Source organism: Nuphar pumila, chromosome 11 (genome assembly GCF_984573655.1).
Source record: "Nuphar pumila chromosome 11, dmNupPumi1.hap1.1, whole genome shotgun sequence".
NCBI classification, from domain to species: domain Eukaryota; kingdom Viridiplantae; phylum Streptophyta; class Magnoliopsida; order Nymphaeales; family Nymphaeaceae; genus Nuphar; species Nuphar pumila.
Genome location: NC_143259.1, coordinates 94,534,824 through 94,823,181, shown reverse-complemented (window position 1 = coordinate 94,823,181; position 288,358 = coordinate 94,534,824). Strand labels below are relative to the sequence as shown.

The window sequence follows — 288,358 nt, the reverse complement described above, 5'->3', positions numbered from 1 at the left end:
TGACAAGAGATTTCTTCACTTACCTTTTCACTTGACCAAAAGTCTCTGCAGTGATCATCGTTACTCCAGTATGGTAGTCCATCTTGAAATCCAATGGAGTGTGGCAATCAGTGGATGAAACTCTGTTGAACGAAACAGTGATAATAGTAAGGTTAAAACATGAAGCAATAAGAGTAAATCAAAAAAGAAAATAAACATATAAGAGAACCGCTATACCATGAAATAAGGGGTGACAATGCGGCTAGTATTGGTTGTTGTGTTGCTTTGAATATACATGACGAAATTGGATACAGTCTATTTGCAACAAATAAGCACGTGTTAACATACATACCCATGGCATACATAATATATAACTGATAGTGGTTTCATACGTACAAAATTATTGATAGTGTTTCCTTCTGCAAATTCGTTTTGCAGCCATTTGATGTTATCTTAGAGCTCTTTGCTGAGTTTTTGAGCATCGCTTTTTTTGGATGTTCCACTAACATTAGCAGAATATTTGATAAACGATATTGAAATTCCTTTCTACAATACACAACACAAATCAAATATATGCCATAAAAGAGATAATTTTTTAAGAAACTTGTCACGAGGTTTAGACAATATATGCCTGATTCACCATCTTTGGTCGTGTAGCTGTCATCTTCTCCTTCCTTAACATCGATACCCCCTTTGCGACAAAGCAGGTTATATGTTTGATTCATGAACATGTCATTTATAAAGGAAACGTCAGTTTGTGTGTTCCTTGTTCATAAAGCAAAGCAAAGTGACTCCGTCTAGAACTTGTGTGACATGTCATTCAAATATAAAGGAAATGTTGTTTCACATACCGCCAGTTTTCAAAAAATATTGCCAATTTTTAAAAAGCGCTTGCAAATAAATTGTATTGCGCATCGTTTAGTCAACGCGATAGGACGTATCAAGCAAATCGTGATAGCACGTATCGTTACAGTGAAACTGATTTGCAACTAAGTCTCGATTTGTAGTTTACTAAGTCTAAACATCGTGTCAATTTATTTATTGTTTTTCTTGACATATCATTCACAAAGATCATAACAGCAAATCGCGATAGGACAAATCATTCACATTACCAATAAACATTGCATCGATTTATTTTTCCTTCCCCTTTCTCGTCTTTTAGCAGTCATTATGTAAATCGCGATAGGAAAATCGTTAACATAGACAAAGCTCGTCAAAGCAAATTGCGATAGTATAAATCGTTGAAGTGAAATCGATTTGCATTTGTTACTTAAATCGGTATCAAGTTGTAAATTGATTTGTATTTGTCTATTCTAAACATCATCTCAATTTTTTATTGTTTTAGTCTTCCGCCTCAACATAACACCTAAAAACCTAAATCTTAAACCCTAAACCCTAAACCCCTAAACCCTAAAACCCTAAACCTAAATCCTAAAACCTAAACTGTAACCCCTAAACCCTAAATCCTAAACCCCTAAACCCTAAATCCTAAACCCTAAACCCTAAACCCTAAACGCTAAACCCTAAACCCCTAAAACTAAATCCTAAAACCTAAACCTTAAACCCTAAAACCTAAACCCTAAACCAAAATCCATAAACCTCAATCCCTAAACCTTAAAACCCTAAACCCCTAAAACCCTAAACCCTAAACCCCAATCCCTGAACCCTAAAACCCTAAAACTAAACCATAAACCATAATCCATAATTCATAATCCATAATCCATAAACCATAAAACATAAACCATAAAACATAAACCATAAACCATAAACCATAAACCATAAACCATAAACCATAAACCATAAACCATAAACCATAAACCATAAACCATAAATCCTAAACCATAAACCCTAAACCCTACACCCAAAACCCTAAACCCTACACCCAAAACCCTAAACCCTAAACCCCAATCCCTAAACCCTAAACCCCAATCCCTAAACCCTAAACCCCTAAAACTAAATCCTAATCATCGATTTGTATTTATGAAGTTACCTCGATTTATAGTTTACTAAGTCTAAACATCGTGTCGATTTGTTTATGAATCAGTCATTGTGTAAATAATGATACGACATATCGTTCACATAGAAAATGCTCATAAAAGCAAATTGTGATAGGACAACAAACCCTAATCTCGATTCTTACTAATATAGCATTATTGTGTAAATCACAATTTTTATTTATGAGTATTAAACGTGAGATGACGATTTATAATAAAGGTTCTTACTAATATAGCATTGTATAAATCATGATAGGACATCGTTCACATAGACAAAGCTCGTAAACGCAAATTGCGATAGGATAAATCATTTCCACTTTATGTCTATTGTTGTACAGATCGTGATAGAACACCTATAAAAAAGTGATAGCAATTTGCAACTTTTACTTAAATATTTATATCAAGTTGTAAATCGATTTATACTTTACTAAGTCTAAACGTCGTGTCAATTTATGTACACGTGGGTAAAACCCTATTCTATGTAAAACCCTAATATAGATCTGTGTAAAACCTTATTCTATGTAAAACCCTACCCAACTTGACCCGATCCGTTGTCCACGTCTAAAATCCTAATCTATTTAACCTATCTTCCTCTTTTTTGCAGCAGTGCAGCTTCTTCTTCTTCTTCTTCTTCTTTTTCTTCTGCCTTCTTCTTCTTCTCCTTCCTCTCCTTCTTCTTCTTCATCCTTGTATTTTTTTTTCTTTGTTCTTCTGTGTTCCTTCTACATGTGCTTGATAGATAGGGTTTGATGATGATGATGCAGTTGTTTCATGTCGTGAGTAAAGATTTGTATAATCTTTGATGATGATTATGGTTGTTATCTTTTGTGTATACATCGATATATTCATGACACATACGACTGTGGCATATTTGTCATGAAGTATATCGAAGCTTATGCAAAATATAATGACCATAATCATCTTCAATCATTGCCGCCATACCGGAGCAATCATAGATATTCTACATGATAGACCTGAATCAATCGTTGCCACCATACCAGAGCAATCACAGATAAATAGCTTTCTATGATGTATTGTAACTAATTACTCATTTGTTTCGATTGTTCTATATGGGGTTCTATCTGGGATGAGAATTTGAGAACTTTTGAAATCATTTGATTGAGTGTTAAATTCCTCCCTAGCTAGTGATAAATCCATGACCTGAAAGACCATTTGCTTTTGCAGTACATTCCTCCAGCCTTTGCAAGGCGTATCAAGTTAGATAAATGTGCTAATGTCACCGTTAACAGCTAAAGATGGTGCCATGTTTCTCAAGAATGGTTGGCCAGCATTTGTCGCATGTCATTCCTTGCAATTTGAAGAATTTTTGTTGTTCAAGTAAATAGATTTGAACCTCCATTGGTAGATAGATTTTTCTTCTATCATTCCTAGTGACTAGCGAAGGCCACTTATTAAACTGAAGGACCTAATCTTGCAGGTTGCATCTTCTCTGCCTGTTGCAATCCATACCTTCGATATGCTTCAGTTCTGCCTGAAAGCAAGCTGGATTTCATGTGCACCTGGATTCCACTCGAAGCACATAACTATTTGGACGTGGGTATAATGTTGATGATGGTATCTGTTTTCTTTTATGATGATGGTCATATATTGTAACTAAATATTCGTATATTTTGTAAATGAATGTGGTTGTAATATATCATTGAAGTTAACTCGATTTATAGTTTACTAAATCTAAACATCCTGTCGATTTGTTTAATGCTTTTCCTTTCTGCCTTTTATGAATCATTCATTGTTCACATATACAAAGCTCGTAAAATTAATTTGTGAGGACAATCGATATCAAGCAAATCGCTATAGCAAGTATCGTTATAGTGAAATCGATTTGCTACTATTTCAGGATTTGTAGTTTACTAAGTCTAAACATTGTGTCGATTTGTTTATTATTTTTATTTTTTGCCTTTTATAAATCAGTCATTATGTAAATCATGATGGATATATCATTCATATAGACATAGCTCATAAAAGCAAATCGTTAGAGGAAAAATATTATTATATTATGATACTTAAAGAATTATGGTTCTAAGTAGATTTGTATTTATTCGCCTTTTATCATTCAGTGTAAATCGTAATAAGACAAATCATTATACATATAATGTATCTGAATCGTTATACCAGAATTGTCCCAGAGCGATTCACACAATGATGTCTGTATCTTTGAAGTTAACATGATTTGTTCTTTACTAAGTCTAAACATCGTGTCAATTTGTTTAGTTTTCTTTTCTGCCATATATGAATGTCATTGTGTAAATCGCGATGGAACATATCGTTCGCTTAGACAAAGCTCGTAAAGGCAAATTGCAATAGAATATTCAAACAGATTTGGTTCGATTATTTGATGGGTTTTGGTGGCATGGTTGTACAGATCGTGGCGTATCGCTCGTGATAGTACATAGTCTTTGTACGTACAAATCATTTCATCCTTTTATCAATGTTTGTATAAATCTCGATATAAAGAATGTTCGTAAAAGCAATTCATAATTTGTGCAGTACACAACGCTAAACGCTTCTTCGATTTTTTTTTAATGAAGGCTGAACATTATAATGATTTGTTCAGTGGCATTTGTGTGTTACGCTTATTAAAAAAAAGAATTTTACATTTATAGAATGTCACTTTACAAAAAAGAATTACAGAATTATAACAAAGAATTATAGAATTACAACAAATAAATATCAGGATAAAAAAATTATATAATGTTTATTCAGTGGCAATTGACGACTCAGACGGACTTTGACATACAAATCGTCTCTTTCTTTTTCTCGGTGGACTCTCTTTCATCGGTGGCCTCTTGGTTCCTGCGATCTTATTAAAACCACTGTTAATCAGCTCTACTGATGATCGCATTTGTCTCACCTGCTTTTGTAACTCTTTATTCTCCCTCTTCAGCATCTCAAACCTTGTGGCGAAGGCTACCTTCTTTTTGTGAGTTGTGTTCGCTCCTCATCGTATACTGCAACTGAAGGAATCATTGTTGTAGCCGAAAAGACACGATAGACGTGTTTTCTATGCTAAGAGACAACATGGTGGGGGCCATGAGGGATTCATGGGTTCCCAACATTTTCACGTTCTTTATTCTTAATCTTCAGATTTTGATGCATGGGTTCTTAATATTTTTTGAAATAATTGGGGTCATATTGACGTTCTTTATAATCATACGCTATGGCACAAACACCTCCTTTGTTCCAGCTATTCAATTGTTCCCTGAAGTGATCGTGCCAATTCACGTTCCTCGCCCCACCACTTTTCATCTTCCTTCTCACTTCCATAGGTTGCTTTGGGGTAGACTATCCCAAGCCAGCTTGTAGGAGAAGTCGACTACCATGCTGCAACTCGGCTTCATAATTGCTAAACAACCAAATATCGCAGGTAGACAATCTTGCAGCCTGAGCAACAATCTCTTGGTCCTCGTCCTCCCCATCTCCATACGGTCTCCACACAACCTGTACATTGGAGATTATGGTTTAGGTATAAACATAATTATTCATGCTAATGAATGCTAAATATTAAAATGATTTATAATAATGAGTGTTAAATATATTACAACGACTGTTACAAATGAAAGCTTTTTATTAAACTGATTTACACTAATGAATGCTACATATTACAACGATTTACAATAGTGAATGTTAAATGCTAAAAAGATAACTCTTTGTACAAACGAAAAAATAATCCTGCAATGATCATTACTTAAGAAAGCTAACGATTATAATGATTTACACGCAATAACAATTTGTACTAAGGAATACAAAATCCTGCAACAATCATTACTTAAGAATGCTAACGATTACAACGAATTACACTAATGAAAGTTAAATGCTAAAGCGATAACAATTTGTACTAGGAATACAAAATCATGCAATGATCATTACTTAAGAATGTTAAACATTAGAACGATTTGTACTAACGAAGTGAAAATCCTGCAACGATGATTACTTAGAATGCTAAACATTTCAACGATTTATACTAACGAATGATAAATGATGAAACGATTATAAACAATTTTAAATCATTTAGCTCATTTAATTACAGACCATCTAAAATAAACTTAGCATTATCTTGCTTTACATTTATTCTAGCCCATCGATCGATCTTTGGAAAACCACAAATCGTAGGGCCACACTAAGGACGCAAGGCGATAATATGATCCCACAACCAGGCTAAAAAATCATATACATTAGTAAGATTATAACCTTCAACTATCTTAGTCTACAACCACAAAATATGTACTAAACAATTACCTGGACAAATGGCCAAAATCCTGCGACGGTTTTTGTATCATTACTCACACTGTAAAGTTGACTGTACAAGTGTACGAGCATAGCAGCACCCCATGCATAGGTGTTGACTTTATCTAAGTCTTCCAAGAATTGCAATTATAGGTAACTTATTCTCGAACCAAACAAATCAGAAAATAAAGTAAGTCCAAAAAAATAAAGAATGAAGTCACGCAACTCTTGGTCAGCTCTTTCAGATGCACATGTAGCAGACCGACCTTCCCATTTATTATGAAAAGAATAAACTTTCATCGATATGGAATTGCTTCCACCAGAAATACATTGCCATCATTCCTCCATCGACATTCCTAGAAGGGTCATGCACTTGTCCCTTACGGTATAGTTTGAATCCCGTAATAGGACAGCACTTCCATGGCACTTAAGGTTCGTAATCCGTGTCACATCTTCTAGGGTCATGGTGATCTCAAAAGAATCAAACTGGAATATGTTCATCTTATTATTCCACTTATTTACCAGGTGGGTCATGGTGTTCCAACACGTTTCAAAAGAATGTTGGTCCAAAAGGTTGCCGAAGTGCATATTTTGCAATTGATCCTTCTGATATTCACTCAGCTCTCCATACCACGACAAAACTACAGGTCACTGACATCGTCCTCTGCACTTTTTACCTGGTTCTCTACTTCTCTTGTGACCTCTCTGTAACACAAAATAGCATATTATTCGTATCAAATCAAAATTAGTCTCATTTGTACTTCTACACATCGTTGTACACAGTAATCACTATAAATAATAATTGTTGCACACTCGCTATACATAATAATCGTTATACATAATCATACCTATAACAGTAAATCATTCACAGTAAACGCTATTACAGTAATTGCAATCACAGTAAATCGTTCACAGTAATCGCTATACATAGTAATCGCTATAACATTAATCGCTATACATAGTAATATCTATCACAGTAAATCATGATAGACAGGATCGATTTACGTACCTTGATCACACTTTTCTTTTCTTTATCCTCTCTCTCCATCCTTTGCCTTTCTTCTTCCTTCCTACGCTCCTTTGGCTCCCTACTCTGCTTTTCAATTTCTTTCTTCCTTTTCATTTCCTTCTCTTCCTCCTGCTTTTTTCTTTCCCTTTCTTTCTCTTCCTCCTCATGCTTTTTACTTTCTCTTTCCTTCTCTTCTTCTTGTTTTTTTCTTTCCCTTTTCTTCTCTTCCTCCTCCTGCTTCTTTCTTTTCCTTTCCTTCTATTCCTCCTTCTCCTTCCTTTGCATTTCCTTCTCTTCCTCGTCCTTCTTCTCCTTCATTTACCTTTCTATCTCTTCCTCATCCTCCTTCTGCTCCTTCCTTCGTCTTTCCTTCTCTTCTTCATCCTGATGCTTATTTCTTTGCCTTTCCTCAACTCTTTCTCAGTTCTAAAAAGTTGGTGGATTCTCCTGTCATAAAAAAAAATTTAACACATTTTTATTTTTTGAAGGCAATCCCTTGTAATTATCATTCTTGATTAGGGTTGTAAATGGGTCGGATACAGAAAGAAAAATTTGCAAATTTTGGTTGTCCCAGATCCTAACCCACCTTACTCCCCAATGTATTTTGAGATCCCAAATCTGGCCCATTTGCATCCCTATTTTTGATAAACAAGTTGGGTTTAGGCACCTGTATATCAAAAGGAAATATCAAATCTATACATCATTGAGTGAAAGAAACCATTCAGGTAGTTTATCATTACAATTCTATCCATCCAAATAGATGCAGTTTAGCTAACTAATAACATAAACATTTGAAAAGCATATACAATAGGAAGAAACCACAAGTTTGATTTGAAAATCCTATTATGGGCTGTAAAGTGCTACACTGACCTTCGATGTCTATGGTGTAAAACTTCACGAGCACTTCACCTACCCACCAGAGAGAATTTGGCATTGACTTCGGCCTTGCAACAAGGGACCTGAAAAAAAAATAAACAACATATAGTTAACAGACTTTGGGACTACTTGTAAATGAATTCAGGGAACTTAAATGCAACATCTGCCAGTTTTGCAGCCGCTTTGTGGTAATTCCTCTCCCTCTCTCAATAAGTTGGATCTTTCAAAATTTATAAAAGCTTATATTCAAAGCTACTTGGGTGGCTGAGTCCTCAACTGGGTACCTGGTTCTCGGTGAGGTTCCTTAGTCATATATAAAAAAAATGAAAGTAACTCAGGACTTTTATAAGAAATACTGCTAACACTACAAGGACAAGGGTTAATACGGGCGACTCATTAACCATGACACAAAAAGTCATCGTTACTGTTGGAATTGAATTGCTCAATAACAGTGACTTTATATATTGTTGTTATATATATATAAAACGGAGACTTTATATATCGCCATTAAAGATATGTTTCTAACAGCGATTAATAAATGTAGCCATTATAGATTGTTTTTAATGGCGCCATACGTAGCCATTAAATCTTGTTGTTAAAACACTTTTGATGGCAATATTTAATTACCATTAAATGTTGTCATTATTAATCAATAATGACGACATTACAACATCGCTCTATAATGATGGCCTTGTACATCGCCATTATAGATGTGTCATTAACATCAACATGTGTGACCGTTATATATATATATTAGGGTCAATAGCGGTGATGCTTTAACAGCGACATTTATGTCTCTGTTATAGATTACCGGCAACATAAATGTCGTTGTTATTGAGTATATAATGAGGGTTCGACGGACCCTTTTGAGTTCTCTCTCTTTCTCTCTCCAGCCTCCCTCCTCCTTGCTCGGGTGACGCCACTACACCCCGACCTCCCTCCTCCCTGCTAAGCCGATGCCGCCGAACCCCAGCCCCCCCTCTCGAAGGTCGCTCTCATCATCTTCTTCTTCCCAACCTCAGTTGGGTTCAGCCCTCGACGTGATTTTTGTTCTTTAGATGGTTGATTGCCTTTGTGATACCGCGTAATTTAGTATTCACTTTTGTGTTTTCTTCACTTGGTTTCTTGGGCTAGGGTTATTTTGGCAGATTGGAGTTTTCCTTGTGTCATGTGCTTTCTGTGCTTTAGTTAATCGATAGCATCCATGATGCTGGAGAATTTAGTAAGCTTTTTTGTGTTCTCTTGCGAAGGCTAGTTGCTTCATGGTTCATTATAGGTCATGTTAGTGAAAATTTTGTAACGTTATGACTTCCATAGCCACTTCTGTCATGGTGAGGTTTAAACTTACTGTCCTTTGAGTCGGGAGGGGATGGGTTAAAATGTGAATATGGTGCACAATGCCTTCTTGGTGATGTTGTGGTTGCTACTTTTGGATTCAAAGAGATGATATTCTTGAGACAAGGCTTCTCCTGTAATTTATTATTTGCATGATTGTATCCTTTTGCTTCATAAAGGAACCTGAAAAGGAGGAAGGTAGAACCATCTTAGCTATTTCAGATGTGGGGGTTCTTCAATCGTGCAGGTGGGATGCCTTTTATGGTATTTCTCTGGCATTTGGCTTCAGAGATAGGATCTTGGATTTGGCCTACATGGTGTGATTTGTAGTCGTCCAGATTTTTTGACCTTTGCTTTGTGCTATATGATTGTGTGATTCGGATGAGCAATTTTATTATTTGCTAAGGACTATGAAAAATTGTCTTGAATGCTGACGATGGTGGGTTTGATGACGGAAATTTGATGTGTCACAATTCATACTTAGGCGATCTTCTATCAACCCAATCTTGTTCAAGATAATGGATATGAGCATGTTAATTACAGTAGTATTCCCTGATACCAGGGCGTCATCCGTAGTTGCTCATGTAAGGTTTTTATATTCAGAGTTGTGACCTTTACCTGGATTATGCATGAGTTGCAGTCTAAATTGTCTGATGTATGCATGTATTCTTGCACGTGAACTCAAGTTTGTTAATAACGTTTGAGAAGGCTAACCTGCTAGCCTCCTATACAAAGAATTGCTTTCTAGAAAGAATGTGTTTTTTCTTCCTTTCATTTTTCTGAATGCTTGATTGTTTGTATGTTAAAAGAATTATTATATTCTATAATATTCAAGTTATTGAACTTTTGTGAGTGCAGGCCGACAGCATGTTTGCATTTATCATTCTAATGGGTGTCTAATAAATGCATTCATTTTTGCATGATCCTGTGTGTACATGTCAGAGTTATGGGAAGCTTCTTAGATAGGTGGGAAGCTCGCTTCCGAAGCGCGATACCCTTCGCTTCTGAAACTTGATGAGAACCGTGATTCCCCCATGCTTCTCCTATGCTTTTCACACACTTCATTTATTCATCTTATATGTTCTCTTAACTTTTCATGTTTTTTGTGTTTTCTTTCACTCTTCTCACTCACTTCCATGTGCTTTCTCTAAATTGGTAATCATCATTTTAAGATTTATGTTAAAAATTTAATTCTTACACTAAAAAATCATGAAATTTAATATTAGTCACTTTTATTTTAGTTTTTATTTGTGTTTCATTTTGATTAGCATTCAATTATTATTATTATATATATATATATATATTTTTATTCCTCACTTCTTGCTTCCTATATATTTTAAAATGCATCGCTTCTTAATTCTGCTTCCTGCATCATTTTCCGCTTTCGCATCCTAGTCTGGCAACCTTGGTACATGTCATTCGGACTTGTAGATTTGATGTGGTTTGCTTAGGATGGATAAGTAGATGTCTTGACTGTGATTGGCTAGGTCTGTCTTGACTGATTGCATTTTAGTCGGGGAGGCAAACATCAGTGTACTAAATCTAGGAGGTGAGGATTTGGAATAGTTAGATTTTGCATATATATAGGACTGATTTGTGTCAGACCACAAACATTTCTATCTAGAATGAACTTCAAGTTGGATACGGGTTTGATCTTGTGGGTTAGATTTGTGTGAGTTTGGCCAAAATAAGGTGTGTCTTAGTTGGTACTAGGTCTGTATAATATGGATAAGCTAGGACTTGTTTTTACCTGTGTCATATGGACATGCTGTACAACATGGGAGGTGTCTATTTCTGTAAAGTTTTCAGTTGTAATATGGTGTATCACATGCTCAATAAACATTATATTTTCCAATGAAATGTTTACAATTTATGATAAAGCATTGATCATGAAGTACTTTGTTAATGGTCAAGAACTAAATAAAAAATAACTGTCCTAAACATTAAGAATGGCAAGTTGTATCCGTATAATTTTGGATGCATATGCATCTTTCGAGGGCCCTTTGCTTAGGGTTATCTTATTGCGGAAGGAACAAAGCTCTTCTTTTGTTAAAATCATGACATGGGTAGGAAAAAGATATTTGGTATTGATTGATATATATCATACAGAGTAGAGGAGCTGCAACCTGGTGTGTCCTGCATTTTGTGAACATATGGAGAGGAAAGTTATCTAGTTTTCTTGCCCAGTGTTTAGTTATATTGCAGATGTTTAGGTACTAATCTAGTAGTTTTTCATGTTTTCACTTGAAGAGTTGAAGGACAATCTAAAAAAAATGAAATATCATTCAAAACTTTCAAAATAGACAACATTTTATAAATATCACATTAAAGTATTGATATTTTCAAAATACCAGTGTAATTTGTGACTAAGATTTTGCATGAGCAACTAATAGCTTGGGTCTATGAGCCTCAATGAGCTTTTCATAACTTGAGTTGAGTCATGAGAAATTGAGAACTCTGCAACATAGCATTATCTAGCACAGACTTAAATCCATCTCCGATGTCACAAAAAATCGAAGAATCAGGCCAAACTACTTCCGAAAAATGAAGATTTGCTCTTGGAATGTCAATGAACTTAACTCCAAGGACCCGTAACTCTTTTTGGCCAATTGGAGGAAACGGTATCGAAGATGTCGAGGATAAGCTCATCCACTCAATATCGAAGATGTTCACATGGGGGCATGCCATTCTAGTGGTCTAACAAAAGAAAGTCTCCCTGCCTACGGAAGTTAGACAGATCCCTTGTCTCTCTTTCATTTATAGAAGTCTTCCATGATCTCATTACTTTAACTATGCCGGGTGTAGGATTAGACCATGGTCCAATCCGGTTGGTGTTTGGCCCAACCAGATATTTCTTGATATCTGGTTGATCTCCCTAATCCCACATTAATAAAGAAAGGTGGGAGACTCTTCTTGATATTTGGTTGATCTATCTAATTCCCCCTCTAATGCCACATTAAAAAAAATAACAAGAAATATCAATTTGAAATTATAAATTATAGACATGAAATCTCAAACTGAATGTGAGATCACAAAGGGAGATCATGGACCCTAAAATTTTGTCTATTTTATATAAATAATTATTATATATAATTATTTTAGCCTTTAAAGTTAAGTAAGTATTTTATGTTAGAGATTCCATAATTAGAAAAATGCATATAGTGCAGCAGATAATACCAAAAATTATGTATAAGATTCTACCATTTTCAATTGAACAGAACAAAGAACAGGAGATGTCCAAAAAAATATTGGATATTGGATAATACCAAGAACTTTTTCACCAGAAGCTATTGGATGGTAAATATTGGATATATATTTATAAGTAAATAAATGTTCAAATTTTTAGATTTTTGTCTACTAATTGATCTTCGTTTGGTTAACAAGAGATGTTTAAGAAAAATTTGGCAAACAGAGCCCAACAGATGGTCCAACATACTACTGAATCATCTTCATACCTCCAAAAGTTTCATACGAAGGTAAGTTTCTTATTCTCTAAGTTTATTTTTTTATATAGTAGTATAGTGTTAAATGTGTTTAATGTAATAGATTCTAAATTTGTTATTTACAGACTCTTGAAATGGAAGAAAAAAAAATGATGACGAGTGAGTTCAATTTAGAGACACACACCCATTCAAATCCGAAGACATTTATCTATAGTGAAGCATCAGAGAACAATGTAAGTAACTCACGCTTTGTAGTGCCACATTCATTCATTATATTTTGTGTATTATCATTAGTTATTGATAACCAATTATATATCATCGACGTGCAAAACAAACTGCGATTTATGGAGATTAAAGATGATGAAATATGTTCTTCACAAAGAGGCACGTCGATGGCATAGTGAGAAGTCTTTGTGAAAGTCTTCAGGGAGCGATCTGGACATGTGAGCGGGATTTGTACACTTGTCATTTCATCCAAAGGCAAAACCCAAGTTTCAGAGCTATCTTTTTAGTTAGAGGCGATGCAATCGAAGCTCAAACGACACGAACAACAATTGGAGTGAGAGACAAAGAAGAACAAAGGATGAATCATTTGCGACTTAAACAACAAATAGAGTGAGAGATAGAAGAAAATAGGAAGTTCAAAGATGACATACTGAATATAGTGGCATCACTCAGACCCCCATCCTATATCTCTTCACGATTTTGGTATTCTCTCTCTCTCTCTCTCTCTCTATATATATATATATATATATATATAGGAAAGGGGGACCTTTCAAGCAAAGAAAGGTCCAAAAATCTACAACTATATACATAGTAATGAGTATGTGCTAAATAAAATACGCTAAATCAAATGTTCTTTCATATTTATATTTACCATCATGTTAAGCTACATGTTTTCTCAAAAAATAATTAAGAGTGAAATAATGTTACCTAATTTGATAATAGAACTGGTTTTTTGAAATACTCTTATTTACTTATTTATTTATTATGGCATTATTGTGCAACTAGTAAATGAGCCACATTTCTATCAAAGCATGTTCAACTTCGACTACAAGGTAAGCTCCTATCAAGTGCTATGTTGGTATATATCTTAAGTTCTTAATAATATACAGCAGGTGGATAATATTTTGGTGTGTTTTTACATTTACTTGAGTGCTTGTAATTTTGAGCATTGTGTCTTTAATAGTTGTCATAGGTACTAACATGTTGTTTTATTTTTTATGTAAGAGAAGCATAGAGAAGTTGGATTAGTTCGTTGGAACATGAAGTTGATTGGTTGATTAATTCACTATTGAGTGATTCTATTGGGTCAGTGATGAGAGAGATTTCAACCAATCATGTCAATGATTGGGTAACTTAAACTTTTGTTTATGTTAATGAATATTAAAAGTTATCATATACTTTTATTTGATCGTGTAATTGTAATTGTTTGAGTGATTCCATTTGCATTGTTATTCTTTGAATTTTGTTGAATGTAATGTTTGAATTATTATTATTTGAGTGATTTCATCTGCATTGTTATTGTTGAATTTTGTTGCATTGTTGTTGTTTTATATACAAATTTTATTAGAAAAAATTAAACTAATATAAAATTTTATTTTTGCAAGTTTAAGGCCTATAACGGTGACATTCTTGTGTCACCGTTATAGGTCTTAAACCCATCATAGTCTATAACGGTGACTATGAGGTCACTGTTATGAGCTATCAAGATGACATTTTTGTGTCATTGTTATAGGTCTTAAAACTTGTCATAGCCTATAACAATGACTATAAGGTCAACATTATAGCACATAATGGTGACTTCATGCTTGTCATTATAAGCTATAACAAAATTTAATTCTTATTGTTATCTCCTATAACGATGATTATTAAGTCATCGTTAAAGGCTAGTCATCGTTATAGGCTAAGTCGCCGCTATTGGAGTGTATCATTTAATGGCAGCCTATAATTATCCTCATTATTACTCAACAAAGGCCAAAACTAAATGACCACTTTTTGTCGCCGTTATAGGTTTATAACGGTGACAAAAAGAGCAATAGTGGTGCCTTTCATTGCCACTATTGACCCTCATCCTTGTAGTGTAATATTTTGATTTAATGGGCAATAAAAAAAGATACAATATGAATGATGAAAAATACAAATCACAAAGTAAAGAAATAAACACCTGAAAATCTTCCTTCTTCCTGTTATTTGAAAGAAAAAGAATAATTAGGGACCAACCTTACCTAAAAATCCCAAAAAGAAAAAAAAAAACTATTAGAGACCCCACCTTTTGCCTGATATTCCAAAAAACTCTAAAAAGACATTTTTTAAGATGCAAACTTCACTGAAATTGTCAAATACAAACCTAAAGTTAATTTCATGGCTAAAATCCACCAAAATATAATTTTTAACCTTTACTTTGAAAAGGTGTTTTCTCTATGCAATAGGGACAGTACAATAAATTATATATAATTCATGGTTAACCTAAGTTATTCCAACTAATTATGATCCCTATTTCGTAGTTGCAGTAAAAAGATAGGTCTTGAATGTCTTTTTAGATAACACGTGACACTCTTTTTGCAATATCAGTCAAAAGGTGGGACATAAATGATTTTTTTCAAAAAGATATTGTCGCATTTTGGAAACAACATTTTAAAGAACTAAATCACAGAGATATTTCAATTAGCTCTCGTGTTACCAATGCGAGGGTCCACTTGTTTGGTATGAGTTGTTAGCTAGTGCATGTCACCATGTTGTTGGGACGTTGCAAGTTCAAAACCCAATGGTATGTTGTGTAACTGGTAGGGGTCTGCCTAACCCCAGCTTGTCATTTTTCTTATTTTGGATAGAAAGCTGGAGTCGTGCAGACCCCCTAGCAGTTAGGGAAGCAAACAATTACAATCATAAGAACATCTCATCATTTTGTGCTCTATATGTACAAGAAAAAAGAATGAAAGAAACCACCCATGCATGACAATTGATGGATTGGCTCATTTTGTCCATTGCCAATCCCTCTCTGTGGGTTTAAAAGAGGCATGGTTTTGTGTTCGGAGTCGAACACTTAATAGAGTGTCTAGCCCTTTTAGTAGTGGGGCAGTACACTCGGGGGACCTCCTTTAATAGGTAGGAACCCCATTTTATTATAAGGGGGCAGCCACTAAGTGTCTCCCTCTAGGTGGGTTCTCAGATCACCTTTCTCACAAAACTTAAGAAATTTTGGAAGAGTATCATTGCTTTCTTCATCCCATCCTTTGGGTAAGAAGTCCTTGGTCGAATATTTTCTTTGATCCATGTTCATATATATCATTCTGGTGCTGAGATTTTGGACCATGTTCTCTAGAGACTTGATCTTCCTATTCGACTCAGAGGATCTAGTATGTCCTGGATGGGTCAGTCGGTGTCTGACATCAGAGATTCACCCCAAGACTCTTGTTCTTGGGCATGTCTATCTCTTTTTTTTTCATCTCCTCTTAGGTTTGTTGGTACTCTTCTCTTTTCTGCAATTCCTTTATCCTTTTCTCTATTTTTCTCATGTAATATCTAATTTATGCCAGCTCATAGCTCTCCTTGGCTAGGGGTCTGACATAGGAAGTTCTATGGACTAGTCTTTTGACTGACTCGTATATGCTAGAGTCATCCTTTCCATAATTTGTTGGAGGATCGTTATGAAGAACTTGAGAGTACCGACGAGAGTTGGAATCTAGTTGCACTTGACCCTTTCCTTTTCTCCAAGCATCTTTGAGCTCTAGGGACATTGGTGTGGGTCTCTTGATTCAGATCCACATCGTAGGCAACATTTGATAACATATGATGTGATATCTCATGCATGGGTCTAAGCAGATGGGATGTCATCCCAAAGTGATTTTTTTCTGAGGTGGCTCCTCCGAAATAGATAGGGGATTGGTCTTCTTGGTCCGAGATCGAATATTCATGATACCTCAAACAAGTGATTCAGAGAAGCCCAAGCAAGTTAAGAGAGATTTTTGCAACTAGACGAGTATCCTAAGTCTCCTAAAAAAATACTACATGAATCTGCAAGATTTCTTTGGGTTCTAGAATAGGGGTTCTCTTCTGGATCCAATACTTGATGTACTCAAGCTAACAACTTATGAGCATTGGTATGGGTGTTCTGACTTTGAATGGTACCTCCACTAATATACCTAAGCTAACAACTTTAAAGTATGGGTGGGAGGATTCAAAAATCCAAATTGTAGGACAGGGAGACAGTTGAAAATTTAAAACAAAAAGAAGGCTTTAATCCTAAAAGAAAGAATAGGAAAAAACAGGAAGCATGCAATTGGAAAAACAAGGTTTTCACATAATATCCTAAAATTGATGAAGGCTATGTTTTTTTAATTTCTAAATGTCATGCAATTTCTCTAGCAATGGTTTCTAAAAATGTAATAAAAACCTAAACCTAATGTTTATGCATGATCCTAATATAAAATTATCTATATCCAAAATATGAAAAAACTAAATGAAATCAAGACTCACGATAACGAATCTCGGACGGCCAAACAGATTTGAACGACCAAACCTAGCAGGACAACTAAATAGAATCAGACGTCCAAACTGGGCGGATGGTTAAAACAAAAAAAGGCTATGGATTGTGAAAGAGCAAAGGGTTGTAGGGTCTGGATAACCAACTCTGTAGGAAACTTGCAGGGCTTGAATGGCCAAGTCTGCAATGAGGCCTAAGGATCAAGATAGTTAAGTCTATGAAAATGATTTGTAGGACCTGGACAGCCAATCTGTAGAGACAAAAAGGGGGATAAAGGCAGATTTTGGTTGGATGACTAAATCTGTCAGAAACAAAGTCTGATTAGATGGTCAAACTTGTCAGGAACAGAGTCTGGCTAGAGGACCAAACCTATCAGGAATAGAGTCTGGCTAGACATCCAGACCTATCAGAGATAGCAGAGTAGATGACGAGTAGACAATACACATACAGGGCCTCAGATGGCCAAGTCTAAGAAAAAAGCAGGATGGACAGCTAAGCCTAATTTAGTCATCCAAACAAGACACCAATATTATGAAAAGTAGAAAATTATAGGAATGCAAACAGTCCCTCGAACTGCCATGTCTGGGAAAAGAACAAGGTGGACAACTAAACCTTGTTTAGCTATCTAATAGAGTGAAAAAAAATAGACACTGAAATGCAAGTCTAAATATGAAATTTTAAAGGAAAACATGGTCCCATCGTGATCACCAAAAATTGTTGATAAATAAATTTAGGAGCTTACCTTTTAAATAGAAGAAACTCCTTTTTAAAATGATTTGGAGAATTGTTCGAACTTCGACCACCCTTTGCCAAAGGGAAGGTAAAGCCAAAGCACGTCTTTTGATTTTGTAGTGTAACTCACACAACGGATAATGCAAATGAACAAAAGAATATATATATTATCATAATGATAACTTATTATTTTAAATACTTATTTATCCTAACTCATATGGATCTTGGATCTTGGCCCAATGGGTCTAAGATCCATATTAAAACGATATTTGGATCTTGGCCTGAAGAGTCCAAGATCCATATTTGGATCCATTTAATCGTTGCATGGATCTTTGATCTCAGCCCATAGGGTTCAAGATCCATATTAGGGTCCATTTCATGCCAGCCATTATTTTGATTAAATATATTTATTTATTAAGATTTCTTTTATTAAAATTTTAAAATTAGCAAATTATTAAGAGATTAAAAAGACATTTTCAAAATCAAGCTTATTTTAAGCTTGAGAGAAGCAAACTTCTATTTTTTTTAAAGAGAGCTTGTCATAGACATTTGAAAGTGTGAAAAATGCAAATAGCTTAAAGTTTATGAAAACAAACAACTTGGAAAGCGTGCTTCAAGATATTAAGAAGCTTTCAATAATTCAATATTTTACATAAAATAGCCATACTATATGACTGATTTGATACATTTTTAAAATACCCTACAATTTTTTATATTCTTTCCATGTCCAAAACCATAATTATCTACATTTAAAAAGACCCTTTTACCTTATAGATTATTTAATATACACAAGGATGATGAAGTCCGCTTAAAATATATGCAAGGATGAGGAAGTCCACATAAAAATAAGTGTGAACATCATCTTAAACTCAAACATTGAAACTTTGCAAATATTCAACTAAGTTCGCATAAAATAAGTGTGAACTTCTTGTTAAACTTAGAAAATCATATGTTTAAAAAAATCATATATAGGAGGAACTCTATATATATTTAGGAGAAAATCACATGTACAGGAGAAACTCCGTATATATTTAGGTTGAAATAACATGTTTATGAGGAACTTCATATATATAAGAGAAAACATGCATATATAAGAGGAACTCTACATATATATAGTAGAAAATTACATATACAAATGGAAAATTACATATATAGGAGGAAAATCAAATATATTTAGGAGAAAATTTGTATATATATTTTTTGCAGAACAATCTCTATTCTAAGATCTGTAGCTCTTCATTCTGACATCAAAAACTTATATTTTTGCAGTCGTTGAAAAGTTGAGACACATGCTTATAATTTTTTTGCTTTGAGTCTTAGCCGAAAACCTTGCTAGGGTTCTCGTTTTTTAGTTTCAAAATTGAAATAAAAGCATGCTCTGTAAATTAGAACAACCAAATAGTCTATCTTTACGAAACGTTTCTCCTCAATTGCTCATCAGATCAAGGTGATCGTGGTGGCATTGGAAAGCCAATATCTCGAACTGTCTGTTTTTTTTTTCTTGATTTTCAACGCAGGTAGCCGAAAAATAACATAAAACAAATACAAAAGGCATAATTGTGCATCTTCCAGTGGTTTTCGATTTTGACTCAAAATAGGAAAGTTACAAGCTTGAGTCTCAACTTTCCAACGATTATAAAAATGCAAGTTTTTCATGTCAGATTGGAGAGATACATATTTGACAATAGAGACTGTTTTGTAGAGAATAGTCACATATTTGAGAAAAACTTCACATATGCAAAGAGTAAAAAGGTCTTTTTAAAACTATATATTTGCACTTTTGGACATGGGAAGAATAGAGAAAATTGTGAAGAATTTTAAAAAATGTGTCAAATTAGTTATATAGTACAATCATTTTTTGTAAATTTATCAACATAGAAGTGAGATGTCGATACAACAGGACCCATTAGTTACTTAAAAAAGTGTTACATCTTGTGCTAGTGTTTTGTAATAGCCTTGTAAAACACTACTTTACCTCGTCTTCTATCTTTTTTTTTAGGAGAATTTTACTTGATCTTCTATCGATCCAAAGTTCCACACAAGCTCCAGTGCTTTAAGAAAGCAACTCAACCTTGTTATAGGCTTGTAGGATGCCAATGGTGTGGAATCAGTTAAGATATTCGACCAAATCTGAGTCCACATAGGTCGATTCATTAACAGAATTTGTATCCAATTAGTAATCAGATTTGCATTCAAGATAGTGTATTCCATAGGAAACGGGTCTGAATATGCAAGACATCCAAATATGACTATATGTGAATGCTATGTCTAATCTGGTTTTAGCTTTTCTCATCCATATCTGACTCTAAAACCAACTATGCAATATCCGATTAAGTTGGATTCAGCAAGGACTGCATCAGAACTGAATCTGACCCTTTTACATCCCTTAGTTGTAGTCACAGTCACAAATATCAGCCATTTATTGAAAATATCCTAATTTTATTGTGAGGTTTTTAGAAACTAATATAAACCTGAGAAAAATGGGATACTTTCAAAATATCGTCTATTTTACAAATAACATTTTTTCTCATGATACTATCATATTATTAGTGTGATTATTTATATCATTTATATATTTTACATTTTCTTATATATTTAGGTTTTTTGATATATTAAATTTTTTTTCAAGAAACAAAATTTTTTATTATCTCAATACTCTTCTTTGCTGAGAAGATCCCGATAACATAAGGATGTAAATGGTTCAGATTCGGATCAGAAAATCTCATGTCAGATCCACTTCGGACTTAGATGGTGAAAAGCTCATGCCAAATCTGCTTTTTTACATGAAAATGGATTCATATATTCGTCAATTTTAGATATTTGTTGGATTTGGTAGCAAAAAATCAAAACCATATATGCATCTGACTGTAGTTGGATATGGTTTTGGCGTACAAAATGCAAATAAATGGTATCAAGTTCAGTTGGATATTTAGATAAAATCGGGAGGGTGTTGTATGTTCTCCCCTGAAGACGCATTCTTTGCTACAGTGCGTGTTCGGGGGTCCGATTGAGCACCACGTATATTAGCACATGGGGCTTGTATTCCTATGTGTGTCGGCATCACTTAGCATCAGAGTTTGGTGCGGTTGCAAAGACTTAAGTACCCTTTCGTGCTATTCTCGCCATGAAACGATGGTTCAAGAAAAAGACAAAAATGTCATCCATTCAAAAAAAGGAAAATGATGGTTCGAGAAAAGGACAAAAATGTCCTCCATTCAGAAAGTCGAGGATGATGTTAACTCTTCAAAGTCCAAACGTTCTGTTTTTGCCCTAAGCAGTAAACTTCTGCACCATCTGCTGTAACAGAAGCTCCCTTTGACGATGCACCTTTACCGTGGTTTGCTGTCGTCAGAGCAGCCTTTGTCGTCGTCTTGAGTTTAGGTTCTCGTCTTGGTTTTTAGCGTGTGTTACAACACATTGTCGCCTTCTCGTTCCTACCTTGTGTTACAAAACATTCCTGGGATCGCGATCGACTGGTTCGATTATTGGTGTGCATCATAGGGCCATTTGTCGGCCATCTCTTGTTACAGTCTTCTCTCCTTTTTTGTTGTCGTTAGGCAGTATGGAAGAAAGCAATAACGCACAAACATTTCAACAAGTGCCATTAAGGCGTCGTGAGTACCTTTCCATGTCATAATGCTATTTTTGAAGAATGTATGTCATCGTGAGTGCCATTAAAGCGTTGTTTTGTTATTGTCGGTGGATCTTGTCCTTTCGACTTTTGGAAACTTAATGATATTTGTAAGACGCTGAGACTTGTTGACAAAAATGCTTGTTTACAGATGTGATGAAGGGCCTCTACCCCATCCGATATCGTCTATTCACTCAGTATATGCAATGTGTCGCAAATCGCGGTTGTAGTAACATTCTATCAATTTGTGAGATATTGTTTTGTTTGTTAATATCGATTTGTAAGCTATTATGTTGAATTTTTGTATCGATTTGTAATATATTTTGTGATATGTATATAGATGTGTAAGATATTATGTGTTTTGTAGTGTCAATTTGTAAGCTATTATGTTGAATTGTCGTATCGATTTGTAATATATTATCAATATGTATATCGATTTGTAAGATATTATGTGTTTTCTAGTATTAATTTATAAGATATTTATAGAAAGAATTTTAAAACGTGTGTGTGCAGAAATACATTATTGTGCGCTTGCAATGGCGATTTTTATATTCAAATCATTGTTCATTTAGCGATTTCTATTAAAATCGCTTCACAGTGTCGTAGATATAATTAAATCGCTGTCACGTGAATCGTTATCGTCAACACACATATACGACAAATCATTTCTTTTACTGGCATGGTAAATAACAACTTGATGCATAGTATAAGCAAATAACAAGTCATTGTTGCTTTTATACTGTGATTCATTCAATTGTTTCTTTAACTTGCTTAACCTTATCGGTATCCGTTGTTATATGCATCTTGAATAAATCGCAGTATACGTATGCGCTGGCTAACGCAAATTGATATCTTGCTTATAATAGTGGTAAGCTTATCATCTGGTTGTAATGAAGATGATCTATCTCAATCATTGGAAAGTTATGGAGAAGTGGACATCTATACTAATGGCGCACCTGAAGAAGTGAACATGTGCACTAATGATGCACATGATAAGAAGGGTGCAGGCATTAGATTCACTCTTGACTTGAATGTTCCAGCAAAAGAAATGCAATTTGATAATGCGGTAGACGATCATGACAGTACACTTGATAAAGGTGCAGGCACTAGGAATGTACATGATAGTACACCTGACTCTGTTCTCATAGAAGGAATGCAGCTTAATAATGAGGATGTTGCATATAAATTTTATAATGATTATGCCTTAAAATTTGGCTTCAGTGTTAGAAGGTATTCTTGGTCAAAAAATGCACAGGGTGTCATGGTGAGAAAGACATATGTTTGTTCTAAGGAAGGTTGGAAGAAGTCAATTGAAAATCCAACAAGGAGTAAGCCAGATTCAAGATGTGGATGTCCAACGAGAATGGTGTTAAGAAGACTTTTGAATGGAAAATATGTAGTTTATACTTTAATCAGTGATCATAACCATGATTTAGTAGCTTCATTTATGACTCCTATGTTAAGGTCACATCGTAAAGTAACTGAAGTGCATGCTGTAATTGCTGAAATAGCTAATCACATCGACATTGCACCAAGGAAGACATATAATTTATGCTCGCACATAGATATGGTGGTCACGAGAATGTGTCATTTACACCTATGGATCTAAGAAACCACTTGAGAAGGAAGAGAACAGATAACATGAAGAATGGAGAAATATGTTCTTTGGTTGATTACTTACAGAAGAAATCAAGCATTGACCCTAGTTTCTTTAGTGCATTGTAACTGGATGAAGATGGATATATTATGAATATGTTTTGGGCAGATTCAAAGTTAAGAGTAGATTATGAATGCTTCAATGATGTGCTTATTTTTTATACGACGATGAAGATTAATACTGAACAGTGGCCATTTGCGCAGTTTGTCGGAGTGAACCATCACTCACAGAGTTGTATATTAGGTGACACTTTTTTCTATGACCAGACTAAGAAAAGCTTTGAGTGGTTGTTCAGAGTATTTACACAGGAAATGAATGAGAAACAACCCGAAGCTGTATTTATAGATGGTGATCACGCAATTATGGTTGCAATGTCTCATGTGTTGCCAGATGCACATCATTGCCTATGTTTGTGGCATATTTTTCAAAATACAGCAAAGAACATATGACACATATTTAATCAAAAGACAAGGTTTGACAAAAAGTTTACAAGGTATATACTTGAGAGCGTAGATGATGTCACATTTATGTCTGATTGGGAGGAAATGATTCAGATGTACCACCTTGAAGACTATCTGTGGTTATAAAATTTATATACAGAAAAACAGAAGTTGGCATTGGCATATGGAAGACAATACTTTTGTGCAGGTATGATAAGCACACAAAGAGTTGAATCTATACATGCTACACTAAAGAAAACCCTGTATTCATGTTTAACAATGTTTCGCTTCATGGAACAATATGAATTATTTGTAGACGGTCTTAGACAGAATGCGCTTGAACAAGATATGAAATGCTTCAATACACGCCCTATAACTTTGGGCATGAAAATATTGATGTGACCTGCAGATCTGTATACACTAACTGTATTTGAATGAATTAAGAAGAAGGTTATACAGGTAATGAATTTATACATAAAAGGATGCATGCAAACCGAGAATATGCATAAATATCATATTATATGGGAGGACGAAGAGCATCAGAAAAGGCAAGAAGCACATGTCACGTACAATATTGACAACAGAACAGTTGAATGTATGTGCAAAAAGTATGAATTCAAAGGTATTTTATGTCGTCATGCATTGAAGGCACTTAATCAAGAGAAGATACAAGAAATACCTGAGTCATATTTAATGTAAAGATGAAGGAGACAAACAAAGATTAAACTGTTGGATACAGACAATGTCAGTCAATCTAGTGTTGATGAGAAGTGTCACATAGCCTCATGTTACCAACAACTATGTAGGTCATTTATGCATGTTGCAGATTTGGCATTGGAAAGTGAAGAAGCCTATGTATGCATGAGAAAAGCGTCAAGAGAGTTACTTGAAAATGTGCAGTTAATTCACCATCAGTTCATTGCAGCTCATGAAGACCAATCCAAAAAAATTAGAGCGAACAACGGAGGTAAAAATCATGCTTCCCTTGACACTTATGAGAAGTTGCATCGAAACGTAAACATCATCTTCAACAAGTCAGAAGTGAACATTGTAGATTATGATAGAAAAATTTACCTAGCGAAGGGTATCAAAAGACAACTTGCCTCTGATCGCAGTTGTCAGAGGATAAAAGATGCACTAGAATTGGTTGGCAAGAAAATATCTAAGAAACAACCAACCTCTAAGCAAAAGCAACCAAGCCCTTCACATGAACAGGTATATAAGACATTATATTGCTTCCCATGTAAATTACATTATGTGCAGCTTATCAATATCTAACTTATGTAATTTCCAACATACAGCAATACCCTACAGACATAATTTCCAACGTTGTAACATTCAATCCTCCTGACCAATTTTTCTGGAATGATAGTTTCAGTTTTACAAGACTTTTGGTATGTAATCAATATTGAGAGAATGTCTGCATTTCTTATGAAACTTAATGTAGTGTCTTATATTGTTCTGTTTTATGATAGGCTCAGATCAATTTGAAAGCGAGCTATAGAACATAGGAATCACGTGTGAATTTTGTTTAAGTCTTACCATAAAGTTAGTTGTCATGCCTCTTTGCATGACCCAATTTCCACATTGTCGGATTTGTTAAGAGTTTAACAAAACAAGAGGTGAATATGCTTATACACTGGATGGTCTTATTAAGAAGGAGTTTTTGGATGAAGCCATTTTCATGAATCATGAGCCACAAAAATAGAATTGTTAATATTTTTATGGATCACCGTTCATGAAAATGTTTTATTCAAAAAACTATGGAACAAAGGAATCGCATGTTAACTCTGTTTAATAATGTATCTTTCACATGTATAAATCATTGTAATATGTATTATTGACATGTATAAATTGTTGTAATATATATCATTCACATATATAAATTGGTGACTTGTCTAGCCTATAGAGGTACAATCTTGATATTGTAGGTAAATCGTCGTTGCTCAGTACTTATACAATTAGTGAAAATCATTGTCTCAACTAGCCTTCACATATACAAATTGTTATACATATACTATATCGTCCATATTGTATGGGAGGGCCTCTACCCCATCCGATATTATTCATTCACTCAGTATATGCAATGTATTACAAATCGCTTTTGTAGTAACATAATAGTGATTTGTGAGATATTGTTTTGTTTGTTAATATCATTTTTTAAATTATTATGTTGCATTTCTGTATCGATTTTTTAAATATATTTTGCCATGTGTATAACGATTTGTACAACTGGATAGAAATCACATTATGTATGAGTACAAATTGCAATAAAAGTGCACAGACAAATCATTGTCTCATCTACAAATCGATGTGAAATTCAACGAAAAAATCCAGGTAAATTCGAAGTGATTTACAGCATGATACCGATTTACGTTTTATAAAAAAATAATATTTTAGTAATAGTTGCAAATTAATGAGTAAATCAAGATATTATATATCGATATCGTTCATAAAGACAAACAAAGATATATCGTTGTCGCGGTAGCTTCTTAAATACAAATTGACATTATTTATAACCATATTTATTTACCAAAAATATTAGTATCTATTTACAATACATCATGTCCAATGATCGAAATGACTGATTAATAAATGATCGAAAAGAAAAACAATAAACAAAGCCACACGATGTATAGACTTAGTAAAGAACAAATCAAGAATAATTCAACTATACAAATCGAGGTAACTTTATAAATACAAATCAATTTCGTTCACAAAGACTAATAAAGACATACCATTGTTGTGGTAACTTCATAAATACAAATCAATTTCGTTCATAAAGACTAACAAAGATATATCATTGTCATGGTAACTTTAAAACTATAAATCGATGTGATTTACAACCATAATCATTTATGAAAAAACCTAGTCTTTTTTACCTGACCACAATGGTTTGGCTTAGATAAATACATGACCATCATCATCAAAAAAATAGATATCATCACCAATAGGTAATTATTGGGACGTCTAATTATATTTATGAAGTAATTGCGACAACGATATGTCTTTGTTTGTCTATGTGAATGATATTGATATGTAATATCGCAATTTACTCATAACATTTTGCAACTGTTACTTAAATTGATTTGTACTTTACTAAGTCTAACCATCGTGTTGATTTGTGTACACGTGCGTAAAACCCTGTAAAATATAAAACCCTAATATATATCTATATATAAAACCCTACCCGACCCGACCCGACCCGTTGTTCAGGTTTAAAACCCTAATCTATTTAACCTCTCTTCCTCTTTCTTTTCTGCGGCAGCGCAACTTTTTCTTCTTCTTCTTCTTTCTCCCCTGCCTTCGTCTTCTTCTTCTTCTTCTTCTTCTTCTTCTTCTTCTTCTTCTTCTTCTTCTCTTTCATCTTCTTCTTCCTTTTATTTTTATTTTTCTTTGTTCTTCTGTGTTCCTTCTACCTATGCTTGATAGATGGGATTTGATGCTGATAACGTAGTTATTTCACGCCGTGAGGAAAGAGTTGTATAATCTTCGATGATGATTATGGTGGTTATCTGCAAGATAGACAGGGGGTGATACTAATGTCCATCTATTTGATCTATTCCTACTAACGGACCCTCCATTGTTTGCAAACCATACTGTATCATGACAAATACGTAAAAGCGATTTATCATGTCGCCCCTTGGCTCCTTTAAGGAGACAGTGCCTGAGCTTAAGTTGTGAAGCATATTGTCAGGAGTGCACTAATGCTAGAGTCTCTAAGAATCAACCTCAGTCCGAGAAAAATGATACAGTAGGTTGTCATTACTAATGAGCTTATTTTCTTTGAGAGGATGTATCCTAAGCTGCACATAGAATCTCTTTGCAAATGAACTCGACGATGAACAATATGGATGTTTTGGTGATCTCTTCTGTAAAAATGGGAGTCTCTAAGAGATAGATATGTGTTTGAGTGAAATGTCCCCCCATACATATTGTAACTAAATACTCATATTTTCTTTTGTATGGATGTGGTTGTAAATCATGTAAATCATGTGGATTTGTAGTTACAAAGTTACGACGAGAACGATATGTCTTTTTTTGTCTTTGTGAACAAAATCGATTTGTAATTAAAAAGTTAACTTGTTTTGTATCATTGTAGTAAAACCCTAAAATCCTTAAACCCTCAACCCCAATCGCCCGTAAAAGCGAATTGCGATAGCACGTAGCCTTCATACGTCATTATGTAAATCACGTGGTACGTATCGTCCACTTAGACAAAGCTCATTGTCTAAAAGATAGACGTCATTGTGTAAATTGTGAGGGTATAATGATTTACACAATGACGTCTATGTCGGCCACAACTGGATGAAAATCACACTGTGCATGAGTACAAATCATGGTAAAAGTGCACGATCAATGTTTGTGCAAATCGTGATCACCGTTTATCAATGTTTATGCAAATCATTTCAACCTTATATAAACGCTTGTTCGATTTTAATTTACGAATGCCGATCATTACAACAATTTGTTCAGTGACATTTGTGTGCTACATTGATTAAAATATATTTATATACTTATAGAAAGTCACGTTAAAGAAAATAGCTCTTTTCCACTTTACACAACGCTAATCGTTTTTATGATTTTCAATTACAAAGGGCGAACAAAACAATGATTTGCTTTTACTACATAATAGTCCAACTTATTGGCATGTTTAATAAAATTGAAATTTTATTTATCTCAACCAAGATATATTTACATAATTTGTATACATAGTCTTACAAAATTTTTTATACAAAATTTGGTTGTATAGTCTATAAAATCTGTTAGAAGTCGATGTACATCATATTGCTCCTGGGGGAGGGGTCATGTCATTTGTTGCCTTCTAGGTATTCTTGCCAGCTGATTTTTTTTCTCTTCCGCAATTAGAAACTCTGTCAATGTTTCGCATAGTTCTGTGCAGAATCCAGGTATATCATCCTACAACAAAAATGTAATATGACACCAATATATAAATTGAGTCCTCAATAATAGAGGATAATAAAGAGCATACAATGTCAAAATTAGGTTCTCGTCCATTGTATATTGCTCCAATATACTTCATTATAAATATGTCACAATCGATGTCATTATTTTGTAAAGGAGCATCGTGTGCTGAGTGAAACATTCACTCGCCAATGTCGACACCCAAACCGTCTTTGACGAATCCCACCTATGGTTAATGCAGAAAAAAGTAAATTTCTGGCCACCCTACATGATACAATACCCTTATAGATGGAAACTTACCAAATGCAAAATGTCACGATGTACACCACAGTGTAAGTCCAATGAATTGTAGCACCATATTAGTTTTTCCTGTAAATTCATCACGTATAAGACCCGATGCTTATCAGTTTGTCATAGTGTATGAAACAATATATGCAAATCGATAGTACAAATCGTGTTAGGACTGTTATGCCTAAATATTGAACAAGAGGTTTGTTCACTTACCTTTTCACTTGACCAAAAGTCTCTGCAATGATCATCGTTACCCCAGTATGGTAGTCCATCTTGAAATCCAATGGAGTATGGAAATCGCTGGACGATACTCTGTTGAACGAAACAATGATAATAGTAATATTAAGACATGAAGCAACAAGAGTAAATCAAAAAACAAAATAAACATATAAGAGAACCGATATACCATGAAATAAGGGCTAACGATGCGTCTAGTATTGATTGTGGCATTGCTTTGAATATACTTGACAAAATCGGATATAGTCTGTTTGCAACAAATATGAACTTGTTAACATACATACCCATGGCATACATAAATATATAACTGATAGTGGTTTCATACGTACAAAATTACTGATAGTGTTCCTTTCTGTAAATTCATTTTGTATCCATTTGATGTCATCTTGGCGCTCTTTGATGAGTTTTCGGGCACCGCCTTTTGTGGATGTTTCACTGACATTAGCAAAATATTCAAGAAACGATATTGAAATTTTGTTCTACAGTACACAACAAAAATCGAATATACGCCATAAAAGAGACAAATTTTGAAGAAAATTGACATAAGGTTTAGACAATATATGTCTGATTCGCCATCGCTGGTCGTGTAGCTGTGGTCTTCTCCTTCCTCGATATTGATACCCCCTTTGTGATGAAGCAGGTTATCTATTCGATTCACAAACATGTCGTTTATAAAGGAAATGTTGGTTTGTTTGTTCCTTATTCATGAAGCAAAGTGAAGCGACACCGTCCTGGACTTGTGTGATGTGTCATTCATATATAAAGAAAATGTCATTTCATAGACCATCCCAAACTATCCAATGTGAAAGGATGTATCAATCAAATCGCGATAGCATGTTTCATGTCGATTTGTTTTTCATCTTCTTTTTTATCTTTTATCTGTCATTGTGTAAATCACGATAGGAAAATTGTTAACTTAGACAAAGCTCGTCAAAGCAAATCATGATAGGACTAATTATTGCAGCGAAATCGATTTGCAATTGTGTCTTAAATCAGTATCAAGTTGTAAATCGATTTATATTTAAGAAGTAACCTCGAATTTTACTTTAGCTATTCTGAACATCGTCTCGATTTTTTTATTGTTTTAGTTTTATGTCTTTTATTAATCAGTCATTATGTAAATTGTGATAGGATATGTCGTTCACATAGGCAAAGCTCATCATCCTAAACCCCAATCCTTAAACCAAAAACCCATAAACCTAAAACACAAAGCTCGTCAATCACGATATTATATATCGATATCGTTCACAAAGACAAACAAAGACATATCATTGTCGCGATAGCTTCTTAAATCCTAAAACCCTAAACAATAAACATTAAACCCTACACCCTAAACCCTAAACCCTAAACCCTACAACTTAAACCCTAAACCATAAACTATAAACCCTAAACCGTACAACCTAAACCCCACACCCTACACCCTACACCCTAAACCCTACAAACTAAACCCTACAACCTAAACCCTAAACCCTAAACCCTAAATCCTAAAACCTAAACCCTAACCCTAAACCCTAAAATCGAACCCCTAAACCCAAAAACCTAAACCCTAAACCCTAAATCGATTCGCGCTACAAATATTTTCCGCTTTATATTTGTGGTTGTACAAATCGTTACAATGAAATCGATTTGCAACTGTTACTTAAACCGGTATCAAGTTGTAAATCGATTTGCACTTTACTAAGTCTAAACATCGTGTCGATTTGTGTACACGTGCGTAAAAACCTGCAAAATATAAAACTCTAATATAGATCTATATATAAAACCCAACCTGACCTGTTGTCTAGGTCTAAAACCCTAATCTATTTAACCTCTCATCCACTTTGTTTTTCTGTGTTCCTTCTACCTGTGCTTGATAAATGGGGTTTGATGTTGATAACGTAGTTATTTCATGCCGTGAGGAAAGATTTGTATAACGACCATAATCATCTTCAATCGTTGCCATCATACCGAAGCAAGCACAGATATTTTGCATGATAGGGGTGATGTTGATGTCTATTTATTTAATCTATTCCTATTGCTGGACCATCCATTGTTCGCAAACCATACTTCACAGTTGGAAAAATATCTGCCTAATCCTTGATATACTTCATGACAAATATGGTACAGTGCCTAAGCTAAAGTTTGTGATGCATATTCTCAAGAGTGCACCATTGCTAGAGTCTCTAAAAATAAGTCTCAATCCGAGAAAAATGATACAGTGGGCTGCCATTACTAATGAGCGTGTTCTCTTGGAGAGGATGTATCATCAACTGCATATAGAATCACTTTGCAGCGGAAATGAACTCGACGATGAACGATATGAATATTTTGGTGATCTCTTCTATAAAAATGGGAGTCTCTAAAAGATAGATATGTGTTTGACAGAAATGTCCTCCCATAGATATTGTAACTAAATACTAATATTTTTTCTATATGAATGTGGTTGTAAATCATGTGGATTTATAGTTACGAAGTTACGGCAAGATCGATATGTCTTTGTTTGTTTTTATGAATGAAATTGATTTGCATTTAAGAAGTTAACTCATTTTGTATCGTTGAAGTAAAACTCAAAATCCTTAAACCTAAAACCTAAACCCCAAATCCCAAACCCTAAACCTTATTTCCCAATCGCCTGTAAAAGTGATTAGGAACTATCATGATGGTACAACTGGATGAAAATTGCACTATGCATGAGTACAAATCGCTATAGAAGTGCATGGTCAATGTTTGTGCAAATTGTTTCAGCCATTTATGAATGTTTATGTAAATCTATTCAGACGTATATAAACGTTTGTTCGATTTTAATTTACGAAAGTCGATCATTATAACAATTTGTTCAGTGACATTTGTGTGCTACACTTATAAAATGTTACGTTACAGAAAACAACTCGTTTCCACTGTACACAACGCTAATCGCTTTTAGGATTTTTATTTACGAAGGGCGAACATTACAAGGCTTTGTTCAATATACACAACGGTAATCACTTTACGATTTTCATTTACGAAGGGTGAACATTGCAACGATTTGTTAATAGTACACAACGTTAATCGCTTTTACGATTTTCATTAACGAATGCCGAACATTATACGGATTTGTTCACCATACACATCGCTAATCTCTTTTACGGTTTTCATTTACGAAGGAAGAACATTACAACGATTTGTTCACATAGACAAAGTTCGCAAAAGCAAATCGCGATAGAACAAATACTATTTACAAAATGATGTCTATGTCGGAGATAACCTACGTAGGAACCTTGTTCGATATCTGCATTGTTGTCCTAAGAGCTTCACCCCATAAAGTCAAAGGAAAGGTTTGAGTGATTTAACATCACTCAAACCATTTTCTTAAGAGTTTGATTTCTTCTTTTAGATACACTATTCTAGTAGGGACTACCAAGCATGGTATACTAAGACATAATGCCTTCTTCTTTTAGAAACCACACTAATGGCCCTTTCTTTCATCTCATCTCAGTAAAATGCTCATAGTATTCTCTACCTTTATCAGGTCTGACTACTTTTACAACTTTACCAGTATGTTTCTATAGTTTTCTATTAAAGTCCTTAAAAACCTGAAAGACTTCAGATTTCTTAAATTATAAGTAGATATATATGTACAGAGAGTAGTCGTCTATAGAGGTGACAAATAAGAGTCCAACTTATTTGCGTGTTTAGTAAAATTGAAATTTTATTTCAACCCAGAGAGATTTACATAATTTATATACAGTCATACAAAATTTGGTATACACAATCTACAAAATCTGTTAAAAAACTTTGTACATCATATTACTTCTGAGGGGGGGGGTCGCATCGTTTCTTGCCTTGTAAGTATTCTTGTCGGCTGAGTTTTTTTTTCTTCTCCAATTAGAAACTCAGTCAATTTTTGGCATAGTGTTGTGCGGAATCCAGGTATATCATCCTACAACAAAAAAGGTAATGTCACACCAATATATAAATTGAGTCTCCAATAATAGAGGATAATAAAACATGTTTAAGTGTAGAGCATACAACATCGAAATCAGGTTTTCGTGCATTATATATTGCTTCAATATACTTCATTACAAATATGTCATAATTGATGCCATTATTTTGTAAAGGAGCATGGTCTGCACAGCGCAAGCTCCACTCGCCAATGTTGACACCCAAAATGTCTTTGAGGAATCCCTCCTGTGGTTAATGCATAATCAAGTAAAATTTGGGCCACCGTACAAGATACGATATACTTATAGATAGAAACTTACCAAATGCATAATGTCACGTTGTACACCAGTGTGAAAGTCCAATGAGTTGTAGCACTATAGTTGTTTTTCTCGTAAATCTATCATGTATAAGACTGTTATCATCGCAAAATTTTTCCCCTCCCTTGCGAGAGAGAAACGAATTTCGCGAGTCAAACTTGAACAAAGTTTTGAAAATGGTTTTTGAAAATTAACTCGCCTCCGTTTTGAAAATTTGTGAGAAAATTCCGTGGAATGGGATCCGCCTGTCGATACGAGGTTCAACCGTTCCTGGCGCCTTTACCAAGGGTAATTAAACCAAGGACCAATTATGTGCTTTAACTCGACTCAAATAGCTAAATTATGCTCTATTTTTCCTAGAATGCACAAAGAATCAGGCTTGTGCTATGAAATTTTGAAAATAATGCAAGTTTGAGAAAATATGATGTTTGCTTTGGAAAATTGAAATATGCTTGAAAATTGATTGGAAAAGTACTTGAAAATTGAATTCTTGAGAAAATCATTGAATTTCATTGGAAATCAGAAATTTGCATTGGAAAGTGATTTCTCAAGAAAATTTGAACTTTAGAAAATTGATTTTGAAATTTGGAATTGCTTTTCTGAAGAAATGGATTTGAAAATTCTGAGAAAATCAAGAAGTTCATTGGAAAAGGGATTTCTGAAAGGGAAAATGAATTCTCAGAAAAACGGGAATTCTGAGAAAATGGATTTCTGAAAACTTGGGATTTTGAAATTTGAGAATGTTAAAACATAGGAAAATCTTGATTTGAACTTGGGAAATACTTTGAAATCTCATTTGAAAATTCTGAATTCTGGGAAAATCCAATCCTGAGAAAGACTTGGTAAATCCTTGAGAAAATTAATTTTTTTTTTAAATTGAAATTGGAAAATGAATTTGAAAATAATGCAATTTGAATGATGTGAATGAATGAATATGAATTTGAAAAGGGAATTTCATTGAGGAATTGGGAAATCCTTTTAAAACTTTGAGAAATGCAGTGCATTTTGAAGTTAGCCTAAGAGTGTAGGCTGAATGTGGCTGATATAAAGATCATAAATCTTGGTTTTCTTCGTATTCTGACTATGGCCATAAATACGAATCCCACCGAGTTTATAAACTCCATAAGATCTTGTGCATGTGCCATTCGTGTAAACCATAGTGAATTTGAAATAATGTGCATGAATGATACGTCACATATTGAAATTTGCAAAAATTAAACTATATGCAATGCAACCCTATTCTAAGCAGAAAAGTAACTCTTATTCCAAATTATTACATTTGAGGTTACATTGAATTGAAATAAAAAAAATAAAAGCTAAATCTTCTTCTTGAATGTTCCTGCAAAACTAGAAAACAATGTTAGCACAAAAATATAGGTTTTTCTGAATTTATCCGAAAATATGGGAAATTATCGGATATTATTCAGATATAAACCCAAAATCATACCCCCTTTGATATAAACATGATAAATAATGAATAAATTTTGAAAATAAACTTGAAAATTCGAAATTAGGGTCAAAATGACCAAAATGCCCGTGATGACCTTGAAATCAGGGTTTTCTGAAAGATTTTTTGTAGATTTTGGAATTTTGAAAATCAAATAAAATAAATCAAACATAATATGATAAAATATGATGATATGCATGAAATTTTGGAGAATTAGCCATTGAAATTTCAAAATTTAGGTCAAAATAACCAAAATACCCCCGATAACAAGACTATGGCCTTGAAACCAGGGTTTTCTGAAATAAATTTTGCAAAATGGAAAAATATGAAATGCAAATGAGATTAAAATTAACCCTAATATGATTCTACATGCTTATGTACATGATAAAAACCCTAAAATGGCGAAAATATCATAAAACATCGAATTTAACTTGATTTCCGCTTGATTTTCGCTTTTGAATTTAAAGATAAACTAACACATGAAGCAAATGAACTTGGAATTAAGCCAAATTTGACATGGACACCTAGAATATCCCTAGAAACATAATGGAGCTCGAAAATCTAATTTTTTGTATTTTTAAATATGGAAATTCAAATAAAAACCCTAAATTTTGTGATTTTTGCCTAAAATGTTGATTCTAAAGGGGATTTAGGATATCAAATTTCCATAAAAATTTCCCAAATTTTATGGGGTGACATAGGACAGTAAGGCAAGAATTGTTTCCTTTTACACTTTCTGGTTTTGACCTATGGTCGGAGTTGTGCCACTCCGGCAAGTCGGATCGGAATCCGGCGACTCTAGGATTTAGGGGAAATAGACAGGTTTCGGTGGAAAACATGGGAAAATGGCAAACAGATGGGAAAAAGGCTAAACTTGTGGTAAAATGTCCCTGACAAATAGAGGAATATTTGATCTTTTGACACCATTGGAATTCGGGTTACGGTTTGGAAAAGGCCACACTGTTATCAGAGACCTAAATCTCTGGAATTTCTGGACATTGGAATCTGTTAGACAGAAAAAGAAAATCCGTAAAAAATACAGAAACAGATCCCAAAATTCCCAAATTTTGGGAAATGACAGGAAATAATGTTAGGAATAACTTTTGTGTTGAAAGTTTTTGCAAACAAACTACAGATTGGGCGGACTTGATGCATTAGGGTCTGTCTATACCCTGACAAAGGAAAATCAAGATTTTCCCAGGAGTTTGGGAAATCCGATTTTTGAAAGAGGTCAAAATTACTTGGAAAAACTCCAAAATTTTCAGATCACTAGTATATTTCATCATGAATCCACTGTGATTTTTGGAGGATTATCCAAATCTCCCATGATGGTGGTTCTGAAGGTTAAAGTCTGCTAAAGCAGAAACTAGAAGTTCAGAGAGACAGAAAACCCGATTTAGGGTTTGATCGGTTTAGATGGGTTTTGAAACCCGGATTGAATCAAATTTTCGACAGTAAAACAAAGACATGTAAACCTAGTTACTCTAAAATTTACATAATTTTTAAATGCATAAAATTACATAAATTGATGCATGGACTTTGCACAAAATTGGAACTTTATGGATTCTAGGCTAAGTAACAACGAATTTTACATAAGCTAAATGGAATAGAGCATAAACTATTTTAATATACATTTTTTTAACATAAAATGACATGAGTAATAAGCTAAAATGAAAATCTATGGGAATATGAGCCATTTTGATGTTGCTCTTGAAATGAGAGATTCAATCCATTGAATGGATGAATCTCTTATTCCATTAGCACAAGTACATAACAAAGAAGCATAAAAAAAACGAAAGCAAATATCAACCTACCGAGTTGAAAGCATCCAAATTTAAAACTTCTCATCTCGTTAGATTCACACATGGCCGTTCATTCAAAAAGCCTTTTCGTTTGGGTCCCTCTAATGAGAGATTTCAAAACGAAACCCACTAAGATTCGAGTATTAGCAAACCAAGTTCATTTTCTTAAAAGAATAATGTTGATATTGAATTTGCGACAAAAGGAGGATTGATAACCTTGATCTTGCTGCGGCTTGAAGAGGTTGTCACCGTCGGCTGGAAAAATATGAATAAAGATTTATAAGGTGCAGCCAACGGATGGACTTCCTTAGAGATGGCTGGGTGTCTCGGTGCTGGCCGGGAGATGACTAGTGGAGTTGAGGTAGGTGATTCGGCTGGAGCAAATATTTGGAGATGCTGCTGTGCTTGCGGCTCGTGGCTGCAAGGGGTTCTGCCCCTTTGTTGAGGGGCTGAAACTACGACGGTGGCGCTGTGGCACAACTGCTGGGCGTGGAAGAGATGCAGTGCCGTCAAGGAGTGGCTGTAAACATGTAATGGTGGGGCATCTTGAGGTTGAAGGAGAAGCTGCTGGCTGCTGGGCGCGGAGCTGCTTCAAAGGGGAAGCCGCTGGTTGCTGGGCATGGAGCTGCTGGGCATGGAGGCTGCAAGCTGGCTGAAGATGCAGCAAGGTGGGCTGCTAGAAAGTTGGTGCCGGTGGTGAAGATGATACTTCGAAGCGGAGGCCGGTTGAAGCAAGGTGGAGGAGTTGGCTGCAACAAGGAGCTGTGGTGGCTGAAGAAAAGTTGCAGGTGGCTGGGCTCTTGCTGCCACCAAAGAAGGCTGTGATGAAGAAGAAAGGGTGCTGTGGCTGGAGCAGCCAAGGAGAGAAGAATGGAGGTAAAGAGAGAGAAAGAGAGAGAGAGACGTGAGATGAGAATGAGCGTTGAATTAGAATGGCCCAACCGTGTGTCTTTCTTTGGTATTGAACTTAGTGTTTAATTTCTTCCATACTTGGGTCTTTCTAGGTTTAATGAAAAGAAAACTCAAAGAGGTTTACGTGAATGGCTGAGCAAGAGGGAAAGGAAGGAAAGGGAGGGAAGAAGGAAAGAAAGGGAAGAAAAGAAAGGAAAGAAAAGGAAGAAGGGAAAAGGAAAGAAGAGGAAGGAAAGAGGGAAGAAAGAAGAGGGAAAGGAAGAGAAGGAAGGGTTTACGTGAGTGTGCTGGAGAGGAAATAAAGGAGGAAAGAAAGAGGAAGAAAAAAAAATAAAGAAGAAAAGAAAATAAAATAAAAATAAAAAATATATATAAAAAAAATGGAGGAAGAAAGAAAGGAAATGGGCTGGAGGTTTGGGTGACCCCCTTGTGGGTCCCACCTTAAGAAGAATAAAATAATTTAAAAAAAATTAAAACAAATAAAATAAAACAAACCACAAAATAAAGAAAAAGCTATTTTTTTTTCTTTTCTTATAAATTAAAACAAGAAAATGCAAATGGATGGGCCATCTCAGAGCGGGTCCAAATTCCACTTTTGAAACTCATTTTGACGATTAGAGGGGTAAAATAGTCTTTTCAAAAAAAATTCAGACGAAACGAGCTATTTTTGGCAGTTTTTTAAATGAGCTCGGATTTTGAAGTTCAATACCTCGTTGCGAAGCCAATCCAGTGTAGAATTTGAAAATTTAATTTTGATAGAAATCCAGATTGTTTTTCTCGAGAAAATATTTTCAAAACGAAACGAGCTATTTTTGGCAGTTTTTGAAACGAGCTCAGATTTTGAAGTTTAATAGCTCGTTGCGAAGCAAATCCAATGTAAAATTAAAAAATTTGAGTTTGAAATAAATCCAAATTATTTTTCTTGAGAAAATATTTCCAAATTTAGAATCTCGGGGTAAAAATGTTAATTTTGGAAACCCGAGGTTTGAAATTGATTTCTGAAAGCTTTTAAAACTCGATCTGGATTGAAATTTATAAAACTGGAGTTCTGGACTTCGAAAATGAAATGAAACGTGATGAAATGTTATGAAATGTTATGAAATGCTGAGAAATGATATGAAATGATGAGAAATGACATGAAATGCTATGGGAAATGCTAACCCTGAATGAAGAATTTTGGATGTTAGATCCCGATTGACACTCGTACCAGTTTAAAAAGTGTTAAAATTGACAAAATTTGCAAAAATGGTTGAAGAAATGATTTTCGAGCTCTGCCAAGCTAGAGTGACACTGGAAATTAGGGTTTGAGCTGGATTAAACTGAAATGAACTGGATTGAGCTGAGTTTTAGAGTTTTAGAACTCAAATGAACTGACAATGATACTGACTCAACTGACTTTTCCGACTGAATTTTCAAGAAAAGTTATCATTTTTAGAGAAATGGTACGGAATGGTCATTGGATTGAAGTGAATTACAGACCAGAGCTGGGTTTGAGCTAGAACAAAAGTCAGTAATACTGACATGAACTAAAATCAAAGCTTGAACACTAGCTCAATTGACTGAACTCAGCTCAATTTCAGCTGAAAGAGCTGAAATGGACTAAAATGGGTTCCTAGACACTTGGAAATGGTTTTGAACTGAAACTGGAGCACTTGAACTCCTGGTGAGCTCAAGTTAGACTTTGGGGAACATGACTGACTGAGAATGACTGATTTGAAGACAATTGGCTTGGATTTGAGTGAGAAATGAGCTCATTTATGAAGAAATGATCTCATTTTGGCAGGAATGGTCAGAAATGAAAACAGTCTGTTCATTGTGAGCTCAAATAAGCTTTAGATGACTGATATTTTAACTGTCCTGAACTGACCAATGAGCTTGGTTGACTTCGACTGACTGGGGTCTGGGATGACCTAGGGGTAAAATGGTAATTTTCCTAATGAAAAATGGGTAAAATGGTAATTTTTTGAAACTAACTCAGGGTTTGACTCCTACACTGACCTAATAGGGTTGGCACTGCACGAGGAGGGTTGTTTGAGAATGGATGTGGAAAATTTGGGGTGTTTACAGATGCCCCTCTTTGCTACTAAGCCGGCTTGAAGACGAGCTTAGTGGCAAAGAAAAACACACCAAATTCGGGCTATAAAAATGCCCCAGATAGAAGGATCTGACTGGGTATGAAGAAATTAGCCCTGATGAAAATGGTAGATATGAAATGGAGAATAGAGAAGAAAAATTTTACTTCAAAAGAAGTGAGATTTAGGTTTTGCCCTTAACCTGGATGGGACAGGAAATACCTCGTGTAGAAACGAAGCTCAGGTTTAACCCTTAACCTGACCGGGGAATGAAATACCTCATCAGAATGAGGCTCAAGTTTGTACCCTTAACCTGACCGGGAAATGAAATACCTCATCAGAATGAGGCTCAGGTTTAACCCTTAACCTGATTGGGAAATGAAATACCTCATCAAAGGAGGCTCAGGTTTGTACCCTTATCCTGATTGGGCGGAAAATGAAATACCTCATCAAAGGAGGCTCACGTTTGTACCCTTATCCTGATTGGGCGGAAAATGAATGGAATCCTCGAAGGAGAAAAAACCATGATGGAACCTTCGGATCTCCACACAATGAGTCTGATAGGGGTTTTGCAAAAGAATGAAATTGGGGTCCCTAAAGCTTGAAAAGGGGTTTGATTTTGGGCGCCTCATTGCTGAGACTAAATAACTTTTGAAATTGATAATCTTTTGCGAGAAAATGATTGATGGCTTAACCTCAAGCCGAAATTGGACTGTCTATGGTGGGACAATAGGGACACAGGGAAGTGTGCGAATCTGAGAGCCCATGTGCTCGGATTATACCAACAGAAGGGAAGGAATCTTGAAAACTCCCGTTATCAAGTCCTTAAAAGGGGTAACAACTGATGTCAGGATGCGCCAAAGAGGAACCTCAAACTCGCGCTTCACGTCAGGATGGCTAGAAAATATTGTCAAAATGTTGAAAATTGTTGTTGATTCAAAATAATTGAAAGTGATGCACATTGTTTTGAAAATATTCCCTCTTTTCTACCTGAAGTATTAACTCTGACTGGGCTTAACTCCGTAGAATCAAGATTCGAATTCAAATTGCTTGCGATTGGCTTTCTTTCAAGTAAGCTATCAATTTCCTTGATATGAGCAGAAAAAAGAGTATTCTTGATATTGTGAAAGCAATTGGTGAAAGAATATTGATAATAGAATTTCACAAAATTTAAAGAAGATTCTTGACAGATTCGGCAGTCTGATATCCTGGGATTCTTTTCTCATGATGATCTTTCTGCCCACTTTTTTTTTTGGCAGAATTGGAGCTCTCTTGGGTTTTGGGGGATTACATCATTCTTCATTTTGGAGATGTCCTGACTTTTCTCTCTTTTTTTTTTTGGAAGGGTACGTCACAAACTCCTTCATCTTGGAGATGTTCTGATCCTTCTTTTCTCTAAGGGATTATCTTGATGATTATTGGCTCATTGGTTGGAAATCTCTTGATGATAGCGGAAATTAAATATCCTTTAGGGTTTGTCGGGAGGCTCATCGCAGTCGCCTTCATCTTGACGGTGCTCTGAACTTTCCCTGGAAGGATCCATCACAAACTCCGTCATCTTGGAGATGATTCAAATCTTCTTTGGCCCCGGGGGTCTACTCGCCTAATTCGCCTTCATCTTGACGACAATTGAGAGATCCCTTTTGCAGATATTTAATTACAGCTTAGGTGATTGAGGAGATATAGGGATTTAATGGATTTTTCTGTATCACCTAGGATATTTCGACTGCTTTATTTTCCAAGAATGATCTTTAAAAATGTGCCATTGACTACGATCAATACCGATCACTTATGGCTTTGCAACAACATTGAATTTCTTTTGCTGGCCATATCGAGGATTTATTCTTCATCCTTTTGGTCGGCCAATAGAAATATTTTGAATTTTAAATCTTTTTTTCGCGAAAGCTTTGTCCTTTCGGAAGTAATACTGAAGGTATTCTGAGGTAATGTTTTTGTGCAATAAAGATTTTGAAATCAACAAATATTTAATGACAAATTGGCAAAATTTTCTTGAAATCCTTTGTGGAAGCGAGTATTTGAAGCACAACGCAACACATCCATGACTAAACTGAATCCTGAAAATACTTTAGTAAGAGATCAACTTGAAAGTTAGGTTTTGTTTTGATTTACCAGCTCGAAAGCAGGATTTGTTTTGACACACCAGCTCGAAAGCAGGATTTGTTTTGTTTTACCAGCTCAAAAGCAGGATTTGGTTTGACCGACCAGCTCGAAAGTAGGATTTGTTTTGATTTACCAGCTCGACAGCAGGATTTGGTTTGACCGACCAGCTCGAAAGCAGGATTTGATGACCGACCAGCTCGAAAGCAGGATTTATTTTGTTTTACTAGCTCAAAAGCAGGATTTGGTTTGACAGACCAGCTCGAAAGCAGGATTTGATGACCGACCAGCTCGAAAGCAGGATTTGTTTTGATTTACCAGCTCGAAAGCAGGATTTGGTTTGACCGACCAACTCGAAAGCAGGATTTATTGACCGACCGGCTCGAAAGCAGGATTTGTTGAACTACCAGCTCGAAAGCAGGATTTGTTGAACTACCAGCTCGAAAGCAGGATTTGTTGACCGACCAGCTCGAAAGCAGGATTTGTTAACCGACCAACTCGAAAGTAAGATTTGTTGAACTACCAGCTCGAAAGCAGGAATTGTTGAACTACCAGCTCGAAAGCAGGATTTGTTGACCGACCAGCTCGAAAGCAGGATTTGTTGACCGACCAGCTCGAAAGCAGGATTTGTTGATCGACCAGCTCGAAAGCAGGATTTGTTGAACTACCAGCTCGAAAGCAGGAATTGTTGAACTACCAGCTCGAAAGCAGGATTTGTTGACCGACCAGCTCGAAAGCAGGATTTGTTGACCGACCAGCTCGAAAGCAGGATTTATTGATTTAAAAATGATTGACATTAATGAAATTGTAACCCGAAGGCTTGGAAAGTGATAGATATTGACAAAGTTGTAAACCGAAGGCAGGAGAATGATTGATGTTGGTAAGATCGTAACACGAAGGCTTGAATTGAGAATCTGATAGAGTGGACGGCCCAGAGGCCTGATTGATCAAATTGGATGACCCGAAGGTCAAGATTTGAGAATTACCTGACCCGAAGGTCGAAATTGGGAGTCGAATGACACAAGGGGGCGAAATGGGAAATCAAAGGTTGAGATTGAAAGATTGAATAACCCGAAGGTCGAAATTGAGGATTTGAATGACCCGAAGGTCAAAATTAGAAATTGAGTGACCCGAAGGTTGAAATATAGAATTGGGTGACCTGGATGTCAAAATTGGAAATTGGAAATTGGAAATTGGAAATTGGAAATTGGAAATTGGAAATTGGAAATTGGAAATTGGAAATTGGAAATTGGAAATTTGAAATTTGGAAATTGGAAATTTAGAAATTGGAAATTTGAAATTTGGAAATTGGAAATTGGAAATTGGAAATTGGAAATTGGAAATTAGAAATTTAAAATTTGGTATTTGAAATTGGAAATTGGAAATTGGAAATTGGAAATTTGGAAATTTGGAAATTGATTGACCCGAAAGTCGAAATTGAAGTTGATTGACCCGAAGGTCGAAATTGGAAATTTGGAATTTGAAACTTGGAAATTGGAAATTGGGAAATTGATTGATCCGAAGGTCAAAATTAGAAATTTGGAAATTGATTGACCTGAAGGTCAAAATTGGAAATTTGGAAATTGATTGCCCCGAAGGTCAAAATTGGAAATTTGGAAATTGGGTGGCTCGAGGGCCGAAATTAGAATTTGGAACTTTGAAATTTGAAATTTGATATTTGAAATTGGATTTGGAAGAAGATTCGAGTCAGAACTCTAATCTTCTAGACCAATTCTAGGACATTTGAATTGGATTTGAAAGAAGATTCGAGTCAGAACTCTAATCTTCTAGACCAATTGTAGGACATTTGAATTGGATTTGGAAGAAGATTCGAGTCGGAACTCTAATCTTCTAGACCAATTCAGAAGGGAAAGAAATTCGAGTTGAAACTCGAATCCCAGAGAAAAGAAAATTCGAGTCGGAACTCGAATCTCGCAAGAAGACTAGATCAGCATGGATTAGGTTTGAAAACATTAACCAGTAAAACCAGATTTAGAAAGTTTGACCAATAAAAATTGGATTTTGAAAGATGTACCAGTGTGAATACCAGATTTTGGAAATGAACCAGTATAAGTACTGGATTTTGAAAATAGATCAGTACGAATATTTTTTTGGAAGAATTACCACCACAAACACTGGAGTTTGAAGATTTACCAGCACAAACACTGGATTTAGAAAATTTTACCAGCACAAACACTGGTTTTTGAAAATCTTACCAGCACGAACACTGGATTTTGAAAATTTACCAACGCAAACGCTAGATTTAGAAAATTTTACCAGCACGAACATGGGATTTTTTTTTTTTTGAAAATTTACCAGCACGAACACTGGATTTAGAAAATTTTACCAGCACAAACACTGGTTTTTGAAAATCTTACCAGCACGAACACTGGATTTTTGAAAATTTACCCAATTGATTCTGATGAGAGATTTTCAATCTTCATTCTCACGATGACTTAGACAACTGTCAGGGTCTCAGGATTTATCCCTTAACCTGAAGGGGAAACTCGATGCAAATGCAAATTGATGCAGATGAATGCGAATGTATGCAAATGAATGCAAAATGATGTACATGCATGCAAAATGAGAGATTTGTTTGATCCTGCCTGCATACAAGATGTTTTGAAAATAATTTTCAAAATAATGCCCTAGTGTAACTGGGAAAGAAGAATTTGACCATTATTGAAGAAAATATATTGAGGAATTACAAATGATGGAATAGAGGATTTAAGTATAGAAAATTTTCAAATATTGAGCATTGATGGGGTCTGATAATTCCACACCGTCGGCATTGATAAGCAGATATGAATTGCGGGGTAATGCTTCCTCGACAACATAGGGACCTTCCCAATTCGGTGACCATTTGCCACTTGGGCGGCGCTTGAGATAAGCCATGGATCTGAGTACTAGATCATTGACTCATAATTTCTTTTCAATGACAAATTTTGCATATTGTCTGGCTACCCTCTGCCGATATGATTGAGCGTGCTCTGCTGCTCTGAGCCTCCTTTTATCGAGTAAATCAAGTTGCACCAGTCGCTGTTGCTGATACTGATCAAGAGGCAATTCTAGAAGTGATGCAAATTTCAGACAAGTTCTGACGGAGTAGCATTAGTTGGAGTCCAAATGGTGGTTGTGTATGCCCATAATGCATTATGGATCTTCTCATGCCAATTACGGCCTGTTTCCAAGGTTCGCTCCAGGATTCAAATCAGAATCTTATTGGTGGCCTCTGCCTGACCATTCCTTTGAGGATAATAGGGAGCGGAGAAACGATGCTGAATTCTGAACTTTAAGTCAAATGTCCTCATTCTCTTATTCTTGAAATGACTCTCATTGTCTGACATGATATCGTGCAGTATGCCGAAACAACAATATTCTTGTGGATGAATAAGACCATGTGTCGACCTTCTATTATACGCAAAGTGATAGCTTCGACCCATTTAGTGAAATATTCTGTTGCGGCAAGAAAATATTTGTAGTTGTTTGAAGCAGGAGTGATGGGGCCCACAACATCAAAGGCCCACATAGAAAATAGCCATGAAGAGATGGTGATTCGCAAATATGTTGCTGGCGCATGAATAGAAGGTGCATGTATCTAGCATAGAGCACACTTCTTCACAAAATGGTAGCAATCTTGCTACATAGTCTTCCAATAATATCATGCCCGGATGATTTGCTTGATAAGAGTTTGGTAGTCGACGCGGTCACCGCAAATGCCTTCGTGTACCTCCCGCATGACTTCTTTGGCTTCATCTTCATCTAGGCATCTGGCATATTTAGAACTGAATCCACGATGATAGAGGACATCAGCGAGAATAAAATATTAGGCAGGCACGTGCCGAATCACTAGTTGCTCTTGTCGAGTGGTATTCTAAGAGAAAGAGACAAATGTCTTCTCCTTGATGGGAGCCTTTTTGAGACTGTCTTCAGCTTGCTCAGACATCATCCTCATCATCATTTTCTTGAACATCTGATATGTAGCAGGATCAATGTCATCCCTATTATTCAGACTCTGTCTTCTGACAGATCTTGGAGAATCCATTTCTTCTTGCCTGCTTCTAAAATCACTGATGCACTGACACAATGGTGTCTTCTTGCTTGATTTGATCTGAACCACTTGGAAATACTGATATTCTCTGCTGAATGAGATGAATGATTATATTTTGATGATGAAGATTGAGGATAGAAATGAATATAGGAAAAATATTTGATGAGAATTTGGTAGATAATTGAAAGAACATCCCATTACTAGGGATTGGGTCACCGTTGGAGTCACGACAATTGTGTTGCCATTCTTTGCAAGGAGAACGAACAACTGCAAATATGCCTTGTCACCTAGGCGAGGTCGTCAAACCATGATAGAATGAAAATTGAAGGATTTTTTTTTCTTCATTGAAGGAAAAATATGATTGCATCAATAGTGGATTTGAGAAAGAGAGAGTATATAGACAGTCTGCCACCACTCTCTACGATCAGCAGAGACACGAGGACCAAGGAAAAGAGTGAGAATTATGAAAGAATCCCAGCCATATCTGGCAGAATGGCATGTTTCGGACCACTGCGTTGATGCAAGGTCGAACTCTGGCATAACCCCTGATAGTAGCCGAGCTTCTACGTGCTTTTGTCTCTCAGAGAATTGCCTGATGCATCACTCTGGATAGTAGTAGGTATAGGAAAATGGGCCAAGTAGCTTGAACTGCTTGTCATACACATATGTATATTTGGGAAGAAGGCGAGCCCTTCAGTGCACAGAACCATTGCATGCTAGATTCTTTCTCGAGCTGTTCTGGATAGTGTGCTGACTTCTGCGAATTCTCCATACTGTCGGTAGATCTCGATCAGGCTCACATACTCATTCTCATTTTCTTCAATCAGTGGCCAAGACTTATGCTCTGTCATGTGAGCCACAACATCTTTAGGGTCCAGACCCTTGACATTGATCAAAAATTGCTGCTCTAATGGATCTCCAGGCTGACTGGCTGGCTTAGGCAGTCCCATAATCTCTGAAAACTCATCCATCAGTAGTGTCATCTCACCCCACGGGAACCAGAACGTGCAAGTGCGCGGATCCCACCACTCTGCCAGTGCATGAATGAGATTGCCTTTGACTGTCAACTTTCCCACTGCAGATGCCAATTTCAACCCGCAATCGCTCAAGTGGTCCAGAAACATACGAGAGAAGTTTTTGAACCAGACATAGTACCACCGGGGGAAGAAGGGTCCGGTGCTAAGAGATCGATGCTCAGGAAGACTTTATCGCACCTCGTAGGAGATGTGACCCTCAGAAAAAACAGAATCGAGCTGACTGGATGCCATTGTACTGAAAGACAAGAAGACTGGAATTAGACTTTGGAAAAATACAAGAATTTTGAAAATTGCAGGCAGGATAAAATGAAAGCTGGAAATTCGAAGTCCAGAGGAACGAAAGAATGGAAAATCTCTTGGAGTTTTGAAGAAAAGGTGGATAATTTGGAAAAATCGTCTAGGGTTTTTGAGAAAAAGGAGATATTTCACAAAAGATGGAAAATGAGGTATTTTGAAAAATTGTTTGGTTATTTAGAAAAATTAGGAAAAATATGAGAAAATAAGGCGAAAATGAATATCATACATTCAATTACAAACAATTATGCACATACAGCAATCCCTAAGAAACTGACTCTAAATGCATTGATTTTGAAAGAGCTTTAGGACCCTAATCCTGACTCTAGGCTCAGATCAACTGAGTCCAATCATGCTATGCCGATATACTCGAGCCGAGGCTCGATGTACGTGGCATAAAAAATCATCTTCGGTTCTAGGCTTGTGTTTTCCCAACATCCTTGAGCGCCTGCCGATATACGTTGGACTATGGCCCTTGGTACGTGGCAGGGGGGCGTTAGCCCAAATAAGTGGCCCAGTTGTGAGGCTTTGTCCCGAACTATGGTTCTGGAAGAGAGCCCAGCAACGTGAAGACCGGGTAGACATAGGTGGGGTGGTTTTTGAAATATGATCACATGCAGGCAAACAAAGAGAGTTCTAAATCCTAAAGAGATAGAATTTTGAAATTTTTTAAAGAAGCAAACATTGTTTTCATACAAATCCTAGATTGAGGAGTGTTGTATTTCAGCCCTAAGTCTAAGTGAGCATGAATAATTCTCCTCAATATGGTCCTACCAAACCATGCCTAGTCTACATGCAATCCATGTCAGCTGGGTTCAAGCCTAGGCTCCTAGGTTCACATGATATCAGGAATTAAAGCTGACATTCCATAGAGCATAATTTTGATAATTGAGCTAAGTCAATGCACATAATTGATCAGGCGAAGACAGGTCCCATCTCGGTCGCCAAACATGTTATCATCGCAAAATTTTTCCCCTCCCTTGCGAGAGAGAAATGAATTTCGCGAGTCAAACTTGACCAAAGTTTTGAAAATGGTTTTTGAAAATTAACTCGCCTCCGTTTTGAAAATTTGTGAGAAAATTTCGTGGAATGGGATCCGCTTGTCGATACGAGGTTCAACCGTTCCTGGCGCCTTTACCAAGGGTAATTAAACCAAGGACCAATTATGTGCTTTAACTCGACTCAAATAGCTAAATTATGCTCTATTTTTCCTAGAATGCACAAAGAATCAGGCTTGTGCTATGAAATTTTGAAAATAATGCAAGTTTGAGAAAATATGATGTTTGCTTTGAAAAATTGAAATATGCTTGAAAATTGATTGGAAAAGTACTTGAAAATTGAATTCTTGAGAAAATCATTGAATTTCATTGGAAATCAGAAATTTGCATTGGAAAGTGATTTCTCAAGAAAATTTGAACTTTAGAAAATTGATTTTGAAATTTGGAATTGCTTTTCTGAAGAAATGGATTTGAAAATTCTGAGAAAATCAAGAAGTTCATTGGAAAAGGGATTTCTGAAAGGGAAAATGAATTCTCAGAAAAACGGGAATTCTGAGAAAATGGATTTCTGAAAACTTGGGATTTTGAAATTTGAGAATGTTAAAACATAGGAAAATCTTGATTTGAACTTGGGAAATACTTTGAAATCTCATTTGAAAATTCTGAATTCTGGGAAAATCCAATCCTGAGAAAGACTTGGTAAATCCTTGAGAAAATTAATTTTTTTTTTAAATTGAAATTGGAAAATGAATTTGAAAATAATGCAATTTGAATGATGTGAATGAATGAATATGAATTTGAAAAGGGAATTTCATTGAGGAATTGGGAAATCCTTTTAAAACTTTGAGAAATGCAGTGCATTTTGAAGTTAGCCTAAGAGTGTAGGCTGAATGTGGCTGATATAAAGATCATAAATCTTGGTTTTCTTCGTATTCTGACTATGGCCATAAATACGAATCCCACCGAGTTTATAAACTCCATAAGATCTTGTGCATGTGCCATTCGTGTAAACCATAGTGAATTTGAAATAATGTGCATGAATGATACGTCACATATTGAAATTTGCAAAAATTAAACTATATGCAATGCAACCCTATTCTAAGCAGAAAAGTAACTCTTATTCCAAATTATTACATTTGAGGTTACATTGAATTGAAATAAAAAAAATAAAAGCTAAATCTTCTTCTTGAATGTTCCTGCAAAACTAGAAAACAATGTTAGCACAAAAATGTAGGTTTTTCTGATTTTATCCGAAAATATGGGAAATTATCGGATATTATTCAGATATAAACCCAAAATCATACCCCCTTTGATATAAACATGATAAATAATTAATAAATTTCAAAAATAAACTTGAAAATTCGAAATTAGGGTCAAAATGACCAAAATGCCCGTGATGACCTTGAAATCAGGGTTTTCTAAAAGATTTTTTGTAGATTTTGGAATTTTGAAAATCAAATAAAATAAATCAAATATAATATGATAAAATATGATGATATGCATGAAATTTTGGAGAATTAGAAATTGAAATTTCGAAATTTAGACCAAAATACCCCCGATAGCAAGACTATGGCCTTGAAACCAGGGTTTTCTGAAATAAATTTTGCAAAATGGAAAAATATGAAATGCAAATGAGATTAAAATTAACCCTAATATGATTCTACATGCTTATGTACATGATAAAAACCCTAAAATGGCGAAAATATCATAAAACATCGAATTTAACTTGATTTTCGCTTGATTTTCGCTTTTGAATTTAAAGATAAACTAACACATGAAGCAAATGAACTTGGAATTAAGCCAAATTTGACATGGACACCTAGAATATCCCTAAAAACATAATGGAGCTTGAAAATCTAATTTTTTTGTATTTTTAAATATGGAAATTCAAATAAAAACCCTAAATTTTGTGATTTTTGCCTAAAATGTTGATTCTAAAGGGGATTTAGGATATCAAATTTCCATAAAAATTTCCCAAATTTTATGGGGTGACATAAGACAGTAAGGCAAGAATTGTTTCCTTTTACACTTTCTGGTTTTGACCTATGGTCGGAGCTGTGCCACTCCGGCAAGTCGGATCGGAATCCGGCGACTCTAGGATTTAGGGGAAACAGACAGGTTTCGGTAGAAAACATGGGAAAAATGGCAAACAGATGGGAAAAAGGCTGAACTTGTGGTAAAATGTGCCTGACAAATAGAGGAATATTTGATCTTTTGACACCATTGGAATTCGGGTTACGGTTTGGAAAAGGCCACACTGTTATCAGAGACCTAAATCTCTGGAATTTCTGGACATTGGAATCTGTTAGACAGAAAAAGAAAATCCGTAAAAAATACAGAAACAGATCCCAAAATTCTCAAATTTTGGGAAATGACAGGAAATAATGTTAGGAATAACTTTCGTGTTGAAAGTTTTTGCAAACAAACTACAGATTGGGCGGACTTGATGCATTAGGGTCTGTCTATACCCTGACAAAGTAAAATCAAGATTTTCCCAGGAGTCTGGGAAATCCGATTTTTGAAAGAGGTCAAAATTACTTGGAAAAACTCCAAAATTTTCAGATCACTAGTATATTTCATCATGAATCCACTGTGATTTTTGGAGGATTATCCAAATCTCCCATGATGGTGGTTCTGAAGGTTAAAGTCTGCTAAAGCAGAAACTAGAAGTTCAGAGAGACAGAAAACCCGATTTAGGGTTTGATCGGTTTAGATGGGTTTTGAAACCCGGATTGAATCAAATTTTCGACAGTAAAACAAAGACATGTAAACCTAGTTACTCTAAAATTTACATAATTTTTAAATGCATAAAATTACATAAATTGATGCATGGACTTTGCACAAAATTGGAACTTTATGGATTCTAGGCTAAGTAACAACGAATTTTACATAAGCTAAATGGAATAGAGCATAAACTATTTTAATATACATTTTTTTAACATAAAATGACATGAGTAATAAGCTAAAATGAAAATCTATGGGAATATGAGCCATTTTGATGTTGCTCTTGAAATGAGAGATTCAATCCATTGAATGGATGAATCTCTTATTCCATTAGCACAAGTACATAACAAAGAAGCATAAAAAAAACGAAAGCAAATATCAACCTACCGAGTTGAAAGCATCCAAATTTAAAACTTCTCATCTCGTTAGATTCACACATGGCCGTTCATTCAAAAAGCCTTTTCGTTTGGGTCCCTCTAATGAGAGATTTCAAAACGAAACCCACTAAGATTCGAGTATTAGCAAACCAAGTTCATTTTCTTAAAAGAATAATGTTGATATTGAATTTGCGACAAAAGGAGGATTGATAACCTTGATCTTGCTGCGGCTTGAAGAGGTTGTCACCGTCGGCTGGAAAAAATATGAATAAAGATTTATAAGGTGCAGCCAACGGAGGGACTTCCTTAGAGATGGCTGGGTGTCTCGGTGCTGGCCGGGAGATGACTAGGGGAGTTGAGGTAGGTGATTCGGCTGGAGCAAATATTTGGAGATGCTGCTGTGCTTGCGGCTCGTGGCTGCAAGGGGTTCTGCCCCTTTGTTGAGGGGCTGAAACTACGACGGTGGCGCTGTGGCACAACTGCTGGGCGTGGAAGAGATGCAGTGCCGTCAAGGAGTGGCTGTAAACATGTAATGGTGGGGCATCTTGAGGTTGAAGGAGAAGCTGCTGGCTGCTGGGCGCGGAGCTGCTTCAAAGGGGAAGCCGCTGGTTGCTGGGCATGGAGCTGCTGGGCATGGAGGCTGCAAGCTGGCTGAAGATGCAGCAAGGTGGGCTGCTAGAAAGTTGGTGCCGGTGGTGAAGATGATACTTCGAAGCGGAGGCCGGTTGAAGCAAGGTGGAGGAGTTGGCTGCAACAAGGAGCTGTGGTGGCTGAAGAAAAGTTGCAGGTGGCTGGGCTCTTGCTGCCACCAAAGAAGGCTGTGATGAAGAAGAAAGGGTGCTGTGGCTGGAGCAGCCAAGGAGAGAAGAATGGAGGTAAAGAGAGAGAAAGAGAGAGAGAGACGTGAGATGAGAATGAGCGTTGAATTAGAATGGCCCAACCGTGTGTCTTTCTTTGGTATTGAACTTAGTGTTTAATTTCTTCCATACTTAGGTCTTTCTAGGTTTAATGAAAAGAAAACTCAAAGAGGTTTACGTGAATGGCTGAGCAAGAGGGAAAGGAAGGAAAGGGAGGGAAGAAGGAAAGAAAGGGAAGAAAAGAAAGGAAAGAAAAGGAAGAAGGGAAAAGGAAAGAAGAGGAAGGAAAGAGGGAAGAAAGAAGAGGGAAAGGAAGAGAAGGAAGGGTTTACGTGAGTGTGCTGGAGAGGAAATAAAGGAGGAAAGAAAGAAAGAAAGAGGAAGAAAAAAAAAATAAAGAAGAAAAGAAAATAAAGTAAAAATAAAAAATATATATATATAAAAAAAGAAAATGGAGGAAGAAAGAAAGGAAATGGGCTGGAGGTTTGGGTGACCCCCTTGTGGGTCCCGCCTTAAGAAGAATAAAATAATTTTAAAAAAATTAAAACAAATAAAAATAAAACAAACCAAAAAAATAAAGAAAAAGCTATTTTTTTTCTTTTCTTATAAATTAAAACAAGAAAATGCAAATGGATGGGCCATCTCAGAGCGGGTCCAAATTCCACTTTTGAAACTCATTTTGACGATTAGAGGGGTAAAATAGTCTTTTCAAAAAAAATTCAGACGAAACGAGCTATTTATGGCAGTTTTTGAAATGAGCTCGGATTTTGAAGTTCAATACCTCGTTGCGAAGCCAATCCAGTGTAGAATTTGAAAATTTAATTTTGATAGAAATCCAGATTGTTTTTCTCGAGAAAATATTTTCAAAACGAAACGAGCTATTTTTGGCAGTTTTTGAAACGAGCTCAGATTTTGAAGTTTAATAGCTCGTTGCGAAGCAAATCCAATGTAAAATTAAAAAATTTGAGTTTGAAATAAATCCAAATTATTTTTCTTGAGAAAATATTTCCAAATTTAGAATCTCGGGGGTAAAAATGTCAATTTTGGAAACTCGAGGTTTAAAATTGATTTCTGAAAACTTTTAAAACTCGATCTGGATTGAAATTTATAAAACTGGAGTTCTGGACTTCGAAAATGAAATGAAACGTGATGAAATGTTATGAAATGCTGAGAAATGATATGAAATGATGAGAAATGACATGAAATGCTATGGGAAATGCTAACCCTGAATGAAGAATTTTGGATGTTAGATCCCGATTGACACTCGTACCAGTTCAAAAAGTGTTAAAATTGACAAAATTTGCAAAAATGGTTGAAGAAATGATTTTCGAGCTCTGCCAAGCTAGAGTGACACTGGAAATTAGGGTTTGAGCTGAATTAAAGTGAAATAAACTGGATTGAGCTGAGTTTTAGAACTCAAATAAACTGACAATGATACTGACTCAACTGACTTTTCCGACTGAATTTTCAAGAAAAGTTGTCATTTTTAGAGAAATGGTACGGAATGGTCATTGGATTGAAGTGAATTACAGACCAGAGCTGGGTTTGAGCTAGAACAAAAGTCAGTAATACTGACATGAACTAAAATCAAAGCTTGAACACTAGCTCAATTGACTGAACTCATCTCAATTTCAGCTGAAAGAGCTGAAATGGACTAAAATGGGTTCCTAGACACTTGGAAATGGGTTTGAACTGAAACTGGAGCACTTGAACTCCTGGTGAGCTCAAGTTAGACTCTGAGGAACATGACTGACTGAGAATGACTGATTTGAAGACAATTGGCTTGGATTTGAGTGAGAAATGAGCTCATTTATGAAGAAATGATCCCATTTTGGCAGGAATGGTCAGAAATGAAAATAGTCTGTTCATTGTGAGCTCAGATAAGCTCTAGATGACTGATATTTTAACTGTCCTGAACTGACCAATGAGCTTGGTTGACTTCGACTGACTGGGGTCTGGGATGACCTAGGGGTAAAATGATAATTTTCCTAATGAAAAATGGGTAAAATGGTAATTTTCTGAAACTAACTCAGGGTTTGACTCCTACACTGACCTAATAGGGTTGGCACTGCACGAGGAGGGTTGTTTGAGAATGGATGTGGAAAATTTGGGGTGTTTACAAAGACCCAATGCTCAGCAGTTTGCCAGAGTGTAGAAATCAATATCTGCAAATCGATACAATATCTTACAAATCGTGTTAGGACTATTAGGCTTAAACCTTGGACAAGACGTTTCTTCACTTACCTTTTCACTTCACCAAAAGTTTTTGCAGTGATCAACGTTACCCCAGCATGATAGTGCATCTTGAAATCCAATGGAGTGTGGCTTTCGACAGACGTAAGTCTGTTGAACGAAACAGTGATAATAGTAAGGTTAAAACATGAAGCAACAAGAGTAAATCAAAAAAGAAAATAAACAAATAAGAGAACCGATATATCATGAAATAAGGGGTAACGATGCATCTAGTATTGCTTGTTGCGTTGCTTTTAATATACATGACAAAATCGGATATAGTCTTTTTACAACAAATATAAACTTGTTAACATACATACCCATGACATACATAAATATATAACTGATAGTGGTTTCATACGTACAAAATTATTGATAGTGTTCCCTTCTGCAAATTCATCTTGCAGCCGATTGATGTTCTCTTAGAGCTCTTTGCAGAGTTTCAAGCATCTTTTTTGTGGATGTTCTACTGACATAAGCAGAATATTCAATAAACGACATTGAAATTTCTTTCTACAGTACACAACACAAATCGAATATACGCCATAAAAGAGGCAAATATTGAAGAAACTCATCACGAGGTTTAGACAATATATGCCTGAATCATTATCACTGGTCGTGTAGTTGTTGTTGTCTCCTTCGTCGTCATCGTTGGCCGTGTAGTTGTCGTCGTCTCCTTCCTCGACATCGATACCCCCTTTACGATGAAGCAGGTTATATGTTTGTTTCACGAACATGTTGTTTATAAAAAAAATATGGGTTCCTCTATTCCTTAATAACGAAGCAAAGTGAAGCAACACCCTCCTGAATTTATGCGACGTGTCATTCATATATAAAGGAAACATTGTTTTACCTACCACCTATTTTCAAAAACCGCACGCAAATTAATTGCATTGTGCATTAATTAAATGAAAAATATTAGTTTATCTGCCTTTTACAAAACTAGTCAACGCGATAAGACGTATCAAGCAAATCACGATAACACTTATCGTTACAGTGAAATCGATTTGCAACTAAGTCTAAACATCGTGTTGATTTGTTTATTGTTTTTCTTTCCTGAATTTTATGAATCTATAATTGTGTAAATCGCGATAGGATAAATCATTCACATAGACAAAGCTCGTCAATTCAAATTGTGATGGCATAAATTGATTTGCAACTCTTACTTAAATTGGTATCAAATTGTAAAATGATTTGTATTTATGAAGTTACCTCGAGTTTACTTTATCTAGTCTGAACATCATCTCGATTTGTTTATTGTTTTTCTTTTCTGCCATTTATGAATCAGTCATTATGTAAATCATGATAGGACATATCGTTCACATTGACAAAGCTCGTAACAGCAAATCGCAATATAACAAATATTGTTAAATTATGAAACTTAAAGTATTTTGGTTGTAAGTCAATTTGTATTTATTACGTTACCTAGATTTGTAGTTTACCAATTAACATCGCGGCAAATTATAAATCGATTTGTATTTATAAAGTTACCTTTATTTTTACTTTATCTAGTCTGAACAATGTCTCAATTTGTGTGGTGTGTTTAGGTGGGGGAGTGACCCGACCCGACTCGTTGTCCAGGTCTAAAACCCTAATCTATTTAACCTCTCTTTATCTTTCTTTTCTGCGGCAGAGCAACTTCTTCGTATTCTTCTTCTTCTTTTTTCTCCTCCGCCTTCTTCTTCTTCTTCTTTCTTCTTTGTTCTTCTGTGTTCCTTCTACCTGTGCTTGATGGATGGGGTTTGATGTTGATACCGTAGTTGTTTCATGCAGTGAGGAAAGATCTGTATAATCTTTAATGATGATTATAGTGGTTATCTTCTGTGGATACATCGATATATTCATGACACATACGATTGTGGTGTATTTGTCATGAAGTATATCGAAGCTTACGTAAAATATAACAATCATAATCATCCTCAATCTTTGCCGTCATACCAAAGCAAGCACAAATATTCTGCATGATAGATAGGGGGATGCTGAAGACCATCTATTTGATCTATTCTTACTGTCGGACCCTCAATCGTTCATAAACCATACTTTGCAGTTGAAAAAATATCTACCTAATCTTTAATATACTTCATGACAAATATGCTAGTTGTGAGGGTTACATCTTTTCTACCTGTTGGGATCCATACCTTTATCGGTTCCTAATATACTTCATGAAAAAAAAAACTTGCAAAGAGATAAGGACCTCCATTGGTAGATAGATTTGCCTTCTATCATTCCTAGTGACTAGCGAAGGCCACTCAGTAAACTGAAGGTGTTGATGATGTTGTTGATGTCTGTTTCGAAGCACATCACTATTTGGATGTAGGGTTGATGCTGATGATGATGTATATTTTCTTTGATGATGATGGTCATGCATTGTATCTAAGTCAAACCATTGGTCATGATGTATTGTAACTAAATACTCATGTAAATGAATGTTGTTGTAATATATCGTTGAAATTAACTCGATTTGTATTTATCAAATTACCTAGATTTGGACTTCACCAATAAACATCGTGTCAATTTGTTTTTTCTTTCTACTTTTCGCTTTTTATCAGTCATTGTGTAAATCGCGATAAGACAAATCGTTGTACATATATTGTATCTGAATCATTATACCAGATATTCTCCCAGAGCAATATACACAATGATGTCTGTTTCAGTGAAGTTAACGTGATTTGTTCTTTACTAAGTCTAAACATCATGTTGATTTGTTTATTTTTTCTTTTCCGCCATTTTTTAATGTCATTGTGTAAATCGAGATGAAACGTATCGTTTCCTAGGACAAAGCTCATGAAGGAAAATCGCAATAGGATATTCAAACAGATTTGGTTCGATTATTTGATGGGTTTAGGTGGGATGGTTGTACATATCATGATAGACCACCTTCTATAAAAAATAAATCACAATCTCTTATATACAACTGGTTGCAAGCCAATCACGATCTCTTATAAAAAACAAATGTGATCACTTTTATTTATGAAGGTCAAACATTACAACGATTTGTTCAGTGGCACTTATGTGTTATATATATTAAAAAAAGAATTAAACAATTAAATAATGTCATGTTACAACAAAAAAATATAGAATTATAATAAATAATTATCGGGATAAAAAGAATTGTTATCGTTAATTTAGTGGCACTTGACGACACAGATGGATTATGACATACAAATCGTCTCTTTCTTTTTCTTGGTGGACTCTCTATCCTTGGTGGCCTCTTGTTTCCTCAATCTTATTATAAACACTCGTCATCATCTCTACCAGTGATCACATTTATCTCTCTAAATTCCTCACCAGCTTCCATAAGTCCTTATTCTTCCTCTCCAACATCTTGAACCTTGTGTCAGAGACTACCTTCTCTTTTGTGAGCTGTGTTCGCTTCTCATGATGTATTATTTCTGAGGTAATCGTTGTTGTAGCCGGAGGGAGATGATGGACGTATTTTCTATACTGGGATGTGACATGATGGGGGACAGGAGGGAGGCATGGGTTCCCAATATTCTCAATCTCCAGATTTTGACGCATGGGTTCCCAATATTTTTGGAAATAGTTGGGATCATATTGTCGTTCTTTATAATCATACACTATAGCACGAACAGCTCCTTTGTTCCAGCTATCCAATTGTTCTCTGTAGCGTTCATGCCAATTCACGTTCCTGGCCCCACCACTATTCACCTTCCTTCTCAATTCTACAGACTTCTTTGGGATAGACTATCCCACGCCAGATTGTAGGAGAACTTAACTACTATGCTGCAACTTAGCTTCATAATTGCTAAACAGCCAAATATCGTGGTCAAACAGTCTCGCATTCTCAACAACAAACTCTTGGTCCTCGTTCTCCCCATCTCCATATGATCTCCATACAACCTGTATATTGGAGATTATGGTTTAGGTATATACAATTATTCATGCTAATGAATGCTAAATATTAAAATTATTTATAATAACGAGTGCTAAATATATTACAACGTCTGTTACTAAGAATGCTAATGATTACAACGACTTACACTAATGAAAGTTAAATGCTCAAGGGATAATGATTTGTACTAAGGAATACAAAATCCTGCAATGATCATTACTTACGAATGCAAACGATTACAATGATTTACAGTACTAAAAGTTAAATGCTTAAGCGATAACGATTTGTACTAAGGAATACAAAATTCTACAATGATCATTACTTAAAAATGCAAATGATTACTATGATTTACAGTACTGAAAGTTAAATGCTAAAGTGATAACGATTTGTACTAACAGAGACAAAATCCTACAACGATGATTACTTAAGAATACTTAACATTTCAATGATTTATACTAATGAATGATAAATGATAAAATGATTGTAAACGATTTTAAACTATTTACCTCATTTAATTGCAAACCATCTAAAATAAACTTAGCATTATCCTCCTTGACATTTATTCTAGCCCACCGACCTATCTTTCGAAAATCACAAATCGCATGGTCACATTGAGGACGCAACACGACAATATGCTCCCACGCCCAGGCCTACAAAAATAATATATTAGTAACACTACAAGTTTCAACGAGCTTAATCTACAAGTACTAAATATGTAATAAACAAATACCTGAACAAATGACCAAAACCCTTCGACGGTTTTAATACCCTTACTTGCATGGTAAAGTTGATTATACAAGTGTGCGAGCATAGCGGCACCACATGCCCAGTTGTCAACTTTATCTAAGTCTTCCAGGAACAACAGCCACAAGTAACTTATTCTCGAACCAGAACATTCGGAAAATAAAGACCAAAAAAATAAAAAAGAAGCCACGCAACTCTTGGTCAGCTCTTTCAGATGCACATGTAGCGGATCAGCCTTCTCATTTATTACGGAAAGAAGAAACTTTCATCGATGTGGAATTGCTTCCACCAGAAATACATTGACTCCAGTCGTTCATCGACATTCCTAGAAGAGCCGTGCACTTTTCCCTTGCGTTATAGTTTGAATCCCCTAATAGGACAACACTTCCATGACACTTAAGGCCAGTAATCCGGCCACATCTTCGAGGGTCATGGTGATCTCAAAAGAATCAAACTGGAATGTGTTCATCTGATGATTCCACTTATTTACTAGGTGGATCATGGTGTCCTAGCACATTTCAAAATAATGCTAGTCCAAAAGGCCACCGAAGTGCATATTTCATAATTGATCCTTCTAATATTCACTTAGTTGTTCATACCACGACAGAGCTACATGCCACTGACACCGCCCTCCAAGCTTTTCACCTGGTGCTCTACTTCTTTTCTGACCTCTCTGTAACACAAAATAACATATTATTCGTATCAATTGTAAATTAGTCTCATTTGTACTTCTACACGTCACTGTACACAGTAATCGCTATAAATAATAATTATTGCACACACGCTGTCACCGTAATCGTTATACATAGTAATCGTTATCATAGTAATTGCTATATATAGTAATATCTATCACAGTAAATCGTTCACAGTAATCACTATCACATTAATCATTATACATAGTAATCGCTATCACAGTAGTACCTATCACAATAAATCATCACAGACAGTATTGATGTACGTACCTTGGTCACACTTTTCTCCTTTTCATCCCCTCCCTCCATCCTTTGCCTTTCTTGTTACTTTGTCGCCTCTCTCTGCATTTCTACTCCTTCCTTCCTTCACTCCTTCGCCTCCCTCCTTTGCTTTTCAATTTCTTCATTCCATTCTCTTTCTTTCTCTTCCTCCTGCTTTTTCCTTTCCCTTTCCTTCTCTTCCTCCTCCTGCTTCTTCATTTCTCTTTCCTTATCTTCCTCGTTCTCCTTCCTTTGCCTTTCCTTATCTTCCTCATCCTCCTTCTCCTTCCTTTGCCTCTCCTTCTCTTCCTCATCCTGATGCTTCTTTCATTGCCTTTTCTTCTTCCATCTTCATCGTTTGTCTTTTCTTCTCTTCCTCCTTCTTCTTCTTCTTCAATTGCTTTTCTCTCTTCTCCTCCTTATCCTTTTTTTGCCTTTCCCTCTCCTCCGCCTCCTTCTTCATTTGCCATATCCTTTTTTGCTTTTCAAAATATTTCTGCTTCATCATTTGCCTTTCCTTCTCTTCCTCCCCCTCCTTCTTCTTCAATTGCCTTTTACTCTCTTCCTCCTCCTCCTTATTCTTTTTTGTCTTTCCCTCTCCTCCTCTTCCTTCTTCCTTTGCTTTTCATTCTCCTTTTCCTCCTTCCTTTACCTTTCCCTCTCCTCCGCCTTCTTTCTTTGCCTTTGCTTTTCATTCTCCTCCTCCTTCTTTCTTTGTTTTTCCTTCTCTTCGTCATCCTTTTTTTTCTTTATCTTTAGTTCTTTCTCATTCTTCCTTTGCTCTTCAGCCTCAATATCTGATGGATAATCCTCCGCACAATACAATTCCAACGCTTTGTTCATGTCTTTATCATTCTCAATCTTCATTATATTTTGGTACCATTCATAACGCTCATATAGATGGAACTGACGGATAACTTCTCTAATAATGATCCCATAGAACGGCGGAGGATTTCTTGTCTCACGAGCTTTAGACATTGCTAACCTGCACAACACATAAATTTAACTGCATCATTATATGTTACAACCGTCTCTCCAAGTATATAATAATACAAATTATACTATTCGTTAAACAATCACCAACATTACAAATCGTCGCAATATTTGGCTTCATAAGTAAACATCGTTGTAAGATTTAACAAACTTAAGTATAAATCGAGGTAACTTCATAAATACACATCGCTAGTGCTTTAAATGTATAAATCGTTGATGCTTCAAACTTGTCAATCGTTGTATAAATCACAACCTTCATAAGTACATATCATTGTAACATTTGGCTTTATACGTAAACATTGTTGTACGAGTTATCAAACTAAAGTATAAATCGTGGTAGTTTCATTAAATCGTTACTGTTTCAAACGTATAAATCGTTTCTGCATCAAACGCACAAATCGCTACTGATTTAAATGTATAAATCGTTCATGCTTCAAATGTACAAATCAATGTAGGAATTTATCCTTGATAAGTACATATCGTTAAAATGGTTGGCCTTCATAAGAACAAACCGTGCTAACTATTTTTCGACGCCCAGAAGGTGGATAGGTACAAATCGATTTATTTTAGTATGAAAACAAGTGTTATTTAGCATGAACACGACCACTCAATTGCAAGATTTAGCTTTCAGATTTACAAATCAATTTTTTTGCATAATGAAACCTTGGTAATCCGGCAGTAGAGGAGAAACACCCAAAAGATAGACACAGCCGATAGTGGCAACGATGCTGCCACTGCGCAGACGACGGCAACAGACGACGACAAAGGGTGTTTCAGCGACAACAGATGACGACAAAGGGTGCTTCGACGTAGACGACTGCAAAGGATGCTCCGATGACAACAGATGACGACAAAGGGTGCGTCGTCAAAGTGAGCTCCTGTTACATCAGATGGTGCAAAAGTTTATTCTTTAGGGCGAAAATGGAACATTTGGACTTTGAAGAGTTAACATCATTCTCGAACCAGTGTTTCACTTTTCTAGATGGAAGATCTCGAACCGTCGTTTTCCTTTTTTGAATGGAGGACATTTTTATCCTTTTCTTGAACCGTCGTTTTCCTTTTTTGAATGGACATTTTTGTTTTTTTTTCGAACCATCGTTTCATGACAAGAATGGCTCGAACCGGCGTTACATTTTTCTAGATAGAGGATCTCGCACTGTCGTTTCAATTTTCCAGATGAAGGACATTTTTGTTATTTTCTTGAACTGTCGTTTCATGGCAAAAATGGTGGAAAATGGTACTTAAGTCTTTGCAATCGCATTATATTTCGATGCTAAGTAATGTCGATACACACGAAGATACGAGCCCCATGTGGCGTCCGTTGAGACCCCCAAACACGAACTGTAGCTAACAACTGCTTCGGATAAAATTCGATTAGTTGACATCCCTACGATAACAGGATTGGACACGTGATGCCAATTCAACCCAAAAGTTTGATTTTTTGGAGGAAAAAAGGACACTGATTTAAAAAAAAAAAGTAATCAATAAAAAACTAATTTTTAGGTATTTCAACATTAAAAATACATTTTTATTGAAATAAAACAAAAACATTAAAAATATTAAAATAAAATCAAAACATTTACAGCACGTGCCGTATACGCGTCCGCGTGTCCGAGTCTGAGATTTTGGATCCAAGCAGTATGACGACGGAACACCGCCATCATGCGCCATGTTTATGGGATCGATAGGAATAAATGCAAGAAACTCCAAAGGAGATCCGCCAACCCGGTTAGATCAGATATCCCGGCAGGCGGAAAACGACGGTTAGATCAGATTTCCCGGCGGGCGCATTGCGAAGACGAAAAAGAGAGTCTCTCTCTCTCACTCTCTTACTCTCAGAAGCAAAAGAGAGAGAGAGAGAGAGGGGGAGGGAAAGGTGGACGATGGGGTGGGGTTGGTCGATTTACGAAGGGATCGTGGCCGTCGGTTCGCTGCTGCTGCTGGGATGGGCGGGGCTGTGGTTCCTGAACCGTCGGCTCTACAAGGAGTACGAGGAGAAGAGGGCGCTCGTCCAGATCCTCTTCAGCGTCGTCTTCGCCTTCTCCTGCAACCTTCTCCAGCTTGTCCTCTTTGAGATCATCCCCCTCCTCTCCAAAGAGTACCTTCTTCCTTCTTCCATCCTCTCTCTCTCTCACACACATACTTTTTTTCTTTCTGTTTGATGGTTCTCGCGATCTTTCTCTCTTCCTCTTATGATTCTCTCTCGCGGATTTCTTTTTATTTGAATTTTATGTTTCTGTGGTTGAATTTGTTTTCATTTTCTTGCGTTTATTCAATCCTTTGCACTGTCGATGGATCCGTCATCCGTGCCGCTATGAATTGGGGAAGTTTCTTCGTCGCCGTTGAATTTGTCGATCGTAGTTTATGGAATTCGTTTTTCTTTTTGTGTTGCTTGTTTTTTAGTAATGCGCTATCTCCTGGATTAAATTTTCTATTATTCCTGTGGATTTTGATGGATAATAAATTAGGATCACTACAGCACGATCTGAATTGGTGCTTGAAATGATGGAATTGTAAACTCGTATTTATGTGCAAAAACGAGGTTCTATTTTTCGGTTAACGAAACAAGAGCGGTTTCATACTTGTTTATGTGTCTATTTGCTTGGTCAGTGGCCTGGTAAAAGTAAACCATCAGTGTGCATAAAATCAGGAACATGGAACAGTAGGAGGATATGAGGTCAGTTTGTTAATGCCAAACTGAGCAAAGCTCGAATCTCTTGCACTGGCTCAACATCAACCTACAGTAAGTGCTTCACAATCTGCACCTAAAGAGGTTTCAGAGGAATTGATGAACCCATGTCAAAAAAGAGCTACAATGGTAGAGATGGATGCATTCAAGAAGATTGTAGTGCGTGGGAGTTCATCAAAGTTCTGTCAGGTCGCAGGAGTAAATGAGTATGCAACCTAAAGTTTGGGCCTGAAACATATTATAGATTTATTGTAAAAAGAAATGTACAAAGCACATTTAAGATGTATTAAAAGGGCCTAAGATATCGATTTATTGTATTGTATCTTATTATATTGTAAAATTTGTAAGAAATTGATACATATTGTAATATTATAAAAATAGAAAAAATAGAAAATAGAAAATAAAAAATAGAAAATAGAAAATAGAAAATAGAAAATAGAAAATAGAAATATCAATAAACAAGAAAAATTGCATCCAAGCAATAAAACTATGATATCAAGCTATAAATAGAAATAAATAATTAAATGAATGTGATTGTGATGCATAACAACAAATAAATAATATATGGCATAAAAAACCATAATTAACCAATATAGTGAAAACCATGCATAAAAATGTATATAATTATATATAATTTGAATATCATATCAAGCAGAATGAAAGTACCGTTAGTGTTATAATTTACAACCCACCAATCAAATTACAAAGAAAACAAAATCCGTCAATGTTTGATACCTATTTAACCCTTTTAATCAGTGTTATCAGTATCATATCATATTGTATGATACGGCGTATCGCAATATCGCTGGTGCATGCGATAAGATATACCCCTTGAATCTTTAATGCGATATAATACGATATTCAATTATTTGAAATATTTTTTTTTTTGTATTACGTCATTGTTATGATTTGTTTACTCAAAACCTTTTTCTTTTGTTTGTTATCTAATGTGACTCTTTAATAGTAAACCTTTTGTTTTTGTTAGTAGTTAGTTTGTAACAATATCTTTTCACATGTTATAGCACTACATGTGCATGTTTAATTGTTCATAATGCTTGAATTTGATTTCTTTTATTTTATTCTATGATTTTTTTCTACTTTTTTTGGATGTTTTCTGATTTTTTGTGTATTTTTTATTTTTTGTTATTTTTAAAATAGGATTTTTCTGTTTCTTATGATATAATGCACCGTTTCGCCAGCCCTTACGATACGATAATTACAACGTTGCTTTTAGTTTTGACTTTTCACTGATCATGGCAAGAATGTTATTGAAATGAAGGGTCTTCTTCTTTCTTCCCTCGTTCTCCTCTTTTGCATAAAATGAATCATTCACTACACTTTTGTATCTGGATGTAGTTTTCATTGTTGATTATATATCCTTTTCCCACTTCATTTTTTTTTCACATAAGAAGGAAAAAGTTCAATGGCAGGGTTCAAGGATGCAGCTCAGATATCTTGATGAAGTTGATGAATCCATCCATTGTCAATGATCTTCCAAATTGGTTTACAATAATAGATTTTGCTCTTAAAATTGTCTCTATTATGTTCTTTTTCTTATCTATACAAGTAGGGTATCACTAGCTTTTCACAATGTTACTTTTACAACTTGCATTGTCATCCTCCAAGATTCACTATTTTTAAAAATAATCACACACATGCACGAACGGTTCAGCAATGGCTGCCTACGTCCACCGTCTCAAAATTTTCTCTCTTATTCAACCATAACCTAAGGAAGAGGTTACATTATAAAGATTTGAGTTGCATGATTCTCGTAGATACATAGCATCTTTGTATGGGAACCTTGTTATCATGGGATTCTATCTTGATAACTTCTTCTACAAGAGTTTCCTTCTTTCTACTTGTTTCCTTATTGTCATGAATTTCTGCTTCCTTGGGTGACAATCCATCTCAAAAGTTCGACCAGCTGATCCTCCTGGACTCCTATTCTTGAATGGATCTTTAATAACTATAACCTATAACCTTCCAAGATTATGGAAAAAAAATACCTGTTCTGCTATATCTCCCTCTGGTCACTTGCTTTAGGAGACTTTCATGTAACAAAAGGCTTTGCGCTGTCAAAAATTATTTGTAGTCCAAGGCTCCTCTGAATTTGATGCATATGTAACATTAGAAAAACATTGAAACTCTGGGACTTGTAGCAATTGGCTTGGAAACAAATTCTTTATTCATAGAATGGAGATATCAATATCTTAGACAATCATATCCAGTGTTGTACGTATTGTACAATATCATACGATACATATTGTTACTTTTAGAGAAACCAATGCGATACACACTCATATCGCGATATGAGTGTGTATCGTATCCGTATCGGGTGTATTATAAGATATACACTTGTATTGTCTCGTATCGTACAATACACCTTCGACGAACTTTACAAAAGCCAAAAGTTACTTTTTTACTTTTTGAGTTTTAACTTTTAAATACCTCTTGAGGGTCGAGTCCCTCATTTGTGTAAAGGCCATTAGAGGGGAACCACACACCCTATGAGCTGTAACAACAATTTGGAAGCCGATCCATGTGCAAGGGAGAGGGCTTTTGCGATTATCTCAAGAGTATATTTTCACCATTTTTCAACTCAAGGAAGTGGGTTAAGGTAAAAAATTCTTATTCTTTGCTTCTTATTGAGTTTTTTTGGGGAAACTACTAGGACTTAAGTTTGTTATGTGTGTGTAAACTTGTCGAATATTTGTAATTTTGTATGCCTATATTTTTATTTGATGGTTAATTGGTTATGTTTTATTTTAGATATTTCAATGTCATCTTCACATTTATGTCATAGAGATGATCATTGATGATGTACCACGACCAGGGTCATCATTAAGATTTTTGTTTTGTGATGCTATTATTAGAGGTGGACTGCATAGATTTAAGCAACATAATGTAGGTCAAGATAAAAAATGTACATCCATGTGATTCTCCATCTGTTCGTCTTAGTGTTATTGCTTAACTAGAAGAAATTCAAAGAAGAATTTTGCAAAAATACAAAGGTGAAGGACTTTCAACCATTGATGACCCAATTGCCAAAAAAATGGCCGAAGATAAAGAGAACATTGTTTTGCAGTTGAATACAATACTGAGAAAATACTGTCTTAATCTTTGACAAATAGGCTCTATAAGATAGTTTAGTTTTAGGATTTTTATAGTTTAGAACTTTAGAGATGAAGATTGACACATAAGACATTGGTTAAATGTAATGTTTTTAGTTATCATGAACTCTTAGTAGTTTAGTTATGACTTGTAACATTTTAATATGACTTGGATGTGAATTTGATATTGTTAATTAATATGCTTTAATTGTGTTTAAAATTTAAATTATATAGTTGCCTTTTATTTACATTGTCAGTTATGAGTTGCATGGCTTGTTATTAATTTTAGAAGAAGAAGAAGAAGAAGAAGAAGAAGAAGAAGAAGATGATGATTATGATTATTAGGGTTTTATATAATATTTTGTTTTTGTTTATATAATATGAAAGTATGAGTCTTGTGGCATGTTCTTGATTGCAATAGTCTATTGAAGCTCATAGAGGCATAAATGCTTCATATGTGATTTTATGGTTGTATTTTGTGCAATTCATCATTGTTTTATATGATATGATTTTTTTTAGAATTTTTGCTAATTTTTCTAGATTTTTTGAATTTTTTTTATTAAATATTTATGATACAATATTACTTTGGGCCCGACCGATACGGATAACGATACGATACTTACAACCTTGGTCATATCAACAAGATATCAGCGCCATTAATTTCAAATTGAAGAGACAAAATTTGTGCATATCAAACTCTTGCAAGGCTTCAGATGTTTATTTAACTGAAGGAACTTTCTAAACAACAAGAGGGTGGATTTATATAACGTATCTAAATAAGATGAGAGTTGAAAAATTGAAGACTAATATTCTATGACAGTGCTCTGCCATTTGCACATTTGAAATCCTTATCTATTGATTAAGTTTGTTAATTAGAAAAATTTCATTATTTATTTTTCATCTTTACACTGTTTCATATTTGGTTATAACCAGCTTCATGCTCAGTTTTTTTCTCTGTAGACTTTGACTGTAAGTTGTTATTTGTTTGACTCTGAGTTTTCAACATAGGTTTCATCTACTTAAGTGCTGGAGTATACCTGAGATTAGCCTAGACTATGGTCGTTGATGTAGATATTATGAATTTGTTTTTCAGTTGAATAGATTGTCAATATTTTAAACCATTGAATGTTAATGTCACCAGCATTCTGATACAACTCCATTTGATGCAGGGCAAGATGGATAAACTGGAATGTTGATTTGTTCTGTTTGATTACATTGCTGGTCTTCATACTGCCTTATTACCATTGCTACTTACTGCTACACAACAATGGTATGGAGTTCTTTAACCAGTGCTGCTGTTGTCGCTCGTCTGCCCCTAAGTTTCGTAGTTTTGTTTATTTAATAGTGGGCCACTATTTCTATGATTAGTAACTGAAAGTAGGAGAGGCTCTCTTTTATGTTTCAAATGAATTGCATTCTTTCTTCCCTCCTACTAAGTGCAACAAATAAAAATGCAGTTGTAACAAATACTAGGGTAGGCAAAAAAGAATCTATTGATTGTCAGGATTAAGGGATTAGAGGAAAACCCTGCCAATGTCATATAGTTAAAAATAAAGTTTACCATATATTTCCTTGGATCTATGTAATTCCTAATAAGACCGCCCCTTGACAGAATAGCAGCGTAGAAATGTTTTTTCATGTTATGTATTTGTACTATATTAGTTCATATGTTTTCTAGCTTATTTTAGTTGTTATGCTGTTATAATCTACTTGCATCTCTTACAAATTAAAGTCTCTTCTTTCTAGAATACCTTTCCTTTGAAAGAAGAAATATGAAACCTTCTTAAGTAGCTTTTGTCCTTTTACTACTGTTTTCATAATCTTTTGATTACTTTCATTTAAAATTTAAATAAATAGTCATATATCTGAAGGAAACTTTTATTTTTCTTCGATCTAATTTTAGTGATGTTATATGTGACAGGAGTGGGTAGAGAACGAGCAGCTTTTGGTGCAGTCTTATTCCTGTTAGCATTTCTTTACGCATTCTGGCGCATGGGCATCCATTTTCCAATGCCGTCCCCCGAAAAAGGTCAGATCTGATGCAGTTTGAATTTATTCTTGAGGCACTTGGTGTCCTGGTTTCTGCCATCTTTTGTTCTTTATTTAATTGTATATCTGGATATTTAGCAGAGTGCTATAGGGATTTCGTTCCACAAATCTGAACTCCTATGTGAATCCTCAGAAAATAAATTAGTAAATGAGATTCAATTACCATATCTTCCAGAAGAAGCGGTTTCTTTCACGTTTTGACTGAGAGAATGGATCATGCAGGAATAAGAATTTCATAGGTTTGATTTGCTACTTTTGAGTTGTAATTTTTAACAGTCTTCACTATGAGCCTTGGTCCTGCTAAAAGTTGAAGTGTTGTGCAAAGATTTGTTTGTGGTTTCATGTGTTTTTGACTTCATCTTGAGAGATTTGATTGCAAGTTTGTACTTCATATAGTTACTGTTCTTAACTACTTATGCTTCAGCAATTTCAGTGCTGGTCAGTTCTAATTCTTACGATTTTTTATGTCTTAGTCTTGGCCTTGCTAATAGTTGATATATCTTGCAATGTTGTTATATTAAAGGGATTTGTCTTTATCTTGTAGTTGCAACCTTGTATATTCTCTAATTTTCATGCCTTCCTTAAAATACCTGGTTCTTGCATAGGGATGGCAGTGGACCAGGGCGGGTTTCATGCCTTCCTTAAAATGGCCGGTTCTTGCATAGGGATGGCAGTTGACCAGGGCCCGATGGCAGGTGACAAAGTGATGCAGAACATCCGGAGGTTCAGAGTTCGGACGCGGAGTTGGATTCCAATCCAACTCTCCAGACCCGATCTGGACATCGCTACCCGAGGCGATCCACCCACTTACAAGACGTCCCTTGTCTTAGTGGATCCACAATTTAGTCGATGCTCGCTTGATCCTTCGCTTGATTCCATTTCGCTCTTCATGGAATCATATTTTTGGACATTTTGTCGTTAACCTTTATTTTATGTAATTTTATTTTTTTATTTTTATTTTTAGGAGCCGGATTCTATGGATCCAGATAGTTCTAGTGTCCTGTAGGATTGTTTTGCGGCACTAGAGGGTGTATGGGGTACTCAGGGTAGTTTTCTTTTTTTCTCGATTTAGAAACCCAATATCGTGAAGAGTTTTTTAGAGCAAAAGCATCATTTGGATCTTGAATCTTATCCAAGATCCATTTCAAGCACAAACCCTAGATGGCGCCACCTTGATTGGACCTCTATAACCCTCATTTGAAATCAGTTTGACCATAGAAGGTCAAAAAGGGCTGTTGGAGAGGCAATGGTGCCCATTTTCAAAAGAAGCCCATGCATTGGGCAAGTGGGCGACACCTTGGAGAAGCCCACCCCCCTTTTGGTGTGATTGGAGCTGGGGGGTGGCATCATCATTCTACCCTGGCCTTAAGAGACCATGGTGGTCAACCGTGGAGGAGGTTGTTTTGAGAAAAAAATTCGAAAATGGAGTGGAGAAGAAATGTTTAAAGGTTAAAGACAGTTTCACTATTTTGGCCGTATCTTCCTAGATATTGGTCCAAATTGCATGATCTTTAGCTCGTTGGAAAGCTAAGATCCTGTTCTATAAGTTTGTTTTTTACCACTTGGCCTGATTCGGCTCGGTTAAGTCGACAAAGTCCTTGACAAGTTGCCTATTGACGACATCAAGGATTTTTGTGAAGGATTTTGGCAAAGGAAGAGTGAGACTCGAGTTGAGTGTTGAAGCTCGTTTGAAGGAAGGTCACGGTGGCTGGCCGAGTGCTTCAGGAGTCATGTATCCGGTGGAGAACTCTGCAACTTTCAAGTCTCCACAAGTTGGTGTTGGAGCTGGTTGCTGCCCAGCTACACCATCCGTTTTACCATTGTATTTGCAAATTCCATCCTATCTCGTTTCGGTGTTTGGACTTGTTATTTCTGATTTTATTAGCATGCAAGTATTTTGCCTATGTTTACTGAATCAAAGTTTGAGTTTTTTATGTTCATATGCTGCTTGAAAGTGGTTCCAACAATCTGCAACATCGTGATTGTGTGTGTCACCGTTTTTTGTCAAGAAATGAATTTCGATTCTGGAGTTGTCAGAGACGTCTCCAAAGAATCTATTGGTCCGATTTCAGTGTTCTTGGGCTTCCTGGAAAGCTAAGACACAGACCTACAACATTGCTGTTGAGGTTGCAACCTGAATCGGCCAGCAGGGTCCCAGAAATTTTTGTCAAACCGTCGATCAAACAGAGCCTGCCAGTTTCTGTCCCGTCCAGAACACTGTGAACAATGTTCCGTATTTTGGGGATTTCTCACGATTCCCTTCATAAAAATATAATCCGTTTGATTCTGTAGAAAGCTAAGACAAAGATCTATAACTTTCATGTTTTCCATTTTAACCGATTCAGCCTGCAAGTAGTCTGAAAAAATCTATCTTTCCGCACTTGTCTTAGGTCTGAATATAATATTCATTGTTATAACATTCTGTGTATGCTTTCTTGATTTTTGAATATCTGAATATTTATGGTGTGAAATCGAAATCTGAAAGTTAGTCTGATTAGCTAACATCTGGCTACACAATAGTGAAGTTTGGGGTTTCTTCTGAAACCCTCATCTGCGTGCCTGAATCCGAGGTGATTCACGTGGCCTACTAGAACCCCTTTATCAGGTTAGGCTAGTTAACAATTAGATCGTCAGAGATCTTTGAAATTCAGTAGAGGCGCGTAGGATTGCTCAAAAATTCTGAGCCATAGTTTTCTGAAAAGGTCTGAATCAAACCTTCAGTTCATCTGTTGGGAGTTTTCGCAAACTCCGTTGTCTAAGAAGTCAAAACCCTCTTCGAACAGGCTGTCTACCAAACTCAGAGAGCTTGTCATAGGCTTGATTATCAGTCCCAGTGTTGAGTCCGTGGAACGTACACCTATGATCCGAATCCAGTGATTTTGGATTTGTTGGAAAGGTGTGCGAGTCGCACACAACTTTCTTTTGGACCGCCTCTATCGAAACAGAGCGCACGAGTCCCGAAAACCCTATTTCTCAGAGTCCTGTTCGGATTTATCTTAGTGAAAAAGCTTCCGCACGTATTGAGATCCGTTTGGATCTTGAATCGTGGATCGATGCGTTCCGAGTCCACATCACAAAGTCTCCAGCCCCGCTCCGTCTCAAAAGTTTGCCCCCCATCCCTGCCTTCATCCCCGCACGGGTTTTGATTTTGACCTCCGTCCCCGGTCCATTTCCTGTTTCATGTCCTCCATGCCCAGTCCAAACGGGGTGAGGTGGGGCCCTGATTCCCGGTCCTTCCGTCGTTGCCGCCTTCCGCCGTTAGAGGAAGGAGACGAAGGAGAGAAGAAAAATGGAAGCTCGCACATCTCGTTAGAGGAAGGATAAAAGAAAGATTCGAGAAAGGGTTTTACGTTAGGGTTGGGAATATATAATAGTAATTTCTTTAACGGGGATCGAAGATAGGGCGGGGCGGGGGCAAGAGAAAGTCCATCCCCACCTCCATCCCCTCATGATTTTTGATTTTAACCTCCATCCCCGGTCCATTCCCTGTTTCATGTCCTCCATCCCTGGTCCAAACGGGGCGATGCGGGGTGGGTCCGCATTTCCCCCCGGTCCACTGGCATCCCTATTCTTGCATGACCTCTCTCTCTCTCTCTATATATATACATATATATAATCATCCATTCCTTCATACTTCATAGTTTCTTGATTTTATTGTGGAGCAAGCCCTATGGATATTTCACCAAAAAAATCTTTATGGATATGATCTATATGGTTTGGTTGGTGTTGTATAAGATGATTTACGAAGGGCTACAAAATTGAACGGTGTACAATGCATCAAACTTTCACTATTAAAAAAATCATTTTCACATCGAAACCACCCTATCCAAAGTGCATTTCCTGATAAATGGACCATGCTGGGCGCATTGGTTGGGTCAAATTGGTCAAATAAAGCTTTCACCTATTCCCCACCCTCAGCCCTCGCGTTCACACACACATATTCACATGAAGTAGCTCTGCACATTTGTATGTGTTTTTATGTTATTATTAGTGGCAGGAAGTAGTCTGTTTTGGTTCTATCTTTTGCCTTTCAGCCAATATTCCATTGTTGAAATGCTTTATTGCAGATTCCATTTTTAATTGGCGTCATATGACCCAGTTTTCTTAACAGGTTTTTTCACAATGCCGCAGTTGGTCAGCAGAATTGGAGTGATAGGTGTCACAGTCATGGCTGTATTGTCTGGTTTTGGGGCTGTCAATCTTCCATATAGTTACTTATCACTCTTCATCAGGTTATTAACAATTGGTATTCAGTTATTCCTTCATCATGTACTAATTTTGTGCCTAAAGGTTTTGCTAATCATTTTTTTTAACCATGTTTTTTGTTTCATATTGCTCAGATTTGAATTTTTTGAGTATTGACTTAAGAATCACAAGGTTTCTTGAATCTGTCTTGCCTCTTAAAATTTACTGTGAAACAAAGATAGGTCTAAAGAAGGGCAGAAGTTGTAGGTGGCTATCTTTGCTTGATGATTTGCATGTTAAACATTATGAGCAGTGTACAACAACTCTGACCCCTCCTTAGGATGACTTGGAGGTGGTTAGAGGTGGTGAACAAGGTATAGAGAGGAAAATGAGAAAAAGAGTGTGGAAGAAAGGGGGCATTTAGGGCTTGAAGGTGTGGCAGCCACCACACTTGACCCCCTCTCATCTATTTTCTCAAGAGTTACAATATTTTATGACTAAAATAGCATTACAGCTAGACACATGACAGTTAGCCATACAACTCAGGCCAAACTTAGTCAATCTTACTATGGACAGAAATGGTGCTCTCTTACAACATTCCCACTCACCCTCAAGTCATGGGAAAGATGTCAGCCCACAAGGGCTATGCACATCCAGCTAAGTGGGTCGGCTTAAGGCATTTGAGTTGAAGGATGTTATGAATTCGATATCTGAGTGTGCATCCCTTGTCTTAAGGCCAAAGCAGCAGGCTCCTTGGTGGGCAAAGGGGGTCGTGGACAATAATAGTTATGTGAGTTCTTGTTTTCATAAAGAATTGTGATTACTTGTACTTCTGTTGAACACAAAACTGTAATTGCCTTGCTAAACCTTTTCAACCAAACTTGAGGTGATTGCGTCAAGATATATATTGCTTTCTAAGCTTACAGGCTACAAGGTCACTTTTGTATTGCAAGAACCCTGGAGATAGAGACTATACACTTTTTTCCTGAAGGTTCCCATGTAAGAAATCATTCTTATCATGCAACTGAATAATAAGCCTAGATTTGTGTTCAATTAAAAAAAATCTACATTTATGGGCTGCAAGTGCAAGGACTACTCTGATAGAGTTTAGCTTATCTACTGGAGCAGAAGTTTTTTTGATAGTTAATGGCATAAGCTTGGGTATATCTCTTTTGCCACCAACATGGCCTTCTATCTCTTAATAGAATCATCTGGTTCATTATGAGACCAGTGTGATACTTTTATATGTTGATGAGATAGTCCTCACTGGAAGTAATGAAGAACATTGATAAGCAATTGTTGCATGATAGGTATCACATGAAAGACCTTGGGAAGTTGCAATCCTTCGTTGGTTTAGAAGTTGATAAGAAGGTTGATCGTACTCTTAAACAACATATGCATGCCTTGATTTGCTAAAGCGCATGAGAATGATTGGTTGTAAACCTATGATGACTTCTATGGCTTTGAATACATGTTTGGGAGATGATAGAGAACTGATAACTAGATTAGAAGTTGACGCTTTGCAATACTTAACTTTTAGAAGGTTAGATATTGTGTATGTACTAAATCAGATACCATAATTCATGCATGCCGCTCACACTTCTCATCTTGAAGTTGTTGAGAGAATTTTAAGGTACATAAAAAGAACATCCATTGAAGGTGTTATATATAGAAAGGCACATGAAGATGACTCAATCAACTCAGATGTGATAGTTGTGGCTTATTCAAATACTGATTGGGCATGAGACCGAAAATTAGATGTTCTGTATTGGGATATTGTGTTTCTAGGTGCACATTTGGAGTCTTGGAGTAGCAAAAAGCAAAGAACTATGGCAAGATCAAGTATCAAAGCAGAACACATGGCTATGGCATCAGTGGCTGTGGAGATTTCTTTAAGTCTGCCATTTTACCTGCAATAATGGTTAGAAGGAAGAAAGGAACTAAGAAACTAAAGAGGGAAGGAGAATAGGAGAAGAGAGACAATGAGGAAAAAGAGAGAGTAGGGCCATCTATTGGGCCCCTTCTTTCCCTTATACTTTATTTCATCCTCTTTTGGCTGATCAAAAAGGTGGAAAAGTGTTAATGTAATGTATTTCTGTACATTGGTAGATCAGGGGTATGTTTGTCTTTTTTCATGTACCTCAAAATAAGTATATTTTTATACTTTTTCTTTTTTCTTTTATTATTCTTGTATTTATTCCCAGCCATCATGGGCTTTTAGGGAATAAAATAAGAGCCGTTGGACCCTAATTCTAGCCGTTGGGTAGGCCTGAACGGCTCTCTATAGGCCTTCTTGTGAATATAAAGGGTCTGCCCCCTTTCTTATTTTATGTAATTTTCAAGGGTTGTTCCCTAATAAGATTATACATTTTGTGTGTGTGTTCTCAGCCCTTAAGTGGCTTGTTCTTGTGTTTTCTTGTGTGAACCCATAAGAGGTCATTTTCTCAAAGTGTTCTCTAGCCCATAAGTGGCTCTCTAAAGCATAACATCAGTTCATGACATGGTATCAGAGTTAGATCGTCTATTTGGTGATATTTAACTCTTATTCAAGCATATTTGAAGTGGTGCAAAGATCAGGCCTTTACTTGGGAATCATGCTGACCAACTTTCTTGAAGATTAATTACCTTGTGAATGCATAGAGGCATTGGTACTTCAAAAGGAGTTGAAAATTGTTTCAAGTATTTATTCCTCTTCTTTTTTCTACTCTCTTGCTTTATATTTTTTGGTTCCATGACCGACAAAGAAGTTGTGATGGTAACTCCAATTAAATTTGATGGAAAAAACTATAATCTATGTGCCACTGCCATTAAAATAATTCTCATTGGAAAAGGTTTATGGGAGTATGTTGATGATTCCACAACTGAACTCTCACAAAATCTATAAAAGAGAAAGATGAAACCATTAAGGAAGTACTCAAAGCAGAGGAAAAGGCTCTTGTGGGTTATAAGAAAACATTGAAAGAATGAGAAATAGCCCATGCCAAGGTACTTTCCCTATTAATAGGAAGTATGCATGAAGATACATGTGAGACTATTTTGGATTTTGAGAGATCCTATGAAGCATGGCTCTTTATTAAACAAACATATACTCAATGTGATGTTTCCTTTAGATGAGAGTTTTAAGATAATATACACAATTGTAAACAAGGCGAAAAATGTGTTATAGAGTACTTTGGCTCTCTAGAGAAATTATTGGACCGAATGGCCAAATTAGAGCCCATTTGAAAAACTCCTGATGATGCTCAACTTAGAAGCAAATAAATAATGAGCAATTTTTTCAATTTATGAGAGGATTGAGACTCGAGTTTGAGCAAATGAGAGTAACATTATTCATAGTAGACAAGATGAGCTTCCTCTTATTCAAGAGGCTTTGGCTCAAGTATGCATGAAAGAGACTAGGTTGAGGTTTCAAAATGAAACAAGAGAGGCCAAGCCGTCAAGGACAATGTATTTGCCATTTCAAAACTAGGAGCCAACACCCATACATACAGACTATCACACTTTTATAAGAACAATAACTATGGGAATAATCTTGTGTACGAGGGAAAAGGAGATGAAAAGAAAAGATGTATCTTTTATCATAATTGTAGAGAACTGGATCATACTAAACCATATTGCCTAGAATTCAAGACTAAAGATGAAAGAAAGGTTGCTTGTAACGCCCCAAAATTTCAAACTTGTAAACCTTTCAAAATTATTGAAAGAGTAGAAAATCCTTAGTTTTTCAGAGTTTTTTGTTCTAGTGAATAAGCGAAAATGATTTTTCAAAAATAAAAGACAAGTCGACAACCTTGGGCGCATTAGCGTAAAAACCTTCATTTCACAATAGATTGAATCTTTACAAAACATTCAGAAACTATATGCATTTGAAGAAAATTTCAAGTTTATACAAAATGGGCTTTTTCGAAGAAACCCTTATACAAAATGCAAAACCCAAAATGTATCCAGGATATGGAAAGCCAGCAAAAAAGTGGGATCTTGAAGCTATCTTGTAATTGCGCCATCGCCCGTCTCGTAAACCTAATCATCACCTGTACCTATAAGATGGATCAGTTTCATGAAAAACTGGTAGGTGCACAAGTAAGACAATATAGAACAATTCTAGCATATGCATTTAATCCATACATGATACACAATTCAACAAGTAATACGACAAATCTAGCATAAACAATTAATTAATACATAGATGCACAAATCAACAAGTAATATGAGCAAGATAACTTCGTTTCAATATTAGCTGTCCTACGGGTACACACAGGCGCAAACGTAGAAACAACAAAGACTAATCTGAGGGTTTATTATGCCATGTATTTTCGATACCCCAGGTAGCTAGCTGAGTCCGCTCTTAAAGAGACGGTCGGTAACCGAGAGAAGATTCTCCAAAGGCATACGTGGCAACGGATGCATCCAACTTCTGCAGAAGTCCATGAGATGTGCCACATATGATAATCTTTAGTAGTTCCGTCGCCTAACTCTGATGACTGTAGACATCAAGTCATTTGCCCGAGGGTAGTTGTTAACAACCTGTCCATCGAAGTTTTTGTACCGATCCATCCTCTTCCTTGATGGAAATAAGAGGCCAGTGAATGCGTTGGATTTTATTTAACTGACGACTCATTCTACATGCTCCGGTCTTTCAAACTAGCTCGAGCATCTTGCCTATGAAGGCGATTATCACCATTATGTGATTTCAACAATGTGCCATTCGCACGCTTCGAGGTTACCACAAACCTCTCATCCAATCATCATAATACTAATATGCCGTGCCTGTCTAAAAATACAACTACGATGAGAGGGGGTATTGGTTTCTCAAAAGAAACCCCAACTCAATGTTTTGTAAAAGAAACGATGTAACTATCCAGTTTGACATGATTTGGTCTTTCCAACTATTTTTATAACATTGTGCAATTTACATGATACGAGATTGCCATAAATCTCTCATCCAGTTATCGTAGTATCAACATGTTGTGCATGTCTCGCGATACTGCTTGCGATAAAAGGGGTATGAGTTTCTCAACATAAACCCCGCTCAACCACATGCTCATGCCCCCAACTGGGGTTATCCGAGTCATCGAAATCTCAAACTGAAGTTTGTAAAGCATTTCTTCCAACTGTGCCGACTTGGGAAAGCTTAGTTGCAATTTCACAACCTGTAAGCGTGCAGGCTTTGCTTTGCAAAACTACGCATTTGGAAGGTTGGATCCTCACAAGGAATCCCTTTCCTTTAAAACTCTAGCGTCCATGCGCAAACCCATGTATTTTGAAAAAGAGCGAGTAGGGAACAAGTAGGATAGGATATGCTCTTGTGTGTCCTACGAGGTTGCATTTATGTAAGTATAATACATATATTACAATGCAAGCCTGCGCACATTACAACGCGACAACAAAGTATAAAGCAGGACTCGATGTGCGAAACCACACATCGAGCTAAATAAGTGCATAAGCAGTGCATGAGGTACGAAACCGTACCTCAACTAAATAAATGCGTAAGCAGTAGCCTATGCACTAAAGCGCGACGACAAAGTAAATGGCATAAAGGAAAGAGGACAAGGATCACAAAACTGCGTCCTTGTTTTAAATGCGTAAGCAATATCCTGTGCACTAAAGCGAGACGACAAAGTAAATGACATAAAGGAAAGAGGACAAGGATCACAAAACTGCGTACTTAAATTAAATGCGTAACCAGTGGCCTGTGCACTAAAGCCCGACGACAAAGTACATGACATAAAGGAAAGAGGACAAGGATCATAAAACTGCATCCTTGAATTAAATGTGTAATGTATATATATATATATACATATATATTGTTTAATTTACAAGTTTTAAGATTTGTCCTTTATTGTCCATTGTGCAATTTTTTCCTATCTCGGAGATTGTCAGAGTTGTTAACGTCTCCCGACGTAGGTGATAAAAGGCTCGTGCGACGGGACACATGCAGAATCCGTTGCGCTGATCGGGTGCACGCATTGTATAAAAATGTTTCTTTAATAAAAGAAGTGTCGACCCATGCGAGGGGCCGAATATGAAGGGAGGGGCAGGGCCGAATAAAAGAAGGGAAGGGCAGGGCTGCGCCCCTGCTCGACAGACTGACAGAGAGAGGGAGGGGGTTAGGGATTGCAACCTGCCCACTGATCTAACAAAAATAGGGAGGGACAGAGAAAGAGGAAGGGGCAGGGGGCACGTCCCTCCCCACCAGCCTGATAGCAAATAGGGAGGGGGCAGGGGCGCAACCCCTGCTTGCCGGTCTGCCAAAAGAGCGAGGGGGCAGGGGCGTAGCCCCTGCCCGTCGGCCGAAAAACCCAGCTGACGGTAGGAGGGTATGCCCTCATGTCGGCTAACCAGAGAGAAAGAGCGAGAGAGACAGGGAGGGTTGCACCCCTCCCTGGCAAATCGAGAACAAAGAGAGAGAGAGAACAGGGAGGGGCGGTGCCCCTCCCTGCAAACCGAGGAGACAAAGGGCGACCAAGGAGGAGGCGGCGGCCCTCCTTGCGAATTGAGAAGATAGAGGGGGAACAAGGAGGGGGCGACGCCCCTCCTTGCAAACCGACAAGGCAGACGGAGCACGGAAGGGGGTGGCGCCCCTCCCCTGCGAACCAAAGACAAAGAGAGAGAGAGGGAGTAGGGAAGTGGGTAGCGCCCCTCCCCTGCGAACCCTATACACTGAGAGAGAAAGAAGGGGAGGGCAGAGGTGCCCTCCCCTCTGCCGTTATCAGAGGGAGGAAGAGAGAGCAGGGGTGGTAGGGAGCACTGCCTCCTGCCAGCCGGCTTGCCGAAAAACAGGCGATGACAGGAGGGCGACAGAAACTGCGAAAGAGAGGGAGAAAGGGATATGCGTACTTGTAGTGGGGGAGGTGTTAAATTGTAATTCATAAGACAATGTATTTTTTATATATTATATATATAGTAGGGGTATTTTAGTCATTTCTACATTTTACACATATTCATGTTTTTGAATATGATTGTAATTCCTCCTTTTTATTTTTTCTTATTTTTGTATTTTTTTCATTTCTTTTTTTTGTTCTTTTTATATAATGTTTTTGTACACAGTCAGAACAGTCAGCCACTGACTGTTGTAAAGATAAACGTTGGGCTGATTCCCAACGTCTCTACTAGGAGCCGTTGGGAATAGCCCAATGACTCTTTAAGTGTGCTTATAAATAAGGGCTATGTGAGCCCATTGAAGGTGTGTATTACAGTAAGGAGTTGTCTCCTTAAGCTTATAAACAATGTGCATTTATTGCACTTCTTTTGTGGTGTAAAGCTTATAAACACTGTGCATTTATTTTCTTGAGTATTTGAAGTATCAAGTTATTTGAAAACTTGATTGTTTGCAAGGATTCTTCACATGGTATCAGAGCAAGGTTGGAGAAAGAAAGATCGTGTGGATTCTCAATTTTTGGGTGCCTCAAAAAGCGTGCCCTCAATTTTTTGGTGATTGGAGTGGATCCTCTTGTTCATCCAATATTTTAGAAGACTCTTCTATCAAGAAAGGTCTAAAAATCCTTTGCGGTACATATTCTTTTTCATCATCTCTCCTCTCTAATGGGTGAAAAAGACTTTCATTTTTCTCTCGACTTCAAACTCAATGGGTCCAACTATCATGTCTGGGCCGGAAACATGGAGGCTCATATTAAAGGAAAAAGGCTTTGGGGCTATGTCCAAGGCTCGATTCTCGAACCAGAGCCAAAGATAACCTTGATGGAGAAAGGAAAAATAAAAATCCTTGAAGGCGAAGAAAGAGCCAAGGCTCTTGAAGACCACCAAAAAACATGAAGAATGGGAGATGAGGAATTTTAAAATCCTTTCATGGATTTTATCATCCGTAGAAACAAGAATTAACGCCAATATTATCAAGTTTAATAAGGCTTCTCAAGCGTAGGAGTACATTGAGAAGATGTATACCTCTAGGGACTTATCCCATAAATATTACCTTCAAAAGAGGGCGCTAACTCTTCGTCAAGGAGAGATGACTATAAGAGAATATTTTGTCGAACTCTCTTCTATTTGGGATGAGCTTGCTATGCTCGAACCCAAGTGGAGTGGAGAAGTGATGCAGGGCAGGACCCGATTGGGTCCATCGTGCCACCCGATCTGCCACAAAGGGCAGATGAAGGACTTCGCGCATATGACTCACTTGCAGGGACGGAGCCACGACGCAGGGAGGTACCCCTGCGCACCTACGTCAGGCGTGGTGGAGCTCGCACGCCCCAGAACCAGCTCCAAAGAGAGACTGACCCGGATCGTGGGTCGGATCTAGATCTGGACCCACAACCCGGTCCAGTAAACAGTCTTTAAAAGGCCCTGCCTAGGGTTGCGTGAAGCAGAGATTACTGAAAAGCTCCAGCCGTCTTTTCCTTCTAGCAGTTTTCCTGTTCATTTACTTGTTTACTGTTTTTTTCTTTACTTCTTTCCCTGTTATTGCATTTTCCTATTGTTTATTGAATCATTTTTGAGTTTAATAAAGAAGATCAGTCCCACCGATTCACGGTGGGCCATTATTTCTCCTCTCCTCCAACGTGGACTGCATCAAAGTGGTATCAGAGCAGCGGGTGTTCCACCTTCATCAGCGGTATGGCTCTTGAGGAGGGAACCGATCCGGTACAAGGCGAAGTGCGTGAGGAGGCGAGCAACGAAGATCCCATGCTGCGTGTCATGGAGGTGTTGACGAAAATACAAGAGAATGTGTTGCGCGTGACCCAGGATGTTGCAGGCCTATCGAAAAGGCTGGATAGGATGGATAATCGCTTGATAGCACTCGAGTCGCGCAAGGGGTCGTGCGCAGTACCAGATGCAGACTTCGCTGATGGCGTGTCTGCAAATCTGAACCTCCAAGGGGCTGAATCATCCCAGCCGATACCCCTACAGCGAGTGAATGCGCCTGTTTCAGCCTCCATGAATGGTCCGGCCTACCCAGCAGTTCCAGCATCCATGTATGGTCCGGACATCTCTCGACAGCACCAGGGGATCCCGACGAACAACGATGCCCTGGTAAGAGCACCCCACTCCCGACAACGGGTGACTGCGCCTGTTTCACAGGTGGACCCGAGCCTGCAGGGCCCCAACGGTACGCTGGGTCCACCTGCAGGCTAGGGTGCGTGGCCAGGCGCAACAACAAGTGCGCTGAGGGTCAACCCGAGCCTGCAGGACCCCAGTGTTGCGCTGGGTCCACCTGCGGGCCCAGGATCGTGGCAGGGCCTCGCTCGGGCTGTGTCGCAGAGTGAGCTGGGTCGGCAGGGGCCCAGCGTCACGCTGGACCCTGCTGCTGGCCCGGTCCTATCAGCCCAGCTTGGGAGAGACGTGCATCTCTTCCCCGACCCCACACGGGGAGGCTCTGTAGCCGCATCCATGCGAGCTGGAGTTGGCGAACCTTTATTGATGGACCCAGATCCAAGAGGACCCAATCCAGTTTGTAATGCAACGGGACCCAGGCCTGTTTCGCTGGGACCACCCATTGGGTCTCAGGGAACGGGTTTGGGTCTAGACACCCCTTACCCAGCCTACCTAGTTGGTTCCGGTTCGCGGGCAGCCCCTAGCCAGAACCAACCCATTAGTTCCGACCCTCAACATATACCCCAGACCGACCCTAACCCATATCGGACCCGGACGGAGCTCCAGTTTGGATTTGAGCCGGGTCAAAACCAGACCCATAATGCTATGGATCGGGGATCGAGTTCAAACCAAGCTTCTTATCCCCACAACTCGAACCTCGATCCAACCCACTCATATTCTGGGTCCGACGAGTAGTGTAGGAGCGGGCTCGATCCATATCCCATCGGGCGAATCGACCCATCCATATAACCACCAGGCACCATACCCATACCCATACCCAAACCCAAATCCACCTGTTTACCCAACCCTGACCCAGAACCCAACTCAACCTCCAACCCAACACCATACTCCTAACCCACAACCATATTATACCAATTTTACCCGCCAGGAACCAGAAACTCACCCGAACCCTCCCCCCTACATTGGCCTTCCCGTCATTCCAGTACCACAATACCGGCCGCAGATGGTGACCGCCCCCGGGCAAACCAGACCGAGGCAATGTCAGCAGGAACCGGCTCGCCCTGACCGCCGACCCCCCATAGGGAGAGTTCGACAGCACCAACATCCCGGTGAGCAATACCGCCCTACGAACAATGAGGCAGCCTGGGACGACGACCTTTTCTGGAACGAGCATCCTACCAGAATGGTGGAGCCGCGACAACAGAGAGCACCAGACCACTCCTCCACTTATGGCGTGAAACTGGATCTTCCGGAGTTTGCGGGGCGATTCGACGCGGAGCAGTTTTTCGACTGGTCTTATGCAGTGCAGTTCTTCTTCGATTATCACACAGTTGCTGAACATCGTCGTGTCTCGTTAGCTTCTACGCGATTGAGAAGCCTAGCACAGACATGGTGGGTGGAGCTACAACGATCAAGGGAGCGGCAGAGATTAGAGCGCGTACAGTCGTGGGAGGAAATGCAAAGGCTGATACCTGACCCTGCGCCAAGGTTCCCGAACTGAAGCAGAGTACACCGCAGAGTTCCATCGTCTTTCCCTGCGTGTGCAGATCGAGGAAACAACTCGTCAGCAGGTCATGAGGTACATTTCGGGTCTCCGCCCTGCTATCTCTGATGATTTTAGTTGTGTCACAGTGGAAACATTAGATCAAGCCAGCAGTTATGCCATGAACATCGAGGACAAGCTGAAGCGGAGGCAGGAATATCGGACTACCCGTAATGAGCCCACCAGCCGACCCAAGCCGAGTTTCCCAACCAGGGGAGCAAGCTCCCCTAGTGATTCAAAACCTAGAACAGACCTTGGCAAACCTGACCTGTCAGGTCCAGCTTTCCACACCCGGTCCAAAGCCAAACCTACTGAGTCGACCCTTCGTTGCTTTAGGTGTCAAGAGTTAGGACATGTCGCGTCCAAGTGTCCGACCGTGAGCAAGAACACCCATCTGGTTGAAGGGATTGTCGAGTCCGCAAGTGAGAGTGATAGTGATGACAATTCATTAGTTGAGGTTGAGGATGACAGGGGAGTTATAGAGTTCGACGGCAACGTCGAAAGTTTGTTGTCCATCCGTCATGTGTTGACCACACCCCGAGAATCGGCCCCATCGAAATGGCTAAGGAATAACATTTTTAGGACCCGGTGCAACTGTGAAGGGCACGCATGTGACGTCATCATTGATACCGGAGCTTGTGAGAACATGGTGTCTGAGAGTGTGGTGTCTACCTTGAAACTTAACACAGAAAAGTTGTCCCAACCTTACAAGATGGCCTGGTTCAAGAAAGGAAATGAGGTTCCCATCACTCAGCGATGCCTAGTCCGGTTTTCCATGGGGGAACACTACCACGATGAGGTGTGGTGTGATGTAGCCCCTATGCACGCGTGTCACATTCTCTTGGGACGTCCCTGGTAGTTCGATCGCCAGACAACTCACGATGGCCGCAAGAACACCTACTCCTTTGTCTTTAATGGCCATAGAATAGTCCTTCTACCTATCAAGGAGACTGGTTTCCCCACTGTAGACAAACCTGAGCGAGTTCCCCGAATCGCAGGACTCTCGTACCGGCTCTTCCTGGACCACTGTCAGGAAGATGACTATTGTTATGCCCTAGTGGCAAAGCCAGTGATGAGTTCGTCCGTGTCCATTCCCGCGGACGTTGCCCCTCTTCTAGAGGAGTTCCGCGACATTATGCCGGATGAACTACCTGATGGATTACCTTCGGCAAGGGTAGTTCAGCATGCCATTGACTTTGTGCCAGGGTCGAGTCTACCCAACCTTCCCGCATATCGCATGAACCCCACTGAGCATACTGAGTTATTAAGATAGGTTCAGCAATTGCTGCAAAAGGGTTTCATCCGCGAGAGTGTTAGTCCTTGTGCCGTTCCCGCCTTACTTACTCCTAAGAAAGATGGGTCCATGCGCATGTGTGTCGATAGTCGTGCGATCAATCGCATCACAGTCAAATACCGTTTTCCCATTCCCCGTTTGGACGATATGTTTGATATGTTATCTGGTGCCTCCATTTTCTCTAAAATAGACCTAAAAAGCGGGTATCACCAGATTCGTATACGCGAAGGGGACGAGTGGAAAACAGCATTCAAGACGCGTGATGGATTGTACGAATGGTTAGTCATGCCGTTTGGGTTATCTAATGCCCCAAGTACCTTTATGAACATGATGACCCAGGTCTTGCGTCCGTGTATTGGGAAGTTTGTTGTTGTCTACTTTGACGACATTTTGATCTATAGTTCCTCATTGTCCGAGCATTTGAGTCACCTGCGTCAAGTCTTAGATATTTTGAGAAAGGAAAAATTGTATGCCAATGCCAAGAAGTGTGAGTTTATGACGTCCAGTGTCGTGTTCTTAGGGTTTATTGTGTCATCTGATGGCGTCAAGGCCGACCCTGCTAAAGTCCGCGCGATTGTCGATTGGCCTACCCCAAAGACTATAGGAGAGATCCGTAGTTTCCACGGGTTAGCCACTTTTTACCGACGTTTCGTGAGAAATTTTAGTACCCTTATGGCCCCCATCACGGAGTGCCTAAAAGGTACTAGTTTTCATTGGACACCAGCGGCTAGCAAAGCCTTTACGATCATCAAGGACAAAATGACCAGTGCTCCTGTTTTAGCCCTCCCCGATTTTAGTGCAGTCTTTGAGGTTGAATGTGATGCCTCTAAAGTGGGGATTGGCGCCGTCTTGAGTCAGAATCGTAGGCCCGTTGCCTTCTTTAGCGAGAAGCTGACTCAGGCCAGGTGCCAATACTCCACTTACGATGTTGAGTTCTATGCCGTTGTACAAGCCCTTCGTTATTGGAGACATTATCTCATTTATAAGAAATTTGTCTTGTACACGGACCATGAGGCATTGAAGTATCTGAACAGTCAGAAGAAGTTGAGTGCTCGTCATGCCAAGTGGGTCAGCTTCTTGCAAGAGTACACCTTTTCGCTTCGGCATCAATCGGGTACCCTGAACAAGGTGGCTGACGCTCTTAGTAGGAAGAACAGTCTTCTGATGACTATGTCGGTACAGGTCATTGGTTTTGAGCAATGCAAAGATTTATACCCTACGGACCCTGATTTTCACAAAGTCTGGGAAGGGTGCACTTCTTCAGATCGCAACCTCGACCCCCGTTTTTGTATTCATAATGGTTACCTCTTCCGTGGTAACCAATTATGTGTGCCCAATTTCTCCCTTAGACTTCAGTTGATTTTAGCAGGGCATTTCGGGCATGATAAGACGTTCGCTCTCTTAGATGAACGATACTTTTGGCCCAAAATGCGCAAAGATGTTGTCAAGTTCATCCAAGGCTGTCATGTGTGTCAAGTGTCCAAGGGTCATCGTCAGAATAGTGGTCTGTACACCCCGTTACCCATTCCTGAACGGCCGTGGGAGCATGTATCCATGGATTTTATCCTGGGCCTTCCCCGCACACCACGTCGTTTTGATTCAATTTTAGTAGTTGTTGACCGGTTCTCCAAAATGGCTATCTTTGTTCCGTGCAAGCGCACCACCGATGCCTCTTTAGTCGCCTCATATTATTTCAAGGATGTTGCCCGTTTCCACGGTCTACCTCACACAATCACTTCCGATCGCGACACGCGTTTTATGAGCCACTTTTAGAAATCGTTATGGGCCCTGTTGAAAACTAAGCTTCAGTTCAGTAGTGCGTATCATCCCCAGACTGATGGCCAAACCGAAGTTGTGAACCGCACCTTACGAAATTTGTTACGGAGCCTAGTGGGCGAAAATGTCAAGACTTGGGATCTCGTATTGCCCCAAGCCGAGTTCGCCTATAACAACTCCATTAACCGTTCTACTGGTAAATCTCCGTTCTAAGTAGTGTATGGTCGGTCTCCCACCCATGTCGTTGACCTAGCCCCTGTGTCAGATCTCTCAGCTCCAGCTCCAGATGCCGTTGAGTATATGCGTGACATTCACAGACAAGTCCGGGCCAAACTTGTTGAAAGCTATGAGACCTACAAAGCTTTTGTAGATCAGGGTCGTCGTGATGTCCATTTCGAGGTCGGTCAACTTGTCTGGGTGTATCTGCGTCCAAAGCGTTTTCCTGTAGGCACCTATAGCAAATTAAGTCCTAAGAAGTATGGCCCTTTTAGGATCCTTCAGCGATTGGGTTCGAATGCTTACCTCCTTGAGCTGCCCGCTGATTGGCATATTTCCCCTATTTTCAACGTGGCTGATTTATATGCTTACTGTGGCAACAACAAGTCGACAGAGCCGACTTCTTCCCAACCAGGGGAGAATGATGCAGGGCAGGACCCGATTGGGTCCATCGTGCCACCCGATCTGCCACAAAGGGCAGATGAAGGACTTCGCGCATATGACTCACTTGCAGGGACGGAGCCACGACGCAGGGAGGTACCCCTGCGCACCTACGTCAGGCGTGGTGGAGCTCGCACGCCCCAGAACCAGCTACAAAGAGAGACTGACCCGGATCGTGGGTCGGATCCAGATCTGGACCCACGACCCGGTCCAGTAAACAGTCTTTAAAAGGCCCTGCCTAGGGTTGCGTGAAGCAGAGATTACTGAAAAGCTCTAGCCGTCTTTTCCTTCCAGCAGTTTTCCTGTTCATTTACTTGTTTACTATTTTTTTCTTTACTTCTTTCCCTGTTATTGCATTTTCCTATTGTTTATTGAATCATTTCTGAGTTTAATAAAGAAGATCAGTCCCACCGATTCACAGTGGGCCATTATTTCTCCTCTCCTCCAACGTGGACTGCATCAAGAAGTCATAGAGCTTCGTCATAAATAATTGGAAGACGATAAATTTTTTAATTTTTTGAATGGGCTTAGGCTTGAATTCGAACAAATCCGGTCTTCTCTTTTATCTGCCTTCACTTCCCCCTCTCTTGAAGATGTAATTACTAAATTGAGTGGGGAAGAGACTCGCATGGGTATAAACAAGAACAACCCAAGTGTTCTAGCTACACCTTCCAATAACAAAGAAAATGAAGGAGTTGATGCCGTCTCAAGACCGGGGAACAACTTAAGGACCTACAAGCCTCCTCATTTCAAGAATCAAAACTCAAGTGGCCAAGGAGGGAAGAAGGATTATAGCAAGCTTTTATGCCATTTTTGTAAGGAACCGGGGCATATCAAGCCTATTTGCCCAAAGTGGAAAAAGTTACTTGCCATGGCTACTACATCCCAACCTCAAAAAGAAGAGTGCTCGTCATCTTCAAATGGAGCTCTCTCATTACAACAATTCGTGGATGCACTTCAACCTCTTCTAAAAGGGGCTATTTCCGGCGCCGCCATGTCAACCTCTTCTCCTTCCGGTAAGACCTCTTGGCTTTTAGATTTGGGTGCTTCTTTTCACATGACCCCAAGTTTTAGTTCTTTTTCCGAATACTCAAAAAATCCCTCTCCCTCTTTTGTTTCAACTGCGGATGAAACATCTCTTGAAGTAAAAGGAATAGGAAATTTTGAAAAACAAGGGTTCTTTATTCCAAAAATTAGATTTATACCCAAATTAAACTTAAATTTGCTTTCCGTTTCTCAACTCTCGGATCATGGGTGTGATATAAAGTTTTCATCTAACAAATGTTGGATACAGGATCGCCGGTCTGGGAAATTGATTGGGGAAGGCTCTAGAAAGGGCGATCTATACTATGTCAATTTCCTTCAAATTCCAAAGAACCCGTTTTGTAATGTTGTCCAACAAAAGGATATTAATGTGTGACACAAGAGACTTGAACATCCAAATATTGCAAAAATTTTTCATTTACCTTTTGTTAAAAGTCTATGTAAAAGTGATTTCACTTGTAACGACTGTATTCTTGGGAAAATGAAAAAATTGCCTTTTGACAAAGATCTATGTTTACAACAAGACCTTTTGAAATTATCCATTCGGATGTATGAGGATCGACACCCGTCCTATCAAAAGGAGGATTTGCATATTATGTCATTTTTGTTGACGACTACATGAGATATTGTTGGATTTATTTTCTTAAACATAAATATGAAGTTTTCTCGATTTTTAAAACCTATCATATGATGATTAAAAATCAATTTAATGGGAATCTAAAAATTTTTAGAACTGACTCTGGTGGAGAATACCTTTCTAGTGAATTAAAAAATTATCTTAAAAGTCATGGTATTCTTCACCAAAGATCTTGTCCGAAAACCCCTCAACAAAATGGATTAGCCGAAAGGAAGCATAGACATATACTAGAGACAACTCGAACATTACTTGTTTCTCAAAACATCCCAAAAGGTTTTTGGGCTGAAGCGGCTTTAACATCTGTCTATCTGATAAATCGGCTACCTTCTAAAAACTTGAACAATATCTCGCCTTTTGAAAATTTGTATACCAAAGAACCCGACTATAGTCGGTTGTAAATTCTTCGTTCTTACTGACAAGAACGACAAGCTTTCACCAAAAGCCATTGCCTGCGCTTTTCTTGGATATTTCGAAACCCAAAAAGGGTTTCGTTGTTATGATATTAAGAACGACAAGCTATATGTTTCAAAAAATGTGAGTTTTTTGGAAAATGTTAATGGTTTTGAAAGGAGTGAACCCTTTGAAGAAAACATGGATTACTTTTTTTTATTTGAAATGTTAGCACATGATATGATAGTGATGACGATTTCATTCATAATGACGTCAATGATAAAAAAGATGGTTCTTTCCATCCACCTATCTCTCAACATAGAAATGAAGGAGCATTGAGAGATCCTATAACATATACCCATAGAGATAGAAACAGTTTTAGGAGTGCAATTGAAAAATTCAGTGAACTTAGTGGGTCCAATTCAACAAATGATGAAAACCTACGAAGAACCGAGAGAAGTAGAAAGATGCCTTTTAGGTTTATTTCATATGATTCGTTTACTCTTAAACATAGAGCCTGCCTTAGCGCCATTCAATCCTATATAGAACCCAAAAACTTCGAAGAAGCCAAAAAGAATGATGAATGGTTGAAAGTAATGAAATGTGAGCTTTCAGCTCTCAATAGGTCTAAGACTTGGGAGTTCTAAGATCTTCCTAAGGGTAAGAGAGCAATAGGGTGTAGATGGGTATTTAAGGTAAAAACTAAGAGCGATGGATCTCTAGAGAGATATAAGGCTCGATTAGTTGCAAAGAGATATAGGCAAGAATATAGGATTGACTATGAAGAAACTTTTGCCCCTGTGGCTCGAATGGTCACTGTCCGATGTCTCATTACCGTTGCCTCAATCAACAAATGAAACATCTATCAAATGAATGTTAAAAATGCCTTCCTAAATGGTGATCTGAATGAAGAGGTATATATGGATGCTCCACCAGGAATGAAGACTCTCAAAGGGAAAGTGCTTCGCATTAAAAAAATACTTTATGGTTTAAAACAAGCCCCCAAGGCTTGGTATGATAGATTTAACTCCGTAATGTTAAAAAATGGTTTTTCTTCCTGTTTCACTGACACTTCCTTATTTGTTAGAAAAACCAATGCAGGGATTGTCATTCTGCTCTTATATGTGGATGATATGCGTATAACCAGAAGTGATTCTAAAGGGGTTAAAAGCATAAAATCAATTTTGAAGGATAGGTTTGAAATGTCTGATTTGGGATTTCTAACTTATTTTTTGGGTATTGAAGTAGCATACTCTCATAGAGGGTATTTTTTATCTCAAACTAAGCTTGTCTCTGAGATTATTGATAGGTCAGGTATTACGGATGATAAGGTTTGTGAAACTCCTGCTATAGTAGGAGCCAAAATAAAGATTGATGATGGTATTCTTCTCTCCAATCCCACCTCCTACAGACAGCTTGTGGGATCTTTGATGTATCTGAGTATTACTAGACCAGATATCTCTCATGCAGTTCATACTGCAAGTCAGTTCCAACATGCACCAACATCAGTTTACATGAGTGCCATCTGTTAAAATATGTTGTACATATATATATTTATATATATAGATTACGACACATACACATATATATATTAATTATATATATGTCTATGTGTCTATCTACATATATAAATATATATATATTTATATCTTTTGTAAATAGACCCATATAGGGGTAAAACAGTCTTTTTACTTCTTATCGCATATTGTAATTTTTCTCCTTTTTCTTTTACTTCCTTTTTTCTTTCTTTTTTATTTTTTCTATTCTTTTTCTTTTCCACCTTGGAATGGGCCCCACCTAGGAAGACGTTGGAGCTTCCAACGGTCATATTTATGACCGTTGGAAGGGCTCCAACGTCCCTCTAGGAGCCCTTCCAAGGCCTCCTCTTTTGTCTATAAATAAAGGGGTTTCTCCCCATTGTAAGCTATGCTTCTTTGAAGCCTTTTGAGTGGAATATATATTTTTCCTCTTCTTTTGGGTGCCTTACCACTTTAAGTGGTTGTGTTGTTCTTTTGCCCATTAGTGGCTATTTGTGTATGTGCGTGCTCTCTTGTTTTGCTCTTGGAGACTTCATCCGGCACTTCATTACATGGTATCAGAGCCTTGGTTGATAAAGCTTCATCGGATCTTCTTTTGTCAAGTAATATCCTTCTCTTTAGTGCATTTATATTCCTCTTCTACAAATGGCCAACAAGGATGCAAAAATCGACCTCTCATTCAAATTGGATGGGACCAATTATCGCATGTGGGCGGCCGCCATGGAAAACAATCTCAAAGGTAAAAAACTTTGGGGTTATGTATGTGGAACCATTCCGGAACCACAATTGAAGTTGACTAAGTTTGAAGGTAATGAGGAAAAAGCTTTGAACGAAGAGGAAAAAGAGAAGGCTATTATTGATTACTCTTCTAAATTAGAAGATTGGGAAAGTGAGCATGCTAAAATTTTAGCATGGTTCATGAACAATGTTGAATTAAAGATTTGTGCAAATCTCGCCAAATTCAAGAAGGCTAATGAAGCTTGGTTCTTTATGAAAGGCATGTACACTCAAAGAGACCTTGCTAGGCATTTCTTCCTACAAGAAAAGGTAAGAGCTACTAAACAAGGTGATATGAGTATTAGGGACTACTATAGTGCCCTATCCTCTTTATGGGATGAACTTGTCCTTCTCGAACCCCAATGGGAGGGTAGTGCTATTGCTATGAGGCAAGAGCAAATGGAAAAAGAAAGATTTTTTCAATTTATTCATGGGCTTCGCCCCGAATTTGAGCAACTTAGAGGATCCCTTCTCCATAGGGCCTCTACTCCTCTAAGTGATATTTTGGCCGACTTATGTCAAGAAGAGACTCGTTTGGCATTAAAACGAGATGTTGATGAAGTTCATGCCGTATCTAGACCCGGCAACAATGTAAGGCCATACAAACCTCCTCATTTCTTCAAAAATAATAGTGGTGGAGGAAGGAAAATCATTTGCCATAATTGTAATGAACCGGGCCACATTCGTCCGGATTGCCCAAGATTTAAAAAGAAGGTGGCCTCCGTCGGTGAAGTTCCTCCAAATGAAGACTCAAAGAAAGATGGTGACATAAAAGAGTCTCTTGCTCATCTTACCGAAACGCTTCAACAATTCATGAAGATGAGCTCCTCTCAGTTTTCTTCTACACCATCCACTTCCGGCGCCGCTATCTCCTCCTTCCCAGGTATGACCTCTTGGATTCTTGATTCGGGTGCCTCCTTTCATATGACTCCGAATGCATCACTCTTATCAAAAACAAGTCTCAACAAATTTAAATCTTTTGTCTCCACTGCCGATGGAACATCCTTGGATGTTGAGGGCATTGGGAATCTTGAGAAAATTTATAATGAAAACAAAGAATTTTTTGTTCCCAAAATTCGAATTATTCCAAAACTTAATTTAAATCTATTTTCCGTTTCCCAAATTACCGATTTTGAATGTAATGTCACTTTTTCACCTACCCATTGCTATGTGCAGGATCTCCGGTCCGGGAAGCGGATTGGGCAAGGCCATAGAAGAGGGGATCTTTATTATATGGATTTTTTGTCATTGCCAACCAAATCATTTTGTAATCATGTTCAATCCAAAGATATTGAGACTTGGCATAAAAGACTTGAACATCCTAGTGTTTCTAAATTGTATCTCTTTCCTTTTTTGGAAAAATTTTGTAATACAAATACATTCACATGCAATGATTGTATCCTTGGAAAAACTCATTCGCTTCCGTATTCTCATAGTAGTTTTGTGTCAAAAAGACCTTTTGAACTTGTGCATTCCGATGTATGGGGACCGGCACCCGTTCTGTCCAAGGGAGGCTACTCTTACTATGTTAGTTTTGTTGATGACTTTACTAGATATACATGGGTATACATTATTAAAAATAAATCCGATGTCTTTAACAATTTTAAAGAATTTCATATTCTTATTCAAAACCAATTTCAAAACAATATAGCTATATTTAGATCCGACTCTGGAGGAGAATACATGTCTAAAGATTTTCAAAATTATTTCAAAACAAATGGAATTTTACATCAACGATCTTGTCCTAAAACCCCACAACAAAATGGTCTTGCGGAAAGAAAACATAGACATTTAATTGAAACTACAAGAACACTTCTTGTTTCTAAAAATGTTCCTAAAAACTTTTGGGCCGAAGCTCTTCTTACTGCAACATATTTAATCAATCGTATGCCCTCTGCTTCTTTAAAAAATGTATCACCTTTTGAAAAATTATTCAAAATTACTCCAGATTTTAATAGATTAAGGATATTTGGATGTAAATGTTTTGTGCTTGTTCAAGGACAAGATAAACTATCACCTAAAGCTATTGAATGTGCATTCATTGGATATGGTGAAAATAAAAAAGGTTATAGATGCTATGACACTCGAAATAATAAACTCTATATATCAAGAAATGTAAATTTTCTTGAAGAACAAAATGGATTTGATGTTCACACATCTAGAGAAAACCTTGACTATTCCTTCCTATTTGATCTTGCTCCTAGAATCGAAACACCAGATGCAAGTACTTGCGATAATACTTGTGATGGCATCTCCCATCATAATGATATACTTCAGCATGGTAATGATTCTCAAGATGAGAATCTTAATGAAATGAATGTATATACCCGGCGGTCAGGAATTGAACATCAACCTGCTTTTGAAAGATATTCTCAAGATCTCTCATTAGAAGAACCTATTAATGCACCTAGGAGATCTTCTCGTAATAGTAGACCTCCACAAAAATTTGTATCTTATGAATCTTTCTCACCTAATTATAGGGCTTGTCTCATGTTAATTCATTCATATCATGAGCCTACTTCCTTTAAAGAAGCTAAAGATCATCCACATTGGATTGAAGCAATGAAAGTTGAATTAGATGCTCTTAACAAAGCTCAAACTTGGAGTATTATTCCCCAACCATCAGGAAAAAAGGCAATTGGGTGTAGATGGGTATATAAAGTTAAAACCAAGTGTGATGGATCTCTTGAGAGATACAAGGCTCGTTTGGTTGCAAAAGGCTATGCCCAAGAATATGGAATTGATTATGAGGAAACCTTTGCTCCCGTAGCTAGGATGACTAGTGTGAGAACTTTAATTGCCTTAGCCTCCATTAAACAATGGCCTATATATCAACTTGACGTTAAAAATGCTTTTTTAAATGGAAATTTATATGAAGAAGTGCTTATGGATCCTCCGCCAGGTCTTGAAATTGGTAAAGGAAATATTCTAAAGTTAAATAAAGCTCTCTATGGTCTTAAACAAGCACCTAAAGCTTGGTATGATCTTTTTAGCAAAGTAGTTCTTGATAATGGTTTCTCCTCATGTTATACTGATACTGCTTTGTTTGTTAAAAATTCTAATGATCACATTACAATTCTGTTATTATATGTTGATGACATGATTATCACAGGTAATGATAAGGAAGGTATTAACCTTATTAAGAATATTCTCAAAGAGAATTTTGATATGTCTGATCTTGGTTATCTAAGATATTTTTTAGGAATTGAAGTTGCATACTCTCCCAAAGGGTATGTCCTCTCTCAGATGAAGCTTGCCTCCGACATTATTGACAAATCTGGACTGACTGATGACAAGAAGGTGGAGACGCCAGAAATAATCAATGCCAAGATGAGAGCTAGTGATGGCACTCCTTTAGCTGATCCCACACCTTATCGTCAATTGATTGGGTCGCTCACATACTTATCCATCACTAGGCCCGATATTTCTCATGCAGTTCATAGTGCAAGTCAATTTCAGACTGCTCCCTCCACCATTCACATGGCTGCTGTCATGAGAATTATCAGATATCTGAAAGGCACCATAACAAAAGGATTATTCTTACCCTCTTCTTCACCTCTTACTTTACTTGCTTATACTGACTCTGATTGGGGTGGTAACCCCGATGATCGTATTTCTACCACAGGGTATTGTGTGTTTCTTGGAGAGTCACTTATCTCTTGGAGGTGTAAGAAGCAACAGAAAGTTTCACTCTCTTCTACTGAAGCAGAGTATCGTGCGATGGCCACTACCACCACGGAGATAGTATGGGTAAGAAGTTTGCTTAAAGATATGGGAGTCTCATTCTCAACTCCCTCAAAGCTGTGCTGCGACAACAAGAGCTCTATCTACATTGCCAGCAATCACACTTTTCATGAAAGAACAAAGCACATTGAGATGGATTGCCATTATGTTCGTGATGAGTTCCTACGCGGCACCATTCAATTGCCTTATGTTCCAACCGAGTACCAGTTGGCGGACTTCTTCACCAAAGCTTTGCCATCGCCTCGTTTCTTCTTTCTCCTTAGCAAACTCTCGGTGATCTCACCGTGTGTTTGAGGGGGGGTGTTAAAATATGTTGTACATATATATATTTATATATATAGATTACGACACATACACATATATATATTAATTATATATATGTCTATGTGTCTATCTACATATATAAATATATATATATTTATATCTTTTGTAAATAGACCCATATAGGGGTAAAACAGTCTTTTTACTTCTTATCGCATATTGTAATTTTTCTCCTTTTTCTTTTACTTCCTTTTTTCTTTCTTTTTTATTTTTTCTATTCTTTTTCTTTTCCACCTTGGAATGGGCCCCACCTAGGAAGACGTTGGAGCTTCCAACGGTCATATTTATGACCGTTGGAAGGGCTCCAACGTCCCTCTAGGAGCCCTTCCAAGGCCTCCTCTTTTGTCTATAAATAAAGGGGTTTCTCCCCATTGTAAGCTATGCTTCTTTGAAGCCTTTTGAGTGGAATATATATTTTTCCTCTTCTTTTGGGTGCCTTACCACTTTAAGTGGTTGTGTTGTTCTTTTGCCCATTAGTGGCTATTTGTGTATGTGCGTGCTCTCTTGTTTTGCTCTTGGAGACTTCATCCGGCACTTCATTACACCATCTTGCGGATTGTGAGATACAGTAAAGGCACACTAAACAAGGGAGTATTTTTATCCTCTTCTTTTGAATTAAAATTAATTGCTTATACTGACTATGACTGGGGAGGTGACCCAAATAACCGTCACTCCACGAGTGGTTTTTGTGTGTTTTTAGGAGACTCGCTGATTTCATAGAGATGTAATAAGCAACAAAAATGTCTCTATCCTCAACAGAAGCTGAATATCGTGCCATGGCGACTACTACCATGAAAATTGTATGGATTCATCAGTTATTAGAAGACATGAGGATCTCAATAGAAGGGCCCACCAAGCTATGCTGTGATAACAAGAGTGCAATATACATTGCCAAAAATCATACTTTTCATGAGCGGACTAAACACATTGAGATGAACTGTCACTATGTTCGGGAAGCTTATCTGAAAGGAGTTATAGATCTTCCATATGTAACTTCAGAATATCAGTTGGCAGATTTCTTCACCAAAGCTTTGTGTACTCCACGGTTCAATTTCCTCCTTGGCAAACTTTCGGTCATCTTGCCCTAAGTTTGAGGGGGGGTGTTAAATTGTAATTCATAAGACAATGTATTATATATATATATATATTTTATGTATATAAAGTAGGGGTATTTTAGTCATTTTTACATTTTACACATATTCATGTTTTTGAATATGATTGTAATTCCTCCTTTTTATTTTTCTTATTTTTGTATTTTTTCCATTTTTTTTTGTTCTTTTTATATAATGTTTCTGTATACAGTCAGAACAATCAGCCATTGACTATTGTACACTGTTTAAAAGATAAACGTTGGGATGATTCCCAACGTCTCTAATAAGAGCCGTTGGGAATAGCCCAACGACTCTTTAAGTGCTTATAAATAAGGGCTATGTGAGCCCATTGAAGGTGTTGTTAAATTATGTATATACAAATATATATATACATATACTTATATATATATACATTAGTATATATATATATATAAGTATATATACGTATATATGTATATATACATAATTATATAGCTTTTTCCTGTTTTGTATAAACCAAAAACCCGATAGGGGTGTTTTGGTAATTCCATATGTACTTTTTTGTTTTTTATTTTTCTTTCTTTTTTCCCCTTTTTCTTTTTCCTTTTTTATTTTCTGTTTTTGCTTTTTGGAACCATAAAGGGGCCCCACCCATCTAGTCGTTGGGGCCCCAACAGTCATATTTATGACCGTTGGGGCTCCCAACGACTAAAAGGGAGCCCCCTTTATGGTCCTTCTAAAGTGCTCTCCTCCTCTATATAAAGAGGAGGTTCCCCCTTGTAAATGTATGGGTTTTTACACCCTTCTCTTCCTTTCTTCAATAAATCCAACTTATGACTTTAAGTCATTTTCTATATTTTTGAGTTTTGTGTGTGTGCACATTTGGTGTTTGTGTTCTTGGCTCTTGTAGTCACTCTTAAAGAGTGACTTTTGCCCTATTGGTGCTTCCGCCTCTTTTCATTTCAGGTGTGTATTTCAGTAAGAAGTTGTCTCCTTAAGCTTATAAACACTTTAAGCTTATAAACACTGAGCATTTATTGCACTTCTTTTGTGGTGTAAACTTTATAAACACTGTGTATTTATTGCACTTCTTTTGCGGTGTAAAGCTTATAAACACTGTGCATTTATTGCACTTCTTTTGTGGTGTAAAGCTTATAAACACTGTGCATTTATTTTCTTGAGTATTTGAAGTATCAAGTTATTTGAAAACTTGATTGTTTGCAAGGATTCTTCACAGGAGGTCGTCGGCAAGCCGAGGGAGGAAGACAAGAGGGTGAGTGAGGGAGAGAAAGTCGGGGAGAGACATAGCGGGAGGGAAGAGAGTTGCGAGAGGGGAGCGGGGGTTCAGGGAGAGAACAACGAGAGAAGAGAGGGAGAGCCGAGGGTTCTCCTGTGCATAAAAGGAGGACCCCACCCCTGTGTTTAAATAGAAAACAATGGGGCTCAAACGGATCTGGATCCGATCGGATTCAACCTGGATTCGAAGATTTTTTTTTATCTTTGCTACGGGTTTTACATTGCTTCACTTGGTCTTTCACAAGTTGATCAAGAATCTTCAAGTAAATCAATTTAAAACGGCTCTTTCTCAACTTGTGGAACCATTACAACTTCTATTCAAAGGACAATCCGTGACCGGTGTTGCTGTCTCCTCCTCTTCTAATCCTGATATAACTCCTTGGCTCTTAGACTCGGGTGCCTTGTTTCATATGACTTATGATGGATCTGTATTTTTCAATTATAGTAACTCTTATCTGATAAAAAGAAAGTGGAGACTCAAATGAAGTTAGCTGCAGAAATTTGTACCAAATCAGGAATATCTGATGAAAAGAAAGTGGAGACTCCTGAAGTTATCAATGCGAAACTAAGGCTTGAAGATGGTGTTCTTCTTGAAGATCCAACCCCCTACCGTCAATTAATTGGATCTCTCAGCTATCTATCCATCACACGTCCAGACATAGCTCATGCGGTTCATGCAACGAGCCAATTTCAGCACGCTCCTACTACGGTTCATATGGCGTCCGTAATGAGAATTGTGCGATATATCAAAAATACCATCTCCAAGGGACTCTTCTTATCCTCTTCCTCATCTCTGGAATTGACTGCTTTTACTGATGCTGACTGGGGAGGAAATCCCAATGATCAGATCTCAATTACGGGTCTTTGCATTTTTTTAAGTGAATCTCTCATCTCGTGGAGATGCAAGAAGCAGCAGGTCTCCTTATCATCTACTGAAGCTGAATATCGGGCTATAGCGATGACAACTATGGAGATTGTGTGGCTCAGAAGTCTTCTTGGTGACATGGGCGTTCCCATTTCCACTCCCACCAAGCTCTGTTGTGATAACAAGAGTGCGATATACATTGCCAGCAATCACACCTTTCATGAGCGGACCAAGCATATCGAAATGGATTGCCATTATGTTCGAGACGAATATCTCAAAGGGACCACATCACATTGCCATATGTCACTTCAGAGTATCAACTAGCTGACTTCTTCACCAAGGCGCTCCCAACTCCACGATTCATGTTTCTTCTTGGCAAACTTTCGGTCTTTTCCACGTAAAGTTTGAGGGGGCATGTTAAATTATGTATATACAAATATATATACATATACTTATATATATACATTAGTATATATATATATATATAAGTATATATACGTATATATGTATATATACATAATTATATAGCTTTTTCCTGTTTTGTATAAACCAAAAACCCGATAGGGGTGTTTTGGTAATTCCATATGTACTTTTTTGTTTTTTACTTTTCTTTCTTTTTTCCCCTTTTTCTTTTTCCTTTTTTATTTTCTGTTTTTGCTTTTTGGAACCATAAAGGGGCCCCACCCATCTAGTCGTTGGGGCCCCAACAGTCATATTTATGACCGTTGGGGCTCCCAACGACTAGAAGGGAGCCCCCTTTATGGTCCTTCTAAAGTGCTCTCCTCCTCTATATAAAGAGGAGGTTCCCCCTTGTAAATGTATGGGTTTTTACACCCTTCTCTTCCTTTCTTCAATAAATCCAACTTATGACTTTAAGTCATTTTCTATATTTTTGAGTTTTGTGTGTGTGCACATTTGGTGTTTGTGTTCTTGGCTCTTGTAGTCACTCTTAAAGAGTGACTTTTGCCCTATTGGTGCTTCCGCCTCTTTTCATTTCAGGTGTGTATTTCAGTAAGAAGTTGTCTCCTTAAGCTTATAAACACTTTAAGCTTATAAACACTGAGCATTTATTGCACTTCTTTTGTGGTGTAAACTTTATAAACACTGTGTATTTATTGCACTTCTTTTGCGGTGTAAAGCTTATAAACACTGTGCATTTATTGCACTTCTTTTGTGGTGTAAAGCTTATAAACACTGTGCATTTATTTTCTTGAGTATTTGAAGTATCAAGTTATTTGAAAACTTGATTGTTTGCAAGGATTCTTCACAGGAGGTCGTCGGCAAGCCGAGGGAGGAAGACAAGAGGGTGAGTGAGGGAGAGAAAGTCGGGGAGAGACATAGCGGGAGGGAAGAGAGTTGCGAGAGGGGAGCGGGGTTCAGGGAGAGAACAACGAGAGAAGAGAGGGAGAGCCGAGGGTTCTCCTGTGCATAAAAGGAGGACCCCACCCCTGTGTTTAAATAGAAAACAATGGGGCTCAAACGGATCTGGATCCGGTCGGATTCAACCTGGATTCGAAGATTTTTTTTTATCTTTGCTACGGGTTTTACATTGCTTCACTTGGTCTTTCACAAGTTGATCAAGAATCTTCAAGTAAATCAATTTAAAACGGCTCTTTCTCAACTTGTGGAACCATTACAACTTCTATTCAAAGGACAATCCGTGACCGGTGTTGCTGTCTCCTCCTCTTCTAATCCTGATATAACTCCTTGGCTCTTAGACTCGGGTGCCTTGTTTCATATGACTTATGATGGATCTGTATTTTTCAATTATAGTAACTCTACTAGTAAAAGAAATGTTTTTACTGCCGATGGAACCTCTCTTCATATTAGTGGAATTCGAAATTTTAAAAAATCTCCCAGTTTTAGTATTCAAAAAATAAGAATTGTTTCAAAACTAAATCTAAATTTGCTTTGTTTTTCTGAAATCACTAATCATGGATGTAGAGTATCCTTCACTTCTAACCAATGCTTAATACATGATCTCCCGTCTGGAAAGTAGATTGGGGAAGGGCATAGAGAAGGAGACTTGTATTACTTGGATAAGTTGAAAATTCCCATAGAGACTTTTTGCCTTAATGTTAAAAATTTGGACAAAGTTTTGTGGCATAAAAAAGTAGGGCACCCTAATATCTATAAATTATCCAATATATATCGGTTACTATGTAAAAATCAAGATAAGTTATTATACCAAAAGCTTGTAATTTAAAATGTTAAATATATTTTGAATATTTGTATTAGAATTATAGATGTGAATTATGTTTGAATGCATCAATTCAGATTAATATCCATACCTTGATCCATGTTAGCATGCTTTGAACCATTTACATACATTAAATCTTGTTTGCAAGCATCCACTCAAGTTAGTGTACTTTGAATGCTTGTTATAAAGATTGTTGTTCAATAATAAGATTAGGGTTTAATGAAACCCTACAGGCCTTGAATTAAAATGCTTGAAATTGTTGCTTATGAAATGAATTATTTTGGCCTGACTATGGCCAAGCTTCGAGCAACATTTGTTGTCATGGAGGATGTTGATGAATGTGTAGCATGTGATTATTATTAAGAAATATCATTTTATTGAAATTCTTCTTATGTACAAGTTGTTAAATGAATCATGCTTATACATAAACTTGAAGTGATTTTCTGCCTTTATAAGCGTAGTGTCTGTATATACAGAGCAACATTGAATGAATTGAAAAATCTAATGGAAAACATGACATAATACAATTGTGGCTTACCTTGGAAATGGTAGGTGGTAAAAGCCTCAAGTGACGTGAAATGTTTTTGGGAGCGATAGATTCCCATGGGCCTCCTAGTTATAAGGGAGAATATACTTATTATGTTATTTTTGTAAATGACTACTTTCGTTTTACTTGGATATATTTTCTCAAACATAAATATGAAGTATTTGAGAATTTTAAAAATTTTCATAAGTTAGTGACAAATCTTTTGAAGACCAATTTATCTAATTTTCGTTCTGACTCAGGGGTGAATACATGTCTAATGACTTTCTGTAATATCTAAGGGAAAATAAAATACTTCATCAAAGGTCATGTATTAATACACTACTGCAAAATAGTTTAGCTGAAAGAAAGTATCGACACATAATAGAAACCACTAAAACCCTACTTATATCTAAGAGCGTTCCAAAATATTTTTGAGAGCAGCTCTTATTGCATTATATCTTATAAATAGGTTGCCCTCCTCAAAAATTCAAAATCTTTCACCATATGAAAAGATTTATAAAGTCTCAACTGAATATCTTAGACTAAGGATCTTTGGGTGTATAAATTTCAAAAAATGCATTCACGTCTTAACATTAAATTTTTTTTTTAAACATAGTCCAGCCGACTGACAGTCGGCTGGGGCTAAAACCAAGCCTGTGGCAGTCGGCTAGGGCTTTTTTTTAAAAAAATATCTTTTTTTTTTGCAGAAACACTTGCCCAGCCAATCGGCTGGGCTAGGTAGGGTCTGACAGCACCTGACCTGGGCTGCCATACCAGCCTTTGTCCAGCCGGCTGGCTGGGTCTGTCAAAACTAAGCTTTGACCCACCTGAGCCCTACTTGGCAGGCTGCCCGCCAGGCCAGTACACCCTGTTAAAAAAAATTATTTTTACCTGTATAAACAACCATTTAAATTTTGATTATGCATGCTTTTGCCTAAGCCTATACAAGCTACATGATTAAGCAACTTTCACCACTTTAAGTAAGCATAGTTTTATTCAGTTTACATGCATGTACCAACCACTAAATCAATAAGCATAGGCAATCAAAATATTACTTTAAACCCATGCATCACATTCTCATTTAAGCGTGAATGACCACGGGATCTCATAATTTAATAATACATGCATGTGAAGAGTATGTTACCACAACCGATTCATATGGTCAACATGCATACATATTCATATTTAAGAATACATGCAAACAACATTGTTTTAACATATTTTTATATGCATCTAATCGGTCCATAGCATGATCCATCCATGAAAATCAATATCCATTAAAAGCAACTACTAAATAAACACTCTTACCACCAATAAAAATTCTGTTTTAGCATGTACATAATTTTATTTCATTGAAAAGATGAAAAAAATCAAGAATACAATCATGGAGGAAGATCCATGAATCATCCTCCATGTATTTTTTAGTAAACATTTATATTTACTCTTTTTCCATGGATTTTCATCAAAATATTGCATGAGAATCCAACCTATAATCAAATTTTCACTTGATTCAAGAGAAGAAACCCATACCATAGATGTAGATAAACAAAAAACAGTGGTGAAAGATAAAAAACGTGGATGGATGGAGAAAAAATGTTCTCCTCTTCTCTCTCTCCTCTTTCTTTTTTTCCTTTCTCTTTCTCATTTTCTCTTTTTTTTTTTGTAGTTTTTATAGGCCCCATAGGGGAGGATGACCCCCCTTCTCCAGCCCCTTCTAGATGGGTTGGAGAGGGGGCCTCTACTTCATTTGAGACTCTACCTCTCCCTTGGTTTTCCGAAAATCTTGGATTCTATAGTTGACTTTTAAATTTTTTTTCCAAGACAACTCTAAGTCTCTCAAACCTTCTATAGAGCCTTCATAACTTCAATAAGACTCTATCTAGGAGTCCTAAACAAACATAAAAATTAAATTTCAGAATTAATAAAAAATATTAATTATTTAATATTTTTTAAATATTTTCAAAATTTGAAAGATAGTTTAATTACTTTAGGAGTCTTTTTAACTCCAGCTAACTTTAATTTAAAGCTTTAAACTGAATTTAAAGCTAGATATTCATTGGACATGGATTTTGATTTGGATTCAGATCCAAAATCCAAATCCATATCCAAAACGAAATTGGATTATTATCTGGATCAAATCCAAACTAATATGTGTCTTGGATAGAGTCCAAATCCATTTTAATTCGGATCAAATCCGTCATATCCGGTCCAATCCAAATCCGGATCCAAACCGACAAACTACTCAATTTTTTAAAAATGCGATTTTCGGACCAACCGTAGCGCAAATCATGGAAAATAAAATATCGTTGCGCTCAGAATTTCGAGACGCATCCAACGATATATAACTCGAATTTTGCTTTTGAAACTCGCCCGAAAATAACTCAAATTTTGCTTGAATTTAAAAGTCGAAAATTAAATTTTTTCTCACGTTTTAAGTGGCTCGTTTAGACCTAGTTGATGAGACCTGAGCCAAGCCCAGCCTCAAAAGCATTGGTCTAATATCGAGGTTCAAACGATTTTTCTCCCAGACTTAGCCAAATTTTCGAAAAAATATGAAAAATGACTAAGTATGAAAATACACGATATTACACCAACGACTAGTTGGACTGCCACTCTAACAATCATATTTGACTGACTACAAAAAAATAGAAAAATAAAAAACAAAAAAGACTCAACAATCCTTATTGGACTGTGCTGTATTACATCTCATTATGACCAAAATACCCCTGATATACATATATTGTACAAATATACTCATATCAGTTAGGTATACAAATATATACATTGTATTTTAACAATCATATTTAGGAGGTAGATCCATATATACTTCTTTTAGTTCACCATTTAAAAATGTTTTTTTAACGTTCATTTGATAAATTAGCTATTTCTTAACAACAACTACAACTATAAGAATTCGAACAATGGTCATTTTGCCTATGAGAGCAAATGTTTCATCGAAGTCAATTTCATATTCTTGAGCGTATCCATTAGCTACTAACCTAGCTTTATGTCTTTCTAGGGTTCTATCACTTTTAGTTTTAACCTTAAAGACCCTTGTACAACCTATTGTTTTCGTATTGATTAGTATGTCTGATAGTTCCCAAGTTTTGGATTTTTTTAGGGCTCTAATCTCTTCATTCGTAGCATCTTTCCATGTAGGATAATCTTTTGCTTAATTATATGTAGTAGGTTCAAATACAAATTTTTTTTGCTAAACAAGCTCAATAATGAGGATCAAATGATTCATATGACACAAACCTATCTGGATCTCTATGTATTCTTTCTAAGTGCCTAATAGTTGTAGTTTTTTGTTCTTCTATATTTGAATATTTTTCTAAGGATTTAGTGATTCATTATCTTTTCTTCTTTGGTATTGGATAACTTTTGGGTGATCTGCAATTCATTACACTGGATGTTAGACTGAGATTCATTGCTAATTAAATTTTCAATATCTATACTTGACGTGTCATTGTTTTCAAGTCAATCTCTAAAAAATTGTATTTATCCTCATTTTTTGATATATTAGTATCAAATCCATTTTCTTGTTCCAAAAAAGTAACATTTCTAGAGATATATAGTTTGTTGTTTTCTATATCATAACACCTAAATCCCTTTTGACTTTCTCCATAGCCCAAAAATACACATGCGATAACTTTGATAGATAATTTATCATTTTTGTGAGTGAGCACAAAACATCTGTACCAAAAAATTCTCAGCCTAAGATAATCAGGTGTAACTTTATAAATCTTTTCATATGGTGAAAATTTTTGAAGTTGAAGATATTTGTGCATCTGATCATAGGTGACTACAGGGAAAGAAGCTGCAAAATTGCATATTTAAAAACTACTGAACAACTGATGAAATCCCTTCGCCCTCCTATTCAACGGGGCGGCTATTAGAGGATAAGTTGTTCATTGACTTATTTTTTCAGTCAATATATTGTTGGATCAGATTTTGAATATTATAGTTTGGTTGATAGAGCCACAGTATCTTAGCCATCAAGTTGTATGTTAAAAGCATGCCTAGATAAGGCAACCTTGGTACAGGCACCAATAAGGGGGTGATTGAAAGTAACACATTACATTTTTGCCTGATAATGTTAAAAGATTGTAATCATTGTTGAATAATCAGATTTTCATTTTTTGGATTTTGCTTTTTAACAAATTGATGTATTCGTTCATGCTTCTAGGCTTTATAATGCCTAGCATTAGCTGGCACTTTTTGACTACCTTGCATACTGCTGAAACACTGGTAGAATAGTCTCTATGACGATTCTGGTAATTTTGGTGGCAAATAAAAACACAATTACAACTGACATTGAGTTGTAGTCTTTGTTTTTTTTTCTTTTGCTTCATTCTAGCTTGTGGGCATCCATTTTAGGAATCTTATAGGCATTCCCTTGTGTTGCATCAGTTTTCATTTAAATCACTTGATTGAGCTTGAATCTATTTGTAAGCAAATAAGATTTCTTAATTGTTAGCTTTTAGCTCGATGTGAACCTGTTAGATTGAGAATTTACTTATTAGACGATATCATTGTTTGACAACTGACATGATTGAGTCTTGCTTTGCCTTTCACCTTATAAAACCTTGTTATTATAGGAACCATGTGTCACTGAACTATATCATTATAGATCTGGTTGGGCACTTTATGGTTCAATGTGTTTTTTTTCCGGCACTTTCTAATTGATCTATATGGTTATTTTAGGGAGATTGAGGAAGCGGATATAAAGACACTAGAACGGCAATTGATGCAATCCATAGAAACATGTATCATAAAGAAAAAGAAAATTATTCTTTCTCAAAAGGAGATGGAACGGATTCAAGGTTCACAAGAGGTATCATTTTGTATTACGTTTCTTTCTCAATGTTATGGTTTATGTCTGCTATCCTGTCCCTAGTTGTTGATGTTGACTGACCTCAATGTAGACCTCAGAATTGCCTTATTTGAATGTGACTTCCTTTGAAAATGAAGTCAGCAGTATGAGCCATCTTTTATTATTCATTTTTGTGTTATTGGAATATCTTTGATCCTATTACTTAAATGACATGAAAATTGTTGTTGACATTGAATTTACTTAATTTAATATGAAAACCTTGCATGGCTGACACGTTGCACTGGTAGGTTAATTTAGTCAAACAGAATTGTTATGGGTGGTGACTGTACAGATGCTTCTGCTAACCAGATTTGGTTTTTGTTAGTTCTTGGCTGATATTATACCTACTGCTATCTATTTTATTTCCAGGATTTCTTATGTAAGAATCAGCCTGGGAATACATGCCCTATAATAGAAGAATAGAAAAGAGAAGATAAGTGAAAAGGGAATAAAAGATTTGGGGCCAAGAGAAGAGAAGATAAGATAAGAGAGTAAAAGATTTGGGGCCAATAAAACATCCAACAATAGGCTAGGGCTGGATGTGAAATATATATCTTCTATGTTAGTGTTCATGAACAAAATGCTGTTATGTGGGTTTATGTTAGGTACCTTCTTGTAGTTTGAATGACAAGTATAACCCTGTTAGAACAACTAAACATATAAAGTATGCAAACAACATCATAAATACTACATGATCTACGATCCACTATGTTAAAATTGTAATCTCATAGCTAATCTCATATGTAATATACCTCTATCATATGTAATCTTATATTTTTAGTTTAGTTTCATAGTTTAGTTAGTTTTTTTTTATTTTTGGATATGTAATAGGCTTTATGCCTTTTGACTGAGTAAAAAAGCATAAGGCACTAAGAGAGTCATTGGACTCCCAACGGCTCTAAATAGAGCCGTTGGGAGCCCAACGACTTGTTAGAGCAGCAAGATCGTGGGCGTTCCTGTTTCGAGGCCGGTTTGGATCTGCGGAAGTGGCATCAATGATGGAAAACACACCGAGTGACTTTGATCTCAAAGGCTGCAGCAACCGCTTAGGCGTGAATCTGTTTAATATATAATACAACCTCTAATTAGGGCTATCATACAAAGGACTAAGCAACCCTTGATTATACAACCAATTACACAACACGTTTGGGTCTCGGATCCACATCAGACCCAAATCCAAACTTGGGACAATGCAATAAAAGATATAACATCTTAACAACCTCCCTCAAGATGAGCATGCATTTGAATCATGCTCATCTTGCCTTTAAGAAACCAATTTTTTTTGACTGGCAGCCCTTTAGTAAACAAATTTTCCATTTGATTCTTCGTTCCAATATATCTGGCTTCTATTTCTTGATCCTCAATCTTCTGCCTGATGAAATGCTGGTCTATTTCAATATGCTTTGTCCTTCCATTGTTGTGGACCAAAAGGGTTTTACGCAAATCAGAAAAGGGAGAGAGAGAGAGAGAGAGAGAGAGAGAGAGAGAGAGAGAGAGAGAGAGAGAGAGAGAGAATCGTTCCATTCCATTAGGTCTAATCTCCATTAAATAGAGAGATTAGGAAAAAGATAAACATGTACAAAAATACCCTTAGCTATAATGAGGAAATACGATATACCCAAACTATTAAATAATTACGAGACTACCCCGTACAGTTTCTCAACACTCCCCCTCAAGTTGGAGCATATATATCAATGATGTTCAGCTTGTCACAACACTTTGAAAAACTTGAGCTCGCTAGGGATTTTGTGAAAACATCAACAATTTGGTTTTCTGAAGAGATGTGCTTGGTACAAATGATCCCAGTTTGTACCAAGTCACGTACAAAGTGACAATCCACTTCAATGTGCTTTGTCCTCTCATGAAACACTGGGTTATTAGCAATATAAGTAGCAACTCTATTATCACAGATCATCTCCATAGGTAATGAGACTTTTACATGGAGATCAGTCAACATAGATTTAACCCAGATCATCTCTTGCTCACGGCTAAAGATATATCTGGTCTAGTTACAGTCACATATAATAGCTTGCCAACTAAGGAACGATAACTGCTATTTTCCACATACTCTGATTTTTCATCAAACAGGTGAGCCTTAGGATCCATAGGGATCCTTGCAGGTTTGGTACCTAACATTCCTGTCTCCTTTAGTAAGTCCAATACATATTTTCGTTGTGACAAAACCAATCCTTCTTTACTCCTTGCAACCTCTATGCCCAAAAGTATCTGAGTTGTCCCAGATCCTTAGTTACAAAGTGTTTCTGCAAGTGGGAGTTGGTTTCAGAGATGTCTTTTTCGCTGCTACCTGTGATTATAATATCATCAACATATACTACCATAACCACAATCTTTGTACCAGTCTTTTTAATAAAAAGAGAATGATCTGAGGCAGATCGAACAAACCCAAATGCTGTCATTACCTCAGCCAGCTTGGAGAACCACGCACGAGGACTCTGCTTGAGACCATAGATTGCCTTGTTCAACTTGCAAACCTTCCGACACTTCCCCTGAATCTCGAACCCTAGAGGTTGCTGCATGTAAACTGTCTCTTCCAAGTCACCATATAGAAAGGCATTTTTCACATCAAGCTGACAGAGAAACCAACCATGGTGCACGACGACAGACAAAACAAGACGAATAGTCCCAAGACGAGCAACGAGAGAAAAAGTTTCAAAGAAGTCCACCCCATAAGTCTGAGTATACCCTTTTGCAACCAGTCGGGCTTTAAACCTTTCAATCGATCCATCTGAATTATACTTAATAGTATAGACCCATTTACAACCAACAATATCAACCTCATGTGGAGGATCAACTAAGTCCCATGTTCTTTGAGAAAGCAGAGCATCCATTTTATCCTGCATGACCTTCACCCATTTGGGATCCAGAAGAGCTTGATTATGATTGAGAGGAATTGAAGTAACAGATAAGGCTAATACAAAATTCTTCACAGTTGCACCGAGTCTGGCTTCAGAAACAAACTGAGAAATAGGATGAAGAGTACACTGCCTTTTTCCTTTTCGAAGAGCAATAGGTAAATCATCATCAACAATAGGCTCGTCAGTAGAGTCAGGAACACTTACCTCTGGAGAAGTAGACGGCAAAGGCACAGAGTTGGGTGGAGCTCGATGTGTGTACACCACAGGAGGATTTTTGTAACGTGATGGAACTGGGCTTGGAACAAGAGGCTCAAGACTGACGGATTCCAGCGGAACTGGAGGGACGGGAAGAGGAAAGGAGTCACCTTGGCTAGCATGTAATCTTGGAGAGGTACTAGAAAAATATGAGATAGACTCAAAAAATGAAACATCCACACTGACATACTCTCTCTGTGAAATGGGATCATAACAACGCTATCCTTTTTGATGTTTGGGGTACCCAACAAAAACACATTTTATAGATTTGGGTGACAATTTATCTTGGTTGGGATCAAGTTTATGAACGAAGCACACACAACCAAACACCTTTGGAGAGATAGGGAACAATGGAGCTTCAGGACTAAGAATTTGAATGGGAATACGATCCCCCACAGAGGTTGAAGGCATACGATTTATTAGGTATCCCGCAATTAGAACTGCATCTCCCCAGTAAGACGTGGGCATATTAGACTGAATCATGAGGCAACGGGCAACATTTAAAATGTGCCGATGCCTGCGCTCCGCTACTCCATTCTGTTGCGAGGTATGAGGACAAGAAGTCTGAGGTTGGATCTCAAGATTTTTGTAAAATTGTAATAAGTCAGAGGATTTGAATTCAAGAGCATTGTCAGTGCGAACAACTTTGATGCAAGAATTAAACTGAGTTTTTATTTCAATAATCAAGGATTTAAGAATAATGGGGGCTTCAGCCCTATCTTTTAACAAGAATACCCAAGATAATCTGGAAAAATCATCTACAATGACTAAATAATAACGACACTTAGAACGACTAAGAATTCTACTTGGACCCCAAACATCCACATGAAGAAGATCAAATAAATTTTGACTTGAAGGACTCTGACTAGACGGAAATGAACTCCTATGATGCTTCCCAAGCTGACATGCTTCACACATCAGAGTAGAGGACGGCGAGATATGAGGAATAACTCTACGCAATTTGAGTAACGGAAGATGACCAAGACGATGATCCCAAAGCAGCGGACTAGAGGATGACTCAACTGCCGAATGAACCGAGCCAACAGGTTAGTGTAGATAATAGACTCCACCTTCCTCATGGCCTCCACCAATCGTCTTCCCCGTCAGCAAGTCCTAAAAAGTGCAACACGTAGGATCAAATATTACTCTACAATTCAATTCTTTTGCAACACGACTAACAGATAACAAATTTTGAGGGAATGAAGGGACATGGAGAACATTTGATAACTGAAGAGTAGGAGAAATGAAGATATTCCCATGGCCCACAATGGAAGAAGAACTTCCATCGGCAAGAACTACCTTTTTATGGTTAGCAACACTATTCAAAGATGAAAAATCACATTCATTTCCACACAAATGCCTAGATGCCCCTGAATCAATAATCCACCGACTACCTTGGGAATTTAATCCATCACCTGCAGAACATGCAACATCAGCAACAGAGGAATGATGTGTCATCAAATCATCATACTCAGCACGAGTAAGAGTAACTGAATCACTAGGAGGAACAACGGAAGACTCGGGTTTAGCAACTTGAGCCATAGGAACAACTTTAGCTGAAGGTCCAGGAGGTCTTCCATTCTTGTCAAAGCATCTATCTTCTAGATGCCCAAATCTCCCGCAGTAGGTACACTGGAGCTTGCTTCGTCCTCCTATGCTTCGACCACGCCCACGACCTCAAGTATTAGGAATAAAACCTCAACCTCGACTATAAGAAACAGACAGTGCAGAAGATTGTGATTCCGATTGGGAAGAAGGAAGGGACATGGCAAGCCTACTTAATCGATTATATGCCTCAGCAAGAGTGGGAACATCTGAGCCTGTCAACATCTGAACTTTAGCAACTGAGAATTCAGATGACAATCCTGTAAGAAACCGTGCAACCATGGTGTGCTCCTGATGTAGTTTCTGTTTGTCACAACACAGTGGTCTATGTGCGTTTAGCCTCTCAAAGTCTGGCTTCACAGAGGCATAGTACTGGGCTAGAGTTTGCTCTCCTTGTTGCAATTTATAAATCTCTTGCTCTACTTGAAGAATCCGACTAACATTAGTTTCTAGAGAGTAAGTATCTTGTAAATTATCCCACATTTGTTTTGCAGAGGTGTAATAAATAAGCCCATTGGCTATGTGAGGTTGCACACTATTCATAATCCATAACATAACAATATCATTGTCCTCTTCCCATGTAGCATATTTTCCAGTTTTATCTTTGGGCTCATTTTCCAACAAAATATGTTTTCTACGATGCCCTGATACAGACATCATGAATGTACGAGACCATCTAGCATAGTTGGTCTCATCCAATTTTACCAATGATCCATACGAAAAAGGGTTTGCAAAGGCTTTATAATCAGCCACTGTTTCAGACTTCATATCTGAATTATGTGTTTCAGCCATGGGATACTGAATTTGACTTGATTCAAAACGCAATAACAATCACACCTGAACACAGCCTGCTGAAAGTTTGAATCTGATACACAGCAACAACCAACTATGAAACCAACTATATCAAGTTTTGATTTCACCGATGAAATCTGAGATACACAACAACCGACTCAACAAAGGACTGCGATATGCTGCATACCACGACCACAACAGGCTGTATACCACGACTACAATAGGCTGCATACCACGACTATACATCCACCACGATAGAGATATATACCACGACTACGATAGAGATGCATACCACGACTACACATCCACCACGACTATGCCTCTGATTCATGCTTGAAACTGGAGACTTATTCAACATCCACTCTACCCCCATTGACTCACTTTGAAATCACATCCAACACGGTTGGATCACCATATGAAGAACCCGATCCAGACTGCAGTTTGGATCGATCGTTTTGCCTGCTCCTTCCACGCACAACTAACTCGACTTCCACAAGTTGTAGACGTTGACAACGATCACCATCTAATCTGCGTTTCTGCTGGAGAAGGGAGACGTCAGATCAGATCCTGTAGATGCTGTGTTCAGATCTGCGTTTCTGCTGAACACACGAGACCCCAAAAAGAAGACGACAGATTAGGTCAGATGTTGCGCACGCAGGAGCCGATCCACAGGTGGGTTGATACAGTCAGATGTTGCGCACGCTAGAGCCGAACATATTAGGTCAGATGCTGCGCACGCAAGAGCCGATCCACAGGTGTGTTGATACAGTCAGATGCTCAGAACCGCGTCCCGCTTTGATACCATGCTGTGGACCACAAGGGTTTTACGCAAATCAGAAAAGGGAGAGAGAGAGAGAGAGAGAGAGAGAGAGAGAGAGTCATTCCATTCCATTAGGTCTAATCTCCATTAAATAGAGAGATTAGGAAAAAGATAAACATGTACAAAAATACCCTTAGCTATAATAAGGAAATACAATATACCCAAACTATTAAATAATTATGAGACTACCCCGTACAATTTCTCAACAATGTATAGGATTCAGTGAGATCTTTATAGCACTTTGATTATCGCATAATAAAATAGATTTTGGTAAAAATTCTCCTAGTTCAACCAAAAGATGTCTAATCCAGGTTAATTCGGATGTGACAGAAGCCATAGCACGATATTCCGCTTCTGTGCTAGATTTGGCAACAACCCTTTGCTTTTTATTGCTCCATGAAACTAAGTTTCTTAAAAAAAAAACATAATAACCGGTTACTGACCTTCTTTCATCTGGATCTTTATCCCAATCTACATTTGAATATGCCATTAACATTAATGTATCATAATTTTGGCTTCTTTTCTCATATATTAAGCCGTTTCTTATTATACCTTTCAAATACCTCAAGATCCTTTTGACTGCCTCCATATATACATTTTTTGGTTCGTGCATGAACTGAGACACTTGATTCACAACATAAACTATGTCTGGCCTAGTGAAGGTCAAATATTGAAGCATACCGACCATGCTCCAATAATTGGTGGCATTTTCATATATGTCTCCATCCATACTACTTAACTTTTGGTAGATGGGAGATGGCGTGGCCACTGGTTTGCAGTCCTTCATCCCGCATGTAGCAAGAAGGTCAATGGTATATTTGTGTTGAGTCATCGTTAACTTCTCCTCTTGTCTATCAACTTCAATACCAAGGAAGTACTTTAACTCTTCAAGATCTTTCATTTGAAACCTGCTGCTAAGTAACCTTTTGATCTTTTGAATGCGTTCTTTTGAGTTCCTTGTGATTATCATGTCATCAACATATATAGGGAGCAATGTTATACACTCTTCTCTTTTTTTTAGATGAATAGGAAACAATCAAGATATGAATGAACAAATCCATGCCTCTGAATTTCTTGGGGAAAACTTTCAAGCCATGATCGTGAAGCTTGCTTTAATCCATAAATGGATTTTTGTAATCTACATACATAACCATTTGGATCACCTTGAGTATAATCTTCTGGTTGTTCCATATACACTTCTTCTTTCAGGTTATCATGAAGAAAGACGTTCTTAACATCCATCTGGTTAAGTATCCAGCCATAATCAATAGCTAAAGACATAACAATGCGAATGGTACCCATTTTTATCATAGGACTAAAAGTTTCATCATAATCCAATCCATGCTCTTGAGTAAATCCTTTTGCCACGAGTCGTGCTTTGTATCTCTCTACACTGCCGTCGGGCCTATACTTTATTTTATAAACCCATTTGGATCCAACAACATTCTTATTCAAAGGACTTCAAACTATTTCCCATGTTTGACATTTATGCAGTGCTTCCATCTCTTTATTCATCGCATCAATCCATCTCTTATGTTGATAAGCTTGATAAAAATGTTTGGGTTCTTCTTGGGCTTCTATGGCGGCAAGAAAAGCTTAATGATCGGCACTAAAATTTTCATAACTGATTCACTTCTCTACAGGATGACGTATTCGTGTTGACCTTCTCAAGGTTATGGAGTTATCATCTGTCGTCATGAATTCTTTCTGTTCTGATTCTTGAGGCATAAAATGAGATCTCGTACCTCTGGTGTAAACTTGTACCTCTGTGTGTTTGCTCATTTGTCTTGTCTTTATCATCAATTCCTGCTGTATCTGATTTAGCAGGAACAGTAGCCTCCTTTTTGGCGTGTGAAAATAATTCTGCACTGAGCCAAGGTTGATAATATTCAATCTTGGATTGTCGATCTTGAAGCACATTGGTGTTGTCTTTATGTTGAAAGCCGTTCTCATAAAAAATAATAATTCGCGATATGCGAATGGTTCTGGTGGCAATCTCATAACATCGATACCCTTTATAACAATCGGCATATCCACCGAATTTGCAAATACTAGCTTTGTTCCCAAACTTATTTCGTTGAGCCTTATCAATATGAACATGACAAATGCAACTAAAACACTTCAAAAGTGCATAATCAAGATGTTTACCATATAACATGAAGTACGGGAATCGTTTGTTCAGAGCTTTCATGGGAAGTCAATTTATTACATAAATTGCAGAATGAAAGGCTTTTGTCCACAATCCCAAATCACAAGCATGCATCATAGTAAGGGCATTTTCTGCAATGTGTCGACGTTTTCATTCTGCAAGTCCATTTTGTTGAGGGGTGTGAGGACACACCACCCTTCGAACAATTCCATTCAGTTGCAGAAATTCAATGAAGTCATTGGAGACATACTCTCCACCTTCATCACTTTGGAAATTAAGAATAATTGAGGAAAATTGATTTTTGACATAGGCATGAAACTTGCGAAAGATATAAAAAACTTCAGACTTTTGTTTCAGAAAAAATATCCAGGAATAACAAGAATAGTCATCAACAAATATAACATAATATCTACTTCCAGAAAAGGATTTTTCTGGAGCAGGACTCCAAACATCAGAGTGCACAATCTCAAAAGGTTTCAAAGCTCTTTCATTTATGAAATAAAAAGGAATTACATGACTCTTGCAAACCTGACAAATGGAACACAGTGTCTTATTTAAACCATGACTCAAGCTTGTCTATGGAATCAACTTATAAGATACAAGATTTTCAATAAATTTATGACTACAATGACCCAACCGACTGTGCCAAAGATTGACATTATTGACAAGATTGATGGCGAAAGCAAGGGACTTCTCAGGAGTCGAAGTTGATGATGAGAAAAAACACTTTTGCAGTGGATTTTCCTTGAAGATGTACAAGTTCCTACGTCGCTCCCCTTCGGCGCACGTTGTTTTCATGCGAAGATTCTTCATATACACAGAAGGAGTGAAAACAACGCAGGAATTAATATCATCAACAAGTTTAGAAACAGACTCTAGATTTTTCTTGATATTGGGTGCACAAAGGACATCAAAAAGTTTAATAGACTTAGACTTAGAAGAGGGAACAAAGACATTTCCAATATAAGTGATGGGATGTTTAGTATCGTCTCCCGTGACAATACTGCCCTTTCCAGAATATATAATGGGACTAGAAAGTTTACCTGCATCTCCAGTGATGTGACTAGCTGCTCCAGAATTAACATACCAAATTTCTTGATCATCCTGTTTTAGATTTAGAGATTTTAGGGTTGCAAGCAATGCATTCAGATCACCAATAGTTCTCTCTCCTCCAACAATTGACTGGTTCATAGTTGGTTTAACTTGATTGCCTTTATGATAAGTGGAGTTGTCCTCTGCATTATAGTTGGGATCATCTTTATGATAACAATTAGCTTTTACATGCCTAGACTTTCTCCATATAAAACAGATCGGGACCCTTCTGCCCCCAATATTAACACTGTCGGTATTTGAAGCATTAGGAAAAGGTAAAATACCTCTACCTTGTTGAATTTCAACTCTTTCACGGCCACAACCGCCTCCTCGGTAACCTCCTATTCCTCTTCCCCTATTTGTCTCCGTAAACAACACCTCATGAGAGGCATATAACTACCCAAAGTTTCCTGTGTCATGCTTGAGATTCATCTCAAACTGAAGTAATCGTGGCCTGAGATCTTCAAAAGATGGGAGAATAGGAAAGCACTGCAACATAGTGGAGATAACATGATACTCATCTCCCAGGTCAGCTAGTGTCTGTTGGACTTTGTCACGATCCGAAACAGTGTCGCCAACCAGAGCTAACTGGTTTATTCAAATATTCCATAATACTTGAGGATCCCTTCTTGAGGCTTTGAAATTCTTTCTTCAAATATATAACTCTGGATTTTGAAATTTGAGAATATGTCTTAACTCTGGATCCCATAACTCTTTGGCTGAACAGTCGTCCGTGATTCCAACGAGGACTTCTTGTGACAGGGTATAAGTGAGGTAGGCAACAAATGATTGGTCCCTTTTAACCCATGACACATTCAGGATTTCTGATATAGACCACATTCACTGCCCCTTTGTCGTCTCTCTGCTCATGCATGATAAACTCTGATGGCATTTTAATTGATCCATCAGGATGGCCAGATAGATCATGACTTTTAATAAAGGGGATAATCTACCTTTTCCAAGTCAGAAAATTACTGTTATTCAGTTTCTCAGAGACAAGTTGAGGCAGGAAACTAGAGGATAGCATGGGTTGTGGAACATTAGTATCCATGCGAAGAAGTGCAGAATATGACTACAGAAAAGGTAATGACAAAAAATGCTGAAAATAAAATCAAGGATGATGGCAAACTGCTGTTGAGAAAAGAATGAAGAAGATTGCTGTTAAGAAACAAAACAACAAAAAATGATGACTCAGAATGCTAAAATAAACTCAAGAATGAGGAAGACTGCAAAAGTAAGGAGAAAATAGAACCAGAATTTTCATGACGTAACAGTTTGAAACAGATCTACGACACATATATTAAGAAATCAATTCACGATACCAGCATAGATAGAGCCAAACCAGAAATAGATAAATTAACGACACATGAAACAACACAGAAATTCTAACAATGAGCAGACAAAAAAAAGAAAATCAGGCTTGTTATACAGAAAATGACATTTTTGGTCAGATATGTGACACATAAAATAGCAACCAAGAAAGAATCAGACAACAAAAATATTCACGATCCAGAGAATGTTTAGATTCGTGATCAAAATATAACCATTCTGACAAGAACGATACAAATAATAAGAACTAAAGGAAAGCAAGAAAAGAATAACCCAATATGGAAAACCTCGTTGTAGATCTAATTATTGATCATCGCAGGTCTCAAGATGCAGATAGATCACACCCAAACTGATTTGATCATGCCGGAACACGCAGAGAGATGCAGATAGATCACACCCAATCATGAAGGAACACACAAACTGATTACACACAAACTAATTACGCCCAATCACGAACCTTGCTCTGATACCATGTTAGAGCAGCAAGATCGTGAGCATACTTGATTCGAGGCCGGTTTGGATATGCGGAAGTGGTAGCGATGATGGAAAACACGCTGAGTGGTTCGGATCTCAAAGGCTGCAGCAACCGCCCCGGCATGAATCTGTTTAATATATAATATCGCCTCTAATTAGGGCTATCATACAAAGGACTAAACAACCCTTGATTATACAACCAATTACACAACACGTTTGGGTCTCGGATCCACATCAGACCCAAATCCAAACCCAGGAAAATGCAATAAAAGATATAACATCTTAACACGACTCCCTCTCCCTCTCCCTCTCCCTCTTCTTTATTAGCCCTATAAATATGGGTCCTAACCCCATTGTAATGTACTCTCTTTGGTTGTGGGTTATATCCCACTTGAATGAAATTATATTTTTTTCATTTTGATTTGTATTCTCTCTTGGGTGGTGTTTGTGTATGAACCTTATTTGTTCTTGTGAGTGAGCTTTGCTTATGAACTTTTATGGTTCTTGTGAGTGATCTTTTGTGAAAATCATTTGAGGATTTGGATTGTGGGTTGCATCTTCTTACATGGTATCGGAGCTCTTGGTTGAAGTAATCAAGCTAAGTTCTTTTGGTGCATCGGAAAGCATGCCATTCAAGATTTTGAAAGGATCGTGTGGAAGTTTGAAAGCTTGGAGGAATACTTATACTCACCATTTATGGTAGGGTATCCTCTTCTTTATCTCTTTTTTTGCATTTGCCCTCTTTCTTCTCCTCTTTATCTCTTCCTTCCCAAAATTGTAAAAATGGATGACAATGATAATATCATCATTAAGCTCATCAAACTCAACGATTCCAAGTATGTCACATGGGCTTCAATCATGAAGCATCTTATATGGGGAAAAGGATTATGGGGATTAGTAGATGAGACCAATTTGGAACCTACCCTAATCCTTACAAAAGATGGAGAGAAAAAAATACCTCTCACGGAGGTAAAAAGAATTAAAGCCATCTCCACTTACGAAAAAAGGTGGAAGGAATGGAGAATGAGACATCCAAGATCATGTCTTTGCTCATAACAGGCATTGACATAAAGAAATGTTCAAGCCTTGCAAAGTTTGAGCATGCAAATGATGCATGAGATTACCTTAAGAGAATGTATTTTCTTAAAGATATTGCACATGTGTGCAATATACAAATCAAAGTTAGAAATATGGTTCAAGGAGACAAGAGTATTAGAGAATACTACAATGGCTTGTCGGAATTATGGGAAGAGTTAGTTCTTCTTGAACCAAAGTAGTTGTAATATCACGTATTTTCATACTTAGTCATTTCCAGATTTTTTTTCAAAACATTGGCTAAGTCTGGGAGAAAAATCGTTTGAGCCTCGATTTTTGATCGATGCTTTTGAGTCTGGGCTTGGCCTAGTTCTCATCAACTAGGTTTAAACGAGCCACTTAAAACGTGAGAAAAAGTTTTATTTTCGACCTTTAAATTCAAACGAAATTCGAGCAAAATTCGAGCTAGTTTTGGGTGAAATTCCGAATTTGATATTCATGTAATATGTCATTGGATGCGTCTCAGAATTCTGAGCGTAACGATATTTTATTTTTCTCGATTCAAGCTACAGTTGGCCCGAAAATCATATTTTTTCAAAAATTGAGCAGTTTGTCGGTTCGGATCCAGACTTGGATCGGATCAGATCTGATGGATTTGATCCAAATTAATATGGATTTGGACTCTATCCAAGGCCCATATTAATCTGGATTTGATCCAGTTCAGAACCCATTTGGATCTTGGAGATGGATTTGGATTCAGATCCAAATCCAAATCCATGCCCAACGATTTTTCTAACTTTAAATTCATCAAAAACCTTTAAATTGGGGTTTATTTATGTTAAGAAGCCTCCCACATTAATTTGGTAATTTTTAGAAACTTTTGGAAATTTATTTATAATTTAATATTAAATAATTAATTAATTAATTTAATGAAATTCCAAAAATTTATTTTGGGGTTTGTTTAGGACTCTACAAGAGCCTTTAAACACCTATGGAAGAGTTCAAGAGGATTTGAGAGACTAAGAGTTCTTTTTTTTACAAAATTTTAAAAAGTCAAACTTGAAGAGTTTTAAATTTTTTGGAAAACTCATATAAAAGAGTTTTATTTTCATTAGCGTTCTCTCTCTCGAGCCCTTTTAGATGGGTTAGAGAAGGGGGGGGGGTCGTCCTCCCCTATAGGGCCTATAAAAGACTTCAAAAAAAGAGAGAAAAGAGAAAGAAAAGGAAAAAAAGAGAGGAGGAGAGAGAAAGTGAGGAAAAGAGAGGCAAAAGAGGGAAGAAGAGGAGGATATTTGATCTTTTCCAGCCATCTACCCACGTTTTTCAATATCTACCATCGTTTTTCTTCACATAGGTACTGGTTTCTCTTTTGATTTATGTGAGAAAAGGGATATAGATTCGATCTCCATGCGGCTATGTCACAGGGATTCGGCTAGCAGGGTGCCGCACCCCCGTCGACGCGACTCGACGTGGGTGCGGGTTCGGGTGCGGTCAACCCGATCCTGGGTGCGTTGACCGCACCTAGGATCATTTAGGTCCATTTGTTTTTTGGATTTTTTTTTTTAAAAAAAATTGCCCTGTGAAATGGGCTGCGAATTTGAATTTTTTTTTAAAAAAAATATGCTGACAGCAACTGTCTGTCAGCAGCTGACAGACAGTTGCTGTTTTTTAAAAAAAAAAATGGCTGCGAATTTGAATTTTTTTTTTAAAAAAAAGTCTGCTGACAGCAGCTGTCTGTCAGCAGCTGACAGGCAGCTGCTGTCAGTAGCTGACAACAGAAAAACCTGGGAAACCCCGACCCCCTTATATATATATATTTACATTTTTGCCCCTGCCGCACCCCCGCACCCGGGTTTTTTGGAAGTGCCGAATCCCCGCACCCGCACCCGCGCCCGCATCCGCACCCATGTGACATAGCCATGCGGTATTTTAGTGAAAAACCATGTGAATGAGTAAATTTAAACATTTACTCTAAGATCCATGGATGAAATCCATGTATTTTCATCTTCTTGAATGTTATTATGGTTTAATATACTTGTGGAGGTATTTTTATGTTAAAATAAAATTTTTATCCATGAAAAATAGTGTTGTTATGCATGTGCACCATGATATCATCGATTTCTGTGAAAAACTCATGATAGGAATGGTTAGGGTATGTGAAATCTGGGTATAACCAAGCAAAAACGTGGCTGCACGTATGCTTATGATAATGAATGAGATTTATTTCATAATCGGGTTGTGTACTTCATGAATCTGAGTATATTTGATCCGTACATGTGTTCTTTATGCAAAATTTTCATGGGCATACTGGGACTTGTTTTTATTTCATTAAGCATGCTGATGCCTGAATTTTGTTTTAGTGTTTCTGTTGGTATGCTGTCATCAATATATATATATATATATATATACTCCTGCGTAAGTGCTTAACTGATTTATATTTGTTGCTTGACTTGCTGCATACCTGTGCAATGTTCATGCATCCTGTCATGTAGTTGTTTTGGTAGCCATCCTACAAGCTGTTTCCAATGCTTAAACTGAATATTATATGTTGAGTTAAAAAGTGTTAACACATGGTTGTTTACTTATACACGAGCATACATGAAATTGATGTGGGATTACCTGTAAGTGACTATGTATTCACAAGTTTGCTTAAAGTGGATTCGAGTATGCAAATTGAATGAAAGCATGAAATTAACATGACCATGTGAACGTATGCACATGCATACGGATTTTATTATGCACACCCCTATATTGGCATCCATGAATGTGCATTGAAAAACATTTGAAAGAAATGCATAGTGGCATGTTAATCATGATTTTTGCATACGAATGCATTGATGATCAAGTGAATCATCATGGGTTGTGTGAGCTTTGAGCATGTGTTGCTCTTTGTTTAGTTGTTAAATGCATTACAAAAATCAAATGTGATATTATTGTTCTTATTGCACTGTTCCATGTTACCACGGGCTGTGGTCCCGTGAAGAGCTTGACATGTTAATTTGTTTATGTTATTAATTCTGCATGTTGATTTACAAATGTAAAAGAGCTGAATTAATAACAAGATAAAAGAAAGTAAATTCATAATTTCATTTCATGTGGCATTTAAATCATATCATATATAAGCATCATATCCTACGCCACAAATAACATTGCACTTCGTAAATTGAACCTCGAAGCATGCGTAAACAAAACATGAGTTCTATGCATGCATACATGAACATGCACATTTTATAATACGAAGCAACTCAACCTCAACATACATAACTCCTACGTAGTTCGAGATTTGCACAAACGATAAAAGTCATATGCATTTTTTACCTCATGAATCGATATATCACCTTAGATATAATTGTGTAAGGGTTGGTCAAAATCTCATTGACCATCCTATCGTACATCATACACATATATTTCTCAAGCAAACAAGACATGCAAGTTCAAAACAATTTATAACATTCGCATGCATTCTTCTATACAAGAATAAATGAGTCCATCATATGACAAGACAATATATATAACATTCACAATATGCATCGAACACGACTTATACATATCCATAGTAGTTATATGTGCACCATATATCAAATTCATACAAACGCACAAAGCAACATAGTATGCGCAAACCAAAGTATGATGACACACATTGCATATATATTATACATTCATAAGTACACGAGCATTCAAACCCACACATAGGTGTACCTGCGACAAACACACTCCACATTCCGCTAACTACAATCATGACAAGTATGATCTCCGAATTACAATCACAAGAGTCCTAGATATTCATAACTAAGTGAAGTGTATGAGCATAACTTATTTTTGCAATTCATTTAAATATTCAGTGCAACGACATCATGCTTACTCAATCAGTGCCTAAACATGCTCTCTATAAGTTCAGTTAAGGTATCTTTAATAATGTGAAGAACAATGAATCGAAAATAAAAAGACCGAGGAGTTTCGAAGTTCGCAAAGACCGCTACCCAAGCAATACAATGAACCCTTCGTGTGCGATCACAAATGCCAAAAACTCAAAAAATGCCAATTATAACAAGATTAGCCAAAAATAACAAATTATCCTATAAATCATTACCAAGAGCCAAATAACACACAAATACACTCCAATAATTTACAAACTCCATCAAAAATATATTTAAATATAATATATATATATATATATATATATATATATAAAAATAGTGATTTATAGCCCAAAATAGTTCTATAAATGCAAATTATACCCTGATTGGCTTGAATGAACAAATGAATATGTAATAAATAAATGAAATTCAAAAGCTAGAAACACATTTCTAATTTGGAGATAAAAAAACGAGTCCTTTATTTATTAATAATCCTTAAAAATTACGAGTTTTACAGTAATATACCACTATCATATACAATCTTATATTTTTAGTTTAGTTTCATAGTTTAGTTAGTTTTTTTTATTCTTGGACATGTAATAGGCTTTATGCCTTTTGACTGAGTCAAAAAGTATAAAACACTAAGAGAGTCGTTGGACTCCCAACGGCTCTAAATAGAGCCGTTGGGAGCCCAACGACTCCCTCTCCCTCTTCTTTATTAGCCCTATAAATATGGGGCATAACCCCATTGTAATGTACTCTCTTTGGTTGTGGGTTATATCCCACTTGAATGAAATTATATTTTTTTCATTTTGATTTGTATTCTCTCTTGGGTGGTGTTTGTGTATGAACCTTATTGGTTCTTGTGAGTGAGCTTTGCTTATGAACCTTTATGGTTCTTGTGAGAGATCTTTTGTGAGAATCATTTGAGGATTCAGATTGTGGGTTGCATCTTCTTACACACTATTCATGATACTTAACATGTCTCCTCAAACTGTGCATATGTGATCACCATGGTCAATTTGCTTTTCAAGAACCAATGTCTTCTTCTTGTTAGAGATTTTCCAAATAGATCTGCCACTTGATCCTCTCCATGCATAAAAAGCAGCTAAATTTCTTTATCCATAACATGCTCTCATAAAGTGTTGATCTAGTTCCACATGTTTGATCTTACCGTGCTGCACATGTTTGGTGGATATACCTATGGCACTTTTATTATCACAATGCAATAGGGACCTCTATAATCTTTTGTTGTAGGTTAACTAATAAATGATGTATCCAATGGAAGCTTGATATATTGCCTTGTACTAAAATGGGCCACAATTGTTTGCCTTGTACTTAACCGTGAGATCGAGTGAGGTTCTAAGTGGACATGATTACTTGTAATTGTCCTCCTCATTGACGGAAATGTTAGAACAGGTGAAGGGTAAAACTGTCAATTCTCATAGTGGTGTCTTATGTTGGACATGCTGGTAATTTCTATATTTTATGTGCACTCTTCATGTAAAGTCCTTATGGGACAGATAAGTAATTATTTCTGTTTCTTTGTATTATTTTGTCTACTGCCCTATTAGGGTAAATATATATAATGAATCAGAGGTGCAGCCTTTCACCGGCAATCAAAACATTAAGGGTTCCTTTATGGGACAGATAAGTAATTATTTCTGTTTCTTTGTATTATTTTGTCTCCTGCCCTATTAGGGTAAATATATATAATGAATCATCGAGATGCAGCCCTTCACCGATAATCAAAACATTAAGGGTCAACCTGCGTGTTCTCTCTCTCTCTCTTCTCTGTTATTGCTGGTAACGTCTTTGGGTTCGTCTTAACATGGTATCAGAGCCAAAGATCTTCGTGGGCCCTCTTGATTTCAGTGCTCGGTAAAAAAGGTAAGGCTGTTTCCCCTTTCTATTCTTCTTTCCTCCCTTCTCTCTTGTTTCTACTCTCCTTTATCCTCATCACCATCATATCTGAACCCTCTTTATTCCTATTTGCCATCTGAATCCTTATTCTGTTATTCTTTTTCTTTATGTTACTATTGAGATTGTTCTCTTGTATTTCAGATTCTTGGTTTCTTGAGTCAGGATTCCTTATTTGCATTACTTGTTCGGTCGACTAGCACAAATCTTTGTGCTTATCAATATTTTCTGTCTCGTTCATATTCGTTGTATCTTCCGATTCCTGTTGGGTATCCTATTACTGCTGATGTCATTATATTGGGAATCATGATCCTCTTTATCCCTTGGATACGGACATACCAGTCTTTCTTTATGTTATGAGCTGATATCTTTTGCTGCAGATCTAACATCTTTAGCTGCTGATCTAACACCTTTGCTGCAGATCAATTCCTTTGCAGTGTGATCTCCAAAAAACAGATCATTTTTTTGCTGGTATTGGTCCGGTTATCATGGCATCTTCTTCTTCTTTCAGCTGCACCTATTTCATTTCCTAAAGTCAATGTCAAGTTATCTTCTGCTAATTACATTGTTTGGAAGGGATTCGTGAAACTTGCAGGGCACATCGATGGTACTGTGAAAGTGTAATGAGGAAGGGAAAAAGATACAATAGAATGCCTCTTATGGGCTTACAAGAGCTCAAGAACAAAGACCGATTATGGGTCAATACATAATCACATGCACACAACCCACTAAGGGGCAAAAACACAAGTAAACATATAGAGTTTATTTAGGGAACAAAATGCTTGAGAAAGCATTACATTAAAAAGGGGAAAGAACCCTTTTTTATACATGTTAGAGAGCTCATAGAGTCGTTGGGCCCAACGACTAGAAATAGAGCCGTTGGGGAGCTCCCAATGATTATGGCATTTGTCTTAAATGCCCTCAATCAATAATAGGCACAACCTATGTCACATGGGTGCGGGTGCGGGGATTTGGCACTTCCAAAAAACCCGGGTGCGGGGGTGCGGCAAGGGCAAAAATGTATATATATATATATATATATATATATATATATATATATATATATATATATATATATATATATATACCGTAGGTTCCCCCGGCGCGGGTCGGGGGTCCAGTTTTTTTTTTGCTGGTGTTTGTTTGAAGACTTGTTACCCATGTTCTGCTTGTGTACTTTGGCGCAATGAGACAAAATTGATGAACCGAAAGGATTGGCAATCTGATCGACCCAGCCTGCTGCGTTCTGCTGACTGTCATGATTCAATCATGTCTGAAACTCCTTGGTCTTCACGAAAAAAAATATTAGCAAAGGTTTGATGTGGTTTGTTGGAGAGAGTCTTCACGAGGCCTACGACTCCACCGCCACTGCCTAGGGTTCTTCAAATTTCATTTTATATACAGTTGCATACAAATGGCAGCTAAAAGAAATTTATTGGATTTGACATGTGGAAAAGAGAGGTCTACACAAGGCTACGGCTAGAGCACCCATCTCGTCAGGAGAAAAGTGAATACTAATAGCCACCAAGGCTACCACCACTATTATCATTTATTATGGAGAGAGAAAATCCTTGACGAAGAAGGATCTGGATCGTTGAAGCCTTGAAGGATAAAGACTTCAAAAGGCTCTTGAATTTTGGTTTTAATTTTTGAGGAAGATGGATCATCATTTCCAAGTTAACAGTATGTTTTCCAATGCTGCGAATTAATTGTTTGGAGGCAAGAATAGCATGGGATGCCAACAAAGCTCGTTAGATGTTGTGGACACAAGTGGCCCTTTATAAAACAAGAGCAGCAACTGTCAGCAGTTTTTTTTTTTTAAATTCCGCAGCCCATTTCGTAGGGCAATTTTTTTTTTTTTAAAAATTTCAAAAAAATGGACCGAAATGACCCTGGGTGCGGTCAACGCACCCAAGATCGTGTTGATTGCACCCGGTGCTGCACCCGCACCCGCGTCGAGTTGCGTCGACGCGGGTGCGGCACCCTGCTAGCCAAATCCCTGTGACATAGGGCACAACCTATTTATACAAATAAAATAAAACACATGATAATGACAAATGTGCCCTAATGGCCACAACCTACTACACAGAGTAAAATGACCAAAATAACCCTAATGAGTATTGCCTTTTACAACCATATAGATAAATATACATATTTGTATGTATATATATGTACATACACATATATAAGTATATATAACTAAGTATATATACTTATATGTACAACTTAACAAAAAACACCACCTGAATTCATTACGATAGAGGAATTTGATGGAGAAAACAAGAAACACAAGATTGTGTCTTAGAATCCAGCGTATGATGATTGGCTATCAAAGGACCAAGGCCTCTTGGGTTGGATAAATTTGAGCATTTCTGAGGATATTCTTGCTCAGGTTGTTGATTTGTCAATTGCTCAAGAAGTATGAAATGAGTTAAAGAATTGCTATGCCTCACATTCTCCAGCCAATGCCTTGCATCTCAAGAAAGAGTTGATTGAGTGCAAGAAGGGCGATCAGCCAGTGTTGGAGTATTTGTCAAAAATCAAGAAATATATGTGATTAGTTGGCCATGATTGGAAAGCCCGTTAGCGACTCAGATAAGGTGTTGTACGACCTACGTGGTCTTGGAGAAGGGTACAAATCATTTGTCACGAGAGCCATATCCGATTATTCACAGGATCATTTTCCCAAGTTTTCTGTTTTGCGTCCCATGTTGCTTCATCATGAATATATTTCCAAACAGACATAATAGCACCGCAATGTCTTGTTCAAAGGAAATAATAATAGCAGAATCAAGGAGGAGGAGGTTGTAGAGGCTGTTATGGTGGTCGTTATAATAACCATAATGATCGAGGGCGTGGTAGAGGAAGAAACAGAGGTTACGGTGGTTACAATATTTATGATGATCATCATGGTTGGCATTATCAGAACTCGGTATCAGATTGGCTAAACCTGACTCAGTGACTTGGGTGAGTCACAATTTTTATTTAATTTTATCAAAAGTTAATAACAAACACATGTTTCATAAATACAAAAACATTTTTTAAAGAGTATATTCATTTGAAATATGAATTTCTCACATATATATTTAAATATACATTATATATATTTATATATATTATAGAAAAATCTTATATTTTAGTATCTTATACGATCTTTGGATATTTTGTCTTTTTTCTTAAATATAAACAAAAATTTGTTCATCTCAATATCATAATATATTTTGATTGATGGGTCTATATTTTTTCCAGTTAATAGAACTTTTTATGTCTACATTATATTTTGTATAAGTTTTTCAATATTTTTTCATAGTTAGAAGAAGCTAGCGTTGGTGCCTAGTGCACCATGTGTTCGTGATAGTACATTATGTACAAATGTCTATGAAGAGACAATAGACATACAAGCACTAATACCTCACAAGAGATGTGCACAAAGGCACTCAAATAACAATAAAATATATATTGAAAATGGGACAAGAGCTTGAGCTCACAAGCTTAACATTTACAAGAGGGAACACCCCTATTTATCCATCGCAAGAGGAGCCACATAGGGGGCTCCCAAAGGAGTCGTTGGGAGCCCCCAACGACTCTTTTGGGGAGTCTTCCCTAGGTGGCACAAACCATAAAAAGAAAATAAAAAAGAAAAAAAAGAAAAAAAAGAAAAAAAGAAAAAAATACAATCATATTCCAAATGGAATATGCATAAAATAGGAAATTATAGAAGTACCCTTTTCGGGTATTATGAGCAATATATATATATATATATATATATATATATATATATATATATATATATATATATATATATATGTATGTACATACAACAAGATTAAGGATTACATTTTAACACCCCACTCAAACTTACACTGCGATAACCGCAAGTTTGTCAAGAAGAAAATTAAATCTAGGCGAACAAAGGGCCTTAGTGAAAAAATCAGCTAGTTGGTACTCAGACGTCACGTACGGGAGATCAATGACCTTCTTCAAGTATTCTTCCCTAACATAGTGATAATCCATCTCTATATGCTTCGTGCGTTCATGAAAAATATGATTCTTGGCAATATATATTGCACTTTTATTGTCGTAGCATAACTTTGTTGGCTCCTTAATATAGACTCTCATATCTTATAGAAGACGCCGAATCCATACAATTTCTATGGTTGTGGATGCCATGGCTCGATATTCGACTTCGGTGGAGGACAAAAAGACCTTTTGTTGCTTCTTGCACCTCCAAGAGACCAACGATTCACCTAAGAAAACACAGAAACCAATGGTGGAGTGATGATTATTGGGGTCACCTCTCTAATCAGAATCATTATAGGCAATTAACTTTAATTCAAAAGATGAAGACAAAAATACTTTCTTATTTGTAGTTTCCTTTAAGTATCTGATGATATGAAGAACAACACTCATGTGAACCGTTGTGGGAGCGTGTTGGAACTGACTGACAATATGGATCGCTTGTGACAAATCAGGCTGAGTGATGCTAAGATACATTAGCGAGACTACCAGTTGTCTGTAAGGAGTAGGATCGATCAGAGGAATCCTGTCATCGATCTTCATTTTTGAGCTCACTATTTTAGGAGTTTCACAAATTTTGTCATCTGAGATTCGTGACGTGTCAATAATCTCAGAAGCAAGTTTAGTTTGAGATAGAAAATAACCATATTGGGAGTAAGCAACCTCAATTCTCAAGAAATATGTCAGAAACCCTAAGTCGGACATTTCAAATTTTGAAGTCAAGACGGATTTGATATCCTTGACTCCTTTGACATCATCACCTGTTATTAACATATCATCAACATATAATAATAATATCACATTACCTGCATCGAATTTTTTGATAAATAATACAATATCTGTATAACAGGAAGAGAATTCATTCTCTAACGTAACATTGTTAAATCTATCATACCAGGCTTTGGGTGCCTGTTTCAAACCATAGAGAGCTTTCTGTAGATGGAGAACTTTATCTTTAGGAACTTTCATACCTGGTGGGGCATCCATATAAACTTCTTCATTAAGATCACCATTTTAAAAAGCATTTTTAACATCCATTTGAAAAATGTTTCATTTTTTAATATACGCAATAATGATGAGATATCTAACTGTAACCATCTGTGCTACGGGTGCAAATGTCTCTTCATAGTCAATTTCATATTCTTGACCATACCTTTTCGCGACTAAGCGAGCTTTATATCTCTCCAGAGATCCATCGCTTTTAGTCTTAACTTTAAACACCCAACGACAACCTATAGTTTTCTCTCCAAAAGGTAGAGTTTCAAATTCCCATGCGTTAGCTTTCTTAAGAATTTGAGTTCATTTTCCATAGCTTCTTGTCATTCTACACATTTTTTGGCTTCCTCAAAATTTCTTGGTTCAAAATAAGAAACAAGCTCTATACTTAAGTAAAAATGAGTCAAAAGAGACAAATCTTGTTGGAGGCTTCCTATTTCTTTCAGATCGTCTGGGATCATGTGTGAGAATAAAATCACTATATTGCTCAATTGTACTTTTGAAAGTATTTCTATCTCTACGAGAATAAGTTATTGGGCTATGTCACACAGACTCAGCTTGGGAGGCGACACACCCGCGTTGACACGCCCCAACACGGGTGTAGACACGGGTGTGGCTTCGGACACGGGGCAGACTCGGTCAACAGGTGTCAGACTCGGTCAACGCACCTGGACCGAGTCTATCCACATTCTGGACTCGGTCAACTTTGATCGAGCCTATTTTTGTCCTTTTTAGGACAAAAATGTATAAAAACTAAAAAAAATATCTTTTATATATTTTTTTAAAAATATATTATACTGTACAGTTGCACAGTCTGTCTTTAGCAGAAAGACTGTGCAGAGCACAATCTTTAGCTAGACTGTGCTGCACAGTCTTTAGCGCTAAAGACTGTGCAACAACACTGTCTTTAGATATATATATATATATATATATATATATATATATATATATATATATATATTATATGCACGTGTCCCCGTGTCCAAATTTTTTGAAATTGAGCCGCACCCGTGTCGTACCCGCACCCATGTGACATAGTTATTGGGTCATTTGATGTTCTATCTTCTTGAGTACTGGGTGAGTTGAAGTCATTAATGTCTACTTCATTATCACTATCATGGTTTGATGATATTGCATCATCACTAGACATATCATCATTACTAGATAATAGGTCAAATAAGAAAGAATAGTCAACATTTTCGTGGTGAGAATCATTTTTTTCAAAGCCACTCTCATTTTCCAAAAATGCCACATTTCTTGAAACATACAACTTATCATTTTTAAAATCGTAACAGCGAAATCCTTTTTGAGTCTTGAAATATCCAAGAAAGACACAAAGAATAGCTTTAGGTGAAAGTTTATCATTCTTATCTCCAAGAACAAAGCATTTGCAACCAAAAATTCGCAATCTGTTATAATCATGTTCCCTTTTATATAGTGTTTCAAAAGGAGAGATTTTACCCAAATTTCTAGATGGCAAAAGATTGATAAGGTAGACAGATGTAAGAGCCGCTTCGGCCCAATATTTTTTTGGAATATTTTGAGATATGAGAAGAGTTCGAGTGGTTTCAATGATATGCCTATGTTTTCTTTCGGCCAACCCATTGTGTTGAGGGGTTTTAGGGCATGACCTTTGATGAACAATACCACTATCTTCAAAATACTTCTTGAATTCATTTGAGATATACTCTCCTTCGAAATCAGTTCTAAATATCTTTAAGTCGCTATTAAATTGTTTTTTAATCATTACATGATATGATTTAAAGCATGAAAAACTTCATGCTTATGTCTAAGAAAATATATCCAAGAGTACCTAGAAAAATCATCCACAAAAATCACATAATAGGTAAACCCTCCTCTTTAAACAACAGGTGCCGGTCCCCAAACATCCGAATGAACAATTTTAAAAGGTTTACAAGTAAACACGGATCTTTGTTCAAAAGGCATACTTCATTTTTCAAGAATATAGTCATTACAAGAGTGCATTTTTACAAAGATTTTTAGCAAAATGCCAATAAGATAACTTCGTGATATTGGGATGACCAAGTCTTTTGTGCCAAACATTTATATTCTTATGTTGGACAACATTACAAAAAAAAATTTAGGAACTTGAAGGGAGTCCATATAATATAAGTCTCCCTTCCTAGATCCTTCCCCAATCAATTTCCTGGACCGACGTTCCTGTATTAAACATTTATCAGAGAAAAATTTAATATCACATCCATGGTCCGAGAGTTGAGAAACGGAAAGAAGGTTCAAGTTTAATTTTGGTATAAATCTAATTTTGGGAATGAAAAAGTTTTGAGTTTCAAAATTTCCAACACCTTTAATTTCAAGAGAAGTCTCATCCGCAGTAGAAACAAAAGATTGAGAAAATATTTTTTAAATATTCGGAAAGAGAATACATGTTTGGGGACATATGAAAAGACGCGCCCGAATCCAAAAGCCAAGAAGTGTTACCTAGAGGAGAGAAAGTTGACACGACGGCTCCCGAGATGACTCCCTTGAGGAGAGGTTGAAGTGCCTCCACAATTTTGTTTAGTGAAAGAGATCCACTTGAAGAAGTCTCCTCCTTTTGCAGTTGAGAGGTGGTGGCCATGGCTAACAACTTCTTCCACTTGGGACAAACAGGTTTGATATGCCCCGTTCTTTACTGTAACGCCCCAAAATTTTGACTTGTGATTTCGAAAACCTTATCGAAAAACCTTTCAAAGATTTAAAGTTTTAATTTTTAAAAACGACAGCGGAAGACATTTAGAAAGGAACACAAGTCAACAATCCTGGGTACGTTAGTTGAAAAACCATCATTCACATGTACAACTTAAAGAAATTTAAGAAATAAGGCAATAGATTAAAAATCTGCAGTTTATTACAAAATGAGCATTTTATTCCAAAGTTCAATAAATCTAAAGAAAACTCCAAAAAGACCCAGAGCCAAGCCGCCAGTAGAAAGAAGATGAATCTTGATCCATGTTGCACCACGCCATCGGCCGCCAGTGAAGTCCTACTCCTCACCTGCCCATGAAATGGGTCAGTTTCATAACAAACCAGTAGGTGCACGGACAGATAAGTAGAATAAAAATAAAACAGGACATTCATGACATAAGCAGTTGTGATATTTAAGCAATTAAAACAATTGTAGCCTATTCTAAAAAATGTAATATGTGCAAAGAGCTGTTAGTTGAAGCAGTGTAAGTCTCAGTCATCTACAACTATTCATGAAGATATTTTTAAGTTCTGATATTAACTGGCCTGTGGGTACGCACAGACACGAAACGTAGAAACAGCCGAGACCGATCCGGGGGTTTATTATGTCAGGTGTTTTCATTAACCCGGATGGCTGACTGAGTCCGCTCCTAAGGGGACGGTCAGTGACCAAGAGAGTAAATCCCCAAAGGCATTCGTGGCCCATGGATGCATCCAACTTCTGCAGAAGTGCCTGGGAGTTACCACCTAGGATAATTTATGATAATCCCAATTCCCCTAACTCCGATGACTGGGGAAATCGAGTCTTTTGCCCGTGGGGTGGTTGTTAACAACCTGTCCATCGAAGTCTTTGTACCATCCATCCTCTCCCTTGATGAACCGTGAAGATCGGATGGGTACGACGGGGGTTTCTTAACCGCCGCTCCATCCTACATGCTCTGGTCTATTAGACTCACTCGAGCATCTTGCCTGTGAAGGCGAATGATCACCATTTATGTGATCTCAGCATTGTGCTAATTGTACTCATTGAGGTTGCTACAACCTCATGTTCCAACCATCATAACCCACATGGGACGTACTTGTCCAAAAGTACGGTTGTACCTCCCTAGAGGTACGACTACGATGAGAGGGCAACATATAATGTTTTATGATTCTTTTGGTTCATACATGACATGTATTGCTTTTCTGAGCAATTGGCCTGTGGAGGCCGATAATATCACATCAAAATCAATAAAGTGTTGATTTCCCACTTTAGGATACTCCATGACCTCACCTAAAATTCATACCGTACATGACTTAAGGTTCGGTTACAATAGCAATTGCAGTGGCGTTCTCTCCAGAATTGAGTCTATTCACAAAGTCTACCTTAAGTATGTAGTTTCAAAATAATAAGCATGCAGAACAGACAATCACGAGTTAAGTAATCCGACACGTAAACAAGTATGCCAATTAAACTACTTGATTCTTTCTAGAATGAGTCTAACCACAGAATTTACATCGAACATGCAATTTCAAAAGAATCAAAATGAGTAAAACTCTGACCAGCCAATACTTCTTTAGATAAGCAGGTATGTAAAAATAACTATTCTATCTCAGAAGTCTTATTTTATTTTGTTCATACAAACTTTTCGTGCGACTTTCCCCTACCTCGGGATGTCGCGCAGCTGCGTGCGTCTACGCGTGTAGATGATACGAGGCTCGGGCCGCGGAGCCAGAGCGGGGGTCCGATGCGAGGTCTGCAACAGTGCTACGTTAATTATTATGCGGAGAAATAGAAAAACAAGCCTACCTATAGGAAAAAAAAGAGAGGCAGCAGGGGTGTGCCCCTGCTGGCCGAAATCAGAAAGACGACAAGGGGTGAGCCCTTGCCTGCAGACAACTGCGGGGTGACAGGGGCTGAGCCCTCTGTCGAAAATAATACCGAGGCGGCAGGGGGGGTCAGCCCCTGCCAATCGCAAAGAAGCGGCAGGGGATGAGCCCCTGCCGGCAAACTAAATGTGGCACCAGAATGCTAAAGTGGCAGGGCTGAGCCTCTGCCAGAACAATCAAGTGGCAGGGGCTGAGCCCCTGCCTGAAACGGTTAGGTGGCAGGGGCTGAGCCCCTGCCTGCAATAAAAAGGTGGCAGGGGCTGGGCCCCTGTCGGCAAAAATGAATGTGGCAGGGGCTGAGCCCCTGCCAGAACAACCAAAGTGGCAGGGCTGAGCCTCTGACAAAACAATCGAGTGGCAGGGGCTGAGCCCCTGCCGGCAACAACCAAGTGGCAGGGGCTGAGCCCTTGCCAGAAACGATTAGGTGGCAGGGGCTGAGCCCCTGCCTGCAATAAAAAGGTGGCAGGGCCTCGACCCCCTGCACAGCGAATAAGAAATGGCAGGGGTCTCGGCCCCTGCCTGCCACAACAAGAATGGTAAGGGCCTTGGCCCTTACCTGACGAGAATGGGGAAATGGCAGTGGCCCCAGCCCCTGGCTGTCGAAAAATGGGGAATGGCAGGCGCCCCAGCCCCAGCCTGATGAATTAAGGGATGGCAGGGGCCTCGGCCCCTGCCAGAAACACCTACGAATGGCAGGGGTCTCGACCCCTGCCTGGCAAAAACCATGGAGCCGCAGGGGGTGTTCGGCCCCCTGCGTGCCTAGGGTCAAGAGCAGTAAGGGGGGGGGGGGGGTATTCCCTGCCCTCCTAGAGGCCAAGACGCGGCAGGGGCAAGCCCCTGCCTGCCGGAGAATAGAAAACGGCAGGGGCATTGCCCCTGCCTACCAGAGATCGAGAGGCGGCAGGGGCTAACCCCTGCCAGATAGAGAGAGTTCGGGACGAGGGTGACAGGGGGCAGCCGACCTCCTGTCGGATTCCCTATCACCCCCAGAGGGAAGAGGGGACGACAGGGGCCTTGTAGGCCACCTGTCGGCCCTCCGATGAATACCGGAGAGGCGGGAGGGCGCGACAGGGGCCGTGCGCCGCCTGTTGGCCTCCCGGCGAGGTGACAGAGAGGGGGGTGAGGAAGAGAAGAGGGAGGAGAAGAGGGCGGCGTACCTGGGAGTGGTGGCCGGCGTCGGCGACGTGCGCAACAGGGAGGAGCTCGACGCAAATGGGGGCGAGGGCTGCGATAGGGAGGCGTGACTCCCCTCGCCCTCCAACCTCTCTCTTAAAGGTGCAGGGGGCAACTGAATGGGGAAACCCTCGATGGGTTTCCCTAATTTGCCCGGTACAGAAGGGGAGAATGGGGGGGGTTGCAGCACCCGAAAGCTCGGGTTTTTAAAACCCTAATGAAAAAAAGGGGCCCGGTTCGGGTCTGGACCCGACCCGGTTCGGGTCCAATTTTTTTTTTTAATGGGGTTTTACATCCTACCCCTCTTAAAAGAATTTCGTTCGCGAAATATTTATTACCTTGAAGCATCAAAATACAGGTCAGGATATTTTTCCCTAATATCGTTCTCAGGTTCCCAAGTACATTCGTCAATTTCATGATGTTGCCACCGAACCTTTACAAAGGAAATGGTTTTTGATCTTAGCACTTGGTCACGACGGTCGACGATCTCCACTGGTCTTTCTTCGAATGTCAAGTCCCCTCTAATGTCCACATCATCATAATGAATGATGTGCGATGGGTCGTAAACATACTTCTTCAACATGGATACGTGAAAAACATTATGGATCTGAGCATACTGCGGAGGTAACGCAACACGATAAGCTGCTTCTCCAATCCGCTCCAGGATTTTGAACGGTCCGACATATCTAGGACTTAGCTTTCCCTTCTTCCCGAACTGAAATACTCTTTTCGTCGGAGATACCTTAACAAAAACCATCTCGCCAATATCTAAGGTAAGCTCTCGTTGGCGTCTATCTGCATAGCTTTTCTGCCGACTCTGAGCGGTACAGAGTCGTTCTCGAATCATCTGCACTTGTTGAGTATAGTGTTGCAAGACTATAGGTGCCTCCAATCCTCGTTCGCCAACCTCGTCCCAGAAAACAGGTGATCGGCATGGTCTCCCATACAAAGCTTCGTATGGGGCCATCCCGATGCTCGCATGATAGCTGTTGTTATACGCGAATTCCGCCAAATTGATGTGGGAATCCCACTCTCCCTTCCAGTCCATCATACAGGCTCGAAGCATGTCTTCCAAGGTCTGAATCGTACTTTCCGACTGCACGTCAGTCTAAGGGTGAAACGCAGTGCTAAACTTTAACTTTGTGCCCAATGCCAACTGAAGTTGTCCCCAAAACCTTGAAGTGAATCTAGGATCACGATCAGAGATAATCGAGACTGGAACACCGTGCAATCTCACAATCTCTCTAACATAGAGATCAACGAGACTATCCAACGATTGGTTGAGACGGATAGGTAGGAAGTGAGCCGACTTGGTGAGTCTATCGACGATCACCCAAATCGCGTCATGCTTCCTCCGCGTCCTCGGAAGACCGACTATGAAGTCCATGGTAACATCTTCCCACTTCCATAGAGGGATCTCTATCTGCTGCATGACCCCACCGGGTCTCTGGTGCTCGATCTTGATTTGCTGACACGTCAAACACTTCGAGACATACTCAGCCACGTCTCGCTTCATACCGTTCCACCAATAACTGCGTTGTAGGTCCTTGAACATCTTCGTGCTACCAGGGTGAATTGTGTACCTAGACTTGTGGGCTTCTGCCAAAATTTCATCTCGAAGGATCGGGTCGTCAGGAACCCAAAAGCGCTCCTTCAACCATAAACTTCCATCCTCCTTCAGACGAAAAGGTGTCTCTGCCAATATCGCTTGAGCCTTCAACTTCTCGTAGCGTGCATCAGTTTTCTGCCCATTGATGATCCTCGCAAGTAGCTCAGGTTGAGCAACAAGGTGGGATAAGCCGATTGAACCTTGAGTGATCGCGAAAGGTTCCCATGAGGCTAGGTCTTCGACCAACCTCCATCCAGCAAATAAAGCATTAATCGAAACTTCCGGTGCTTTGCGGCTGAGAGCGTCAGCCACGACGTTCGCCTTTCCTGGGTGGTAGGAGAGGGTGAAGTCGTAATCCTTGAGGAATTCAAGCCAACGCCGTTGTCTCATGTTCAATTCTTTCTGCGAGAATAGATACTTAAGGCTCTTATGATCGGTGAATGCTTCAAACTGCTCCCCATACAAGTAATGTCGCCAAATCTTCAGTGCGAACACCACCGCAGCTAACTCTAAATCGTGAGTTGGGTAGTTCTTCTCGTGAATTTTAAGTTGCCGAGAAGCGTAAGCGATCACTTTCCCATTCTGCATCAGCATAACCCCTAGGCCTGACCCAGAGGCATCAGTATAAATCACGAATCCGCCTTTACCAGAAGGTAAGGTCAAAATATGTGCACTGGTAAGTCGCTCCTTCAATAACTGAAAACTAGCCTCGCACTTCTCGTCCCATAAGAATTTAGCCTCTTTCTTCAGCAACTTCGTCAGGGGTAACGCAATTTTAGAAAAATCCTGAATGAATCTTCTGTAGTAACCCGCTAGTCCAAGAAAACTTCTGATATCACGTGCGTTCTTTGGTTGTTGCCAACTAAGTACAGCCTCAACCTTTGCAGGGTCCACGGACACTCCTTCTTTAGAAATAACGTGTCCCAAAAACATAACTTCCTCGAGCCAGAATTCACATTTAAAGAACTTGGCATACAAACGTTCCTTTCGCAAGGTCTCCAACACAATTGTTAGGTGCTCCCGATGTTGCTCTCGACTTTCTGAATACACCAACATGTCGTCGATGAACACGATCACGAAGGTGTCCAAAAATGGCTTGAACACCCTATTCATTAAGTCCATGAAAGCTGCAGGGGCATTGGTCAGTCCGAACGGCATGACTGTGAACTCGTAATGTCCGTATCTCGTCCGAAAGGCCGTCTTAGGAATATCCTCATTCCTAATTCTGAGCTGATGGTATCCAGACCTAAGATCGATTTTCGAGAAAACCTTGGCCTTCTGCAACTGATCGAACAAGTGTTCGATACGCGGCAATGGGTACTTGTTTTTTATTGTGGCCTGGTTGAGCATTCGATAGTCGATGCACAGACGCAAGGTCCCGTCCTTCTTCTTCACAAAGAGCATAGGAGCTCTCCAAGGAGAAACGCTGGGGCGAATGAATCCCTGATCCAACAACTTCTGCAACTGCTTCTTCAGCTCCTCAAGCTCAGCTGGCGCCATTCTGTAGGGTGCTTTCGAGATTGGCGTCGTACCTGGTAGCAATTCAATATTGAATTCTACCTCACGAGACAGTGGAAGTCCCAACAACTCTTTAGGAAAAACGTCGGGATAACCGCGAACGACTTCCAGCTCACCGATGGGAATAGGCATTGGATCTGACTGGATAACACTAACCAAAAAGGCAGTGCATCCCTTCCGCAAGAAGTTCTGTGCCTCAAGCGCCGAGATCATCCGGCTTGCTCGAACAGGTCTGGGAATTCTGAATTCTACTCTCGAAGAGCCTGGAGGTGATAAAACGATCTTGCCATCACGGCAAAAGATCTTGGCATGATACTTGTGCAACCAATCCATGCCTAGGATGACATCAAATTCGGTCATCTCCAGTAGGATAGCACAAGCAGGCAAGTGTCGCTCTGCCACCACTACATCCAATTCAGGTATGTAAGTGGTGCAAACTGTGTTCTTGCCAACGGGGTTATACACGTCTAAAGCATTATCAAGTGTTTTTACCGTTATATGCAATTGTTTTACGAATTTTTCTGAAACAAACGAGTGTGTAGCACCACAATCAAAGAGTGCAAAGGCTGCTTGATCAACAACAATAATGGTACCTTGAACGAGATCCTCTTTGGTCAATTGATCGACCGTGGCTGCATAAACTCGACCCGGCTCCCTGCCACTGCTTGGTTGTGCTCGCTGTTGCTGCTGATGAGGTGGTCGAGGAGGCTGAGATACGTTGTCGGTTCGCTTGAGGTCATCTGCTGCTTTCTTCCGGCAGTCGCGTATGAAATGACCCATCTTGCCACAGTACAGGCATCCGCCCGTGTCCCGCGGACAAGATTGTCTCACGTGAGGCCTCTTGCACCTGGGGCAATTATCACCAGACGGCTGCCTGGGCGGTGGATGGCCCTGCTGTCGTTGGCGTTTTGCCGGAGGGAACTGTTTCTTCCCTCCCTCAGTCTTCACTGGGAATGGTGGCCGCTGCCCTGAGCCGCCGGAAAAGGTCTTCTTCTGATCACCACCGGACGCGGTTGACTTTTTGGCTTGCACACTTTTTGAACGCTCCCAATCCTCGTTCAGTAGGGTGGCTGCTGCTACCGCCGCAGAAAAAGTCGCGTGCATGCTGGTAAGAACCCTATGCTTGAGTCCTTCCTTCAGTCCGCGAATGAACTTCCCGGCCCGCTCATGATCATCCTCGAACAGGTGAGGACAATAGCGCTCCAACCGTTGAAATTTGGCGATATATTCGTTCAAACTTAAGCTGCCTTGGCACAGCTCCAGAAATTCCACCTTCTTCTTTTCCCTCGCATGAGGAGGGAAATAGTTTCCGAGAAAAACCCTTCGGAAGGCCTCCCACGGAATCACCTCTTCACCCGGAAACTGCACCTCCCGCGTAGTGTCCCACCATTCGCGAGCGTCGTCCTTCAATCGAAAAGACCCGAACATCATCTTCTTATCATCAGGGACGGACAACACTTGGAACACCCGTTCCACCTCTTTAACCCAACTCTCCGCCAAGTCAGGGTCAACCTTGCCAGAGAAGGTAGGAGGGTCCTGCTTCAGAAATTTTTCATAGGTGGTAGTTGGTGCATTCCCAACAAGGGAACCCGGATCCTGATGGGGGCGACCCTGGTTACGAATCGCCTCAGCTAAGGAGTTGAGGGTATCCATCATGAATCCCCTCTACTCACGCAACTCATCGGCCATGCTGTTGCTTGAGTTTCCCGCCATCCTTAAAAAGCAACCAAGATTTAAGGTCAAAAAAATACTGAAGACGTACAAGTAGGCATAAGTATAGGAGCAAAGGCAAAAACATAGATCTTTATTACGAAAGTCAAATATTTAGAATCCAGCTGTGCTGGTACATAAACAAAAGTTCTATTCCGTAATTATAAATGAGTTCACAGATTCCAACAAAACTGGGTAAGTGCTACCTCCCCTTAGGGACGGCTAGAGTACTTCCTAAGATATTCCCTTCTATTGCCTGTGCGCCTGAATCTGCGCTTAGGGGTGAAGGGAAGTGACTCATCGTAGGAGGTCTTCTGCCCGTAAAGGGGCGTCGCCGGAGTATATTCCGGTGAGCCAAGACTATAATCTGAAGAATCCGTCGCAGGTGTGTATGTGGGTGATACACCGCCCACTGGGTCTGTTGAAGGTGGCGGTTGCTCGCCTGCAGTCGAAATTGCGATCTTGCCGTCATGCTCGGCCTTGTGGAGGCAAGCATCCATGGTGTGCCCTGTTTCTCCGCAGAAACCACACTCCTCTGCTAACTCAGGGGGAACAAAATCTCCCGATGACTCCTGTGGTGTCTAATGGTGCACACGAACGTGTGAAGGCGCGAAACCACCTTCTCGAGCATGCACCTCAGCCCACGCTGCTGCCAAGGGTATCTGGTAGGCGATCGGTAGTGGGAAGCCTTGCTCATCCGTAAAAATGGGTAGAGGAGGGCGGTTAGCCCAGTAACCAACCCCAAACATCTAATGTCCGCCCCTCTCCCTTACGGAACGGCCACGTACACTACGCGTGCTCTTACCACGACTACCATTAGAACCAGTAAATGGATCCATCTATCCAACGGTACTACGAATAAAACAAGAATATAATTTAGTCTAAACATGCTATGAAATATCAAAGACTTACAGCGCGATGGGATGCTCAATAGTCAAGATTCACCTCTTTCTGATCTTGCTCTGATACCAAGTTGTAACGCACCAAAATTTCGACTTGTGATTTCGAAAACCTTATCGAAAAACCTTTCAAAGATTTAAAGTTTTAATTTTTAAAAACGACAGCGGAAGACATTTAGAAAGGAACACAAGTCAACAATCCTGGGTACGTTAGTTGAAAAACCATCATTCACATATACAACAACTTAAAGAAATTTAAGAAATAAGGCAATAGATTAAAAATCTGCAGTTTATTACAAAATGAGCATTTTATTCTAAAGTTCAATAAATCTAAAGAAAACTCCAAAAAAGACCCAGAGCCAAGTCGCCAGCAGAAAGAAGATGAATCTTGATCCATGTTGCACCACGCCATCGGCCGCCAGTGAAGTCCTACTCCTCACCTGCCTATGAAATGTGTCAGTTTCCTAACAAACCAGTAGGTGCACGAACAAATAAGTAGAATGAAAATAAAACAAGACATTCATGAGATAAGCAGTTATGATATTTAAGCAATTACAACAATTATAGCCTATTCTAAAAAATGTAATATGTGCAAAGAGCTGTTAGTTGAAGCAGTGTAAGTCTCAGTCATCTACAACTATTCATGAAGATATTCTTTAAGTTCTGATATTAACTGACCTGTGGGTACGCACAGACGCGAAACGTAGAAACAGCCGATACCGATCCGGGGGTTTATTATGTCAGGTGTTTTTCATTAACCCGGATGGCTGACTGAGTCCGCTCCTAAGGGGACGGTCAGTGACCAAGAGAGTAAATCCCCAAAGGCATTCGTGGCCCATGGATGCATCCAACTTCTGCAGAAGTGCCTGGGAGTTACCACCTAGGATAATTTATGGTAATCCCAATTCCCCTAACTCCGATGACTGGGAAAACCGAGTCTTTTGCCCGTGGGGTGGTTGTTAACAACCTGTCCATCGGAGTCTTTGTACCATCCATCCTCTCCCTTGATGAACCGTGAAGATCGGATGGGTACGACGGGGGTTTCTTAACCGCCGCCCCATCCTACATGCTCTGGTCTATTAGAATCACTCGAGCATCTTGCCTGTGAAGGCGAATGGTCACCATTTATGTGATCTCAGCATTGTGCTAATTGCACTCATTGAGGTTGCTACAACCTCATCTTTCAACCATCGTAACCCACATGGGACGTACTTGTCCAAAAGTACGGTTGTACCTCCCTAGAGGTACGACTACGATGAGAGGGCAACATATAATGTTTTATGATTCTTTTGGTTCATACATGACATGTATTGCTTTTCTGAGCAATTGGCCTGTGGAGGCCGATAATATCACATCAAAATCAATAAAGTGTTGATTTCCCACTTCAGGATACTCCATAACCTCACCTAAAATTCATACCGTACATGACTTAAGGTTCGGTTACAATAGCAATTGCAGTGGTGTTCTCTCCAGAATTGAGTCTATTCACAAAGTCTACCTTAAGTATGCAGTTTCAAAATAATAAGCATGCAGAACAGACAATCACGAGTTAAGTAATCTGACACGTAAACAAGTATGCCAATTAAACTACTTGATTCTTTCTAGAATGAGTCTAACCACAGAATTTACATCGAACATGCAATTTCAAAAGAATCAAAATGAGTAAAACTCTGAGTAGCCAATACTTCTTCAGATAAGCAGGTATGTAAAATAACTATTCTATCTCAGAAGTCTTATTTTATTTTGTTCATACAAACTTTTCGTGCGACTTTCCCCTACCTCGGGATGTCGGGCAGCTGCGTGCGTCTACGCGTGTAGATGATACGAGGCTCGGGCCGCGGAGCCAGAGCGGGGGTCCGATGCGAGGTCTGCAACAGTGCTACGTTAATTATTATGCGAAGAAATAGAAAAACAAGCCTGCCTATAGAAAAAAAAGAGAGGCAGCAGGGGTGTGCCCCTGCTGGCCGAAATCAGAAAGACGACAAGGGGTGAGCCCTTGCCTGCAGACAACCGCGGGGTGACAGGGGCTGAGCCCTCTGTCGAAAATAATACCGAGGCGGTAGGGGGGGTCAGCCCCTGCCAATCGCAAAGAAGCGGCAGGGGCTGAGCCCCTGTCGGCAAAATAAATGTGGCACAAAAATGCTAAAGTGGCAGGGCTGAGCCTCTGCTCGAACAATCAAGTGGCAGGGGCTGAGCCCCTGCCAGCAACAGCCAAGTGGCAGGGGCTGACTGCAATAAAAAGGTGGCAGCGGCTGGGCCCCTGCCGGCAAAAATGAATGTGGCAGGGGCTGAGCCTCTGCCAAAACAATCGAGTGGCTGGGGCTGAGCCCCTGCCGGCAACAGCCAAGTGGCAGGGGCTGAGCCCCTGCCTGCAATAAAAAGGTGGCAGGGCCTCGACCCCCTGCACAGCGAATAAGAAATGGCAGGGGTCTCGGCCCCTGCCTGCCACAACAAGAATGGTAAGGGCCTTGGCCCTTACCTGACGAGAATGGGGAAATGGCAGGGGCCCCAGCCCCTGCCTGTCGAAAAATGGGGAATGGCAGGGGCCCCAGCTCCTGCCTGATGAATTAAGGGACGGCAGGGGCCTCGGCCCCTGCCAGAAACACCAACGAATGGCAGGGGTCTCGACCCCTGCCTGGCAAAAATCATGGAGCCGCAGGGGGTGTCCGCCCCCCTGCGTGCCGAGGGTCAAGAGCAGCACGGGGGGGGGGGGGGGGGGGGTATTCCCTGCCCTCCCAGAGGCCAAGAGGCGGCAGGGGCAAGCCCCTGCCTGCCGGAGAATAGAAAACGGCAGGGGCATTGCCCCTGCCTACCGGAGATCGAGAGGCGGCAGGGGCTAACCCCTGCCAGAGAGAGAGAGTTCGGGACGGGGGTGACAGGGGGCAGCCGACCTCCTGTCGGATTCCCTATCACCCCCAGAGGGAAGAGGGGACGACAGGGGCCTTGCAGGCCACCTGTCGACCCTCCGATGAATACCAGAGAGGCGGGAAGGCGCGGCAGGGGCCGTGCGCCGCCTGTCGGCCTCCCGGCGAGGTGATAGAGAGGGGGGTGAGGAAGAGAAGAGGGAGGAGAAGAGGGCGGCGTATCTGGGAGTGGTGGCCGGCGTCGGCGACGTGCGCAGCAGGGAGGAGCTCGGCGCAAATGGGGGCGAGGGCTGCGAGAGGGAGGCGTGACTCCCCTCGCCCTCCAACCTCTCTCTTAAAGGCGCAGGGGGGGCAACCGAATGGGGAAACCCTCGATGGGTTTCCCTAATTTGCCCGGTACAGAAGGGGAGAAAGGGGGGGGGGGTTGCGGCGCCCGAAAGCTCGGGTTTTTAAAACCCTAATTAAAAAAAGGGGCCCGGGTTGGGTCCGGACCCGACCCTGCCCAGGTCCAAACATTTTTTTTTTGAATGGGGTTTTACATTTACAAAAATGGCAAACAATTTTGCTATAATCTTTTTTTCCACCTTGTCCACCATTTTCTCCTTGATTTTAATTTTTAAAATGAGGGGGACGATAGACTCTTAAATTGTTTCCGGGCCTAGACACCACATTGACCCCATCATTCTCTTCGGAATTGGATGGAACCGCAAGCACATTTGACCCTTGCTTACTTATACCCATACAAGTTTCTTTTCCACTTAATTTGTTGAGAACATCCTCAAGAGAAGGGGGAGTGAAAGATGACAAAAGAGAAGACCTTATTTGCTCAAATTCGGGCCTTAGCCCATTCAAAAAATTGAAGAATCGATCTTCTTCTAATTGTTTGTGGCGAAGTTCAATCGCCTCTCCACTCCATTTTGGTTCGAGCATAGCAAGCTCGTCCTAAATAGAAGAAAGTTCGGCGAAATATTCCTTAATGGTCATTTCGCCTTGAAGAAGAGTTAGAGCCTTCTTTTGAAGGTAATATTTATGGGACAAGTCCCTTGAGGTATACATTTTCTCAAGATACTCCCATGATTGATAAACCTTTTTGAATTTGATAATATTCGCGTTGATTTTTTTCTCAACGGAAGAAAAAATCCAAGACAATATTTTGAAATTCTTCATTTCCCATTCATCATGCTTCTTCGAATATTCCTCAAGGGTTGTGGTTCTTTTCTCCCCATCAAGGATCTTAATTTCACCTTTCTCAATCAAGGTGATTTTTGGTTCCGGTTCTGGGATTGTGCCTTGCACGTAACCCCAAAGTTCTTTATGTGAGCCTCCATGTTTCCGGCTCAAACGTGATAGTTGAAACCATTGAGTTTAAATCTAATAGAGAAATGTGACTCTTTTGCACCCATTAGAAAGGAAAGATGGAAGAAGAAATACGTACCACAATAAGACTTTAAAGTCTTACTTGTTGTAATGCCCTTCTAAAATATTGAAGGAAGAGAAGCCCCCACTCCATTCTTCAAGAAGTCAAAGGCACATTTTTCGAGGCACCCCAAAAATGAAGAATCACACGATCTTCAATCTTTAACCAAGCTCTGATACCATGTAAAAATCTCTATGAAGAGACAATACACATATAAGCACTAATACCTCACAAGAGATGTGCAGAAAGGCACTCAAATAACACTTGAACAAGTATGCACAAAGGCGTAAAATAATATAAACATGCACAACGGCATGAAAATGAAATATATATTGAAAATGGGACAAGTGCTTGAGCTCACAAGCTTAACATTTACAAGGGGGAATACCCCTATTTATCCATCACAAGAGGAGCCACATAGGGGGCTCTCAAAGGAGTCGTTGGGAGCCCCCAACGACTCTTTTGGGGAGTCTTCCCTAGGTGGCACAAACCACAAAAAGAAAATAAAAAAGCAATAAGAAAAGAAAAGAAAAAAAAGAAAAAAAAGAAAAGAAGAAAAAAATACAATCATATTCCAAATGGAATATACGTAAAATAGGAAATTACAGAAATACCTTTTTCGGGTATTATGAGAAATATATATATATATATATATATATATATATATATATATATATATATATATATATATATATATATATATATATATATATATATATATACAGAGAGAGAGAGATACGAATATATATATGTACATACAACGAGATTAAGGATTACATTTTAACACATTAATACTCTTGTCATTGTATATGCAAAAAATAGCCCCATATCGATGGGAAGGGGTGGAAGTCCCATCCAACATGTATTATAAATAGGCTTTCCATCCACCCAACTCTACACATCCTACTTTTCGTAAGGGCCTTAAATGTAGGATTGAAGGCTATGCCTTCAATTTACCATTTTTCCCATTCAAAAGTAAATGGTGCTTTACTTTATACTATTTTTTTTTTATTTGTGGCCATGACTCGGCTGACTCGGCCGACTCAATGCTAAAACTCGTTGACCTATCCCAGTTTTGGTCGACTCGGCCGAGTCAATGTAAGGACTTGACTGAATTTGGTTTTTGGTTTAAACCGAGTTCACCTAATTTTTTGACTCAGTTTGTTGCCGATATGAGTCAACTCGGCGAGTTTTCCATCTATGCTGGTCGTGGAGGTTTTCAGCAACAGAATCCTAGTCGTGTGATACTTCCTACACCTAATCAGGGATATAATAGCAATTATAATAGGCCAAATGCTGGTTATGACAATAATTTTGGTGGCATGTCGTGTTATATGTGTGGTGATTGAAATCACTTAGCTGAATATTCTCATGAAAAGACAGGTGAAAAAAATAATATGGGCATCATGGGTGTTTATAACTCTAATCTTCAAGGAGAGCGAAGGGTTCCTAATGAAGATGTCTGCATTAAAAATGTGACCCATACCTTTGAGAACATGTCTTTAAACACGCCATTAGAAGCACATGCTTGGTTTATTGATAGTTGGGCTGCAAACCATGTTACCAGAAATTCAGGCACTATCTTTTCCATTGTTCTCTATAAAGGTAAGGGAGTGGTTATTGGTGATGGGACCCGGCTACCCATTACATACATCAGATGTGCCAAATTTTTTTCTCCAAGTGGTGTTCTTGTTCTAAGGAATGTCTTTTTTCTCCCTAGTTTCAAAAAGGAATCTTATATCTGTGTCTCAATTGGGTAATGACTTGTCTATTTCATGTATCTTTATTCCTAAATATGTTTTCTTGGAATGATTTGTCTATTTCATGTATCTTTACTCCTAAATATGTTATCTTGGACCAATCAAGGACAATGTTCGTTAGAGGAGGCCGTCGGGGAGAGCTATATGTGATTCATGATCATTGCCCAGAGTTATAGAAGAAGTTTCCTTCCAATTTTACTAGTCGTAATGAGTCTAAAAGTCATAGTAGAGATGTGCATTTATGGCATTGTTGTTTGGGTCATTGTTCTTCGGAGCCTTTGAATAAGTTGAGTTCTTCTATCCGTGTTGGTTCAGGTTCATTAATGTGTTATGGTTGTCAGTTGGGTAGACATGTTAAATTGCCTTTCGAGTCTAGCAATAATAAAACTTCTTTTGTTCTTGATCTTATTCACACTTATGTTTGAGGACATGCGCCTACTTTGTCTCTTTTTGGATCTTGTTACTATGTTGCCTTTGTGGATGATTACTCTAAACTTGGGTTTACTTAAATGTAGATATGAAGTTTTTGATAAGTTTAAGGAATTCAAATCTTATGTTGAAAATTGATTCTAGAAGCGTATTGGCATCCTCTAATGTGATGGAGGGGGAGAATATACATCCAATGTGTTTACTCAGTACCTTAGGGATAATAGAATAAATGAACAGTTTTCTTGCCCAGATACTCTACAACAAAATGGACTAGCTGAGAGAAAACATAGGCACATTACAGAAGTTGGTCTCTCATTGATGTTTGCTAGTAGTGTGTCGAAGATGTTATGGTCAAAGGCATTCCATACAACTTTTCTCATAAATAGATTGCCAGCCAATGATATTGGAAATAACACCCCTTATGAGTTATTGTGGTGTCTAAGGTAGATTGTTCCATGTTAAGAAGTTTCAAATGCCTATGTTACATGCATATAAACCAATCACATAGAAATGAATTAGATCCCTTATGAGTTATTGTGGGTCCCATATGAGTTATTGTGGGTGTCTAAGGTAGATTGTTCCATGTTAAGAAGTTTCAAATGCCTATGTTACATTCATGTAGATTACCGAGAGAGAGAGAGAGAGAGAGAGAGAGAGAGAGAGAGAGAGAGAGAGAGAGAGAGAGAGAGAGAGAGAGAGAGAGAGAGAGAGAGAGAGATGTTTTCATTTAGGGCTAATCTCTTGTTTAAATAGAGATTAACCAAAAAAGGAATAATTACATTTAGGTCCCTTAATATTACTAAAATATCAGAAGCACCCTTAAGCATGGATAAAACATTAATTAGTTGACTTATCTCAACACTAAGCTGGAGCATGGATATCAATCATGCTCAGCTTGCCGCAATATTTTGAGAAACTGGGTCTGGCAAGAGGCTTTGTAAAAATATCTGCAACTTGATCCTTAGAGATTACATGCTTAGTAGAGATATGTCCAACTTGAACCATATCTCGTATGTAGTGACAATCAACTTCAATATGTTTTGTCCTCTCATGAAATACCGGATTATTAGCTATATATGTAGCTGCCTTGTTATCACACATCATTACCATAGGAGATAAAACCTTCACTTGAAGATCAGTCAGTACTGTTCGAACCCACATTAATTCAGCTGCGGTTTGGGCCATAGCTCTATATTCTGATTCCGCACTTGACCTAGCAACAACAATTTGCTTCTTGCTTCTCCGAGAGATTAAGTTACCTCCCACAAATACACAGAATCCTGAGGTAGATTTTCTATCCTCTACAGACCCAGCATAATCAGCATCAGAATAAGCAACTACCTCCAGAGTGTCTCTTTTCTTGAATAACAATCCATTTCCAGGAGAGGATTTTAAGTACCTAAGTATCATCATTATAGCGTTCCAGTGTACCTCAGTCGGTTTGTCCATGAATTGGCTAACCTTACTTACAACCAGAGCAATATCAGGTCTAGTCATTGTCACATATAGTAACTTTCCTACCAATGAGCGGTAGCGTTTGCTATCAACAGGCTTTGACCCCTCATCAAACAAATTGGCTCCCAACATTCCTGTCTCTTTTAGTAAATCAAGAACATACTTCCGTTGTGACAAAACCACACCCTCACTGCCTCTGGCTACTTCTATTCCCAGAAAATATCTGAGGGAACCAAGGTCTTTTGTGACAAAATGTTTTTGAAGATGGGCCTTTGTAGCTGCAATATCATTCATGTTATCTCCTGTGAGAATGATGTCATCCACATATACCACCATAACAACTATACCTGAGTTGGTTTTCTTAATGAATAATGTGTGATCTGACGCTGATCTATTAAAACCAAACTTTGACATCACCTCAAACAACTTTTGAAACCATGCCTGAGGACTCTGCTTTAGACCATATATCGCCTTTCTTAATCTACACACCTTCTGACACTCCCCCTCAACCTCGAACGCAGGAGGTTCCTGCTGTAGACTGTCTCAGACAGATCTCCATATAAAAATGCATTTTTCACATCTAGCTGACACAAACGCCATCCACGGTGAACAACTACAGAAAGAACAAGACGAATGATGCCCATTCGTGCTACAGGAGAAAATGTCTCAAAGAAATCAACACCATATGTCTGAGTATAGCCTTTTGCCACTAACCTGGCCTTATACCTTTTAATTGAGTCATCTGAGTTGTACTTGATGGTATATACCCATTTACATCCAACAATGTCCATATCCTCTGGAGGGTCAATGAGGTCCCATGTCTGTTGAGACAGTAAAGCATCCATTTCCTCTTGCATAGCCTGCTTCCATCGGCTCTCGAGAACTGCCTTTTGATGATTCATAGGAATAGTTTCAGCAGTTAAGGCTGAAATAAAAGCTTTCATCTGATTTCCGAGTCTAGCTTCAGACACAAACTTAGATATAGGGTATAATGTGCACTGTCGTGTCCCCTTTCACAGAGCGATTGGCCTGTCATCATCAACATGAATGTCATTGCTCTCAGGAGTACTTACCTCAGGAGAAGAAGTGGATGGAGGCACCAGAGGAGTTAGAGCTCTACGCACATACACCAATGGAGGATTGTGAAACCGTGAGGTAGGAGGAGTTGGATTCAATACTAAAGGCACCGATTCCAAAGGAAAAGGAGGAATAGGAAGTGGAAAAAAGCCATCTTGATCAGCTTGCAGCCGAGTACCAGTACTAGAATAGTATGGAAGGGACTCCAAAAAAGATACATCTGCACTGACATACTCCCGACGAGAGATTGGATGTGAAAGAGGGAAAAGAGGTGCACTCAGATACAAGATTTGTAAAGGAATTTGGTCTTCCACGGATGATGAAGGGGCAGTGGTAACTGCATCACCCCAATATGAAGCAGAAACATTAGATTGAATCATAAGGGTGCGGGCTACGTCAAGGAGATCCCTGTGTTTTCATTCAGCCACCCCATTTTGTTGAGAAGTATAGGCACAAGAGGTTTGAGGTTGAATTCCATGATCCCGATAAAATTGCAATAGTGCAGTTGTTTTAAACTCAAGAGCATTATCAATGCGAATAATCTTGACAACTGACTCAAGACAACTTAGAAAAATCATCGACAATAACAAGATAATAACGACATTGGGTCCTGGTAGGAATCTTACTAGGACCCCATACATCTGCATGAAGAAGTTCAAAGACCTTATGACTGGACTGACTCTGACTAGAAGGAAACAAACTCTGATGATGCTTGCCCAACTGACATGCTTCACACTGGAATGATGTAGTAGACGAAATTTGAGGAATGACACGACGAAGCTTTGACAATGAAGGATGACCGAGACGACGATGCCACTGAACATGACTTGAGGAAGAATCAACTGCAGCATAAACGTTTTCCACAGGATGATATAGATAGTAGACTCCATTTTCTTCATAGCCTCCACCAATCTTCTTCCTCGTCAATAAATCCTGAAAATGACAGCACACAAGATCAAATATCACCCTACAATTTAGATTTTTTGTAAGGCAACTCACTGAGAGTAAACTTTGAGGAAATGAAGGAGCATGAAGAACATTTTTCAATTGCAAGGAAGAAGTTATAAAGACATTTCCCTGACCGATAATCGGGGAGGAACTCCCATCGGCTAAAGAGACTCCCCGATGTGCAGTAATAGCCTTTAAATCTGAAAAGTCTTAAGAGTTTCCACATAGATGCCTAGAAGCACCAGAGTCACTAATCCACTTACTATCATGGGAAGAAAGATGGTCTCCGGTAGAGTAGGCCACACCAGCTACAGGAGAAGACGAACTTGAAGGACGATGAGAGATCAACTCCTCATATTCTGCACGGCTAAGACTGATAGGCTCACTAGGGGAATTAGATTCATGCTCCACCTCTAGTTTTGTAGTATTAGCTTTTGGAACGTTTGGCTTCAATGAAGGAAATGCAAGCCGTCCATGTTTATCCCAGCAACAATATTCTAAATGTCCATATTTTTCACAATAGGTACATTGCAGTTTACCTCTACCTCCCATAACTCTTCTACGACCTTTGCCTCTGACATTAGAAGTATTTTTTCGTCCATAACTCGATGGGACAGCTAAAGCAGATGACTGAGATGCAGGTTGAGATTGTGGAAGAGAGATGGCCAGTCTGCTCAATCGATTATATGCATCAGCAAGAGTAGGAACATCAGACCCGGTCAACATTTGGACTTTAGCAACAATGAACTCTGATGATAGGCCTGTGAGGAACCGAGCAACCATAGTCTGCTCTTGATGATCCTTTTGTTTTGAGCAACACAATGGTCTGTGAGCATTAAGTCTCTCAAAGGCAGCCTTAACAGAAGCATAATACTGGGCCAAGGTCTGATCACCCTGCTGAAGGTTATATATCTCCTGTTCAACTTGGAGAATGCGGCTCACATCGTCTCTTGAGAATATGTATCTCGAAGATTATCCCACATCTGTTTAGCTGTGTTATAATAAATAAGGCCATCTGCAATATGAAGTTCAATGCTATTCATGATCCATGACATAACAATGTCATTATCTTCTTTCCAAGTATTATATTTTCCAGTTTTGTTAGTTGGCTCAGATTCCAGTAGAATATGCTTCCTACGATGTCCAGACACTAACATCATAAACATCCTGGACCACCTTGCATAGTTTGTTTCATTCAATTTAACGGAAGAACCATACGAGAAATGATTGGCAAAGGCTTTGTATTCTCCAATAGCCTCATTTTTGTAATCATATTTTGAAGCGTCACCCATAGTAAAAAAAACATTAACAACTATTACCAAACACAAGAAACTCAAAAGCTATTACTGCTGCACAATAAGCAAATCGATGACAGTAATCTGTCTCCACCACGACGTCCAGAAAAACTCCACACTATGCAGGTCCACACCAAAAAAATATCTACTTCATGCTGCCAATCAATAAAAAAAATTATGATACCAGTGCCTGCTCCACGCTGTCATTCCACCAAAGCATAAACACAGATAACAACGTCTACTTCACGCTGCCAATAAACTTTGAGATCTGTATCAGATCTAACAAAAAAAATATATTTGCTTCACGCTGCCTACGAAACCCTTAAGTTCAGCGTCTGCTTCACAACATCTGCGCAACATCCATACCACTCACCAGATCGGGAACCCATGGAGTCACCACGACTTGTAGATCTGATTACAGATCTGAGTCATGACATTTGTCATGCTACAGATCTGTTATCAGATCTGTACCAAAAGGAAAAGACTTACCCGATCTTCTGCAGACGATCTGCCTTCGCATGAAAAAAGGATCAGGCAATCACCTTCACGCCCGATCTTCTACACGCGATCTGCCTTCACACAATCACACGATCCACCTTCACACGTTCCCAAGAACGTACTGCTCTGATACCATGTAGATTATCGAGAGAGAGAGAGAGAGAGAGAGAGAGAGAGAGAGAGAGAGAGAGAGAGAGAGAGAGAGAGAGAGAAAAGTCGATGTTTTCATTTAAGGCTAATCTCTTGTTTAAATAGAGATTAACCAAAAAAGGAATAATTACATTTAGGTCCCTTAATATTACTAAAATATCAGAAGTACCCTTTAGCATGGATAAAACATTAATTAGTCGACTTATCTCAACAATTCATATAAACCAATCACATAGAAATGAGTTAGATCCCAAGGCTGAATTGTGTGTGTTTGATATTTAGATGAGCATAAAGGCTATAGATGTTTTTCTATTAAAAAAAATCATGTGTACATATATCACGACATGTTAACTTTTAGGGTATGTTTGATTGTGAGGACGACACTGTCTCTCGTCCCCCACAAAGCTTGGGGCCCATGCGCCCACGCAAACTTCAAACACACAGGACAGCGGAACACAATGTCCCACACATCCAGCATGGGAGTTTGGGTGGTGTCCATCACTGTTCTACACCCCCCCCATGGATCAGGGATGTGGTGTCCGAACGATGTTGAACACTCCTTAAAAAAAGGGGGAGGGGGAGAACCTTGATACCTCCTCCCCTTCTCCCCCCTACCATCGTACAACTCTCTGGTGCAGTGTTCCTCTTCGGCATCCTCCTCTCCAGCACCACCGAAGGTGCTCTCTCTCTCTCTCTCTCTCTCTTTCCCTCTCTGCTGGTGAGTGAACCCTAACCCGATCTTAGGGTTATGGTTTTACTAATTCTGATTTTTTTTCGGATATGATTTAAATTTTAAGGGTTTTGTATTTTAATCCATATTTTTGCAATTTATTGAGTGAATGATGCTAAATCTGAAGTTTTTTTTGGATATGCTTTAGATTTTAGGGGTTTTGTATTTTAATTCCTATTTTTGTAATTTATTGAGTGAATGATGCTAAATCTGATTTTTTTCGGATATGCTTTAGATTTTATGGGTTTTGTATTTTAATCCCTATTTTTACAATTTATTGATTGAGTGATGCTAAATCCAATTTTCTTTTCTGGATATGCTTTAGATTTTAAGGGTTTTGTATTTTAATCCCTATTTTTGCAATGTATTAAGTGAATAATGCTAAATCTATTTTTTTGGATGTGCTTTAGATTTTAGGGGTTTTGTATTTTAATCCCTATTTTTGAAATTTATTGAGTGAATGGTGCTAAATCCAATTTTTTTGGCTAGTTCATCAGGATTCTTAATCATCAATACAGTACTAGGTTCTTGTTATTTTTTGTTTCCTTTGGTCTTGTCTTCTCGATATACAAATTTTTGAGACATTGGCATCAATTTGTCGAGGTATAGATGAAGCACAATAACAAATAGATCTGGGTTCACAACTGAATCAGCTGACTCCAGAAGATGACATTGGCATTTTTTTATGAGAAAATAAAGTAGGACTGGCTAAAATAGGTTTTAGCAATAAGAGATCTCAATCAATTGAGGAGATTCAAGATAATAGAAAAGGTGGAAAAAAAGGAAAGAAATATGAAAGAGAAGGAAAGAATAAAAAAGAAGAAAAGTAAATGGAAGCGAAGAAAATGGATGGAAGAAAAGACAAGAACAACAGCCAATGATTTCTACTTGCCCCACTGATGCCATGTGAGAATCAACCTGAAAATTCATGTCCTGCAATAGAAAAGAAAGAGAAGAGATTGGGGCCAAGAAAACATGAGGTATGATATATATCTTCCATTTTAATGTTATATACAAAAATAACCTTCTTACATATGTGGGTTTACATTAAATAATCTGTTATAACTTGAGTGACACGTGTACCCCTGTTATAACAAACTAAACCCAGCAGCATATAAAATATACAAACAGCATCATAAATATGACATGATCCAATACCACACGATTCTTAACCGCTTCTATTGGTTACACAATATTTCCTGTTTTTGTTGCACCCTATTCAGTTAGGATGCAACAAAAAAAATATTTTTCTTTTAATCCCAAATGTGGATTGTTGTATTATTTGGGATGCAATATAATTAGAAAAAATTCCAGTTATCACATCCAAAATCGTTGGATATCTGCTCGCAATCCAGTCATACAATGGTAATACATTTAGAGGCAACATTCACTTGCGTGTTCTTTGATTCCTTTGAGAATACTAACGTTAGGAGATTGCTGCTGTTGCTCAAGTGCTGATATTTAAAACAAAGATTCTTTGTGTCAGAACAATGAATATTGATTTCAATGTCAATTCTAAAATCTAATGCAAGATTTCTAGAACTTTTTGTGCTTTTTTTTCTTTTCCTCGTTTTCATTATGGCTTGATCATTGCAGAAGCTAAAGGCTAGATCTTTTATAAAGAGGTTGGTTGGGACTGTTGTACGTTCAGTGCAGGAAGATAAAAAAGAACAGGGTTAGTTATCAATTCATTTGAATCATCTTGAGTTACAGTTAACAATGTTTCTCTTTAATCAGTTCTATGTTCTTTACTGGTACGGAAGTTTGATGCAACTTTTTTGAATTTTTATAGTTGTCTTTCAGTATGGTTCTTTTTGACCTTTTTCAAACACTAGGATTATTCTTCTTGTTGATGCTCTTTAGAGTTTGACTTGTTTGTGTATGTTTGTATTTAATAATGAGTGTGAGGTTCAGTATTATGCTAGCGAATGGCTTGAAAACAAGTACAACCCCTGATACATGGTAAACTTGGCTCATTATATAAGGGGCTGTTTGCTATCCTGGTGAAAACAATCAGAAAAGAAATTTGTTAGAAAAACACTGGGCACACTCTTTAGTCCATGCCCCAACAAAGGCTTGACAATTTCTCTTGGAGAAAGGTGTCATTTAGACATCCTAATGGAAATCAGATAGTACCTAGTACCTTGAAACATTAATTTAGTTTTCTCCTTGGCCAATGTTCTTTTTGAAGTTAGTGTCAATCTTTATGTTTAAATGCTTATATTCAGGAGGAACTTTAGTTAACATAGAAGAATGGCTGTTTGAATCTTCAGGACCCATGAAAATTACTGTTATTCCTTTGGAATGGATCTAACCTGGTAATATATTCCTAAGTCTCTTTTTGTTGGTTTTCAACCTGTGGCAAGAAATAACTGTCTATCATTGTACATCTGGAAACACCTGAATATTTTTGAAGATTATTCAATAGATAGATATTATAATTCCTCAACTTTCAGCTTTTATCAATTTGTAGGATATTCGTACTATGCATATATCAAATGTTGTAATATTTTGCATATTTGAAGCTTATTGCATAACTTTGGAAAATCTTGGTAATCTTTCATTAATACTTTGCCTTTAAACTAATTGCAACCTGATTTCTGTTATCTGTTGCTCTGTCAAGATATTAAAAGTATGGAAGCAGAGGTACACGCTTTAGAAGAGCTCTCAAAGCAACTTTTTCTCGAGATTTATGAATTACGACAAGCAAAGGTAAATCATTATCCATTAATTGCATGATAAACTACTTGATTTCCTTCTCTTATAGATTGGAGATCCTTTTTGGCTTTGCTTTCTCTTTCTTTTAGATGTCAATCTGTTTTGGTTTTGGAAAGAGTTCTGAATATCTTCATGTTCAATGCTAGCTTATATATACTTACATGTAGATGGCTTGGACATGTTACTGAAAATTGTTGTGTTCTAGTAAGTGCATTGCATGTGATAGCTGATTGGATAGGGTCACACTATCTTAAATTGAAGGCTGTTGAGCAAGAATCCAACTATGGCTGTGCCTCAACTTGGCCGTTAGAAAAGTAGAAAAAAGAAACATGTAATTTTCAAAAAAGTACCCAAAATTTTGTCAATAATTAGAACACACATAGGTTTAAAAATTTTGAAAGGCACCTAGACAATTTCCTTGGTTAAGTTTTCTTTTGTCAAAGTTGTTAGTCAGTTTATGCTCCAATTACAGATTTTCCCTTAGCATAGAACCCCTAGAAAACCCATGCACAGAGAGAGAGAGAGAGAGAGAGAGAGAGAGAGAGAGAGAGAGAGAGAGAGAGAGAGAGAGAGAGAGAGAGAGAGCTTAGTATTTCTAATAGGGGGACTTGAGGGTGACCTTAATATTTTAACTCGAGTTGGGTTAATAAAGTTGAAAAGTCAGGTTAACAGAGGAAAAATTTAGGTACATTATTAACAAATTTGAAACTTAGGCGTGTCTTCATTAAAGGTTAGGAGTTATTTTGAAAAAATTGCCAAAGAAAAAGAAAAATCTCTTGGTTGTGAGCATTATTTTGCTAGTTTTTTGCCTCAAGTGCTTAAGTCAGAATATGTCATAGTCCCCTGTCCAAAAAGAAGTCAATATATATCAGTTTTGGCTAGTCTTGGCAATGCAAAAACTGAAGATAAATCTTGGTAGTAAAAAACTTCAAAAAATGAAAGATAACATAATAAATAATAAATAATAGGTTTATATAACTATCTTTTTGCAAAAATATGGATAAGAGATATAGAAGCTTTTATCATATAAAAAATAAAATAAGAAGAAAATTCAGTTTAAAATATATAAAAGGCATAAGATAAAAAAATACTTTTAACACACACATGCATATATCTATCTATCTCTCTCTCTCTCTCTCTCTATATATATATATATATATATATTATCGTCATCGTCTTCGTTGTCATTTCATTAGTAGCAAGCCTTTTCCCAACTAGGTGGGTTCATGTTTATGAGATACATGGTTCCTTAGCTATAAACTTTTTCATATGTCTACTTGTAGTCTTGTTTCATGTTTTCAGTGGTATGTCATCATCATCAATCCTTGTGCCAATGGCATGAGGTTGGCCTTATATGTCCGACTTTTCCATTTCTTCCTATCAAGAGCTACAACTTCGGTCATCTTATCATCCTCTATATGTCTCTGACTGCCTCCTTTCAATTCTTCAATGGTCTTCCTCTTTTCCTAATTCCTTCCACTTATATCATATCAACCTTTTTTATTTGTGTCATAGTAGCTATGTTACATGGACACTTCAACCATTGTCGTTGTCACACGTCTGGACACTGACATGGATACGCCTGGACACGACATCGACACCATTTTTAAGGCAGAAGTGTCCAAAAAGCTGGATCTGAGAGTGTCTGACACTTTAAAACATATATGGGCACTCACGGAGAGAGAGAGAGAGGTTTTCATAACCCTCCCCTCTTTTCATATATGAAAAGGGCCTGAAGGGGTTGTGCTCTTCCTTTTAAGGAGCATCCCCTCATTAATGAGGGGGATGTTAGGAAAACCACGAGCAAGAGACAACAAAAAAGGAAACAAAGAACAAGAACGATCAAACAAAACACAAGAAGAACACAGATTTACGTGAAAAAACCTCTCCTCAAATCCGAGAGAGAGTAAAAAACCACAGCCGCCCAGAGAGAAATATTATTACTCTTATTGAGAGAAATAGAGAGAGGAACAAAGATTTGCATATGGTTTTTATTGATTTGGAGAAGGCTTACGATAGAGTACCTAGGGACGTTCTCTGGTGGACAATGATGAAGAAAGGTGTTTCTCTCAAGTACATTAGTATAATTAAAGATATGTATGGAGTAGTAACCAATGTCCGCACTTGTGGAGGGGTGACAACCAATTTTCCTATAACGGTTGGGTTACATCAAGGATCTGCTTTAAGCCCTTTCCTATTTGCTATAGTGATGGATGAGCTTACGAGATCAATTCAAGAAAATGTGCCGTGGTGTATGTTGTTTGCTGATGATATTGTTTTGATTGATGAATCTAGAGCTGGGGTTAATGCTAAGTTAGAATTATGGAGACAAACATTGGAAGCAAGAGGTTTTAAGTTGAGTAAGAGTAAGACATAATACATGGAATGTCGATTTAGTAAGCAACGAAATAGAGATGGGAGTGTAGTGAAGCTTGGTGAGCAAGAAATACCGGTGGATGATTCTTTCAAATATTTGGGATCTATCATTCAAAAGCATGGAGAAATTGATGGAGATGTAAATCATAGGATAAAGGTTGGGTGAATGAAATGGAAGAGTGCAACTGGAGTGTTGTGCGATCGTAGAATGCCATTGCGTTTGAAGGAAAAGTTTTATAGGACGACTATTAGGCCCACTTTACTATATGGTACGAAATGTTGGGCTGCCAAGAGGCATCATATTCAAAAAACGAGTGTAGCTGAGATGCGTATGCTGAGATGGATGTGTGGAAATACAATAAAAGATAAGATTCAGAACAAGGAGATACGTAAGAAGGTAGGCGTTGCAACCATTGAAAATAAGATGAGAGAGAATCGTTTACTGTGGTTTGGACATTTGACGAAGGCCTAATGATGCTCCAGTTAGAAGGATGGAGAAATGGGAAAATATATTAGTTAAAAGAGGTCGGGGTAGGCCTAGGAAGACATGGATGGAGGTGATAGGTGTAATGAGATATTGCGGAAATATAAAGATTGCATGCAAGCACATACAACAATGAATAAAAGAGAAGATATCACAAGTCCACGAAGGGACAATACAAGCACAAGCCTTTAAGAAGGCAACAATATACAAAGCCTCTTATTGAAAAGAGAGAGGAGCTCTCCAAGATGAGAATACACAAGGGGATCACCCCTATTTATACAAGAGAAGGAGGAGGAAAAAGGAGGGCCAAAGGGCCTCAAAAGGAGAGCCAAAAGGGGGCTCCCATAGAGTCGTTGGGAGCCCCCAACGGTCACATTTGTGACCGTTGGGGGCTCCAACGACTTCTATGTTGGAGCCCCTTTAGGTCAAAAATAATAAAAAAAGAAATAAAAAAAATAAAAAATAAAAATTACATTTGTTCAAAAAAAGAAAAATAGTTGTTTTCTAAAACAACTGTGAAATTACAAAAATACCCCTATCGGGTATTGATGTAATAAACAGAATTTATATATATATATATATGTATATATATATATATAATAGGTACATTTTAACACCCCCCCTCAAACTTTACGGGGGAAGGACGAAAAGTTTGCCGAGAAGAAACATGAACCGAGGAGCCGGAAGAGCTTTAGTGAAGAAGTCTGCCAACTGATATTCTGAAGTGACATATGGCAGGGCAATAGTTCCTCGTAAAAATTTGTCACGAACATAGTGGCAATCCATTTCGATATGTTTCGTACGTTCATGAAAGGTATGATTGCTGGCAATATAGATAGCACTCTTATTGTCACAACACAACTTTGAGGCTTCAGTAATATCAATTCCCATATCTTTAAGCAAACTGCGAAGCCATACAAGTTCCATTGTTGTGGTTGCCATTGCCCGGTACTCAGCTTCAGTGGATGATAGTGAAACTTTCTGCTGCTTCTTGCATCGCTAGGCAATCAATGAGTCCCCTAAAAAGACACAAAAACCAGTAGTTGAGACTCGATCATTGGGATTACCTCCCCAATCTGCATCAGTATAAGCAAGAAGATTCAAAGGGGAAGAGGAGGATAGAAATAGCCCTTTATTGATGGTATTCCGAATGTAGCGGATGATTCGAAGAACCGCACTCATATGCACGGTTGTAGGAGCATGCTGAAATTGACTGACTGAGTGAACCGCATGAGTGATATCTGGTCTGGTGATGGTTAAATACGTAAGAGACCCAATGAGTTGTCTGTACGGTGTAGGATCTTCCAGAAGAACCCCATCCTCTAACCGCAACTTGGCATTAATAACCTCGGGAGTCTCTACCTTCTTATCATCAGAAATCCCAGACTTAGAACATATATCTGCAACAAGCTTCATCTGTGACAAAATATATCCTCTAGGAGAATATGCAACCTCAATTCCAAGAAAATATCTGAGAAAACCTAAATCAGACATATTAAAATTATCTTTTAACATATTTTTAACATTAATAATACTACTTTGATCATTTCCAGTGATAATCATATCATCAACATAAAGCAACAAAATTACGATACTAGAACCTGCATTTTTAACAAAAAGAGCAGTGTCAGTATAACAAGAATGAAATCCTAATTTTATCATGATATCACTAAAACGATCATACCAAGCCTTAGGAGCTTGTTTAAGACCATATAATGCCTTTAAAAGCCGAAGCGTTTGACCTTGCTTAAGATTTATTCCGGGTGGTGGATCCATATACACTTCTTCACTTAAACTTCCATTTAAAAAAACATTTTTTACGTCAAGTTGATAAATAGGCCATTTTTTGGTTGATGCGACAGCTATTAAGGTTCTGACACTTGTCATACGAGCTACGGGGGCGAATGTTTCTTCGTAATCAATACCATATTCTTGGGAGTATCCCTTAGCCACCAATCTTGCTTTATATCGTTCCAAAGAGCCATCGCTTTTAGTTTTAACTTTGAAGACCCAACGACAACCAATAGGTTTTTTGTGTGAGGGTAGATCAACTACTTCCCAAGTATTGGCCTTTTTTAAAGCATTTAGTTCAACTTGCATTGCTTCAACCCAATGAGGTATAGATTTAGCTTGATTATAGTGAGTTGGTTCAAAATAAGAGTGTAGAGTTATCAAACATGCCCGATAGTTGGGAGTTAAAGAGTCATAGGAGACAAACCTATTTGGGGGTATTGATATTCTAGAAGAATGCCTAACTTGTGGTTCCTCAATGGATTCGGAATTTTGAGAGTATTTTTCGAGGGCACTAATAGGTTTTTCTTGATTTCTTCTTGAGTAAACATTTATATTGGCATTGCTATCATGAACATTTGTATTTGAATTACTATCATTTGAGAGTGTTATGTCAAGAGGGGATACCTCGGGAGTGTCATCTATGTTTTCAAGAGAATCTTCTTGTATGTCATCAATAAGATCATATAAGAATACATAATCGATTTCATTTGTCTCTTCTATTTTATCAAAACCGTTTTCTTCTTCGAGAAATGTTACATCTTTTGAAACATATAGTTTATCATTCTTAAAATCATAACATCTATACCCTTTTTGATTTTCACCATATCCAAAAAATACACATTCAATTGCTTTGGGAGATAACTTATCCCTTTTATGTAGTACGACAAAACATTTGCAACCAAAAATACGAAGTCGATTAAAATCGGGTGAAAACTTAAAGAGTTTCTCATAGGGAGAAGCATTTTTTAACTTAGAAGAGGGCATTCTATTGATTAGATAGGTTGAGGTAAGAACGGCTTCCGCCCAAATTTTTTTTGGAATATTTCTAGACACAAGCAATGTTCTAGCGGTTTCTATAATGTGCCTATGTTTCCTTTCCGCTAGGCCATTTTGTTGAGGAGTCCTAGGACATGACTTTTGATGACAAATGCCATTTTGGTTTAAATAGTTTTGGAATTCGTGAGATAAGTATTCACCACCGGAATCGGATCTTAAAATAGATATGTTACTTTGAAATTGATTTTGAACCTTTTTATGAAAATCTTTAAAGAAAGTAAATACTTCCGACTTATGACTAAGGAAATAAATCCAAACATACCGAGTAAAGTCATCAATAAACGTAACATAATATGAATAACCCCCTTTAGACATAACCGGAGAAGGACCCCAAACATCCGAATGCACCAATTCAAAAGGCCTTGATGAGAAAAAAGATCTAGTTGGAAAAGGAATAGACTTCATTTTTCCAAAAATGCAATCTTTGCAATTAATTTCTTTTTCCTTACAAAATTTGTTTCCAAAAGGAAAGAGATACATTTTGGAATAACTTGGATGACCAAGTCTTTTATGCCAAGTTTCCATATTTTTTTCTTGGACATAAGAACAAAAAAAGTTTGTAGGGAGATCAAGATGGTCCATATAATAGAGGTCTCCCTTTCTATGGCCTTGCCCAATCCGCTTCCCGGACCGGAGATCCTGCACAAAGCAACCATTAGATGAGAAAGATATTTCACATCCATGGTCGGCAATTTGAGAAACCGAAAAAAGGTTTAAATTTAATTTGGGAACAACTCTTACTTTTGGAACACAAAAATTTTGAGAATCTTTAAAAGAGCCAATACTTGAAATTTTCAAAAAGGTTCCATCGTCCGTTGAGACACAAGAGTCCTTTGAATTGATGCAAACATCACTAAGTGCATTCTCATGAGGGGTCATATGAAAAGAAGCTCCGTAATCAAGGATCCAAGAATACGTACCGGGTGATGATGTTGAAGCAATGGCCGCACCCGATGTGGAGGAAGAAACTTTAAGCATTTGTTGGAGAGCCATAGATATTTGTCCAAGAGTTTCTTTAATGTCATCGTTTTTGCCTTCATCTTCTTTGGAGGTGGTTTCTTCAAGAGAGGCTACTTTAGGCTTGAAGGCTCCCATAAGCTTTGGACAAACGGGTCTAATGTGACCCGGCTCATTGCAATAATGGCAAACAATCATTTTTCTTCCTCCATTGAAGTTCCCTTGTTTCCCAAAATGAGGAGGCTTATAGGTTCTAACATTGTTACCTGGTTTGGATACGGCAAGGACTTCATCAACATGCTTACTCATGCCAAGCCTTGTCTCCTCTTGAGTGATTTCGGCAATAGCATCCTCAATAGGAGGAAAAATAGATGTATGAAGAAGTGAGGATCTCACTTGCTCAAATTCGGGGCGAAGCCCAAAAAGAAATTGAAACAATCGCTCTTGTTCCATTTGTTTTTGTCTTAAATCAACATCTTCCATAGAAACCCACTTTGGCTCTAAAAGAGCCAATTCATCCCATAGTGGGTTAAGGGCACTATAGTAGTCTTTAATGCTAGAATCACCTTGCTTGGTGGTTCTAATTTTTTCTTGCAAGAAGTATGCTCTTGCAAGATCCTTTTGGGTATACATACCCCTCATAAAGGACCAAGCCTCATTGGCTCTACGAAATTTAGCTATATTAGCACATACCTTAAGCTCCACATTGTTCATAAACCACGCAAGGATTTTTGCGTGATTGCTTTCCCAATCTTCTACTTCCTTTTGATGACTTTCAATGGCCTTGAGACGAGCATCTCCCTCAAGAGCTTTTTCTTGATCTTCTTCCATTTTTGTGAGCATAAGCTTAGGTTCCGGAACGGTCCCCATGACATAACCCCAAAGCTTCTTCCCTTTGAGATTATTCTCCATTGCCGATGCCCACATCATATAGTTCTTTCCATTGAGTTTGAAAGAAAGATCAATCTTTGTCTCCATGATGTTGCCAAGAAGTGAGAAGATGTCCACCAAAATAAGAGATACACGAACCACACCTTTCCTTCAAGAATCGAGTGGCTCTGATACCATGTAATGAGATATTGCGGAAATATAAAGAGTGCATGCAAGCACATACAACAATGAATAAAAGAGAAAATATCACAAGTCCACGAAGGGACAATACAAGCACAAGCCTTTAAGAAGGCAACAATATACAAAGCCTCTTATTGAAAAGAGAGAGGAACTCTCCAAGATGAGAATACACAAGGGGATCACCCCTATTTATACAAGAGAAGGAGGAGGAAAAAGGAGGGCCAAAGGGCCTCAAAAGGAGAGCCAAAAGGGGGCTCCCATAGAGTCGTTGGGAGCCCCCAACGGTCACATTTGTGACCGTTGGGGGCTCCAACGACTTCTATGTTGGAGCCCCTTTAGGTCCTCAAAAATAATAAAAAAAGAAATGAAAAAAATAAAAAATAAAAATTACATTTGTTCAAAAAAAGAAAAATAGTTGTTTTCTAAAACAACTGTGAAATTACAAAAATACCCCTATTGGGTATTGATGTAATAAACAGAATTTATATATATATATATATATGTATATATATATATAATAGGTACATTTTAACAATAGGAAATGATATGAATGCTTTGAACCTCACCGAGGACATGACATTGGATAGAAATGAATGGAGGAGAAGGATTCATGTGGAAGACCCAGAATGATTTTCTTTGTTGGTTCATATCGCCGACCCCAATTGTTTTGGGATGAAGGCGTAGTTGTTGTTGTTGTTGTTAACAGACAGTTACAAGGTGGGGAAAGAAAAGCGAGAATATAAACAAGGCAAGGGCGACAACCCTAACCCTAACCAAATTGGGTCGGATCCACTGAAAATCGGGTCCTAAACATAAGTCCCCCAAAAAATTTCTTCGAAAATCGCTTCACCTATGACGAAACTATTTCGTAAAGGAATTAAGTTTGTCTGGACCCAGCAATGCGAAGAAAGCTTTCAAGAGCTGAAGAAGAGGCTTACTACAGCCCCTATACTCACATTGTCTTCTGGGCAAGGAGGCTTTGTGATTTATAGTGATGCATCAGGTACTGGTTTGGGATGCATTTTGATGCAACACGACAAGGTGATCGCCTACGCATCACGTCAGCTGAAGGTGCATGAGTGAAACTACCCCACTCATGACTTGGAGCTTGCTGCAGTAGTCTTTGCACTAAAGGTATGACGACATTATTTGTACGACGAGCAATTTGAGGTCTTCTCAGATCATAAGAGCCTCAAGTATATCTTCTCACAGAAGGATTTGAACATGAGGCAGAGACGGTGGTTAGAATTTCTAAAAGATTACGACTTCTCCATTTCTTATCATCCAGGCAAAGCCAATGTAGTGGCTGATGCTTTGAGTAAAAAGGCTGGGAGCCTTGCGAGTTTTATCAGCAGTAAGTGAAAATTACTCGAAGACCTGATAGATTGGAAGCCCTTTGAAGCAGAATCGAGTTTTATCAGTGGGACCCGCGCCGGGGGGAGCCCCCGGACCCACCTCCCTGCAAGGGCAAAAGCAGTGAATCAGGCTCCACAACTCATTAGGGGAGGCCTCTCATTAATAAGGGGAGATTCCCTCTCTTCCCTCCCTTAGTTTTCAAAAAATCAGAGGGTGAAAAAGGGGGTTTGCTACAACAACAACCCTCTTTTTCATTAATGAGGGGTTTGGGTAGAGCAGCCCCCCTTTTTCATTAATGAGGGGAGAAAAATGACTTTTTTTGAGGGGTAAAAGTTCAATTTTTTAATTTTTTTTTGTCTTATAAAAGCAAAAAGTATTTTTAACTGGATATGAAGTTTGATCCAATCTAGTTATATATGTATTTATCTATGTATGTATGTATGTATAAATGTGTCCATTTTCAAGACCCACTGTGTTCGACACTTCATACCAGCGTCTGACATTGACACCCATGTCGGTGTGAAAGTAACATAGCATAGTAGAATTTTCTACATGTCCAAACCATCTTAAATAACATTTTTCTTTCTTAATTTTTATTTTATTAGTAGAACTCTTAGATACTTTCTGATATATTTATTTCTAATTTTACCCATTTTCATAACTTTAGACATCCATTTTAACGTATTCATCTCTGACAACATGCACTCTCTTCTTCTCGCTATTTAGTTGTCACATTCAGCACCATATAAGCACTACAATCTTAAAGCAGTCTTGTAGAAATATTCTTTTAATCATAACATGATACTAGCTTGTCTCCACTTTATCCAGCCAATACCAATCCTACTAGTGAGATATCTTCTTCAAATCCACAACTTTATCATAATTCTGAATATCAAAAGTTATGACATTGTTGAATTGCAAGATGTTTATGATATGTATTTTTTCCTAACTTCTTCTGCTTGTATTAATTACCATTTTCTATTTGGTTGTGACAACTTTCTATGCTAGATGCTTGCCCTAATCTTAGAGTTTGTATAGAAATAGAGACAAGATAGTGTTATGTGATAAGCGTCTATGATTAGGGGGGCAGTTTCCACAAGATTATGGACAGATTTAGGAACAAATATGGCAGACGTTCAAGAGCATAATTAATAAAAAAATGTAATTTACAAAAAGCCACCTAACTTACCAACTATTTAAAAAAGCTGCCCAATGTTGGGTTATACATTCAACTACCCACTTTATTTGAATTCATTTCAAATATCTGCTCGAGGTTTAAAAATGCCAAATTGTCCTTTTTTATAGAACAACCTATCTCGTATCATCTTATGGTCAATTGAATGATTGTAGTCACTTTAGTCATTATGTTTACTGAAGGTCAACTTAACGATTGTAGGTCCAAGTGTGTCTTTAAAACATAAATTATGAAAGCGTACAGTTGAATGTAATTACTGAAATGTTAGGCCTGATAAGTTAGGTGTCCTTTTGTAAATTACTCCAAAAAAAATTAAAGCCATATGAGAGGTGAGAAAGAGGGAAGAACACAATAAGCTTCATTAAAGAAATAAAAGTAGAGGTTACAACACTTAAGGGACTTGACCTCCCTAGCCACACTACAAGACAGAGTTCTTTGACTTTGCACCTATGGCTATTTTACAATAATGCCCCCAAGAATAATGTTATGTATACAAGAGAAGGGATGCACTTAAACATGTAAAACAAATATTACAATACATTCATCAACAATTTCAACTACTTAAAACAAATTTTGCTAGAAGCAACAAGAAGACAAAGTGCATGTTGCAGAGATGTGTATGCTAAGATGGATGTTTGGAGTTATGAGAAAGGATACAATTAGAAATGAATATATCAGAATGTGCCTAGTGTAAGCCGGGTTCATGTTGAGGAAAGAAAGAAGATGAGAGAAAGAAGAGAATGCTGCAAAACCTCAAAGACGTCAACTGCTCGGACGTGTGGGTTCTTTTCTAATATATTAACAACTTACCTTTAACAAATACATGGTCATTTACAATAATACCCCATACTTTAAATACATTCTATACATGATAAGGGTAAATATAGAAACATAAAATACAACATGAAAGATGAGATATAGTGTAACACTGGGACCAAATGTAACACATCCCAGTTCTGGATCCAGATTATATCTAGATCCATATCATGGACCCAAACCAAATCACATCTTAAGGACCTCCCTCAAGTTGTACATGGTCAAAACCATGGACAACTTGCTCTTTAAAAACCATAACCTTTGTTTACTCAAACCTTTTGTAAATAGATCAACCAACCACCTGCTCTTCTATCCCAATAAACTTAGCCTCATTCTCTCCATTCTCTATCTTGCTTCGAATAAAATACTGAATGGGATTAAGTGAAATCTTAATAGCACTTTGATTATCACAAAGTAGCATAAAACATAACTTAAGAATTAAAAGACACATATCAAAATGTAAAAAGATAATTTCATTCATAATGAACATTAAAAGAAATACAAAAATAAAATTACATTCAAGCCTCACTACAATGCACTCAACGAAAAACAATATAAAACCCTAATACTACCCGTCACTCTCTCACTTTACAAAGGCACACACCCTCTCATATATGTAGAGAAAGATTGAGAAGAGAAGGAGAAAAGAGGTAAGGACCTCAAGTGGGAGAGAGCTCCCAATGGCTAGAATTCTAGCTATTGGGAGCAAGTCAAACTGGTTTGAGGGAGCTGGCCAAGCACACCAGCATAAGATGCGTACAAAATAAGTCAATTTTAATATTTTTTAAAATCATTTAAAGTAAGAATTTTGAACAGTCATTAACTACAAACATGATAGTCATTGACAAACTCAACCATAATAAAATAATATTACGAGAGATGAAAACAATGAAAATCATGCACATATATATCTATCCCAAAAGACATATTAATGTATCATAATTTTTTCACCATTATTAATACTATGAAGAAATAACTCAATAACAAACAATCTTACACAACAGAAGATATAAATAGGCATGAATCAATTAGAAGCAATATTTTAAACTAACAATTAATGCATGTATGAATGAACCATGCAATAATTTTGAATCAATAAAGTACCTATTGATCAATAATAAACAAAACAAACTTTCAAGATCATATAATTGGAAATAAGCAAAAAATAAAGGAATCCCAATAAGGATTCACACAAATACAATAGAAGTGCCCAAGCACTCAAGAGCAATCAAATGCACACAATAGCTACTATGGGCATACACATACGAGATTTTACTAATAAAATGCTTAGAAAAATATGTAATGAAACGATAGAGCACAATTACAATGACAATGACAATGACAATGAGAGGCTACACAAGTGCACAAATATAAAATGGTCTCTAATGGACCAACAACAATCTCACAAAAGAGACAAAAAATATCACTTTTACAATAGAACAAGAGGCACAAAGCCTAAAAGAATAAAAGAGGAATTATATTTCTCATAAAATGCATTATAAAGCATGTAATAAAATATGCAGAATTTACAACAAAGCAAAGTGCAAAAGCACATAAAAGTCCAAAAGTGGATAATACAAAGGCATGAAGGCGTAATATAAGCACAAAAGTTAAAAGGAACAAGTCCACTATGAGACAACACAAAGAGCCAACGAAGGGCAACATAAACAAGTAAAAAATATATTCTTTAATGAATATATGCTTGAAGAAGTATATACTTATACAAATTATGCAAGACAATTAACCATGAAATAACTCATGCAACTAAAGCATAATGCAAAATGCATGAGAATATTTCAACAACTATTTCTCATAAAAGAGAAAATAAGTTTAGACAAATTACAAATAATTTTAAAAATCTTATACATCATAATGAATGAATTTTGCAAATTAAAACACTAGTTTAACCACCACAAGCAATTACCTCCTAAGCTTCCAAACCTCAAATATCAAGTGTATCAGCAACTAGAATAAGAGCATAATCAACATGCCACTAAAAGGCCAAAGACACACGAAAGTGTATATAAACATCTCTTGTCTACATATAATGACACTTAAAATGAGTGTATCAGCGACTAGAGCAAGAGCATAATGCCAACCAAGGGCAAAAAATCACACACAAAGGTTTGAATAAACATCTCTTGTCTACATATAATGACACTAAAAAAAAGCGTATCAGCGACTAGATCAAGAGTATAATGCCAACAGTGGACTAAAATTACACACAAATGTGTGAATAAATATCTCTTGTCTATATATAATGAACTCAAAAAATAAGTGTATCAACGACTAGAACAAGATTATAATGCCAACAATAGGCTAAAATCATACACGAAGGTCTAAATAAACATTTCTTGCCTACATATAATGACAATTAGATAAGTGGCATAAGAAAGATAAGACACCAGAGGTAAGAAGGCTTGTAATGGAAACACACTAATTCCATCAAAAATAATTTTAAACATATTTTAAAATAGTATGGTTTCAAAAAATAGATAGTCATCACAGATACACATAATTATAAGCATCCATAATAAAGACTGACAAAAAACAAATGAGTGATTCAACACACCCACAATCAGAGATCACATAACTGTCAGTTAGAGTCAAATTACAAGTTGACAATCTAAAATGACATAAAACGAGTTGCACACAATTCACCCGTACAAATATCTCTAATTCAACAATAACAAGGCCAAGAAGAATGATGCATTATATAAAAGTTTGTAATAGACAACATAAATGCCATAAGGTGGCAATAAATACTCACAAAAAACAATTTTCAAATAAGTGAGTTCATATATAAGAGTCGATTTCAGAAATAAGCTATCAAATAAAATCCTAATAACAATAGATGTAAATTTTGAATGAATATAGTGCAATCATATGCACAACAAGTGTCAATTGATGTAATTATATGCAATACAAGATGTCTTATGACAATTTTTATGCTCTTGAATAAGCAAATAACGAGTCATGCCCAATATAAGCACTCTTCATAGTGGTGGTGGAATTATGAAATTTGAGAATCTCACAAAAAAGCATAAGTCTGCCAATGAGAACCAAGTGCACTAAGCAAATCTTATACAAAAGATCAATAAATCTCATTAAAGAGACAAAAACATGTATGACTTAAAAAGTTAGAGCTAAATCATAAGTCTATTATGAAGTAATTGAAGACAATCAAATTTGAGATTCCCAAGAATATCAATATGCAAGACAAAAATCTCAAAAGATAAACACATTTTATACGATAACAAGTCAAGTTTATGCCTTTCAATAATTAAGGCATATGAAAAAATAGAAAATCTTAATCCAACACGTATCATTTGAAAATAATCTTTACTTAATAGAGCAATATTGCTCAAATATATATAAAATAACACATTAAAAAAAAACTTATTAAAAATAGATCACGATAAAGGATTATGCCTGATCACATCATAAAAATTTCAAAGATAGTCCATACATATGTCAAGAAATATAAATTTTAGTATTTTTCTAAAACACATAATATTATAAGAAGCTACATATTCAACTTGAGTGGATAACAACAAAGGTGTTATCTAAGAAACACACTCACAATACCCACAAAGGGAACAAAAAATGAGGTATTTTAAACGAACACAATCATAAACCCCACAAGAGGATACACAATAAGGAACAATACAAAAATAAATATTTTTGATCAAATGAAATGAGTGTGTAGAAGCATATGCAAAATATAGTTTTACACTACACATATCTATAGTCCATCATGAAAAACCATGTACAACTAGAAGGGCCATGAACATTGAACATTTTATCTTAGTGGTGACCTTGTCATGCATGATTTTATTTTTTGTCTTTTTTATTCTTGCAAGTTTATGTGCATATTCACTTAATTTTTTTTATGACACTTAATCAAAGCATAATGAAATTACTGAACAATCCACGCTCAACCTTGCAGTCTTCAGAATCCTCTATTAACTTTCTCTGACCATAACAAGAGAGGTTGCGGTGGGGTGTGTGCTTTAAACAGCATGTTCATTTAAAAAAATAGAATGTCATCATTCAATTTATAGTACCTAAAAAATCAAATTGAGGAAACCTTTTTAGAAATAATAGTGACTATCTGTGTGTTTATTGCTTACTCTAGTTGTGAGGTAATGAATTTTCTGTTTTCCTATATTTAGGAGGCTGCTGCGTATTCTCGCACTTGGAGGGGGCACTTGCAGAATATTTTGGGATATGCATGTTCTGTGTATTGTGTTTACAAAATGGTTAAGGTATGTTCATTGATCTAAATTTAGAATGGTGTACCTCCATGAACTTGGCTGACTAGTCATCCAATCTTGATAGACTAGTTAATCAGAATCTTCCCGAAGTAGCTTATGCCTCACAGAAAATTGAAAATAATTCATGTTAAATTGAAAATAATTTCAGAATGATGTTTTTCTAATTGCTCCAAGCAATTTAAACTGTCTTTTTAATTATTCATGCTGAACACTCAATTTGTTGAACTGTAATATCTTTTCTTTTGGTGCTATGTTGTGAAACATCTATTGTATCTTCTGATGAAAGTATGAACCAGAGTTATCTGAAACACCAAAGAAAGTAGGGAAGCACAAATTATTTTTTTGGAAGCGCGCTTCCCCCTTTTTTTCATTTTTTTTTGTATTTTTATTTTTATTTTTTATTTTTTCTCTTTTTTCGCTTCCCCCTCGCTTCCGGTTCGCTTTCTAGGTCGCTTTCGTGACGATTCCTGATTTGCTTCTAAGTCATCCTGTGCTTCCCGCTTCCTAAAATTTTGAAAGTGCCTCGCTTCCTGCTTTGGCTTCCCGTATCGCTTTCTGCTCCCGCTTCCTCGATTGGCAACTTTGGTATGAACCAAGAGTAGCAAACACTATATCATGCATATGTTATGAACTGGAAATTTGGCCAGTTTAGAATTTTAGTTTCAAAACCATGATCACACACCCACATTTGAATATGGAAAGTGAAGGGAGCTAGAGGATTTTCAGAGGAAGGAATTTGGGTTTCATAGTTGCCAATCAAGGAACTCGAATTACCTTAGGAAATAAGTGAGACTTCTTTCTGTTTTCATATTTTGCAAATTTTAAGTAACTAGAGTCCTCTTCTATATTTCAGCTCTTCAACTGCCTTTTGACAACCTTGGTTCCAAGTTTATGACCTGTCTTTTATCATATGCTTTGAACCTGCACTCACTGAGGTAGACCTACCTATCTTATCACAGTACTGAAGGTCAAACCAAGGTTGCCAAACTAGAAAGGAGAAGCGGGAAACGATACGGGAAGTGGAAAAGTGCAAGCAAGAAGTGAGACATTTCAAAATTTATAGGAAGTGAAGCACACTATCAATTTGAAAGCGAAATAGAAATAAAAAATAAAGCAATATGGTAACTGAATAGGAATCAAACAAGAATCAAATAAAAACTAAAATAAAATTGATTATTCTTATATTTCATGATTTTTCAGTAAAAGAGTTAAATTTTTGTTAAAATCTAACAACGATGGTTACCAATTTAGAGAAAGTACATAGGAAGTGAGTGGAAGCGTGAGAAGAAATACATGAAAAACAAGAAAAGAAATGTGAGAAAAGCATATAGGAAGCATAAAGCATGCGTGGAAGCATCAAAGAAGCGTGGGGGAATCAAGATTCCTATGAAGTTTCGGAAGCAAGGAGTATCGTGCTTCGGAAGCGAGTTTCTAAGAAGCACGCTTTCCACCTACCTAAGAAGCTTCTAGTAACTCTGGGTCAAACCTACTTTGGCACAATTAATTAAAACAAGCATGCATGTAAATCTTGAGTAAAAAGGATTGAACAAAGTCACTGTGTGCATTTTATGCTAAGCTTAGCTAGGTAAACATGATATCATCTCCAGTGCCCCAGTAATGGGATAAATAGCTGTGTAGTTCTTAAGCCACCAGTATCTTATTACTTGTATAATTTACTTCAAGTCTTGCCAAGTAAGATCATTGACCAAGTCATCTTGAGCAACAGTCATGGAGTTCTTCACTATATCAAGTGATTTTGATATTCATAAAATGCATCAGGTGGTCATGTAACTGGTGTTATGCAACATAACATGTGGCTGGACCAGACTATGGAAATAGGTGGACAAAAGTCAGCCCCCATGATCAATGAAGATCATTTGTTTCTTTTTTTTTCTTTTTTGAGTTCTTTCTTCCTAGATGCATTTATTAGCTAAGAAGCAAACACAAGTCCTGATATGCATAAATATGTTTTAAAATGTTGACGTGTAAAAGCAACTTTATCTTTTAAGATAACAATTATAAGGACATCAATTTGTATAGTCATGATATAATTGTATGTTAGTTTGACTTCTTTCTTGTTAGAGGTTGAAAAACTATATCTTTAGTAAAAAGGTCAGCAAATCAGAGATATATGAAATAGTCACAATTTTTTATTTAATAAATTACAAGACAATTGATATGCCTTTCCTCTTCTAGGTCTAAAAAGGAAATTTTGTGGAAAAATCAGGAACGACAAGGTCTCAACCATCAAATTACAAAGATAGCAAAGTTCAAAAGAAAAACATGAAGTATTCAATAAAATGTATAATGGAAGAGACAATGTTGTAATTATCGTATTGGAACCCGTATCGGAAGGGCTGATGATACGGGTGTATCATACCATATCGTAAGATGCAAAAAAAAATCATATTTTAAAAATCACAAAAAATAAAAAATAGTAAAATACACAAAAAATTAGATTTTTTTTCAAAAACAATCATAGAATAAAATAGAAAAAAAAGAAATCAAATTTAAGCATTATGAACAATCAAGCATACACATGTACTACTATAACATGTGAAACGATATCGTAACAAACTAACAACTAACAAAAACAAAAGGTTTACTATTAAAGAGTCACATTAGATGACAAACAAAAGAAAATGGTTTTGAGTAAACAAATTAATGAATTATAAAAATCACATAATACAAAAAGTAAACAAAATTTAAAACAACTGAATATATTATCATATCACATTAAAGATTCAAGGGGTTATATCATATCGCATGGACCAGCGATACCGCGTACGATAGGATACAATACTGATAACACTAGGAAGAGGCCCAGGTCTGCCATTTACAAACTAGTGCAAGAGAAGTCCACACCAAGCTACTTGGTAGTGATCCAAGTGCAAAGGTTCTCCTTGTCCGAGGTTAGTGATGCATAAAGAGTTCTGGAGTCCATGTATATAATCTAAGTTTTTTGTTTTTACTTTTGGTGAAGCTGTTGTAGATATGGAAAAATTGTTAAGATTAATGTAATATATATATATATATATATATATATATATATATATATATATATATGGGAGACAAGTCAAACTAGCTTTGACTTGTGGGAGCTAGTCAAACTAGCTTGACTTGCTCCCCAACAGCTAGAATTCTAGCCGTTGGGAGCTCTCTCCCACATATGAGACTTGCCCTCTTTTTCACTCCTTCTTTCCTTCTTTTTCTCAATCTTTATCTATAAATATGGGTGGGTGTGTGCCTTTGCAAGGTGAGAGAGTGATGGGTAGTATTAGGGTTGTGTATTATTTTTCGTTGAGTGCATTGTAGTGAGGCTTGAATGTAATTTTTTTGTATTTCTTTTAATATCCATTATTAATAAAATTATTCATCTACATTTTGATATGTGTCTTTTAATTCTTAAGTTTGTTGTTTAAAATGTATAATGTTTCGAGTCTTGGAGATCATCATGGAGTGCATTGGAATCCGCACCATTTCGTGACAAAAATCCCATATGCAAGACATCAACCAGTGGATTCATCATACTAGTATGAAGCATATATTTGAAAATTGGACAGTGATTTATTCTAGTGTCTTCTTTGGTGTCTCATGTGATAGTTGATTAAACTCTGACAATGATGATGTTAGAGACTCAGATACTCACTTGAAAATAAACATTTCGGTCTATTTTGCAATCTTTGAAGGCATTGCACAAAAGGTATCTTCATGTTATCACTAATATTTTGACTATAGAGCATGATCAGGCCTTCCTCTTATATATCATGAAATTTTGAGGTTAAGAAAGATTAGAATAAACTGAGAGTAAAATTTCTAAGAAGTGGCAAAGAAACAGGAAAACAGAAAGGATACATGGAAACTCTTGCAAAAGGTTGATGATCATATTTCAGTTGTTAGCACTATTTATGCTGAGGTGACAGATGTGAAGGCAGAATTGAAGAAAAAGCACTCTTGCCTTCATTTACTTTTTTTTTTTTTTTATTGAGGTACTTAGAACTTCCTTAGCTTTCTACACTGATTATTTGGATCTTATGATTATCTGAGTTATATCGTTAAATTCATTTCATATTATGCGCATGAAAGGGGACCTTAACTTGGCTCTAGCTTTAAAATGCTGATACCTAGTAACAGCTATAAGCCTATGCCAGATTGTTGAAATGTTCATTATATTTAATGTAGTTGGGTTCTTATTTCTCTTCATAATCAATGTTTCTTTGTTTGATATCTATGTTGGTTTGCCTAGAAGGGCTCCTTTCCTGGCAGTGCTCTATTTTAAAAATGGAAACTGTATAATAACTCCTATTTTGGAAACACTCCTTTCATAAATCTGGATATTATTGATGTCTCCTTTCTGATATTACTGAGGTTTTAATTATTCAAATTTAATGTCCCAGAGTTGTAATTTCTTCTCTTTTCTTCCCATTCTTGCAGTCTCTTCAAAGTGTGGTTTTCAAAGAGGTATGTGTGCCTGTTTGTTGATCTTTTTCTCATATATATGCTTAATTCATTTGTAAAGTTCCCTTTCAAGGAATCTCATGAGTGTGAAAATGACTTTTTGCTATACAATTTATTTTCTTCTAAATAAATGGTAATAAACATTTGATGATGTCCTTTGTTTACCTTACTAGGCTGGCTCCGTCGATCCAGTGACATTGACAATCAGCATATTTTTGCAGTTTTTTGATATTGGTATAAATGCTGCAATTTTATCTCAGGTTCATGTCTCCTAAACTGCTTACCCTTTGGTTTCACATGTTCAAACTTGTAAAATGTATTCCTGTTACTTTCACTTAGTCTTTTTAGTCTGCTTCATGTCTTCTATGGAAATCTTTTCTGTGAACATTTTAATTTCTTTTTAGTAAAGCTTATGAGGTGGCTAACTTCTTCCATTATGAGAACATAATCTAGAAGCAGAAAAAAATATCATTTTATTGAGTAGGTGAAATGTAACAGAGCAAAATATGTACACTTAAAAAAAGAAAAAGAAAAAGAAAATGAAGAAACGCGACACTCCTGGCAGATAAAATATTACATAAGCATGAAACAAGAAAGACACCCTCAAATGGAAAGAAATAAACAAGTAAAGCATGAAGTATGAAATTACTCTTTCGCGGTCTTGCCCCTATTCCACTAACCCCATTCAAGGTCTGTAGTCATCAACAGAAAGCATCAGACATTTGGAGAAGTAATGACTGAAGGCATGCTGTCTGAAGGAATCAACATTTTAATTTAGAGAAACAACATATGGAAGCAATATGGTTCTAATCAATAACTCTCGGCATAATGGGAAATTTGTTCTGTTTGAAACTCGAGGTTTGTTGCTTTCTCAGTAATGTTCCAATTGGTACATCTGATCCAAGAGATGTGGCCCTCTATGTCACCTGGGTACGGACACGGGTACGGGTACAGATGGTACAACATGACAATTCCAAAAAAGGTGGGTACGGGGACACAACTATATATATATATGTATATATATTGTTTGGACTTTGACATAGGTCTAGTTCCGATCTGGGTCAGCTTTGACACAGGTCTGATTTAGACCTAGGTTGAAACATATCCAGATCTGGTCTTGTAAAATCCATTGGGAAAAAAATCTTTTGGGTCGGACCCGGGTCGGGTCCGGACCCGACCCGGATCCAAACTGGGTCATCTACACCCCTCGCATGCCTTTAAATAGGCATGAGAGGGGGGAACTTGTGGATGCTAAAATTCAAGTGTGATGGGAACTTGTGGATGCTAACTTTTTATATTTCCTTTGTTGCCATCTTTGGAGTGGGCTATCTACGTTGAATTATTTCCAAAATGTGCCCTCCTTGTGTTTTGCTGTCAGCTAATGGTAGTCTAGTTCACTACTGATCTCTTCCTCAAAACTTTGTGTGCAGTATGTTTCTTTGGTATTCATTGGAATGCTTGTTGTGATTTCCATCCGTGGCTTCCTCACAAATTTAATGAAGGTACGTCCCAGTAGGCACATGCACACAAGTACCTGCATCAGTCTTTGATACCAAGTTACCAACAGTAGCACCAATATTTGGTACTAATGAATAAATACATTGTAGATTAGATTTTCAAATGCATCAGATTCTGAATTTTGTGTTTATTATGGTTATTTATCACAAACCATGCTCTAAAACTAGTCTGGGTTTTATGGTAGTTTTATGATGACATACATTGATAGACTGGGTTGCATCAGCATGCCATCGTAAAAAGTAATAACAATCATAATAACAATAATTAACATGTAGACTCAGCGCATTTTCTATAATGGAGCATTTGACATAGAGTGATATGGCATGACCTATTAAAACTCCAGATGGATTCATGTTGAACATTACTTTCTTCTTGGCTGCCAGAGTTCTGTACTTCAATATTGTCTTTTGCTATATCATATTGGATGGATCTGCTGGGAATTGTAATTTGGCCAAAGGCTAGTATACATCGTGGGCTGTGGTCCACCTTTGTGTTGCAATGATTGGAGTCTTCATATTCATCTTGTTGAAACACCACATGCCTTGAGACGGTGGCACATTGTGTTTCTGGAGTGAAACATCTGTAACATTTATATTCTTCGTCGTAACCAATGAACCTGCAAACTTGAGCCTTGGAATAAAACATTTCATAATGAATCATCTGCATAATCAAAGTATTTTGAACCAAAAACCTGTTAAAATGTATACTCAAAAACATTATTGCAAGTATAAATATATATACTTATATACATAGAGATACGTATACATATGTTATATGTATACGTATCTCTATATATAAGTATATATATTTATACATTTTTCTCTTTTTACCCGAAAAGGGTATTTTAGTCCTTTTACATTCTTGCGCATATTCCATTTGGAATATGCTGTAATTTTTTCCTTTATTTTTTAATTCCTTTTATTTTTATTTTTTTCCTTTTTGTATTTCCAAAAAGATGCATTGGTGGTCTCCCCAATAGAGTCGTTGGGGAGCCCCCAACGGTCACAATTGTGACCGTTGGGAGCTCCCCAACGACTCCTTTGGGGAGCCCCCTCTTGCACCTCTCCTTTCTTTTATAAATAGGGGTGTTCCCCCTTGTTGTAAAATAAGCTTGAGAGTCTCAAGCATTTGCTTTTATTTATGAAATACATGCATTATTGCATGTTTATTATTTATACGCTTTTCGCGTATTTTGTTCAAGTATTGTGAGAGTGCTTTCGTGCACTTCTTTTATAAAGTATTTGTGCTTGTATGCGTATTGTGTCTTCGTAGACAATTTCACATGGTATCAGAGCTCGGTTGGTGATTGAAGATCGTGGGATCCTCCTTTGTTCGAGTGCCTCGAAAACCGTGCCTTCAGATCTTTAGAGATTGAAGTGGTGGATCTTGCTTCTCAAATATTTTAGAAGGATCTTATGCAAACTAGAAGTTGAAACATTGTATTGGTATGCCTTTTTTCTTCTTCTCTTTACGCCTTAATGGGTGAGAAAGAGTCTCACTTTGCCCTTGGCTTCAAGTTGAATGGGTCCAACTATCATATTTGGGCCGGGAATATGGAGGCTCACATAAAAGGAAAAGGGTTGTGGGGTTATGTGCAAGGAACCATTCCGGAACCGGAACCCAAGATAACCGTAATGGACGGAAGTAAAATCAAGATTCTTGAGGGAGAGGAAAGGATCAAAGCTCTTGAAGAATACTCCAAGAAGCACGACGAATGGGAAATGAAGAACTTCAAGATTCTTTCTTGGTTCTTCGCATCCGTCGAAACAAAGAGTAATGCCAACATTATCAAATTCAAAAAAGCATCCGAAGCTTGGCATTATCTCGAGAAAATGTATACATCAAGAGATCTATCCCATAAGTATTACCTTCAAAAGAAGGCCCTCTCCCTTACTCAAGGTGAAATGTCTATTAGGGAATATTTTGCTGATCTTTCCTCTATTTGGGATGAGCTCTCTATGCTTGAACCAAAATGGAGTGGAGAGGCAATTGAACTCCGCCACAAGCAACTTGAGGAAGATCGTTTCTTCAATTTTTTGAATGGGTTAAGACCGGAATTTGAGCAAATAAGGTCATCACTTTTATCCTCATTTACTCCTCCCTCCCTTGAAGATGTTCTCACCAAATTAAGTGGTGAGGAGACTCGTATGAGTCTATGTAAACAAGGACCAAGTGTTCTTATGGTTCCTTGTAATCATGAAGAAAACAATGAGGTTAATGGCGTATCAAGACCCGGAAATAATGTAAAGACCTATCGTCCTCCTTATTTTAAATTCCAAAATCAAGGAGGAGATAGTGGACAAAGAGAAAAGAGGGACTATAGCAAGACTATATGTCATTTTTGTAAAGAACCGGGGCATATCAAGCCCATATGTCCCAAATGGAAGAAGCTTCTCGCTATGGCCACCACCGGTGCACCACAAAAGGAAGATGCATCATCAAGTGGGTCACTCTCGTTGAACCAAATAATGGAAGCCCTTCAACCTCTTCTTAAGGGAGCTACATCCGGTGCCGCCGTGTCTACTTCTTCCACTCCAGGTAAAGTCTCTTGGCTTTTGGACTCAGGTGCATCTTTTCATATGTCCCCAAACATGTTTTCACTTTCCGATTATTCAAAAAATGTTTCTCCATCTTTTGTTTCCACTGCGGATGGAACCTCTCTTGAAATTAAAGGAATAGGTAATTTTGAAACTCAAGATTTTTTTATTCCAAAAATTAGATTTATACCTAAACTTAACTTAAATCTTCTTTCTGTTTCTCAACTCTCAGACCATGGTTGTGATATTAAATTTTCATGTAATAAATGTTTAATATAGGATCGCCTGTCCGGGAAATTGATTGGGGAAGGCTTTAAAAAAGGCGATTTATACTATATGGAATCTCTTCAAGTTCCAAAATCTTTTTGTAATGTTGCCCGAAACAAAAATATAAATGTGTGGCACAAAAGACTTGGTCATCCTAATATCACCAAGTTATCTTATTTGCATTTTGCAAAGGACCTATGTAAAAGTTCTTTTTCTTGTAATGACTGTATTCTCGGAAAAATGCAAAGTTTACCTTTTGAGCAAAGAACTATGTTCTCATCTAAACCCTTTGAAATTGTTCATTCCGATGTTTGGGGACCCGCACCTGTTGTCTCAAAAGGAGGCTTTTTTTATTATGTTATTTTTGTGGATGACTCTAGATATTCATGTATCTTTTTTCTTAAATTCAAACATGAAGTTTTTTCGTGCTTTAGAACCTTCCATTCAATGATCAAGAATCAATTTAACAGTAACATAAAGATTTTTAGAAGTGATTCTGGAGGAGAATATCTTTCCAACCAATTTAAAATATATCTTGAAGATCACAGAATCATTCACCAAAGATCTTGTCCTAAAACCCCTCAACAGAATGGGTTGGCCGAAAGAAAACATAGGCATATCATTGAGACCACTAGAACCCTTCTTATTTCCCAAAACATCCCTAAAAATTTTTGGGCTGAAGCAGCTCTTGCTTCTGTTTATCTGATAAATCGCTTTCCTTCTAGAATATTAGGAAAAATTTCCCCTTTTGAGATTTTATATAAACTCGAACCGGATTATAATAGGTTACGAGTCTTCGGGTGTAAGTGTTTCATACTTACGGATAAGAATGACAAACTCTCTCCCAAAGCTATCCCCTGCACTTTTCTTGGATATTCTGAAACTCAAAAGGGATTTCGGTGTTATGATCTTCGAGAAGATAAGTTATATGTCTCTAGAAATGTAATTTTTTTGGAAAATGAAAGTGGATTTGAAAAAAATGTTTCTCAACAAGAAAATTTTGATTATTCCTTCCTTTTTGACTTATTGTCTAGTAATGATGATACATCTAGTGATGATGATGTATCATCAAATCATGATGAGGACATTGAGGGTGATGTCGAAGAGCATAACCAACAAGAAGGTAGCATTTCAAGTGATCCAATAACATACTCACATAGAAACCAAGACACCTTTAGAAGTGCTATTGATCAATATAGTGAACTTCTTCCTGTTCTCGATCACCGAAGATCTGAGAGGAATAGGAGACCTCCCACTCGTTTTGTCTCCTTTGATTCCTTTTCACCCCGATATAGGGCTTGTCTTAGTGCCATTCATTCTTATTTTGAACCAAGAAATTTTGAAGAAGCAAAAAAATGTATAGAATGGCAAGAAGCTATGCAAAATGAACTTAATGCTCTTAAAAGGGCTGAAACTTAGGATTTCCAAACTCTACCCATAGGAAAGAAAGCTATAGGTTGTCGATGGGTTTTTAAGGTTAAAACTAAGAGCGACGGATCCCTTGAAAGGTATAAGGCTCGCTTAGTTGCAAAAGGGTATGGGCAAGAGTACGGAATTGATTATGAAGAAACTTTTGCTCCTGTAGCCCGAATGGTTACAGTTAGATGTCTTATCACTATTGCATCTATTAAAAATTGGAATATTTTTCAAATGGATATAAAAAATGCCTTTTTAAATGGTGATCTTAATGAAGAAGTATATATGGATGCTCCACCAGGCATGGAGATCCCTAAAGATAAAGTTCTTCGTCTTCGAAAGGCTCTTTATGGTTTGAAACAGGCCCCCAAAGCCTGGTATGACAGATTTACCAGTGTAATGCTGAAAAATAGTTTCTCCTCATGTTATACTGACACTGCTCTATTTACTAGAAAATCTAAGGCAGGGATTGTAATATTATTACTATATGTTGATGACATGTTAATTACAGGTGATGATGTTCAAGGAGTCAAGGGTATTAAGTCCGTCTTGACTTCGAAATTTGAGATGTCAGACTTGGGTTTTCTGACATATTTTCTTGGAATTGAGGTTGCATATTCGCAACGTGGTTATTTTTATCTCAGTCTAAGCTTGCTTGTGAGATTATTGACAGATCAGGAATTTCTGATGACAAAGTATGTGAAACCCCTAAAGTTGTGGGAGCAAAAATGAAGATCGACGACAGTGTTCCTCTAATCGATCCTACTCCTTACAGACAGTTTGTAGGTTCTTTAATGTATCTCAGTATTACTCCACCCGATTTGTCACATGCTATACACATCGCCAGCCAGTTTCAGCATGCTCCTACAACCGTTCATATGAGTGTTGTGCTTCACATCATCAGATATTTGAAGGGAATGGTGAATAAGGGAGTATTCCTGTCCTCTTCTTCTGAATTAAAATTGCTTGCTTATACTGACTCAGATTGGGGAGGTGACCCTAGTAACCGTCACTCCACCACTGGTTTTTGTATCTTCTTAGGAGAATCTTTGATCTCGTGGCGATGTAAAAAGCAACAGAAGGTCTCCTTATCATCCACTGAAGCCGAATACAGAGCCATGACATCTACCACCATGAAAATAGTATGGATTCGACGTCTTTTGGAAGATATGTGAGTAGTTGTCAAAGAACCAACAAAGCTATGCTGTGACAATAAAAGTGCAATCTACATTGCCAAGAACCACACATTTCACGAGCGAACAAAGCATATAGAGATGGACTGCCATTATGTCAGGGAAGAATACTTGAAGAAGATCATTGATCTACCATACGTGACGTCTGAGTATCAACTTGCAGACTTCTTCACAAAAACTCTTTGTTCGCCTAGATTTCATTTCCTTCTTGACAAACTTGCGGTTATCACACCGTAAGTTTGAGGGGGGGTGTTAAAATGTATACTAAAAAAAATTATTGTAAGTATAAATATATATACTTATATACATAGAGATACGTATACATATGTTATATGTATACGTATCTCTATACATAAGTATATATATTTATACATTTTTCTCTTTTTACCCGAAAAGGGTATTTTAGTCCTTTTACATTCTTGCGCATATTCCATTTGGAATATGCTGTAATTTTTCCCTTTATTTTTTAATTCCTTTTATTTTTATTTTTTTCCTTTTTGTATTTCCAAAAAGGTGCATTGGGGGTCTCCCCAATAGAGTAACGGTCACAATTGTGACCGTTGGGAGCTCCCCAACGACTCCTTTGGGGAGCCCCCTCTTGCACCTCTCCTTTCTTGTATAAATAGGGGTGTTCCCCCTTGTTGTAAAATAAGCTTGAGAGTCTCAAGCATTTGCTTTTATTTATGAAATACATGCATTATTGCATGTTTATTATTTATACGCTTTTCGCGTATTTTGTTCAAGTATTGTGAGAGTGCTTTCGTGCACTTCTTTTATAAAGTATTTGTGCTTGTATGCGTATTGTCTTTTCGTAGACAATTTCACAAAACCCACAACAAAGAATTACGCAAATGTCTAACAGGTAAAATATTGTGTGGTTTCACTTTGGTCATCTAAGGTCTATGTAGTCAAAAGCGCTAGGCGGCGCCTAGTCGGTAGACCCTTAAAAAGACTAGTTGAAGACTCGACGGGACTAGTCAGTACCAAGGTTGTAAGTAGCGTGTTATACGTATCAGTAGGGCAAATAGTAACACTATATCGTATTGTATCGTAAACATATCATAAATTTCTAATAAAATATTCAAAAAATCTAAAAAATCCCAAAAATAAGAAAAAACAGAAAAAAATAAAAAAAATATCACATGAAATAGTGATGAATTGCAGAAAATACAACTATAAAATCACATATGAAGCATTTATGTCTTTATAAGCTGCATAAGACATCATCAAACATCAACTAATATAGAATCATAGATAATATTGCATGCAAAATATTAAATATCTTGCAATTAAGAACATATCACAAGACTCATACTTTCATATCACCAAACAAAAACAAAATAACCAAGTTTATGAATAATTAAGAGTTAGATAACCAAGTTTTTTAATAAATCATGATAAATCAATAATCATAATCATCAATATCTTATTCTTCTCCTCCTCCTTGGACATCCACATCGTCTCCAAGATATGTAGAGTCTTCATCATCTACCTCTTGTGCTCCTTCCATGTTAATCCACTGAATGTCTTATTCATTCAAAAGAGTCAGCTTTAGCTTCAATCCATGCATCCAATTCATAAAAATGTTGCAAACTAATGGGATCAAATTGTTCTTTGTGCTTTCTTGTTGATACCTTTTGGATTTTCCTAAAAAGATGACAAAAAAATTAAAATTAGTTGAGTTTTGAATGCAAATGACAAATAAATTTTATAATTTTATATACCTTTGCCTCAGTCGTAAGTTGTAGCGAACGTGGACGAAGTCATTGAGCCTTTTCTGCTTCAATCTATTTCTTCTTTTGGTGTGAATTTGCTCAAAGATACTCCAGTTTCTCTCGCATCTACTTGCACTATATGTTTGGCTAAGGATGTGAATGACAAAAGCTCTTAAATTTAGAACATTACTTTCAAACTTGGCTCACCATATGTCTAAAAAAACAAGAAAATGAGAAATCAATAAGACAATAACAAATACAATCATACAAAACATCATAACTAAATAATAATTTAAAATTAAAATTGAAATAGGCAAAATAAATTGCTTGGACGCATCGTGACACAGTTTCACACTGCTACAGGTCTCCCTATATCATACAATGCATTATCATAAGTTTTCATTTCCTTATGAATTTGATCTTGAATGTTATATTAAGGGTTCAACCTTTCGATGCAATCCAAAAGTCCCTTGTTGACTTTCGTGTCCATTTTAAACGTAGAGGAGTATCTAAATGCAAAATTTAAATAATATGCTACAATATCAAGATGTTGATGAAGTTGCCTAGTCTACCTATGATTAATGATGTTCCAGATAGGTATGCACAATTTTTTTCTTCTCCATATTATCTCTAATGGCCTCTTTTGCCTTATCCATGGCCTTATAGAGATAACCCATAACTAGTTTGTCTTAACTGTCAACCAATTGAAGCACCTTTACCAAAGGTATAGTTATTCTCAACAACTTGATGCATGAATCCCATAATTCACTTCTGAATACAATATCTATAATTTCTTTGGGCTTTCTTTTTTGTGTATGGGGATATGTATTTCACTCATCTATTGAAAACATTTTTTTAGTGTAGTTCTATTCTTTACTAGACTTTGCACTATCAAAACATTTGTAGCAAATCTAGTAACTGCACTACCAGTGTACTTTCTCATTAGGCTTAAAACTTCATGCATGATTATAAATGAATTTAGTATTTTCTTGGTAGCATTCAACTGTCTAATATACCTTATCTATGCTATCAATGTCCTCAAGCATGAGGTCTATGCAATGGGCAACACACGGGGTCCAAAAGAATGACCCAAAGTTTTCTGCCAAATCTTTAGTTTTTGCCCTATAATTTGTTGCATTATCAGTAATGAACTGTACGATGTTTTGAGGCTAAACCTCTTTCACAACTTGGTAAAAAACCCTCAGCAATACATCTGTTGTGGGTGTGTCAGTCAGACAAATCAATTGATTTAAAAAACATGGTTCCTTTGGCACAATAGACAAGAAAATTTATCAAGGTCCTTGACCTTTTGTCTGTCCACCCATTTGCCATGATGCTACACCCAGTTTCTCTCTATGTCTGTCTCATCTCATCACAATATGCTTTCACTTTTTTCACATTAGCATCTAAAATTTTTCTTTCAAAGCATAATATTAAGACATTTTATATTCAGGCCCGATACTGGCTATGACATCTGCCATGGCTTGAAAATAAAAGAAATTTGCCATATTTAAAGTAATGCAGGCATTATAGAACCATCTCCTAAGTTTGACATCTGCCTGCTCGACTAAATGTTGAGGAATCATCACAGTATGAATGTCAGGATGCACCCTAAGGGTAGTCCTAGGAGGGAAAAAAACTCCTAATAGAGCCTCTAGCTCTACTTCCTAGTCTTCCTCTCAAAGAACTCCCTTTTCTTTTTGTTCCTGTGACGGTAGCCGCAACACTAGTACTGGCACCAACTATATCTTTTTCCTTTGCTGTAAAACTTCTTACTTCTGATCCTATGTTATTGGTTGTAAGATTAGAAGGAGCTCATCTTCATAATACATATCCTCCCAAGTTTTTGCATACCCCATTTCTGCCTCATTCATCTCTTTCTTGTCTTTTTCCTCTCAAATCATCAAGTAATTGCTGGCATTGCCATTTTACGACATCTGACAATTTCCTTGACATGCATGCTTGCACATTACGATGTGTCCTGGCTAAATGATGCTTAAACAGAGAGATACCACCCGAAAAACTATTTTGGCAATACTTGCATTTGATTTTTAATCGGTTTTCACTCATTACTCGAGTGCACCATTGTCATGGTAGATCTTCTTATGCCATCTTCCCCCCAAAACACTCAATAACAAGAAATAGAGATTTTTTACCTTAATCCACTTTTCTTAGTGAAAAATGGATGAAAATGCTCTTACTTAAGAAAATCGCAAAAGCCCTCTCCCTTGCACGCAAATCAACCCCCAAATCGATCTCACGACTCCTAGGGTGCGTGGGTGAGTTTCCTTCTAACAGTATCTAGAGAAATGGATAAGTCGGCCCTTAAGAGACTTTTAAAATCCAAAACTTAAAAATCGAGTTTCGGGTTCTTTTAAAGTGTGCCAAACATGTATTGTACGATACGACCCGTTTTCATGATTTCTTAGAACAAATCACACAAACACATGCACATACATATAATTATATATACAAAAAAGTAACAATTTATATATATATATATATATATATATATATATGATAATTAAACTGCCCTTGTGCCTAGGCGGAGGCAGTTTAGTCGCCAACTAGGCGCCATAGTCGGTGCCTAGTCGGCAAAATTGGTACCTTTTAAGGTACCCACCTAGGAATTGCAAAGCCTAGGCGTTTTACTTAGCCTAGACCAACTAGGCAGACTAGTTAGTGCTTAGTCAGGGCTTTTGACTACAAAGTCTAAAGTTGATGAAGGCATTTGATTTATGAGATATACCGCTATATAGAATGCCTCCATCCATAGGTCCTTTCTTATACCAACCTCAATTATCATGGTTAGGGCTTTTTCTTGATATAGTAGTGTTTTCTTTGGGTCACACGATTCTGAGCTGGCATCCTATGATAGGCACTTCACACACAATTACATTATTACATAGATAGTAGTCACTAGATACACATTCTCCACCACTATCACTACAAATTGCCAAGATTTTTTGAAAGAATTGTTTTTCAACATGCAATTTGAGTTTTTTGAATGTACTTAAGATTTGGCCCTCCTTTTAAGAAAAAGGCCCAAGTAACTTTTATAATCAAATACAAAAATGACATAATATTGTGATTTAGACATGGATTAATTGAAGCCAGCCCCCGACATCAAAGCAAGTCACCTTGTTGGTTCCCATTCTCAACATTATCCCCATGGTCATTCCTTCGGTTATCCCTTCGATTGTTATTGTTGTTATGGTCATTTTTTAATGCTCTTCCCTGAAATGTCGTATTGTGCCTATCGATCTCAGCAAGCCTCTCGACAGCAGCTAGTGCTGTAAAGAGAGTTGGAGGGTCCTTCCAATTCAACTCAATAGTGGCCCACCCCTACAATCCATGCATGAAGTGGAACAACCGGTATACATCGCTCATGTCCTTGATGTCTAACATCTTTGAGGTGAAAGCATTGACATAATCATGAATTGACCTCATCTGCTTCAATGATAGTATCTTGCTGCGAGCCATTCTTTCCTCATTTTTGGGCTAAAAATAGCTACAGAGTTCTCCCTTGAGGTCCTCTCATGAATCTGCCACAACCAATCCACACCTAACATCGCCTAGGCGATGTCTCCACCAAAGTATAGTGTCATCCACAAGGTACATTGTTGCGATGTGCAAGATATCTGTATTGTCCATGATACCTGCAATCTCAAGGTATTGATCCATTAATTTAGTAAAATTCTTGAGATCTCTCGAGTTATGAGTGTCCTTATACTTTGCAGGCTCGGACAACTTGATACGCGGCCTTTCCCCATGTGTCACACCTCCTCCAGTTGAGACAGTTCTAACTGTCGCTCTAGCTGGTCATTCTTTTTGTAGACCTCGACTATAGTGTTGAATCTCTCTAGCAGATCTTCGAATTTGGTTATTAGACTATCCACAGAGTCCTCCACTCCTTCCACTGCAGACTTGATCTCGTGATCAAGCACCAGAAAATCAATGCTAGTATCGTTAACCAATTGCTCCACGTTGGTCACAGTATCCATCAGCTTGGCAACATTATTCACCAAAGTCGCCACACGGCCATCTGCCATGCACTCATCTTCTAACGTACCCTAACTCGTCTGAGCAAGGCTATTTTTCGTCTTCGAAGGCATTGTCAATCCCAACTTCAACAAGGCTCTAGTACCAACTTGTCATATGTTGAAAGCAAAGGCCTTCGTGACGTACCTTGATGTACCCCAACATCGGAACGACCTTTCAAGCATACATCAGAAATCAAGCTGATCGTCGCTCGTCAAGCACGTGAGCGCAGTTGCACAAGCATGTGCGAACAATCACATAAAGATAGCGAGAAGGCAAAGAGAATAGAAGAAGGCAAGAATGCAGACACTTCTATTAGCAAAAGTTAACGAGTACAGAGGGGTCCCAAATTCACCTTATAGCCAGGGGTTCTTAGGGCAAAGCCCTTCACAGGTACTGAAAAGTGCCAAGAGGTATTTACTTCAAGAAAACAAAATAGTGAAAAACATGACGATCTAGAACAATAAGATTAATACTACATAAAGTATTCATAAAACCAAAATGGTCAAGCCTACAATGCCAAATATTAACTTATTTATTCAGGACTTATACTCTAGACATAAGCACTAGACTTGTAGAAGAGACACCTAGAGATGCTGGCTGAGCTTCACGAACAATGTGTGGACTTTACTCCTCTCTTTGACGTACACCCATTTTGTGTGAAAGTCCTTAATTGAAATAAAAAGTTGACATTAGTTGGTTTGGTCTATTAATTGGGTAACAAAGATCAAATTTTGCTTAACAGACGAAACAAGAAGAGCATTAGGGAGATAAACTACACACAAGAATTAGTGATAATTAAGGTAGTTCTCATGCAATTAATGGTGTGGTTCCAAATCCAGTGACCATATTCCTTGAACCATGGTATGGAATGTCATGAATCATGGTACTTAAATCACCAATTAGGATATGACACTTAATGGGCACAGTCAACCCAGTTCCATGCATGGTCAACATTGTGTCGTTAACTTTATCTTTTTTTAATGATCTTATTTACTTATTTCATATTCACTTGAGTTCTTTTTCTTTTAAAATTTGTCATCAATTACATTGCATTTCAATTTCAATTTAGTTTCATTATTTGATGTCTAATTAATTATAGTGATTTAGAATCGTTATTTTACGCATACATGCAGACACATATGTTAAATCATATGTATTAATATATATATATATATATATATATATATATATATATATATATATATATATATATATATGTCACATGGGTGCAGGTACGGGTACGTGTGCAACATGGGTACGGGGCAATTTCAAAAATTTTGGACACGGGGACACAACTATATATATATATATGTATATATATATATATTTATATATATATATAACAATAATAAGACTCAGTCAAAGTTTTGCCCATTAGGGGACATGGCTATATATATATTAAAAAATATATATAAAAAGATTGATTTTTTTTAGTTTTGATACGTCTTTTGCCCTTAAAAATGGTCAAAAATAGACTCGGTCAAAGTTGACCGAGTCCAAAATGTGTACGGACTCAGCCCCGGTGTGTTGACCGAGTCCGACACTTGGTTAACTGTGTTCGCTTCATGTTCGAAGCCGCACCCGTGTTGGGGCGTGTCGACGGGGGTGCGTCGACCTTATAGCCTAGTCCGTGTGACTTATATATATATATATATTTATATATATATAACACTATAATACCTGATAGGGGTATTATAGTATTTTCACAGTTTTATTAAACAACTATTTTTTCTTTTTTTGTTTTGTTTATTTCATGCCAAATAGGGGCCCCACAATAGAGTCGTTGGGGGCTCCCAACGACTCTTTGAGAGCCCCCTTTTGGCCTCCTTTTTTGAACCCTTAGTGTGTGTATAAATAGGGGTGAAACCCCTTTGTATTTTTTAGTGAAGCCTTTGTGCTCTCTTTCAATAAAAGAGATTTTATATTTTTAGTTTGTGATTCTCTTAAGGCTTGTGTATGTATTGTCCCATAGTGGACTTGGCTATTATTTCCTTTGTGTATTTGTCCATTGTGAATGCTTGTAGCATTCTTTATCTTTCCGCATACTTCATTACATGGTATCAGAGTCATTCGGTTCATAGAAGCAAAGGCATTATATTTATCTTTTTACTCATTGTTTTTATTCTTCGCACACTTTGGTGGCATTATGGAATCCAAAATCGATGTATCCTTCAAGCTCAATGGAAAGAACTACATGATGTGGGCATCGGCAATGGAAAACAACCTCAAAGGTAAGAAACTTTGGGGTTATGTAATGGGTTCTATTCCGGAACCTCAATTAAAGCTCACCAAGATTGAAGGAGACCAAGAAAAGGCTCTTGAGAGATGCTCGTCTCAAAGCCATTGAAGACCATCAAAGGAAAGTTGAAGATTGGGAAAGCAATCACGCCAAGATTCTTGCTTGGTTCATGAACAATGTTGAACTCAAGGTATGTGCAAATATAGCTAAATTCCGTCGAGCCAATGAGGTTTGGTTCTTTATGAAAGGTATGTATACCGAAGAAGACCTTGCAAGAGCATATTTTTTGCAAGAAAAGATTAGAACCACCAAACAAGGTGATTCGAGTATACAAGATTACTATAATGCATTAAATCTACTATGAGATGAGTTGACTCTTTTAGAGCCCAAATGGGTTGCTATGGAGGATGTTGAACTAAGACAAAAACAAATGGAACAAGATCGATTATTTCAATTTTTGTTTGGGCTACGCACCGAATTTGAAAAAGTGAGGTCATCACTTCTCCATAGGTCCATTTTTCCTCCAATAGAAGATGCCATAGCCGAAATCACACAAGAGAAAACTAGGCTTGGCATGAGTAAGAATATTGATGAAGTGTTTGTCGTATCCAAACCCAGCAATAATGTCAAAACCTATAAACCACCCCACTTTGGAAAAACAAGGAAACTATAGTGGAGGAAGAAAGATGATTATATGTCATCATTGTTATTGTAAAACCCGCTAAAAAAAAAAAATTGGACCCGGGCCGGGTCGGGTCCGGACCCGACCCAGGCCCCTCTTCATTAGGGTTTCATAACCCGACACAGAGGGAGGATTTGTTAAAACAAATCCTCTCCCTCGTACGCCGCGCCCTGCCCACGCCGCTCCACCCTCCTCGACAATTAAGGAAACCCCTTGAGGGTTTCCCCGATTGTCGCCTTCCCCGAGTCTTTAAGAGAAGGGCATGAGGGGAGGGGAGGCACACCTCCCTTCTCTCCTCCTCCTCCTCTCCTCCCGACGCCGGTGCCCTCGATCTCCTCTGCGCTCGCCACCGCCGCCGTCGTTGCGCCCCACGCCGACGCCCGCCACCGCCTCCCAGGTACGCCACTCTCCTCCTCCCTCTTCTCCTCTTCGTCTCTCTCTCTATCACCTCGCCGGGAGGCCGACAGGCGGCGCACGGCCCCTGCCGCGCCCTCCCGCCTCGCCTGTACCCATCGGAGGCCCGACAGGTGGCCTACGGGGCCCCTGTCACCTCCCCCTCTCTCTTGAGGTTGCAGGTGAGCCTACAGGGGGTTAGTCACCCCTGCGGCACCCCTCCTCCCTTCTTTCCCTCTCTTTGAGGGCTTGCCGAGAGGCTGGCAGACGACATACTGCCTGTGTCGTGCCTTCCCTCTTCACCTCCCTCTTTTTCCCCCTTCTTAGGGGTTCGCAGGGAGGTCGGCAGGCTGCGCGCGACCCCTGTCGTGCCCTGCGTATCCATCAGGGGCCGACAGAGGGCCTACGGGGCCCCTGTCTACGCCTTCTCTTCCCTGTGAGAGATCGGGCGACCCACAGGAAGTCGGTCGTCCCCCTGTCTCCCGGCCCTTCTTCTTTTAAACCCAGCAGGGGCCATCTTCGTAGGGGTCGGCAGGAGGCTGATGGCTCCTGCCGCCCCGATCCGTCTCTCGTCGGCAGGGGCTAGCCCCCTGCCCCTTAGGTGCAGACGGCAGGGGCTGCCTCCCCTGCTGTTTTGCTGCCATCCGCAGGGGCTCGACCCCTGCCGATTCGCCATCGTCGGCAGGGCTAGCCCCCTGCCGATTCGCTGCCGTCGGCAGGGGCGCGACCCCTGCCGCTTCGTTGCTATCGGCAGGGGCTGCCCCCCTGTCGATTTCACTGTCATTGGCAGGGGCTCGCCCCCTGCTGCCTTAGTGCCGTCGGCAAGGGCTCGTCTCTTGTCGCCTAATTCTATCCTTGCCCTGTTGCACCATTAATTATATTAGCAAAATTGAATATTTAACACTCTTGCATATTTACGCAATAGGTCCCGTTCGTGCTCCACGGCTCAACCCTCGTATTATCCTCACGCGTAGGCGTACGCAGCTGCACGACATCCCAAAGTAGGGTAAAGTCGCACAAAGGGCAATAAATGAACCTATTTAAGTTGAAATAATTAAGATGCCCATGCTAGATATGCTTAGATTTATATTCCTTCTGCATTGCATATTTTCTTGTTTGCATATTTATGAGTCGATGTATGATTTTACTCTTTGAGTATTAATTTGCATATTTGCTTATGTGGTTGAAGGTGGGTTCGTACTTTTTGCAATACTTATGCCCTTAATTGCTTGCATGTATACTTGCCTTTACGTTCCTATGGGTCGATGTACAATTTCATTCTTCGATCATTATTTTGCCTAGTGCTTATGAGTTGAGGTGTGGTTTCGTATTTTTTTTGAAATACATATGCCCTTGTTTGCTTGCATCCATTTTTGCCTGCACATTTCCTTTGAGTGAGGTACGACTTCGTATCTCGTGTATTACTTATGACCTTATATGCTTTGCCTGTCTAAGTGGTCAATGTATGGTTTTGGTACCTCGTGTAATCACTTATGTGCTTTTCCCTCGATGTGCGGCATCGTAAGTCGAGAGTTCCTTGTTGACATGTTATAACCTGCATATGCCCACACTCATGGTAAATATGTACTTACATAAATGTAGTCTTGTGCCTATCCTGTTATCACTTGTTTCCAAAACATTAGAAGTTGCACTTGTGCGCTATAGTTCTTTTAAAGAGGATTTACTTCTGCAAACTCAGGGCTCTTCAAAGTGCACAACTTTTGTAAAGTTATATTTTAAGTCCTGTCGGATTTCGAAGTCACATATAGGCCCTCCCAGGTCCACACACTTGGGAGAAATATTTTATAACCCTGATTCAAGTTGCGACCCAATTCGAATAACCCCGATCAAGGGCATGAGCATATGAATGAGTGGGGTTCTGTTGAAGGACCCATTCTTTATTTATCAATCTAGTGTCACATGTCGATACTAAGATAAATTTTGGATGTAAGATTGATAGTGTTATGTCTTGTGTGAATGACTTAATGTGGCATTATGGCTTTTAAGGATGAATCGTGCCAAATGAGCACTCCTGTATTCTTTGAATTGTTATGAAGTTGTGTGTTGGGTATTCCTCTTGAGAAGCCCACAGACCTCTCCGATTCAAAATAGCGTACTTTTAGACATGCACAACATGTTAAGTACTTTGTTGATCGGACGAGAGATCCGAGATGACCTTGCATCATGAAATATGAAAAATGTTGTTGAAGTGAATTTAAGACTTATCTTGTCAGGCTATGTTGTATTAATTCTTTTGCAGATAATATCTGTTGGGGTTTCTTTTGTGGAACCATATCCCTTTCATCGTAGTCGTACTTATGACATGTACGACCGTACTTTTTGACAAGTATGTCTTCTTACGTTGTGATGATTGGATGAGTAGGTTGTGGCAACCTCGATGGGTGCAAATAACAAAATGTTGTGATCACCTAAATAAGTGATGTTTTCGCCTTCACCGGCAAGATACTCGAGTTGGTCGAAAGACCAGAGTATGTAGAATGAGTCTTCAGTTCACTACCCCTGATGTACTCATTCGAATCGCCGACTCCTGTCAGGAGAGAGGACAGGAAGGTACAAAACTTCGATGGACAGGCCATTAATGGCAGTTACGAGCAAAAGACTCGGCTTCCCCAGTCATCGGAGTTAGGGGAATGAGACTACCATAATTATCCTAGGTGGTAGAGCTCCATGTTTGGGATGCATCCATTGTTTATGCTGCTTTGCGGATTTCTCTCTTGGTCACCGACCGTCCCCTTAGGTGCGGACTCAGTCAGCTATCCGGGTTATCATAAAATACATAGCATAATAAACCCCCGGATCAGTATAGGCTGTTTCTAGAGTCGTGCCTTGTGCGTACCCGCTTGGCCAGTTAATATCGAAACATAATTTAAATTCGATCATACAATGTGTTCAGTTATGCACGTATGAAAGTTATAGGGTACAACAGGTTCAATTCTTATGGAATTGTGTGTGTGGTTGATGAAGCATTGTATTTTGCTAGTTAACTTTCTTGTGCAGTGCTTTGCTTGTAATAGTTAGCCTACTTGTGCCAGTAAAATGCTTGTAATAATTTTAGCATTGTGCTCATGATAGTTGCTCTCTGAATCTGTTGAAATTAAATTGCTATATAATTGCCTGTCTACCTAACATATTAAATTATTCTGCTTAATTATGTTCAATATTGTCATGTCTGTGCACCTACCAGTTTTTAGTGAAACTGACCCATTTATGGGCAGGTAATGGATAGGTAATACAGTCGCGATGGCATGATGGCGTGATGAGGTCAAGATAGAGCTCTTTCCCTGACGTTTCGCTCCTGTGGACATGTTGGTAAATTTGGTATAAAGTTGTTTCAAAATTTCTCTTTTCTTAAACCGTGAGTTAATAAAACTGTTTTAGTAAGCTTCTTCTTGTTTTCAACAAACGAATTCTCAATTATTGAAACTCCGTTTCTAAACCATTTGATTTCAATGGTTGTGCGGGATTTGACAAAAGGAAAGTTTACGCTGTAATGCGCTCAAGGTCCATTGACTTGTGGTTTTAAAAATATCATTTTCCGCTGAAGTATTATTTAAACTCTGATTATTGTATGATTTCAAAGCTTTCTAAACTATTCTAAAAAGTTACAAGTCCTGGATTTTTGGGGCGTTACAACTTGGTATCAGAGCGATAGGGAAAATAGTGATTCTTGAGCATCCGACATCTGCATCGCACGGTAAATACTGTTGATTTTGTTGTTTTGTACTTAATTTGATTAAAATATTTTTGCTTCGATTTAGATGTCGTATAATGAGATGAGCGAGGCAATAAATGTTTTGACTGGAGCCGTTATGCATCTCCAATATATGGTTCAGAACTTGAGTTATAGTGTGGCTTGCGAGAACACCTTTCAGGGTCAGTGCGATAAACAGATGGATAACCATCAAGTTACCCCTAATCTATTGTCCCCCCGAAATTCTATTGTTTGCTCTTTCTGTGGTAACGTGGACCATTAAGGGAAAGAATGCCGCAATAAGCGAAAGTACGATGGGTGGCAATTGGCCACACAAGGCTTGGAGCAAGGAAAGCAAGTTAAAGATTTTCAAAACAAAAAGTCAATTGGTAGTAAGGAAGTTAGCAAATGCCGACTTGACAAGGATATAATGCAGGGATCCCCATCTAAGAAACAAAAGCAAGGCAAAGGAATCAAGCTACATCGATCGTCTAGTCGTAAATGCTCGAAGTGTAATTATGGTCATTCGGGACAACAATGCCCTCGAGACACTGGAGGTTGTTTCTATTGCGGAAAGATGGGGCATTTCGCCAGAGTTTGTCGCAACAAGGAAGCAGATCTGAGGAAGCGAACCGCGAAGGAAAGCCAGCAACAACCCAAGTTGCCTCACTAGTAGCAATGAAAGTAGAGAACCATATTTATTTTCGTCATGACGGGTTAGGTAGAGAATTAGCAAATAGACACTTTAATAAGTTCGAGTAAGACTTTTTATTTTCCAGTACGGATCTTGTCAAGTAAAAGTTTATTAATGAAATTACGTATGAATTTTGTCCAACCCAGACCCTTATGATTATGATGCTTATGCAGGTAAATGACATGTTACGCCTACCACTGATTAGTTTTTGAGTAGTTGACTTGTTACGCCTACAAATGATTAACTTTTAGGTGGTTGACTTATACGCCTACAAATCATTAGCTAGACTATTTAGAGGAATGACACCTCACGACTACAAACACTTAGTTTTTATGATACATCACGCTTACGTAGCGGTGTTGCAGGGAGTTGCATTATGATTGTTTGTGAGAATATATCATACCTGTATAGCATGATTGATGGATATCATATTGGACTAAAATATCTTGTAGATCTGTGCGTGTGCTTCACACTGATATAGTCGAATGTGATTTGATGTAAAAATTGTGAAAGCTTATGAAGATGATGCAATGATCTGAATGTCTTAGATGCATATATGATTTGAATCCTGTGTGCATAACTCGAACTGCGTAGAAATTACGTATCTTGAGGTTTGGTTGATTCTTGTTATATACATGATCACATTGTATAGAACTCATGCTTTGAGGTTAGATTTGGATAATGAAATGCTCCTGGTGGCAATGATATAATGCATAGGATAATATGCTTTTGTATGATATGATTGAAATGCATGTGATCTGAAATGTTGAAAGTATGCGATATATGCTTAAGTTCAATAGTGAACTATGATTCTTGGAACCATATTGGTGAAATGGTTGATTTTATGAATTGAATACCATATGAAGTGATGTGATGCTCATTGATGATATATATATACTTTTGCCCATTATTGGTGGCTATCGACCCTGAGAGTCGTTGTTTGTTTTGATGCATGTATCATTGATTTCGGTACATGTTGAGGACCTTGTCCGCAAAGGACTCTCTACGAGGGCATGTATGATCAAGATCAGGTAATCCGACTAGAGTGGTGAATCTCTGTGAGGAAGTACACTGTCCAAGATCGGGTAGCCGCAAAGACGGCGAATTCCTGTGAGGAAGTATATTTGTCCAAGACCAGGTAAACCATCTAGGGCGGTAATTCCTTGTGAGGTCGTACATTTCCCAGACCAGGTGATCCAACGGGGAACTTGTAGATTTTGATTTCGTAGAGAATTATGGTGTGTTATGATGCTCTTCTGATAGCATTTGTTATAGCCGGTTATGAATCTTTAAATTTTGGCTTTATGTTGTATTATGATTATATACTGGTTTTAGATTAGAGAATCGAATCCTTGCCGATTCTAGATCTTGTTACGAGGTTACGTTTTTGTCTTCTATGAAAGTTAGGGCCATTCTACGAATGATAACTTAAGCGAAGATAGGACAACTGACCATGTAAGTCCTTGAAATATAGGCATTAATTAAGGCTATTCCGGACTAAGAGTATGTTAGAATTAGCAAGGGTAACGAACGACAACTTGATTATGATAAAATACAGAAACCTCCGTTCAAGGAACGTAAACAAACTAGAGCAATGTCTCGTTGTGTCTCTTCATTCGTATCGAATCTAGTAGAAGGTGACGAATAAACATTCTTACAGTCTTCTGCCAAACCCTTGATGGAGCTCCAAATAAACTCTTGCAAAAACATAAATTAGTAACAAAATTACCCACATTTTGTTCGATCGAGTTGTTGGCTTCGAACCTTTCTCGGGAATTTATTATGTGCTATCCTGATTACTTTAATAGCATACATGTTTCAGATCACTCACACATACAGTGTATCCTCATTAACAACGATTAACTAAGAACCAGATTGTTGCAGATAATCTTTTAAAGATATTTCGCGGACGAAATTCTTTTAAGAGGGGTAGGATGTAAAACCCGCTAAAAAAAAAAAATTGGACCCGGGCCGGGCCGGGTCGGGTCCGGACCCGACCCAGGCCCCTCTTCATTAGGGTTTCATAACCCGACACAGAGGGAGGATTTGTTAAAACAAATCCTCTCCCCCGTACGCCGCGCCCTGCCCACGCCGCTCCACCCTCCTCGACAATTAAGGAAACCCCTTGAGGGTTTCCCCGATTGTCGCCTTCCTCGAGTCTTTAAGAGAAGGGCATGAGGGGAGGGGAGGCACACCTCCCTTCTCTCCTCCTCCTCCTCCTCTCCTCCCGACGCCGCTGCCCTCGATCTCCTCTGCGCTCGCCACCGTCGACGTCGTTGCGCCCCACGCCAACGCCGGCCACCGCCTCCCAGGTACGCCACTCTCCTCCCTCTTCTCCTCTTCGTCTCTCTCTTTATCACCTCGCCGGGAGGCCAACAAGCGGCGCACGGCCCCTGCTGCGCCCTCCCGCCTCGCCTGTACCCATCGGAGGCTCGACACGTGGCCTACGGGGCCCCTGTCGCCTCCCCCTCTCTCTTGAGGTTGCATGTGAGCCTACAGGGGGTTAGTCACCCCTGCGGCACCCCTCCTCCCTTCTTTCCCTCTCTTTGAGGGCTTGCCGAGAGGCTGGCAGACGGCATACTGCCTGTGCCGTGCCTTCCCTCTTCACCTCCCTCTTTTTCCCCCTTCTTAGGGGTTCGCAGGGAGGCAGGCAGGCTGCGCGCGACCCCTGCCGCGCCCTGCGTATCCATCAGGGGCCGACAGGGGGCCTACGGGGCCCCTGTCTACGCCTTCTCTTCCCTGTGAGAGATCGGGCGACCCACAGGAAGTCGGTCGTCCCCCTGTCTCCCGACCCTTCTTCTTTTAAACCCAGCAGGGACCATCTTCGTAGGGGTCGGCAGGAGGCTGATGGCTCCTGCCGTCCCGATCCCTCTCTCGTCGGCAGGGGCTAGCCCCCTGCCCCTTGGGTGCAGACGGCAGGGGCTGCCTCCCCTGCTGTTTTGCTGCCATCGGCAGGGGCTCGACCCTTGCCGATTCACCATCGTCGGCAGGGCTAGCCCCCTGCCCCTTCGGTGCAGACGGCAGGGGCTGCCTCCCCTGCTGTTTTGCTGCCATCGGCAGGGGCTTGACCCCTGCCGATTCGCCACCGTCGGCAGGGGCTTGACCCCTGCCGATTTGCCACCGTCGGCAGGGGCTCGACCCCTGCCGATTCGCTGCCGTCGGCAGGGGCGCGACCCCTGCCGCTTCGTTGCTATCGGCAGGGGCTGCCCCCTTGTCGATTTCGCTGTCATTGGCAGGGGCTCGCTCCCTGCCGCCTTAGTGCCGTCGGCAAGGGCTCGTCCCCTGTCACCTAATTCTACCCTTGCCCTGTTGCACCATTAATTATATTAGCAAAATTGAATATTTAACACTCTTGCATATTTACGCAATAGGTCCCGTTCGTGCTCCACGGCTCAACCCTCGTATTATCCTCACGCGTAGGCGTACGCAGCTGCACGACATCCCAAAGTAGGGTAAAGTCGCACAAAGGGCAATAAATGAACCTATTTAAGTTGAAATAATTAAGATGCCCATGCTAGATATGCTTAGATTTATATTCCTTCTGCATTGCATATTTTCTTGTTTGCATATTTATGAGTCGATGTATGATTTTACTCTTTGAGTATTAATTTGCATATTTGCTTATGTGGTTGAAGGTGGGTTCGTACTTTTTGCAATACTTATGCCCTTAATTGCTTGCATATATACTTGCATGTACGTTCCTATGGGTCGATGTACAATTTCATTCTTCGATCATTATTTTGCCTAGTGCTTATGAGTTGAGGTGTGGTTTCATATTTTTTTTGAAATACATATGCCCTTGTTTGCTTGCATCCATTTTTGCCTGCACATTTCCTTTGAGTGTGGTACGACTTCGTATCTCGTGTATTACTTATGACCTTATATGCTTTGCCTGTCTAAGTGGTCAATGTATGGTTTTGGTACCTCGTGTAATCACTTATGTGCTTTTCCCTCGATGTGCGGCATCGTAAGTCGAGAGTTCCTTGTTGACATGTTATAACCTGCATATGCCCACACTCATGGTAAATATGTACTTACATAAATGTAGTCTTGTGCCTATCCTGTTATCACTTGTTTCCAAAACACTAGAAGTTGCACTTGTGCGCTATAGTTCTTTTAAAGAGGATTTACTTCTGCAAACTCAGGGCTCTTCAAAGTGCACAACTTTTGTAAAGTTATATTTTAAGTCCTGTCGGATTTCGAAGTCACATATAGGCCCTCCCAGGTCCACACACTTGGGAGAAATATTTTATAACCCTGATTCGAGTTGCGACCCAATTCGAATAACCCCGATCAAGGGCATGAGCATATGAATGAGTGGGGTTCTGTTGAAGGACCCATTCTTTATTTATCAATTTAGTGTCACATGTCGATACTAAGATAAATTTTGGATGTAAGATTGATAGTGTTATGTCTTGTGTGAATGACTTAATGTGGCATTATGGCTTTTAAGGATGAATCGTGCCAAATGAGCACTCCTGTATTCTTTGAATTGTTATGAAGTTGTGTGTTGGGTATTCCTCTTGAGAAGCCCACAGACCTCTCCGGTTCAAAATAGCGTACTTTTAGACATGCACAACATGTTAAGTACTTTGTTGATCGGACGAGAGATCCGAGATGACCTTGGATAATGAAATATGAAAAATGTTGTTGAAGTGAATTCTAGACTTATCTTGCCAGGCTATGTTGTATTAATTCTTTTGCAGATAATATCTGTTGGGGTTTCTTTTGTGGAACCATATCCCTTTCATCGTAGTCGTACTTATGGCATGTACGACTGTACTTTTTGACAAGTATGTAGAATGAGTCTTCAGTTAACTACCCCTGATATACTCATTCGAATCGCCGACTCCTGTCAGGAGAGAGGACAGGAAGGTACAAAACTTCGATGGACATGCCATTAATGGCAGTTACGAGCAAAAGACTCGGCTTCCCAGTCATCGGAGTTAGGGGAATGAGACTACCATAATTATCCTAGGTGGTAGCTCTCCATGTTTGGGATGCATCCATTGTTTATGCTGCTTTGGGGATTTCTCTCTTGGTCACCGACCGTTCCCTTAGGTGCGGACTCAGTCAGTTATCCGGGTTATCATAAAATACATAGCATAATAAACCCCCGGATCAGTCTAGGCTGTTTCTAGAGTCGTGCCTTGTGCGTACCCGCTTGGCCAGTTAATATCGAAACATAATTTAAATCCGATCACACAATGTGTTCAGTTATGCACGTATGAAAGTTATAGGGTGCAACAGGTTCAATTCTTATGGAATTGTGTGTGTGGTTGATGAAGCATTGTATTTTGCTAGTTAACTTTCTTGTGCAGTGCTTTGCTTGTAATAGTTAGCCTACTTGTGCCAGTAAAATGCTTGTAATAATTTTAGCATTGTGCTCATGATAGTTGCTCTCTGAATCTGTTGAAATTAAATTGCTATATAATTGCCTGTCTACCTAACATATTAAATTATTCTGCTTAATTATGTTCAATATTGTCATGTCTGTGCACCTACCAGTTTTTAGTGAAACTGACCCATTTATGGGCAGGTAATGGATAGGTAATACAGTCGCGATGGCATGATGGCGTGATGAGGTCAAGATAGAGCTCTTTCCCTGACGTTTCGCTCCTGTGGACATGTTGGTAAATTTGGTATAAAGTTGTTTCAAAATTTCTCTTTTCTTAAACCGTGAGTTAATAAAACTGTTTTAGTAAGCTTCTTCTTGTTTTCAACAAACGAATTCTCAATTATTGAAACTCCGTTTCTAAACCATTTGATTTCAATGGTTGTGCGGGATTTGACAAAAGGAAAGTTTACGCTGTAATGCGCTCAAGGTCCATTGACTTGTGGTTTTAAAAATATCATTTTCCGCTGAAGTATTATTTAAACTCTGATTATTGTATGATTTCAAAGCTTTCTAAACTATTCTAAAAAGTTACAAGTCCTGGATTTTTGGGGCGTTACAGTTATGAGTCGAGTCACGTTAAACCCGTTTGCCCAAAGTTAAATGGAACATTCAAGCCTAAGGTGGCTTCCCTTGAAGAATCCACCACCAAAGAAGATGAAGGCAAGAGCGGCAACCTCAAAGAAACTCTTGGTCAAATCTCTATGGCTCTACAATAAATTCTCAAAGCCACTTCCTCCACATAGGGTGCGGCCATTGCGTCTACTTCGTCTCCCAATACGTATTCTTGGATCTTAGACTCCGAAGCATCTTTTCATATGACCCCACATGAGAATGCATTAACCGATGTATGCACCAATTCAAAAAGTTGATGTGTTTCCACGGTCGATGGAACCTTGACTCTAAAAATTCTCAAAAACTTTTTGTTTCAAAAGTTAGAGTTCTAAAACTAAATTTAAATCTTTTTTCAGTTTCCCAAATCACCGACCAAGGATGTGAAATATCTTTCTCATCTAATGGATGCTTTGTGCAGGATCTCCAGTCCGGGAAGCGGATTGGGCAAGGCTATAGGAAGGGAGACCTCTACTATATGGATCATCTAAACCTTCCTACAAAATCTTTTTGTACTTATGTCCAAAATAAAAGCATTGAAATTTGGCATAAAAGACTTAGACATTCAAGTTATTCAAAAATGTATCTTTTTCCATTTGGAAACAAATTTTGTAAGGAAAAAGACATTAATTGCAAAGATTGTATTTTTGGAAAAATGAAGTCTATTCTATTTTCAACTAGAACATTTCTTTCTACAAGACCTTTTGAATTGGTGCATTCGGATGTTTGGGGTCCATCTCCCGTCATGTCTAAAGGTGGTTACTCTTACTATGTCACTTTCATAGATGACTTCAGTAGATATGTTTGGATTTATTTTCTTAGTCATAAATCAGAAGTATTTTCCTTCTTTAAAGAGTTTCATATAAAAATTCAAAATCAATTTCAAAGCAATATATACATTCTTAGATCTGATTCCGGTGGAGAATATTTATCTACCGAATTTCAAAATTATTTAAAGCTAAATGGAATTTGTCATAAAAAAATCATGCCCTAGAACTCCACAACAAAATGGACTAGCGGAAAGAAAACATAGGTATATTATTGAGACCGCTAGAACATTGCTTATCTCTAAGAATATTCAAAAAAAAAAATTGGGTCGAATACCTCAACATATTTAATCAATAAAATGCCTTCTTCTAAACTAAAGAATGTCTCTCCATATGAAAAACTTTTCAAATTTTCTCCAGACTTCAATCGCCTTCGCATCTTTGGTTGTAAATGCTTTGTCCTCTTATATAAGAGAGATAAGTTATCCCCAAAGGCGATTGAATGTGTCTTTTTGGGCTACGGAGAAAATAAAAAAGGCTATAGGTGTTTTTATTTCAAAAATAACAAACTATATGTTTCAAAAAACGTAACAATTTTGGAAGATGAGCATGGATTTGAAAAACTAGATAAACAAAATGAGATTGACTACATGTTTTTCCATGACCTTATAGATGATATATCTGATGATTCTATGAATCATCTTGAAAATATGGAGGATACTTGTGATGTATCCAATATTGATGTATCACCATATAATAGTGATATCAGTAATGAAAATATTAATGTTTATACCCGAAGAGAACAAGAAAGGCCTATTAGTGCCTTGAATAGAGAATCAATTTCACCCAATAGGTTTTTATCATATGAGTCCCTTACATCTAATTATCGGGGCTTGTCTGATAACATTACATTCATATTATGAACCTGCTCATTATAATCAAGCCAAAACTATATCACATTGGGTTGAAGTCATGAAGATAGAATTAGATGTCTTGAAAAGGCCAATACTTGGGAAATAGTCAAACTACCTTCACATAAAAAAACTATTGGATGCTGATGGGTCTTTAAGGTTAAAACCAAAAGCGATGGATCCTTAGAAAGATATAAAGTTAGATTAGTGGCTAAGAGATATTCGCAAGAATATGAAATTGACTACGAGAAAACATTCGCTTCTTGTAGCCAGAATGACAAGTGCTAGAACCTTAATAACTGTCGCATCAACCAAAAAATGACCTATATATCAACTCGATGTGAAAAATGTTTTTTTAAATGTAAATCTAAATGAAGAAGTATATATGGATCTGCCACCCGGAGTTAACATTGGACAAGGTCAAACCCTTAAACTTTTAAAAGCTTTATATGGTCTTAAGCAAGCCCCAAAGGCTTGGTATGATCGATTTAGTGATATCATGATTAAATTGAGATTTCGTTCCGTTATACTGATACTACTCTTCTTGTGAAAAGTGTAGGCACGAATATTGTTATCTTATTACTTTATGTTGATGACATGATTATCATAGAAAATGATCAAAATAGTATTGTTAATGTTAAAAATATGCTAAAAGATAACTTTGACATGTATGACTTAGGTTTTTTTAGATATTTTCTTGGTATTGAAGTTGCATATTCTCCCCGAGGATATATTTTGTCACAGATGAAGCTTGTTGCAGATATATGTACTAAGTCTGTCATTTCAAATGATAAAAAGGTGGAGACTCCAGAAGTAATAAATGCAACATTAAGGTTAGAGGATGGGGTTCTTCTATAAGATCCCACACCCTACAAACAACTCATTGGATCTCTCACATATCTCACTATCACCAGACCTGACATCGCTCACACTGTTCACTCTGCTAGTCAATTTCAGCATGCTCCTACAACTTTGCATATGAGTGCCGTGCTCCGGGTCATCTGGTACCTAAAGAATGTTAAAAGTTATAATCTCATAGACAATCACATATGTAAATACCCCATCATATGTAATCTTTTATTTGTTTTCTAGTTTAGTTACATTAGGACAACTAGTTAGTTTTATTTTTTTGGTTTTTGGACTAGTGTAAGCTTATGCTTTTTGACCAAGTCAAAAAGCAAAAAGCAAATAACTTTGGACATCCTTTGGACTTGCTTTTTGACTAAGTCAAAAAGCAAAAGCATGTAAGAGCTGTTGGACTCTCCAACGACTCTAATTCTAGCCCCTTCCTTTCATGTATAAATATGGGGCCATACCCCATGCATTATGTATTCTTTTTGGAGTGGGTTTTCCCCACTTGAGTGATATATTTATCCTCTTTTCCTTCTTGGTGTATATATTCTTTTGAGTATTTTTTGTGGTTCTTGTGAGTGTATTGAATGAACTCTTGTGTTCGTTAAGAGATCCTTTGTGAGCTTGTCTTCAAAGTTGCTTTTGAAGTTCTATTTCCTTACATGGTATCAGAACTTGGTGGAAGCAAGTTCTTTCGGTGCATTGGGAAGTGTGTCACAAGTTTCTTGCAAGAAAGTGATCTTCCTTGAAGGGGTGATCATGTGGAAGCGTAAAAAGCTTGGAGAAGTATTTTTTACTCACTTTTGTGGTAGAGTATCTTTTCACTTATTTTTCTCTTTCTACTCTTACCTACTTCACCAAAAATTGTAAAATGGATGACAATGATAATGTCACAATTAAGCCCATCAAACTAAATGATTCCAACTATGTCACATGGGCTTCAATCATGAAGCATCTTATATGGGGGAAGGGTTTATGGGGATTAGTAGATGAAATCGATGAGGAACCTATTCTAATCCTTACAAAGGTTGAAGGGGAAAGGGAAATACCTCTTACAGAGGTAGAAAAAGTTAAGGCCATAGCCACTTACGAGAAAAAGTGGAAAGAATTGCGTATGGGACATGTCAAGATCATATCTTGGCTTATTTTGAGTGTTGATATAAAGAAATGCTAAAGTTTAGCAAAATTTGAGCATGCAAATGAAGCATGAGACTATCTTAAGAGAATGTATTCTCTTAAAGATATTGCACATGTGTGTAACCTTCAAAATAAAGTAAGAAATATGGTTCAAGGGGACAAGAGTATTAAGGAGTATTATAATGGCTTGTCAGAATTATGAGAAGAATTAGCTCTTCTTGAACCACAATGGCATTGTCCACATGATATTGAACTCCGCCAAAACAAAATAAATGCGGAGCATTTCTTTCAGTTTATTAGTGGATTGAGACTGGAATTTGAATACACTAAGTCTATTCTTCTTCATCGTGGAAAAATACCATCAATTGAAGATATAATAGATGAATTGTGTATGAAAGAGAATAGACTAAAAGGTAGAATTGCTAAAAGCGATGACGACTCAGTTCTAGCCTTTTCGAAACCTAAAAACTTCGTAATGACTTATAGACCTCCTAACTACGAAGAAAAAATGATGATTTTGAGAAAAAGAAAATCATTTGCTACTATTGCCGTGAACCTGGACATGTGAAAACTCACTGTCTAAAATTAAAGAGGTCATATAAGAAGAAAGCAGCATATGTCGGACCACCACAAGAATCGAGTGAAACTTCCATTGGAAGTATGTCTCTCGCTCAATTGGTGGAAGCACTTGGACCTCTACTCAAAGGAGCATTTTCATCTACGGGAGTTGCAGCCTCCTCCGTGAGCACCTCCGATCCAAGTAAAACTCTATGGCTTCTTGATTCAGGTGCTTCTTTCCACATGATTTCAAATAATGAAATATTATCTGAATGTCATAACTCAAAATGATCAAATGTTTTTACTGCCGATGGAACATCACTAGAAATTGAAGCAATAGAGAATTTTGAAAAGGTTTTTCAAAATTCAAAAAGATTTCATGTTTCACAAATTAGATATATTCTCAAATTAAATCTCAGTCTCCTGTCTGTTTCTCAACTATGCGACCGTGGATATTGTTAAAAATAAAATTGTATCCAAATACCCAATAAGGGTATTTTTGTCTTTTATCATATAGTACAGTCCACTAGAGACTGAAATGTAATTTAACATTATAATAAATAAACTGCCATACAGCTTAGGCACAACAGTCATATTTATGACTGTTGTACACAACAGTCATAATAATGACTGTTGGAAGGCAGTCCAAAGAGCTGGACTGCCTCCCATGTGTTGGAGTGAGGCTCTATAAATAGAGCCTCACTCCCTTGTTATTCCTTAATGCTTTTAGAAGCATTTAAGGGTTTTCTCTAGAGTTTTTTCCCATCTTATAGACTTGTATGCCTCTTGTGTTGTTTGGTATTTTATCTCTTTTGAGATTGTATTTGGTCCATTAGTGACCAACTTTAAGTGAGTTTATTAAAGCCCTTTGTTGGCATTGTGTTTGTTTCCCTATTGTTCCATTGTACCTTGTTTCATTACATGGTATTAGAGCGAGGTTCTTGAAAGAAGGAGAATCTCGTGAAGGAAGTGTTCTTCGATCATTGATCATTCCCTATCTCCTCTAGTCTAAACTCAAGTATTCATTATGGGAGAAAGAGAGTTTGCCACCGTCATCACTTACAAACTCAATGAAAACAACTACTTGATGTGGGCGACGGCTATGGAGAATCATATCAAAGGAAAAAAATTGTGGGGTTTTGTTAGTGGTTCTACTAGTGAACCACAACTCAAAGCCTTGTCCAAAGAAGAAAAAGAAAAAGAAAAAGCCTTGGAAGAATTCCAAAATAAATTGGAAGATTGGGAGGCAAGCAATGCACAAATACTCTCATGGTTTATGAATACCATGGAGTTCAAGATCGCCACCAATATCATCAAATTCAAGAAGGCATGTGACGCATGGAGCTTTCTAAGAATTACTTTTATCCGAAAGGATATGGCTAGACTTTATTATCTCCAAGATAAGGTACGTAATTCAAAACAAGGAGATAAAAGTGTAAGAGATTTTTACGGTATTTTATCTCCTATTTGGGATGAATTAGCCATGTTGGAACCAAAATGGGAAGGTTCGGCTATTGATATGAGAAGGACCCAAATCGAAAGAGAAAATCTTTTATCCTTTCTTTATGGCCTTCGACCGGAATTTGAGCAAGTAAGATCTTCCTTACTTCATAGGACCACTTCTCCTTCTATAAGTGAGGCCCTTGCTCAATTTTGTCAAGAAGAGACAAGACTTGGAATGCACAAGTCTAATGATGAGATCCTTGTCATGGCAAGGCCCGAAAATTTTGTGAAAACATATAAACCACCTCACTTTGAGAAGTTCAATGGAGAAGGACACACTGGAGGAGGATACAAAAGAAAAATTATTTGTCATCATTGTAAGGAACCCGAACATATAAGACCGGAATGTCCCAAATTTAAAAAGGTGGCCGCCTTAAGTGAAGAACCTCAAGAATCAAGAAAAGGGGGCAGCTTCAATGAATTAAATCTTGCTCAAATAGCAGAAGCTGTCTCACAACTTCTTAAGGCTGCACCTTCCACATCCGGAGCTGCCATCTCTTCCTCGTCTCCTCCAGGTAAGACCTCTTGGATTCTAGACTCAGGTGCTTCTTTCCACATGACTCATAATGAGTCTCTATTATCTGATTGCACTAAATCATATTTTTCATGTGTGTCAACTGCCAATGGTACCTCTTTAAAAGTCAAAAGCTTAGGAAACCTTGATGATATTTCAAAAAAAATCTTTGTTCCAAAAGTGAGAGTCATTCCCAAACTGGATTTGAATCTTTTTTCGATCTCTCAAATTGTTGACTATGGTTGTAAAGTATTCTTCTCATTTAAGGCGTGTTGGGTACAGGATCTCCAGTCAGGGAAGCTGATTGGGCAAGGCCATAGACGAGGAGACCTTTACTACATGGATTTCTTGTGTTTACCAAAATACTCGTTTTGTAATCATGTCAAAGACATTAATATAGATCTTTGGCATAAAAGATTAGGACACCCAAGTATATCCAAATTATCTCTTTTTCCATTTTTGGAAAAAATTTGTAAAGATAAAAATTTTGTATGTGAAGATTGTATACTTGGAAAAATGCAAATGATACCTTTTGGGTCTAGAACCTCTGTGACACATAAAATTTTTGAATTAGTGCATTCGGATGTGTGGGGTCCCGCCCCTGTTATGTCAAAAGGTGGTTATTCGTACTATGTTACATTTATAGATGATTTTAGTAGACATACTTGGATTTACTTTCTAAAACTCAAATCCGAAGTCTTTTCATGTTTTAAAAACTTTCATAATCTAGTTAAAAATCAATTTAAAACAAATATTAAAGTCTTCCGCTCCGACTCTGGGGGAGAGTTTCTTTCAAATGAATTTCAATTATATCTAAAAAATCATGGAATTGTGCATCAAAAATCATGCCCTAGGACACCTCAACAAAATGGGATTTATGAAAGAAAACATCATCATATCATTGAAACTACTAGAACCCTACTTATTTCAAAAGAAATTCCAAAGCAATTTTGGGCTGAAGCTGCTCTAACCGCAGTCTATCTGATAAATAGAATGCCTTCTCAAACTTTGGAAAACAAGTCTCCTATTGAAAAACTCTTTAAAATTTCTCCTGATTTAAAAAGGCTAAGGGTATTTGGTTGTAAATGCTTCGTGCTTCTTGAAAAATATAGCAAACTATCTCCTAAAGCCATAAAATGTGTCTTTCTTGGTTATGCTGATAATAAAAACGGATATCGATGTTATGATAAAACAAATGATAAACTCAATGTTTATAGAAATGTTACCTTTCTAGAAAATGACAGTGGATTTGATTTTGAAGTTCCTAAGAAAGAATCCGAGTATGCTTTCTTATTTGATTTGTTACCGAATAAAGGTATTAGTAATGATATTGAAACCTTCGAGTGCCCATGTGCCCTTGACAGATATAATCAATTAACAAATACTCAAGAAACTAGTGTTAGAAGGTCAGAACGAACACATAGGCCTCCGAGTAGGTTTGTCTCATATGAATCCTTCTTACCAAACTACAGGGCATGTCTTCTAGCCATTCATTCCTATCATGAACCATCCAACTATAACGAGGCCAAAAATATAAACGAATGGGTTGAAGCCATGAAAATTGAATTAGATGCATTACACAAGGCTCACACTTGGGCAATTCGAAAATGGCCGATATATTAGTTAGATGTTAAAAATGCATTTTTGAATGAAAACTTAAATAAAGAAGTATATATGGATCCTCCCCCTGGTCTGTCTATTGAAAAAGGCATGGTCCTTCGTCTTCAAAAAGCCCTATACCGGCTTAAACAAGCCCCTAAAGCATGGTATGATCGGTTCAGTGGTACGATATTAAAACTTGGATTTAAATCTTGTTACACTGACACTGCTTTTTTTGTGAGATCTAAAGGTACCTCATTGATCATTCTTCTTTTGTATGTTGATGATATGATCATCACAGGGAATGATCAAAAGAAAATTGAAGATATTAAAATTTTGCTTAAAAAGTCTTTTGATATGACTGATCTTGGTTTTTTGAGATACTTTTTAGGAATTGAAGTAGCCTACTCACCAAGAGGATATATTTTATCTCAAATCAAGTTTGCAGCTGATATTGTTGAGCGTTCAGGAATCACGGACACAAAATATGCTGATACTCCTGAAGTAATAAATGCGAAAATGCGAGTTGAAGATGGAGTATTATTAGATGATCCAACCCCTTATCGACAACTTATTGGATCGTTGATGTACTTGTCCATTACAAGGCCAGATATTGCGCATGCCGTACATTCTGCAAGTCAATTTCAACATGCGCCCACAACCGTCCACATGAGTGCAATATTAAGAATAGTTCGATATATCAAGAAAACTATATCTAAAGGACTATTCTTATCATCTTCCTCATCTTTAAGTCTTATTTCTTACACTGATTTTGACTGGGGAGGAGATCCCAATAATTGTCACTCAACTACTTGCTTTTGTGTGTTTGTAGGTGATTCTCTCATTTCTTGGCGATGCAAAAAACAACAGAAAGTGTCTTTATCCTCTACGAAAGCTGAGTACAAGGCAATGACTACCACAACCACTGAAGTTGTGTGGATGAGAGCACTACTTTCCGATATGGGTGTTGATGTCTCAAAACCTTCAAAGCTATGCTGTGATAATAAAAGTGTCATCTATATAGCCAGCAATCACACATTTCACGAGTGAACAAAACACATTGAGATGGATTGTCACTATGTTCGCGAAGAATATTTGAAGGGGACCATTACATTGCCATATGTCCAGTCCGAATTTCAGATTGCAGACTTCTTCACCAAAGCTCTTCCACTACCTCAATTTTTTCATCTTCTTAGCAAACTTTCGGTGATTTCCCCATAAGTTTGAGGAGTGTTAAAAATAAAATTGTATCCAAATACCCGATAAGGGTATTTTTGTCTTTTATCATATAGTACAGTCCACTAGGGACTGAAATGTAATTTAACATTATAATAAATAAACTGTCATACAGCTTAGGCACAACAGTAAAAAATATGACTGTTGGGCAGCAGTCCAACTAGACGTTGGACTGCCACCCAACAGTCATAATAATGACTGTTGGAAGGCAGTCCAAAGAGCCGGACTGCCTCCCATGTGTTGGAGTGAGGCTCTATAAATAGAGCCTCACTCCCTTGTTATTCCTCAATGCTTTTAGAAGCATTTGAGGGTTTTTTTCTCTAGAGTTTTTTCCCATCTTATAGGCTTGTATGCCTCTTGTGATGTTTGGTATTTTTATCTCTTTTGAGATTGTATTTGGTCCATTAGTGACCAACTTTAAGTGAGTTTATTAAAGCCCTTTGTTGGCATTGTGTTTGTTTCCCTATTGTTCCATTGTACCTTGTTTCATTACAGATATAACGTTTCATTCTCTTCTCGTGATTGTCGAGTGCAAGATCGTCAATCAGAGAAGCTGATTGGGGAAGGTCATAGAGAGGAAGGCCTATACTATATGAATTTTTTAGAAATTCCCAAAAATACTTTTTGTTTTAATGTTCAAAAAATGAACTTAAATATATAGCACAGGAGACTTGGTCATCCTAGCATATCCAAGCTTTATCTGTTTCCAAATATAGAAAACTTTTATAATTCTGAAACATTCAAGTATGAAGAATGTATCTTGGGAAAAATGAAGAGATTACCTTTTCAAGAAAGAAATTTTATTTCATCTCGGCCTTTTGAGTTAGTACATTCAGATGTATGGGGTCCTGCACCGGTCATGTTCGAAGGAGGTTTTTTGTATTATGTCATTTTTGTAGATGATTTTATAAGGCATACTTGGATTTACTTTATCAAAAATAAATCCGAAGTATTTTTTCATTTTCAAATATTTCATAAACTAGTCAAGAATCAATTCAAGAATGATATCTCTATCTTTCGCACTGATTCAGGGGGAGAGTTTTTATCAAAAGAATTTAACGATTACCTAAAATTACATGGAATCTCACATAAAAAATCATGTCCATATACCCCTCAACAAAATGGTCTAGCAGAAAGGAAACATAGGCATATCATAGAAACAACAAGAACCCTACTCATCTAGTACCCATTTTTTTTTTGGCTGAAGTCGCTCTAACTGCAGTATATCTCATTAATAGAATGCCATCATCTTTATTAAACAACATTTCACCTGTGGAACTAAACAAGGAATGTTTGTAGAGCAGGTAGTTAAGGAAGTTGATTGGTGTCTCGAGGAGGATTCAGAATCAATGTGGAATAAGATAGCGGGTGGTATGAGAAAAGTAGCTAAGGAGGTATTGGGTGAGTCTAAAGGCGGTGCACCACTAGGTAAGGATACATCATGGTGGAACGAGGATGTCAAATTAGCTATTAAGGTTAAAAGAGAGTGTTATAGAAATCTAAGTAAGAGTCGTGATAATGAGAATTTGGAGAAGTATATGATAGCAAAGAAGGAAGCTAAAAAAGTTGTTCGAAACGCGAGGGCTAAGGTATATAAGGAGGTTTATGACAAGTTGGATACCAAAGAAGGCGAGAAGGATATTTATAGGCTTGCAAAGATGAGAGATAGGAAATCGAAGGATTTGGGTATGGTTAGATGTATCAAAGATGAAACGCAAAGGGTTTTAGTCAAAGATGAGGAGATTAAGGAGAGATGGAAAGATTATTTTGATAAGCTATTTAATGATAGTCATGCTCAAGATCTTGGAGACTTCTCCATTCCTTTTCATGAGATAAATCGTGACTTCATGCGCAAGATTCAAAAGAAAGAAATTGCAGAGGCTTTGAAGAAAATGAAATCAAGAAGGGCAGTTGGCCCAGATGGTATACCTATCGAGGCTTGGAAATGCTTGGGAGAGAAAGGTTTAGAATGGTTGACAAATCTTTTTAACTTGATTTGGCGAACAAATAAGATGCCTAATGAGTGGAGGAAGAGTACTTTGGTGCCTTTATATAAGAATAAGGGTGATATACAAGATTGCACAAACTATCGTGGTATAAAACTCATGAGTCATACTATGAAACTTTGGGAGAGGGTGATTGAATCTAGGTTGAGGAAGGTTGTCATGATATCGGAGAATCAATTTGGTTTTATGCCTGGAAGATCAACTATGGAAGCTATACATCTTCTTAGACAACTTATTGAAAGATATAGAGAGAGGAACAAAGATTTGCATATGGTTTTTATTGATTTAGAGAAGGCATACGATAGAGTACCTAGGGACGTTCTCTGGTGGACAATGATGAAAAAAGGTGTTTCTCTCAAGTACATTAGTATAATTAAAGATATGTATGAAGGAGTAGTAACCAATGTCCGCACTTGTGGAGGGGTGACAACCAATTTTCCGATAACGGTTGGGTTACATCAAGGATCTGCTTTAAGCCCTTTCCTATTTGCGATAGTGATGGATGTGCTTACGAGATCAATTCAAGAAAATGTACCGTGGTGTATGTTGTTTGCTGATGATATTGTTTTGATTGATGAGTCTAGAGCTGGGGTTAATGCTAAGTTAGAATTATGGAGATAGACATTGGAAGCTAGAGGTTTTAAGTTGAGTAAGAGTAAGACTGAATATATGGAATGTCGGTTTAGTAAGCAACGGAGTAGTGATGGGAGTGTAGTGAAGCTTGGTGAGCAAGATATACCGGTGAATGATTATTTCAAATATTTGGGATCCATCATTCAAAAGTATGGAGAAATTGATGGAGATGTAAATCATAGGATAAAGGTTGGGTGGATGAAATGGAAAAGTGCTACTGGAGTGTTGTGCGATCGTAGAATGCCATTGCGGTTGAAGGGAAAGTTTTATAGGACGACTATTAGACCCGCTTTACTATATGGTACGGAATGTTGGGCTGCCAAGAGACATCATATTCAAAAAATGAGTGTAGCTGAGATGCGGATGCTTAGATGGATGTGTGGAAATACAATAAAAGATAAGATTCGGAACGAAGAGATACGTAAGAAGGTAGGTGTTGCACCCATTGAAAATAAGATGCGAGAGAATCGTTTACGGTGGTTTGGACATATTCGGCGAAGGCCTAATGATGCTCCAGTTAGAAGGTTGGAGAAATGGGAAAATATATTAGTTAAAAGAGGTCGGGGTAGGCCTAGGAAGACTTGGATGGAGATGATAGGAAAGGATATGAATGCTTTGAATCTCACCGAGGACATGGCGTTGGATAGAAATGATTGGAGGAAAAGGATTCATGTGGAAGACCCAAAATGAATTTCTTTTTTGGTTCATATCGCTGACCCCAATTGTTTTGGGATGAAGGCGTAGTTGTTGTTGTTGTTGTTGTTGTATTTCACCTGTGGAAAAACTCTTCAAACAAACCCCAGATTACTCAAAGGCTAAGGGTATTTAGTTGTAAATGTTTTGTTTTTTTTAACAAAAATGACAAACTCTCACCTTGTGCTATTCTATGTGTGTTTCTTGGTTATGCAAGCGATCAGAAAGGCTATAGATGCCTTGATCTTAAAACTAGAAAACTATATGTGTCACGAAATGTATCCTTCTTAGAAAATGAAAGTTTTTTTGAAATTAAAAACTCTACAGAAGGTGATGAATACTCTTTTCTATTGGACCTAGTTCCAAAGATAAATGAGGAAGAAGTTGATCAAGAAAATCAAAATGTGGTAAGTATCGAATCGTCTCACCCAGAATGCATTCAATATTTCAGACGGGGTAATCTGGAGCAACCTTGTGCTCTAGAAAAATATACTAAAGCACAAGATCATATGGAAACTAGAAGATCATCGAGAATGTCAAAAGTACCTAAAAAAATTGTATCTTATGAGTCCTTTTCACCAAAGTACCAAGCATATATCGCCCTATTACATTCTTACATAGAACCTTCTAACTATGATATTGCAAAAGAATATCCCAAATGGGTTGAACCATGTCAGCAGAGTTAAGCGCCTTAGAAAAGGCAAACACGTGGACTATTCAAGATATTCTACCAGGGAAGAAACCTATAGGATGTCGCTCGGTATACAAAGTCAAAACCAAGAGTGATGGCACCTTGGAATGATTTAAGGCTCGTCTAGTGGTCATAGGTTATTCCCAAGAATATGGAATAGACTATGATGAGACCTTCGCACCAGTAGCAAGAATGACCATTGTAAGAACTTTAATTGTTGTTGCCTCTGTAAAGAAATGACATATCTTTCAGATAGATGTCAAGAATGTGTTTCTTAATGGTAGTTTAGCTGAAGAAGTCTACGTGGAACCACCCCCTGGCATCAAGATTCCTCAAGGAAAAGCCCTTCGTTTACATAAGGCCTTATATGAACTTAAACAAGCCCCTAAGGCTTGGTATGGCAAATTTAGTCAAGTTATGCTTACTTTTGGTTTTCGATTTTGTTTTACTGTCACTACTTTGTTCATTAAGAAATCTAATGCAGGTATTATTATTCTCTACTTTATGTGGACAAATGATCATCACAGGAAGTGATAAACAGAGTTGACAACATCAAAAAAATTCTCAAGACCAATTTTGAAATGAGTGACTTGGGTTTCTTAAGATTTTTTCTTGGAATTGAAGTAGCCTATTCTCCTAAAGGTTATTTACTAACTCAATCAAAATTTGCTCTTGATATTATCAACAGGTCTGGAATCACAGATGAAAAACATGTAGACACTCCTGAGATCGTAAATAACAAAATGAAGATGGATGATGGAGAACCACTTGAGAACCCAACACCTTACAGACAGCTTGTTTGGGCATTGTCTTACATTTCCATCACTCGATCGGATATTGTACATGTTGTTCACACAACAAGTCAATTTCAGCATGCACCCACTATTGTCCATATGTGAGCAGTATTGTGAATTATTAGATATCTTAAAACTTTTATTTGTAGAGGACTTTTTTTGTCTGCTTCTTCCTCATTAGAACTAACTGCTTATACTGATGTAGATTGGGGAGGTGATCCAAATGATCGACACTCGACTACTGGGCTTTGCGTGTTTTTAGGAGAATCATTAATCTCATGGAGATGCAAGAAGCTACAGAAGGTCTCTCTTTCATCAACAGAAGCCGAGTACAGAGCCATGGCTACAACCACCATGAAAGTAGTCTGGTTGAGGTGATTGCTTCAAGATATGGGTGTTGAAAGCATAAAAGCATCACAGTTATGTTGTAACAATAAAAGTTCCATTTACATTGTCAGCAATCGGACATTTCACGAACGAATAAAGCATATCGAAATGGACTGCCACTACGTGAGTGAGGAATTTCTACAAGGCACCATTGAGCTTCCATATGTTTTCTCTGAATATCAACTGACAGGATTTTTTACCAAACTTCTTGTTGCTCCACGGTTCCACTTTCTTTTGGACAAACTTTTGGTTGTTCAACCGTAAGTTTGAGGGGGAGTGTTAAAAGTTGTAATCTCATAGACAATCTCATATGTAAATACCCCATCACATGTAATCTTTTATTTGTTTTCAAGTTTAGTTATATTAGGACAACTAGTTAGTTTTATTTTTTTGGTTTTTGGACTGGTGTAAGCTTATGCTTTTTGACCAACTCAAAAAGAAAAAAGCAAATAACTTTGGACATCCTTTAGACTTTTGCTTTTTGACTAAGTCCAAAAGCAAAAGCATGTAAGAGTTGCTGGACTCTCCAACGGCTCTAATTCTAGCCCCTTCCTTTCATGTATAAATCCATGGGGTCATACTCCATGCATTATGTATTATTTTTGGAGTGGGTTTTCCCCACTTGAGTGATATATTTATCTTTTTTTCCTTGGTGTATATACTCTTTTGAGTATTTTTGTGGTTCTTGTGAGTGTATTGAATGAACTCTTGTGTTAACCTTTGTGAGCTTGTCTTCAGAGTTGCTTTTGAAGTTCTATTTTCTTACAAAGAACACCATAACTAAAGGGATATTTCTATCATCATCTTCTTCATTAAATTTACTTGCCTATACTGATGCAGATTGGGAAAGTAATCACAATGATAGAATCTCAACTACTGATTTTTGTGTCTTTTTAGGATATTCTTTAATTGCTTGGAGATGCAAGAAGCAACAAAAAGTCTCACTATCCTCTACGGAAGCTGAATATCGGGCTATGACAACTACTACAATGGAACTTGTTTGGCTTCGAAGTTTTCTCAAAGATATCGGGGTTAAAATTATTGGAGCTTCAAAGCTTTGCTGTGACAACAAAAGTGTCATTTATATTGTCAGCAATCACACCTTTCATGAACGAACCAAATATATCGAAATGGACTGCCACTATGTTCGTGATGAGTATCTACGTGGAACAGTTACACTGCCATATGTTACATCAGAATATCAGTTAGCAGATTTTTTCACTAAAGCTCTTCCTGCTCCACGTTTCATGTTTCTCCTTGGCAAACTTTTGGTTCCCGTAAAGTTTGAGGAGGGGTGTTAAATCATATGTATGTATATATATATATATATATATATATATATATATATATATATATATATATATATATATATATATATATATAATACCCGATAGGGGTATTATAGTCTTTTCACAGTTGTTTTATTAAACAACTATTTTTTCTTTTCTTTATTTTCTGTTTTTCCTTTTTATTTTTTTAATTTTTTTTGTTTTGTTTATTTCATGCCAAATAAGGGCCCCACAATAGAGTCGTTGGGGGCTCCCAATGACTCTTTGGGAGCCCCCTTTTGGCCTCCTTTTTTGAACCATTAGTGTGTGTATAAATAGGGGTGAAACCCCTTGTATTTTTTAGTGAAGCCTTTCTGCTCTCTTTCAATAAAAGAGATTTTATATTTTTAGTTTGTGATTATCTAAGGCTTGTGTATGTATTGTCCTATAGTGGACTTGGCTATTATTTCCTTTGTGTATTTGTCCATTGTTGGACATTGTGAATGCTTGTAGCATTCTTTATCTTTCTGCATGCTTCATTACAACATACATCTATGTGTAGAGTCATGTTCTTGTGTCCTAATTCTTGAAATGATCAAATTGTACAAAGAGTATCTGCATCGTATCCTGCTCCCACATCCATATCCATATGGCATGCATCGTATCCTGCTCCCACATCCATATCCATATGACATAGCATGTCATGCTGCTCCCAAGTTAATATACCATGCATTTGGCATGATAACTGGCGATGATGAGGTAACTGCTTACAGTTGCTCATTCCCCAAGTCTTTACATATGGGTTTAACAAATACCCAACTATGAGAATGAGGAACTCAAGGTTTCAAATTCCTGAAAATCTACCTGTCAATGAGCATAGGAGCTCATGTCTGATAAAGCATATGAGTGAACATAGGTACCCGCCTGTTAAATGGTTGAGAACACCAATTGCTATTGTTTGTATTACATGAGAGGTTTAGCTAGTGACCTAAAGTATAACGCCCCAAAATTTCAAACTTGTGAACCTTTCAGAAAACAGACAAGAGACTAGGAAAAATCTCTTTCCTCCAGAGTTTGTTCATAAAATCAGCGGAACACTATTCTTTTGTTAATTCAGAAGGCAAGCTGACAACTTTGGGTACGTTAGCTAAAAGAACCAAAACTCACAAAATTCGGATATCCCAAGAAAAATCCATTACAAACCCAAAATGTCCAGGACGCGAGCTAAGAGCATGAAGAAGAAGTCTTGAAGTCATTTTGTCATCGCTCGTGTTGTACCTAATCATCACCTGTACTTATAGAATGGGTTAGTTTCGTGAAAAACTAGTAGGTGCACAAGAGAGACTACAGGAAACTGAATTAAGTACATTTAATTCAGTATGCTAAGCAGTTTAAAGTAGATATGCAGTTAAACATGTAAGCAGTGCAATAGGGTAAGCAGTGTAACAAGGTAAGCAATGCAAACGGGTAAGCGGTGCAAGCAGGTAAGCGGTTCAAAGCATGTAAGCAGCACAACTGTCAAAACGTAGCAAAACGATTCATTTGATCGTAAGCTATGAACTACCACGCAACAAGTTCGTTCTCGTTCCTAGAACGGGGTCTCTACATCTAATCATTATCAGGTCATCATTTTTCGGTCTCACTACTTTTAATAAACGCTTTGTCCTGAACCACCTTAAACTATTCCCATCTCTCAAGGCCTTACGCGGCCAACTGTCACCGGTTATGACTCACCTAAGGCGTCATACTTTCTCAGAAAAACTCACCCTTTCATAGAAGGTCCAAAACATGATCATGATCTAAAATCGCTAAAGATCTGATTCTCACATCAGGGTTCAGCATGTAATCATGCTAAAGCAGAAAGCCAAAACTATAGATTCATAAGTGGCTATCTCAAACAATCTCAGAAGATCATCACAGCTCACCATAACTTTTTATGGTAAGCAAAAACACAAGTTCAACGTCGGATCGCTAGGTCTGGGAAAAAGTACGACCTCACAAGGAATTACCGCCCTAGAGGGTATACCTGGTCTTGGACGACACACTTCCTCACAGGAGTTCACCGTCTTTGCGGCTACCTGCTCTTGGACAGTGTACCTTCTCACAGAGATTCTACCGCTCTAGCCGGATTACCAGATCTGAGAAATGTACAACCTCACAAGGAATTACCGCCCTAGAGGGTATACCAGGTCTTGGACGACACACTTCCTCACAGGAGTTCACCGTCTTTACGGCTACCCGCTCTTGGACAGTGTACCTCCTCACAGAGATTCTACCACTCTAGCCGGGTCACTTGGTCTTGATCATACATACCCTCACAGAGAAACCTTTGGGAACCCGGTCCCTAACAAATGTCATATTCAATGAAAATCATTGTGATACACACATCAACACAAATGACCACTCTCAGGGTCGATAGCCACTATTACAATCAATAAGATCAACGCCGGATCACCTGGTCTGGGAAATGTATATCCTCACAAGGAATTTTGCCCTAGATGGTATACGTGGTCTTGGACCATGTACTTCCTCACAGGAGTTCACCGTCTTTGCGGCTACCCATTCGTGGACAGTGTACATCCTCACAGAGAATCTACCACTCTAACCGGTTACCTGGTCTTGATCATACATGCCCTCGCAGATAATCCTTTGGAGATCAGGTTCTCAACAGATACCATATTCAGTGATACATGCATCAATATAATCTACTGCTCCGAACAATTGATCGCTCTTGGGGTCAGTAGCCACAATATGGGCACAAACATGTATATCAGCAATATGCATCGTATCACTTCACGTGGTAAAACAAAACACAAGATCACCCATTCCTCCAATAAGGTTCCATGAACCATGAACATATTATCGCATACTTCCAACATTTCTTATCACGTGGCATATCAATCACATCACACAGAAACATATAATACTATGCATTGTGTTATTGCCACAAGGAATATTGCAATCCTCAAATAGGACCTCAAAGCATGCGTAAACGACACATGAGAACACACAGATATGGCAATCCAGCTGATTCTATAGGCGAAGATTAACTAACTCTATCCGACAGCCAAACAAAACAACTGAATAAGACAAGCACTCATAACAATGCTCGTGATACATACAATTACCATCAAATGGCTCAGTCCATCAGCAAGTAATTAAATTAATCGTAAGGCATAAACCATTGTATCGCAAGCCATTCATAAGCTATACATGATAAGCAATCATACGACAACAGTTATATCACAATATGTAAGGAGCTTATAAGACAAGCGGTCACATCAATCATAGTTGCCACCAGTTCGTAGATTACGAGCTGTATGCAATCACATCAATCATAAGAGACGCAAGCCAACAAGAACAAGTGCTACGTTACAATAAGCACCAAGCAGTTCGACCAAGGGGTAAAACAAGCAATTAACCAGTGTGAACAGTCTTTATGTTTCGATATTACTGGCATGCGGGTACGCGCAGGCAAAACGTAGAAACAACTGAGACTAGTTCGGGCATCTGTTATTCTATGTATTTTCAATAACCCGAATAGCTAGTTGAGTCCGCTCCTAAAGGGACGACTTTAGCCGAGAGAGGATTCCCCAAAGGTAGGTAAGTAGTACCACAGATGCATCCAACTTCTGCAGAAGTGTTGAGCTAACTATTGTAGCCCCTTTCCTCTAACTCCAATGACTGGGGAGGTTGGATCATTGCCCGTGAGGTGGTTGTTAACAACCTATCCATTGGAGTTTTGTACCGCTCTGTCCTCTCCCTTGACAGACAACAAGAAGCGAATGGGTGCATTAGGGATTGCTTAACTAACGACCCATTATATGTTGTGGTCTTTAAACCACTCGAGCATCTTGCCTGTGAAGGCGAATAGTACCATTTTATGTGATTACAGCATTGTGCATTTAGCACTATTCGAGGTCGCACGACCGTCTCATCTGATCATCGAAGTACTAGCGTGTAGTGCACGACTACAAGTACTCTAGGATGAAAGGGGTATAGCTCCTCAATAAGAGCCTCATCAGAAGTGTTTCACAAAGATTTAATGCTTCTCAAACTATACTTTGACATTCTTTATCTTTTGAAACAGCCAGCAGCTTGTGCCAACATTTGGCATGCGATTTTCTAGAATCTCATCCGCTATCAGGGTATCTACATGCCTCGCATGACTCGATACCGACCTCGATAGACGGGATATGGGTTTCTCAACAGAACCTCCGCTAAGAAGTTCGCTCGAACCCCAATTCGGGATCACCCAGGATATGCCAAATAGACGAGCAGAACCAACCAATCACATCCTTCCAAATGCTTTGAGTTGGGCAATCTTTGATGCTTTTGCACAACTCCTTAAATCTCAAGTCTACTATGCAGGAATTGCGTACACGAAGAGCCAGGATCCTTGCGAGGTATCCCTCTCCTTAGACGAGGATGTATCGCTAGCTCCCGACTGAACTCTTGTCGCAAGAGGGAGAGTGGTAGATGTCTCTTGCATCCTCCACAAGGATGCCTCAAAAGCGTATGCAATGAGCGAAAACCTGAGTGTCGTCTGTAATAGCAAGGCAGTAACAACACATATGCAAAAGCAAGAGCCTGGGCGGAAAGCACGACGGTAAAGTAAAGACTTTAAGCAAGAGTGTAACGCAAAACCTTTGCGCAATGCGTGACGGCAAAGTAAAGACTGTAAGCAGGAGTGCAACGCAAAACCTTTGCGCAATGCGCGACAACAAAGTAAAGACTGTAAGCAGGAGTGCAACGCAAAACCTTTGCGCAATGCGCAACGGCAAAGTAAAGACTGTAAGCAGGAGTGCAACGCAAAACCTTTGCGCAATGCACGACGGCAAAGTAAAAATTGACAGAAAGTAAAGGACAAGGATCGCGAATCCGCGTCCTTGAGTTAAGTGCATACTCGTATAAATATATATATATTTCTATATATATATATATATATATTTAATGGTCGTTTTTATTTTAATTGAACTTAATTCAATCCTCTGTGCAATCTTATCCTACCTTGGAGAGTTGCGAGCTTGCTGGCGTCTGCGGGTGTAAACAATTGACGGCTCGGGTCGCGGAGCACGAGCGGAATCCGTCGTACGAACTGCAAAAGCGTCAGTCTTAGCACGCTAACAACAAAAATAGAAGGTCAGGGACACTGCCCTCACCCTGACATGAAGGAAGCAGGGGCATCGTGCCCCTGCGCACCTACTATCAACGCAAGAAGCAGGGGTAGGGGTTGCAAGCCCCTGCTAACCTGCTGTCAGCAAACAACGAGGAGGCAGGGGGTTGCACCCCTGCCCTCATAAAGCAAGGGCAGGCAGGGCTGCGCCCCTGCCTGACAAAGTAGAAGAGAGGCAGGGGGCTTCGCCCCTGCCTGTCGAACATGCACGGAGGCAAGGCTTGGCCCCTGCCTGAAGAAATGCGAACAGGCAGGGGGCGAAGCCCCCGCCTGATGCTAGAGAAGAGCGAGGCAAGGGGGCTTGCCCCTGCCTGTCGAAAAACAGTGGAGGCAGCGGCGATGCCCCTGCCTAAAGAGAGAAGAGGCACAGGGAGGGGGCTCGACCCCTCCTCTGCCGCAACAAGGAGCATGGAGGGGATCGACCCCCTCCCCTCTCAAAACAAAGAGCAGGGAGAGGGCTCGACCCCTCCCCTGCCGTAACAGGGAGGAGGCTCAGCCCCTCCCCTGCCTGAAAGAAGCAGAGAGGGGTTGGTCCCCTCCCTTGCTAAGGGTGGTGCAGGGAGGGGAGCTCGACCGCTCCCCTGCCGTAACAAGAAGCAGGGAGGGGCTCGGCCCCTCCTGCGTACTATGAAGGCAGGGAGGGTCGAGCCCTCCCCTGCGAAGATCGAAGGCAGGGAGGGCTCGAGCCCCTCCCTGCGATAAACAGAGGCAGGGAGGGTCGGACCCTCCCCTGCGCATCGAGACAGGGAGGGGGTTCAACCCTCCATGGTAAAAGAAAAGGCAGACAGGGGGCGCAAAACCCCTGCTGAAACCTTTCTTACAGGCGGCAGGGGCTTTACCCCTATCGGCAAAGCGGCAGGGCCCCTACCGGACGGCTATCCCTTGTCGTAACAGACCGACAGGCAGGGGCTTTTGCCCCTGTCGGTCGACGAAAGGAAGAAGAAAAAAGGGAAGAGGAGGCGGTAGAGGGGTACGCACCTGGGAAGATCGTGATGACGAGGGAGTCCACGGACGGCCGATGGCGAGGCACTGATGGCTAGACGATCGTCGACGACGATGATCGGGGTTCACGGAGGTCGCCGATGGCTTCAGTCATCGACGACTGAAGAAGGGGGGAAAAGTCGTCGGTGGCCGCTACCCGACAGACGCGAGGAGAGGGGGGTCGGGTAGAGAGGCATCGCCGGCGAGGTCGCAGAGGTGAGGTTGTCGCCGGCGAGGGTGGGCTCCGGCGGTGCTGTCGCCGGTGGCTGTGCTTGCCGACGACGGCGGGTCGACGCGTGGGGAAAGAGGGTGAGTATCGGGGAGAGAGAACAAGAGAGGAAAAAGGGGGCGGGGGTTCTCTTTGAAACCCCTGCCTCACTGTCTTTAAAAGACACGGGAGGCGGTGCCTCCATTGGGTCCGGGTCGGGTCCGGATCCGACCCAAATCCAAGCTTATCAAAAAAAATTTTCCGGTTATTACATAAAGCATGCTGGGATGAAAACTATAAGTGGATGCAGTGTGGGATCAAATTGATGATAACAATTGGAACCTATGTAATATGGGTGCTTCTAGAAGGGAATTGTACCCGTGTTGCACACTGGTACTAATACTGGTATGAGTGTTTTGAAACCAGTGACTCAGGAATCGGCTCAACAATGCTTAACTCATGACTTAGCTGGATCAACTCAGTGACTCAATATGGTGATGATAACTTTTAAATGTATAAAATCTAGGAATATATATATATATATATATAAATCATGTACATTATACACTCATAAATAAACTCGGCTGAGTCAACTTGTGATTTGGCTGGGTCTTGTGGAATACCAGGTCATTCACTGGTTCAACTTGGTGAATGGCCAAGTCCAGCTGAGTTGACAGAGTAGACTCAGCGAGTTTTTAAACACTGACTGGTGCTTCAAGGGTATGGGTTGGACTAGTTTATATTTGGCTCAATTGAGACCCAACCCATTACTCGTTATGTGGAATCATTTTCATCCGTTTTTAACTTCATGCTGAGGTTGTTTCTCAATCTTGCTAGAGGTCCCAGAAATATCAAACATAGCCTCATACTCTAGAAGCATAGAACATAGCTCATGAAAAGTTACCCCAAATTAACTCAGAAATTGCAGATATGGGTTTAGCTAACTGTTGCACATCATATTTTTCATCATGCAGTTCTTCTTTGCCATTTCTAGAGTTGGAAGCGAATCAACAACAAATGTCGTTCTCTTCTTGTCAGAGATAATGGGGATGTACTTTGTTTCTTCAATTCTTTTGATTAGGAAAAATCTTGCAACTGAGTATAGGTATCCCCCCCTCCCCCTCTCTCTCTCTCCATGTCAAGACTAGTTTTTAATTGTCCTATTTTACTTTTGTTTGCTTATTTGTGGATGCACATTTTCTCGTAGGATGATAATCACAGATGTGTTGGGTGGAGACATACAGTTTGATTTCTATCATCGGTGGTTTGATGCTATATTTGCTGCTAGTGCTTTCCTCTCTTTGCTTCTGCTCTCTGTGCACTACACTTCTCGGCAAGCTGACAAGCATCCCATTGACTGAATCCACTCTGTAAATTCTGTATTGCTTACTTTGAAGCATATTTTATTCCTTTCATTCTTTTCCTTTTCTTCCTCCATCTGGACTGAGCCTGCCAAGTGCAAAACCACGATGGTGTAGCCTCCCATTGCTTCTGTAGATAAACATCTGGAAAGATTGGCAGGGACAAACTCCAGATTTTGTTGGCATTTGCCTGTTGGAATATTGTATGGAACTAATTACGTGTATAAATTATCTAAAGGCAGGAGTCGGCTGGTAAGCGAGTTTCGTTAAATTCTTCTTTGAGGAATGCGATGCTACCAGTTCCATTGAAACAGAGGACTTGGCCTCTGGCTCTAGGCTATAAATATGGTATGTGTCTTTGGCCTCCCAACATTATTGTAATTTTTTGTATTGAATTTTTTTACTTGGAAAAGTAACTGTTTGTAGTTTTTTACTGAAGCACTAAATATCATTACTCAGAAGGGCATTTATGCCACTCTGAAGAAAATCTTCAGCTTCTCAAGATGATTAGGAACTTAAGGACTTAGAGTTTTATATGTTGACATGGAGGAACTGCATAAAGTAGGCCAGGGTCATTTTAGGTCCAGTTTCCTTAGTTTTATTTTGCCGAGATTTTCTCAATAAAGAATCACAAGAAATATAAAAGTTTTGAACTTCTCGAGAGCTTCACAGCTGTTTAATTGCCAATTTTAGCTTTCATCACTATGCTGACCTCTAATGTGGATTAGGTAGGGCCTTAATTCATGTAGAGAGTAGGGGTTTGTTGATGTGCATTCTTTCTTACACAATGCATGTATGGCCCCCACTTGACTCTCGTGTGCATGTGTCTGGTCCATGCTGGTTGGTTTGTGAGTTAAGGATCTTGGGAACCAGTCATAAATCTCATTATTAAGGTCCACAATGCTTGTGCATCCCTAGTGATTGGTCCAGTAGCTATTGATGGAAATAGATTGAACTTGGATATCTTAACTTTAAATCCATTTTTGGAAAGTGTTTAAATCGGGCCACAACCTCTCAAGTTAACCCAACCAAGGGCAATATAAAACCTGGTGCGTATTCGATCATATTGTTTTTTATACTTTCATGATCTGATTGAGATTTGGATTCAGCTAGGGATGTAAATGGGTTGGACTCAATTAGGATGTGAGTTTGCCAAATCTGACCAAATTGCATGTTCCCTAATCTATGTCGATTTGGACTCAGACTCCAATATGAAAAAACTTGATCTTAATATGAGTCTAATCATGTAAATTATATCCGAGTCTAGGCTGAAGTTTGCTTAAATATGATGTTTAGGTTAGATTCCTTTTTAGTATTTTATCAAATTTTTTCCAACACTTTCTTTTGGTAGCTTGCAATCCGATTGGTGGTTAATATAGCAAGTTGGAAGGTGTGATACTGCCTTACGTTTGAGGTTCAAGCCTCATATGTGCTTCATATTTTGAAGCTTTATAAAGATCTGATCGGATTGCACTAAAAGACCGAATCCCAATCCAGATTCTACCAAACAAATCAAATCTGACCCAAATACTTAATCGGATTAAAAATTGTATGTTAAACGGGTTCAGGTCAGTTGGATATCTGATTGAAAAGCATTCTGTTAGCTCCAGATTCAGCTCACTATTTTCTATCATGTATATATTCAGATACGGATATCCTGATTCATTTACTCATATAACGCTTGTTCCCAAACTTATTTTACCAAATCTAGCATAATTATATAAAGTTTGGATCTTGGCCTATAAAAATATATATATATTTACAGTTTGGATCTTGTTTAACTTCCACTAATTGTGTATCATTCAGATCTGGATTTGTGTTTGGACCTTTTGCTCAAATTTTAGATTTGGATTATCCACCCCGCCCCTACTCCAGCAATAGAATTTAAAATAAAATTAAAACCAACAAGATAAATAATCTTCACCAAGCCTTATCCCAACAACGAATAAGGTCCACCAACGGGGGCTCCGCTTGTCTGGTAGGAGCAGCTGGTGCACGTTACCTTGTGTTGGGACGTTGCAGGTTCAAACCCCAAGGTATAGTTGTATCACTGGTAAGGGGTCTGCCTAACCCCAGCTTGCCTTTCAAAAAAAATAAAAACAACGAATAATGTCCTCTCCTATTCTCCTGCTACAAATGCCAAAACAAACACTAATTCAGTCTAATGTGCCTATTAGGGGTGTAAACGGGCTGGACCCCACTAAAATAGGTAGGCCCAAACCCGGATCTGGGTCCAACCAGATTTTTCATAAGAAAACCATACCTGGATCTGATAAGAATTACACAAACCAGACCGGCCCATACCTGGTACAATAATATTTTTAAAGTTTTTTTACATTGAAAAATTATGGATCTGAATCAGAACTCACATTGGACCTGGTTTTAGTATAAAATTCATAAACCATACCCGACCCATTTAATAATCGGACCTCATGGATCCCATTTAATAATCGGACCTCATGGATCCAACACGGATAGTTAATTGGACTTCATTGTAACCAAACCCTGATCCTATAGGATCCTGTATGGGTCAGATTTGGATCATCATACCCAATCCATTGACACCCTTAGTGCCTATCCTGGGTCACGAGCTGCCTTAAGGCATGCCTTCACCCCTACTCCTAGCTCGTCGATATTTTTTTTTTCCTGTGTGTGTGTGTGGTGGGGGGGGGAGGGAATGAGGTGATCCAGATCCATTGTGGCTATCCAAGAAGAGTCTATTCAACAAGAGGAATCAGAGCTTCTCCCTCCACTGTTGGTGGGACAGCAGGGAACCAGGATAGTTCAGATTCTACCGTTCAGCGATCCCAGCGAGAAACTTCTTGGGAGAGACATTTGATTATGATATCAACGAATTTCAAACAGCAAATCTGTTAAAATTTTCTCTGTAATTGATTCAACGTGTAACAAACAATGCCCGTATTTTGTTGTACCATCAAAACTAGAGTACTCGCGCGCACATGAGAGAGAGAGAGAGAGAGCAACCAGGCTTTGGCTACTATATATTTTTAAGAAACTCCATATCATAAAATTTATCCAAAAGAAATGTCTGTAGCTATATACAAAAAAGAAAATTAAGCATGATACAATATATATTTTCACACATCTTCATTTTCTCATGATCTGAGACATCTTTGTTGCTTGATCATAGATTTTCGTTGAATGTCAACCAGCAAATCCATTAAAAATTTCTCTCTAGGTAATTGATTCAATGTGTAACAAACCATGCCTGTATTTTGTTGTACTATCAAAACTAGAGGACCCGTTTCAATTTGAACCTTCCGATTTTCAAATGATATATAGCTCAAGAGATAGACGTATATGGAAATAACGGATGACACAGACTACAAGAAAACATCTGATAGGATTAATGAAGATTTGTTTGATATTCACATAACAGTGCAGCAGATTGTGCGTTCACCACTAGTTACACGCACTCGGTTAACTAGTATGTGAGATTTTCTTTCTTCTGTTTTTTTCTTTCTTTTTTAAAGGCTTCTTTCACATAATTCATTGTTGAGGCACAAACTACTGCTTCCCGAGGTAGCAAGGGAAATGGTACACTCGTACCAGCCACTGACTTCCAAATCCTTAGATAGAAAATAGAAAAGAAAATAATGAGAAAGTAGCACAGAAATATAAGAAAATGCACTATGGTTTTCCAGATGGATGAAAAATCCTCATGACTCAAGAGTAACTTCAGCTTGAACATGTATAGATGGCCAATTCAAAGTTGGTACAATGGAAAGGCTGCCTAATCATAGGCTTTCATCGGAAGAGCTGCTTGATGTCAGAAAACGATCATCATGCTGATCAGACCTCAGGTTGAATCAAGCTAGTGTACTGACTCGTTACCCACCAGAATCACAAGCCTTCACATGCATTGCATATGTGCATGTCTATTCCAGGTTTTCAGTGCATCCATCACAATTTCTACCAAACCTAGTGTGGACCTTCAGTGTTTCTACTACATCATGAACTAAAAACTGATAATAGTCAAGAATAAGTATGCATTGATAGCTAGAAAACAGCAACAACAAAAAAGGGGTGGTGGTGTGGTGTGTTTACATGACACCAACTTACACTACAAAACAAGCCTGTATAAGAAATCGCAGCTCAAATACAGATATCTGAACAAAAAAAGGACCACTATAAAATAGAATGTACTTGATTAAATTCGAGCTTTCACTAAATTTTACGTGAATGATCATTTAACATTGGAAAATGCATTGGTACTTCCATATGCTGCCAATCATCAGAGGGTCAGCTACCCTGAAAGACAAAGTCACCATATCAGTGGTCTAATAGCATCTGGTCTACTTCAACCTGTACTTCCTTGAAATCATTGTCCATCATAGAACTTGAAGTGGTGTTTAAGGAAAATTTGCATTTGTTCCAGATGTTCTATATTAGTAGTCTCTCAGAGTGTACAATTTGGCTGAAAGCTTTGGTTAGCAAATTCATACATAGTTTTCAGCTGAAATTGCTTTGTCGGGAAACCTACAGAGGGTTTTCATATTGCCACAAGATACATGTATCCATCGTCCACAAGAGCAAATTTCACTATTGCTTTCATTTCATGGTACAAGATGAATCTCAAATTGTACAAGATAATTTATCCACTTGTCCATATTGATATGTAAATTTTGGGCAGCACCTTCTGTAAAATTGTCAATCGTAGTCACAAAGAACCAAATGCTCTTCATAAACCATAGGATATCATACTCTTAATCTTAACCTTGTGAACTAAAAAAATGTACTATGAATATTGCAGTTTGAAGTATATTAAAACATGCTCAAACGGACATTAATATACTCAATACATTCACATCTATAACAAGTGCAAAGAAAATATGCTACACAATGCTACTTCTTAACAACATAAAAGTATGCCGGCACGTTTATCACTTTATCACATATAAATGTGAATGTACCATAGTTACCAGAAGCTTCATGCTAAGCACACTCCCAAGGACATCAAAGTTTTGAAGTTGGAATTGTGTTTTCATTTGGGAATAAAAGACTTATCATTCTTATAAGAAGGAACATATACCTGACCTTTTATAATTAGATTGATAAATAAATAATAAATGACAACATTTTTTACAGTACCTTTATAATATAAAATCATTTTCATTTTTATTAAGCTCAAACAAATTTTAGGTTAGTAATTAAAAAAAATAAGCAAAGTGTTCAAAAATTTCTTCTCATTATAAGAACATGCACAATATTGTGTACTCTCTTGTATAGTATTAATAGATAATGATTTTTGCTTGGATTGAGAATGTTTATATGAGAAACTGTAGAATGAAATAGAGGAGTAGAGTTTAGCAGTCAAGAAACAGGGAAGTGGTTCCCTCTTGGGAATCCCCCTTCTATTAGGAACCTTTATGTAATAGGGTTCTAGAGGCATTTTATAATATACCGTTAACACAACACATGCAATTCATATCCACATATCCAATCAAATTTACAGGACTGCTATGACTTCCATAGTCGTATAACCATGATAGAGATCATATATGCAGGGGCGGAGCCACGTTATGGGGATGGTGGGCACGTGACCACCCTGACCCACAGAAATCCCGCTTGGGGGTATGGATCAGGGTGGGTAGTGTCCACCTTGACCCGCAAAAAACGTGGGCAGTGCCCATCCTGACCGGGTCAGGGTAGGCACTGGTGCACGACCCAAAGGAGGCCGACAGGTGAGTGTCGCCCGTCCTGGTCCCTTTGGCCCTCTCATTCCCAAAATAATCCACCCCCTTCGGTTTTTGCTCTCTCTCTCTCTCTCTCTCTCTCTCTCTCCAGCCCTCTGCCCTTCTTGCAACCCCACCCGTGGTGGCCCCCTTCATGGCTCCGCCCTTGCCCGCAACCCCACAGGCAAAGCCGCCCCCCACTCTCTCTTGATTCTCTCTTGGCCTCTATGGCTCTGCCCTCCTCGTGACCCCACCTCTCTCTTGCCCCCTTTGCGACTCCGCCCCTGCTCGCGACACCATAGGTGACAACGACCGGCAAACCGGGGCCCCACTCTCTCTTTCTTGATTTCCTCCTGAATCCCAGCCTCCACCGACACCTCTTGACTTTTTGTGTCCTAAACATTTAGGTCTAGGGTTTTTTGTGTTTTTTCCCCAATTAGCATTTAGGTTTTTAATGAGATGGATAACAATTAAGTTATTTTTGTATTTTTTTAATCAACATTACATATGATTCACGTGCTTGATTTTAGTTAGAAATTTGGGGGGGTTTGTTATTTTTTGTTTCAATTAGCTTATGTATGAAAACTATAAATGATGTTTGCTAGGATTGAGGTTTTCATTTAGTTTTTTTTAAATAGCATGAATATTTAATTAGGTTTTAGAGTTTTCTTTTATTTTTTTCGAATAGCATTTAGATTTTTATTTTGTTTTTAAATAAGATGAATATTTAATTTAGGTATTTTTGTATTTTTTTAATTAACATTAAACATGATTCTACATGCTTGAATAGCATAAATGCATAATTGATGATATAAAAATTAGGGTTTTGATTAACATCTAGGTCCAGAGCTTTTAGTGTTTTTTTTTTCAATTGGCATTTAGGTTTTTAATGAAATGAATATTAATTAGTTATTTCTGTATTTTTTTAATCAACATTATACATAATCCACATGCTTGATTTTAGATAAAAATTTGGGGGTTTTGTTATTTTTTGTTTCAATTAGTATATGTATAAAAACTATGAATGAGGTTTGCTAGGATTGAAGTTTTCATTTAGTTTTTTTAAATAGCATGAATATTTAATTAGGTTTTAGAGTTTTTTGTGTTTTTTTTAATAGCATTTAAAAAAATTGTTTTTAAATAAGATGAATATTTAATTTAGGTATTTTTATGTTTTTTAAACATGATTCTACATGCTTGAATAGCATAAATGCATAATTAAGGGTTTCAATTTTGTATTTGTTTAAATAACATGAATTTTGGATCTTGCTTTTATGGTGTTATGTGTTTTTCCTTTTTAATACTTGACTTTGGTTAGAACTTAAAATTTTAGGCTTTTTTTGTTTCAATTAGTATAGATGAGAATTTTAGGGGTTTTTTTTTTCAGTTAGCATTAAGGGTCCAACTGTGCATTTGGGACCACCTTAGCTTAAATTCCTTGCTCCGCCCCTGCATATATGTCATCTGTGAGTAAAATGACCAAACTCCCCATATTGTGCCAGAATATTACATATCAGCAACTGGTGCATATTTTCACAAGTTACTATTTCTATCTCTAAACAATTGGTGAATTGTACCGATTAAGAACCATGAAATTTGCTTTTAAGTACTAATGCTGAAGAAGGGGTATGGTGAAGATTTCCGCCACTTGTTTGTCACAAATGATTTAATGACAAGACTTCTTGATCTTCAATCTTGTCTCAAACAAAGTGTCGATCCAGTTAAGTGTGCTTGGTTTTGCCATGATAAACAAATTATTAGCAATAGAAACTATGTTCCTATAGATAGTGTGATGAATTGATGCAGTGAAGCAAGGAGATAACTAGATTTGTAATCCATAAAATCTCAATAGTAACCGTGTCCATGACTTGGTATTATGCTTTCATGCTGGATCTAGTGACAGTCCATAGTTTTCTGCTACACCAAGACACCAAATTAGATCCCAAAATACATAACAGCCTGTAATCTTTCTTCAAGTGGATGAATCTTCAACTCAGTTCACATGAGAATAAACTATGATAGTAAGCAGAAGTCCGCCATGTCCTCAAAATTCCTTATATATTATCTTGTCCATCGATGTGCTCTTAATGTATAGTGTAAAATCCCTTTTATGATTTCCATACAATTGAATCTTGGTGCGTGAATAAACTGTCCCACGTGATTTGTGGTGTCCATATGTTTCCCATCTGGCTCTCATGTACACCTACCCACTATCAGTTGAGTGATAGCAGCTATGGCTTTTTAACCAAGGGATGATTTTTAAATCCCTATACTCCTGCACCCAACATCCCCATTCGCCTTAACAAATTTAGACCTTTAGGAAAAATATATGTTGATCTTGAGTTAGACTCTTCATGGTTATTTTTTTTCTCGCATTAGATTTTTCTTAGAAGCAAATGTCATTGGCCACTATATATGACTTAAACAAATTGCATGTACAGTTCAAAAGGACAAGAGTGAAAGAATTGATGCCTGGAACTCAATTTTGATAAATGAAATTAAATGCGAACCTTTAAGCTAGTAGTCTTTGCAGCATGTAAAAATGTGAATCCTCGGTGACACTTGTGAAGCTCTCACTAAAATGGTGCAAAATCATACTTATACTTAAATATCAATGCTATAGGAATTAAGGTGCTGTAAATACAGTTAGTGATACCAACAAATGATTACACGTCAGAGAAGGAAGCAAATGCCCTTAATTCCAATATGAAAACCATGCACCATATAGTACTTGTAGTCTGCCAAACTTTAATCTCAGAAGTGATTTTCCTTAATAAACTTGGGTGTACACTGTACACACTACTTCATACATTTATACTTGAAAATTTTGAATCTTAATTAATTATATATAAAAATATTGAAAACACATTTTATAAATCAAATATTTTCGAAATAAATGTCTTGCTGTCCTAATTTTGATAAAAATACATGTCCGTGTTTTGTGTCCATATCCATCTCTATGCAACATAGTTTAGTGGTATCTCCATTGTTTATATATGCAAGCAGTGTTGTTAAAAACGTGCCTCGCCTCGAGGCACAGCCTTCTGTGCCTTGAGGCACACTTAAATAGCGCAACTTACCCATAGCGCATGCCTCATTTGATTTAGGTCAAATGGGGGTCAAAGCCCCTATTTGACCCAAATTTGGGGCGAGCCCTCTCTTCTTTGCTTCTATCATTGCTCCATCCTCCATCTCTCTCGTCTCTTATCTCTCCCTCCTCTCTCGCTGCTCCATCCTCCCTCTCTCTCGTCTCTCATTGGCTCATCTCGCAAAGGAAGCAGAAGACAGAGAAGAAGAGGAAGAAGAAGAAGGTATTGCTTCTTTACCTCTCTTGCTGCTCACTCTCTCATCTCTTCTTTCTCCCCCTCTTCATTTTTCTATAGTGTTTGGCCAACCCTTTTGATATTGTAATGGATTTTAGGGCTATAAATTAGGGGCTTTTGTGTGTTTGTTAATATTTTTGCATTATTTTGTGTATATGTTAATTTTTTGGCATTTCATTGCGTATATACATGCAAAAATGTGTTGGCTGACCATTGTGATATTGTGTTTGGTGAAAATAAATGGATTTTAGGGCTTTATATTAGGGGCTTTTGTGTGTTTGTTAATATTCTTACATTCTTTTGTATGTTTGTTAATTTTTTGGCATTCTATTGCATATATACATGCAAAAATGTGTTGGCTGACTCTTTTGATACAGTGTTTAGAGAAGATAAATGGATTTTTGGTATTTCTTTTATTTATTTATATTTTTAGATATTTTTTTTAAGTTTTTTTTAAGTTTTCAAAAAAAATTTGAGGCTTATGCTTTACGCCTCGCCTCAGTTTTTGGTGGAGTGCTATGCTACGCCTCAACGCTTTTCACAACATTGTATGCAAGGGTTTGTGTATAACTACTATAACTAGGCATCTCCATTCTAGCTTCTATGCAGCTATAAAGTGAACCTGGTTGCTGATTGCATGTTGAGCTAGTTGGACTTGCAATAATTATTCCTTAACTCTTAGAACAGTAGTTATTTTTCTAACAATGACACAAGGGAAAGGTGAAACTGCAATAACCAAAAAACCAAAGACTCTGCAGTATACTCAATCTAGAAGACACTAGTAAAGATGCCAAGAATATCTAGCTCCAGCATTTGGTGGACTGAGCAGCAATCACAAATAACAGGATATCTTTTTTCCAATATCATATATCAGTTCAATCAAGGAAAGACACTAAAAGATCATTCAATAGATTACCTTTCTAATCCCCAATATGCTGCAACTCATGTTGGATTAATCTTTTGTAACTGTGATTTGGCTATGTCTAACTTCTCTGTGACATACATAAATAATGAACAATAAATGTCATGAAAGAAAAGGAAGAGAAGGGTTTTTTGGGAAAACAAAAATTTTGAAGGCATTCAACCAAAGGAGAACTTACTCTTTTCAGACGTCAATGCGGAGTCAATGCCCATGCGAAAGAAGATGGCACCATTTTTCTGGTAGACTTTCTGTGAGGAACAAATGCATCAGCTAACATCATACCGGTAAACCATGCATATAGGCACCTTAAACTCATGGTAAAACAAAAGATGTTTGTAAAACTGAAATTCAATCAATGCAAACAAACTGAAATACTACTTAAGCATATCAATATCTAGGCCTGGTAAAACAAGACATAATTTGTAAAAGTGAAATGCAATCAAACTGAAATATTACTAAAGCATATCTACATCTAGGTCTTCGACGTACTCCAAGCATAAGAAAGCAGAGATCTTAGTTGCAATCATTGGAGGAGCAAAATTAGTTGACTAAGTTATTCTAGATCCTTGTTTCCACTACTATATTTTCTACTAAAAAATGAAAGCATTCCATCCAATCATTATCTAAATACCATGTAATCAGAAGAACAATTAGAAACTAAATAATGCATTCAGAACAAACGTACACCATATCCATGCGTTTGCCACTGCTACTAGTAGTGAGTTATGTCATTTGAGCACTTTATATTGTGTAATCCATATCGAACATGCATATGATTAGGCATAATAGCAGCAACTTGGTGAAACTTCAAGATTTGCTGATAATTCTTATGCACTCACACTTGAATGCAATATAATACAAGCCTTATTTAACATGAATATGATCATATACATGGAGGTGAGAAAGGCAAGAATGGGAGATGCAGGAACATGATTCTTGGATGAAAACTTATTTGGAGAAAGGCGTAGAAGCTGGCGACTTGAACTACTCAGTGTCGTGTATGCTTTGGAGGCTCATAGATTCTGAACAATGAAATTAGCAAGCAAACTACTCTTTCTATGTGAATGCTGAAGAGCTGCATGCTACAGCTGAAAGCTTTGGACCACAGGTAAACTTGTTTCCAGTGTTTTCAACTTTGACATTCTAGTCCATTATATGTTACCTTCAGCTTTTGGCATGGTTCAAATAATTGGCATTTTGACTGGTCTTCCACCCCTCCTCTGCGCTATTTCTTTTCGATAGGCCCACCTTTTCTTTCCTTACACAGAGGATGCTAGAGCTTCCCCTTGGGGGGCAATAAATTTGTCAGATGCGAAGGGTATCTCACCGTGAAATTCAGAATCAATTTTATTCTGATCTGCCTATGACTTGGAAGCAAGGTTTCACACTGTGATGAACTAAACACTTGATGCACTTGGCTTGATGTTCGGTACTCAAGTGATCGAACTCGATCAGATGACCGCACATTGATAATCGATCACTGTTAAAGCTTAATTTTCCAACAACTAGCAAACAAAATATCAATCTCATTGGTCGACATAGAATCTTGAGGATTTCGTCAAGAAGTAACACGACCACCACTAATGATAAATCATACCAACAAATGAAAACATAAAACCAAGTAAAAATATAGAGATGACCATGATAAAGAAAAAGCCGCACAGTGGAAAGATAGCTTACTCGAGAAGATGAGAGGCTGTTTAACTCAGAGATTGCAACTTCATGATTCCTGATCTGAGGTGAGGGAAAAAAAAAAAAGAAAACTGGATTACAAATTTTCTACGAAAACAAGAAGGAAAATAAAAGCTAAGTCTATAGACACATTAGGATTAGGAAACAATGGGTGTTTCAGGTGAAGTAGAAGACCTCTTTTTGAAGATTCAGCTTGGGGTCTTCAACAGGTGCATTAGGAGACGGGGTAGAAGGCGAAGCCATTGGGGGCGATTGCCGATTGGAGCCTTCACAAGGCAACCGGGCTTACCTGGTGTTTTTAGAGGGCTGACAACGGGTTTTTTCCGGGTATCTGACCAGACCAGACCCGGATTTTGTGTCGGGTACACTTATATGCATTTTTAATAAAAATAAAATTCTAAAATTATGCGCGTTCGGGTCTGAGGTTCCATTTTCGTGAGCCAGTAAAACCAGAATCCAAACCCAGCAATTTATTATTTGGGTGGGTTCAAGTACCCGACCTGTTGACAGGCCTACTTTTTACTAGAGGTGTCAATGGATCCGGTTTATCCGGACCCGATCTGAACCAAACCCTATAGGGTCCGGGTATGGTGATAAATAATAAGACCCAGGTCCGAACCCGAAGGTCCGATTAATACATGGACCTGGGTATAGTTTGTGAAATTTTATACCAGACCCGGACCCGTCCCGAGTTTCGATTAAAACCCTCAATGTAAAATTGATAAAAAATATGGTTTGGGTATGGTCTGGGTTGGTTCATGTAGTTTTTATCTGGTCCAGATATGGTTTTTCTTATAGTGAATCCAATCAGACCTGGGTCTGGATCCGATATCATACCTGAAAATCAGGCCCAAATCTGGTTCCACCTAGATCCGAACCAAACCTGACTTGTTGACACACCTACTTTTTATAGGGTTGTCAACTGGTCGTGTTTGTATTGGGTAGCTGACCCTACCCAAATCCGAAAGCTTTGGTATTGAGGTCGACCTAAGTATTATTGAGGTGGACCTGAACTGGATTGGAGTAATATGCAGGTTGGGTTTGGGTTGTGATTTTCGGCAGATATCTGACCCGACCTAGCTTGACTCAAGTATTTTATATGTATTTCTAGTAAAAATAAACTGCTTAAATTATATGAATCTGATTTTAGGATTTCTTTTTTTTTCAAAAAAAATGCAGACCAGTCTTGGACGACTACTTATTTTTCCATCTCAGTAGAGTTTTAGATCCCGTAATGATGTGACACCTTGTACTCAATCTACTACTGAAAAATGACTAAAATATATTAATTTTTATGTAAAAAATGCAAAATGAGTTAAGTTACACCAAATCTTTCGACACTGATCAAACATATTTGTTTACTGGATTTTGAATGATCTAGTAAACTTACTTTGAATTGCAAACATTAAAAGCAATGTTGATAAAATCCATTGGCTTGGTGAATCGGTTTCTTAAACAAATGAAAAATGAAATAGAATCGAATTGAGTTGATTAATGGATGAACTTTGTACCATCTGATGGCATGTGTCATTAAAAAATAAAAAAATATATTATTTTTTTACCTTCTTGAAATATATTTAAAAAAACAATTGAATCAGCCCCTTTTTAATAGTCTTTGAGCTGATTCTACGATTCAGATGGATTTTAACAACATTGATTGAAATAACAAAACAATTTGTACCATAATTTGATCTGACCTTGTCTTTAACTGGTAGGCTCTTCAAGGGCTTGGGTGTCAGTAAGGATGGCAGTGGATCGGGGCGGGGGATGGGGACAAGGTCTCCGCTCCTGCCCTATCTCAAAATTTTGCCTTTCATCCCTGCCTTTATCCCTGCACCGGTTTTCATTTTAACTTTCATCCCCAATCCATTTTTCATTTCATATTCTTCATCTCGGATCCCAATGGGGTGAGGCAGGGCAGGCCCCTTTTCTTCTGTCCTTGCTTCCACTGTTGTGGCTTTCTTTTGTTAGAGGAAGGAGATGAGAGAAATAGAAACTCACATGGCTCATTAAAGGAATGAGAAAGGAGAGATTTGAGAAAGAGTTTTACAATAGAGTTAGGAATATATATAAGATTTTATAATATGTATAAGGGTATAATAGTAATTTTTTTAATAGAGATCGAAAATAGGGCAGGACAAGATGAGGCAGGGTGGGGGCAAGAGCGAGTCCATCCCTGCACAGGTTTTGATTTTAACCTTTGTCCTCGATTCATTTCCTGTTTCATGTTCTCATCCCTGGTCCAAAAGAGGAGAGGTGAGATGGGGCCCCATTTTTTTCCCAATCCACATCAGTGACCCCACCTAGGGTTTACTCATGCTTAATGGCTCATTTCTCAATGTAGGTTTCTGGCCAACCAAATAATAATAATAATAATAATAATAATAATACAAGAAAAAATATGGTATCGTGGTCCCACTTTGCACCAAGCTTTTCGCTTGGCTTCTCTTTTGGTATTGAGCCTCAGCTCAGCTCACAGTAACCTCAAGAAGATAGGCATCTCTACTTGGGCAGCAGATGTGTTCTTTGTGAGTGTAAGGAGGAGGCCGGTGAGTGCATAGAATCGAATTTAGTTCATCGAAGGCTCCAGATATCATTTTTCATTCTAGAAAGGGAAGGAGGGACCTTCTCATGACAAACTTGGTTTCTAAAGAACTAAATTCTCCATATAACCAGATGGAAAACCTTTGTCCAACAGGCCTGTAGTCATCCTGCCCCAAAAGATTTGGAGAACCACCAATTGTGCTCCTGCTTTAACAAACCATGAGGAGTCTGTTTACAAACAAATTTACCAACAATGAATTTCCTATATAAACAAAGGTTGATGTGTCTCCTCTACTCTAAGCTCAATATATTTGAATCCCAAGGGTCCCACCAAAATCTAGTAAGTAACCCATTGCCTACCTTCCAGGTAAAGGAAGAGAAGGGTCGCCAAGCCCGATTTGATCCTTTTACTAATCTGGCTCTAAAACCGTATGATCTAAAGACTATCCAAATGGAAAGGTTAACCACAAAAGAAGGGCTCTTGATTTCTTATGAAGTTGTTAAAACCTGAAGTCCTACAAAAGAGGCGTTGCAAACTTGTTAAGTTTGTTTCTTAAATTTTTGGCCTAAAATCAAGTGATCTAATCATGGAGAAGGATTAACTGATTTGACTAATATAGTAGAACTCAACCTCTCACGTTTGTGTAGTTGAGAGAGAGAGAGAGAGATGAAACTCGTAGACGTATGCACTCTGCCGAACCACGTAAAATCTGGTTTCTTGGTGTATACATGTTTTTGTGTGAAACTGTGTGTTTGGTCTTCACTGTTGTAATCGATCTTTAGAGCTTGATAAATCTTTACATGGTATAAGAGCTTATAGCATCACCCTCCTCTTCTATGTCGTTCGGATTCCTCATTCAAGGTCAAGCCACTCAATGAAATGCTTTTTCGAATCTTGTCTCTATCAAGTTTGATCATAATAAGTACTTGTGAAAATCACAAATTGAATCGGTGATGTACTTGCCCTAGCCCAATTCATTCAAGGTGATAGTCTAACCCCAACTAAAAATCCTGAATTTGCTATTTTGAAGAGGGCAGATTAGCTAGACCTAAGTTGGATTAAAGCAACAGTTTCTGAATTTGTGCTTTCGCAAATTATTCACCTACCCACTGCTTGTGAGGCATGGGTTGCCTTAGAGTGTTCATATGTGACGCATTCGAGCCTTTGCATACTGCAACTCAATGGTTTTTTACAACAATCTTGTTAGCTATATTCTCAATGGTTTATCTTCTGAATATGAGAGTTTTGTGATGACCATCACCACCATGACGCCTCTTTCAATTTTTTTTGATATATATGAGATGTTGCTGAGTCAAAAAAAGAGGTTGCAGATCTTAGCCCCTAATACTCCTACAAATGATCAAAATTCAAATACGACATTCTTTGGTCAAAGAGGAAGAGGTGGTAGAAATTTTTACCGTGGTTGTGGTCATGGCCGGAATAGAAGCTTTAGTCGTGAAAATCAATATTTTGAAAATCAAAGTTGCTTTCAGAATGAAGTAAACCATCAAGATAAATTCTATCTGTCAGTTTTATGGGAGAAAGAACCATACAACCCGACAATTTTATGATATATCAAAGGCATTTGCAACTATGGTTATGAATAGTATGATCGACTCAATTTGGTATCTCGATAGTGGGGCATCTCACCACATCACGGTTGATGATACAAATTTATCTGGTAAAGAGGACTATTATGGCATAAATGAAGTAATGGTGGCAAACAAAAATAACCTGTCTATATGAGGAATTGGTAATGTGCTCTTACCTTCACAAAATAATAGTTTTTGTTTAAAGAATTTACCTTATATTGCTAGTGTTAAAAAAATCTGATCTCAATCTCTCAATTTGCTGGAGAGATAATTATTTCTTTGAGTTCTATCCTCATAGTTTTTGTATAAGGGATTGTCAGAAAGGGAAAATAGTTCAAAGTGGGCTGATTAGAGGAGGAATGTACGTCTAGCCAACCCACATGCACAACACATACCAGTTGAATAAGCCTTATGCAACAGAGAAGGTGGCAACTTCATTACTTTGACATGCAAGTCTTGGTCATTCGGGTTATAAGACTTTATCCTCTTGAAGACAAAATAATCATTTGAATTTTATTGATAATAATGATAGTAGTTTATGCTCTACTTTCATGATTGATAAAATACACAAGTTTCCTTTTGGTAAGGTCGATTACTCTTCTAAAACCCCTCAAGATCATTCATGTTGATTTATGGAGACCGACCCCAGTCACATCAAGAGAAGACTATAAATACTTCTTGATAGTTGACGATTTTTCAAGATTCCCATGGTTATTTTCTTTAGAAAAAAAGTCAGATACTTTCAATTGTTTCAATATTTTTAAAAATATAGTTGAAAAGTAAGTGGGTCACTCGATCAAGATTTTTCATAGTGATGGAGGATGTGAGTTTGTTAATAGAGACTTTAATGAATTTTTAAATCATCAAGAAAAAAACAGATGGCTGACATGTCCACATACACCATTGCAAAATGGTATTGTGGAGAGAAAACATAGACATGTGACTAAAAGTGGATTGTGCATATTATTTTATGCCTCTTTGAAACTCAGTTTTTGGGTGGATGCTTTTAGATATGTTGTTCACTTGATTAACTGACGGTTGTAAACACCCCAAATTTTCACTGTCATTCACAAACACCGGCCTCTTGCCACTGGGACCAACCCTCTGAAGCCTTCAGAGAACCAGCTGGTCGACACCTGAGCCGAGGTCATCCAGAACTCAAATTTTGCACTAAATTTCAATACTTTATCTTGCAATCAAGATTTAATACCTATTTTGGCTCATATTCAATCATCATTTTTTGCCTTCGAACAGAAATGTTCAAATCTTTATCTCGGCGAGGGGTTTGGGATTCCAAATCCCTCATCCAGGGTTTGCCTTTTGCATCTCATTCCATATCATTTGGCATCATTTAACATCATGTCATGTCATTACATTGCATGACATTTTCGAGATCCAACACTTTGGTTGTTCAAAATCTTTCAATCCAGATTCGAGTTTTAAAAACTTTTCTTTTGAAATCAATTTTAAAAACCTGGATTTTTTAATCGACATTTTGTCATTCGTTAACCACCAGAATCTTATATTTCAAAATATTTTTCTTAGAAAATGATCTGGATTCATTTTAAACTCAATTTTAACTAATCTCAATTCCCAGATGAGACCCATCTAGATGGTGTCGTTTCTGGATCTCTCCATTTCTCAAATTTCTTAAAATTTTCAAATTTCAGAGTTTTAGTTGAACTAGGACTCTGTCTTTTTACCTTTTTAAGCCTTTTTAAAATCTCATTTCTGTTTTAAACTAGAAGTAGTCATACCCCTTGTCCATTCCTTTCATTTTGGCTAAAATCCTAGAGTCTCAGTGAGATTAGGACTCTTTTCTAGAGTTTTCGTCAGATCAGGACTCTACCTTTCACTTCTATTTTTATCTATTTTTAATAAAATCTTTCAAAATCTTTTATTTTGGCCTAAAATTTTAGAGTTTTAGTCGGATCAGAACTCTATCGCAGAGTTTCAGTCGGATTAGGACTCTATTCTGATTTCATCCTTTATTCATGTTTTTCACTTATTTTCAAAAATCTTCTCATCTGACTTTCAAAAAGATAAAATCTTAGAGTTTCAGTCGAACTAGGAATCTATCACAGAGTTTCAGTTGGACTAGGACTCTGTCTTTCATCTCTATTTTTACTTGTTTTCAACAAAATCTGTCAAAATTTTTTATTTTGGTCAAAATTCTAGAGTTTCAGTCAGACCAAGACTCTATCACAGAGTTTCAGTCAGATTAGGACTCTATCTTTTACCTCAATTTTCACTTGTTTTCATGAAAATCTTTCAATTTTTTTTTAAAGAAGTCAAAGTTTTAGAGTTTTAGTCGGATCAAAACTTTGTTCCAGAGTTTCAGTCGGATCAGGACTCTAATCCTGACTTCATTTTTTAGAAAATCTTTCAAAAACGTCTTCATTTACCTTTCAAATAATCAAATTTCAAATTTTAGGACTTTATTAGAGAGTTTCAAAATTTTAGGACTTTGTCCCAGAGTTTCAGTTGGTCAAGAACTCTACTCTGATATTCGCTTTTTACTTTATTTTCACTGGTTTTTTGAAAATAGATACAGTTTTAAGAGTTTCAAAATTCTTGGACTCTATCATAGAGTCTCAGTTGATTAGGACTCAGACCTTGGTCTCGTATTTTATTTATTTTTGCTAATCTCTGAAAAGATCTTTCAAAACCTCTTTGTTTGTCTATTAAAAACCCAAATTTAAGAGTTTCAAAATTTCAGGACTTTGTTTAAGAGTTTCAGTCAGTTTAGGACTCTATTTTCAAAACTTCTGATTCTCATATGGTGATTTCAACTCTATTTCAAAACCCTTTTTAGTCTTTATTTCAACTTTTTCAAAACCCTGATGTAGGGCCCACACAGTTGGCACCACATCTGGAAGAGTTTTAATCCATTTAGGACTCTGGTTGATTTAAAACCTCAGTTTTATTTTCAAACTTTCTTTCAAAAACTTTCCTCCTTAAAATCCTTTATTTCAAAAACTTGATTTTCAAATTAGCTTTCAACTTTCTTCAAGTGGGGCCCACCCTGTAGGGATGCAAAACCCTAATTTTTAATTTCATTCCATTTTACATCTTTCATATTCCAAAAAATATAAAAATTATATATTAGTTAGTTTTCTTTTTGAAGTTTCTGAAGAAAAATCATTTTTAACCCCTTTGTCTTTAAAGTTCTAAAATCATTTTCTGAAAAACAAGTGGGGCCCACAGTAGGTGGTGCCACATTTGAAAAAAGTGTTGGTTAGCTTGGAATTAGTCAATGCCTTAATTGGGTTAAAAGTTTACAAGAGTCAAAATTGGTTTTTAAAAATTCATTTTCACTTTGGCATTTTAAAAATCTTGTTTTTAACTTTTAAAATGTAGGGTTTTAAAAACCAAATGTGAGCCCACACATGTGGCGCCACATTTGAGACTCTTTAAAGATAATTAGGACTCAATTAGGTTAGTTAGAGTTGGATTAGGTTAGTATTCCTCAATAAAAATCCCCCCCCCCTTTTGTTTCCTAATTAATAGTTAATTAGGTTAATTAAGTCAACATATAAAACCTTATCTCAAAACCTAATTTTTTGTTATAAATATCAGCCCTATGGGACATCTACCCCATCTATCATCTTCTTCTTCTTGCTCCCTCTCTCTCCTCCAACAATCCCTCCTTCCAACATTGGAGTTGCACCCCTAAGGTAAGTCACCTTTCTTTTATTTTATTTGTTTTATTTATTTTTTTCATGCTTCCACCATAGCTGCCCCTCTATGCATGATCTTTATCATTTTTTTGTTGGGTTCAAGAACCGTGTAAACGACTTAAAAAAGTGATCTACAGATCACCCATGATCATCCACACGTTTTTTATTCATTGAAAGTGTTGTTGATGGGTTTATTATGCTAAACACCCAAAAAAGATCAAGATTCGACTGTTCAATGGTCGAATCCCTCTTTTAGAGGCTAAATCAAATTCCAATCATGCTTTTCCTATTTTTTTTATTTTATCATGCTTATATTTATTTTATTCAGTCAAGCATCAAATCTAAATTCATTATGTTATTTATGACTTTTTCTTTATTGTTTTTCATGTTTAGATTAGGTTTATTCATGCTTTATGGATAATCTGTAAATCTCGATTCTGGGCATGCGAAAACGATGTTATTTCATATTTGTTTTTCTATAAAAAAAATATGATTTTTTTAGGGTAGAACTGTGCATGTGTCAGTGATTTTCTATCAAACAATTGGAGTATTTTGAGTTGTGTAACTCTATTAAAAAAATCGAAAACTGAACCATGCTTCTTGAACCTTAAGAACGCTACGTGGAATTGGGAGCGGCTTATCGAGGTGATATCTCCCTCATCAGAGAACTGATTGATGATCTGTAAGTTGCAGTGGGTTCATCATGATGTCTAGTATATTCTGTAAAATTTTTATATTTTTTTATGGTCGATCTCTATTTTTCTTCTGCCTAAAAGCAGAATCTATTTTATAGAGTCTGTTATGCCTTGTTTAAACCCTAGATCAACTTGTGCAGATCGTATCTCCCTAAACCGAAGATTCGATCGATGATCCGTAAAAAGGAGTATCTTCATCTGTGTGTTTAATGTCATCTGCAAAAATGTTATAATCTTTAAACACAGTTTATTGTATTTCCCTACACCCAAAACCAGACTTGTTTATTTTAACTCGTTACATATTTGCCGGAATCAAACGTATATTGCCGGAATGATATCTCCCTCACCAAAGATGATTTTTTTAATCTGTAAAATGAAAAAAATTTGTTTATCTGTCTAGTATCTCTGTAAATTTTTATAATTTTACATGGTGGTTTGATACCCGATTCAAGTCTGACACTGTGACAGGTATATGCCCGCAAGCAAAATTATGTATTTTAGGGTTTTATTTAATTTTCATATCAAAATAATGTCAATATTTCTATTTTTGAATTCTATTTTAATTTTAGGGTTGTTATAAGTGTCCATGTCAAATTTGTTTAGTTTTAAAATTCATTTGATGCATTATTTGATTAAATCACAAAAATAGGATGCCCGCGGAGCCCCATTCAACTGAAATACGGGCAAAAATTGTTATTTTCAAGATATTCTAATTTTTTTTATGAAAAAATTATATTTTTAGGGTTTGATTATGTTTATAATCATGCTAGGGTGCTTCATACCCGATTTGGTGATGATTTGAATCTGTCTGATCCTTAAATCAAAAGTTTTACAAAAATCTTTTTTGAAAACCCTTATTTCAAGGCCATAGTCTTGTTTTCAGAGGTATTTTGATCATTTTTCCCAAAATTCTAAATTTTGAAGTTATTTATTTTTATTATTTATTCAATTTTGCATTATCTTTTATTATGTTTATCTCAGGAAAACATAGAAAAAAACTTATATCCGGATAAATCCAGCAATTTCCAGATATTGCTGGATAAATCCAGAAAAGCCGACATAGCTTCACTAATAAGTTTGATAGTTTTGCAGGAACATTCAAGACTGTATTTTCTTTATTTTTTTCTTTATTTTAATTTATTATTGATACAAATTATAAACTTTGGAATAAGAATTTAATTTCTTGCTTAGATTAGGGTTGCATTATATATAGTTTATTTTTTTTATAATGTCAATGTGTGATGGATGATAATTCATGCATATTCAAATCCACCATGGTCTACACAAATGGCACATGCACTAGCTTTTAAGGAGTTGATAAACTCTGTGGGTTTTGTATTTGTGGCCATAGTGAGAATATGAAAAAACCTAGATTTATCATCTTTTTCTAAGCCACAAATAGCCTACACTCTTTGGCATTTCAGAAATCATAGCATATTTTTAAGTTTTCTAAGTATCTTCTCTTTTTAGAACTAAATAAGATGTATTCAATACATATTCATGGCCATAGTCAGGGATATGTAGAGAATGTATTTCATCTAAATTTTATAAGGCACAAAATCTCTTTTTCAAAGATTTTCCTCAAATTCTTTAGAAAATACTTTTGTGAATCGCATTCATGCATCATCTAGGTTAGATTGCATCATGAATAGTTTTCAAAGGGCCACACGCTCATCCTTTTGATCAAATTTAAGAGTTCAAAACTCAGAAAACCCGATTTTCTAAAATATCTCTAAAGTTTCTTCAGAATTTGATATCCTTTTCCTCATAAATCAATTTTTCTTTCTTCAAAAATGCTTTTCAGATGTGGCTCATGATTTTCAAAGTGTTCTTTTTTCCAAGTATTTTCTAATTATTTCAAGCAAACATCATGTTTTCAATATGCATTTTCTTAAATTCATAGCACATGTCTGATTCTTTGTGCATTCAGGAAATAGAACATTGATTTAGACAAGTTGAGCAAAGCAAAGCACCAGATTGATTATTGGTTTAATTACCCTTGGTTATGACACCAAGAACGGTTAAACCTCTTATCGACAGGTGAGTCCCATTCTTCGGAATTATCATGCATTTTAAAACGGATGCGAGTTATTTTCAAAATCTTTTTCAAAGGTCAGTTTGATTTGCAAAAGTAAAATTTTGCAATGATAATAAATTTGACGACCGTGATGGGACCTGTCTTCGCCTGATCAAACTTGTGCTTTGCTTTATTCAACCTGTCAAAATCATGTTTTATAATACTAGCTTTATATCTTGTGAACCTAGGAGCCTAGACTCAAGAACAACTGACATGGATTGCATGTAGACTTAGGCATGGTTTGGTAGGACCGATTGAGGAGGCATTATTCATGCTCACTTAGACTTAGGTCTCATACAATCCTCCTCAATCTAGCATCTGATTGAAAACAATGTTTACTTCTCATAAATTTTTCCAAAAAACTACTTTAGGTCATTAGAGCCTTCTATTTTCTTGCATGTTGATCATATTTTAAAAATAACCCCACCTACTTTTACCTGGCCACGATGTTGTTGGGATTTCTTCCAAAATCATAGTTTGGGACGAAGCCTCACAACTGGGCCACCTATTTGAGTTGATCCCCCTTGCCACGTACCGAGGGCCATAGTCCAAAGTATAACGACAGAAGCTCAAGGATGTTGGAAAATATGAGCCTAGAACCGGAGAAATTCTTTTATACCACGCACGTTGAGCCTCGGCTCGAGTATATCGGCATAGCATGATTGAACACAGATGATCTGAGCTTTAGAGTTAGGGTTAAGGTCCTAAAGTTATTTCAAAACTTGTGCATCTAGAGTCAGCTTTTTAGGGAATGTTGTATGCACATACTTGATTATGCAGGATGTGATTGAATGTTATTTTTCTTTAGTTCTTTTGTTTTCCTTATATTTTTTCATAAGTTTTATGAAAATACTAGACGATTTTCAAAATACCCTATTTTCCTACATTCCTTTTTATTTTCTCAAACCCTGGGCGATTTTCAGAAAACTCCTCTATTTTTGCTCAAAACTCTAGGCGATTTTCATCCTTTCGTTCCTCTGGATCTTGAATTTTCAGCTTTGTTTTTATCCTGCCTACAACTTTTTTTAAAAACATGTATACTTTTCAAGTCTTGTCCTTACTTCTTTATTTTCTAGCCTATCCTGATGACATTTAGTCAGCTTGATTCAGTTTTCTCCGAAGGCCATATCTCTTATGAGGTGCGGCAAAGTCTTCCTGATCATTGGACTCTTAACATCGGATCCTTCATTCCCCAGTGGTACTATTCTTGGCTCAAGAACTTCTCTCGTATGTTTCTGGATCATCTGAGTGACTGCGGATTGAAACTGGCATCATCAGTGGACTAGCAGATTATCAACAACAATTTGATTCAAGCATTAGCAGAGCGGTGGAATCCGTGCACTTGTACCTTCTGGTTCCCGTGGGGAGAGATGACTCTACTATTGGACAAATTTTCAGATATTATGGGTCTGCCTGAGCCAGCTGGTCAGTCTGAGGACCCATTGGAGAAACAATTTTTGATCAATGTCAAGAGACTTGACCCTCCGAGACGCTTTAGCCCATATGACTGGACGCAGATCCTGGCTATTGATGGAAGACTATGAGACTCAGTGTGTAGACTTATTGGAGCTATACTGACAGTATGGAAAATTTAAATAAGTTGACTCCCTATCTTGAGCAATACGAGAAAAAAATCAGCATGCGATGGTTTTGTGCATAATAGGACTAGCCTTCTTTCAGGATGGACAGAACTATGTTGATATCAGAATAGTATAGCTTTTACGAAGATGGGGAAGTTGGCAGACCAATCGTCTCTCGATTGCCATGGCCGCACTTGCCTTCCTATATCGTGGATTGACCCACTTCACACTTAAAGATTTGATCTTAGTAGAAGGGTGCATCTACGCCTTGTAGTCTTGGTTCTTCTGATATGTGCCAACTCGAGCTAGCTCGTTCAAATACAATAGCAAGAAGTCACTACCTACTTCTCGGTACATATTTTTGATTGAAAACCTCCATAAAGAAGAAATTGTGTGGGACTACTTCAACCGTCAAGAGTCACCCCCTCGGTATACTTATGCATATGGCAAGAGATTCAAGTTGCTTGGACCCTTTTTCTCTGTCTATTACCAGCCAGATCGATGTGTCAAACAGTTCTCGCAGAGGCAGAAATGCATTGAGGCTCGACTATTGTCTGACATTGTGCTAGACTTTGATCTAAAGTCTGTCGAGTGGTCCAGAACATACTATTCTGCCAAGCATAGCTGAGATTCTTTTGTTACCCTCACTGTTTTTCCTAGTCCTCGAGTGTCTTCTGACTATCATGAGTGGTGGCAGATTATTTGTCCACCCCCTCTTTATCAAGTTTATTATTAATAAAATCATCTTCCTTCAACAATTCTCATTTTATCGTGGTTGACGACCTCACCTAGGTAACAAGGCATATTTTAGTTATTGTTGTGATTTCAACGACGACCAAATTCCTGGTAATGAGATATTCTTCAAATTGTCAACCTGATCCTCAACAAATACTTTCATTTATTTGCCTTTATCCCAAATTGTTTTTAGAACCTGATTATTTCTCCTATTCTGCAGAGAGCACTTGTGACTCTATATGGTTCAGACAAGGTCCAACAAGAAAACTGCACCCATCCAACAAATCAGTTATTCTTCTGCATCTGAACAAGAAATGGCCTCTCCACGATCCGCTAGGGACCAGAGCCAACAGTCCAATGATGACATTAATCCTTACATGTACTCATTGTTTCAGAAGATAATGATTAGAATGATGTCTGAGCAAGCTGAAGTCAGTCCCAGAAAGGCTCCCGCAAAGAAGAAGACTCACTTCATTCTTTCTGCCAACAATAATAAAGGCAACAAGAATAATCATGATAATAATTTAGAGGAATTCAAAGGCCAAAAAAGTAAGTTCTTCACCAATGATAAGCCTCTCTAATCTAGTCCCCAGCATAAAGAGAAAGATCAGGAAAAACCAAAAGTGTAAGAACTGAACTACTGATTGAAAGTTCACCCCTCTAGACTAGACACTCGAGAGTGTTCTAGAATAGATGCTCGAGCTAGATATGATCTGTTTGCCTAAAGCCGTTGATCCCCCAACAATTATGGGTAGATTCAAATAACAGTTTTGCAAATTCCATCAAGCAACCAGACATGACACCGAGCACTGTTTCATCCTGAAAAATATTATCCAAGATTGCATCGATAAGAATCACTTCATTAAGGATGAAGACGAGGACCAACCGACCATCCTGATCAAGCCTTTTTAATCCAGCTCTCAGCAGAAAGCAAGCGCTCGACAGAAGATAAAACATGACGGTTGGGGTTACGATCATGAATTTACTCCTTTAGATCAACCCCTCGAAAAGATCCTTGAATATATGATGGTCAAGGGAGTGGTTAAATTCTCAAAAATTGTTAATCCTCCTGTCACAAAGGGAAAATGAAAAGATCGATTTTGCAAGTTTCATCGAGCAACAGGGCATGATATCGAGCATTTTTTTGTCTTTAAAAACATCGTGCAAGATTACATTGACTAAAGGTTTTTTGTAGAAGGCAAGGAAGAGAGTCAACCGGCTAGCTTGTCAACACCTTTCCCAACCACTTAAGAGAATGATGACGCCAATGTTCCCTCATCTCTTTCATTTTGCTTTTGTCGTTTTGAAGGAACAATTTAGTCTCCATTTGTCATCCTTTCTTTCCAAGGCATCAATAAAATCATCAATTTTTCTCATTGATGATACCATCTTCTTTATATATTATTGCTCTTTGTTCTTTTGCAAATTATTTTTGTGAGGAGCGACTTCTTTCAGAGTGCCTCCCGAATCAATCAAGAAGCGCATTGCCAATTTTTTCCTTATTATCTTAAGAGAACATTCAACAAATATCAATTACTTATCCTTCGTCCAACATCTTACTCTCTAGTTACACTGAGGCATTTTTTTTGAAAATTTGTCTTTACTTCAGAATGTCCTGTATGCAGGCAGGATCAAACAAAATCTTTTAACATTCATTTGCATCTATTTGCACACATTTGCATTCATTTGCATCAAATTTATTTACCCATTCAGGATAAGGGATAATCCTGAGACCTCGATAAGTTTTTCAAGTCATTGTGAGGGCGAAGTTTGAAAATCTTCCATCACAATCAACAAATACTTTTCAAAACACCAATCTTTTTCAAATTCGACCTTCGGGTCAAGTCTTTTATCAAAACCATTTTTTTGTCGGTCATGCCAAAATCAACCTTCGAGTTGAGCCTATTCTCTAAATCCAGTTCTCACTGGTCGAACCACCTAAATCTAGTTTTGCATTGGTTGGACTATCTCAAAATTCAGTCTTCGCACTGATCGAGCTTTCAAAATTCGGCTTTCAAAATAATTTTTGAATTCAACTTTCGGGTTGGTTCAGTTTTCCTTCAACGATCTGAGCCCCGTCTCGAGTTTCCCAACTTCCTAATTTGGTTTAATTTTCTTTTGAAAGAATCAAGTCCTAACTCGAATTTCCTTCTTTCAAATTTAAGAATAGGTTTAGAAAATCTGGGTCTCAACTCGAATTTTCTTTCAAATCCAATTCATATGATTTTTTTTCCTTCAAATTTAAGAATTGATCTAGAAAATCCGAGTTCTGACTCGAACTTTCTTCTAAATCTAATTCATCTAATTTTCTTTCCTTCAAATTTAAGAATTGGTCTAGAAAATCTGGGTTCCAACTCGAATTTTCTTCCAAATCCAATTCATCTCAATTTTTCCTTCAAATTTAAGAATTGCTCTAGAAAATCTGGGTTTCGACTCAAATTTTCTTTCAAATCCAATTCATCTAATTTTCTTTGCTTCAAATTTAAGAATTGGTCTAGAAAATTCGAGTTTCGACTCGAACTTTCTTCCAAATCCAATTCATCTAATTTTCTTTCCTTCAAATTTAAGAATTGGTCTAGAAAATTCAAGTTCCGACTCAAACTTTCTTCCAAATCCAATTCATCTAATTTTCTTTCCTTCGAATTCAAGAATTGGTCTAGAAGATCTGAGTTCTGACTTGAATCTTCTTTCAAATCCAATGTGTGTAGTATTTTTTGGAGACTCGAGTTTTGACTCGAACTTCCCTTCCAAACCCAGCTTTACATTGGTCATTTCACCAAATCCAGTGTTTGTACGGGTACCTTTTCAAGACTCAGTGTTTGTGCTGGTACTTTTTCAAGACCCAGTGTTCGTGCTGGTACTTTTTCAAAATCCAGTGGTCGTACTGGTATTTTTTCAAAATTCAGTAATTGTACTAGTACTTTTTCAAAATTAAGTATTCGTGTTGGTACTTTTTCAAAATCTAGTGTTTGTACTGGTGCTTTTTCAAAATCTAGTGTTCGTACTAGTACTTTTTCAAAAACCAGTGTTCGTGCTAGTACTTTTTCAAAACCCAGTGTTTGTGCTGGTACTCTTTTAAAACCCAGTGTTCGTGCTGGAAGTTCTTCAAAATCTGGTTTTCATACTGGTCGTTATTCCAAAATTGAGTTTGAACACTAGTCTCACATTAGGGTTCAGGCTCAATGCCAATCTTCAGACCTGCGAGTCAATCAATCTTTATCAGACATTCGAGTCACTCAAGTCTATCAAACTGACCTTCGGGTCACCAATTTTGTCAAGCAAGCCTTCGGGTTACTAATTTTATAAAAATCAATTATTTTCTGACCTCCGGGTTGATCAATCAGATCTTTGGGTCGCCCATTTTATTAAATCAACCTTCGAGTCACCAATTTTTATCAAGCAAACCTTCAGGTTATCAATTATATCAAAGTCATTATTTTTCAACCTTTGGGTTGCAGCCGCCAATCATGGCTGTTCAAGATTTGATCTTTGTGTCGAACTCGTCTGCCAATTGACTCAAATCAATTATCAATCATTTCTCTTGCGAGGGACCCTTTTTCCATGGAGAGTTCAAGGGAGCTCTCTCCTTTCGTATGTCTTTATTGTTCGTTCAATGAACCCCTTTTTAGGGAGAGTTTGAAGGGACTCGTGTATTTGTGAACTATTTGTAAAATAATCTTTATTGTCACACAAGGAACCCTGTTTCCAGGGTGAGCTTCAACGGAAGCTCGTTCTCCTTGTGACTCCCCAATGTCTTTTGTCAGGCCATCCCGTCATCTGGGACCCTTTTTCAGAGAGAGTGTGATGGACTCGCTCATCTATGATATTTTTCTCAACCTTTATTATCGGTCACATTTCCATAAGGAAAGCATAAAGTTAGGGAGTTTTGACAAAAGCTTAATTTCTCTTCGAAAGTTTATTTTGCAAACACCTCCTCTTCAGGGAAGAAAGAAATATCTTTTTATTACTCGTTCAGGTAAGGGTCAAGCCTGAGTCTCTCCTTCAGGAAAAGAAGAGGAGAATCTAGCCACAGATGTGTCAATTGGATATCAAGCGATTTCTTTCACCAAGGATTCCAAGAATATTTCGCCAATTTATCATAAAAAAATAATTGTTGATCTCAAAATCTTTATTGCACAAAATTTTACCTCATATTACCCTCAATATTCCCTCCAAAAGGACAAAACTTTTGTGAAGAAAGAAGAAAATTCAAGTTTTGTCTGTTGGTCAACCAAAAGGATGAAGAGAAATCCTTGATATAACTAGCAAAAAAAATTCAATGATGTTGAAAAGCCATAAGTGAACTGATATTGATAATAACTATGGCACATTTTTAAAGACTATTTTTCTAGTAATAAGGCAGTGGAAGTATCCTGAGCGATAAAAGAATTCACTCAATCTCTTCAATCATTGAAGTTGTAATTAACTATCTGCAAAAGGAATCTCTCAACTATCATCAAGTTGAAGACCGATGGACGAGTTAGACCCCCGTGGCCAAAGAAGACTCAGATCATCTCTAAGTTGAAGGAGTATGTGATGTGTCATTCCAGGGAAAGTTTAAATCATTGTCAAGTTGAAGACTGATGCGATGAATCTCCCGATAATCTTTCAAAGATATTTGATCGATGTTATCATAACAAGATTTTCAATCTAGTGAGACAATTTTATCAATCTAATTCTTGGGACCAAAGAAAACTTGGATCATTTCCAAGTTGAAGGAGTATGTGACGTATCCTTCTAGGGAAAATCAGAACATTACAATTTGAAGGTTGATGTGAAGAAATTCTCGCCAAGTCCCAAGAAAGCTTACTTTTCATGTCTCAAAAAGGTGTAAAAGATCACTAAGAGATTTTCAATCAAAGAGACAACATCACATATCCCGGGATCAAAGAAGACTCGGAACATCTCCAAGTTAAAGGGGTTTATGACGTGTCCTTCCATGAAAAATCAGAACATCACCGATTTGAAGGCCAATGTGATGAAATTCTTGCCAAATCTCAAGAAAGTTCAATCTCTATGTCTCAAAGAGAGTGCAAAAAGATCATCATGGGTAAACCCCATATATCAAACTGCCAAATTGTCAGAAATTGTCTTTATCTATGTGAAATTCTTTCATTAATGTCTTTTCGTCATTTGCTTTTATGAAACTAAGGATATTTCCTCTCTTTTCATATCAAGAAAATAGATAGCCTCCTTAAAGAAACTCAATAGCAATAAATTTGAATTTGATTCTAGATTCTACAGAGTTAGCCCAGTTGAAGGTAATACTCTAGGTAGAAAAAGAGAATATTTTTTGCACATATGTGCACATTTCAATCATTTTTTAATCAACCATAATTTTTATCTCATTGTCCATATTTTCTGGCTATCCCGACATGAAGCAAGAACTTGATGTTCATTTTGATATATCCTGACATTGTTTTATCCTTCATTAGGACTTGATAACAAGAGTTTTCAAAATCCTTCCCTTCTTGTTTTGATGTGAGTGCCTGGGCTCTCATATTCGCACACTTCCTTGTGTTTCCCACTGTCCCACCATAGACAGTTCCCGTTCAGGATAAGGATTAAACCTAAATTATTTTTGCGAAAGGTCATCTATTTTAAAAGTCATTCAGTCTCAGCAATGAGATGCCCAAGATCACCCCCTTTTCAAGCTTTAGGGACCTTTATTTTCTTCGTTTTGCAAACCCCTTTTGGATTTATTGTGCAAAATTTGAAAGTTCCATCATGGTTTCTTCATTTGAGGATTTTGTTTTTTGTCCCCTTCAGGTTAAGGGTCAAATCTGAACATCGTTCTTCTACGAGGTATTTTTTCCCATTTAGGTTAAGGGTCAAGCTTGAACCTCATTTTTCTATGAGGTATTTTCTTTTTTTCCTCGTTCAAGTTAAGGGCTAAGCCTGAGCCTCATTCCGATGAGGTGAATTTTCTCCTTCATTCTATTTTTCCTCCTCTCAGGATAAGGGCCAAACCTGAACCTCGTTATTCTATGAGGTATTTTTCCCCGTTCAGGTTAAGGGCTAATCACGAGCCTCATTCCGATGAGGTAAATTTTCTTCTCCATTCTATTTTTCTCTCTCAGGATAAGGGTCAAGCATGAACCTCGTTCTTCCATGAGGTATTTTTCGTCCCATCCAGGTTAAGAGCTAAGCCCGAGCCTCATTCTGATGAGGTAAATCTTCTTCTTCATTCTCTATTTCATATCTACCATTATCATCAGAGCTAATTCTTTCATACCCAATCAGATTCTTCTACGTGGGGAATTTTATAGCCCAAATTTGGTGTGTTTTTCTTTGCCACTAAGTTCGGCCTTCGACCGGCTTAATAGCAAAGAGGGACATCGGTAAACACTTCAAATTTTCACTATCATTCACAAACACCAGCCTCTTGCCACTAGGACCTACCCTCTGAGGCCTTCAGGGAACCAACTGGTCGACACCTGAGTCAGGGCCATCCAGAGCCCAAATTTTGCACTAAATTTCAATACTTCATCTTGTAATCAAGATTTAATATCTATTTTGGGTCATATTCAATCATCAAATTTTGCCTTCGAATAGAAATGTTCGAATCTTTATCTCTGCCAAGGGTCTGGGATTCCAAACCTCTCATCCAGGGTTTGCCTTTTGCATCTCATTCTATATTATTTCGCATCATTTCACATCATGTCATGTTATTACATTGCATGTCATTTTCGAGATCCAACACTCTGGTTGTTCAAAATCTTTCAATCCAGATTCGAGTTTTAAAAACTTCTTTCGAAATCAATTTAAAAAACCTGTTTTTTTAAATCGATATTTTGCCATTCGTTAACCCCTAGGATCTTATATTTTAAAATATTTTCCTTAGAAAATGATCTAGATTCATTTTAAACTCAATTTTAATTGTTCTTAATTCTCAGATGAGACCCATTTAGATGGTGTCGCTTTTGGATCCCTCCATTTCTCAAATTTCTCAAATTTAAGAGTTTTAGTTGAACTAGGACTCTGTCTTTTCACCTTTTTGAGCCTTTTTAAAAATCTCATTTCTGTTTTAAACAAGAAGTAGTCCTACCCCTTGTCCATTCCTTTTATTTTGGACAAAATCTTAGAGTCTTAGTCGAATTAGGACTTTTTCTAGACTTTTTGTCAGATCAGAACTCTACCTTTCACTTTTATTTTTATCTATTTTTAAGAAAATCTTTCAAAAACTTTCATTTTGGTCCAAAATTTTAGAGTTTTATTCAGATCAGGAGTCTATCGTATAGTTTCAGTTGAATTAAGACTCTATCTCGATTCATCCTTTATTCATGTTTTTTACTTATTTTTGAAAACCTTCTCATCTGACTTTCAAAAAGACAAAAATCTTAGAGTTTCAGTCGAACTAGGACTCTATCACAGAGTTTCAGTTGGACTAGGACTCTGTCTTTCATCTCTATTTTTACTTGTTTTCAACAAAATCTGTCAAAATCTTGCATTTTGGTGAAAATTCTAGAGTTTCAGTTAGACTAGGACTCTGTCCCAGAGTTTCAGTCAGATCAGGACTCTATCTTTTACCTTAATTTTTATTTGTTTTCATAAAAATCTTTCAAAATCTTTCGAAAGATGTCAAAGTTTTAGAGTTTCAGTCGGATCAGGACTACGTTCCAGAGTTTCAGTCGAATAAGGACTATAACCCTAACTTCATTTTTTAGAAAATCTTTCAAAAACTTCTTTATTTACCTTTTAAACAATTAAATTTAAAATTTTAGGACTTTATTGTAGAGTTTCAAAATTTTAGGTCTCTGTCCCAGAGTTTCATTCGGTCCAGAACTTTACTCTGATATCCTTTTTTTACTTTATTTTTGCTGGTTTTTCAAAAATAGATTCAGTTTTAAGAGTTTCAAAATTTTGGGACTCTGTCATTGAGTCTCAGTCTCATATTTTGTACATTTTTGCTAATCTCTGAAAAGAACTTTCAAAACCTTTTTGTTTGTCTTTTAAAAACCCAAATTTAAGAGTTTCAAAATTTCAGGACTCTATTCTAGAGTTTCAGCCAGTTTAGGACTCTGTTTTCAAAACTTTTGATTCTCATCTGGTGATTTCAACTCTGTTTCAAAACCCTTTTTTATCTTTATTTCAACTTTTTCAAAACCCTGATGTGGGGCCCACGCAGTTGGCACCATATCCGAAAGAGTTTTAATCCATTTAGGACTCTGGTTGATTTAAAACCTCAGTTTTATTTTCAAACTTTCTTTCAAAAACTTTCCTCCTTAAAATCCTTTATTTCAAAAACTTGATTTTCAAATTAGCTTTCAACTTTCTTCAAGTGGGGCCCACCCTGTAGGGATGCAAAACCCTAATTTTTAATTTCATTCCATTTTACATCTTTCATATTCCAAAAACTACAAAAAATATATGCTAGTTAGTTTTCTTTTTTGAAGTTTCCGTAGAAAAATCGTTTTTAACCCCTTTGTCTTTAAATTTCTGAAATCGTTTTCTGAAAAACAAGTGGAGCCCACAGTAAGTGGTGCCACATTTGAAAAAAGTTTTGGTTAGCTTGGAATTAGTCAATGTCTTAATTGGGTTAGAAGTTTACAAGAGTCAAAACTGGTTTTTAAAAATTTATTTTCACGTTGGCGTTTTAAAAATCTTGTTTTTAACTTTTAAAATATAAGGTATTAAAAACCAAATGTGGGCCCACACATGTGGCACCACATTTGAGACTCTTTAAAGATAATTAGGACTAAACTAGGTTAGTTAGAGTTGGATTAGGTTAAGATTCCTCAATAAAATTTGCCCCCCCCCTCCCTTTTTTGTTTCCTAATTAATAATTAATTAGGTTAATTAAGTCAGCATAGAAAACCTTATCTCAAAACCAAATTTTTTGTTATAAATATCAGCCCTATGAGACATCCATCCCATCTATCCTCTTCTTCTTCTTGCTCCCTCTCTCTCCTCCAACAATCCCTCCTTCCTCCATTAGAGTTACAGCCCTAAGGTAAGTCATCTTCCTCTTATTTTATTTGTTTTATTTATTTTTTTCATGCTTCCACCATAGCCGCCCTCTATGCATGGTCTTTATCATTTTTTTGGGGTTCAAGAACCATGTAAACGATTCAAGAAAGTGCTCTACAGATCACCCATGATCATCTACACGTTTTTGATCCATTGAAATTGTTGTTGATGGGTTTATTATGCTAAATGCACGAAAAAATCGAGATTCGATCGTTCGATGGTTGAATCCCTCTTTTAGAGGCTAAATCAAATTCCAACCATGCTTTCCCTATTTTTTTATTATTTTATTATTTTATTATGCTTATATTTTTTTATTCAGTCAAGCATCAAATCCAAATTCATTATGTTATTTATGGCTTTTTCTTTATTATTTTTCTTGTTTAGAATACGTTTATTCATGCTTTATCGATAATCTGTAAATCTCAATTCTGGGCAAGCAGAAATGATGTTATTTCATGTTTTTTTTGTCAAAAAAATATAAAATTTTTAGGGTAGAACCGTGCATGTGTCAATGATTTTTCATAAAAAAATTAGTGTATTTTGAATTCTGTAACCCTATTAAAAAAAATAAAAAACCTAACCATGCTTCTTGAACCGTGAGAACACTACGTGGAATCGAAAGCGGCTTGTCGAGGTGATATCTCTCTCATCGAAGATCTGATCAATGATCTGTAAGTTGCAGTAGGTTCATCATGCTGTCACATATACCTCGCAAATTTTTTTATTTTTTTATGGTCAATCTCTATTTGTCTTTTGTCTCAAAGCAAAATCTGTTTTATAGAGTCGGTTATGCCTTGCTTAAACCCTAGATCAACTTGTGCAGATCATATCTCCCTAACCAAAGATTTGATCGATGATCCGTAAAAAGGAGTATCTTCATTTGTGTGTTTACTATCATCTACAAAAATTTTATAATTTTTTAACACAGTTTGCTATATTTTCTTGCAGTCAAAACAGGACCTGTTTATTTTAACTCATTACATATTTTCCGGAATCAAGCGTATATTGTCAGAATGATATCTCCCTAACCGAAGATGATTTTTTCGATCTGTAAAAAGGGAAATTTTTGTTTATCTGTCTAGTATCTATCTATAAATTTTTATAATTTTTATGGTGGTTTGATACCCGATTCAGGTCTGACACTGTGATAGGTACGTGCCCGCAGGCAAAATTGTGTATTTTAGGGTTTTATTCAATTTTCATATCAAAATAATGTCAATATTTTTATTTTTCAATTTTATTTTAATTTTAGGGTTGTTAGAAGTATCCATGTTGATTTTTGTTAATTTTGAAATTCATTTGATGTATTATTTGATTAAATCACAAAAATAGGACGCTCACAGAATCCCGATTCAACTGAAATATGGGCAAAATTTGCTATTTTCATGTTATTCCAATTTTTTTATGAAAAGTTTTATATTTTTAGGGTTTGATCATATTTATAATCATGCTAGGGTGATTCATACCCGATTTGGTATTGATTTGAATCTGTTTGATCCTTAAATCAAAAGTTTTATAAAAATATTTTCTGAAAACCCTGATTTCAAGGTCATAGTCTTATTTTTAGGGATATTTTGGTTATTTTTTCCCAAAATATTGAATTTCAAAGTTGTTTATTTTTATTATTTATTCAATTTTGCATCATCTTTTAATATATTTATCTCACGAAAACATAGAAAAAGGCTTATATCCAGATAAATCCAATAATTTCTAGATATTGCTGGATAAATCTAGAAAAGCTGACATATCTTCACTAATAAGTTTGCTAGTTTTGCAGGGACATTCAAGACTGTATTTTATTTATTTTTCTTTTCTTTATTTCAATTTTTCTATTGATATAAATTATAAACTTTGGAATAAGAATTTAATTTCCTGCTTAGATTAGGGCTGCATTATATATAATTTATTTTTTTTAATAATGTCAATGTGTGATGGATGATGATTCATGCATATTCAAATCCATCATGGTCTACATGAATGGCACATGCACTAGCTTCTAAGGAGTTGATAAAGTCGATGGGTTTCGTATTTGTGGCCATAGTCAGAATATGAACAAAACGCAGATTTATCATCTTTTTTAAGCCACAAACAACCTATACTCTTAGGCATTTTCAGAAATCATAACATATTTTCAAAAGTTTTTTAAGTATCTTCTTCTTTTAGAACTAAATGAGATGTATTCAATACATATTCATGGCCATAGTCAGGGATATGTAGAGAATGCATTTCATCTAAATTCTATAAGGCACAAAAATCTATTTTTCAAAAATTTTCCTCAAATTCTTCAGAAAATACTTTTGTGAATTGTATTCATGCATCATCTGAGTTAGATTGTATCATGAATAGTTTTCACAGGGCCACATGCCGATCCTTTTGATCAATTCAAGCGTTCAAAACTCAGAAAACCTGGTTTTCTCAAATATCTTTGAAGTTTCTTCAGAATTTCATATCCTTTTCCTCATAAATCGATTTTGCTTTCTTCAAAAATGCTTCTCAGATGTGGCTCATGATTTTCAAAGTGTTTCTCTTTTCAAGTATTTTCCAATTATTCCAAGCAAACATCATGTTTTCAATATGCATTTTCTGAAATTCATAGCACATGCCTAATTGTTTGTGCATTTAGGAAGTAGAACATTGATTTACACAAGTTGAGCAAAGCAAAACACCGGATTGATCCTTGGTTCAATCACCCCTGGTTATGGCGCCAGGAACGGTTGAACCTCGTACTGACAGGTGAGTCTCATTCTTCAGAATTATCCTGCATTTTAAAATGGAGGTGAGTTATTTTCAAAATCTTTTTCAAATGTCAGTTTGACTTGCAAAAGTAAAATTTTGCAATGATAACAGCTGCTAAGTTCCAATACTGGTCAAAGAACTCCATATGAGTTATCATTTGAAACCAAATCTAGCTATGATCATATAAAAATTTTGGAATCACATGCTATCCATATCTGGTCCCATATAGTAATTTTAAACTAAGGCCAAAGACAAAACTATGCGTTTTTATTGGTATTGACTCATCTCATAACAGATTCTTGTGTTTTGATCCTTTTCTAAGAAGGTATTTATTTCGCGTCATGTGAAGTTTGGTGAATCAAATTTTTATTATGTTGGAACCTAAGAGCCTGTTACGAGTGAAGAGGTGTCTAAATGGCTAAGAGAAAAGTCTTAAACTCAAACAAATTTTGATATGGCGTCAGCTGATAATAATAAAAAATCTAATGGTGGTTGTCAAACGATAGTATTACAACCTTGCTATTTACTTCCTAATCATCTTCTTGTTTAACGAGAAATCAGAGAACAAACCGATGATGATGAGGATCAGCCAGACCAGTCCTCACACGATCATGTTGATGGTGATGGTGATCATGGTTATTATTAAGATAATCAAAGTGTCAATGGTGTTGATTGTGCTACCACAGATGGTGATGATAATCAGCCTAAAAATGACTCTCATGATGCATTAGTTAAACAACAAGTCTAAAGTCGGGTTCATCCTATGATAACTAGGTCACAGGATGGATCTTTAAGGCCAAAGAACATTGTTTTCTTTTGCTCTCTGAGGGTTTCCTGAGGGCACTTCTGAGGGCCGAAGGGACATCAGAGGGCACTTCGAGGTATGAAAAAGGGCTCACTTCACGTCTGATCACTCTCGTGTAAAACACAAAAACACAAAATAGAGCAGGACGAAGAGAACTAAACCAAAATCTAATGACTAATGAAATAAAAATCAGCAAAACCAAGATTTAACTAACTAGAAACAAACTAATAAACATGTAACATGTAACTAACTATTAACAACCTAACACTAAATGACAAAATAGTAAAACAACCTAACTAATAAATCAAGAAACTCCTTTCTAACCAACTAATGATTAACTAATTCAAAAAATCAAGAAACTAACTACACCTAAAGATCAAGAAAACAATCAGCTGAAAACTAATTAATTAATCTAGCATCAACAAATTGAAGGTAACAAGAACTAAGCAAGAAAATTAAGAACTATGCTAATCAGCTACCAGACTCAATTGAAACTAGTTATTAAACTAAATGTGAAAATTGATAACTAACTCGAAAACAATGGGCAACCAAAAAAACATGTACGACATTTACACTAAGCTAACTACCAGACATTGAAACAATAAAATGCCTAACCTAATCTACTTGATCTAAAAAAAATAAAATATGAACCGGTGAAATTATCGTAGCTCGACTATCAACATTCAATATTGACTTAATTCTAGAGTGCAAATTGACGTGAAAAGAAACTCAGTAACCTTATTATGCATAAGGAATAAAACACAGCAGATTAAATGGATCAAGAACTGAGTAAAGAATTTGCAGTTTGCTCAGCAACGTCAACTATATTCAATAAGTATGAGTGCGATAATCGAACAAACATCAAATCGGTTGAACAAAAAAAACAAAGTTATACCTAAGCTAATCTAGGCAATGAACTGGAAATTGTTGGAACTACATAAAATACTATCTAATTGACTAAAAGACTAACAAACATCACGACTATGCTATACGGCTAATCACAGAGAATAGAATAAACAAAAAAACACTACTCGATATTATTGATTTTTCTAATCTAGCAAGCACTTTAACTAACTAAAGCAAAACTAATCTAATGTTTAATGAAACTTACTGACAGATATTAAATAGTAGACAAAACGAAGAAGTACGGTCTATTTGACTAAAAATTACTTCAGAAATCTATGCAAGAAGCTAATTGGCTAAAAAAATATAATACTATTTATGTGATCTAAAAACAAAAACTGAATATAAAAATGTATTGTAGACTATTCTAAACTAATCTAATCCTAATCTAATCAAGAATCAAGAAAAATATAAAAACCCTATGTTAAAACTATTGATCTACCTACATCAAGATTATTCTATGCATAAATCAAGAAACGACTAAACTAGATCCAAACAAAATCTCTCTCTCTCTCTCTCTCTCTCTCTCTCTCTATATATATATATATATATATATATATATATATATATATATATTTCTTTTTTTCAAATGTTGAACAATAATAAATTATTTAAAATGCAATATGTTGAAAAGAAAATATGATTGAATCATGCTACATGTGCTGACACTAAAAACAAACTACGATGTGTGTGATGTGATGATCCTAAGCTACGGAGAAGGGGGAGAAGAAGCAAACCTGACGCCTTACCTCCGACGGATTGAATGAAAGAAGATGGTTGATCCTAGCTGAACACATGCCTCCCCGATGAAGAAGACAAGGTTGCCGGCGACGATGAGGCTAGAAGCAAGATGAAGAAGAAGAAGAAAGGAAGAAAGAGGGAGAAACCAACATGGAGAGAGAGAAAGCAAAGGAAAGAGAGAGGAGAGAGAGGGAGCAAGGGGGCATGAATTTCAACAAGGGAAAAACGTTTTATACTTCTTAAAACATACTATATATGCTAATGTAATTAGGTTAAAACAAATTTTTCAAGACTAGTTCAAATAATTTTCAATAATTTCCAAAAAAAAACTTTGCTTAGAAAAACATGTTTCTCTAAAATGAGAATTCCTAAAATAATTAAAACTAGCTAATTACAACCTAATCTAACTAAACTATAATTAAGAAAATTTTAAAACTAATAAAAACACTAAAAATGTAGGTGAAGCTTTGAAATACACAATTTTTTGATATTTTCCATTCCAATGCGGTTTCTCGAAACTAATGATAAAAATGGTTTTTTAAAGTGATTTTATCATGAATCATGCATAAATATAGACAAATAGAATGTGAATATTATGCAAGATCACACATTTAAAAAAAATGCCCCACCTTGCAAAAATGAGGCCATGAAATCTTCATTGTTTCTAGCTGAGCTTCATGCCTGTGGGGACCTCTCTGCTAACATGCTTAGGTCAATTCCAGAATCATATTGAGATTATAAATTCCAATTTTAGATGTTTTAGGAACCATGTCTCATTCTTCCTTTCATTTAATTTGTCGCTATACTTATTTCCAACTTTTTTTCTTGCCACTGGACCAGGTTACTCTGTGGCTTAAATGTAAGAATAATTTTGTTTGCCTACATGATATTTTCGGACTACAAATAAGTTAAGGCAATTGTCAATATTGGGTGTTGTTAGAACTTGTTATCTGAAGAAGACTCTGGAGATGTTGGTAGAAGTTTTGGAAAAGTGGAGGTAGGAAAGAAAAGTTTACAACTTTTCCATTTATCATAAACAAAAGAAAAAATTTGATAACAAAATGAAGTTGGATTGCAATTAATTAGTGGACATTATTTTCTTTATGTGCATGTTTTATCACCAAGATTCTTTGTCATCAACATGTTGATTCAGCTAATTGAATAGTGTTGGGGCTTATTGGTTTTACAATTGTATGATATCTTGATTTACATTTGGTTGATTAATATGATTTTGTGAATGGCAGGATGCTTATTAGTAAATTATGTTGTGTAGTAGAAGCCCACACTTGAGTGATTGTGTTTGTTTCATGCTAAATAAACCTACATCCCAAGCCCCTCCCCCCTTCCCAACACATATACGCACAAATCTTGTGATATTTTTAGTTTCATATTAAACTATGGTACTACAGTCTATAGATTTATCTTCATCATTAAAACTTGCATATTTTCATCTTCTAAAGCACTGCACAAGGTGGTCGTTCGCATCCATCATTATTTTATCTCATAGTCTCTGAATTTTTTCTTCATCATTAAAACTTGCATGAAAACATGTATGTCACTCATTTCATACTTTTTTATTTACTTTTCAATTATTTTTTATTTACTTTTTATTTACTTTTTCAATTATAATCATGGTTCTTTCAAGTCCACATGCATAATGATTAATGAAAGTGTAGGTCATGCATATACTCCACATTGTTCTATATAAGACATTAAAAAACTTCATAAAAATAATTGCATCCCCATGTGTATAGCCATAGCCATGTTAACACATGCAAGTTATGAAGGGATTAAAAAAGGTTTGCTTATTGCTACAATTAATTTTATTTATAGTTGACTTAAAAGTTAAGGCATGTTAGTCATATTGAACAACTTCATGAAAATGATTCTCCCCATGTTTACAATATTACCACATCACATAGAAGCAAGTTGTCAATGGATTAGAAAATGAGACATGTGCAAATTTGCATGCACAAATTATAAGATGATCTAGAGTAAACTTATTATGTTCGCAATATTAGCCCATTTCAGTGCATTGTATGACTGCTAAGCAGATTCATGTTAAATGCATGTCACACGAGTATGAGTTCCATTGATACTCCTTTATAATGTAATATAAATGAGTTTACAATATTATAGTTCACATCTTTAAAAATCTAAATATTATATTCTAGTTCTCATGTTTTAGTTTTCATATTCTAGTAACTCATTAATATATATATATATATATATATATATATATGAGTATTTTTTATAAATTTATATTTTTATTTGTAAATACCACTAACATTGGGCGATGCATAAATATAAATGATGCTCAATTTTTAAAATAAAGAGTCATGATAGTCATGTCTTCTTTCAGTGCCTACTTCCTATTGTAGTTCATAGATATCTAAAGAGGATGATTGTTATGCCTCTAATCTGTCTGAACGATATGTTTAGACGGTTGTGTGCAAGGATATTGAGAAGAGATGCTTTAATGAAGATGAAAGAAAATATCATACATGAAAAAGTTTCTTATTCTCTAAGTTTATTTTTTTTTAAAAGAGATGTGTGAATTGTATGTTTATATTTGAATGGATGTATGTTTGAGGATGTTTAAAGTGTATATTTGAATAGATATATATTTGAGGATGTTTGGCCTAAATTAATTTTTATCATGATGAAATTGATGATATATATATATATATATATTGAATTGAAGTTGATATCCTCTTAAATGTGACAAGATGTTTTGTTAATATTATCTTTATGCTTTTTCAAATTCTCATGGAAGTGCATAAAAATGCAAAAGCATTATTGAACCTTCAATCATAATGTGGTTAAAATATCTGTAAGTCATCAGACTGAATTTTCATACTGCTATCATCATCATTAACATTGTCATAATTATTTTTTTATAATTTTTATTTTAAATTGTCAGATTGTCATTGAAGTGTGTTTATTGCAGGTTTGGAGAAAATATAGAGGAGAAGGTTGATGATGATGTATGCTTGTTTTTTGAAGTGTGTTTGTTATAGGTTTAGAGATGATGTAGAAGAAGGGTTGGAGAGGATGTATGTTTGTTTTTTGAAGTGTATGTTTATATTTGAATGCATATTTAAAGTTGAATGTTTGAGAGAGTTGGAGAGGATAAATATTTGAGGTGGTTGGAGAAGTGTGTTTATTTTTTGAAGTATATGTTTATATTTGAATGTATGTTTAAAGTTTAATATTTGAGGTTGTTGAAAAAGATGAAGTGTATGTTTATATTTGAATGTATTTTGAAGTTGAATGTTTGAGAGGGTTGGAGAAGATGAATATTTGAATGTATTTTTGAAGTGTATGTTTATAATTGAATGTATGTTTAAAGTTGAATGTTTGAGGAAGTTGGAGAAGTGTATGTTTATATTTGAATGAATGTATGTTTGAAAATGTTTGAAGTGTATATTTGAATTGTATTTCTCATTTTGTTTAATGTAATATAAAAAAATAAAACTAATATAAAAATATATTTTTGTATGTTTAAAGCCTATAACAGTGATATTTCTGTGTCGCCGTTATAGGCCTTAATACCATGTCGCCGTTACAACCTATAATAGTGATGTAATTATTGTCATCATAGCCTAAAACAGCAACTTACTTCTCGTCATTATAGAATATAACACCGAGTTAATTCTCCTTGTTACAGGTTATAACGACAACACAAAAATATCACATTATAGATAGGTCATTGTTATAGAGTGGGTCACCGTTGGTGGTGCTCCCAGTTTCGACAAGATTGGTCATCGGTATTAGGTCACACATTAACGATGACTTATAAATGTCGTTGTTATTACTCAACTAAGTCCAAAAATTGGCGGCCATTATTTATCACTTTTATAGACTTATAGCGGTGATAAATAGGCTAATAGCGGTGAGAAACGTCACCGCCTTGTAGTGTGGTAGTTAGATGGATATTATGCATTTGAAAAAGTGGCAACACCTCTAAGAGGTAGTAGCTATCAATTTCATTCTTTTAGTGCAAATACAAAGGAAAGTGGACCTCACTTCTCATTCCAAATGCATAAACACCTATCTCAGCCAGTTTCCAAACAACCACCACCATGGTAATATGACCAATTTTTTACCAATTCCATTAACTCCCATCCCCGGTACAAGTTTCCAAAAAGCGCCTTGAATAAAGTAGAACATTTGAAGTGTGATTCCAATTAGGGGAGGATATCTGGCCAGGCTAGCCAAGCCCGACCCAATGGCCATTAATTAGAACCCGACAGGCTAGGCCTGCCCTGGCCCACTGGCAATCCGATTTGAGGTTTAGGGTAAGACTGGTTCTTACGGGTTCAAGTGGGTATAGACCCTATTGAACCCGGGCTGGTGGGTTTGGCCATGCTGGATCCTACTGATTTTTTTTTTTTACCCACACCAGAGCCCTTCTAGTTTATTCTTAAAGGGCTTCCTCTTGTTTTTTGTGTTTTTCATGTTAATATTTATATGTATTTTTTTGTTTCTTTTTTGTTTCCTTTCTTTTTTGGCTTCTCACTATCTATTACACTTTTTGATAACTATGGGTCAAACCATCAAAGTAATTATGTATACCTAACTTATTCATCTAACCAACTTCAATGGAAGAGAAGATATACTCTTGTCCTTCTTGCTGGTTAGTAGACTTCACTTGCAGGAACTTCTATCAATGCCTGTAGACCATTTGGTGGGGAAATTTACTTGCTCATGGTAATGGGCTTGAATCTAACTGCCCCAACTAATAATCTATGTACAGCCATGAGGTCAGGGTTGTAATTTTTTCAAGGATCATTCATGTGCACTGCTGTAAATTTTGTAGACCTACACATTCACCATGATGGATCTATGCCTGAAAATAACAGGCCCTTCGAGAGGAAAAAAGTAATTAAAAAATGACAAATGGCATAAATAAATGCGAGAGAGAGAGAGAGAATCAAACAACCATTTAAGAAGGGTTGGTAGAGAAGCTCTATTATACACATTCTGACCTCTCTGTTCCCTGACTTTCCTGCATTTCATAAGTAAAATATTGTAAAACAGAGAAACGTGAACAACGATGATATTAAAATACTTGGTTTTTCTTGATCTAACGGCAGAGAAACAGGTGTTCCTACACGAACGATGCCAGCCGTTTCTGTTTGTAAGCCCCATATAACATTTAATTATCTGGTGCCCCCACCAGCATAGCAATCATGCATGGACCACCAATAGTAACTGTACAGGACACTGATAAATTGTATGTTGTGGTGAAAGCCAAAAGACAAGACAAGGTGAAAACGGTGGAAGAAAAAATGTAGGTTACTTCCGTATCTTGAATACTTTAGCTAAATACAAAAAGTATAACAAGAGGATAAAATAGAGACGTTTGATTCCAGCAATATCTCATATGCCATCCAATCTGCTAAGGCCTACAACTTCTTTGATTCACGTTGAATTTTGTTTAATCATTTTACTGGTTAACGACTTACCATAGTTACCAGTATTTCTCAATACAAGTGTCTGGTCAAGAACAAAATGACAGAAAAATAGATGATCTAGTTTAAATTAAGTATAGTAAACTTTCCTTGAGCAAAATGCTCAACCACATATTTAAACCAGAAGAAGTGAGGTAGGTGATCACAAGCACAAACATTAACACACACGTTATCGCATGAACAATGGGCACTCTTTTACGTGGTTTGGTGAAAGCATGAATTACAAGATAAATTCATTTGTTTTACAATGAGATCTTGATAAAATCACTTTCCTTGTGGGATTCTTTTCAATCACCATGAATCCTTGAATGTACGATAATTGTTGGATCATGATAATTGGATCCAGTATGACCATATGAGCTCACAATGGAATTCAAGGAGCCACACAATGGTGGTATTGTAACTCACAAAATGTGAGAATTAAAATTTCATTAAAACGTATTTAATGGGATTAAAATCCTCATTCAAGGCTGAAAAAATGGCTACTCAGGGGAGGACTATAAATCCCTAGCCCGTGTTGCAGACTATGACCAAGCAGAAACCCCACTAAGGCATGCCGTTCACCAACTCAATCTCCTTCCCTCTTCTTTCTCAGTTTTCTCCCCCCTCTCTACACACACTATGATCCTAGAAACCCAACATTGGTATCAAAGTGCAAGGGTGTGCGCCAGCCATTCACCAGAGGGAGTCAATAAGAAAAAAAATATCAGTGGCATAGGCTCTGGCAGATGGACGAGCCTTGCTGATTGGTTGGGTCCAACAAAACCATCGAAGAGGCAGGGGCTGAGTAGGAGGTTGAAGAAAAAAAGGAAGAGGAGGTGAACGGGAAAACCCCTTCACAAGGATCCCCTCGTCGAAAAAACCACAGTAATCGCCAGCAGGCGATGTTGTTTGGGTAAAGTGGTTGCAGGTGAATCCTAGAGCTCCACTCACCAAAAAACATCTTTTTCAATTTTCTCTTTTAGCTGAGGATCGTCGTAGACCTTGGAAGGACGACCTTCATCGGTGTAAGAGGTGATGACGCATGGTGGAGGTCATCTGTTGGATGATCGTGCACTGCAGAAAAGCTAGCATAAGACACTGCAGAGATCGACCTTGACTGCCTAATTGCTGGCATTGAGCGGTCACTAGACTTCAATGATCTCTATTGCTGACGTCTGAGGTTGCAGAGCAGGTGAAGTAAGTTGTTAGTCGGCCTGTCAAAAAACTATGTCAATAGAACAATCGACCATGTCGTTCAAAGGTTGCAGAAGAAGGGGCCTCTAACAAAAAAAATAGAAATTACTAGCCATGGATGGCGGCTCTGTTTGAGAGAGTGGATGTTGTCTCTGGTCGGCTGAATATTTGGTGAAAGGGGTAGCAGCGTAGGGACGATCATCTTTGAAAGGCCTTCTCACCAAATGATCGAGCCTCAACGGTTGTCTGAGCCCAGTGGCCATTTGTTGCCACCATGAAAGGTTACAAAGGAGGTAGAGGACACGCCTCTACCGGAAGGCCATGCAGGGAGAGGACAGTGGTCGTGCTTAGGTAAGGGGCAACGAAACAGTCAAAGGAGTGGAAGAGCTACAGAGGGAACTAGGGAAAAAAATGGAAAAGGGGGTTAGGGTTTGATAAACATTCGAGAACCTTCTTTTTACCCTTTTTCTTATGCAAACTTACTTTTTGTGCCTTTGCTTTTCTATTATTTTCTCTTAAAGTTACATTATCAGACTGCCCCTGAACTTCTCTAATAATTCTGCATGTGCCCTTCTGTTTTTTAAACAACTGCCATATTTTTAGAAATTCCAAAAATATGCATGTTCTCTTAAAAATACCCGAGATAGGGTTATAGTCTAGGGTTTTTCCCAAAACAGACTCTCAATCTTTGTGAAATTTCAAAAAAATCTTTGAACTTTTCTTAGTAAATTTTGAAAATTCTATTTCAGGTTCTATTTTATTGTTTTTACACAAAATAGTCTCTTAACTTCTCAGATTTTACAGAAAAGATGTTTTGGTTTGCTGAAAACCTCTCAATGTTTTATTTTGACACAAAATTTGGTTTGGATCTAGTTATGATCCGAATTGAGGCTTCTTAAGAAAGGTAAGTTTAGATCCAGATTAGCATGATGGGATGCAAAATTTAATTATATTATCATTAATTGATTCATTATGTGTGTTTTGTATGATATCTCTTTGGATTCAGATAGTAGCATGCTAGATATGTTTTGGATATAAGTGTGGATAATCTTTTGCTTTTATGGTGTGGATCCTATTTTGATCCTATTAATGTATGGATTTGGTATGCCTAGTATTGATCCAATTTTGTGGTGAATCAAGTTGAATTGGATTAGACATTATTAGATCTGATGCTTGGATCAATAAAACTAGTATGGAATCAAGTTGGATCAGGTAATATTCTAATAGACCTAGTTGGATCCATATTGGATTTGGTTAAACTTGAATGGATTTGAATAGATCCAGTTAATGTGTTTGGAACTAGGCAACACCATTGGAATCATAAACCAAACTAAATTGGTTTGGATATGGTTAAACCTATTGAACCTACATGATATATGAGATTTGAATCTATATGAGGTATACGAATATTTTAAGTGATTGCATATTATTTTATTGCATGTGTTTTATGGATAGCCCATGTTAAGATCCATTGGAGTTTCAAATTAGTATAATGGCATCCAAGTTTATTTAATTTGGTTATGTGAAACTATTTATGGTTTGACGCATATATAATTTGGATAGTTCCTTATTGTGTTCTCTTATTAGATGGATCTAGTGATGAATTTGAAAAAGTATAATGGCAGATTTGCTATATGGATCTAAATTTAATTCAAAGACAAATCTGAAAAATATACTGACAGATATGTTTTATGGATCTAGATTTGATCAAAGTTTTTATGATAGATCTGGATAGTATCAAGCTGAATATTTGGACCTAATAATATATTTTGCATGGGTCCTAGTTTGACCCAAATAGATTCAGATAGGTATAATGTTGGATATGTGATGTAGATTCATTTGAATTTGGAACATTAGGATACATATTTAGACTATGGACAAATCCTATATGATCCATGGTTTTGCTAATTAAGCTTGCATATAGATCCATTTTTTACTGTAGATCATGTTGGGCTTGATGATAATATCTTAAGTTGGTTTTGAATATAGACTCATACAAATCTAATGAATTTGGATATAGATTTTTTGTGTGAATCCAGTAATAGATATGAATTTCTATGTTAACATGTTGGTGGTTTGATTACTTATTATCATATTTGATAAGATTAAAGCCTTAGAATTGACTTATCAAGTTTGGCATATTCAAATGGTAATGAGATAACTCTCATTGGATATAGATCTGGTGTATATCTAAATTGGATATGGATATGGATATGAAAAATTATGCTATGCTTTACTTCTAATGCATATTGCTTCTAGTTTATGATATTTAAAAAAGTTAGAGTTGAATTATAATTTTGCATATGCATGTAGATATATTTTATTTGCATATATTAGTAATATTTATGATTGTTTAGATCTGGATATATATATATATATATATATATATATATATATATATATATATATATATATATATATATCGATTCAAAATGATCAAATAGTGGTTAATTTGATGAGAATTTTAGGCATATTACATGTGATGATGATGCACATGGATATTGGAAGTATTAACTACGGTGAAAGTTTTAAAAAATGAGAGTTATTGTTATATTTGGCAAATTATATTTTAGCATAGATTCATAAGTTGATAAAAATCTATAGTACCCTACTAGTGTTTATGTGGACACGATGATGTCTGATGGTATGGTCATGGAAGATCCCTAAGAACCTCACGACCAACTAAAAAAGTAAGACCCACAATATGATATAGTATTTGAATATGGCATTACACATTAAGAGTTATGATTTAAAAATTTTGACATGATGAGAAACCCATGTGGTTATTTGAAATGAGTGCATGAAATGATGATGTCATGGCTAACTCATACCACATGTGAAAAGAATCATGGTTTATATAATGATGAAAATACCATGCGACTATATAAAACAAAACCCATAGCTTGTGTAAAAAACATCATACTTAAAAATTAAGGAAAGTGCATATAGTTATATGAAAAATAACTCATAGTATATGCAAAAACCTCACACTTGAATATGAATAATGGAAAGATACACATGACTGTGTGAGAAATAACTCATAGCATGTATGAAAACTTCATACTTAAAAATAAATGATAAAAAAAAATCACATGACTATGTAAAAATGTAACCCATAGCATGTGAGAAAAACATTATACTTAGATATTAATAAAACCCTTGCAATTATGCATAGTTTATTTGGTGCATATTTTTGTCATAAAGTGTTATATGTGATACATGATGCATCGGTTATGATATAATATGGTTGTTTATCTCGTATGGCCAAGTAGAAAATGTTGGATCTTGGTAATTGGATCCAGTGTGGCTATAGAGACTCACAATGGAATTCAAGAAGCCACACAATGGTGGGCTCGTAACTCACAAAACATGAGAATTAAAATTCTATTAAAATATATTGAATGAGATTAAAATCCCCATTAAAGGCTACAAAAATGGCTACCTAGGTAAGGACTATAAATCTTCAACCCCTGCGCATTATAGGCTATGACCGAGCAGGAAGCCCTCTGAAGCAGGTCGTTCACCAACCCAAGCTCCTTCCCTCTCAGTTCACACTCCGATCCCAGAAACCCAACAATAATAGGGGCAGCTGTTTTGAAAATCTTATCACCAATGGTTTTGGAAACTCTATCACCTTCATCCATAGTTGTACACAAGTTGGGGACAATTGCTTGAGATTTCAAATCTGATGAGCTTTGGATCTGACTGAACTGAAGGATACAAACATGTTGAATTTACTGTCTTGACATCACCACACAAGGTCAATGAGCCTTTGGTGATATTGAGCTTGAATCACAGATAATTAAAGTGTTGCACATGTAGTGGTTTAGTGAGAGCATCTGGTTATGGCTTGAAAGGTGTTGCACACGATTTTCCACCTTATCATGAATGAAATGAACGTTAAGATCAAGGTGTTTATTGTGATTGTGGAAAGTGGGATGAGCGGTCAGATAGTTGTCACAGTAGATAGTAGGAATTTGATGAATAGTATGACCCAGTTCAGATAGGGATCTAGCTAGGTACATTTGACAAGCAGCATTGGCAACAACGAAGTATTCTACTTCGATTCTACAACGAGAGACAACGTACTAATTTTGAGAGCTCCAAGATAATAAATTTTGGCCCAAATAGATTGCATAGGCTGAGATGGATTTACGATCGTTTGGAGAGCCAACTCAGTTGGCATTTGAGTAAACAGAAAGAACTTGATTCTTGCCGGAATAAATATGAAAATCATGTTTGACGATAAACTTTAAATACTGAATGATGCGCTTAACAACAACCCAATGTTTAGTAGCAGGAGCATGCATGTATTTATAGGCTCGATTCACAGGAAATGACATAATGGGTACGGTCAAAGTAACATATTGAAGAGCCCCAACCACACTCTGGTAGAGTCTTAGAGAATAGGATTGTCAAATGGAGATCCAGAGTTGGGTAATAGGTGTGTTGAGGCAGTCATGGGAGTAGACATGGTCCTTGACTCGAGCATGTTGGTCAGCATTAAAAGCTTCGAGAGGAAATTTCATTGAGAAAGAAACAAGCCATTGGGATTTTAAACTGCCTCAAAGGCAAGAAAATAATGTAACCTTATGTTTATGTTATTTAGTGGTTCTTAGAGTTCCTTTTCGTGAGGTCCTACGGTCACAATCTGGGTCCAACTGTGGGTTTGTGCTCATCTTTTTATCATAAATAAACCCTTCACACATGCACGTGTGCACACACACACACATGGAACACATCTGCAGGAAAAGCGCTGGAAATGATTAGATAATATGCAACATGGATAAATTATAGCATGAATACTCTCAGTTTACACGCACACATGAATATATAGTAACCAGTATCATCAAAACATTGTTTGATGATGCATCATCGTTGATCGCACGTGATCAAACGGCGATGCTTTGTTATTTTTTTTGTGCACTCATCATTTTTAGCAGGTTTTGAAAAAAAGGAAAACCTGATCGGTTATCCTATATATATATATATATATATATAGAGAGAGAGAGAGAGAGAGAGAGAGTGTAATGGGTAAGTGCTAAACCCATTTGGTGTCGAACCGTGTACTAAATAGATTTTTTGGGCTTTTTTCATTTTATTTTAAAATTCTAACCATGTGATCTATGTACTTGATTTTATAGGGATCAGCTCTTGAAGAGTTTGATTCCAACACATGGGTGGGATTTTATAAGGATCGAAAAATCAATGGCTCCAAATCTTTGTAAATTTTTGAGGCTCCAAAGATCATTTTTTTCATCGAAAACACATGATTCAGGTGTGAATTCTTAGTAAATCGACCCTGCCCAACACATTTATAGGGTCGGAACAGCATAAAAAGCACCCGAGAAGCTGAAAAACCCATTTAGCATGTGGTATAGCATGGACCCATTACTATATATATATATATACATCTGTGTGTGTGTTAATCTAACTTTAATGTGAACAGTTTTCAACTGATTGAAATAATTAAAATACTTTTAAAGTCTATAACATTTATTTAAAATACATAGTTGCTTTCTATCTGCTAGAAAAGTTATATTTACTTCTAAAGTGAAGATTACAGACTACCTTTGCTGCTTTTTGAAGAACATGCTTGACGATTTGTCCCTTAAAAAACCTTTAAAAGTAATGGCATACATTTTACAAATGCCAGAGAGAGAGAGAGGCGCACAGTAAGTCGGTAAAAATCGAGAAAACGCATAAAAGAACCTTCTAGAAACTCAATATTACGGCGTATTGTGTTTTGGGTGGTAGCACGAGTCAACCCTCCCCCTTCCATTCCACACGTGCCAGCCGGTATCAGACACGAAAAACTTGGAACGGTAGATATGATAAGATCTGAATGGAAGAACCAACCAACCAACCCCATGTTTATAGTAGTCGGTAGCACGGCTCGCGGCTCGGCTCGCCGAGCCGCTCCAACGCTGCTCATGTGGTGGTCAAACAGTGAGCTACCAGCACCACTTCAAGTCTGACAGAAATAGAATGAAAAAACAAAGGCTGCCCTCAACTACCAATCCACTGAGGAATGCATGGTGGCTCTACGTGCTTTAGCATAGGCAGATGTGCTTGAATTGACGAAAATGCCCTTCTAACATCATCTTTCCACCATATGATGTTGTGATAACTTGGACGCATTCTTGTTCAAGGCTCTCATTCACAGAGTCGGGGAGATGATCGATCGGCTAGATATAGCGAAATTGATCATGCTAGTTAGTTGGTTGCTTTTGCTTGACGATTGTCTTGTGAATTATGATTGTATTATACCTTTCTCTCCCTTTTGGCCAAGATCAAGTTAATTATGATTGTATTATATTAGTTGTAATTGAGTGGTAACACTGGAATGCATGAGAGCTGTATATATATTTGGATTCACAATGTTTGATAGCTTTTGGTTTCTATTCGTTTAAAGTATTTGTTCATTCATTCAGTTATTTTTGTCAAGTGACCACAATTTCAATTGAGGATATCTGGTAGTCTTCATTCAAGAACCACTGGTTTCAGGGATGATTTTTGGACAAGAGCTTCTAGACCTTCGTATGAGTTATCAGCTGGAGTTGTTGAAGATCATAAAGGTATGCAGATACCAGCTAAGGTCACATTGTATCCTAGTATTCTTCCAATGCATTTGAAAGGGCAATAGACCTACATCAAAACCCTAGTTACCATAATTTTTTTCATTGGTTTTTCATGTTTTCTAGCTTAGTTGGTGTAGCCAGTCTTTGTAATGCAATCAAACTATGCACATTAGGTTTCATGGAGAACATGTTTTGTCCTTCTCATAAACGATTAAGTCCCAGCGTTTCCAACATTTCTAGTTTATTGCTACTGACCTTTTGAACATGGCAATCAATTATTCTCAAACCAAACTTTACTTTTCGATTTGAGTTATAGGCTTGTTAGGTGAAATTGATGCCCATGGAGTACTTGAGAGCTTTGATTTTGTGTCCCTTGGAGAAACCTTGTGTTTTGTATCTGTTGCAGGATTTTTCTTTCTTTTTTAAAATGGCTTATACAATGCAGAAGCACTGAAACCAAGTGTTAAATGTCCCAGCAGCTGATCTTAGTTCTCTTTCATTATGGTGTTCTCATGGAAAAACACCTACACTTTAGGGTACACCACTTTCCTTCTTTTCCTCCATACATTAGTGCAGTTTAATGGCTCTTTTTAAAGGTGTCATGTTTTCTCAGAATACCTTTCCTTCCCCGGCATTCGCAGATTTGGTAAGATGAAGAGTAAGATTTTAAAAGAGCAATGAGCTGGTAATTTGTGTATCAATTATCATGATTGTGTTACATATTTGCTAGTTAATTTGATTGAGCAGAGCATCGCAATCATACTTTTTTTTTTTGCAAAAGAGAAATCATACTTAAATTCATTTTGCCTATAAATTCCACCATTGCAGCTTTCTATACATAAATTGTTTCAGCCTCTTATAAGCATCATAATTATATCAAGATTAAAGAAAATGTGAGTCTTAATCATATGATATCTTCGTTATAGCCTTAATGTGACAACTTTAGTTTCCTGTGTTCATAATTTTCCTGATTTATGATATGGACTAATATCGACTAGCTAATTTTTCATGCTTCAGATATATATATATATATATATATATATATATATATATATATATATAATGCGCTGGTGCTGCCCCTTTTCTCGTTCTGCCCCTTAGGCCCCTTCAAAAATCATATTTTTTTGCGATTTTTCTCACATCTAATACCATAGATGTGATTTATAGGTTTGGTTTAGTGGGAACAGGCTTTTGAATCACCTGAATCTGACTTGTATACTGGTTTTTTCTGTGATCCAAAATCAATGGATATGAAGGCATCAGTTTTTTCTGGCTCATAAAATCACATTCTTTCATCCAAAAACATGATCCAAGAGTCAATTCCCACTAAATCAATCATGCTAAAAACATCTACCGGTTCAGATCTATCATAAAACACTTCAAACTATAGGGCCTAACGGGGCAGAACAAGAAAAGTGAACCTAATATGTTTCAGTTATATATATTATATAGACTAGCTCAAGAGTAGAGAAATCCTGTGAGACCTTAACCACGGAGAGGGAGAGAGAGAGAGAGAGAGAGATCACCATTCTCCAGGTAGATAGGGCTATTCAAGAAGATCTTAAGAGTGGAATGGAGTAGATTCGTGCATGAACACCCAACCCAAGTCCATGTAGTCATCGATGTTTAGTTCCACACTTTTTAATTTGATGTTGCTTACGCAGGATGCAAAGGTAACCGATCCAATTTTTCTTTTATAAAGGAAATCAGTTTCAGTTCATTTATATTAGCTCCTGTCACAGTTGTAGGCTTGATGCAGACATGGTATCCTAAGTCAGTCCACCGTCCATGCTCGACCATCTTTGAGTGAGAAAGCATCACAGAAAGAAGAAAGTACCCTTGGGTAGTCCACCGGTTGGCTCAGAGTCGTAGTTTGATCTTCAAGACAGGCGTACTCCTGGCTTCGCCCGAGCAATAGAGCAATGGACACAAATAGTGTTGTTTGTGCAGGCCACTGTGAACGCAAATGATGATGATAGTGATTTCATCTTCATTAACAGATTTTTTATTCAGTACTGCTTAGGCTTGCCTCATGCTCTGCACATTCTTCCCTCTGCATTTTCTTTGGATAATTATGCTCTAGGGACAGATGGAGAGACGCTTGTGATGAGACATTGGGTAGAGTATAAAACTCAAGTAACGATGCAGTGTTGTCATGAGGACAAGTATATTTTCAGAGATAAGGAAAAGTTGCCTATCACAAAATAAAAAAGCTTATAAAAAAAGGAAAATTTAAATGAGATTTTAGGCCAGGCATCATGCAAGTAGCTCTCTCTCTCTCTCTCTCTCTCTCTCTCTCTCTCTCTCTCTATATATATATATATATATATATATATATATATATATATATATATATATATATATATATATTCTACAATCAATTGTACCTACAATTGAGTTTGAATGTCACTATGAGAGTTATTTTGGTAAAATCTAACCTCATATATAGATGTATCCAGCAGGCTCGATTTAGTAGGAATATATAGACTCTTGGATCATGTTTTTTCGACAAGAAAATATGTTTTATGAGTCGTGAAAAATTGATGCCTTGATAGCCATTGATTTTTGGATTGCCGGAAAATCCTGTATACAAGTTGGGTTCTAATGATCCAAAAACGGGTTCCTACTAAATAAAACATGTAGATCACATGTGTTAGATGTAAGGCAAAAAATAAGGGGGTTCCACTCATTTGCTAGGTCGATTGTACCTACAATCGATTGTAGCAAATGTTATATACCAATGGGTGCTCTCTGCGGTTGGTAGGAGCTGTCAGTGCACGTCTTCATGTGGTGGGACGTTACAGGTTCAAATCCTAGTGGTACATTGAATAACTGGTGGGGGTCTGCCTAATCCCAGCTTGCCTTTAAAAAAAAATTATTAACCATATATATATATATATATATATATATATCACATGCATTATATTTTCTTGACATAATTAAAAATATAATTTTTTAGCAATAAAATTTAGTACAATAAATAATAAAACAGGTGGCCGTTGATTTTTGAAGCACTTGATAAAACCCCATTTTTATTTACCTGTTGCAAATACATGTTACGAAACTTATTTTCTACTACACTAGCTATGCAGATCACATCTGTAAGGTTAGATCCTCGAAACAGTTGAAGAAAATGCAAAAGAGGTAACATTTTCTGCTAGATTTTGTGTATAACTGTAGTTATGTGTGCGTATGTTTTGTGTGTCCTGAACCATGATAGTTTACAGTGGCATACATTCTCTTTCCATTGATGTAGCCATCAAATGTTAGATCCAACCATGCAGATGTGTTTAACATGGTTTATTTATTTTAAATTAGGAGGTTTTATCATGTCTAGTGTACATAACATATGAATTCTAAGATAGTCTAGCAATCCATGATTCACAATCGGTGAAAATATGGATGTTTTAAAAATAGCCTGAAACATTATGTTGTAGTAAACTTTAATACATGAAAATAGTAAATAAAACATGTTAAACATGAGCCAAAGGCTAGTTTTTGTTTTAAGAGAGTAAGTTCTATGTACATCAGTGTATAGCACCATAAGCTAGAGGTATATATATTTCTCTCTGTGTGTAAAATGATGAGAAATTGGAATAGATACGAATATATATAGTATTGTACAAAGAAATTTGGTTATTTACCTTGCTTAAAAGGAACTCAATTTCACAAGGATTTGTATCTACATCTACGAATATACATTTGAATTCTTATCCTATTTCAGTATGGTTTAGAGTCAAAATGTAGGATTGGTACCAACAGTTCATCATAGAGGAAAGGACACACTGAGCTAAAATCACTAACCAAAGTAGGATTTACAAAATACACTTTTAGGTTAACGCATGATCGAACGAACACCCATGTTCGAGGGCCATACAAACATGTTACAAGAGAATCTAGATCTTTTGGGGAGAAATTCATCTTTCTCTTACAACATGCAACCCTCTATTGCTCTCTACATAAACGCGCAGGTCTGTGCATATGAAGCGCCACTATATTTTTTTGGGAGTAGATTTAGTGATCATGCTCGAGCACTTTACAAAGTATTTGGGCTACACAAAACACAGAAAATCACTACAGGTGTAGCGATTTTTTGTGTTTTGTGTTTTACACATAAAATTACTGCAGTTGTTTAAGGATTTTTTATTTGCAGAAGCGCAAAATCAGTGGGCTAAAGCGTGCACAGTTATGCTCAGAATCACCAGGGATGGTTAGAACTTCTTAACCCTCTTACACAACACAACATTTTTTTGTGAACCCAAAAAATCCAATTTTTTGTTTGTTTGTATGTTATTTCACACGCATACTCTATGCTTTCCTGGCTATACTCAGTCATATTTATAATCTTGTGAGGGGTATGAAGTTTAGGACACATCCCTGAGAGAAATCCCTTCGGTTCCAAGAGATACATCTCTTGGTATTCATATATTTAACTATGTTTTTAAGTATAGATTAATTATTTGATTAATTAGGTTTAATCTGTTTATAATTAATTGTTACATGTATGAACAGTTACATCATTTGAAAGAGAGTGACTATTGAAATGGCCTTCCAACAGTCCTCTTATGGCCACACAACCATACATCTCTCACTTGGCCATAAGGGATATCTTGTGTTTTCACATGAGAACTTTTATATATATATATATATGCTTACTTTTAAAGATATTTGCTCTTGTTTGAATCAATCTTATAGCAACTTTATTATCATAATAAAGTTGAACTGGATCTTTTAAAATATCAAATTTCAAATCATTTAGGAAGCAATTTATCTACACACTAAAGATGGCTGTCATATTACAGACAATATACTCAGCTTTTTGGGTGTGTTGTGTCATACACCCTTGCTTCTTGCATGACCATGCAATTGCCCCACCTCCTAACATAAATATATAACAAGAGGTAGACTTTGCTTCATCTTTATCACCAACAAAGTTGGCATCTAAATAACCCACAAACTTTAGTTTATCTAATTGATAGCATAGCTTAAGTTTCTTAGTTCCTTTTAGATATCAAAAAATTATTTTCACTGTTTTCTAATAAGAGAACCTAGGATTACTTTGATATCTACTCACTAGACTTACAACAAAGCTTAAATCAGGTTTAGTATAAAGCATTGCATACATCAGACTTTTAAGTTTTTGAGCATAGAGAACATTCAACTTTCTTGTCCATCTTTTGAACAATCATTGTTACTTAGCTTCAGGCCTTTTACTATAGTACTTTTTATCTTGGTACTTTCTATTTTAAATCTCTTTAGAATGTGGTCAAGATATTTTTTTGACTTAAACATAACAATCTTGATTTTCTATTTTTTTTTAATTTCAAGGTTTCACCCATATCTTTCATTTCAAATCGAGAACTTAACCATGACTTGGTCTCATTTATCATGTCTATGTCATTTTCTATAATTAATATATCATCAACATAGAGGAATAATATAGTAAATTTACTTTCACTATTCTTGACATATATATAATGGTCTAGACTATTTGCCTCATAACCCAACATGGTTTTAATATTATGAAATGTCAAGTACCACCATCTTGGTGATTGATTAAGTTCATACAAAGATTTATTCAACTTGTATACTTTATCCTCTTGACCTTCAATTTCAAAACCTTATGGTGGATGCATAAAAATAATTTTATTTAATTCACCATTTAAGAAGGTTATTTTCATATCCATTTGATATAAGTCAAGATCAAATTAAGCTACCAATGCCAAAATAATATGAATAGAGGTCAATTTTGCCATAGAAAAGTAAGTTTCTTCATAATCAATCCCTTCTTACCTTGAACTTAATAATAGTTTCATCTGCCCTGAGTTTTTTCTTGAGAACCCACTTACTACTAATTGCCTTATATCCTTTAGGCAAAGTAGTTAGTTTCAAAACTTGATTTGTTTCTATATAATTTAACTCATCTTTTATTGCTTTCATTCACTATTCAGATTCATAGAAGCAACTATATATTCAAAACTTAAGTTATCATGAGTTTCATCCAAATCTATGGAATAGCATAATTCCTCATTCAAGAATAATCAATTAAATAAGAGAGAGGTATTCTTGTCCTTTTTTTCAGTTACTAGTGAAGTTTTCTCATCATTTACAACTGGATTAGGTACCCCAGAATCAATCATGATATCTAGAAGGGCAGCATTATCTTCAGGATTAAAACCATTTTCTTTGGTTTTCACGAATTCTACTTTTCTCTTTTCTATAGATCTTTTCTCAGGATTATATAGATGATATCCCTTTGGGTTCCCCATGAAAATGCACTTGATAGTCTTAATATATAATTTGTCCCTTGTTTGATTAGAAATCAACACATGAGTAGAAGACCTCCATTTTCGCAGATGACTCAAGTCTGGTTTTCTGTCAGTCTACGACTCATGAGGTGTAAGTTATATAGTCTTAGAAAAAACCTTATTCAGAATATACATGGCAGTGCATACTACTTCTCCCCAGACTTTCTTGGAAAGATTTGCATGTGCCAACATGGATCTTGTCATATCCATTATGATTTTATTCATTCTTTTTACTATACCATTTTGTTGAGGTGTATAAAGTATATTTGTATGAGAAGTTATGCTATTATCACTATAGAAGATCTTGAACTCATCAGAGTTATATTCACCTCCTCTATCATATCTAATAACTTACATTTTTATTTATAATAATCCTTCAACTTTATGTGTATATGCATTAAACTTTTCTAGAGCTTCAGATTTCCTTAAGAATAGGTAGATGTATTCATACCTTGAGTAATCATTTATGAATGTGATAAAATATGATTTTTTCATGTGTTTTCATTGTTAAGAGTCTGCATATATCTGTATGTACTAAAACTAGTAAGTCATATGCCCTGCTACTCTTAGAAAATTATCATCTAGTCATTTTTCCTAATGTGCATGGTTCACATTTTTTAAATTCTATATTTTTAAGTAAAGAAAATAATTTCATGTGAACTATTCTTTTCATTTTGTTAATATTCACATGTCTTAACTGTAAGTGTCATAAATATGCATTCACATTAAGTGCACAATTAATATAACAAAAAACATCCATTGCATTATTTATTGAAAGAATTGCATTTAAATGAAAGAGACATGGTTAGCATCATAGTGACCCCTGAGCTTCAATTTGCTATCTTTTTCAATAGTGACCTTGTCACCTCGAAAATGAATTTTGAAGCCTTTCTTGATCAAATTTGCTATTGTTAAGAGATTTATTCTCATACAAGGTACATAAAGTATATTTGTTAGTAGTAGATTGGTCCCTTCTAACTGAAGCCTATAAGACCCTATCTCCACTATATCGTTGTAGGTGTTATTTCTCATATACACCTTATGGTCTCTTGGCTTCAACTCCTTTATTTTCACAAGTCTTTTCTTTATCTTGGCCATATGTCATATTGCCCTTGAGTCAATCCACAATCCTAAGAGATCGTCATCAATGATCAATGACTCAGATACAATGCATATAATTTTATGCTCTTTAGTTTCTTGTTTTTATGTATTCTCTTTCTTGGATTTGTTTGGGCAATCTTGCTTGAAATTTCTAACTTTTTCATAAGAAAAGTATGCACCCTTGGTTGCAGTCTTTGGGTTCTTAGTTTGCACGGGATGCCTTTTGTAGTACTTATTCTTCTTAAAATTCTTGAAAAATGAACTCTTTGGCTTGAGCATATAAGAAGTTGCTGGGATGGACTCTTGGGTGTTCATGATTTCTCCCTTCTTATCTTTGTTCATGTGCTCTTGCTCAAGAGCCAATTGTAGAGGGAGCTCAATTAGAGTAATACTTTTCTGGTTTAGTCTCATGGAAACTGATACAATCTTTCAAATTGAAGGAATGGTGTTTAGTATGGTGGAGATTTGCATTCACTTAAGAATATTATTTTTAGATATGGTGAAGTTCTTAGCCATTACTAACATTTGATTCATATGATCGACTACATTATTTGACTCCTTTATCTTACAGGAGTTGTACTGCCTAATGAGAATATAAATATGAGTTTCTAAATTCATGTTGTACTTCTTCTTAATAGTCTCCATCATTTTCTTGGTCGAATCATAATCTTCAAAAATCCGAATAAGATCATCTTGCATAAATGTGAGGAGAGTTTCTCAAGCAAGTTGATCATCTTCAACACACTTATTATAAGTTTTCTTCTCTTCTTTACTAGATTTATCAGTTAATCAAGGTTTTGCTTTTGTTAACACATGCAGTGTCTTGTCATGGGTTAATAAATACCCCATCTTCCTCCTCCACATGCTAAAATTTATTTCATTGAGATTTTAAATTTTGGACAACTCAGCCATGACTATTCGGTTTGCCATTAGCCTAATTGTAAACAAATATTAGAATTAATAAACCTTTCTAACTAATATTTCTTGTGAGTATACCTAGTTTTAATCTTTTTAAACTAGTTTAGGCATGCAAATATATCATAAAACATGCAAGAATATATTTAGAATAAACAATTCTAATCAATATAAGCATAATATATGAATATGAGGTTTTCTGCAAGATAAAACCACTTTTCTGAAAAAACAAAAAAGTAAAAGTATAGGTTATGTGTTATAACAGACTTAAAAGGGACAGTTCTATAATTTTCTGTGTTAATCAAAAAAACTTTTGTAATTTAAGAAACTCAGTAACCTCTCTTTTGTAGAAACTATATTTCACAACTCTTATTTTGTGTATATGAAAACTTTTTTGAGTTAAACAAAAAGTTTCAACCTTATTTCTGTAATATCAGAAAACAATAGGGTTGCTATTTTGAAGATGCAGCGAACAATGCCTCTATTTTGCAAAATTTTAAAATTTATAACCACTTATTTGAAATTTCCAGAACTTTACTAATTTTACAGAATATCTAAATGGAATTTATAAAATTTTGTTGATATAATATGTAATTTAAAACTTCAAATAAAAGAAATGATAAAATAAGAGTCTCTCAACTCTTCTTTTTTCTAAATGAAGAGGGTGTTAACCCTAACCCTTTCTTCTTCGAGAGCGTTGTTGTCATTTGTGCTTCTTGCGGTTTTTCAGCAATGACTCGTTGGAGGAGATGAATCACCTGCACGATGATGGGGCATTCATCTGCAAGGCAATGACCCACTGAAACATCCCCTTCAGCTGCCTCCATTGTCATATTTTTTTAATGACGACCCGACGGAGTGCAGGAGCCCACTCAACGTTTGTCTCGAGCATTTCTGAGCATAAATCTGTTAGGTGTAAGAAGGGTGGGGAGAGAGAATTCAAAAGAAGAAACGTGGGCTGTTTTGGTAAAGCTTGGTTTTGATGATGTGGAATAGTCTCATATTGATGGTGTTTGAGTTTGTTGTGGGCTTTATAACTCATATGTAAACTCTTACACATGTTCTTAAGAACAAGAGGTTGGGATGACTACCACACACACACGCGTGCGCACGCCCGCCGTGTCATGCCGAGCCGAGCCGGGCCGGGTTGGGATCGGGCTCGGGTTCGGGTAATTGACCCTTTAGGGCCATATCCAATCAAGACCAAAGTATCTTTTTGCCCAAAGTTTCTGTGGATATTTGGATTCTTTAATGGGTGATGAGAAATGACAACGGGTCATGACTCCTCGTAGTTTGTGTCTGTTAAAGAGTCTTGTCTCTTCATATTTCATAACAGATCTCGACTCTTTGAAGTCCGTTAACGAGACTTGATGCCTCGGATTTTGTAACGGGCTCCTTCCACGTTTCATAACCATTCGTGGGTTATAAAAGCGTGGTTAGGGCTGGGGTTACTTAGATGCTAGACGCACAAAATTATGAAGAAAGGCTCTGCGGTTTTCTCTTTCCCTGTTGCTCTCTCTCTCTCCTGAGTTTTCCCTAAAGGGATTTTTCTGTAATTTCGGTTCGTAGAGGTTGTCTTCGAAGGATGATCCATCGGAGTGCACTGGTTCTGATCGTCGAGGCTATTGTATCCTAGGGGAAGGATGCCAGACCCTGTTTGCACTGTATGTGGGGGCGAATCTTCTCTAAGGGGAGTACTTCCGTACGCCTTAGCCTTTTACACAGTATTAACATGCTTTCATTGTTCTTATTGTGTTCTATGCAACTATTTGTCTATTTGCTTATGTCTGGATTTTGGTGTAATGTGAAATCCGACATGCCTGCTCCCTGTTTCTGTTTCGATCTGCTGAAAATCATGATTTGTATTTTGCTGCATATTATGATTTATATCATGTTTTATATCATGATGATGATTGTGAAACTGCGTGATCTGAAAATCGATCCAACAATCTTAGAGAAGATTCTAAGCATGTCGA

General features: G+C 37.4%; 2 protein-coding genes across 8 annotated transcripts; one reads left to right on the top strand and one right to left on the bottom strand.

Moving 5' to 3' along the window:
• Nucleotides 1-62,681: 62,681 nt before the first annotated feature.
• Nucleotides 62,682-226,619, top strand: LOC149822528 (GPCR-type G protein COLD1). 4 transcript variants are annotated; one of them, XM_089981613.1, is made up of 14 exons: nt 62,682-63,060; nt 67,931-68,031; nt 68,683-68,790; nt 72,922-73,042; nt 106,390-106,519; nt 155,479-155,557; nt 156,506-156,594; nt 171,881-171,973; nt 176,417-176,443; nt 176,614-176,700; nt 177,871-177,942; nt 225,746-225,876; nt 225,979-226,141; nt 226,375-226,544. In XM_089981613.1, exons 1-13 carry the CDS (start codon nt 62,846-62,848, stop codon nt 226,130-226,132), a joined length of 1,407 nt encoding a protein of 468 aa, XP_089837739.1. In that variant the 5' UTR covers nt 62,682-62,845; the 3' UTR covers nt 226,133-226,141; nt 226,375-226,544. The 4 variants fall into 4 exon arrangements, with proteins under 4 accessions (XP_089837739.1, XP_089837740.1, XP_089837738.1 ...); XM_089981614.1 differs by having other exon boundaries at nt 226,371-226,544; XM_089981612.1 differs by having other exon boundaries at nt 225,979-226,619.
• A 3,025-nt stretch (nt 226,620-229,644) lies between these two features.
• On the bottom strand, nt 229,645-238,031 carry LOC149822527 (Prefoldin chaperone subunit family protein). Of its 4 annotated transcripts, none has more exons than XM_089981108.1 (5): nt 237,940-238,031; nt 237,754-237,807; nt 236,252-236,321; nt 236,068-236,143; nt 229,645-229,722 (listed from the first exon to the last, which is right to left on the bottom strand). In XM_089981108.1, the coding sequence occupies exons 1-4, from the start codon at nt 238,006-238,008 to the stop codon at nt 236,094-236,096; spliced, it is 243 nt and encodes an 80-aa protein (XP_089837234.1). In that variant the 5' UTR covers nt 238,009-238,031; the 3' UTR covers nt 229,645-229,722; nt 236,068-236,093. The 4 variants fall into 4 exon arrangements, with proteins under 4 accessions (XP_089837234.1, XP_089837231.1, XP_089837233.1 ...); XM_089981105.1 differs by lacking the exon at nt 229,645-229,722 and adding an exon at nt 230,134-230,404; XM_089981107.1 differs by lacking the exon at nt 229,645-229,722 and adding an exon at nt 230,708-230,792.
• Between the last annotated feature and the right edge of the window lie 50,327 nt (nt 238,032-288,358).

Excerpts from the sequence above, each read along its gene's own strand:
- LOC149822528 (XM_089981612.1), top strand. The coding sequence starts at position 62,846 with ATGGGGTGGGGTTGGTCGATTTACGAAGGGATCGTGGCCGTCGGTTCG. Across the intron at positions 176,444-176,613 it reads AAAGTGTGGTTTTCAAAGAG|GCTGGCTCCGTCGATCCAGT; the intron begins GTATGTGTGCCT and ends TTACCTTACTAG. Across the intron at positions 176,701-177,870 it reads ATGCTGCAATTTTATCTCAG|TATGTTTCTTTGGTATTCAT; the intron begins GTTCATGTCTCC and ends CTTTGTGTGCAG.
- LOC149822527 (XM_089981108.1), bottom strand. The coding sequence starts at position 238,008 with ATGGCTTCGCCTTCTACCCCGTCTCCTAATGCACCTGTTGAAGACCCC. Across the intron at positions 237,808-237,939 it reads AGCTGAATCTTCAAAAAGAG|ATCAGGAATCATGAAGTTGC; the intron begins GTCTTCTACTTC and ends CCCTCACCTCAG. Across the intron at positions 236,144-236,251 it reads CGCATTGACGTCTGAAAAGA|AGAAGTTAGACATAGCCAAA; the intron begins GTAAGTTCTCCT and ends TGTATGTCACAG.